Source organism: Passer domesticus, chromosome 32 (genome assembly GCF_036417665.1).
Source record: "Passer domesticus isolate bPasDom1 chromosome 32, bPasDom1.hap1, whole genome shotgun sequence".
Taxonomy (NCBI): Eukaryota; Metazoa; Chordata; class Aves; order Passeriformes; family Passeridae; genus Passer; species Passer domesticus.
In genome coordinates, this window is record NC_087505.1 from 514,422 (window position 1) to 774,952 (window position 260,531).

General features: G+C 60.3%; 37 protein-coding genes, 4 long non-coding RNA genes and 1 other non-coding gene across 50 annotated transcripts in view; 25 read left to right on the forward strand and 17 right to left on the reverse strand.

Annotated features, from left to right (window-relative positions):
- Positions 1-10,981: 10,981 nt before the first annotated feature.
- Positions 10,982-13,254, reverse strand: LOC135288324 (uncharacterized). Its single transcript, XM_064401684.1, has 2 exons — positions 11,764-13,254; positions 10,982-11,392 (listed from the first exon to the last, which is right to left on the reverse strand). The coding sequence occupies exon 1, from the start codon at positions 13,205-13,207 to the stop codon at positions 12,500-12,502; it is 708 nt and encodes a 235-aa protein (XP_064257754.1). The 5' UTR covers positions 13,208-13,254; the 3' UTR covers positions 10,982-11,392; positions 11,764-12,499.
- Positions 13,255-13,257: 3 nt separating this feature from the next.
- LOC135288325 (uncharacterized) lies at positions 13,258-21,943 on the reverse strand. The gene is made up of 4 exons (XR_010351501.1): positions 21,102-21,943; positions 20,154-20,338; positions 18,576-18,684; positions 13,258-14,547 (listed from the first exon to the last, which is right to left on the reverse strand). It is a non-coding gene; the product is annotated as an uncharacterized LOC135288325 (long non-coding RNA).
- Positions 17,022-18,603, forward strand: LOC135288323 (loricrin-like). Its single transcript, XM_064401683.1, has one exon. The coding sequence runs from the start codon at positions 17,024-17,026 to the stop codon at positions 18,311-18,313; it is 1,290 nt and encodes a 429-aa protein (XP_064257753.1). The 5' UTR covers positions 17,022-17,023; the 3' UTR covers positions 18,314-18,603.
- A 2,595-nt stretch (positions 21,944-24,538) lies between the features above and the next one.
- Positions 24,539-26,775, forward strand: LOC135288379 (uncharacterized). Its single transcript, XR_010351521.1, has 3 exons — positions 24,539-24,701; positions 25,350-25,459; positions 26,643-26,775. It is a non-coding gene; the product is annotated as an uncharacterized LOC135288379 (long non-coding RNA).
- A 4,739-nt stretch (positions 26,776-31,514) lies between these two features.
- LOC135288241 (putative small proline-rich protein 5) lies at positions 31,515-31,826 on the forward strand. Its single transcript, XM_064401593.1, has one exon. The coding sequence runs from the start codon at positions 31,515-31,517 to the stop codon at positions 31,824-31,826; it is 312 nt and encodes a 103-aa protein (XP_064257663.1).
- Positions 31,827-34,553: 2,727 nt separating this feature from the next.
- On the forward strand, positions 34,554-34,922 carry LOC135288234 (sperm mitochondrial-associated cysteine-rich protein-like). Its single transcript, XM_064401578.1, has one exon. The coding sequence runs from the start codon at positions 34,554-34,556 to the stop codon at positions 34,920-34,922; it is 369 nt and encodes a 122-aa protein (XP_064257648.1).
- Positions 34,923-37,282: 2,360 nt separating this feature from the next.
- LOC135288330 (small proline-rich protein 2F-like) lies at positions 37,283-37,616 on the forward strand. Its single transcript, XM_064401687.1, has one exon. It carries the CDS (start codon positions 37,311-37,313, stop codon positions 37,614-37,616), a length of 306 nt encoding a protein of 101 aa, XP_064257757.1. The 5' UTR covers positions 37,283-37,310.
- A 4,419-nt stretch (positions 37,617-42,035) lies between these two features.
- LOC135288329 (keratin-associated protein 5-5-like) lies at positions 42,036-43,597 on the forward strand. The gene has a single exon (XM_064401686.1). The coding sequence runs from the start codon at positions 42,036-42,038 to the stop codon at positions 43,284-43,286; it is 1,251 nt and encodes a 416-aa protein (XP_064257756.1). The 3' UTR covers positions 43,287-43,597.
- A 2,208-nt stretch (positions 43,598-45,805) lies between these two features.
- On the forward strand, positions 45,806-47,442 carry LOC135288059 (keratin-associated protein 5-8-like). The gene is made up of 2 exons (XM_064401343.1): positions 45,806-46,836; positions 47,172-47,442. Exon 2 carries the CDS (start codon positions 47,197-47,199, stop codon positions 47,440-47,442), a length of 246 nt encoding a protein of 81 aa, XP_064257413.1. The 5' UTR covers positions 45,806-46,836; positions 47,172-47,196.
- A 3,492-nt stretch (positions 47,443-50,934) lies between these two features.
- On the forward strand, positions 50,935-51,148 carry LOC135288247 (keratin-associated protein 4-11-like). The gene has a single exon (XM_064401598.1). It carries the CDS (start codon positions 50,936-50,938, stop codon positions 51,146-51,148), a length of 213 nt encoding a protein of 70 aa, XP_064257668.1. The 5' UTR covers position 50,935.
- A 1,669-nt stretch (positions 51,149-52,817) lies between these two features.
- LOC135288399 (keratinocyte proline-rich protein-like) lies at positions 52,818-54,621 on the forward strand. The gene is made up of 2 exons (XM_064401784.1): positions 52,818-53,182; positions 53,714-54,621. The coding sequence occupies exon 2, from the start codon at positions 53,715-53,717 to the stop codon at positions 54,342-54,344; it is 630 nt and encodes a 209-aa protein (XP_064257854.1). The 5' UTR covers positions 52,818-53,182; position 53,714; the 3' UTR covers positions 54,345-54,621.
- A 2,383-nt stretch (positions 54,622-57,004) lies between these two features.
- Positions 57,005-57,974, forward strand: LOC135288060 (keratin-associated protein 5-3-like). Its single transcript, XM_064401344.1, has one exon. It carries the CDS (start codon positions 57,005-57,007, stop codon positions 57,794-57,796), a length of 792 nt encoding a protein of 263 aa, XP_064257414.1. The 3' UTR covers positions 57,797-57,974.
- A 2,332-nt stretch (positions 57,975-60,306) lies between these two features.
- On the forward strand, positions 60,307-61,236 carry LOC135288305 (sericin-1-like). Its single transcript, XM_064401664.1, has one exon. It carries the CDS (start codon positions 60,625-60,627, stop codon positions 61,051-61,053), a length of 429 nt encoding a protein of 142 aa, XP_064257734.1. The 5' UTR covers positions 60,307-60,624; the 3' UTR covers positions 61,054-61,236.
- Positions 61,237-63,690: 2,454 nt separating this feature from the next.
- LOC135288417 (loricrin-like) lies at positions 63,691-64,550 on the forward strand. Its single transcript, XM_064401806.1, has 2 exons — positions 63,691-63,715; positions 64,082-64,550. The coding sequence occupies exon 2, from the start codon at positions 64,100-64,102 to the stop codon at positions 64,415-64,417; it is 318 nt and encodes a 105-aa protein (XP_064257876.1). The 5' UTR covers positions 63,691-63,715; positions 64,082-64,099; the 3' UTR covers positions 64,418-64,550.
- A 6,343-nt stretch (positions 64,551-70,893) lies between these two features.
- On the reverse strand, positions 70,894-73,636 carry LOC135288344 (protein MRP-126-like). Its single transcript, XM_064401699.1, has 3 exons — positions 72,990-73,636; positions 72,317-72,475; positions 70,894-72,014 (listed from the first exon to the last, which is right to left on the reverse strand). The coding sequence occupies exons 1-3, from the start codon at positions 72,996-72,998 to the stop codon at positions 71,829-71,831; spliced, it is 354 nt and encodes a 117-aa protein (XP_064257769.1). The 5' UTR covers positions 72,999-73,636; the 3' UTR covers positions 70,894-71,828.
- A 1,620-nt stretch (positions 73,637-75,256) lies between these two features.
- On the reverse strand, positions 75,257-76,393 carry LOC135288170 (protein S100-A7A-like). The gene is made up of 2 exons (XM_064401495.1): positions 76,202-76,393; positions 75,257-75,421 (listed from the first exon to the last, which is right to left on the reverse strand). The coding sequence occupies exons 1-2, from the start codon at positions 76,391-76,393 to the stop codon at positions 75,257-75,259; spliced, it is 357 nt and encodes a 118-aa protein (XP_064257565.1).
- A 2,701-nt stretch (positions 76,394-79,094) lies between these two features.
- Positions 79,095-80,008, reverse strand: LOC135288061 (protein S100-A9-like). Its single transcript, XM_064401345.1, has 2 exons — positions 79,856-80,008; positions 79,095-79,337 (listed from the first exon to the last, which is right to left on the reverse strand). The coding sequence occupies exons 1-2, from the start codon at positions 80,006-80,008 to the stop codon at positions 79,095-79,097; spliced, it is 396 nt and encodes a 131-aa protein (XP_064257415.1).
- Positions 80,009-83,199: 3,191 nt separating this feature from the next.
- LOC135288243 (protein S100-A4-like) lies at positions 83,200-84,138 on the reverse strand. The gene is made up of 3 exons (XM_064401595.1): positions 83,986-84,138; positions 83,520-83,673; positions 83,200-83,441 (listed from the first exon to the last, which is right to left on the reverse strand). Exons 2-3 carry the CDS (start codon positions 83,655-83,657, stop codon positions 83,277-83,279), a joined length of 303 nt encoding a protein of 100 aa, XP_064257665.1. The 5' UTR covers positions 83,658-83,673; positions 83,986-84,138; the 3' UTR covers positions 83,200-83,276.
- Positions 84,139-85,867: 1,729 nt separating this feature from the next.
- Positions 85,868-86,733, reverse strand: LOC135288245 (protein S100-A4-like). Its single transcript, XM_064401596.1, has 2 exons — positions 86,593-86,733; positions 85,868-86,052 (listed from the first exon to the last, which is right to left on the reverse strand). The coding sequence occupies exons 1-2, from the start codon at positions 86,731-86,733 to the stop codon at positions 85,891-85,893; spliced, it is 303 nt and encodes a 100-aa protein (XP_064257666.1). The 3' UTR covers positions 85,868-85,890.
- Positions 86,734-89,487: 2,754 nt separating this feature from the next.
- On the reverse strand, positions 89,488-91,129 carry S100A16 (S100 calcium binding protein A16). Its single transcript, XM_064401670.1, has 3 exons — positions 91,000-91,129; positions 90,465-90,626; positions 89,488-90,002 (listed from the first exon to the last, which is right to left on the reverse strand). Exons 2-3 carry the CDS (start codon positions 90,618-90,620, stop codon positions 89,838-89,840), a joined length of 321 nt encoding a protein of 106 aa, XP_064257740.1. The 5' UTR covers positions 90,621-90,626; positions 91,000-91,129; the 3' UTR covers positions 89,488-89,837.
- A 5,992-nt stretch (positions 91,130-97,121) lies between these two features.
- Positions 97,122-99,512, reverse strand: S100A14 (S100 calcium binding protein A14). Its single transcript, XM_064401757.1, has 3 exons — positions 99,417-99,512; positions 97,877-98,023; positions 97,122-97,778 (listed from the first exon to the last, which is right to left on the reverse strand). Exons 1-3 carry the CDS (start codon positions 99,447-99,449, stop codon positions 97,659-97,661), a joined length of 300 nt encoding a protein of 99 aa, XP_064257827.1. The 5' UTR covers positions 99,450-99,512; the 3' UTR covers positions 97,122-97,658.
- Positions 99,513-100,366: 854 nt separating this feature from the next.
- On the reverse strand, positions 100,367-102,842 carry S100A13 (S100 calcium binding protein A13). The gene is made up of 3 exons (XM_064401490.1): positions 101,061-102,842; positions 100,664-100,870; positions 100,367-100,530 (listed from the first exon to the last, which is right to left on the reverse strand). The coding sequence occupies exons 2-3, from the start codon at positions 100,841-100,843 to the stop codon at positions 100,396-100,398; spliced, it is 315 nt and encodes a 104-aa protein (XP_064257560.1). The 5' UTR covers positions 100,844-100,870; positions 101,061-102,842; the 3' UTR covers positions 100,367-100,395.
- LOC135288166 (uncharacterized) lies at positions 102,462-103,004 on the forward strand. The gene is made up of 3 exons (XR_010351434.1): positions 102,462-102,584; positions 102,616-102,672; positions 102,834-103,004. It is a non-coding gene; the product is annotated as an uncharacterized LOC135288166 (long non-coding RNA).
- Positions 103,005-103,677: 673 nt separating this feature from the next.
- Positions 103,678-106,069, forward strand: S100A1 (S100 calcium binding protein A1). 2 transcript variants are annotated; one of them, XM_064401491.1, is made up of 3 exons: positions 103,678-103,825; positions 105,533-105,681; positions 105,785-106,069. In XM_064401491.1, exons 2-3 carry the CDS (start codon positions 105,541-105,543, stop codon positions 105,926-105,928), a joined length of 285 nt encoding a protein of 94 aa, XP_064257561.1. In that variant the 5' UTR covers positions 103,678-103,825; positions 105,533-105,540; the 3' UTR covers positions 105,929-106,069. The 2 variants fall into 2 exon arrangements, with proteins under 2 accessions (XP_064257561.1, XP_064257562.1); XM_064401492.1 differs by having other exon boundaries at positions 103,680-103,720.
- A 1,858-nt stretch (positions 106,070-107,927) lies between these two features.
- Positions 107,928-113,492, forward strand: CHTOP (chromatin target of PRMT1). 2 transcript variants are annotated; one of them, XM_064401489.1, is made up of 6 exons: positions 107,928-108,122; positions 109,410-109,485; positions 110,786-110,936; positions 112,183-112,363; positions 112,446-112,583; positions 113,171-113,492. In XM_064401489.1, exons 2-6 carry the CDS (start codon positions 109,421-109,423, stop codon positions 113,371-113,373), a joined length of 738 nt encoding a protein of 245 aa, XP_064257559.1. In that variant the 5' UTR covers positions 107,928-108,122; positions 109,410-109,420; the 3' UTR covers positions 113,374-113,492. The 2 variants fall into 2 exon arrangements, with proteins under 2 accessions (XP_064257559.1, XP_064257558.1); XM_064401488.1 differs by having other exon boundaries at positions 107,929-108,122; positions 112,180-112,363.
- Positions 113,493-115,086: 1,594 nt separating this feature from the next.
- On the forward strand, positions 115,087-120,356 carry LOC135288217 (mothers against decapentaplegic homolog 4-like). The gene is made up of 12 exons (XM_064401560.1): positions 115,087-115,634; positions 116,697-116,933; positions 117,598-117,772; positions 117,854-117,874; positions 117,980-118,150; positions 118,233-118,319; positions 118,395-118,523; positions 118,597-118,635; positions 118,717-118,900; positions 119,495-119,663; positions 119,875-120,013; positions 120,099-120,356. Exons 2-12 carry the CDS (start codon positions 116,709-116,711, stop codon positions 120,296-120,298), a joined length of 1,539 nt encoding a protein of 512 aa, XP_064257630.1. The 5' UTR covers positions 115,087-115,634; positions 116,697-116,708; the 3' UTR covers positions 120,299-120,356.
- Positions 120,357-120,597: 241 nt separating this feature from the next.
- SNAPIN (SNAP associated protein) lies at positions 120,598-122,317 on the forward strand. The gene is made up of 4 exons (XM_064401562.1): positions 120,598-120,887; positions 121,752-121,798; positions 121,875-121,993; positions 122,066-122,317. Exons 1-4 carry the CDS (start codon positions 120,613-120,615, stop codon positions 122,153-122,155), a joined length of 531 nt encoding a protein of 176 aa, XP_064257632.1. The 5' UTR covers positions 120,598-120,612; the 3' UTR covers positions 122,156-122,317.
- Positions 122,318-122,564: 247 nt separating this feature from the next.
- ILF2 (interleukin enhancer binding factor 2) lies at positions 122,565-126,615 on the reverse strand. Its single transcript, XM_064401561.1, has 14 exons — positions 126,542-126,615; positions 126,379-126,420; positions 126,215-126,257; positions 125,585-125,689; positions 125,325-125,402; positions 124,815-124,917; positions 124,657-124,722; positions 124,463-124,579; positions 124,299-124,377; positions 123,548-123,635; positions 123,374-123,435; positions 123,090-123,204; positions 122,925-123,015; positions 122,565-122,842 (listed from the first exon to the last, which is right to left on the reverse strand). The coding sequence occupies exons 1-14, from the start codon at positions 126,544-126,546 to the stop codon at positions 122,682-122,684; spliced, it is 1,155 nt and encodes a 384-aa protein (XP_064257631.1). The 5' UTR covers positions 126,547-126,615; the 3' UTR covers positions 122,565-122,681.
- Positions 126,616-126,800: 185 nt separating this feature from the next.
- Positions 126,801-126,872, forward strand: TRNAM-CAU (transfer RNA methionine (anticodon CAU)). The gene has a single exon. It is a non-coding gene; the product is annotated as a tRNA-Met (tRNA).
- Positions 126,873-126,967: 95 nt separating this feature from the next.
- NPR1 (natriuretic peptide receptor 1) lies at positions 126,968-141,514 on the forward strand. The gene is made up of 21 exons (XM_064401559.1): positions 126,968-128,313; positions 131,446-131,645; positions 132,190-132,303; positions 132,523-132,658; positions 132,909-133,000; positions 133,089-133,224; positions 133,300-133,384; positions 133,463-133,583; positions 133,983-134,057; positions 134,142-134,219; positions 134,343-134,447; positions 134,558-134,629; positions 135,259-135,418; positions 135,501-135,656; positions 136,976-137,144; positions 137,752-137,898; positions 137,971-138,163; positions 139,074-139,248; positions 140,048-140,146; positions 140,558-140,649; positions 141,309-141,514. The coding sequence occupies exons 1-21, from the start codon at positions 127,485-127,487 to the stop codon at positions 141,369-141,371; spliced, it is 3,297 nt and encodes a 1,098-aa protein (XP_064257629.1). The 5' UTR covers positions 126,968-127,484; the 3' UTR covers positions 141,372-141,514.
- Positions 141,515-142,819: 1,305 nt separating this feature from the next.
- On the forward strand, positions 142,820-172,070 carry INTS3 (integrator complex subunit 3). 2 transcript variants are annotated; one of them, XM_064401604.1, is made up of 30 exons: positions 142,822-143,103; positions 144,710-144,793; positions 146,163-146,246; positions 148,240-148,353; positions 149,507-149,591; positions 150,483-150,549; positions 152,169-152,313; positions 154,467-154,596; positions 155,250-155,347; positions 156,074-156,265; positions 157,030-157,117; positions 158,180-158,259; positions 158,913-159,004; positions 159,260-159,366; positions 160,128-160,244; positions 160,744-160,873; positions 161,150-161,204; positions 162,352-162,455; positions 163,281-163,325; positions 163,501-163,620; positions 164,832-164,985; positions 166,955-167,023; positions 167,978-168,053; positions 169,070-169,183; positions 169,436-169,484; positions 170,097-170,264; positions 171,090-171,190; positions 171,280-171,352; positions 171,424-171,583; positions 171,682-172,070. In XM_064401604.1, the coding sequence occupies exons 1-30, from the start codon at positions 143,014-143,016 to the stop codon at positions 171,757-171,759; spliced, it is 3,069 nt and encodes a 1,022-aa protein (XP_064257674.1). In that variant the 5' UTR covers positions 142,822-143,013; the 3' UTR covers positions 171,760-172,070. The 2 variants fall into 2 exon arrangements, with proteins under 2 accessions (XP_064257675.1, XP_064257674.1); XM_064401605.1 differs by lacking the exon at positions 171,090-171,190 and having other exon boundaries at positions 142,820-143,103.
- Positions 172,071-172,843: 773 nt separating this feature from the next.
- SLC27A3 (solute carrier family 27 member 3) lies at positions 172,844-178,509 on the forward strand. The gene is given in 11 exon segments (XM_064401346.1): positions 172,844-173,476; positions 174,158-174,368; positions 174,443-174,601; positions 175,214-175,338; positions 175,410-175,604; positions 175,682-175,772; positions 176,401-176,599; positions 177,435-177,532; positions 177,604-177,734; positions 178,234-178,299; positions 178,301-178,509. Coding segments are annotated over 11 exon segments (2,019 nt in total). The 3' UTR covers positions 178,412-178,509.
- A 5,808-nt stretch (positions 178,510-184,317) lies between these two features.
- Positions 184,318-213,412, reverse strand: GATAD2B (GATA zinc finger domain containing 2B). Of its 2 annotated transcripts, none has more exons than XM_064401380.1 (11): positions 213,249-213,412; positions 194,261-194,590; positions 191,617-191,746; positions 191,300-191,431; positions 190,692-190,823; positions 189,929-190,099; positions 187,949-188,264; positions 186,838-187,040; positions 185,904-186,014; positions 185,267-185,384; positions 184,318-184,556 (listed from the first exon to the last, which is right to left on the reverse strand). In XM_064401380.1, exons 2-11 carry the CDS (start codon positions 194,587-194,589, stop codon positions 184,423-184,425), a joined length of 1,776 nt encoding a protein of 591 aa, XP_064257450.1. In that variant the 5' UTR covers position 194,590; positions 213,249-213,412; the 3' UTR covers positions 184,318-184,422. The 2 variants fall into 2 exon arrangements, with proteins under 2 accessions (XP_064257450.1, XP_064257451.1); XM_064401381.1 differs by lacking the exon at positions 213,249-213,412 and adding an exon at positions 201,035-201,247.
- LOC135288103 (uncharacterized) lies at positions 198,904-201,083 on the forward strand. The gene is made up of 3 exons (XR_010351406.1): positions 198,904-199,164; positions 199,275-199,317; positions 199,995-201,083. It is a non-coding gene; the product is annotated as an uncharacterized LOC135288103 (long non-coding RNA).
- A 1,508-nt stretch (positions 213,413-214,920) lies between the features above and the next one.
- Positions 214,921-234,389, reverse strand: DENND4B (DENN domain containing 4B). The gene is given in 29 exon segments (XM_064401382.1): positions 214,921-216,117; positions 217,450-217,486; positions 217,489-217,516; positions 218,070-218,235; positions 219,410-219,509; positions 220,266-220,493; positions 221,286-221,403; positions 222,096-222,271; positions 222,778-222,900; positions 223,479-223,538; positions 223,540-224,006; positions 224,608-224,752; positions 224,826-224,954; positions 225,969-226,175; positions 226,376-226,499; positions 226,566-226,705; positions 226,954-227,099; positions 227,673-227,888; positions 228,704-228,804; positions 228,887-229,062; positions 230,053-230,197; positions 230,279-230,337; positions 230,418-230,484; positions 230,566-230,807; positions 231,524-231,693; positions 232,281-232,350; positions 232,432-232,684; positions 233,223-233,532; positions 234,299-234,389. Coding segments are annotated over 28 exon segments (4,335 nt in total). The 5' UTR covers positions 233,519-233,532; positions 234,299-234,389; the 3' UTR covers positions 214,921-215,971.
- Positions 234,390-234,759: 370 nt separating this feature from the next.
- Positions 234,760-244,939, reverse strand: CRTC2 (CREB regulated transcription coactivator 2). Of its 2 annotated transcripts, XM_064401621.1 has the most exons (14): positions 244,743-244,939; positions 241,880-241,981; positions 241,654-241,766; positions 241,496-241,555; positions 240,944-241,012; positions 240,324-240,427; positions 240,212-240,241; positions 239,975-240,054; positions 239,836-239,885; positions 239,365-239,609; positions 238,424-238,848; positions 237,380-237,583; positions 236,688-236,862; positions 234,760-236,372 (listed from the first exon to the last, which is right to left on the reverse strand). In XM_064401621.1, the coding sequence occupies exons 1-14, from the start codon at positions 244,911-244,913 to the stop codon at positions 236,152-236,154; spliced, it is 2,049 nt and encodes a 682-aa protein (XP_064257691.1). In that variant the 5' UTR covers positions 244,914-244,939; the 3' UTR covers positions 234,760-236,151. The 2 variants fall into 2 exon arrangements, with proteins under 2 accessions (XP_064257691.1, XP_064257692.1); XM_064401622.1 differs by lacking the exon at positions 238,424-238,848.
- Positions 244,940-245,398: 459 nt separating this feature from the next.
- Positions 245,399-248,651, reverse strand: SLC39A1 (solute carrier family 39 member 1). Of its 2 annotated transcripts, XM_064401572.1 has the most exons (4): positions 248,531-248,651; positions 247,912-248,139; positions 247,197-247,327; positions 245,399-246,377 (listed from the first exon to the last, which is right to left on the reverse strand). In XM_064401572.1, exons 2-4 carry the CDS (start codon positions 248,072-248,074, stop codon positions 245,763-245,765), a joined length of 909 nt encoding a protein of 302 aa, XP_064257642.1. In that variant the 5' UTR covers positions 248,075-248,139; positions 248,531-248,651; the 3' UTR covers positions 245,399-245,762. The 2 variants fall into 2 exon arrangements, with proteins under 2 accessions (XP_064257642.1, XP_064257641.1); XM_064401571.1 differs by lacking the exon at positions 248,531-248,651 and having other exon boundaries at positions 247,912-248,520.
- Positions 248,639-251,576, forward strand: CREB3L4 (cAMP responsive element binding protein 3 like 4). The gene is made up of 8 exons (XM_064401569.1): positions 248,639-249,274; positions 249,355-249,552; positions 250,326-250,421; positions 250,490-250,596; positions 250,694-250,762; positions 250,849-250,924; positions 250,999-251,089; positions 251,167-251,576. The coding sequence occupies exons 1-8, from the start codon at positions 248,639-248,641 to the stop codon at positions 251,370-251,372; spliced, it is 1,479 nt and encodes a 492-aa protein (XP_064257639.1). The 3' UTR covers positions 251,373-251,576.
- Positions 251,577-251,579: 3 nt separating this feature from the next.
- On the reverse strand, positions 251,580-253,749 carry JTB (jumping translocation breakpoint). Its single transcript, XM_064401576.1, has 5 exons — positions 253,551-253,749; positions 253,426-253,469; positions 252,925-253,010; positions 252,757-252,836; positions 251,580-252,015 (listed from the first exon to the last, which is right to left on the reverse strand). The coding sequence occupies exons 1-5, from the start codon at positions 253,601-253,603 to the stop codon at positions 251,859-251,861; spliced, it is 420 nt and encodes a 139-aa protein (XP_064257646.1). The 5' UTR covers positions 253,604-253,749; the 3' UTR covers positions 251,580-251,858.
- Positions 253,750-254,504: 755 nt separating this feature from the next.
- Positions 254,505-257,093, reverse strand: RAB13 (RAB13, member RAS oncogene family). 3 transcript variants are annotated; one of them, XM_064401573.1, is made up of 8 exons: positions 256,665-257,093; positions 255,930-255,985; positions 255,781-255,841; positions 255,609-255,686; positions 255,446-255,535; positions 254,991-255,056; positions 254,836-254,886; positions 254,505-254,753 (listed from the first exon to the last, which is right to left on the reverse strand). In XM_064401573.1, exons 1-8 carry the CDS (start codon positions 256,936-256,938, stop codon positions 254,536-254,538), a joined length of 894 nt encoding a protein of 297 aa, XP_064257643.1. In that variant the 5' UTR covers positions 256,939-257,093; the 3' UTR covers positions 254,505-254,535. The 3 variants fall into 3 exon arrangements, with proteins under 3 accessions (XP_064257643.1, XP_064257645.1, XP_064257644.1); XM_064401575.1 differs by having other exon boundaries at positions 254,559-254,753; positions 255,925-255,985; XM_064401574.1 differs by having other exon boundaries at positions 254,559-254,753; positions 254,991-255,074; positions 255,925-255,985.
- Positions 257,094-257,185: 92 nt separating this feature from the next.
- On the forward strand, positions 257,186-258,604 carry RPS27 (ribosomal protein S27). Its single transcript, XM_064401577.1, has 4 exons — positions 257,186-257,326; positions 257,586-257,694; positions 258,052-258,162; positions 258,483-258,604. Exons 1-4 carry the CDS (start codon positions 257,321-257,323, stop codon positions 258,509-258,511), a joined length of 255 nt encoding a protein of 84 aa, XP_064257647.1. The 5' UTR covers positions 257,186-257,320; the 3' UTR covers positions 258,512-258,604.
- Positions 258,605-259,068: 464 nt separating this feature from the next.
- The window catches only part of CTSS (cathepsin S), a 5,211-nt gene continuing 3,748 nt past the window's right edge, over positions 259,069-260,531 (forward strand). The window contains 3 exon segments of the mRNA XM_064401570.1: positions 259,069-259,291; positions 259,864-260,054; positions 260,258-260,377. Of these exon segments, the coding sequence (XP_064257640.1) occupies positions 259,135-259,291; positions 259,864-260,054; positions 260,258-260,377 (468 nt within the window). The 5' untranslated portion in view covers positions 259,069-259,134.

A 260,531-nucleotide genomic window follows, 5' to 3' on the forward strand; every position in this document is an offset into this window, starting at 1 on the left:
ACCCTCCTGTGGCCGTGCGGGCGCCGAGCCTCTGGAATGTTCCCTCCTGACTCACGCCACTCATTCCCCGGGCGGCCGGAGGCACTTGGGATGAGCTATTAATTATAATATACTATATTAGTTACATTAGTTATTATTATATTATATATTAATATAATGCATAATTATATTAATATAGAACAGAGAATATGGATTATCTATTATATATAATATACTATATATAATATAGTATCTATTATATATTATATAATATATATAATATATTGTACATTATATATTATATATTATATATTTATTATAATTACCAGGGGTGCCGGTAATTAACTGCTGCATAACGAGCTCTGCTGATTCCAGCCCAGATCCCGCCCTGGGAGGAGGAGCCAGACAGACAGAGGGACAGACAGAGGGACAAAGTTACTTCAAAAAAAAACACTAACCACTCCACAAACAAAAAAAATCCCACACAAACATAAATTACTCGGGACACTCCGAGGGATTTTAGGAGCTCAGACCGGCTCTGGGTGGGGAAGGTGGAGGAGGAGCGGTGTGGAAATCCCAAATTGCTGCCCTGCTGATGCCGCTGTGATAAAGGGATGGAGCAGGGCCCATCCTGTGTGGAGAGCTGGAAAAGCAGGTCCAGGCTCCCCGGGACTCCTCTGGGGTGGTTCTTGCTCTGGAAGGGAGCACAAATGTCAGATTAAACACTTTTCTCATCCAGAGATGAGGCAACTGAGGGGCTTTTAAAAAATTTTTATTCTGCTTTCAGTCTCATGTGAAGGGTGAGATAACGCAGATGTTATAATTCACACCATCACAATTAGAAGTTGACTATTTCTTAATTAAACAAAAAATATATAATAGATATAATATAATATATAGTATATATGATAGATATAATATAGACTATAGAATATAGACTATAGACTGTAGAAAATATATTATAGAATATAGAATATAGGATATAGAATATAGAATAGAATAGAATATAGAATATAAAATATAGAATATAGAATATAGAATATAGAATATAGAATATAGAATATAGAATATAGAATATAGAATATAGAATATAGAATATAGAATATAATGGGATTTGCTGTTTTTCTGAGATGTTTCTGCCTGTCCAACCCAACTTCCCCGAGCTCTCTCTGGGTGGTGCTGATGGGATGAGGAGTGAGCAGGGCTGGGCTCACCTGGCTGTGCTGCAGCTCCAGTTCCACCAGGAGGACCTGGGAGGACGCTGGCACTGAAATGTGAGTCCTAAGGGTGGTGGAATCTTGGAATGGTTTGAGTTGGAAGAGGCTGGAAGCTCATCCCATCCCGCCCCTGCCATGGGCACAGACAATTCCCACCATCCCAGGCTGCTCCAAGCACCATCCAACCTGGTCTTGGGCACTTCCAAGGACCCAGCATCCAAAACTTCTCTGGACCACCTGTGCCAGAGCCTCCCTGCCCTCACAATAAGGATTCCTTCCCAAAATCCCATCTGAACCTTCTCTCTGTCCATCTGAAGCCATTCCCCCTTGTCCTGTCACACCAGGCCCTTGGAAAGAGGATAAGGAGACTTCCAGATGTTTTTACCCCACACAAAACATCATATTTCAGATGTGTCCCACCAAACAGTTTATGTTTTCCTGTCCCCTACTGAAATCCTCATGGAAGTAACCAAAAATCAGCTGTTGGTGAGGGGGAAAGGCTGCAACATGCCCAAAAATCACAGCGAGGGTTCTCCCCACTCCAGAGCTGGCAGCTGAAAATTGGGGTTGGTTTTGGTGGCTCCAGTGGTGCCAGGAGCTGGTGACACTGAGAGGCTGCCCTGTGTTGGTGACATTCCTTCCTCCAACTGTCCCCAGAGCGGCTAATTCTGATTTAGGCCAAAAACCTTGTGAAGCCTTTGGGGAGTTCCCAGGCAAAATAAATTAACAGTCGGATATGACTCCCGAGGATAATGAATGGAGCAATTAAGACTTTCCATTTGATGACTGTAATTTTCTGAATAACAAGGGGAGGAAGCTGCCTCAGTGTCACAGGGAAAAAACTGGGCAGATGACCCAGTAAAGAGCTGGGTGGATCCTCAAAAATAGGAAGCAATGCAGCTAAACTGGCCAGGGCACGAGCAGCTCCCTCTTCCCAAGGAGTTTGTCCTGCCCTGTCCCCATGGATCCCTGGTGGATGCTGGAATGGGGCTGGCAGTGACGCTGGTGTCTGGGTGACAATGACAGGCTTGGCCAACAAGCTCTCCTGGCATCCCAGAAATGCTTCAGCTCCGTGGTGGAGAGAAAAGAGAATGGAAAAATGCCCAGGAGGGACTCTGGAAAACTCCTGGGGGGTGAAGAAAAAAGGGTTTGGAGCAAATAAAGATCAAATAAAAACTCACTCCGATGTTTGGAGCTGCTGGGAGTGACCCAAGACAAAACCACAAGGATTTATTTCCCTCCCTTCATGGTGGATGCTCTTCCCTCTGGGGATGCCTTGAAATGTCAAAATTACAGAGCCTCAGAATGGTTTGGGTTAGAAAGAACCTCAAAAATCACCTCGTCCCACCGAAGGACAGCTTTTCCTAGCCCGGGGTACTGGGAGACAGAAGAATTCCTGCTGGGAGGGGATCCTGCTGTGCAAATAAAATGCCAGGCAGGCCTGGCTCTCCTCATGCTGCCCCAGCCCAGGAATAATTAAAACTAAAATCTGAAAAACTGAAAAAAAAGCAACATTAAAACCAAAAATATTCCTTCCCTGCTGTGCCAGTGGGTTGGGCAGTGGCAGCTGATTCTCAGGACATCCTGTCAGGTGTCCTGTCCCCAAAGCCATGGAGGTGTCCCCGAGCTGATGGATCAGTCACCTCCAGCTGAGTGCCCTTATCAACACAGGAAGTTTGGCTCTGAGCTGGTGCCTCACTCACCCCACAGGACTCCAGGGTAGGTGTGGGACCCTCCCGTGGCTCATTCCTCAAGAGGAAGCAGAAGGAAATGTTCTTTTCATATGGGAGAGGTTTTAGAGCGACTTCTGTCAGCCAGAGAGAAGTTTGAGAAGAGGATCCATGTTTACTCCTCAAAGAATTTCCTACCAAGGTCCTTGACACAAAAACCAAGAAAGAAAGAAGGAGAAATAAGAGAAACCTAAAACTGTTTGTCTCTTGTGACCAACATATGTAAATTTATGAGCTTTGTAAGAATGTATAAAAAGCATTCATGCTAGAATAGTTTGAAGCCTTCTGAAAACGGAGAGTGTTGCTTTGTGTTGTCTCCACCTCAACTGCGACATTTTCCCACCCGAGGGGGTGGTGGGTGACACTCTTGGGGCTCTCTCTGGTCACCACCATGGTGGCAAGTCCAGCTCCAGGGATAATTTGATGGCAGCTGGGATGACACAACCGAAATGGGATGAAGGTTGGTGTGTGCAGGAAGGAAGTGGCCCCAATTTTGCTGCCATTACCAAACCCTCCCGTGATGAGGCTGTGGGTATGATAAGGGATCTGCACCTCTGAGGGAGCGGGGCTCTTGCTCAATTTTTACTTCTCCTCCTTTTTGTTTCATCTGCCGCCAGTGTCTGCCTCTGTCAGGCTCAGCTCCAGGTCTTGGTTTGCCAGAAAGTCACAGATGTAATTTATTTCCAAATGCTCTTCCATTTCTTTGGAAATTTCAGTTATTTAAAAGCGATCATTTCTGTTTGACCACATTGGGACACCTCCCACTGGCCCAGGTGGCTCCAAGCCCCCTCCAGCCTGGCCTGGAACACTTCCACGGATGGGAAATCCATGAAATAACCTGGGCCAGGTCCTTCCCACCCTCACAGGGAACAATTCCCACCTTAATTTTCCCCTCTTTCAGTGTGAACTCATTCCCTGTGTCCTGCCCATGCAGTTCAGGAGGAAAAGTCCCTCTCCAGCTTCCCTGGAGCCCCTGCAGACCCTGGAAAGGGATCTGGAGTCCCCAGAGACTGAGTATTCCCAACATTCCCAGCCTGGATCCATTGGGAACAGGCTCCAATCCCCTTCATCAACCTCCCGATCCTCCAAGCTTTGGAGGAATTTGCCAGAATTCATCGGAAGCATTTTGACCCCCAGGCCATTCCTGGGCTGAAGCCTCTGGGATTTAAAGCCAGTGGGTTGGGCAGTGGCAAGCTGAGCTTTGCTTTGGGCCATGCCAAGGGCAGGCCCAGCTCATCCCCTTCCCCAGCTCCCAAATTCCCAGTGAAGCTCCAAGGATTTCCCAACGAGCCTCGGAAGAATGAGGAACCAGCATGGGGGGAAGAAGAAAATGGAAGCCAGGGTGTGGCCGAGGCTTAAATGGTGGTGACAAAGTGCAGGGACCGAATAAAAGTGAAATTAGGGAAGTAAGGCACAGCTGGACAATCGACTGTTCCACTGCCAAAACCACTGGCAATTAATTATTGGGGAAAGTTGCCCTGGTTGGGGTACACAAACCTCATCAGCCATGTCGAAATTCCTTGGCAGGGAGATACAAATCACAGCAGGTGTTGAAATCAGGAGAATGGCTCCCAGAAATCAGTATAATTCCTCCCAGAAATCAGGAAAATTGCAACCAGAAATCAGGAGAAATGCACCCAGAAATCAGGATAAATGCACCCAGAAATCAGGAAAATTACTCTCAGAAATCATGAGAAATGCACCCAGAAATCAAAAGAATGGCTCCCAGAAATCAGGAGAAATGCTCCCAGAAATCCAGATTCATTTTTTGTGTGCCAGAACGTGCTGGACCCTGGCAGCTGCATCCTGAGTGCCCTGGATCCCGGCAGCAGAGATAAACAAGCTGCTCTAGATATGCCAAGGATGTGCTGCAACCACAGCCCTTCATCTGATTCCAGACCTGCACAGGATCCCTTCACCTCTCCCTTCCCTGCCCCACTTTCCTCCGAGTCCATGGAGGGATCTGGACATTTCCATTGGGAGCCAGATGTTCCTGAATTTAACTTTGAATTTAAATTCCATTAAAATTAATTTCCCCCTTGGTTTTGTGGGAAATACGGCACCAAATTTCAGGAGAGGTTGGGTGGGAAGGGGAGGTGACTTTTATTTTATTTCACTTTTTTGCTCTGTTTATTTACTGAATAGAGCAATTAATTATTGATTATTTTTAAAATGTTGTTATTGAACTATTTTGGTGGGTATTTGGCTTTACCCACTCACCTCTTGATCCTCCAACTGCCAGGTGTGTGTGAGCATCCCTTGGGAGTGACGTGGAGAAGACACTTCTAAAAGTTTTCAGAATAAAAAATGTTAATTATATATAGAGAGAGTTAATATTTTAATATATATTATATTAAAATGTTCATATTTTTAATATATGTTTATATTTGGGGACTTCTTATAGCAAAAATCCCATAAAATCCCATTCAGATGAGAGCCCCCAACACAGCCCTGGGGAGGGACCCCCTTGTCTTGTGCCACCCATGGTGGTGTCACCTCCAGCCAGGTCCTGTGGTGGCATTTGGGGAGGACGAGATAAAACTGAGGCAAGGCTGAGCAGCCTCATGCTCCAGGGCAGGATTTGGGCAGGATTTGGGCAGGAAGGTGGCACCTGGGTGGCACAGCCTGCGGCTCTGGCGCCAAGAACAGCCCTGAAATAATAAATCAACTTCCCGTTGCCTCAATCAGCTTCATCTGAGTGAAAGATCCTCCCAACTCTGGCACTTTGGAGCTCGCCTGGAGCTGGAGAGTTTTGCTGTCTGGAACTTCCTGCTGCTGTCTGGAACATTTCCAGGTTGGCAGAAGAAAAGCAGGAAAAGTGGGAGCAAACTCTATCCAGAGTGGGTTCCCCTGCAGTTCAGGGGTGAGGGCCTCACCACCCTCACAGGGAACAGTTTCTTCCCCATATCCACCCAAAATTTCCCCTCTTTCAAGTTTTAACCCGTTCCCCCTTCTCCTGTCCCTCCAAATTCTCGTAAAAACCTCTCCCTATGTTTCTTGTAGCCCCTTCAGGTCCTGGAAGGCCACAATGAGGTCACCCCAAAGCTTCCTTTCCTCAAGGCTGAACAGCCCCAGCTCCCTCAGTCTTTCTCCAAATCTCCGCAAGGACCATTGCCCCCTTCTTTGGGCTTCTTTGGGCTTCTTCCCTCCACTTCTCTGTAGGTCAAACCCTCCAAGGGCTGTAAATCACCCAGAGCCTCCCAGATTTGCATCACTCCAACCTCTGGCTCTAGAGGCATTTGTTGTGTTTTTGGGGAGCTGCAGCTCCTCGGACTCATCGGAGCCCAACGTGTCCCTGGCAATAACGTGGGTGTCATTAGGAACATATAATCCACAGCCTGGGTTGCATCACACCCTAATGACACGCCAGGGCCACCTCTGGCAGCTCAGAAATATTTTCTAGAATGAGAAATAAATTCCCCACATCCATAAAGACAAAAACCACCCCAGGTTTCCTCTCTGGAATGCTGCAGTCTTCTAGAGAGGGGTGTAAAATCAAAAATCACTTCTTTATGCTGAAAATGTGGCTGGTTTTTGGTGTTTCCTCACTTTGCTCAGAGTAGGTGGAGCCATCCAATAATTTTAACACCGCCAACAACAAAAGAGGTGGTGGAAGGAAGGGCGATAGCGATCTCTGCAATGACTGAGCCCGAGATTATGCGAGGTAAGTGGGCAGTCGGGGCTGGGCTGTAAATAAATCAATCATTGTTTCTTTCCAAGAGGAGGACCAGATCCTATATAAAAGTTCTCCCATACCACGTTCCCTCAGTCCCGTTGACTCCTTTCCACTGGTTCGTGCCGTGGGACACGGTAAGAGATTCCATGCTATTGATGGAAATTAATTTGGCTGATTAGGCTTGGAGTGCTAAAGTGGAAATGTGGGGTTAAATGTGGCTTTTGGGTCTCATGGTTCAAAAATTCCTCTTTATTTGCTGTTATTTTTTGGTTTTTTCCTACCAGTTCAGGGATCGTGTAACCACACAGGAAAAGGAGTGAGCTGGGACATGGAAAACCTGGGGTTTGGAGCCCCTTGGATTTCTCTGGGCCCAGCACTGCATGGTGACACCACACACACATACAACCCTTGAATATTCCTGGAAAACAAACCTTGAGGGAAAGGGCAGGAAAAAGAGGGTTTGCAGGTACTCCACAAAGAGTGGGAAACAAGGGAACAGAAACACAAAGTGGGGCTCTTTCCTCTTTTATCTGGGTGGGGAAGGGGTTTCTTTTCAGCACTTCATTTCTTGAGGAGCACTGATTGAGGAGCATTTCTTGAGGAGCACTTCATTTCCTGGAGGTTTGGACACCAGATCCTACTGATCTTTTCCTTTAAGAGCAGTCCCTTCCCTTCACAGGAACATCAGTTCCTGCTGCCGACAGACAAGGACGTGACTGGGGTGGGGATTAAGTGCTAAAGAAGAGCTCAAACTTCAGAGCATCCCTCAGGGACAGATGCACATCAAACCCTGCAAGTGCTGCCCTGGAGCTGCTGGAGTTTTGGGCTTTTTTTCCCCCGCTTCTTTTGCATCTCTGACAACTTTTCCACAGGCTGTTCTTCTTCCTTCTCCTTCTGGAGGGGAAATGAAACACTGAGCTCCTTTGAAAGCGGGATTGAAGAATTTCAAAGTGCAATGGAGTTATTGTTATGCAAATGACGAGCCGGGCTCTTTCCTGCGGTCAGGGAATATTAATCCCTGTCCCTGAGCATTGCAGCCCTTTCACAATTCCCAAACCACATTTGGATGAGGGTAATTCTGGGGTACCATGGCCTCGTGTGCCTCTTGCAGTGACACACCTGCTGCAAGAGGGAATTACTAAGGAATGATTTTTGTCCTAGACAAAAAAACCCCAACAAACAGTTATATCTGGATAAGGAGGTTATGTAGATGGAATAAGCTAAAAACTTCATGGGTTTTCAGTTTAATTCATTAATTCCTTAAATTGACAATCTTTGCATCAGTGAGAGGCATTGGAAGGAGCAAAAAGGGAAGAGAAGACAATTCCCTGTTGGAAGGCAATGGGGTGGCCCAGTAGCACAGCTTTCCCTCCCTCTGGAAGTGCTCAGGCCTGGTTTTTGTCTCTCCTGCAGGACTCCCATCACACAGACCATGGGGTCCCACCAGCAGAAGGGCGACGGCCAAGGGATGTCCCAGCAGTCCGGAGGGTGCCACGGCGGCGGTGGCGGCTGCGGCTGCTGCTGTCACCACGGAGGTGGAGGAGGATGCTGCCACAGCAGCGGTGGAGGAGGATACCAGAGCCAGGGATCATCCTGCCACGGAGGAGGAGGAGGAGGCGGCTGCTGCGGCGGTGGCGGCGGTGGCAGCGGTGGCGGTGGTGGGATAATTTATCAGACTCACATGCCATCAACCTCCTGTGGAGGTGGAGGAGGAGGAGGTGGAGGAGGAGGAGGAGGCGGCGGACAGCAGAGCCAAGGATCCATCTGCATTATTGGAGGAGGAGGAGGAGGAGGCGGAGGGGGCTCAGGGCAACAAAGCCAAGGTCCCATCATTATTGGAGGGGGTGGAGGCGGCGGAGGAGGGGGTTCTGACCACCAGAGCCATGTACCCATCTGCATCGGAGGGGGAGGAGGAGGAGGAGGTGGTGGTGGCGGTGGCCAGCAAAGCCAAGGTCCCATCTGCATAGATGGAGGAGGCGGTGGTGGTGGTGGAGGAGGTGGTGGTGGCCAGGAGGGCAAAGGAATCATCATCATTGGTGGAGGCAGCGGTGGTGGTGGAGGTGGAGGTGGCGGTGGTCACCAAGGCCAAGGTCCCATCTGCATTGGAGGGGGCAGTGGTGGAGGAGGAGGCAGTGGTGGTGGGCAACAAAGCCAAGGTCCCATCATCATTAGTGGAGGAGGTGGTGGTGGCAAGGGAGGAGGAGGAGGAGGAGGAGGTGGTGGTGGTGGCTCAGGCCAAGGTCCCATCATCATTAGTGGAGGAGGTGGTGGTGGCAAGGGAGGAGGAGGAGGTGGAGGTGGATGTGGTGGTGGTGGTGGTGGCTCAGGCCAAGGTCCCATCATCATTAGTGGAGGAGGTGGTGGTGGCAAGGGAGGAGGAGGTGGAGGAGGTGGATGTGGTGGTGGTGGTGGCTCAGGCCAAGGTCCCATCATAATTAGTGGAGGAGGTGGTGGTGGCAAGGGAGGAGGAGGAGGAGGTGGAGGAGGAGGTGGATGTGGTGGTGGTTCAGGCCAAGGTCCCATCATCATTAGTGGAGGAGGTGGTGGTGGCAAAGGAGGAGGAGGTGGAGGAGGCGGAGGAAGTTCAGGGCAACAAGGCCAAGGTCCTATCTGCATTGGAGGTGGCAGTGGAGGAGGAGGTGGTGGTGGTCAACAAAGCCAGGGTCCCATCATCATTAGTGGTGGTGGTGGAGGTGGTGGCGGCTCAAGCCACCAAGGCCAAGGTCCCATCTGCATCGGTGGGGGTGGCATGGGAGGAGGAGGAGGAGGTGGTGGCTCAGGCCATCAGGGCCAAGGTCCCATCATCATTAGTGGTGGTGGTGGAGGAGGAGGAGGAGGTGGCTCAAGTCACCAGGGTCAAGGTCCTATCTGTATTGGGGGAGGCAGTGGAGGAGGAGGAGGAGGTGGTGGCTCAGGCCACCAGGGCCAAGGTCCCATCATCATTAGTGGTGGTGGTGGAGGAGGAGGAGGAGGTGGCTCAGGTCACCAAGGTCAAGGTCCCATCTGCATTGGGGGAGGCAGTGGAGGAGGAGGAGGAGGAGGCTCGGGCCACCAGGGCCAAGGTCCCATCATCATTAGTGGTGGTGGTGGAGGAGGAGGAGGAGGTGGCTCAGGTCACCAAGGTCAAGGTCCCATCTGCATTGGGGGAGGCAGTGGAGGAGGAGGAGGAGGAGGCTCGGGCCACCAGGGCCAAGGTCCCGTCGTCATCATCGGGGGCGGTGGTGGAGGAGGTGGAGGTGGCTCCTCCAGCTCTGGAGGAATGTCCATGCAGCAGCAGACCCAGCCCATCTGCTGGCCACCGCAGACCAAGCGCAAGTAGTGGCTGCCAGAAGGACTCTGCCACCAAGGAAGCCCAAGAAATGAAGATGCCTGACATTTCCTCCTCTATTAAATTTAAGATTATTTATGTTGTTCTCTTCTCCCTTCCCCTGGGAATGTTCTGATGGGAACCTCTGGTGCTGTGTAATCTGTAATTCCAGCCAGGGTTGTTCCGTGTGTCTGTTCCTGCCTCAGTTTTCAAGTGCTTGCACCAGACAATAAAACTTGCAGTTCTAGAGAGTTCCGTGTGTGAGTGGTTGGATTTTCTGGCCCTGGTTGCTTTATTTCCATCCCTGGTTTGATTCTAGTGCTGTTGCAAAAAAGCCCCAGAGCAAAACTCCACTGAAACCGTACTGGTAGAAGAGATTTTGGATTCACTAAATATTCTCAGGTGTCTTGATGATGATGATGATGACCCCAACTTTAGCCTGTCAGAGAAGGTACCACAGAATTTATCACTGAGGTCTCTTTCTCACCAAAATCCTGGTGATGCCCAAGAAAGTTCTGAGTGGGTTCAGAGAGAGAAGATGACAAAATTCAGTTACAAAGGATTTCAAGGTGTAATTATGGGGTGAGAGAAGCTCAGGCCTCTCCTGAGATGGTGCAGAAGCTCCTGGTGCTCTCACAAGTGGAAGAGAAATTAAGTTCTCCAACACTTTTCCAGCACTCAGTGGAATCAGAGGCAGGCCCAGGACTCCAGCAAGGCCCTTCCAAGGGCTGGGATGCTCAGGCTGGAACACCTGGGGATTTCCTCATTCCCACAGGGCTAGAACAGCTCCGGGTGTGAGTCTTCAGAGGGAGTTTCCCTGTGGGGAGCAATCTCTTTGATGTGGTCTACTCCGGCAATTAGCAGGGAAAGGGAATTAAACCTCGGAATTGTTCTACACGAGGCAGGTGACGGACACCTGGAATTGTTCCAGGAGAAACAGGAATGACCCACAGCCATAACGGCTTCTCCTGTCCCTCCACCCTCTGCCCTCTCTCCCATGGGGACCCCAGTGAGGCAATCACCTCAAAACACATCCAGAGGAACCCCTTCAGCCAGTGTTGCCACTGGAATAGCCGAGTTTCCTGGATTTTATTATGGGAAGTCATCAAGGGTGCTAAAATTCCAGTGTCAGGGAACTGCACAAACACTGACATTGCTGGCACAGAGCAAAGCCAGAGTCTGGGGTCCCACTTCAGAGGGGTGGGAACCATGCTGTCAGAAATCCCTGCACCCAGAAATGGCCCAGGACCAAGAAAACCAGGATCCAAATTACAGAAATTCTCAGGGTGACAGCAGGAGCCACAGCACAGCCTCAAATCTTGTTGCTTCTTCAGAAATGCCAGAGTCATCCCCAAAACAGGCAGGAATTAATCCTTTTGGTCCATATCCATGGAGATGCTGCTGCACAGGGGGGATGATGGATCCGGTACCCTTCCATCTCCATCACTTGAAGTGGTGGATTCTCCCGGAGCTCGGCTCTCTCCTGAGTGGGGGAATCAAACAAAAATCCCCATCAACCCTTTGCTGCTGTGGTGGGAAATCTCCCACAGCCATGGGGGATTCCTGTGGTGCCCCAGAAACATGAGTCCCACCCCTGTTCCCCTAGAAATCACAGTCACAGGATTGTGGAGTCACAGGATATCCTTAGGTGGAGGGGACCCCCAAGGATCAACAAAGTCCACCTCCCAGCCTTGCACGGACACCCCACCAGTGTTACACTCCTGTTCCTCCAGTGTGTAACACTCAAACAAACGAGGCTCCCCAGCCCCTTCTGGTGTCGGTCACCAGCGGCATCTCCCGGCTGGAGTGGAGGGTGGCAACCTCCAGAATCCTACTGGAGCCCCAGAATCCTACCTGGGAATTCAACTGCGGGAGCCGAGCTCACGTGTGGGATCTGCCGTGGATGCAGGGCAGCCGAGGAAATGATGCACGGGAGAGGCATCGTCCGCATCCAGTGAGTCAGGACAAGTGGGAAGGAGGAGGAGAGTCTGTTTGGTAAATAAACCTATCACCATTCCTTTGGATGCCTCACTTCCCACTCAGGAAAAACGGTATAAAAGTTGGTGGATCTCGGGGTGCTTCATTCGCTCAGCTTTGCCCTGAGGTGTCCGTGGTCAGAGCCGAGAAGGGTAAGTCCAGGTCTGCCCAAGAGAGGGATTCTTCTCTTCCTTTCCTGCTTCCAAAATGCAAAAGTTTTGGAAAAAAACATCTGGTGGGTGGTGGTAGTAGGGCAGGGAAGTTGCTGGGATGAATTTAAATCTCTTGTGCATGCCTTGGTCCCACCAGACCAAGAAAAAGCAGGATCAGCCCGTGCTGCTGAAGGTTGTCTCTCATCAGCATTGAGATGGAGATGGAATGGCTTTGGGATAAGGAGATGGGACAACTTTGTGATAAAAATCTTTAAAAGATGATCCTGGACACAACAAAGTGGTGTTGGGCTGGACTGGGGTCACAGGCCTTGGGAAATTCTTGTGAGAACTGGTGGCTGCCCTGGAGTAAAAAACTTTCTCTTGCAGGGTCACTGCTCCAAGATGTGCTCCAGACAAAGCGGGTGCCACGGCTGCGGCTGCTGCTGCTGCTGCCGGGGCAGTTACCAGTCCCAGGGCTCCTCCAGCGGGGGAGGAGGTGGATCCTGCTGCGGTGGAGGATCCTCCGGAGGATCGGCCCAGAAGATCATTATCAGCTCTGGCGGCGGAGGAGGAGGAGGAGGCTCCTCCGGATGCTGCGGAGGGGGATCCGGTGGCGGTTCTTCAAAGAGCATGATGGGAGGTGGAGGCGGTGGTGGATCCTCTGGATGCTGTGGTGGAGGATCCAGTGGTGGATCTTCAAAGAGCATGATGGGAGGTGGAGGTAGTGGAGGATCCTCTGGATGCTGTGGTGGAGGATCCAGTGGTGGCTCTTCTGGGATGAAAGTCATAATGGGAGGTGGAGGTGGTGGTGGATCCTCCGGGTGCTGCGGTGGCGGATCCGGTGGTGGGTCCTCAAAGAGCATGATGGGAGGTGGAGGCGGTGGTGGATCCTCTGGATGCTGTGGTGGAGGATCCAGTGGTGGCTCTTCTGGGATGAAGGTCATAATGGGAGGTGGAGGTGGTGGTGGATCCTCCGGGTGCTGCGGTGGCGGATCCGGTGGTGGGTCCTCAAAGAGCATGATGGGAGGTAGTGGTGGATCCTCTGGATGCTGCGGTGGCGGATCCAGCGGTGGCTCTTCTGGGATGAAGGTCATAATGGGAGGTGGAGGTGGTGGTGGATCCTCCGGATGCTGCGGTGGCGGATCCAGTGGTGGGTCCTCAAAGAGCATGATGGGAGGTGGAGGCGGTGGTGGATCCTCTGGATGCTGCGGTGGCGGATCCAGCGGTGGCTCTTCTGGGATGAAGGTCATCATGGGAGGTGGAGGTGGTGGTGGATCCTCCGGATGCTGCGGTGGCGGATCCAGCGGTGGATCTTCAAAGAGCATGATGGGAGGTGGAGGAGGTGGAGGATCTTCCGGATGCTGCGGTGGCGGATCCGGTGGTGGCAGTGGGGGATCAGCTCAGAAGATCATCATCAGCTCTGGCGGTGGAGGAGGAGGCTCCTCCGGATGCTGCGGAGGGGGATCTGGTGGTGGCTCTTCAGGAGGGAAGATCATCATGGGAGGCGGAGGCGGTGGAGGATCCTCTGGATGCTGCGGTGGCGGATCTGGTGGTGGCTCCTCGGGCCAGACCATCATCATCAGCTCTGGAGGTGGTGGTGGAGGCTCCTCCCAGCAGAAATGTCCCGTTGTCATCCCCAGCGTGGTGTCCCACCAGACCAAGCAGAGCTCCCACTGGCCCTGCCAGCAGAAGTAACAGCCCTGGGCAGCTCTGGTTCTCATCGGGAACAGACGAGTGTTTGGCCTCCAAGTCTTCCCCCAGCACATCCCCATCCCTTGTGTTCCCTTGGTGCTGCATCCCTGTGCTGTGAACTCCCAGGTGGCTCCTCTGTGCCATAAATGTGACGGCAAATAAAGATTTCTGTGTACGGACAGAACTGGTTTGTGAGGTTGCTTTTCTCCTTTGTCAGTTTGCTTCCCAAAAAATGAGTAAAACATCCAAAACATTCTGCTCAGAAACGTTCTCCAGCCTCCAGTGCTGGAGCAGGCACTCATCAACAGATCATTCCTATATCCAACCTAATGTTCCCCTCTTTCATCCTGAACCCATTCCCTGTGTCCTATCCCTGCAGTCCCTGAGGAAAAATCCCTCCAGCTTCTCTGGAGCCCCTGCAGATCCTGGGAGGGGCTCTGGGGTCTCCAAACAACTTCCTCTACTCCAGGCTGAACATTCCCAGCCCTCCCAGACTGGCTTCCTAGGGGTGGGGCTCCTCTTATCAACTTCATGGCCTCCTCTGGACTTGCTCCAATAATTCCATGTCCTTCTTATGTTGGGGACACCAGAACTGGACACAGCATTCCCAGTGGGATTTCACCAGAGCAGAAAAATCCCTCCCTCACCATCCTGCCCACTCTGCTTTGGATGCAGCCCAGAGACAGTTGGCTTTCTTCTCAAAGCTGGAAAATCCTCTTAAAAAGGACTCCCAAAGTCCTCTTTGGAACTGGTGGGATTAGTCTTGAGTCCAGTAAACTTTAAGCCCAGAGGGTTTTTGTTCACCTCACAAACACACCTGGTAGGGAGGAAACAAATTTAGGAATTACACGGATCATCAGCCATGAAACTCTTGATGGATCACGACTGACAGATTCCTGCCTTTTGGAGAAAACTGGAGAGTTCTTTTCCAGGATCATGCCCCACACTGTCAGCATCACTGTGCCTGAGGGAATCTGGTGGGAAAAGGGATCGAGGGTGCTGTAGGATCTGGCAAGGGATTTGTCCTCTCTCATATCAACCACCCACCAAGGTGTTTGCAGTGAGGAGATGAAGAGGCACCACGACCCACCAGCCCTTCCCAAGGGCTCCAGGACTGTGGGGAAAAGGGCCCAGCAGAGCATCACAAAACTGAGAACGTGGCCCCAAAGCCTTTTACATCCCCATTTCCCTTTACCCAACACAGGTATCCAAAATTTATCTCCCTAATCTGGAGAGGATATGGTAGTGCTGACCTTGTGCTCCAGCCATGTTTTTCCTACACCTCTGGCAAACAAATCCATGTGCTACAGGTCCATTGCTTCCAAGGGTCCCACCCTGGGCTCTCCACACTCTGTGGTTTGCAGGAGCTCCTCTCACCACCCCTCCAAAAACCTCCACAGCCTTTCCTCATGCCTGGGTCAAGACGAGCTGCTCATGCTGGGTGTCCCTCTGTGCCAATGAGCTGCTAATCCTGAGTCTAGCTAATCCTAAATCCTAATCTGGGCAAGTCCCTACAGGTTGAAGGCACGGAAGGGATCAAGGTGTTGAGATCCTCAGGAGTACAACACCCACACATCAGAGCTGGGAGCCAGAACAGCAGTGACACCTCAGATCTGGAGATGAGAACAGAGATAAGGCCACGGAGGAACTCCAAAGCTGAACAAAGGAAGCCCCTGCACGTGTGTCCCCGTTGCTGGTGGCCATGTCCCCATCCCAAGGGTGTCGCGTGTGCGTGTTCAAAGTCACGTTTGTGGTGACAACTGGGACCTGCTGCTGCTGTCACTCATCCCCAAAGCCAAAAGCCCTATTAGTCCTTCCTCTATTCAGTGTCCCGGGAGGGCGGATGCTGCTGTCAGGCTCCAAACACGCGTGACACAGAGCTGGTGCTGGGACAGCTGTGCTGACAAACTGTCATCCTTCAGCAGGGAACATATCCAGGTGACTCCCCTGCTCAGGTGTGGGTGGGGTGGCCACTGAAGACCCTCAGGAAGGGGTCCTGTTGAGGTAGAAGTAATGTCCTAGTGTTCAAGGGTCAGGTCTTGATGGCCTTCAAGTGCAAGTTTGAAAACAGAAGGGTTCTAAGGTTTTCCCCACTCCAGCCTGGAGACTGAGACCCCTGGAAGCTGGAGCTGAGCACAGACTTCCACGGAAATCCAACAGCCACTTCCACCTTGGGGTCACAAAAGACTGGAGGAAAAATCCCCTTTGTCACTGTCACCCTCACATCATCCTCTGACACAGATCTGGGCAGCAGGGAACTCCATTGGGGTGGCACCTCTGGCCTTTCCCAGCAGGATGGACGTGCTCCTGCTCCCCATCTTGCCAGTCCTTGAGGGAATTCTCCAAAATTCTCTGTGACTCTGCTCAAGCACATCCTTTATCCTGGTCCTTCCATCACTTTCTGGCTCCAACTCACTCCACTTGGCATCTGCTCAGTCCCCACTCTGTCCTGAGCACCCAGGGAGCTCCATCCCAGCAGAAACACATTGCCCTCCCCTCAAAACAGACCCCCAGATGTCGTTTGTCCCGAAAATTCGGAGCGAGGTTCCCGGAAGGGAATCATTAAGCGGAATTAGCGACTACGATACAGAACGGGGCTGATGCGCCTCCTTCGCATCACCTCTGCTGCAAGTGAGTCAAGGAAGGAGGCAGCTGAGGCCAAGCTCTGTCAATAAATCTCTCAGCATTCCTCAGGGTGTCTCACTTCCCTCGGGAGCGCAATGCAGCCAGTATAAAAGCTCAACTATCCCAGGGCTCCTCACTCAACCCACACCGAGCATCGCAACGTTCCCACCAGCACTGAAGGTAAGTCCGTGGATATGGAAACTTCTGGAACCTCTACGCAGGGAGATCCCTCCACCAGTTTGTCTTTGGGTGTTCTTTGAACTGTGGCGGCTCCACCAAAAACCAACTGGAGGTGCCAACAGAACTCCCTTCCTTAGACAGGGGCGTTGCAGGTGGAACCCTGAAAGCTGAGCTTTCAGCTGCTGAGTCAGTGTGAGACATCCAGAAGGATCCACACCATTTTTTAGGCATGTCAGAGCATGTGTGCAAACCTCGGGAAGTGTTCCCAACCTTCCTGCATGCAGAGGGTTCCCGGAACTGCTGTGACCTGAAGAGAGCTCCCTGGGATGTCACGGCAGGTCTCAGGGTGGGAGTTCAAAGTAGGGCTGCAGAAAATGGGACAAAACGGGGCAAGTCCCGGGAACTCTTCCTGAGCTGGGAAGGCTCAGTTGCATCTCCAAGATTCTCCTTTCTGACAGCCCCGTTCCTTGCAGGGTCACTGCTCCAAGATGTGTTCCAGACAAAGCTCCGGAGGCTGCCATGGGATGTCTTCCCAGTCCAGCGGGTGCCACAGCGGAGGCTCCAGTTGCCACGGGAGCGGCTCCTCCAGTTACCAGTCCCAAGGCTCCTCCTGCTGTGGGGGTGGAGGGGGCTCCGGAAAAGTCATCATCAGCTCTGGTGGTGGAGGAGGGGGATCCTGCTGCAGTGGGGGCTCCTCTGGATATGGGATAGGAGGGGGATACGGTGGTGGCTCATCAGGATCAAAGAGCATCATTGGAGGGGGAAGCGGCGGAGGATGCTCAGGTTATGGCATGGGAGGAGGGTACGGTGGTGGCTCTTCAGGATCAAAGAGCATCATTGGAGGTGGAGGTAGTGGAGGTTCCTCTGGATGCTGCAGTGGGAGCAGCTATGGAATGGGTGGAGGATATGGTGGTGGATCTTCAGGATCAAAGAGCATAATTGGAGGGGGAAGCAGTGGTGGTTCCTCTGGATGCTGCAGTGGAGGATCCAGCTATGGGATGGGTGGAGGATATGGCGGTGGATCTTCAGGATCAAAGAGCATCATTGTAGGGGGAGGTTCCTCTGGATGCTGCAGTGGGGGCTCCTCCAGCTACGGAATGGGTGGAGGATATGGTGGATCTTCAGGATCAAAGAGCATCATTGGAGGTGGAAGCACTGGGGGTTCCTCTGGATGCTGTGGTGGAGGATCCAGCTATGGGATGGGTGGAGGATATGGCGGTGGATCTTCAGGATCAAAGACCATCATTGTAGGGGGAGGTAGTGGAGGTTCCTCTGGTTACTGTGGTGGAGGATCTTCGGGTTATGGCATGGGTGGAGAATGTGGTGGTGTGTCTTCAGGAACCAAGATCATATTGGGAGAGGGAAGCAGTGGAGGTTCTTCCGGATGCTGTGGTGGAGGATCCAGCTATGGGATGGGTGGAGGGTACGGTGGTGGATCCTCAGGATCAAAGAGCATCATTGTAGGGGGAGGTAGTGGAGGATCCTCTGGATACTGTGGTGGAGGATCTTCAGGTTATGGCATGGGAGGAGGGTACGGTGGTGGCTCTTCAGGAGGGAAGACCATCATTGGAGGTGGATCCTCAGGATGCTGTGGTGGAGGATCCAGCTATGGGATGGGAGGAGGATGCAGCAGCGGCTCCTCGGGCCAGACCATCATCATCAGCTCTGGAGGTGGCGGCGGAGGCTCCTCCCAGCAGAAATGTCCCATTGTCATCCCCAGCGTGGTGTCCCACCAGAGCAAGCAGAGCTCCTACTGGCCCTACGGCCAGCAGAAGTAACAGCCCTGGACAGTTCCAGTTCTGAGCTCCTGCCACGGCTCCTCTTTGCCTGGCTCTGCTGCCTGGTCCTTCCCAGTGTGTCCTCTCCTGTCCCCTGGACGCTGCACCCTCGTGTGAGATCCCCAGGATTGCTCTGCTGTGCCCTGCTCCTGGTGTTGGGGTGCCTTTGATAATGTTCTGCCACTTTTGAAAACCAATAAATGTTACAATTGCTCAAATCTACCCCTTTTTTGGGAGTTCACTTCTTTTTTGCACTACCAACCTGCACTTCATGTTCTTGGGATGTAGAAATGTCTCTGATGAGATGTTTCATTCCACACCACCCAGTTTATTGTCCCAGAGGTTTTGCACCTTCATTTTCCACCTGGGCTCTGTGAAGGAGGAACAGAAGACCCCAAAATTCGAAGGAACCACAGCACCAACACCCTTTGGTGCCTGGGCATGGTGCAGGCCCTCTGTGTCCTCTGAGGTGCCAGCACACAAATGACCACCTCTGTGGACCTGATGGGAGATGTGACCAGGCCCAGCAGGTTTAGTCGGGAAGAGCAGGGACTGGGGATGACCCAACAGCAGCTGGTGATGCCCCAGGTGGGCAATAAAACATCCATGACAACATCCACAGCCTTGCCATCCTCCCTCTTCCTGCAGCAAGCTGAGGGAACACCCTCAGCTGTACCAGGAGTGGCTCAGGGTGGACACCAGGAGGAATTTCTTCATGGAAAGGGTGGTCAGGCCTTGGATGGGGTTGCCCAGGGAAGTTTGGAGTCCCCATCACTGAAGGTGTCCAAGGAAGGATTGGATGTAGCACTCAGTGCTCTGGACTGGCTGACAAAGCTGGGACAGGCTGGACCCGATGGTCTGGGAGGGCTTTTCCAACCTCAGGGATTCTGGAATTCCATGATCTGTACACAGAGGGAAGCCTCACCTGCCAACTAGTCAACCCAACCCCAGATCGGGCAGGCGGAAATAAAACCACCATCAAATCTCTCAAGCACCTCCAAATCTTCCTCCTGGCCTCAAATCCCCCCCTCCCCAGGCTTTGCACCCTGCCCTGGCAGCACCCCCGCCCCACGCATGGATTTCTGCCTGGGATGGGGCTTTGGCCAAAACTGGGACTTTTTGTCCCCACAGCAGAACTCCCCGGAGCCGGTCCAGCTTCCAGGAGGGGCCGGGCTGGAGCAACTGGGGTCTGCGACCCCCACCAGGCCCCGGTGCTCGTTCCAAACCGGGGGAAGGAGATGAAAAAGAAGGAAGGGAGGGATGTGGAGGCATAATCCTTCATTAAAGCGTAATCCAGACAGGCTGGGTTTAATCATCAGTACATTCACACCTCCGCAAATTCTGCTTTTAAGATCTCTTTGGGCACCTCCAGCACCCTTGCAAAATTCCCACTTAGGGCATCAATCACTTTGAACGGTCTTCTGGTTCATATGCAAATGTTTTCCTCGGAAAAAGTTCCCCCTGGAGCCACCGGGGAGAGATCAGATTGTCACCAGAGTTTTGGGAGCTGTTCCTCCCCTGTGCCCCACTGTCCCCGCTCTCGCTGTGCATTCTACACCCACAACCCCCACCCACCTCTCCCGGGGCTGGGGGGCAGGAGGGTTCCTGTGTAGCCCAGGGCAGGGGCACAGGAATAGGCTCATTAAGCAGAAGTAACAATTACAGCAGCGAAATGAGCGGTGTGCAGGGAGATATGGATCGGGAGTCAAAGCAAACACTGAAATGGCAGTTCGGTAAATAAATCCTTCTCATTCCCGAGGGTGTCTCACTTCCCATACATGTTAAACGCCATATAAATGTTCCTGAGGCTGTTTAAGCTCCTCATTCAGTCGACCTTTACCTTCTAAATGTGTTTCCGATGGCTGAAGAGGGTAAGTCTGGGGTTTTTTTCTGGGATTTTATTCTTTCCTAGTCAGGGGATGCAGCTCATTTGATACCTTGGCTGGTGCTGGCAGCAGGACCCCTCTGCCTTGAGCCAATTCCTGGGGATCTGGGTGGGCTCCACCTCTGTTCTGGGTCCAGTCCCTGCGGAGAAAGGTGAAATCAGGGCACTAGAGAGGGATGCAGAGGGATGAGCAGGGTAAAAACCCGGATGGGTCTGTGGTGGGGCCAGCATGTGGGGACTGCACAACCTCTGTGGGTTTGAATGTGCAGGACACATTTTTATATTATTTAATAACAACCCCGAGCTGGACCTCAGAATGGCCACGACCTCCGTGTCTGGGCCAATCACCTTCTATAAAAGAATTTTGGAGCTGCAGTAACAGAGCCAGGATGGAAAACTTTTATTCATTGCTCTTGCAACAAGTCAGGAACAGAAATTAGGATGATCCGTGGTGTTTTTGCAGCTCTGTAGACATGAAAATGAGTGGGGGAAACCATGGCAGTTACTATAGGGAAAAATAATACATTTCAGATTTTATATTTCAGATTTTGGATTCAGAACATATTTCAGCTTTTGGATTCTCTGGAAATAGAGGTAGAAAGAGGAAAACTATCCCAGGAAGAGCCCAGATATCCTTGGATTTGAAGGACAGGGGCTTGGAGCAACCTGGTCTAGCAGAAGGTTTCCCTTCCCATGGCAGGGGGTGGCACTGGATGAGCTTTAAGGTCTTTTCCAACCCATACCACCCCACAATTCCACGATTCTCTAACAGCTCACTTTCAAAGCCTAGAATTGCCCCAGTCCCTGACCACACCACCTGGCACCTCCCCACCTGCCCTGGCGCCAACACAAAGCAAAACGGCCCAAATTTTGGGATGTTTTCCTTTCCTCTTCCAGATTTACCACTATCTGCGACGGAAATGCTCCCGGCGGAACCGGGGCTACAGCCGGGAGATGTCCCTGAGCCACCGCGGATTCTGCTCCGGGGACTTCGCCAACCGCCACGGCCGTGCCTCCTTCTCTTACGGCGGGGAAGGCTCCGTCACCTACAGCCGGCGACCCTCGTCCTGCCCGCCCCCGCCAGCGCCAGCCCCCTTCAGCATCTCAGGGAGGTTCTCGTGTGACGCCGACGGGTCCCTCGTGGTCAGCAGTGGGGACTGTGGGGTCACATCTGGCTGGGACCCCGTGGTGGGGACGGTCCCGGTGTACGGCTCCGGAGTGGGAATGGGGTACGGCAGCGAGGACTTGGGGCCGGTCATCAGCAGCTCAGGGGGAGGTGGAAGATCCATCTACCATGGAGGGAATTCAGGAATGGCCGAGGGAGCAGGGGCTGGGTATGGATACTCTGCACCCCTGAGTGACACCCTGAGCACTGGGGGGGTCTCTGAGGGCTCAGGGTACTATGGAGGAGGGTATGGATATGGGGCATATGGAACTGGGGCATTCCACGGCCCGGAGCTCGGCCCTGAGGGTGGGGGATGCGCCCAGGTGGTGCAGCAGAAATGCCCCGTGGTGGTCCCTCCCATCAAGAGCCAGCAGTGTAAGCAGAGCACCCACTGGCCCCCCATACAGAAAAAGTGACTGGCCTAGCAGCCTCTCCCACGTCTCAAAAGTGCCCCTGGATGTGCCACGGTGGAATTTTCACCCCCGATGGTGTCACTACATCACAGAGCTCTGCATTCCTCACGTGGGGCTGTGCTGACAACAGTCCCCCAGGAGCTGCTGGAAAAAGGGGGTTGTGCTGTGGTGATGGGAAAAGATTCTTTTCTCCATCTCCTCTGGATCATGGGTTGGAAAATAAAACTTCACATTCTGTGGGTAGTTTCAATATTGGGATGATTTCTTTCATTTCTGGCTCCACTCAAAATGCAAATGTGTCCTCAAGGAGCCTCCACAACACAAAGGGCCTTTTTCATATGTATTTTACACCCAATTTAAATGTAAATTTTATGTTAATACAATTAAAATACATCACTTTCAACTGCCAGAGAAGTTCAGGTGGTGCCAGACTCTCCCCAGTGGTGCCCAATGACAGGACAAGGATAAACCAAACCCCAATTCCACCTCGGCAAGAGGGAGAATTTATTTCCATGGAGGTGGCAAAGCTCTGGAACAGCTGCCCAGGGAAGAAGTGGAGTGTCCACTTCCAGAGATACCCCAAACCTACCTGGACGTGTCCCTGTGCCCCGTCCTCCCTCAGGAGATGTCCAGAGATCCCTCCCCACCCCAACTACTCCAGAATCCTGGGATTCTGCTCTTAACCTGGCTCTTGCTGGAGCTGCTGTTCCCACCCCACGGAGCCCTCACGAGCCTCATTAAGGAGATCTGCCAATCTCCCGGGGGATTTCCGACTGATTATTATTTACAGCGTGACCTGGCAGTGAAAGGTTGTTTACCTGGCACCAGCTCCCAGCTCCTGCCCCGGAGATGGCGAAACCCCGAGCACGTAGAACCTCATGCATGAGGCAACTCCAAGGAGCTGCTTGGCTTCCTCCCCATAACCTGCTCATGGCATTTTTTGATAGGATCAGGCCCTAAATTAGGCACGGGGAGAGGATGGTTCCAGTGCTGGTTGGGACGTGGGGTTTGCCCAACATTTAATCTTCTCTGGGCTTGTTTGACTCATCCAAATACTTGTTAGGAAGGTTAAAAAAAAAACACCCACAGATCTGAGTCCATTTAAAAGTGAGACATAAAATCACATTGTTTGTTTTACTTTCTGCTTTCACCCACCTGGGGGGATTTTGACTTTTTCAACTCAATAAAAATCTAGAAAACAGCCCTGGAACACCAAAGACCCAAATCCTCTCAGCTCTAAACCCATGTTTGATGCCACAGGATCCTTCACACATAAAGTGTCGTAAGATCATCATGTGGGGACAATTACACAAGACTTTGTCACCAGCCCTATTAAATTCCATTCTAAAATTAGGCAGCGTTATCATTTATTTGCATTTATTTCTATTTCTAAAATCTACCACTTCATTACTGGTATTTCTGTGGGTTTCCTTCCTTCATTAAGGGAGAAAAAAAACTCTGAAAGCTCAAACAAATTCCCAGAGAATTCCAGAAAACCAAGCCCGGAGCCTTCAAATATTTGTGTTTGTCCAACTGACCGAAAACCACCTCAAAATTTCAGTCCCTCCCAAAACAGAGAAAACAGAAAACACTTGAAAATCCCATTTCTTATTCCCTGGTTCTTGAGCTCCTATCAAAAGGCACTCCCAAAGTTTGGATGGTTCAATATTTAATAAACCCAGGACAGACAGCTTTGCACCCAAGGCTGGACACGAGGAGCCAGAGCTGATCCGCCCTCCCCAGAGCTCAGCTCCAGCCTGAGGCTGGGAGGAGTCCCAGGCTGGGTTTTATCCTTGGCACAGCGAGGTTTCCTCCCCTCTCCTTGCGCAACAGGGCAGGGACGAGTCATCCTGTGAGGAGCTCTGATAGCACAGGAGTCATCCCAAAGCCTGATAACATCCAGCTAGTTCCCAACTCTGATAAGCCAGGACTCATCCCCAGCTCAGATAAGCCAGGACTCATCCCGAGCCTGTTGGTGCTTGTCAAACCAAGGCCCCTCTCCTGCAGCTGTTGGTAAACAGGCTGAGCAGTAAACACAGCTCTGGCTTCTGGATGAAAGTCTCCAACTGGCGCCTCTTAATAGAAACTCCAGGAATTGTTTCAGTGATAGCAAAGGGGAGCCACCTCTCGGCTTCAGGGCATCTCTGCCCAACCAAACCTCATGGCTCCATGAGGGAGTTCAGGTGGGAAATGAGTGAGAAGACATCAGGAGTCTTGCTGGAATTCCATGGTCAGGCCGGGAAATGAGGGGAAATGAGAAGTCAGGCTGTTGCGAAGCCACGGTTGCATCCACGATTGCACCACCTCAGTACTCTGCACCCAGGTGCTCCCATCCCGCCTCAGGGAAGAGCTGGTGGAGCTCGGGATGCATGGTGAGCTCGGATGCGTGGTCTCTGACCCAGCATTTTACTCACAGCTTACTCACGGCTGCAAGGTTTGCACAAGCAGCTTCCGTTGGCGCCAATTTCCCATCGCGGCTCCAGAGCTCGGCAAATAAAATTGAATAAAATATGAGAAAAAATGGAAATTTCCAAAGAAATTCTGTGTGGGGCATCTTGGGGCTGGCCAGGAAAAACGTCAGCAATGAAAATCGGTGGTGACTGTGTCAGCGATGGTGGAATGGCCGTAAAATCAGGTGGGATGGAAACTCCAGGAGTAGATGTCCAAGTAGATGGACATAGGTAGGGAATCACAGAACCATGGAGCCATAGAACCACAGAAGCTCAAAATCCCTGATATCACAATCACAGAATCCCGGAACGGCGGGGGAGCAGGGTCACCTGGAGCAAGTGACACAGGGACACATCCAGGAGGGTCTGGAATGACCCCAGACACTCCAGCTGTTCCAGGGCTCTGCCCCACTCCATGGGGAGAAGTTCTCCCTCATGCTGAGGAAACCTTGTTAGATTTTTGGGGAATTTGCAGGTAGAAGCCAACACTTCCAACAGTGGCCTGTGCCACCAGCTGGGTTTGCCACGTCACCTCCCCGGCAGAGCCTCCCACAGTGGCCACAGACTTCACCATCCTGGTTTTGTTCCTTTGGGAAATGACCCTGCCAGAGAAGGGACCCTTGACTCAGTTCTGGTACCTTAAGGTGGCTCATGGGGTGAAAATTACTTTAAAGATGTTTTCTAAGCACATCCAACCAGGACTTTCTAAGAATTTGCCATTTTTCATGGGGAGAACCTGAGAATGGTGGTTTTTCTCCACAAAAGCCCCAAGGTTTTTCTCCCACCAAGACCAGTCAGGGAGGGCCGGGCACTGGGACCTCTCCTTCCTGCCAGACTCCAGGTGAGAGGTTTCGGGAGGACAGGAACCCCAAAACTCACCACCTTTGCCACCCGTTTTGCAACCTAAAATTCATCGTGCCGTGAGGGTGAGCCAGCCGGGCCGCCCACACGGTTTTCACTCAGTGCCCGCCAGGGGCAGGGTGCAATTAAAGCTGTGTAAGATGAGGAAGACAATCCAGAGCCTGACAAGTCAATCAAAGAAATCGGGTGGAAGGAGCTTTTGAAGGTAGTGGGTAATTAGGGGTGGGGCTGTTTTGTAAATACCTTGGTCATTTTTCCCCAGGGGGTTATTGCATTTTCAGGAAGGGACTTGGGAACTGTATAAAAGTCCTTGGAGGGGAGAGCAACTCATTCACTCAGCTCCGCTCCTCCTCAAGAGCCTTCACAGCCCAGGTGAGTGCCTGCTAACCTTTAATTCCTATGAGAATTCCCTGCACTGAGCTGAGCTTTGCTCAGGGGGCATTTCCTGGGGTTATTGAGAGCCAAATCCTTGGCTCTGTGGCTGGAGCTGTTTTGTGCTCCCAAAAATTAGGACTGCCTGTGCTGAGAAGCAAAATTTATTACCTGTAGTTCTATTTGGATTACTCTGGTGCTTTCCAGTATCTAAAGGACAAACTGGAAATTAATCAAAGCAAAGAATGGGATTTGGGGATGAATGGGAGACAGCAGGCTGATCTTTCATAAGACACCTCGGGGTTATGCTTTTAATTAATTTTAATTGCTTTTATAAACCTGCCTCCTTTACTAAGCTTCTTTGGAAAACATTCAGGGGCTGAAAGTATTAAAACGTCCCTGAAGAAATTTAGGAAAGGACAGAGAAGGCGGATTTAAACTGTGAGAGGAAGAAGCAGCAGGATCCTCTTCCAGCTCAGCATCCCAGATGCCTTTTGCCTTCCTGAAATCCCAGCAATCCTCGGCAGGGGGTTGGGATGTGCACAGATTTTCCTCATGCTCAGGAAATTGGACCTGGAGGGAGCAGAGGACACAAGGAGGGAGGAAGGCAGAGGAATTTATCTTTATTTTGGGCACCTGCCTTTGGAAGTGGATTTTTCTGGGGCTCTGCCACCAGTCCTGGCTGTGCCAGGGACCCTCAAGGCTACGAGATTTTTGGGATTCTTGCCAAGATGCCTCTTGCTGGTGCAGGATATCCCAGCATCACAAAGAGCATCTGCTCCTCCAGAAGCATCCTGGGATGCCACCAAGGAAGAACAGGGAAATGGCTCAAAAATAGCAGGGAAATATTTAAAGGGAGAGAAGGGAAATGGCTCAAGGAAGAAGAAGGAAATGGCTCAAGGAATAACAAGGGAATGGCTCAAAAAATAGCAGGGGAATGGTTCAAAAAATGGCAGGGAAATGGCTCGAGGAAGAACAGGGAAATGGCTCATGGGACCCAGCAGAACCAGAGGCCAGGGCTGCTGTGGGAACTCGTGGGGGTGTTCAGATGGTCCATGCTCATCCAGCACTGCAAGAGCAAAGCCCCAAACTGGGTGAACTGGGCGGGCAGAAAAGCAAATCCTGCTGGGGCATCTGGGAGCGATGGGACCTGTGCCTAATGCCAAACCTCTCTCCTTCCCAGCTTTCCAACCTTCTCTCACCCAGCCCAAAGATGTGCTCCCGTGAGAACAGAGGCTGCCACAGCTCCGAGAGCTCCTCCTGCCACGGCGGCAGCTCCTCCTGCCACGACAGCGACCGCTCCTGCCACGGCTCCGAGGGGGTCGTGTGCCACGAGGTGACCCCGGTGCCGGACGTGACCCCCGTGGTGGTGCTGACCCCTCAGTGCCCGGTGGCCACCGGCACGGGGCAGGTGCCCCTGGCCCAGGTTCCGTGCCAGCAGCAGCAGCAGCAGATCAAGCAGCCGGTGCAGTGGCCGCCGCAGCAGAAGTGAAGGGCTCGGAGCTGCTCCTGTCCCCTGTCCCTGAGCTTGGACAGGCCCTGCCTCATCCCTCCGGCCCCTTTCCCTCCTCCTGGGAACCCCAAGTGGCATTAGTGCGGTGGAATTGGGATTTGTTCTTCGTTCCCTGCTCCTGTCTCCAGTAGCAAAGGTGTGATACTGAATTAAAAACTAAAGCTCATCAAACGTGCTGGCGTCCTGGTGTTTTTCCACTGGTTTTCCTTATCTTTGGCATCCTTCTCAAGCCTGTCTGGGCTGAGGGGAGCTGCTTTCCACAGCTCCCTTCCCTTCCCATGGCATTCCAGTGGCTGGGGTGGCTCAGCCCTGCAGTCCCCACACCTTGGGCACCTGCCAGGCTGATTTCAAAAGCTGTCTGGGGCAGAAGGTGCAGATCAGCCTCTCTGCAATCCCAGCCCTTGGCTCAGAGCCTCAGACTCTCACGGGCACATTGTGAAGGGTTTGCAGTTTCTTCATGGCTGGTGAGAGCAGAGCAGGCTCTGTCCAGGAAGTCTGGGAATCCCTGATCTCCATAAAGAGGAGGACACGAGCAGAGGAAGGACCGGCTCGTGCTCAGTGTCCCTTCTGACCCCTATAAAATGGAGAATTTGGGGTTAAATTGGTCTTTTCTGCAAGGGAACTCTCCCTGCTTTGAAAATCCCATCACGAGTCTGTGTTCCCTGCAGGAAATCCCAGAATCCCAGAGGAACTGAGGTTGGAAAAGCTCTCCAAGACCTTTGAGTCCAACCTGTGCCTGATCCCACCTTCTCACCCAGTCCAGAGCACTGAGGGCCACCTCCAGGCTTTCCCTGGACACCTCCAGGGATGGGCACTCCAAACCTTCCTGGGCAGCCCCTGCCAAGGCCTGACCACCCTTTCCATGAGGAAATTCCTCCTGATGTCCCTTCTGAGCCTCCTTTTCTCCCAGTTGAGCCCCTGCAGAAGATCTTCAGACCCTCCTGCTGCTGCCCCAGCCCCTTTCCCAGCTCTGTTCCCTTCTCTGGACACACTCCAGCCCCTCAATGCCTCTCTTGAGTGAGAAAAAACACTCCCAGTTCCTTCCAAGGTTTAAACTGACCTAAACCATTAAAGTTCTGAGCCCCCCTTGTAGATGTGAAAGGGAAAAAAGGAATTTTAGATCTGCAGTTGGATTTCTCACTGCCCCAGACCCCCCCGGGCCGATTTCTGTGGGGACTGGGGGCTCTGTGGGATGAGAGAAGCACTGTGTGTAATGCACAAGACATTTAATTAGCCAAGGGTTTGTGCTCAACCTTTGAAAGGAACAAGAGAGGTACTATTAGCACTTGTTTTATTACTGCTCTTAATTAAAATAACAAGGAGCCTCAATGCCAGGTGTGAGGTCAGTGATTGCAGGAGCGGGGAATGAACATCAGGGTTGGGAACGTGCGGCTCCATCCTGGCACGGGGACATTGAGGGATGCCAGTCCCCATTCCCAGCACTCCTCACCCACCCTGTGCCCACCCACCCATCCAGACGAGCGGCTCCAGGCCGGGTTTGAGTCTGCCTTTGTGGGAAGGGCAGATAAAATCTCCAAGGTGAATCCTTTCCAAGCAATCCAAGGTTTCACCTACGCTCCTGGCTGAGCCGGAGCCATCCAGGCTGCGTCACTTCATGGAAGGAAAGACTTGGCAAGGGCCTGAGGAGTGGTGACAAGGAATCTCTCCCAAGCTGGAGTTGTGTTATCTCCACACACATCTGCGGAGGGAAGCAGGAAAGTCTGCAGGAATCCAGCAGGAAATTGTCCCCACCTTCTCCTCCCACAAAGGCCACAGCAGCGAAGGTGCTGAACCCCTGCAGAGAAATCTTCCAGGGAAAGCCTCTCCCCCTTGCAGCAAACATAGGTGGGTCCAGGCAGAGCCAAGTCTGGTGTGCAAACACGGAAAATTTTCTGTAAGTGTTCCAGACTGTTGGTGAAACCCCCTCAGTCAACCACAGGGAGTGGCAGTGCTGTTGCTGGGCTCCAGCTGCTCATCCCAGACCTCCTGGAGCTCATCCTGCACCTCCTGGAGCTCATCCTGCACCTCCTGGAGCTCATCCCACACCTCTTGGAGCTAGAAGCTTCCACAGTGAGCCACTCCTGGAGAATGGGATCTTTGCCCTCTCATGACCTCAGACGTTTCTGTTTCCTGCCCCACTTCCTGATATTTACATCTGACACCTTTTTTTTTTTTCATTTTTCCCTCCTCACCTCTCTCAGGTGACAGCAAATCTCCTCCCACATGTGGCCAAAAATCCCTGAAGTGCTGCCTGATCACAGCCTGACCCAAACCTCACAGGAAGGTGTTATGGGTTTGTTCTGTGCACCAGAATAACGCAGCTCAGCTTGTGAGTGCTCCAGTCTGAGGGATCCCGGTGAGTCAGCAGAGCATCACCCCAAATCCCTCGTGCCTCACTCCTAATCCCCAGTGCCATCCCAGTGTTGACACATTCCTGCCTTTTATGGGACAAGAAGATGTAATTGATGGGTCGGATGGGCATGACTTGTACCCAGGCATGGGAGACCAAAGTTCACCCGTGATTCACGGGAAAATCCAGGTTCTGAAGTGTCTCCTACATCACAGTGTTATGTTTGTGTCTCCATCCCTGTCTCACCATCCCTGAAATCTTTCCGGATGTGCTGGAAGCAGAACAGCAACAGCAACACTCTGTCCCTGCTAAAATAAAAAATTCTGGGTAAAATCAGAAGGGAAAATAACCAAAACCCCTCTGGGAGGGTGAGCAGGGCTTGGGCCATCCTGGAGGTGTGCAAGGAACACCTGGACATGACACTCAGTGCTCTGGTCTGCTTGACCAGGTGGGGGTTGGTCAAAGGCTGAGCTCAGTGGTCTTGGAGATCTTTTCCAACATCAGTGATTCCGGAAATCTGGGATTCAGCTCACCCCAAACCACCCTGTCCTGGCATTTGATACCATTGCCCCCAACAGTTCATTGCAAGACCAGACTGAAACAGCACCTGAAGCCTCAGGCTGGGTTTGCTTGGCCAGGTTTTGGTGGATGGGGATCCACAGAGGTGGCAGAACCTGTGGGCCATGGACAGGAACCCACTCTGGGGCAGGTGGGGTGGGTTTGGTGGCAGAACCTGTGAGCCATGGACAGGAACCCACTCTGGTTTGGTGGCAGAACCTGTGAGCCATGGACAGGAACCCACTCTGGTTTGGTGGCAGATCCTGTGGGCCATGGACAGGAACCCACTCTGGTCTGGTGGCAGAACCTGTAGACCATGGACAGGAACCCACTCTGGTTTGGTGGCAGATCCTGTGTGCCATGGACAGGAACCCACTCTGGTTTGGTGGCAGATCCTGTGGGCCATGGACAGGAACCCACTCTGGTTTGGTGGCAGATCCTGTGGGCCATGGACAGGAACCCACTCTGGGCATGTTTGGTGGCAGCACCTGTGGGCCATGGACAGGAACCCACTCTGGTTTGGTGGCAGCACCTGTGGCTTTGGTGGGCACCTGGAGGAGAAATCCTTGCTGGGCCACAGCAAGAAGGCGGGTTGGAATGATCATTGAAGGACAGATTTGGGCTAGTGCAAACCTCTTATTGAGATATCCGGCCCCATTGTGCAATTCCTGTGCAGAATTCCTGCCCTAAACCTAATCCTCGGGGATTAACATCAATAATTTTTTTTCGCACGGAGGTCGATCACGTGGAGCTCCTGGTCCACGTGGCCCTGAGGAATTTGGGATTACAAACACCTCGTCTGCCTGATCCACATTGTCCATGAACAGATCCATTGGTCACTTCCCGTGAAATTCCTTCCAATCTCGTTCATAGGGACGTGAAGGAATTAATGAGCTATTAATAATTACAATGTTAAAAGCACAGAGCATCAAAGGGAAAATACGGGAAGCTGAACACAGCGGATAGAAATGGGCTGGGATCTGTAATTAGGGATGCCTCATGTCCCAGATAACCCTGTGGAAAAGTATAAAAGGTTTCCCATTCCAGTTTCCTTCACTCGCTGCTCTGCTCCAAAACAGCTCCATCCCCACTGCTGGAAGGGTGAGTCCAATTTTTCTCTTCCCCTGGAGTTTCTTTAGGAAACTGGAAGTTTTTCCCTGAGTTTGGGTAGAATTGGAGTGTTGGACACTCCCTCCTCACCTCTGGATCTTGGTTGTGCTGGAGACCAAGATCTTGTTACCCACAAGAGCAAATTATTAAAACAAATTACAATCAAGGCTTTGAGCAGAGGCTCAAAGCAAACCAAAATAACAGAAAGGGTAGAAAATACAGACAGAGGGTTTTGTAGAAAAGGGGCTTGGAGGTTTCCAAGCAGGAGGAACCAGAGGATCTGGAGCTGCTCATGGGAAATTCATGTTAGGACCAATTTTTCTCTGGAAATCAAGTCCCCTCCGAAAAGTTTCTGGGTTTAGTGAGGGATTAAAGCATCTCCCAACAACACTGACCCCGCTTTCTCACCCCTGAAGAACTGAAAATTAGGAAGAACATGGGGAATCCCAGAACAAATGTCTATAAGCTGGTGCGGGCCGTGACCGTTCCTCTCTTCCCTCCAGCTCTGCCACCTCACCAGGACGATGTGCTCCCGCAGATCCTGCCACAGCCACGAGACCTCGTGCCATGAGTCCCGCTCCTCCTGCCACGACTCGGGCGCCTCGTGCCACTACACCATCCAGAGGCAGCCTGTGCAGAAGTTCAGCTACGTGACGCCCTGCTGCGCCCCGGTGCAGCCCTGCTACCCTTCAGTGCAGCCCTGCTACCCTCCAGTGCAGCGTTACTGCCCCCCCATGCAGCCCTGCTGCCCCCCAGTGCAGCGTTACTGCCCCCCGGTCTGCCCCCAGGTCACCAAGAACATCTGCAAGCTGCCAACATCCTACCCCAAGTACTGAGGGCACGCTGGATCACTCCTGCCTTGGATGCTCTCCATGCCTGAAGCTTCAATCGGTGGCTCTTTATTCCCATTTTTAATTTGACCCTCGAGTTCCTCGTCTGTGATTAGAATTGGGCTCCTTGTTTTGCTCTAATTTGGTTTAATTTGCTCGGCATGCAAGACCCAGCTCAGGTTGCTTCCCATGAAGCTGGGAATGATTCCTGCTGCTTTTCACCCATCTGACAGCCTCCAAAACAATAAAATTTGATTTCCAAAAGTAAAAGAAGTTCATGGTCTGTTTATTCTACGATGTTTTTTCTTCAGAATAATTGTTACCTCTGACTTCTTAGTCACCACTTCTCCCTCTTTTCCCCTCATGCTGATCACAAAATGCCCCTAAAAATTCAAAATAATAAAAGCCGTCGATTCCAGAGTCATTCCTGGAGCAGCTGAAGGCTCAGGGAGCTTGCCTGCACCCTATTAATTCACACATTGATACACGGAATAGGTATTTATACATTTATATCTTGGGAGGGTGGCACAGGTGATTCCATGGATGCTTGGAAGTTTCCGAGGCCAGGCTGGACGGGGTTTGGAGCACCCTGGGACGGTGGGAGGTGTCCCTGCCACAGCAGGGGTGGCACTGGAGATCTTTAAGGTCCCTCCCTATCCAGGCCATTCCAGGATTCCACTGAAGGGAACTGAGTCCCCTCCTCAGCAGCTCCTCACATTTCATTTGTCCCTCTGACTCAGAGACACAAACATTTTGAGGTGTCTAATAAATGCAAATAAGCACCTCGTGGCTTTTCCTAGCCCTCCATCTTTCACTGAGCTCCAAATTACTGTTTTCAGTGACAATTGCAGGCACTTAAAATAAATGTGAAATCTCTCTGGGCTTTTGACAACCTCAGACTTTCCTTATCTCCCAGTCCAGCTGAGACACTGGTTCCAGAACAGGCTGTGTGGCTGCATCAGCTTCCCTAAGACCTCAGCAGCCAGACTCAGCTTGAGTTAATAACCCTGAGAGTTGAATGAGATGTTCTTTAATGTCCCTTCCAACCCAAGTCACTCCATGATTCCCTGATTCCACGGATTCCTCCTGCCTGACGGAGATTTGACTCAAGAGCTTCCCCCAAAAAGGAGTTTAATCCACCCAGATGAAGCATTTCTACATCACAGCAGCTTCCAGAAGACTTCAGATTTTCCTAAGCTCTAAAAGATTTTCCTAAAATCTTTTGGGTTTCTCAACCACAGCCTGACAAATAAAATAAAAAGATTCATAGAATTGTAAAATAGTTTGGGTGGGGAGAGACCCTAAAGATCATCTCATTCCCCAACCCCTGAGTTGTTCCTGTGGCTCTCACCTGGATAAAAGTCACAGGAAAGGGACAATCACCCATTTTATTGTCCTAAAACCTTGGGCTGCTCTGAGAGAAACTTGGGACCAAAGAGTGAAATGGGGGAAAGAATAAAAATTACAAAACTGCTTAAATGAAAGAGGACCCTCCAGAAATCTGGGGTTGGCAACAGGTAAAATCCTCACACAAACCCTTCTGGTGAGGATTTGAAACCCCCTCCATCCAGGAGGAGCGCAAACAGGAAAATATCGTGGCACAAACAAAAAACAGCTGATGGTTGGGAAACGGAATGGAAAAAATTGGGATTGGGGGATGTTGTTCTGGCGTCACCTCCGGAGTAGAGGCGCTGGGTCCCAGGTAGTCACCAGGACCTCCCTCTAATGAAGTTCTTGGGAGTTGTGGCTCTTAATTACAGTGCCTTGTGTCAGGGGAAAAAAACCTATCAATCAAAATGTGACTCTGCCATGGAGAACCAGGGGCAGCACATGGGGAAGGAGTCAACCCTCCGGAGTTGATGCAATCCCGGTTGCCCAACGACAAATCACTTAATAACTCCAGGGATAGGTTCATTTTTGCCACGGGAATATGCAACTGCCTCCAAAATTCCCTTCTAAGCAGATTGGGAAATTCCTCACTTATTAAAGTGCTGAGGAAAAAGTCATCGTTGGTTTTTCTCCTGACTGCGTCAAGTCGGAAATGCTAAAAATGAGACACAGAGATAAATATGAATATGAGGTTTTGTGTCAGCATCGCCATGAGGTGTCTAATTCCCAGGACAACCCTTTGGGAGATATAAAAGTCCAGCATCCCCTGTCCATCCTTCACTCAGCATCAGCTCCCCGAGCTCTTCCTCTTGCTCCTGCCAAGGGTGAGTTGGATTGTGTTGATTTATCGACTCTTGAGCAGCCTAAGTTCATAGAGTTCCGTGTTTAGACCTTGCCTTTGTCTCAGAAATTCCTTATTTTTGATGGCTGGGTATCTGAACAGGCACAAGGAGTGCTTGGTTTTCTCACGGGTGGGATGGCAGGAAACAAGGAGCAATTGAAGGAGCAAATCTGCAAAGCCAGGGAGTCTTTGGGAGCCAGCAAGGTAATTCACTCCCAGACTGGCAGGAGATGGAGGCAGAGAGAGCTCAGACAAGTCAGAGCAGCTTTAGAAGGAAATTCTTCCTTGAAAAGCCAACAGGAGCATCTTGGGAGGGAAATTCCCATCAGAGCCACACCATCACGGAGTATCCTCCAAAAGGAAGGGACACCATGTCCTGAACATCCCAAAACAGAGGGAAACAACATTTCCCATCCCAGTCCCAAAGAAGAGCCAAGGAGGGGGCAGCTGTCCCAGCCTGACCATCTCTCTCTTCCCTCCAGCTCTGCCAGAACTCCAGCAAGATGTGCTCCCGCGGGTCCTGCCACGACTACGAGTCCTCCTGCCACGGATCCCGCTCCTCCTGCCACGGATCCCGCTCCTCCTGCCACAGATCCTGGTTCTCCTGCCACAGATCCCGCTCCTCCTGCCACGAGCCCGAGCCCTCCTGCCGCTACATCCAGAGGCAGCCGGTGCAGAAATGCACCTACGTGACGCCCTGCTGTCCCCCTGTGCAGCGCTACTGTCCCCCTGTCCCCTGCTGTCCCCCTGTGCAGCGCTACTGTCCCCCTGCCCCCTGCTGTCCCCAGGTCCCCTGCTGTCCCCAGGTGCCCTACTGCCCCCAGTACACCAAGAACATCTGGAACCTTCCACCGGCGTGCACCAAGTACTGAACAGGATCCAGCCCCGGAAGCCAGAGCCGCTGGCTCCTCCTTTGGACACCCCGACCTCGGCTTGTCTCGTCCACGCTGAAACCCCTGGGTCTCCGCCATGTGGGGATGAAATGCTCCCCTAATTAACATTTATGGTGTCATTCTTGCTAATTATTCGGGAAATGTCCTTTTCTAATTATTCAGGGTGTAGTTATTTGTTGGGAATCTTTCTCTGTCTTGCACTTCTGTTTCAGACTCATCTGGGTGTGGGAAGCAATAAATCTGATTCATGAGAACCTCGTTGCCTTTGAATTCCTTTATTCTCATTTTCCTTGATTTTTTTTTTTTTTGGTAATTTTTTCAGAGGTTTCCAAATCAAATATCTTTGTATTTCCAAAGTATCCCAGAATTTGGTGGCAAATAATTCCCACGTTCATTTGGGAATGAATGGAAATCAGTGAAGAAAAGGGGGAGATGGTGATGGTTAAAGATTGGACTCGATGATCTCAGGGGGCTTTTCCATCTCAGTGATTCCAGGAAATTAAATGGAAGGGGAATAAGTAGGCCACATTGCTCCTTCTCAGTATGCAATAACTTATTCTGAGCTCCATTTCAGACCTTGGATATAAATTTTCAAATATTTGAAAGCCTCTGAGCCTCCAAAAACAGAAGGCCCAAATTCCTGTGAAAGAAATGTGAGCAAGGGATGATGGGAACTCTTCTGGGATCCCGTTTTACTGAACAGGCCTTGAATTTGAAAGGTTCAGAGATGTTTTTTGGGCAGTTTTGGAAGGCTCTTGAGGAGGTAGAAAGATTTTGGAGAGCATCAATGTGGACGAAAGGAGAACTGTCACACAAGCTCCCACTTTGTCACCTGGGTGGCTGCTGAGGGACCCTCACCTGAGTCACCGAATGTCCCTGAGGAATTCCTGCCATCCTCCCTTGCTCCACAAAACTCCCCATGAGGAACTGGCTGCCTTTACCATTGGGAACAGCTGTGGGACACCCCAGTTTGGGAGATTTTCCCTTCCCAGTCAGTGAATTGCTCTAATGGGCACCGTTTTCCCAGGCTGAGGAGTTTCATTTCCTTGCACTTCAAACTGAGTCAAACAGGGCCAAAAATCCAGCTTTAGTGCCCAAACTTCCACCAGGAGTGACAAAACCCAGTATTTGCTCAAGCTTCAGCTCTTCTCCTCTGAATCCTTTGGTGAGGTCAGGTGAAAAAAATGTGAGGGATTGCAGAAGGAATGAGAAACCAAGGAATAGGAAAATTTAATGTCTTCAAACCTCGTTCAGAGCTCAGGGTCAGATGTTTTTCTCTTTAATAACCTGTGATTCATGTGGAACAACCTGATGGGATCATCCCAGTCATCTGCCAAGTTGAGGGACACGTGAAGAATTAGGAACATTTTATTTCTTGCCAGCCCAGGGAGCCGAGGAGATCCTGACGGATTTTCCGGCGTTGTGCCATCCCAGGAATTGCAGGCGGTAATCCCATTTCCTCTTGGCACTCAACAACAGGGGAATTAAAACCCTGACCTGTCACCTGCACCCAACGGGAGACCAAACCCAGGAGTCAGCGTTTCTGAGACTTTTCTGTGCCTGATGCAATCCCGGGTGTCCCTCATCCCTAATTAACGCCCGTCACATCAGTGTCAGTCTCCAGGAAATGGGAGAGAGCTGCCCTTCCGAAATCCCTGCCGTAGGAATCACCAGCGGGACGGGGCCCGGTGCGTCAAGGAGGGAACACCTAAAATCAGGGGAAGTGCAAACATCTGCGGGATTGAGCGCAGAATTAATTAAGGTGTCATCGTGAGGAGGTGCCTCACACCCCAAATAACCTCGGGAGAGGATAAAAGGTCCCTCAGCCCTGTCCTCCGCAGTCGCTCGCCTTTGCTTCCAGAAACTTCTCGCTGCAGCTGAAGAGGGTAAGATCAACGTCACCATTTCTGTTCTTTAAACCTCCACGAGAGGTTTTTATGGATCTCGTGGCAGCTGGGATTTAGGGAAGTGCCTCCTGTGTATGCTGAGGGAGGGAGGGATGGGGAATGGCGGATGGAGGACAAGGATTTCTGGGAATCCTGGGAAAGATGCAGCCCCCGGAGGGATCCTCGGGTGACACAAATGCTGCTGGAGCTGGGGCTTGGCAGATGGGCTCCTGGGGCTCCAACTGATTCACAGGGACCTGATTTCACACCCCAATTCCCAGAGCACACCAAGCAGACCTGGCAGGATCGAGAGGGTGTTGGGTCTGGATTAGGCAGGGGAAAAAAGGAGAGAAACAGTTCACAGGAGACATCAAGAAAAAATATTATTAAAAAGAAAAGTGGGGATATAACAAGAGAACCAGAACTTCCTCTCACCACATTGATCCCTTGCTCCAAACAGCCTTGCCAGAACTCCAGCACGATGTGCTCCCGCGGATCTTGCCACGACTACGAGTCCTCCTGCCACGGATCCCGCTCCTCCTGCCACGGATCCAGCTCCTGCCACTCGAGGCCCTCGTGCCACTACACCATCCAGAGGCAGCCTGTGCAGAAGTTCAGCTACGTGACGCCCTGCTGCCCCCCGGTGCAGCCCTGCTACCCTCCAGTGCAGCGTTACTGCCCCCCCATGCAGCCCTGCTGCCCCCCAGTGCAGCGTTACTGCCCCCCGGTCTGCCCCCAGGTCACCAAGAACATCTGCAAGCTGCCACCGTCCTACCCCAAGTACTGAGGGCAGGATCCAGCACCAGGATGCACCAGCTTGCTCCTCGCCCGCAGCTTCCAGCTCATCCCAGTGCTTGTGGCTCTGCAGCTTTGTCACTTCTCTCCAAGAAAAACCTTCTGAAACTGCCAGAGGTGGTGCAGTTTTAGGATGAAACCTCTCGGTTTAAGGAGCTCTGAGCTGTTTATCTTTCCTCTGCCAACGCTGGGAATGGTTCGCTTCTTGCTTTGCTGCTTTGTCCTTCAGCAAGACAATAAAAATGGTGTTTCAAGCCAACTGAACAGTCCCGGATGTTTTCAGTCACTGCTCCATTAAATGGGCTGGGTCAAGGGGCAAGAGGGGCATTGAGGGGCTGGAGTGTGGCAGAGAAGGGAAGGGAGCTGGGGAAGGGGCTGGGGCAGCAGAAGGGTCTGGACAACTCCTGGTGGGGGTCAGCTGGGAGGAAAGGAGGTTCGGTGGAACATCAGGAGGAATTTCCTCCTGGAAAAGATGGTCAGGCCTTGGAAAAAGCTGCCCGGAGAGGTTTGGAGTGTCCATCCCTGTAGGTGTCCGAGGAAGGCCTGGAGGTGGCACTCAGAGCTCTGGGCTGGGTGACAAGGAGGGGATCAGGCACAGGTTAGATTTGGTAGACTGGGACCTCTTTTCTCTGGAATTTCTCTGGGATTCCATACTGGTGTGGTGGCAGCTCTGTTTTCCTGTGGGTTTGAAATCATAATTTAATCCCTGGAGCTGGAGGAATGCCAAGAAAACATTAAATACATGGAAAATTCCTGCAGGGTTGGGAGGAGCTCGTGGGGTGAATTGCTGGGGGAAACAAATCCTTGCCCTAGGCTCAGCAGCTCTTTGGGTTCAGGTTTACACGTTACCTGTGTGTTCATGTTTTCCCCACGTGTTTCTGCTTTCAGAGCCACTGCTATTTTTGGAACCAAAATAAAATCAAATCCTGCAGGATTTGGAACATGTAACAGCCTCAATTAACCAGTTTCTGCAGTGTAAAATAAGTGAAGGTTTCCCCAGCGTGATTCATCCCTCATCACCCATCCCTGGCGTGGGAAACAGCCTGGAATGAGCTGAGTGCTGCAACAGCCACTAAATGACCACTTGGTCAATAAGCAATTGGAATTAGTTATTTATAGGTTCTGGAGAAAATGCTCATTAGAGAGGAATGGGTTAAAAAGGAAAAGTTGAGGTCGGGACAGACACCAATGAATGATTCACCTGCCTGGGGGTTCTTGCCCTTGCTAAGAGGTGGCTCAGCCTCACAGGAGCCTGAAAAAATGATTTTCTTACTCATTCCTGCCCTGCCTGCAGGTGGGAATTGAGTTAGTGAGGTTTCACGGCCATAGCAGTGGTTTGGTCTTCAAGCAGAGACTTTCACTTCCCTGTGCTGCCCCAGCTTCCAATTTTCTCCTCCATGACTGACCATGGCACGTTTTATTTCCTTTTCCAAATCTGGAGAAGGCCATAAAGTTGATAAGAAGCCTTTCCCCCCTGGACCAGGCTGGGAATGTTGGGAATGTTGAGTCTGTGGAGACCCCAGAACCCCTCCAGGATCTGCAGAGGCTCCAGGGAAGCTGGAGAGGGACTTCTCCTCCTGAACTGCAGGGACAGGACACAGGGAAATTATTTCAGAGTGATGGAAAGGAGTTTAAGGTGGGATGTAAGGAGGAAATTGTTCCCTGGGAGGGTGGTGAGGCCTCAAAGAACCACAAATATTTGGCAAGAGAAATCCTTTACTCCAGGTGGCCTGGAGGGACATTTCTGCTCTGCTAAGGACACGATGGATTCCACAACCTGGACAAACTGTGAGGAAACCCCCAGGGATTAACAGTGAGGAATTTGCCTCAGGATTGCCTTCCTGGATCTCCAATCCAAACAAACAGCGCTCTGCTCCTCTGGGCATCTTTCAGAGCCTGCACAGTCCTTTTACTCAAAGCAAAATATAATTCGACATTTTTATGGCCCTAATTTGAATCTTTTCCTCTGTGAAATCGCTGTTGGATTTATGAATCCACCTCGCAGAGCTTTAAACTCCTCTGGTGTTCACATCCAGCTGCAACAATGGGGTTGTTTTTGGCTCAGTGGATGAACCCATGCACCAAATCTGTACAAAGTCAACATAAAAAGGCCTCATTTTGGCCAAACTCTCTTCCGCCACCTCCCTGCTCAGGAACTCCCACATTTCTAATGCTGGAGTTTCTCTGGAGGCTCTGGAATCCCCTGCAGATCTCCCAGAACCGCGGGGGCTCAGCCGGGTTCGAATGTCAATCACTAATTAGGAGATAATGGGCGGCGCCCGGCTCAAGGTCATTAACAGAGCTGAAGCCAATAGGAAATTAAGCTCCAAGGGAACAGGAACGTTGACCTTGGGATGGCCTTGCCTGGAGAAGTGGTGACTTCACGGTCCTGTGAATTCCTTGAAGGACCAGCTCCTCAAATTGTGACGTGGCCAAACATCAAGAGCCGAACTGAGGGGAAACCGAGGATTGGTGTCACCAGGAACCAAACAGAAGGTTCTGGTGGCCCAAAGTGTCCTCAACATCCAGAATTCAATGAGCAAACACAGTCTAAATCTCTCCTCCCTCACGCCAGAAGAAGTGAAGCGTCTCCAGGAATGCAGGGGGTCCTTCGGTGCTCAGCCCCGTTTCCACCCCTGTGGGTGACCTCAGACACCAAACATTTCCCCTGACGGAGAAAGATCATTTTTTAATAAAGTCGTGGTTTAATTTGAGATCCTCGAGATGCTCAGGACATCACACGGAGCTTTTATGCAAAATAGATATTAACATCCGTCATTAATGGCTGATCACAACATGATCATTAGCATCAGCACTAATCGCTGCCAGCGGGTGACTGGGAGCTGAGCACGGAGTTTTTCCAGTATTAACATCCGTGGGTGGCTCTTCCATTACTCCAGGGCATCTTGGAATCTGGAAAGAATTGAATAGGAATTTTGCAGATCAAGTTATGCCCAGCATAAACAGAATGCAAAACTTCCAGAGCGTTTTTGCATTTTGCTTTTGTTTAAATGCGCCAAAGAGGAATTGGAAAAACGCAGGCTCCGATTTGACCAGAAACCAATTCTGAATTTCCACAATTAATTTGCAGTGAAAATGTTTGATATTGGCAAGGTCTTGAGCCTGAGAGAGCTCAAGGATAGTTTGGACAACGACCTCAGGCACGGGTTGGAATTTTTGGGTGCAGGGCCAGGAGTTGGTCTGGATGGCCCCTGTGGGTCCCTTCCAGCCTGGGATATTCCATGATTCTATTCCTAGATGTTTTCCCATGCAGAGGTTCGATGAGGGATGGGACGTCAAGAACTTCCTGGGTTTGCCCTTCTGGTGGCCCCAGAGAAGGACTTCGGACTCCACCATTTCTGCATTCAGACACAAAGCACGGGACCATGGAATTGCACTTCCTGGAATTCTATTTTAAAAATCATATCAAGGAGCAACTGACGTCCAGAAGCTTCTGCACGCCTCTGGAATCCACTGCATCTCAATCTTAATTAGGATTTTTATGTCAATTAATCATCTCCATGCAGCAGCCTTACCATATGCAAAGCGAGCAGAAACAACGCCTTTGAGCGTCCCACAAGAATTAAGTCGACATTAAAAAATTGTAAAAAATTCACACAACAAATTGATAATAACCCAAAATTGAAGGGTTGGTCAAAAGCCACGAGGCAAAGACTAAACACATGAAGGCCCATTGGGTGAATAAGTACAGGCTTAGTGCGTAAATCACGGATTGCTGGGGGGTACCTCATGTCCGGCAGGACAACTCCGACCTGAATAAAAGGTCTCCAGGTGCCTCTGCTCCTCACACAGCTTCTGCTCTCAGCAAGAACAAGAACGGTGAGTGCTCCCTACCAGGGATGCTTGGTTCTCATTTGGCTTTGGGCAAGCGATGAATTGAGGCTGAGTTGTTGTGTCTGATCTCTGCAGGGTGTTGGGCTGGATGGACCTTCAAAGGTGCCTTCTGATCCAAAATGTTCTTTGGTTCTATGTCTTTGTGATTCCATGGGTTTACGGTTCCAAGGTTTTGCAATTCCATGGTTTTAGTGTTATGGGGTTCCATGAGCTACAGCTCTCTCTGAAATCCAGATTTTTCTGAGACTGTTGATCTGCTGACTCTTGGAAAAGATGGATAGAGCACAGTGGAAAATGAGCTGCTTGGGGTGGAAATTCAGAGAGGGAACATCTTGGATGAGCACAGTGCGGGCAGCTCCCAGGAGAGTTCAAATATCTCTGCGACAGAGCAACAGTTGGTTCGATTCCTGCGAGGATCTTGGGTTTCCAACTCAAGACAAGAAATAGGAACGGGGTGGGATGAGGGCTTGGGCAGTGTGGAAAGATGGATTGAATCTCAAAGTCCTTTGTGTTCCAGGTCCTCGCTCCGGCCACCCTTCACTCCTCTCCCAAAACCATGTGCTCCACTGGATGCTGTTCCACGGGATGCTGCTCTGTCGTGAAGAGCAAGACCGTGTGCTGCACCCCCTGCAAGACCGTGTGCTGCACCCCCTGCAAGACTGTGTGCTGCAGCCCGTGCAAGACTGTGTGCTGCAGCCCCTGCAAGACCGTGTGCTGCAGCCCCTGCAAGACTGTGTGCTGCAGCCCCTGCAAGACTGTGTGCTGCAGCCCCTGCCAGAAGCCCTGCTGTGACCCATGCCAGTCCTGCTGTGACCCATGCCAGTCCTGCTGTGATCCATGCCAGAAGCCTTGCTGTGACCCGTGCCAGTCCTGCTGTGACCCGTGCCAGTCCTGCTGTGACCCATGCCAGAAGCCTTGCTGTGACCCATGCCAGTCCTGCTGTGACCCGTGCCAGAAGCCTTGCTGTGACCCGTGCCAGACTTGCTGTGACCCGTGCCAGAAGCCTTGCTGTGACCCGTGCCAGACCTGCTGTGACCCATGCCAGAAGCCTTGCTGTGACCCATGCCAGTCCTGCTGTGACCCGTGCCAGAAGCCTTGCTGTGACCCGTGCCAGTCCTGCTGTGACCCATGCCAGAAGCCCTGCTGTGACCCATGCCAGTCCTGCTGTGACCCATGCCAGAAGCCCTGTTGTGAGCCATGCAAGACTGTCTGCTGTGACCCATGCCAGAAGCCTTGCTGTGACCCGTGCCAGACCTGCTGTGACCCATGCCAGAAGCCCTGCTGTGACCCATGCCAGACCTGCTGTGACCCATGCCAGAAGCCTTGCTGTGACCCATGCCAGACTTGCTGTGACCCGTGCCAGAAGCCTTGCTGTGACCCGTGCCAGACTTGCTGCGACCCGTGCCAGAAGCCTTGCTGTGACCCGTGCCAGACTTGCTGTGACCCGTGCCAGAAGCCTTGCTGTGACCCATGCCAGACTTGCTGTGACCCATGCCAGAAGCCTTGCTGTGACCCATGCCAGTCCTGCTGTGACCCGTGCCAGAAGCCTTGCTGTGACCCGTGCCAGACCTGCTGTGACCCGTGCCAGTCCTGCTGTGACCCGTGCCAGTCTGTGTGCTGCACCAAGGTGTGCCAGAAGTCCGTGTGCTGTGTCCCACGGCCCTGCTGCAGCCCCTGCGGGTCCCTGTCCTGCTGCTCCTGCGTGGTGAAGAAGCCCGTGATGGTTTGCTGCACCCCCGTGAGGAAGTACTGCACCCCCTGCATCCCCATCCAGCAGTGCTGTGCCAGCCTCAAGAAGTCCTGCTGAGCTACCCCGGCTGGCTCCAAGAATGGGCACAAGGAGCTGCAAAGCTGCTCATTTGCATCCGGTTCTCATGGTGATGGAGCCAATTCATAGAGATTTTCTTCTTCTTTCCAAGCTTAAGCTGCTGCTTCTTTCTGTCCTTTAGTTATCTATGGTCTTTAATTATTGACTGCTCATTGTATAAGGCATTAGATATTAGTGGGGTGTTAATTCTCCTCTTGGTGTTTGGGAAACCTTTGGTGTCACTGTGACCACTCTTCATTTCCTCTCTTGACTTGTAGACAATAAAACTTAGCATTAAGCAAAACACAACATTTGGTCTTGTGGTTGTTCTTACATGGCTTTGCCCTTAATTTGTCACCTTGCCCAGAATTTGTCACTTTGCCCAGGATTTATCACCTTGCCCAGTTCTTGTCATCTTGCCCAGGATTTGTCACTTTGCCCAGAGTTTGTCCTCATTCCGCCACCATCTGTGCCTTTGGCCAAGGTCCTGGGTGTGCCCCAGTGGGGACACAAAGAGCTGTCCAGCTCTTGGCACAAATTAGGTCACATCTGAAGCAAGTGGAGCATTCCTGATCCTCTGGAATGGGTGTCCAGAGGAGCTGTGGGTGCCCCTGGATCCCTGGAAGTGTCCAAGGCCAGGTTGGAGCAGCCTGGGATAGTGGGAGGTGTCTCATGGCAAGGGGAGGAATGGGATGAGCTTTAAAGTCCTTTCCAGCCCAAACCATTCCTTGATTCCTCCTTGCCCCTCCTGAGCATTCACCTCAGCTCAGAATTTACTACAGAACGGAAAGTTGAAGTAATTAAAACTCAAAGGGCAAGGACTGATTGAGGCATAACTGCACCGTCTGAAAACACAGCAATCCATTAATCAGAGACCCCCCTGAATATACTGACTTGGAAAGGATCCACCAGGATCATGGAGCCCATCTCCTGCCCCCCGACAGACGCCCCAAAATCCCACCCTCTCCCCGAGAGCGTTACCCAAATGCTCCTGGAGCTCTGGCAGCCTTGGCGCTGTGCTCATTCCCTGGGAAGCCTGGGTAGTGCCCCACCACCCTCTGGGAGAAGAACTTTCTGGAAATATCCAACCTAGACCTTCCCTGGCACAGCTCCAGCCATTCCCTCAGATCCTGGCCCTGGTCCCAGCACTGAGACGGGAGCTGCCCCTCGGGAGGAAGTTGTGGACAGCTGTGAGGTGCACAGGAGCTCACCCCTTACCTCTAAAGGGGTGTTCCAGTAGGTACCAGGAGGAGTTCACTACTCACTGGACAGCAGGCAGCATCTTCTTCCCACCACCATCTTCCAAAAAAAAAAACTTAGAAAACTCCCTATATCCTTGAATTTTTACGGGAGCAGAGCGTTTCCCCCGCGCATTCCAAGCCGAGAATGAAACCCAGGGTTGGCATCCAACCTAAAAGCCTCATTCCTGAAATAGCAAACCCGTGAGTCAATGATACCTTCCCTCCCTGGCTGGGACTTTCTTTGCTATTAATATGCAGGACTCAGCTCGGAATTGCAGGTCTGGAGAAAATGCCCGGAGCTCTGGCTTGATTTGCTTCCTCCAACCTTCACACACAACATCTGCATTAAAATCATCTTCTCTACGTGTTTGACTCTCTGAAAACATTGCTTGGGTCTTCAGGAGGGTTTTTATTATTGTAAATTAGGCAGAAGGATATCCCAGATCAGAATATTCAATAAAGTGCTTTCTCTTTAGGGAATCTTGTGAATATTCATTCCGTATTTGAGTCACAGAATCATGGGATGGGTTGGAAGGGGAGTCAAAAACCACCTCGTTCCAACACCCCTGCCATGGACAGGGACACCTGCAGCTAGACCAGAGCTTCATCCAACGTGGCCTTACCCTTCACTGGAAAAGCTGCAGGAAAAGATTCATAAAGGTCTCAAACTCACAGAACCACCATGGAAGTTTCCAAAAACATCACAGGATGGGGCATGGCCTATAAAAGAAACTTTGTGGGGATGTTATTTCTGACCCAAGCGCAGGTTAAATGGCATTGAACCGCAGGGAAAATGCTCTAAATACTGACAGTGGTGGGATGGCTCAGCCTGGAGAAGAGACAGGTTTAGATGGGATATTGGGAAGAAATCCTTCCATGTGAGGGTGGTAATGCCCTGGCACGGGGTATTCCATGGGTGCCTCATCCCTGGATGTTTCCAAGGCCAGGCTGGATGGGGCTTGAAGCAACCTGGGATAGTGGAAGGTGTCCCTGCCCATCCAGGAGGGTTGGACTGGATGATTTTGGGGTTTCTTCCAACCCAAATCATTCCGTATTTCTATGACTACAATACCAAGATCATCTTGGCCAACAGGACAGCAATAAAACCTGATAAAAATGTGATGAATGATTGATTCAAGGGAGATGTTTGAGGGTTTACACAAGAAGGACGTTACTTCCTGCAGGCAACTCTTGGTTATTATTGAGTGACCAAAACAATGTTCCCCTGGGGACAATTCCAGAGGGGACACCCGACGTCACAAGAGATCCTGGTCACATCCTGGAAAGGCAGATCCTGTCCCAGTCACCATGGATCACCTGCCACCACGTCAGCCTCACAGTCAGAGTCTCCTGGATGTGATGGCAGCCTCTTTTTGCCTGGAATTGGTGCTGCCTCAGCATCCTGGAATTCCCATCTTTTACCAGAGGCCCCTCTCATCACATGGAAACACCATCAACGTCTTCTAATGTGGAGCTGTCCCTGCTCTGCATGTGGCCACAGTTCCTCATGTGAACATTCAAATGTGATCACCACAAGTCTCCTCAGTCCCAGAAACCTTTGGGATAATCTCAAAAAATGGGATGTGTGGAACCAACACAGGAAAAAACCCTCCCGTGTGCACTGCTGCCTTGAAAGCCGCTTTGTTTAGACTCAACCCATCCATTCCATGAATGAACATTTAAAAAATCTTAATAATAGAACAAAAATTACAAAACAGAGAGTGTGAGGACCCAGCACCCTGAAGGGAGGCCCAAGAGCAAGAGCGAGAAAGGAGAAATTTCAGCCTAAACTTTGACCATAGAGGCAGGAAAAAAAGGATTCACATTGACCAAAAATTTCCACCCACCGGCCCCCAGAGATCCCGGCCAAGGGCAGAGGGGACACATGAGCAATGACAACTCCAAGTTCCAGGCGTGGTTGTCCCACTGCTTCAGCACCTGGCTCCCCCCAGGCACATTGTTAAGAGTCCCTGCGTCCCAAGGTCATTCCTTGGGAAGGGATGGGAATACCTCAGAGCTCCCTCCCTCCGGCGCCATTAACGCAAATCCATTAGAAAATTTGCATCTGTTGTTCCTCTGGAGGAGTAATTATGGGACACAATTGAGGTGGTGAGCAAACAGAAAGAGGCAGAGATTAAACACCGGAAGACACGTGAGGGGATACACTGGGTGATCCAGGGGGTCAGAATTGCCAAGGGATGCCTCATTTCCAGGGGAAGAGGCTTTGGAGCGTATAAAAGGCTCCCCATCCCAGGGGTCTTCATTCGATCATCTCGACTTCTCCTCTCCTCCCTTCACTGCTCAGCAGGGTAAGTTGGACTTTGCTACTTGTCTTTACTTTGGGACTCTCTTTCCGTAGGCTTCTCCAGCATTTTCTGGGCTGTCTGGTTTGGGACTGGACACTGCAGAAGATTTGGGATCTCAGATTGGTTTTGGGGACCAGAGATTGGTTTTGGGCTGTGCCCAGGTGGATTCTCTCTGGCAGAACCAGTGCTGGACAAAATGCCAGAAGCACAGGAGGCTGTCCTGGGATTCAGGACACCAGGCACATCCCCGGCCACTTTGGGATGGATTTGGGGATAAGAATGCTTTAAGCTGCCTCAGATTCAAGCAGAGAAAAAGTCAAACTCTCTTTCCCTTCCAGCTTCGCCTCCACTCCCATCACCAAGATGCCCAACGGATGCTGCGGTGGCGGAAGTAGCTACACCATGTGCTGCTACAGCAGCCCCAAGAGCTGCAAGAGGCCAATGTGCTGCAGCCCCATGCAGTGCTGCAGCTCCTGCTGCAGCCCCTGCTGCATGCCCTGCTGCATGCCCATGCAGTCCTGCTGCATGCCCTGCTGCTACACCATCAGCAGCAACAACAGCGGCTGCTGTGGCGGCAGCAGCAGCAGCGGCTGCTGCGGCAGCAGCTAAACCCACCCGGCTCGTTCCCTCTTGGATACGGATTTGGATATGGATAACACCCCAAAAGCTCCTCCTCCTGTGCTTAGAAGCTGTAGAACTCCTCTTCTTCTCCTGCCTTCCCTCACCTCCTGCGTGTGATGTGCCCTGAAGCCGCCACCCAGCGAGTTTCTCCTGTGAGCGCTGGCGCTGCTCTTCGTTCTCCTCTTGGTGTGTGGGATGTTTCACTCTTTTCATCACTCTTTCGCTTCAATCTTTCTGGAAAAAAACAATAAAATCTGTAGTTTGTGACCCTGCAACCTCCTGGTGTTGAGTTGTTTGTTTGCTGGTGGATCCAGAGGGTTTTGCCGTGCCTTTCGCCTTTTCCTGGTGTTTTTTCCCAGCGTTGGGATTCTCCTGTGTCCAAGATATCCACTCAAATAAAATCAGGGCATCTCCGATAGTAAACTAATTCAAACTGGAGTTTCTGACACCTCTGGGAGTGACATTTGCCCTCTTTGTATAAAATAGCAGAGAAGTAGGAAGAGAATAGGAGAAAAAAGGTTGTGTGGAGGCCTCAGAGCACCTTCCCGGATATGAAGTGGCTCCAGAGAAGCTGGAGAGGGACTTTTCATCAGGAACTGCAGTGACAGGACAAGGGGGAGTGGGGTCAGACTGACAGAGGGGAAATTGAGGTCAGATATTGGGAAGAATTCATTCCCTGTGAGGGTGGTGAGGACCGGGCACAGGTTTTCCAGGGAATTTTGGTTGTGCCATCCCTGGGTGCCCAAGACCAGGTTGGGCAGAACTTGGAGCCACCTGGGATAGTAGAAGATGTTCCTGCCCATGGCAAGGGGTGGACTACATGGATTTTTAAGGTCCCTTCCAACCCAAACCAGTCTATGAAAACAACTCACAAAAAACAGGAATGTTTTCAGGAGGAGTCTGACATAGACACATCCCAGACAGCCAAAATCTGCCTCAGGACCCACAGCCAGTCCCTGCAGACAGTCTGACACACCAAGTTAACAGACATGTAGCTGAAGTTATAAAACAAATGCTGAGGATCCTCTGCTGCCTTCAAGGGTCGGTAGGGGTTCTACCAAAACATGAAAGTTCTGCATGTCATCCTTTTGATGCATTTAATGCCTTTTTCTGACTCTGTTTCCACCCTGCTTCAGTCCCTTGTTTGCACTGTGATCCACACCCCACTCCCCAAAAATGATTTGGGCAATTTGGTTCCACCAGGAGCTGGACACGACCATCCAGGGTGGGAAATGCCCACCTCCATCTCCCTTCTCACAGCTGCCAATGGAAAATGTCCCTCAGAAGGCACGAGTGGAGTGCATCCCTTTGCTTCTGCCCCATTAATTCCTTGTAAATTAATAAATGGATCTGTCCAGGTGCATTTGTCTCTCCCAGCAGGAAGGAAATGCTGTGCGCGTTCTCCTGCCCTTCACGCAGAAGTCACAATTACCGCCTTGCTTCTCCCATGTTTCACTCCAGGAATTGCTCTCATGCCAGGGAAGCCTGGAAAGGAGCTGCTGGCATTTCCTGCAGGGATGAAACACTCTAAAATCTCAATGTGCTCCCTTTGCACTGCACAGAGAGCAAAGCAAGGTCCTTGTCACCATCCCCAGGGCTGGTCCCAGCTCACCTGGGCCGACCCCTCTCCTGAGCAGCCCCGGGATCCCTGAGGATGTCAGGCAGTAGCAGGGAACTGGCCAGGCAGGATCCACCATCCTCTCATTAGGCAGCTTTCAGGATAATGTGGCAAGGTCCTCGACTGAGAGCTGCAATTTCAGACTGTGAAAAAATTCCTCCCAAAATTCCTCCCTGGTGCTCCTGCCAGGGTTCAGCTGCCCAAGGCTCTGTCCTACGTTGTTGTCTCTCCCTTCCTCTGTCCCTCACAGAAATGGTTTCACCTCAACAAAGTCTCTTCCTGAGTCCCTGCCTCCCACTCAGCTCCACCAGCCCAGTGAGGAGCAGTTTCTGTGCTGGGCCATGTCTTCCACCTCAATCTTCCCATTTTTGGTTCATTCTGGGCTCCCTCCCCTTCCAACACCCTCAGAGGGTCCTGCACCAACTCAAGACCCCTCCATCCCTGCTCAGGGCCAGAATTACAGGATTCCTGGACTCCAGCTGGATGCCAGGGGAGGCTGCAGGAGGGAAATGTTGATTTGGGATGCTCCACACCCAGTTTCAGGGCCACCATCCCTCGTGTTGCCTCTTGCACAGGCAGAGCTGCCCCTTAACCTTTTAACTGAAATATTCATAAAAATACTACTACTAATAAAAATTAATAAATGAAGCGAGAACTTCCCAAACCTGGAAGTGTCCAAGGACAGGCTGGATGGAGCTCTGAGCAGCCTGGACATGTCCCTGCCCACAGCAGCAGGGTGGAATTGGATGATCTTTAAGGTCCTTTCCAACCCAAATCATCCCACAATGGATTTGCATGGAGTCACGTGCGGGTGACTGAGCCCCAGACATCCCAAACACTCTTGGCTCCCTCCTCATGTGCATGTCCAGTCATCAGGAGCAAACACCCCCATTTTCCTGACATTTTCCCAATTTGCTGCAAACGCCATTCTGACGGAACGACCGGCACGACACCGGGGTTGGGTTTGGGCTCCCGCACTGATTCAGCACCAGCTGCTGCTGAGTCAGTCCCAGAGCATCTCCGTCCAGCAGATACGAGGCCACATTTTTTGGCTCCCTCGCAAGGTTGTGGGGAGGACAAATTCATCCAAATTCATGGGAACCCTTTGATTATCTCCAGGCTAAACCATGACGAGGCAGAAGAAGCGTGGTGATCATCAGTAATGAGGTAAAATGCAAATTCCAGGAGACACCTATGGCTAAAAAATATGGGTTTGGATGGATAAACAGGGAAGCTGGAATGGTCAATGGCTGTCTCACTTCCAGGACGAAGGATGGCCGGGAGTATAAAAGGGCTCCGGGCCCAGCTCGCTTCATTCGCTCGTCTTCTCCTCCCTTCACCTCTCCTCACTCTTCAGCAGGGTAAGTGAGAACTTCTAACCCTTCCTTTGCCTCCCAAAAGGGAATTTTGGATATCCAAAATTTGGATATCTGCTGTTTATAGCAGATCCAAGTATTGCTGGGGGTCTGGGATGGGGCTTGGTTGTCAGGGTTTTATGGACTTTGCACGAGGAATTACGGGGATGATCTGGGAATGTTTGGGGAGGCTCTGAGGGTATCAACAGGGCCATGCAGGGGGGGGGCATGGAGAATATTCCAGAAGGGCCCAGAGTGAGGGCTCAGTGCTGGGTTCCTAAGACACCAGGGGTGCCCCGGAATGAGTTGTTGGGCCCCTGCACCACGGGAAAAACCCAGAACTGCAGCCACAATTTACAAACAGGACACCCGTGGGTTTGCTCTCCTAGAACCCCCAAAGGTGAATGAATGACCAGAGCCTTGAATTCACCCCAAATCCCAAACCTGCTGCTCCCACTCACAGCCTCTCTCTGCTCCTTCCAGCTCCGCCTCCACTCCCATCACCAAGATGCCCAACGGATGCTGCGGTGGCGGAAATAACTACTCCGTGTGCTGCTACAGCACCCCCAGCTGCTGCAAGACCCCGATGTGCTGCAGCTCCATGCAGTGCTGCAGGCCCTGCTGCATGCCCATGCAGTCCTGCTGCATGCCCATGTCCTGCTGCTACACCATCCGCAGCAACAACAGCGGCTGCTGTGGCAGCAGCTGCTGCGGCAACTGAGCCCGCCCGGCGGGTCCCCGGCTCGGACACGGATGTGGACATGGATGTGGACATGGATCCCAGCCCAAACGTTCCTCCTGCTGTGCTTGGACACGTAGAACTTCTTTTTGCTGCCTTTAGTCCCTTGGCTGTGCCCTGAAGCCGCTGCCCAGCGAGTTTCTGGCGCTGCTCTTCCTTCCCCTCTTGGTGATGGGGTGTTCGGTGCTGTCTCCTTCTCCCTTCTCCTTCTGTAATCCCCAATTAGCCATGAAAGACAATAAAATTTGTGACTTCTGACCCTGCAGATTCCTGGGTTATGTTTATTCATTTCTCTTTATCCCTTAAACAGTAGTGTGGGTTGTGTTTAGCATTTGCCTAATTGATTAATGTAATTAATTTTGCATATTTGGCATTCTGTGACAACACCCCCAGTGTACCCAGTGAACTCCTTGGGGGAAAATGGGACTTGCAAGTGAAAAATGTCACCTCAGCAAGAGGAGCATCAGTTTAATTCCATCTTTCTCCTGCTGATTTGAGATCCAGTTTGCAACCAAAGCATCTCTGTGGTCCTAAAGCCAGAGCTGGAGGTCTTTTTTTCCTAATAGGAATCTTCACAGAGAATTTGTTGAGCTTTAAAGGAGGGGTTTTAAATTATTAAATAGACCAGGGTTGTTCAGGTTGGAAGGGACTTCAAATCTCATCCAGTCCCACCTCTGCCATGGACAGGGACACCTCCCACTAGCCTAGGTTGATCAGATTTAGGTCCAGCCTAAAGGATCCAGAAACTCTGAGTAATTTTCTCTGGATTCTATTAAAATATGGGAAGCTTTAAGAGACCAGATCAGAAATTCAATATTCACACTTGGGGATTTGTGAAATCCTTGGGAAATGGCTCCAAAACTCCTCTAATGTAAAAAAAAAAAAAAAGAATCCAAGCCCAGCATAAACTTGGGACTCTGGCAATAAGTTCTAAACCTAAAATCCTGCTCGGCCCTAACAGATCCCGAGGTCTTTTTCCTCTTTCCACACAAATCCCGTGGCTTCCTGCCAGGCAATTCCACTTCTCCTGTAGCTACGGAATAAATTACAGCAGAGCCCTGTCAGGTGCCAGCACAGCCCTGGAGCCACACCCCCGAATTCTGCAGATGCTTTTCTCTGTGATTCAAACCCAAATTCCACTGGACAGAGCTCTAAGCATCCCTTACTCCACATGGAAATGCCTTTGGAGCCCCGGGGGCTCCTGGGAGAGGAATTTTCCTGGTACTTAAAAAATGTCTCGGCCACAGAAATGCAAACTGGAGCAGCTCCACGGAGCGAGAATCAAAGCAAAAATGCCAGAAAGGTGGACACGGTTCTTGGCAGAGCCTGGAATTGTTTCTGAGTGAGGTCATCGCTCCTCTGGTGTCCCCATTCCAGACTTTCCACACATAAAAGGATTTTCCTCGCCGTAGCCAAGGTGCTCTGCACTTGGGAGCGAATTAATCCATTTAAATCAGGGAATAAACCTCCAAATATCCCATCCCCATCCTGCCACTGTCCCCCCGTGCCCGGTGCCCGTAGGAATCCCGGATCCCCATCTTCCAGTCACCCACAGGAGAAACATCCGCTGCTCCTCGCGGTGCTGGGGCCACCCTGGATTCCCTCCCCTTCCTCTGGAAGTACTCCTGGGCCTTTCTGTGGTTTTCCCACCGCCAGCAGAGTCCCCTTCTGGGCGCATCACTCAGCATCCCGGCATGCCAGGTATCCGCATCCCGGGATCCCGTCTGACTAACGCGGGGCAGGAGCCCATCCGAGCACGGCCAGGACTAATGACATAATGGCACTGCCTCTGCAGAGCCCTGGTCACACCGGGGCAGGCGCTAATTGCGGCTGATTAACCCGACAGCGAGCTCCAGGAACAAAACACACACACGGCAGCGGCCTCAGAGCTCAGCTATTCATTCCCAGGACGTGCCTCATTCCCGGCACAGCTCGGCCGAATATAAAAGCTTTCAGCCCCGGCTCTGTCCTCAGGACTCCGACTCCCTGCTCAGCCCGTCCGTTTCTGCTCGCAGGGTGAGTTGGATTCTCTCAGATTCCTCAGTTTCCCCTTGGAAATAGCATCCAAAAAAACAAAACAAACAAGGCGTCGGTGTTTTGTTTGCTTTTTCCCAGGCTGTTTATGCCCAAGGGCTTGGTCACCCTCAAAGGATTTGTGAGTCATGGGAGAAGCAGCTCCGAGGGAACTGGGGGGGCTCAGCTTGGAGAAAAAGAGGCTCAGGGGGAATTTCGGGCTCTGCACAAGCCCCTGACAGCCGCGGGGTCGGGCTCTGCTCCCAGGGAACAGGGACAGGAGGAGAGAAGCTGTGCCAGGGCAGGCTGGGGTTGGACTCGGGAGGAATTTCCTCCTGGAAAGGGCGTCAGGGCTTGGCAGGGGCTGCCCAGGGATGTTTGGAATCTCCATCCCTGGAGGTGCCCGAGGAATTCCTGGACGTGGCACTGAGTGCTCTGAGCTGGGCGATGTTGATCCACCACGGGCTGGACTGGATGACCCTGGAATTCTTTCCCACCCTCAATAACTCCCCGGTTCTGTGATCTCTGCCCCAGGATGCTCCAGCAGAAAGGCGGCACCGACCACGACCTGTGCCAGCACCGCTCGGGCTGCGACCACAAGGGCCAGACATGGCCCAGCTCCGCCGGGCACTGCCACGACACCCCCGAGATCTGCCCCAACCCCCCCGAGATCTGCCCCAACCCCGGCAGCCTCAGCCACGACACCGAGGGCTCCAGCCAGAGCTGCCACTCCAGCGAGCTGTGCCCGCCCCGGCCCTCCTGCTGCCCAGCCCCGCAGAGCTGTAAGCCCCGGCGGCGGGTGGAGGTGAGCCCGGTGCCCCCCGTGTGCCCCCCGCCCGTGAAGATCCACCGCCGGCCGCTGGAGCAGCACCGCCCGTGCCCGCCGTGCCCGCAGCCCGACTCGTGCGGGAAGCCCCGCAGGCGAGTGGAGCAGTGTCCGGAGCACGATGAGGAGCCCCCGGTGGTCCTGCAGCCCCTGCCGCTGCAGCATCGCTGCCCCTGCATCCAGCGCTGCCCCCGGCCCGTGCCCTGCTGCCCCCGGCCCGTGCCCTGCTGCCCCCGGCCCGCCCAGCGCCGCTGCCCGCCCGTTGTCCCCCTGCCACCTCACCCCGGCCACCAGCAGCAGAAGCAGGTCACGCTGGTGCCTCTCTGCGTGAAGAACTGAGCCCAGGGACCCCTCCCCGCTCCTGGCTGGGCTGGGGGGATTGGCCCCCGGCCCAAGGGATGCTCCCAGCGCCGCTCTGGGCTCGCCGCTGCTCTTTGCACATCACATTTGGGGATCCCCTGCTTGGCCCCAGCACCGGCACTTTAAATTCGGGGTGTCCTCCCCTGCCGGGCTTTGGTTCTCCCTGGGGAGCAGCAGAGGGGGTTCCCCCTTCTGAGGACACGGAGGAACCGCCAGGGATCTGCTCTCCGGGGGTCCACCTTCGAGGTTGTTTGGAAGCAGCTCCAGGATTTTCCTTTGCAAGGAAAAAAGGAACCACTGTGAGGGCAGGAGCATCACAGACTCCTGCAGCTTTATCTTCCCCCCGTCTATTCAAGAATAAAGTTGAAAATTATTTAGCAAACCCTCGGTTCCTCTCTTTTTTGCCCACCGATGTTACAATAAGGTTTTGAAAGCCATTCAAACTCCCCCGAGGAAACTCGTACATTTAAATCGGAATCAGGGCTCACACGGGAGGGTTTCAGCTCTGCCCGCAGGGGTTTCTCCAGGCTGGAAGGTGGGAAATCCTCCCCACCGTGCTTTACCCACCCCGGGAGCTCGGGGTGGGCAGATCCGGGCACCAACATCTGCTCTGCGGCCATGCCAGCACCTTCATCCCCCGAACGGGAGCAGTGCACGGGGAGGGCATCCTCATTTGCATGTTCATTATGATAATGAGCGCGTGGCCCGGCACGGGAGGCGTGGCTGTGCATGCCGGGGATGCCTTTCCTCTCCTGCAGGAAGGTGCAGGCACACGGGTAACCTGCTCCTTCTCCTCACTTTGCCAGAAAAGCCTCCCGCAAAGGGCATGAAAATAAAGAATTTAATTTCTTTGTGTTGCCTCGGCATCGCCCGGGCGTGTCCTCACACAACCACCACGGAGAGCTGGGAAGGAAAAAAAGGAAATTCATCCTCGTTTTCTTCACCACAACAATTTATTTTTCTCGTGTCTAATTCTAGCCAAATAAAAAAACCACTTCCCTGTGAAATTTACCTTGGGAGAGCCCTTTTTTTATTAGGGATTTTCTTCCCAGCCTTTTCCCAGTTTCCAGCACGGTGACTCAGGGCCCACAGACCAAGGGCCAGCTCAGCCCTCGCTTCCAGGTCTGATTTGGTCCAGTTTATCTCTCAAGCTGCTTTTCACCAGCCCTCCCATCCCAGTTCCCCCATCCCAGTTCCCCCATCCCAGTTCCCCCATCCCAGTCTGAGGATTTTCCAAGTCCATCCCATTATCCAGGTTTTTAATGAAGGCGTTAAGCAGCAGCAGCACCAGAATCAGCCGCTTTTTCACCCCTGTATTTTTCATCCACCCAGTCCAAGCCTCCACCAGTTCAACCCCAAGGCTTCTGTGGGAGACTGTGCTAAAAACCTCACAGAAGTTGGGGCAGAACCATGGAATTGTAGAATGGTTTGGGTTGGGAGGAACCTCCAAAAACCAACTGGGGATGAGGGGAGGGGCAAGTCTGGAATGTAGAAATGGAGAGGAAATAGAATCAGGGAATGGTTTGAGTTGGGAGGGACCTCCAAGAACCAACTTGGGGATGAGGGGAGAGGCAAGTCTGGAATGCAGAAATTGAGAGGAAACAGAATCATGGAATGGTTTGGGCTGGAAGGGACCTTAAGGATCATCTCACTACAAATCCCACAGGCAGGGACACCTTCCACCATCCCAGCCCTGTCCAAGCTGGCCTTGGACACTTCCAGGAATGAGGCAGCCAGAAATTCCCTGGAAAAGCCACGTCAGGCCCTGCCCGCCCTCGCTCCCTCATGCCCAGAGCCAACCCCTTCATCACGGAAACCGACGGGCACAATTTGCTTTTGGTGACTCTGAGCTGGCTCTTCCCATCACCTGCTCGTGCTTCACCTGGAAATGCTCCTCACGGGCAGCAGGAGGGGAGGGTCAGAGCGGTGCCATCACCGCTCCTGACTCACAGGTCACCCTGCAGAGGGTGAATAAGTCCTTTATTACCTGGCTCACACAGCCAAAGTGGGGCTTAGGCCGCCTCAGTCTTTTATGTGCCCCGCTGGGTACCGATGTTATAATTAAAAGATGCTTATCAGAAATGGTGAGTCAAGCAGAACATGCCAGGCACCGGGAACAGCATCCAAATGGAGGAGATGTTTTGCCAGTAAATAATTTAATCCTCGTTCCTGCTGCGTGTTTCACGTTCAGGGAACACTCAGAGCTCTATAAAAGCCCTCTGCCCCTTGGCCTCTCACATTCTGCTCCCCTGGACAGTGCCTGTCTTCATTTGAGATCTGGTGAGGCTCATCACTTCTTGGATGGGGGTCTGGATTTGGGAGGTCACACCTGGACCTTCAGACCACACTCTGCCATGGAAGAAGCTCTTGTGGGACTTGGGGTGGGATTTACAGCGGTGCCACCACATGGTGGTGGTGCTTTGTAGTTGGTTTTGTTCTTGGAGGTGAAAAATTGGAAAGGGAAGATCAAAAAGAGGGTTGGGATGCAATTTGGATGCAATCTGACCAGCGCTGGGCAACTGCAGGAATTTCCTCTGGATCCAGGCCTTTAGGATACACCCCAAGGGAAATTAAACGGAACCAGAGGAGATGCTGACACCAACCCATCTCTTTTCCAGGTTTTTCCCCACAGCCCCGCCATGATTTACTCCTCAGGAAGAGAATCCTTCTTCAACCTGAACTCCACCTGGTACGACCCCTCCGGCTCCTGGCTGGACACGCGGCGCACGCCCTTCCGCTACGGCTACGCCACCTGCTGCTCCTCGGGCTGCCACGGCGAGGGCATGGAGGGCATGAGGGGCCACGACTACCGCCACTACGGCTACCGGCAGCCCCGCTGCGCCGAGCGCTGCCACGGCTACTCCAGCTCCTCGGGCTCGTGCCACGGAGGGGGGGCCAGCTGCGTCAGGAGACCCACGTACAGCTACGGGGGCTCCGGGGGGTGCCAGGGCTACGGGAGGTCTGTGTGCTCCGAGAGGTGCCAGGGCTCCTCGGGCTCATGCCACGGAGGGGGTGCCAGCTGTGTCAGGAGGCCCACGTACAGCTATGGGGGTTCAGGGGGGTGCCAGGGCTACGGGAGGTCCGTGTGCTCCGAGAGGTGCCACGGGTCAGTGGCCCAGGGTGGGAAGCCGTGCTGTGGGACGCCCGTGCAGAGCGTCCCAGTGCAGAGCTGTCCCCCACCAGTGCAGAGCATCCCAGTGCAGAGCTGTCCCCCCAAAGTGCAGAGCATCCCAGTGCAGACCTGTCCTCCTCCAGTCCAGACCTGTCCCTGTCCCTGTCCCCCCCCAGTCCAGACCTGTCCCCCTCCAGTCCAGGTCTGTCCCTGTCCCTGTCCCCCTCCGGTCCAGCAGGGCTGCGTGCCCGTGGCCAAGGGCATCCCCCGCCAGCAGCAGAAGCAGGTCTGCAAAGTGCCAGCCCGGAAGATCAAATAAAGGATGTGAGGAGTGAAGGGAAACAAAGGGAATTGTCCCTGTCCCCCCCTGCCCTGCGTTGTCACCCATCTCTGCTCTGTCCCTCTGCTTGTAACGCTCTCTGAAGTTGTGACCCGCTGATGCTGTGAAATTTAAAATGCTCTTCACCCGATTTCACAGCAAACGTGGAGGCAATAAAAATGCTGGCTCAAATTCCCCTCGTATCCGTGTTTTTATCTCCTCATCCCTCTGAGTGGTTCCTGGTCCTTCTGGTGGCCAGAGCTGGGTTTGCAGCGGGCTCACAGAAGGCTCCGGGTTGGTTCCACCTGGTGGCTCCTCGTTCCCACTCCAGGCAATTTCCTGGTTGGTAAAGTAACAGTTCTCATCACTGAGTGTTTATGCAACGGGATTATTAAATTGTGTAAGAAAAATCCACATTTTATCAGAGACGGAAAAAGCAGAGGGTCTGTTTGGGACCACGAGGCAACGGATACAGCTGGAGTGGCACCATAAACCTTCAAAAAAAAAAGCCCTGGGGAAAAAAGGCAGGAAGAGGTTTTGGGAATGGCTCTGAAAGCCCCCAAATTCCTGGTAGGGTCTGGTAGGGTTGGGAGAGGAATCCCCTGGGAGGATTTCTGGGGCCAAGCAGGGATGTGGAGCTGCTGTGAGTCACGGCACCGCGTGCTCCGAGCTCCTGGCACCTCCCCAGCCCAGGTGAGGGCCTCCATCCCCTCCTGGCGTCAGGATGTGGCACATGGCACCATCAGCCGCTTCCCCAGGGTGGGGATTTCTCCTGCTGGAAAAGGGAAAGAAGCAAAAGCAGGTGCAGGATGGGGGTTTCAGGGTGGACACTGACACTGACATCACCCCAAGCCTCCCTCGCCAACTCTGCAAAGGCAATTCCTTCATAAAACCAACAAACGACTCAAAACAAGCCATTTTCCACTCCAAATGGTATCTGTGGATCCAGGGATGCCTCTCCAAGGAACAGGAGCTTTGTAGGGGATACAGAGAGCAGCTGTAAGGTCAGCACAGTCCTGCCCCATACGTGGGCCCAGGTGCCCCTGGGCCTTGCTCAGGTGTTTGTCTCCATCGCTGAGACAAACGATGGAACAGGTTTATCCCAATAATGTAATCAGGGCTGTAATTAATCGTGAATAATGAGTTTCACAAGGATTTCTATTCTCCCAATGTTTGTGAAATATCCCGAGTCACGTTCGGATTTCTTCATCTATCAGTTACAGTGATTCAGCTCCAATGGGGACCAAGGAGTCTCCTGGACTCTGTGTTTTATTTTTATTCAATCCAGGCTGGTTTTAATATCACAGTGGCCTCCAGAGTCCTGCAGGAGATCAGGCCTGAAAGACACTTTTGTCCCCAAAGCAGAGCATTAAAGACGCAGATCCGGATGTTCTCCTGTTCCTACCAGGATGTTTCCCACATGATATGAGGCTTTAAATTCCTTCTGTTTGGGTTGAAATCCTTTAAGTAAAGAAAGGGCTGGCTTGGAAAATCGCAGCACTGCTTTTAGTGATTCTTTGCTGACTTTATTCAGAATTTTTGGTGTTTCTTTGATGTTATGCCCTGTCCAATTATGTTTATTTTTACTACCCACTACCATGGCCTTTTTGTTCCTTTTTCTTTTATATCTGGATTTTCTTTACAATTCCACAGTCCCACCTTCCCACCCTCTAACACCTGTCCCATCTCAGTTCAGGATTTGGGCACAAGGAACAGGTAAATGCCACAATCGAAGGTGACAAAAACTATCCCAAACTCTCCCAGCCCTGCGCCCCGCTGGGCCAGGCGTGGTGGGCAATTAACATTTTTATGGAGTAACTAGAGGGATGTCAGGATATCGATCTGCTCCGTGTGTCAAAACAGCAGAGCAAAAACTCCCAATTAGCCAAGTGCTCGGGGTGCTGAGCAATCAGGTCCCTCCAGTGGGGCCCCAGCTCGTTTCCGGAGGAGAAGCCCAAGCCAGGCTTTAAAAGCCCTCGCTCCGCGTTTCTTCTCAGCGTCGCGGCTCCTCAGCGTCTCCTCTTGAGCTCCTTCTGACCCAGGTGAGTCCAGATCCATCAGATTTTTACTCTCCTAATGCTCTCCAGCTTCTCCCCAGTCCTGAGCTCTTGGGGACTTCTCTTCCACATCCTATCTCCATCTCAGTCCTTCTGCCAAGTTGAAAAATGTAAAAATTCCTGGCTCGGGTGGCTGAGGGTTCTGCAGGTCTTGCTCAGGAGTCTGTCCAGCTCTTCTCTTTTCACTTCTCTCTGATGTACAAGACCAAGGTTCGCCCAAAGGGGCCACCATGGGCAGATGTGCAATGATAACTCTTCTCCTGCTCAAGAACCTGGCTTAGAACCATGGACTAATGGAATTATGGAATCATGGAAAGGGTTGGGTTAGAAGAGACCTTAAAGTCTGCTCACTGATTTTAGGGACACCCCCCACTAGCATATCCCAGGGTGCTCCAAGTCCCATCCAACGCAGCCTTGTGTCATAGTTGGGACGGAGACAATACAAAGCAACACTCTCAGTTTTCAGAAGGCTTCAAACCATTTTTATTCTAGCACACATGCTTTCCATACTTTCTTACAAAACTCATAAATTTACACTTATTGGTCATGAGAGACAAACAAAGTGCTCGTTGGAACAGGCAGTTGCAGGTTTCTCTTATTTCTCTTTCTTTCTTTCTCAGTTTCTCTGTCAATGACCTTAGTAGGAAATCCTTTCAGGGGTGAACATGGATCCTCTTCTCCAACTTCTCTCTGGCTCACAGAAGTCGCAGTAAAACCTCTCCCACAGCCTTGGACACTTGCAGTGTCCCTGTTCATTGCCTTCACTCACAGATGAGTTTTCCCAGCAGGTCGCCAACCATGTGCTCCCGCCAGGACAAGGACCAGTGCCACCAGCAGGAACGCTCCTGCTGCCACAGTGGCGGATCTGGTTGCCACAGGAGCAGTGGCGGATCTGGTTGCCACGGGAGCAGTGGCGGATCTGGCTGCCACAGGAGCAGCGGATCTGGCTGCCACGGGAGCAGTGGCGGATCTGGCTGCCACGGGAGCAGCGGATCTGGCTGCCACGGGAGCAGTGGTGGATCTGGTTGCCACAGGAGCAGCGGATCTGGTTGCCACAGTAGCAGCGGATCTGGTTGCCATGTGACCAGTGGATCGGGCTGCCATGGGAGCAGCGGATCTGGTTGCCACGGGAGCAGTGGGGGATCCTGCCAGCAGGAATGCCAGCAGCAAATCTACCAAGTGTCCTCAAATATGAAGTGATCACCCCACCAGCCACAGGTGATCTACAGGATTGCCCTGGATCCTGTGCCATGTTCCGAAAGCTTTGCATGTGCCCAGCAATTTCCAAGGACAATGTGTCCTTCCCTCCCCTGGTGTGTCCTGTAACCTGCCCTGAGCTTCTCTGTGGGTGCTGAAATAAATGCTTTGTTCACACTGGCACAATTGTGTCTGGATCAGTCTGTGACTTCATTTGAGCCGCCACAATCCATAATTTCTGAGAGATTTAAGTCCTATAGACAAAGAACACCTTTTTTTTGCCATTTGGCTCCAAAACACCGCCCCTGGGGGAGGTACCTCCACGTGCTGGTGGCAAACCCCCAGCCAGCCTTTCTAGAAATGCTGTGCCAGCCCTGCCAGAGCTCTGGGTCCTGTGGGCGTTGCTCCATTGTTACACAACGGGCTGCTAAATTTCTTCTCAGCTTGTAATTAAAACGAATTGGGTAATTTATTGTTCTGGTATTGCCATTCATGAAATGGATGTTACTGTGATAAGATTGTTCTCGAGTGCGTCAGGAGGATCAGAAATTTCTGGCATTGCTGAAAAGGGTGCAGGCAGCAGCTCACTCCCTGTTTTTGGAGCAGGGATGGCCCGGGAATGCTCCTTGTCCAAATCTGTCATTTGCCTTGAGCCCCCCAATTCAAAACCCATTTCCAAGGCACATCAAGGCGGCCAACCACAAAATGTAGAAGTGCCCATTGTTAATAAACTCAGAGCAATTAAAACATGAGGAAATGAACACAGGGAGATGCCAAGAGCCAAAAATTCCTTTGAGTGTTTTTTTTTTTTTCCCAGAGGTCATTGACCACATTTCTGCTGAGGCCAGAACAAAACCCAATTGAAGAGCAGCGACCAAACCCAGGCACAGTTTGTCCTGACACTGTTCTAGATCGTGGCAGAAGTTTAGCAACACAAAAGAAGCTTCAGGCTGCTCACCTGGTTCCTTCACCTGCCCTGTCCTCCCACCTTTCCCCAAATCCTCCGTTTTGGGTACCAGCAAATGTGCATGGGGTTTGGATGGCAGGAATCACTCAGTCTCCATCTCCGTAAAATCAACATGGACAAAGACAAATCAAATATTTTCCACCCAGGGTTTTCCAAGCTCTTTCACACCAACAAAGCCACAGCAGCTCCCAGATGGGAAAATCCGGATTTCAGCCTTTTTTTGCTTCCAGTTCAATGATTGCAATGTCTTCCATAAGCAGTGACAGAAAGAGCCAAACAAGTTCCATGGTCCTAAAGAATTCCCAGCCCACGCAGCAGAAAGGTACAGGGAGTATCCCAAATTATTGCTTCTCATGAGCTCTCCGTGTGGGGCTGCTCATCCGGGATTTGCTGGCCAATTAGGACCTAATTGAGGATCAGGCAAAATGTAAAAAGGGTGTTCCTGCAGCTCTGGAGAAAGTCCCGGGGGTCTGCCAGTTGCCCACAACTGTGTGTGGCCGAGGGCTCCCGTGGGATTCCTCTTCCTCCTTCTCCTCCTCCTCCAGAAGTACCGGGGCCGCTCACCTGGAATAAAACCATGGCACGGCTGCTCCAGAATTGTTCCCAGGCTGAGACTCAACCACATAATTAAGCACCTTGCTAATCCTGGATCACTACCCAGGGCAGGGCTTATTCCTTCCAAAAATAAGAATTCCAGCTGCCTGTGGAATTCTTGGCAGGAAACCTTGGAGTTTCCTCATCGCCCCACCGTGTTTTGGCGAGTTCTAAGAGGAACGAGTCAACGATGATTCCCAAAATCTCTGAGGTTGGAAAAGCCCCCCAAGGCCATCGAGTCCAAGCTGTGCCCAATCCCCACCTAGTCCCCAGCCCAGAGGGTCACAGCCAGGCCTTCCTTGGACACCTCGAGGGATGGCGACTCCAAACCCCTTCCAAGGCCCGACTGCCCTTTCCAGGAAAAAAATTCCTCCTGATTCCCACCTGAGCCTCCTGTCAGGGAGTTGTGCAGAGCCAGAAATTCCCCATGAGCCCCCTTTTCCCCAGGCTGGGCCCCCCCATTTCCCTCAGGAGTTCTCCAGCCCCTTGCCCAGTTTTGTTCCCTTCTCTGGACCCACTCCAGCCCCTCTTGCCATGCAGGCCCAGAACTGGACACAGCGCTGGACATTCCCCTCACCATGCCCAGCACAGAGGGAATTCCTGCTAAAGCAGAGTTTTCTCCTTTCCCAAAGCTGTTTTTGGCACTTCGGGGCCCATCTAAGTTTTTAGGGGAGTTGCAGGCCCAGAGAACCTCAGGACATTCTGGAGGGATGTTGTGGTTTGGGGATGAGACATCATTTCCCCCTGAACCCAAAGCACTCCCAGGGTGTGATCAACACCAAACCTGACCTGGGGAAACCGGGGCCACCCACACGGCTCCCCCAGCCCAGCCCCATGCAGGCAGAGCTGGCAATTAAATTTCTGTGGACAGGAAAGGCGACCTATAAGGAGAGGCAATCCCAGCGTGGATCAGGTGAGTCACCCCAGGAGCCCGAGAAATGGGGAGGCAAAAAAATAAAAAAAAAAGCCACCGGCGAATTAAATGAACGGGACAGGGAGGGGCTTCTGCAGGTGGGGTGTGCGGAGAGGATATAAAAGTGCAGCTGTCCCCAAAAGCCTCATTACCCTCATCCTTCCTCATCTCTTCCTGCACGAGCAGCTCAGGTAAGAGCTGGGGGGCTCCAGAATCCTTGGAGGGGTGAGTTTTGATCTCCACACCTGGAACGTGGCTGGGATTTGTTCTGGGGTGGGTGAGGAGAGAGCCCAGGGCTCCAGAGGGAGCAGAGGTGGGGATGTGGAGGGAGTGTCTGGGGTCTTTGCTCTGGTTTTGGAATGCCAGGCATGGCCTGGGTGTCCCCAATGCCTTTGGTGGGACAATGCCGGGGGGATAAAGATCCAGAGCAAGCTTCAAAAAGAAATATGGGATCTGGCTGAGACTGGAAAAGGAACACCCGGATTCCTCTTGCCTGGAAGGGCAGGAGGAAGGAAAGAAGGAAGGAAAAGCCGGTGCCAGCTGCTGTGTCCCCACAGGTGACCCAGCACAGCGCCATGTGCTCCCGCCAGGAGAAGGACCAGTGCCACCGGCAGCAGCGCCAGAGCAGCGGCGGCTGCCACAGCTCCAGTGGTGGTGGCTGCCACAGCTCAGGGGGTGGCGGCTGTCACAGCTCCGGGGGCAGCTCTGGGGGCTGTCACAGCTCCGGTGGTGGCGGCTGCCATAGCTCGGGCGGTGGCGGCTGTCACAGCTCCGGCGGTGGCGGCTGTCACAGCTCCGGTGGCTCCAGCTGCCACGGGAAGCCGCAGATGCAGGTCCAGCAGCAGCAGCAGCAGCAGCAGGTGCCGCAGATGCCGCAGCAGAAGATGAAGTGACAGCATGGCCCTCGCCTTGTCACAGCTCCGGCAGTGAAGGCCACACGGGGACCGGCTCCCTGTCACCTCCCCGGGGCTCCCGAAGCCTCCCCGGTGCCCTCCGGAGCCTGGCAAGGGCTGGGCTGTGCCCAATAAAGAGTCACATTCCCTAAATCCTTCTGGTGTTGGTGTTTCCTTAAACTCCAGAGCCAGGAAGGCTGCCCAGGATGGGGTTTTGGGGCTGGGATCTCCTGGAGAAGAAAAAAACACTTTCTCCTCTTTTTTACCGGGATCATTCCTGGCTTTATCTGGTGCCAGCTCCACAGCAGGGATTAAGCTCTGGGAACAGAAGGGGCTATAATTAAACCTGGGCTTAATTTCACCAAGCACAAGCAGAGGAACCTTTGGAAAAGCAGCACCCAGGCATTTTCCTACTGCAGGCAGGTGAAGCTGGCAATTGGCACGGGAAGGAGATAAAAACAGAGTGATAAAATCAGAGGGATAAAAATGGAGCGATATCCATCAAAATGAGTCAGGGAGCTGTAAACACAGGGCAACCAGTCAGGAATCAAGGTTGGAGTGACAGATCAATGACACCGAGCTGTCTCATTTCCGGGAAAAAGGAGGGACACCCCCACAGAGCTGCTCCCACCCCGGATCCTCATTCCCTGCTCTCACACTCAGGTAACTCCGGCAGCACAGGCGGATTTTCCTCCTTTTGGGGAGTCACTTCCCAGCGGAGCACGCGGAGCTGGGATGGGGTTGGGGCTGGGATCTCATGGGGTTTGGGATGCCGGGAGGGAGTTCAGGACCCGTCAGGACCAGCAGATGGATTCCTCCATCGTGGAATTACTCCAGATCCCGGGAAGGAGCTCTGGGATCCTGCACAGCAGCACTGAGGGACAGGGGAGGGTTAGAGTGGGGAAGGGACCCAGGGACAACTGGGACCATGGGGGTGGTGGCACTCCAGCAGCCCCTGCCAGCTGCTGTGTCCCCATAGGTCACCCAGCACCCCCGGCAGCAAAGGCCAGGTGGGGACTGGCTCCCTGTCACCTCCCCGGGGTCCCAAAACCTTCCCAGGACTCCCAAAGCCTTCCTGGGGGTCCCAAAGCCTTCCCGGGGGTCCCAAAACCTCCCCAGGGGTCTCAAAACCTCCCCAGGGCTCCCAAAGCCTTCACGGGGGTCCCAAAACTTTCCCAGGGCTCCCAAAGCCTTCCCAGGGGTCCCAAAGCCTTCCCAGGTGTCCCAAAACCTCCCCAGGGGTCCAAAAACCTCCCCAGTGCCCTCTGGAGCCCAGCAAGGGCTGGGCTGTGCCCTGGCCCCGTGAGGTGCCCAATAAAGAGCCACATTCCCTAAATCCCTCTGGGGTTGGTGTTTCCCTAAACTCAGAGTCACGGGATGGAGGAGGTTGGGAAAGACCTCTGAGATGGCTGATTCCAAACTTCTCATCCGCGTTTTCCACACCGCTGGAAGGATCCAGGTGGATTAATGCAGGGTTTGTGCCAGAGCTGGGATCCCCCTGAAGCCTCAGAATGCTCTGGTGGCTGTGGATCATCCTTGGGGGATCATTCTTGGGGGATCATCCCTTGGTGATCATCCCTTGGTGATCATTCCTGAGGGAATCACCCCTGTGGGATCATCCCTCAGTGATCATCCCTTGGTGATCATTCCTGGGGGAATCACCCCCGGGGATCATTTCTGGGGAAATCATTCCTGGGAGATCCTCCCTGTGGGATCCCAGTGTTGCAGAAATCCCAAAAACCTCTCCCCATCCCCAGCGTGTCCTCCTGGACCCCACAGCCCCCAGACCCCCAGGGCTTCCCAACCCTCTCCCCATCCCTCAGAGCTTCCCACCACACCCTCCTGCCTCGGGAGGCTCCTAAAATCCAGGCAGGCACCAGGTTGGACAGTTTTTATTGGGTTTTTGTGGTGTTACAACCGTTTATGTGAGAAAGGGAAAAAAAACGCCTTTGGGATATTTACAGTGCAGAAAGATCTCCCTGAAAACCACAACGAGCCCCTCAGCCAGAGCTGAAGGATTGGCTGCAGCTGAGGTGCATTTGTGGTGTGTCCACCGGCCCAAAAACCCGTGGGAATTTTGCTGTTGACTCCAAATGAGCTGGACATGAGCTCCCGATGATGAACTTTTAATTTTCCCCCAGGAGCTCTGGGTTCGTTATTGCTGTATGGGCTGACTCAAATAATTACTCTGCTCATCCCAGCCCTATTACCAGGGATTTTTTTCACTTTCTCCCCATTAATAACTGGGGTGAAGGGGCTGAGATTTCAGCAGGGATGAGAGCTTTTTATGAGAAAAAAAAAGAGAAAACTTTCCCCCAACCACCCCCCCCAAGCCTTCAAAGCTGCATTTTTAAAGCACCCCAAGGAGACACCGCTGGAGCGTCGGGACTGAAGGAGACCTGGGGATATTTTTGCCTCATGGAGGTAAATTGGTGGAGCTGGGCATGGTCCTCACTCGTCCCAGGATGTGCCTGGCCTGGAAGGAGGAGCAGGTAAAGCCTGCAAGGAGATCCCAGCAGCGGAGCAATCCAGGGATCCTACGGAAAGGGAGGAAAACCCACGGGGGGTTCGCCCACAAAACCTGGCAGGACTCGAGTCCCTCCCTCCAGCCCACTCTGCTTGGCACTGATTGGTGCCCAATTAATGCTCAGGTTTAATTAGAGCTGATTAAACGCCCTGCAGAGCCCAGCTCCTGCTCCATCCCACCCTCCCCGCTGGGCTGGGCTCGCCGGGGTGATCCTCGTCACCTCGGGGTGACACCGGGCACAGGGACGGCTCTGTCCCCTCCCCAGGAGGTGGCCCAGGGGTGACAGCTCCCTGCTGTCCCTTACCTGCTCCCTCCAGGTGCCAGAGCAGCAGGGAGCCCTCAGTAGACGCAGGATTTGGCCGGAGCCCTCTCCTTGTTCATGGGCTCCGTGTCGGGCTCCGAGGGCCGGGGGATGGCTCTGTACTTGCTGCTCGGGGACCTCTGAGGGGGGACACGACCCCGTCAGCCCCTCCCGAGGTGGGGAAGGGTCGGGACCCCCCCAGCCCGAGCAGCAGGCGGTGCTGGAGGATGCCCAAAGCCGGTGCCAGGGCTGCAGAGCCTGGGCACAGCTGGAGCTGCCCCTGCGGGAAAAGGGGAGGGGGCTCCGCAGGAAAAACCCCAAGAGTGGAGAGACCCCAGCCCAGCCCGGGATGTGGGGGGGGCTGCTGCAGACCCCCACACCCCCGGCCAGCCCAGGATACCTCAGAGGGCAGAGGGAGGGTTGTGGTGACAGCAGGAACGACCTCCCCCGGTGGCTGCAGCGTCGCCAGAGCAGGACGTGCTCCCATCCCAAATTTTGGGTGCCCATCCTACCTCTGTCACCCCGACCCCATTCCCTGTGTCTTATCCCTGCAGTTCCTGAGGAAAAGTCCCTCTCCAGCTTCCCTGGAGCCCCTGCAGATCCCGGAGGGGCTCTGGGGTCTCCACATTCCCAACATTCCCACCTGGATCCATCGGGGAGGGGCTCCAGTCCCTTTATCAACTTCGTGGTCTGCTCTGGACTTGCTCCAACAATTCCACATCCCTTTCCCACCCTCTTTTCCCCCTCCAGCCCCTGCTCTTACCTTGACAGGAACGAATTCCTGCTGGATCAGCTTCTTGAACTCGCTCCTGCTGAAGGTCTCCGATTTCCTGCCCTTCCTGGCGTTGCCCTGGGAGCTCTGCATCATGTCAGTGATGGCTTTGATGAGCCTGGACATGGCTCCAGTCCTGGAGAGGAGCAGAACCTGAGGCCACAGACACTGTCAGAGCAGCAGGAAAATCCCCACGTCCCTTTCCAAAAAATCCCAAACATCCCTTCCAAAAAAATATCACAAAAATCCCTTCCAAAAATCCCAAACATCCCTTCCAAAAATCCCAAACATTCCTTCCAAAAATCCCATAAATCCAAAACACCCCTTCCAAAAATCCAAAAATCCCTTCCAAAAATCCCAAACATCCCTTCCAAAAATCCCAAACATGCCTTCCAAAAATCCCGAACATCCCGCCTCAGCCTTCCTGCATTTGATTTCACCAGAGGTAAAAAGAAACTTTCCTTTCCCGGCTTCTCTGAGGACTTTCCCCTCGATTCCCTTCATTTCTCCACTTTCCCTGGTTCAATTAAAGGGAAGCTGCTCCCTGTACCCATCCCGGCACTTGTGGGGTGAATGAATCAGCTCCTGCAGGTGCGGAAAGTGCGTCCAGCCTGGGAGCTGATCCCGTCCTGCCGCCGGGTAAAACCAGTTCCAAGGCACCCCCGCACACACAGGAGCTCATTTCAAACACAGGAGCTCATTTCAAACACAAAAGCTCCTTCCAAAGCCGAAAAGAAGCGGCGGAGACTCACCTGCATCCGCCGGGGCCGGGTCGGGAGTGGTGGGAGCAGCCGGGAGAGCTCCGGGCAGGCTGGGCGGTGGGAGGAGGAGAGGATTCCTTCCGGTCAGTCCTGTTCTCTGGCTGCCTCTTCCCAGGGAGCCTCCCTCATTATCCCGGGCTCCGAGGATGTTTACGGCACACCTGGAGAGGTGTATGTAGGTCAGGGACAAAGCAACTCCTTGGGTCCCCAAAAACGCCAGCCAGAGGTTCCCTTCTCACATAAAACTCTGCATTTAACGTCCCCTAAATGGGTTTTTTTTTCTCTACAACACAAGGGGGTCGTGGGTTCACGGCAAAGTTTAGAAATCATCACAGATCAGAAGAATTCCTGGAGGAAAAGGGGGTTTAATCTTTTTAGGCTGTCCCAAATGTCAATGGGCCCAGACTGGTGGCACCTTGGGCCTGCACAGGCAAGGGCAGCAGAAGGGTCAGGATGTGATCGTGTCCTGATGGAGCCATGGTCAGGATGTGACCATGGGATGGGACCAGGCTCTGATCCTGCCCCGAATGGAGCCATGGTCAGGATGTGATCCTGCCCTGATGGATCTGGGACCAGGCTCTGATCCTGCCCTGATGGATCTGGGACCAGGCTCTGATCCTGCCCCGATGGATCTGGGACCAGGATCTGATCCTGCCCTGATGGATCTGGGATGAGGATGTGACCCATACCAAATGGATACAGGACCAGGCTCTGATCCATCCCTGATGGACCTGGGGCTAGTCTCTGATCCATCCCTGATGGAGCCGTGCCCAGAACCAGGCTTTGATCCTGCCCCGATGGAGCTATGGTCAGGATGTGATTGTGTCCTGATGGATCCAGGGCCAGGCTGTGATCCTGCCCCGATGGATCCAGGACCAGGCTCTGATCCTGCCCCCATGGAGCCGTGCCCAGGCTCTGATACTGCCCTGGTGGATCTGGGACCAGCCTCTGATCCATCCCCGATGGATCCAGGGTCAGGCTCTGATCCTGCCCGAATAGATCCATGCCCAGGCTCTGATCCTGCCCCGATGGATCTATACCCAGCACCAGCCTCTGATCCATCCCTGATGGATCCATGCCCAGGCTCTGACCCTGCCCCGATGGATCCGTGCCCAGCACCAGCCTCTGATCCCTCCCCAGACCCGGGAGAGGCTCGGGGGCCGCGACCGCTCCCAGCCCAGCTCGTTGAGCTCCGGAGGAGCCGCGGGGCTGCCGGGATCCCTCCCCCGGCCAGGGCGTGCCGCCCTCCTCGGCTCGGGCACGGCCCCAGATCTCCCGATAGGGGCACATCTCCCTCGGCATCTCCCGCGGCTGGGGCAGGAGGGGCTGCAGAGCCACCCACGCCCCGCGCTGGGTTGGAATTTTCCCAATTTTCCTTCCCCAGCAGGGTGAGGCAAGAGGCAGCAAGTCCCTGCAGGTCCCTGGCTGCTTTTGGGGCAGCTGCAGCAGCCCTGGCTGCTTTTTGGGGAGCCCTGGAGATTTTGGGGAGCCCAGGGCGGGGGGTTCCCTTCGGGGCTGGGTTTGGGGCGGTCAGGGGCAGCAGCACCTTTGACCCCACATTTGGGACATTTGGAATGGGTGGGTGGCCTCACACCAGCAGCTCGGGCCGAAAATGCAGAGCTTGATTCGGACACCTAAATGCGAATAATCGGATTTATTTCAGCGCTGGAGGAGCGGGGGGGACAGGACGGGGCCGTTCCGCGGTCGGGGCGGTCCTGGGGAGCTCAGGCAGGACCTGGTGGCCTCTCCAAGTGTCGCATCCTCGCGATGTCGCATCCCACCAGGTGGCAGCAGGAGCCCGGGCTCGCCTCCGGATCCCGGAATATTTTAGGGGATTATTATACTATATTATTATGGCATTATTATAATAATATTATCATTATTTTAATTTATTATTTATTATTTATATATGGATGTTTTCATTTATTAAAAATACATTAAAAATAAAATTTTAAAATAAAATTTTAAAATAAAATGTTTTAAAACACCTCTCAGTTACCCCCATCTCCAAGTCAAAAAAGAGCTTAATCCCACAGGGTTAGGATTAAGGTTAGACTTAGGTTTAGGCTCAGGTTTAGGGTTAACTCTGGCTCATATTTTGGGGCACAGAGCTGAGGGGATCCTGTTCCTGCAGCAGCTTTGACCCCGTTAGGAGGAATTTGACATTTTGGGTGTCAAAAGTGCCTCCAGAGGAAGCTGAAGCAACCTGGGGGTGAAGCAAACCTGGGGAAGTCTTGTGTTAATTGAGTCTTGTGTTAATTGTGTCTTGCTTCAGCTCTGCTGCTTTGGGGAAGCTTCTGGAAAGTTCCTTCCTGGAGCTGGGTGGTTTCAGGGCCTTGAGTCACCCTTGGGAAATCAGCTCTGCTACTTTTCCTGCCCCAAAAAGGGTTTGGGAAGCTCCATCCCTGCTCCCAGCCAGCTTTTCCCTCTGGGCAGCAGCTGATTATTAACCAATTAACCTTTTTGGGGCAAATTTGGGGTGTTCTGGGTCAGGGATTGGGGTTGTTTCACATTCTTGTCCACAAACTATTTTTTAAGTCCAAAACTTAATGTGTCCACCACCATCTGTGGAGCAAAAATGCCCTAAAAAGGGTTTTCCTGCAGAAAATAATGCTCATCCCTCCCCATCCTTCCTGCCACCACCACCGCTCAGCTCAGGACCCCTGTGCAGAGTTTCCAGGCTAAAAAATTGCATTTTTTCCAGTTGGAAATGCAAAAATCTGTCAAATCCTGGGTGCAACCCCAACCCCTGTGAGCCACCAGCAGCTGCTGGGGTGAATCCCAAATTCCCAGGCACCCACCCCAATTCCTGGGAAGCTGCAGCCTGCCCCAAAAGTGGATTTAGGAGAAAAAAGGAGGGAAAAGCCCAGGAAAACCCCCAGAGACATGGGAGAGCTTTGGAAACCTTTATTTGGCAGCAAAACCACGGCGCTGGGAGGAAGAGGAGGAGGAAGAGGAGGAGGGAGGGAGGGGTTGGAGGCCGGATTCAGCTCTGGAGCCTTCTCCAAGCTCCAGGATTCCTCTCCAGGCGGAGGGAAGCGGGGGCTGCCTCAGTGGTGGTGCTGCTGGTGGTGGTGGTGCTGGTGCTGGTGGTCCTCCACCTCGTGCAGGTGCTCGTGGGTGGCGCAGGTGACACGGGTCACCAGCAGCATCGTCTCTCCAAAGCTGATCTGGGCGTCCTTGTTGACGTCCAGGTCCTTCATGATCTGGTCGATGGTGGCCTTGTTCTTCACGTGCTGCAAAGGAGGAGCAGGAAGGGGCAAAATGAGGGGAAAATCCCCTCGTTTCTCCCCTGGGTGGAAAAAACTTTTGTTTGCATTTAAGAAGGTGAGTTCCAAACAAAAAATGGGTTTGGGGGGTGTGGCTTCCAGGGGAAAAAGGAAATTTTGGGCTGATTTTTGCAGAGAAGGGGATGAGAGCTGTGAGGGTTCCTTCATGGAGAACGTTTATGATGGGGTGGTTGGGCAGGAGAGCAGAGCGGGAAGGGGGTGAACCCAAACCCTGGGGACAATCCAGGCCCTGGGGTGCAGCCCCTCACCTTCAGGTAATTCGCCAGCTGCTTCTCAATCATCAGCTTGAGCTCGTTCTTGCTCAGGGTGTCCCTGTCGCCCTCGCGGCGGGAGTACTGGTGGAAGACGTCGATGATGACGTCCATGGCCTTCTCCAGCTCCGACAGCTGCTCCTGGCTCTGCTGGCCCTGCAGGAGAAACGGTCACTGAGAATAGCCAGGAAAATCTGGGATAACCAGGCTGGATCCAGGAAAATCTGGGGAGGAACGTTCCTTTTAGGAGGTGTTGGAGGCTGAAGGAACTCCTTCTCCAAGGAGGCTGAAGGACCTTGCAGCCTCTGTGCCCTACAGATGAGAGCTCTGAGCTGATTTGGCCCCAAAATGGGCCTGGCTCTGCTGATAAACCAACCAGAGCAGCTGAAAACACCCCAAAAACACCCCAAAACCCTCTGTGGGGACACCAAGCAGGTGACAACACCCCAAAAACTCTCTGTAGGGACACGGAGCATGAGATCTGACATCCAGGAGCCTCTCAGGTGGCCGGGAACCTCTTCCAGGAGGAAACCTCTCTCCTCATGGGCTCTGGAGATGGTTTTGCTCAGCCAGGACGTGGGGTTGAGATGAAGAGGAGCTCCCTGAGGATCCTCGCACCTCGGATGACCTGGAAAAGAGCACGGGCACCCCAAATGCCCCCTGCACTTGCCTTGCTCATCTTGTCACCACAGCAAGGTCCCCTGGGGTGGGTACGGGGCCGGTGCCACCCCGGTGTCTCTTATAGCCCAGCCATGAGGTGTCCCCATTGTGAAATATCCCCATCCCGTTCCTGGCTGGCCCCACAACACCCCTGGCATTGCTCAAGGCTCCGGGAAGTTGCCCAAAAGGGGCTCTGTGGCTTTTCCCGCAAGCTCGGGGTGTCACAGGCTCAGCTGGGGGTGGCCTTGTCCCCTCACCTGCTGGGATTCGCCACCAGCTCTGGGCAACAGCCCCTTCCCTTGGGATTTTTCCATATTTGGGATTTTTCCATATTTGGGATTTTTCCACATTTGGGATTTTTCCATATTTGGGGTTTTTCCATATTTGGTATTTTTCCACATTTTCCTCCCTTCCGGGGCTGTTTGCTGATGCCAAGTCACCCACAGTGCCATTCCTGCCCCACTCGTCCCCAAAATGTCCCCACCCCTGGTCCATCCCAGTGTCCCTGGTCCATCCCAGTGTCCCAGCCTTGCCAGGATCCCTGAGCTTGGAAAAAAAACCCCAAAATCACCAAGCCCAACCTTTGACCCCTCGCCGCAGCAGAACACCGAGTGCCACCCACTCCTGTGGCACTGTGTGACACAGGGCACAGGTGGCACCGGGACCATCCCCAGCCTGCAGCAACCAGCTGTCCATGAAAGACGATCCGGGCGTGTTCCTGGCCTGGCCCAGCTCCAGGAGCTCCGTTCCATCCGTGCCAAGGGTGGCTTGTCCCCACCCCAGGTGTGCCCTGAGCTGCAGAGCCCAGGTGTGGCTGAAAGGAGCATTTTGATTTTGCTTTCCAGGGCTCTGGCCTGGCTTTGTGGCTTTTTTGTGTTGTTGTTTCTCGGCTTTGTCGCACAGGCCCAGAGCGGGCCTGGCAGCTCCGAGCTGCCATGTTTGGGAGCAAAACGAGATTTTCCAGTGTTTCCTCATTAAAATGAGCTGCCTGATGAGTCAGCACACTCATCTGGGGTTTGTTTGACCTGCCCAGCTCGGGTTGGTCTCGGGCACGGTTGGTCTCAGGTTGGTCTTTGGCCTCCTTGTTTTGGAGGCCCAAACAAGGCCTGGGGCAAACTCAGAAGCTCCTTTCAGCAGGAATTTCCTCCTGGAAAGGGCAAACAGGGTTTGGAGTCCCCATCCCTGGAGGTGTCCAAGGAAGGGCTGGACATTGGTCTGGGTGACCAGGTGGGGACAGGTCACAGGCTGGACATTGGTCTGGGTGTGGGGACAGGTCACAGGCTGGACATTGGTGACCAGGTGGGGACAGGCCACAGGTTGGACATTGGTCTGGGTGGCTAGGTGGGGACAGGTCACAGGTTGGACTCAATCTTGGAGGTCTTTTCCAAGTGAAAGGACCCCGGAATGCTGGGATTCCGTCCCCAGCCCCCAGCCCTGGCTGTGGGGTGCTCTGCTTTCACAACGGGCAGGTTCTGCTGTGCAGGACATCCGGGGACATCGGGGACGTTTCACAACGGGGTGTCCGGGGAGTTTTGGTGCAATTTCAGGAAACTTCCTTGACTCGCTTTGATCACCCTGGAGGTGTCAGGGGGACGAGGATGGGGGACAGGGGGTTCCAAGGTGGCCTCAGCCAGGAGTGACTCCCAGGTGTGGGGACCCATAAACTAGAGCAGGAACAGCCCAGGATCTGCTGGGAGATGCCTGGGGACCCACAGAGACACCCCGAGGTTGCAAAGAGTTGCAAAATTCTTTCAAAACTCACTTTTAGGGGCAGGAGAGTGGCTGGTGTGGGAAGAGGGAGCAGCAGCTTTGTCCCCCCTGGGGTCCATATCCCAACACCCCAACACCCCAAGTTCCCAAATCCCAAATCATCATCAAGCAGAGCGTTCCCAGTGCCTGAGGTGCAGGATTTGGGATTTGGGATGTTTGGGTACTGCAGTGTTTGGATATGGAAGTGTCTGGACTCCACATTTCTCCCAGAACAACAGAAAATCATCATTAGCATACCCTGAAATCCTAATATCCCTAACCACAGGATTTTGGGCAGTGAGTTTTTTTTGCTTCATGAGGATTTTTTGGCATCCTCAACAAAACCATCACTGCAGATGACCCCACCCACCCCCCTCAGTCCCACCCCCTCGACAACGGATGAGGAGACGGGAAAGGCTCAGAGAACTTCAAGTGATGCTTTATTGTGCCAAGGGGCTGCTCCAGGCAGGCAGGGAGCAGCCAGAGCCCAACTCCCAAAGCTTCCCTCTCCCATTTCCCGTGCCAGGCTCAGTCCTTGTCCGGCCCGCAGCGCTCGGAGCCGTGGCTGATGCGGTGGGCGTCGTCGGCCAGCTTGCTCAGCACGATGGTGAACTCCTCAAAGCTCAGGTCTTTGTCCTTGTTCAGGTCGGTCTCCTGGAAGAGCTTCTCCAAGTAGCCAGCCCGGTTCCTGTCCTAAATTTGGGGACACAAGGTGGGGGTCACTTCCCTGCCCTGGCTCCACCCCAGAGCTGGGTGGATCCTTCCCTGCCCTGGGAAGGGTTTGGAAGCTGCAGGATGTCCCAACCTCACCCTTAGCTCCAAATTAAACTCCAAAAGGGACAGGATTTTGTCCCAAATCCTTGTAGGTGGGGACACAGCGGCTTTTGGGAGAAATCAATTGGACCAGGCCAATTTTGGGAATCATCAATTATGAACTTGCACCACTTTCCAACTTATTGAGAGAAACATTAATCTCCCAGAGCCCTCAGAGCTGAGGCCCAAGAAGCCCTTGAGAAGGTTGGTGAGGCCCTCCAACAAAGGCAAGCACATGGATGTCACAGACATTTAGGAGAAAAAATGCAGTTGTGTGGTCTCAGATTTCAATGGGACACCTCAAAGAGGGATCCAAATGGGATTTCTTATCCTATAGATCTCCAAAACCAAATTTACAACATTAGAAACAACAGCTGGGATCATAATCAGAGCCAGAGCAAGATTGCTGAGAACAGCAGGCAAAGATTTCACAATTTATCTGCCCTTGAAAAGAGAATCTTTCAATTGGGCATTGCAAAAACCAGAAGAATTGCAAATTGCATGGCTGGACCGTGTCTGATTCACTTTCCACCACCACACACAGCAGGAGGAAGAGCAGGGGTGGCCCCAAACTGGGTGTGACAGAAACCCCCCCAGTGCCCCCCGTGCCCCAGGTGCTCCTGAGCCCCATCCCTGTGGGGTTGTCCCTCGGGAACTCACGCAGGCCTTCAGGAAGGACGGCGCCTGCTCCGTCAGCATCGTCTTGAATTCATTGAAGCTCAGGAGGTCGATCTCGCCCTGGCGGACGCTGTACTGGTGGAACCTGTCCACGATGGTCTGCAGGGCCTTCTCCAGGGTGCAGTTCCCCGGGAACTGCCGGCCCCCGGCCTGGCTGTGGGTGCTGGTGGACATGGCTGAGCTCTGGAAGGACCTGCAGGGGTTGGGGACAAACCTCGAAGCTGAGAGGAGCCAAAAATCAGCGGGAGCTGCACCTGAACCCAGGGACACCTGCAGCTCTTTGGTGTGGAGCAGAAAATGAAGGGATTTGGGGATTTGTTCCAACCCTAACCCTAACCCTAACCTGGAGACATTTTTTGGGTGAGGGAAGCAGGGTCAGGCCGCTGGGGCACCACCAACGAGGGCGTTTAGGGCAGAGGGCACAGAATTAGTGGTGCCTCCACCAAAGATGGCACCAAAATCCCATTAATTTGTCTTCATTTTCCAACCCAAACCAACCTCCTGCTCTACCCCAAGGAGAACTCATCGCCCTGGGCTGGTGGATCCCAAACTCATCCTTTTCCCTGCAAGGACCATCCTCGTCCTACTCACCCTGGTCTCCGAGGAGGGTTTGCAGGAGATGGATCCATCTGTGTGACCCAGGAGCCTGGAGCAGCCCTTTTATACCTGTCTGAGGTCCTCTTTCATCAGAGCTGGTGACACACCTGCCACAAGCATCAGCTTGAGTTCACATTTCCCGCACCTGGAAATTGCCAGGTGGGAACCCCGAGGCCCTCCCAGCCTCATTCCTCCACTCAAGTTCCTGGTTGCACCCACCAGGCTTTGGAAATGTTGTCCTTGGCCCCTCCATCACCTCTGACAGGGCTCAGGGAGGGGAAAAACCCCGGCTTGGTCACACCTCCATGTCGAGGGCAAGGACGTTCGGGCAGAAGTTACCAAAACTTGGGGAGTTTTGTAACACAACAAAAAATTTGCACATTTTCCTTCTGCTGTAGGAGCAAACTGGGCTGTTCCACATGGAAACAGGGATAACTTTGTCCCCTGGGTGAGTTTTCAATGTGATTTCTGTTTTCTACAATGCCAACTGGTTGGATACTGCCCAAGACAAAGCAGCATCTGTATTTTATAACTTGTTTTCCAGAATATTTTCCATTGTTTTCTACTTGGATTTTGCTCTCACTCCAGAGGTTTTCTGGAGGAAACTGGGCACAAAACCAGGAGAAAACGCAAGGCTGGGGTCTTTTCTGGCTGGTGCAGGAACTGCTGTCTGTTTTGCAATTGTCACCTCTGCGTCACCCATGTTAGGGACAAGGACGAGCAGACAATGAGAAGATTTAAAAATCAGACAATTAGAAGGTTTAAAATCAGACAATGAGAAGATTTAAAAATCAGACAATTAGAAGGTTTAAAATCAGACAATGAGAAGGAGGAAGAGGGAAGGACCAGCTGAGCCAGGGGTGCCCATTCCTGTTTGAGGATGCTCCGTGTCCCCGGGGCATTGCACGGATTTATTCCGGTATCCCTGACTCACTTTATTGCTCCTTTTGTTTCCCGGCCCCGCTCCTTGCAGATTGGCACCCATCCCAAACTGGGATGTCAAACTGGAGTGTCACCCACCCCAAACTGGAATCCCAAATTGGAGTGTTATTGGTCCCAAATTGGAGTGTCATCCATCCCAAACTGGAGCGTCACCCACCCCAAACTGGGATCACAAATTGGTGTGTCACTGATCCCAAATTAGAGTGTCACCAATCTCAAATTGGGATCCCAAATTTGAGTGTCACCGAACCTAAACTGGAGTGTCACCCATCCCAAATTGCACCCTCGTCCCCCAGCTGGCAGGGAAATCCTCTGGTGCTCTTGTGCAGCTCCCACGCACGTCCCCTTTCCCAATTTTCCCAGTTTTCCCCTAAAACCTGTGGGGCAATGCCCAGCCCTGCAAGGGCAGCGATGCCCAAGTGACACAGGGGTGGCAGTGAGTGACATTTGCCTTAAGGGACAAGGGAGGGTCCCCAAATTCAGAGCTGTCCTGTGTCACCAAGGTACCACCCAAACCCCGCTGGTTTCACCCGGGACAGGCCCTGGTTTGGGCTGATGTTGGATCCTCCTGAGCCCAGGGGTTCCCTACTCAGTGTCCCCTCACTGATGGGTCCTGGAGCTCTTCTCCCTCCTGTTTCAGCCCCCAGGAGTCCACGGTGGCTTTTAGGTGTGTGGTGACCTGGGGGACGTGTCCCAAACCATGAACGGTTTGACTCGTTCTGCAGAGCGGCCGTTCCTCTGAGCAGTTCCAAGCATGGAGTTCCCAGAGCACCTCAGCCTCATCTTTGCTCTGCTGGGGCTGCTGGGTTGTTTTGGGGTCACAAAAACATCTCACACACGCCTGGGAAGTAGCACCCACAGGATGTGGCACCCTTGGGATCTGGCACCCCCAGAATGAGGCACCATCAGAGTGTGGCACCCCCAGGATGTGGCACCCCCAGTTCCAGGGCTGGGTCTTGGCACAGACCCTTGGAAGAGCCTCCCACAACTGTGTTTCACTTCTGGCACTGCCTGGAGCCTCACCCTGGGATCTGACACCCTCCAGGAGCCCACTTGCCCTGTGCTGCCCACTGGGGACCCCCAAAACCTTGTCCCGACCCCCTATGCCCAGAACAAGGACCCCCCTCCCGTGCCACTCTCCCCTTCCCATTGCTTTTCCCATCCAATCCCTGCAGACCCCAGGACACGGAACACAGATGGGTTTGGTGCTCAAAGGAAGGGATTTTATTTCAATGCCACAAAGGAGAAGCAGGTGACCAAGGTTTGGTTACAGGGCTGAGGCTCCTGGGGGGACGCAGAGTCCCGTGGCTCGGCCACCGTGGGAGACTGTTCCGTTTCAGCGACGGTGGCTGTGCCCATGCCCGTGCCCATGCCCGTGCCCATGCCCGTGGTCATGGCCATGGTCATGGCCGTGGTCATGGCCGTGGTCATCACCAGGGCCCTTGTGGGACCTGTTGTGGGCATCAATGGCCACAAGGCTCAGCGTGGTCAGGAACTCGGTGAACTTGAGGCGGCCGTCGTGGTTGGCGTCGGCCTTGGTGAAGAGCTGCTGGATGTAGCTGTCAATGGTTGTTTTGGGCTGTGGGGGAGCAGAGTCAGCTCGGGGTCATTCACCCTTAACCAGCGAGGGCTGAACCCCAAAAAACCCTCCTTCTCTTTTGGAAGCTCCTAAGATAAAGTTCTGGAATGTTCTGCCCAGGGAGGTGGTGGAGTCACCATCCCTGGGTGTGGCACTGGGTGCCAGGGTTTAGTTGAGGGGCTGGGTTGGACTCTATGATCTTGAAGGTCTCCTCCAACCCAGTGATTCTGGAATTCTGTGAACCCTCCCCATCCCCAAGGATCTCTGGAAGTGCCCAAGGATGAGCTCTGAGCACCCCAATCCAACGGAAGGTGTCCCTGCCCAGCATCCCTGGAATGAGAGGATCTCCCAGGCCCGTTCCCACCCATCCCATCTCATCCCAACCCATCCAATCCCATCGATCCCATCCCATTGATCCCATCCCATCCCATTGAACCCATCCCATTGAACCCATCCCATCAATCCCATCCCATCCCAACCCATCAATCCCATCCCACCCCACGTCTCCGGGCTCTCACCGGCACCGTGTTCCTCAGGAACGGCTCGGCCGTGTCCTTGAGCAGGCTGGAGAACTCCTCCTTGCTCAGGTAGTCGTCCATGGGGTACCTCATGGCGTACTGGTGGTAGACGTTGACGGCGCATTCCAGCGCCAGCTCCAGGTCGGTTTTCATCCTGCTGGGAAGGGACAAACAGAAAATATCAAACAGAACCCCAGCCCGGGCACCGGCCGCTCATCAGGAAGGAGCTGCTCACCTTGGAGGAGGTCTGGGCTCTGCAGAGGAAGGAGCAGGAGGATCGGGTGATGCCGAGCTGGGGATGGCACCTTTTATACCCTGCCGGAGCTGCCAGCCGTGCCAGCCTCGGTTCCCGGCAGGGCAGGAACCTCCAGGAGTTGTGCAAGGCAGCACAGCACGCCCAGGTGAGGATTTCGGGCTCCTCACCCCATCCAGGAACTGTTATCGAGGGAGGGGAAGCCCCAAACTCATCAAGGAAAACAAGGAAACACCAAAAATGGCATTGGGGGTCAGCGATGGTGCAGGAGCTTTTCTGGAACGTTCTACAAGTGTTCGATGGAGATGATGGAAGAGGAACTTTCTGGGTGGGGGTCTCCAGCTGACACTGGTTTCACCCAGTGGTTTGTCCCCGATGTTTTTGGTGAATTTGGCTGCTGGGGGGTCTCGGATTAAGCCCTTTTCTGACTCACAGATGGGGCAACTGAGAGACATTTGAAAAACTTTAATTTCATTTTATCGGGCTTTGAAAATTCTCCGCCAATCCACTTCCCACAGACAGGTGCCAGGGTGGCCAGCACATCCCACCCCTCCCTGAGGACATTCCCCATGATCCAGGGGACAATTTTGCTGGGTGGAACTCTTCCAGCCGCTCCTAGGAGGTGGCACTTCCCGGCAGCCGGAATTGCTGCCCGAGGATAACGCAGGGCATTGGCCAACGCTGCCCACCCCAGCTGTCCCCCAGGTCTGGGACCCCCCCAGTGCTCCCAGTGGAGCCCCCCAGTATTCCCAGTGCCCAGAATGAGCTGAAGAACCCCGAGTGTCAGAAGGGGGGTGGTGAGGAGCCTCCACCCGAGGTGGTCACGAAGGCTTTTGGGAAGTGACGATGACAGTGGTGGTGAAACATCTCCCGCCAGCCTCCTAATCCCAGGAACTGCTGCCAGAAAAACCCAAAATTGCAAAAGAGGGAGACAAAGGGACGGGGTTTGGGATGGGGACGGGCGCGTCCTCAACGGGAAGGGGACATGCGTGGGCTGGGCAGAGGGACACAGGTGACCCGGCAGGGACACGGGTTCAGACAGGCCTGGGGATGGCAGAGGGCATGGCTGGGCCACGTGGGGACAGGGACAAGGACAGGTGAGTGCCATGGAGACAAGCACAAGGACAGGTGAGTGCCATGGGGACAGGGACAAGGACAGGTGAGTGCCATGGAGACAAGCACAAGGACAGGTGATTGCCATGGGGACAGGGACAAGGACAGGTGAGTGCCATGGGGATGGGAGGGGGACAAGGACAGGTGAGTGCCATGGGGATGAGAGGGGGACAAGGACAGGTGAGTGCCATGGAGACAAGCACAAGGACAGGTGATTGCCATGGGGATTGACGGGGGACAAGGACAGGTGAGTGCCATGGGGACAAGCACAAGGACAGGTGAGTGCCATGGGGATGAGAGGGGGACAAGGACAGGTGAGTGCCATGGGGATGGGAGGGGGATAAGGACAGGTGAGTGCCATGGGGACAGGAGGGGACAAGGACAGGTGAGTGCCATGGGGATGAGAGGGGGATAAGGACAGGTGAGTGCCATGGGGATGGGAGGGGACAAGGACAGGTGAGTGCCATGGGGACAGGGACAAGGACAGGTGAATGCCATGGGGATGGGAATGGGACAAGGACACCTGTGTGCCATGGGGATGGCAGAGGGCGTGGCTGGGCCACCTGGCAGGGGGACAAGGACAAGTGAGTGCCACGGGGACAGGAGGGGACAAGGACAGGTGAGTGATTTAGGGTGGATCCCTGTGAGGGGGGACTGATTCAGGGTGGATCCCTCTGGGGGGGATAAATTTAGGGTGGATCTCTGTGGGCAGCATCATTCCACCCTCAGATGGCCACAGGTGAGGAGTGGGATTTTGGGGCTCCCTCTCACCTGCCCAGGGGTGCAGCCCCGTTCTCTGGGGGTTCACTGACTTTGGAGGAATGCAGAATTTTTTTCCCTAAATCTTTTTTTTTTTTTCCCTAAATCTTAGAATCCCAGGATCCTGGAGGTTGGAAACTCTCCAAGATCACAGAGTTCAAGCTGTGCCCAATCCCCACCTGCTCACCCAGACCAACACCCAGGAGTTCCCCGGACACCTCCAAACCTCCCTGGGCAGCCCTTCCAAGCCCTTTTCTCTTTTCCAGGAGGAAATTCCACCCCACGAGCCCTCCCTGAGGCCGTTCCCTCTCCTCCAGTCCCTCTGTGTCACCGCTGGAGCATCCCCAGCTGAGGATGACGGCGGCGGAGGGGGCGCAGCCACATCTGGAAGGGGCGTGTGGCACATCTGGAGCCCGCAGCGTGACGAAGCTTTTCACTGCGAGGGAAAAGGGCACCGGGGGAGGAACGGAGTGGCGGGGCCGGGAGCGGGACGGGCTGGCCCGGGGCACCGGGAAGTGGCGGCTCCGCACGGCCGCACCCCGGGCAGGAACGCGGCCCAAGCCCCGCGGCAGGAGGGGTGGGGAGGCGACAGTCGCGACATCCGCGGGGCGGCAGGGCAGGGACGGAGCCCGAGCCGGTGTAATTCCAGCTCTGAGCTGATCCCGCGTCCCTGCGGGATGTGAGCGGCTCCCGGGAAGGAGCGGCCGGGCAGGGCTGAGTCAGCCCGACGTGGCTGCCGGGAGCGGCCCCGGGGGCGGTTCGGAGGCCTCGGGGGATGGAGAATCCACCCTGGGCAGAGCCAGAACCAGAACCAGAGACAGAACCAGAGCCAGTGCCAGAATCAGAGCCAGAACCAGAGCCCGCCTGGGAGTGGCCCCAGGGGCGGTTCGGGAGGCCTCAGGGGATGCAGAATCCACCCCGGGCAGAGCCAGAACCAGAACCAGACCCAGAACCAGAACCAGAACCAGAACCAGAACCAGAGCCAGAGCCAGAACCAGAACTAGAGCCAAAACCAGAATCCAAGCCAGAACCAGAGTCAGAACCAGAACGAGAGCCAGAGCCAGAGTCAGAGCCAGAACCAGAACCAGAGCCAGAGTCAGAGCCAGAACCAGAAATAAAGCCAGAGCCAGAACCAGAGCCAAAACCAGAACCAGAGCCAGCCTGGCATCACCCCCAGCTTCCCCCAATCCGGGCAGACATCCCCCCGGGTCAAAAACGCTTCATTTGAATCGAGATTTATTGAAATGACATCGGGAGCACAACGGGAGGGTGCCGGGGCGGCGCCGGGCCCTGCCCTCACTTCCTGCGGGGCATCTTGTCCGGGAGGTCCTGGAAGAACTCGTTGCACATCATGGCCATGCAGGCCAGGAAGGTCACGTACTCCTGGAAGTCCACCTCGTTGTCGCTGTTGCAGTCCAGGTTGCTCATCAGCTTCTGTAAACTCGCCTCGCTGGTTTGCTTCTACCCGCGGGGAGGGAAAAGGAGGGGTTAAAACCGGGCTCTGCACGCCCCCGAAGCCCCGAGCGGCCCGGCACTCACGCTGAAGCTCGGCAGCTCCTTGGTGAGCAGCTCCTTAAGCTCGGCTTTGTTGAGCTTGTACTTGTCGCCCTCGTTGCCCGAGTACTTGTGGAAGGTGGCGACCACCACGGCCAGCGCCTGCTCCAGGGGACACGCCATGGGGACAGCGGCAAGCCTGGGGACACGGGGAGGGGACAGAGGAGTTGGGCATGGCCAGGCACGCCCGTGCCAGGCCCGGGCACGTCCCGGGATGCGCCGTTCCCTCCCCGGCTCCACCTCCCGCTCCGGCCGGGCTGCGCAGCCCCAAAATAGAAGGAAAATGGGGCAGGGAAAGGGTTCAGGTGCTTTTCCAGCCCTCGCCAGGTGAAATCCACGTTCCCAGCTCGGCACCTGCAGCAGGAACCTCTGCCAGGGGGAGGGGGCAGCCGCGCCTCGGCAACATCTGGAGAGCATCTGGAGAGGGAAGGGAGGGGGGAAAACAACTCACCGACAGCTCAGGCGGGATAAAGGAGGACGGGCAGGGCGGAAGGGGAGCCAGCCTCAGGCCCTGGCATTTATAGCCCCGCCTGGGCCACACCCGGCCGGGGAGGCAGCGCCGCTCCCGAGCCCGCCCGGACCCGGCCGGGAAAGGAGAGAAGGAGGAGAAAGGAAACCCCCCCCCCCCCCCCCCCCGCCGCGGGCGCTGGTTTGGGTTAGGAGGAGCAAAATGTGCCCCTGGGGCTGCCCAGCCACCCCCCGGGCCGGGAGAGCCCCCCGGGACTGGGGGTGTGCGGGTGGGCACCGCGACCCCCGGCGGGCACCGGTGCCCCCGGCAGCACCCCGGGGCTCGCCCGGGACCCGGCGGGGTTTGGCCGCGGGGGTGGCGTCGAGCCGGGCTTGTGCCGAGGGGTTTTTTTGCCTTTTCCAGTGGCCTGGCAGCGATTTGTGTTTCCTAACGGCGAGGGCGGCGTCCCCGTTGTGTAACGGGGCTGCTCCCGTGGCTGCCCGGCCCCGGCGCGTGTCCCGGAGCTGCGGGGGCACCGGGAACCGGCACTGCCCGCCCCACAGCCCTGGCAAGACCCCCGAGCGTCCCCCAGCCGGGCAGAGGGACAAAAACGGCGACAAAGCCGCGGTTGCTCAGGGAGGGAAATTCCCCAAACCCCAGTTCAGGGGGGGTCTTCACATTTTGGCTGAAAAAACCCCCCCAAGGCTGATCTTCGTCACGCCACCAGCGAGTGGAAATTTGGGGGAATCGCTGGGAGGGGCAGAAGCTCCGGGGGTTCTTTGTAAAGGGTTTGGGAAGGGGCAGGGGAAAGTTTGGAGCTGCTGGAAGGGCCTGAGGGGGCTCGGGGAGGAGCTGGGGGCTGGGGGACAGCTCTGCCCTGCTCTGTGGGGCTCTCACAGCCGGGATTGTTCTCTGGAAAGGCAGAGAAGCTGAGGGACCTTTCCCGAACCAGCCCCGACCTGCCCGGAGCTGCTGGGGGCGGGGGAGCCCCGTGACTCCCAAATGCCACCCCCGGTTGTGGCCACGGGGACACGCTGTGCCTGCTGCGCCTTGCCCAGGCTTGGGGTGCTCCTGAACCCCCCCGAGGCAGGCAGAACGTTCAGGGGGACATCCAAGAGCTATTTTAGCTCAAATTTTTCCAAAATAAAACCTCCCAGGGCTGAGGCACGCCGTGGAAAATCCCACAGAGCTGGAGGAAGGCGTGAGTCAGCCACTGCTGGTGGCCACCGAGCCCCAGAAGTGAGCCAGGATTGGGGGAAAACATGAACAGAACCCCAGAACTGAGCCAGGATTGGGGGAAATTCTGAAAAGAACCCCAGAACTGAGACGGGATTGGGGTAAAACCTGAACAGAACCCCAGAAGTGAGCCAGGATTGGGGGAAAACATGAACAGAAACCCAAAACTGAGCCAGGATTGGGGGGAGCCTGAACAGAACCCCAGAACTGAGCTGGGATTGGGGGAAAACATGAACAGAAACCTGGAGTGTGGCCAGAATTGGGGGGAACCTGAACATAAACGCAGAACTGAGCCAGGATTGGGGGAGAAGCTGAACAGAACCCCAAAATTGAGCTAGGGTTGGGGGAAACCTGAACAGAACCCCAGAACTGAGCTGGGATTGGGGGAGAACCTGAACAGAACCCCAAAACTGAGCCAGGATTGGGGGAAAACATGAACAGAACCCCAGAACTGAGCCAGGATCGGGGGAGAACCTGAACAGAACCCCAGAATTCAGCCACAAATTCAACCACTGGAGAAAACCTGAACAGAACCCCAAAACTGAGCCAGGATTGGGAAATCTTTTATTGAAAGCCACTCAGGGCTGGGATGAGCACGGGGAGGGGACACTCAGGGGGTCACGCAGGGTCACTCAGGGTCACTCAGGGGGTCATTCAGGGGTCACTCCGGGGTCACTTCCTGCGGTGCTTGCTGGGGTCGTCCTTGAAGAACTCGTTGAAGCCCATGGTGATGCAGGCCAGGAAGCAAACGTACTCCTTGAAATCCACCTCGCTGTCCTTGTTGTGGTCCAGGTCGTTCACCAGCCGCTTGAACTCGGCCTCGTCCATTTGTTTCTGCCGGGGGAGAGGGTTTGGGGGGAGGGTTCGGGGGGAGGGGCTGCTCCTCCCCGCCCCTCTCCCCTGCTCTGCCTCAGGGAGGGGTTTTGGCCTTGGCAGCTGCAGGTGGGTGAGCTGGGCAGTGCCCAAATTAGCAAAAGTGCCTGCCGGATGTGGAAAAATTTAGCAAAATAAATAAATAAATAAATAATTATCGCCTCCCAGTTGAAACCACAAGCCAAAAAAGGGAAGTAAAGGTTTAAAAAAGAAATTATGAAAAAAAATGGAAATCGGAGCGTGATTTCCTTTGCCAAACCAAATATTTCTGTGGGTTTGTTTTTTTTAAAAAAAATCCTTTTTTTTATAAGAAAAACTTAAAGGAAAAATTTCCTTTGGGGCTGAGCCCCTCCAGACCTCATCCCTCCCCTTCCCCAGGGAAGCACCCTGAGGGACGAACCCACCAGAATTTCAGAAACCCCCCTGGCCCGGGAGAAGAACCCGGGGCTGCTCCTTCCCCGTCCCCCAAGGACACCCGGGGATGTCCCCGCGGCCACTCACGCTCCCGAAGACGGGCAGCTCCTTGTTGAGCAGCTCCTTGAGCTCGGCCTTGCTCAGCTTGTACTTGTCGCCCTCCTTGGCCGAGTACTTGTGGAAGGTGGTGACCATGACGGCCATGGCCTGCTCCAGGGGACACGCCATGCCAGCCTGGGGACACGGGGTGCCGTCAGCCTTTGGGGGTGCCCCGGGCTGCTTTTGGGGGTGCTGTTAGCCTTTTGGGGTGTCCCGGGCTGCTTTTGGGGTGCCCCGGGCTGATCTGGGGGTGCCCCGGGCTGCTTTGGGGTGCCAGGGCTGATTTGGGGGTGTCCCGGGCTGCTTTGGGGTGTCCCGGGCTGCTTTGGGGTGCCCCGGGCTGCTTTGGAGGTGCCCCGGGCTGCATTGGGGGTGTCCCGGGCTGATTTGGGGGTGTCCCGGGCTGATTTGGGGTGCCCCGGGCTGCTTTGGGGGTGTCCCGGGCTGATTTGGGGTGCCCAGGCTGCTTTGGGGTGTCCCGGGCTGCTTTTGGGGTGTCCCGGGCTGCTTTGGGGGTGCCCAGGCTGCTTTGGGGGTGCCCGGGCTGCTCTGGGGTGGAGGGAGCGGGCACTCACCGGCTCAGCGCGGCTCAGCTCGCCCAGCAGTGGGGATGCGGTGCCCGGGCACGGAGGGGGTTTATAGCCCGGCAGGGTGGCACTGCCCCCCCGCAGCCCCCGGCCCGCCCTGCTGCGCCCCGAGAGGGTTTCGCCCGCGCCTCATTTTTGGGTAACGAGCTGTGTGATCCCATTAATGAGCTCTGTGATCCCGTTAATGAGCTCTGTGATCCCATTAATGAGCTCTGTGATCCCGTTAATGAGCGAGCTGTGAGATCCCATTAATGAGCGAACTGTGAGATCCCATTAATGAGCTCTGTGATCCCGTTAATGAGCGAGCTGTGAGATCCCATTAATGAGCGAACTGTGAGATCCCATTAATGAGCTCTGTGATCCCGTTAATGAGCTCTGTGATCCCGCTAATGAGCGAGCTGTGAGATCCCATTAATGAGCGAACTGTGAGATCCCATTAATGAGCTCTGTGATCCCGTTAATGAGCTCTGTGATCCCGCTAATGAGCTCTGTGATCCTGTTAATGAGCGAACTGTGAGATCCCATTAATGAGCTCTGTGATCCCGTTAATGAGCTGTGAGATCCCGTTAATGAGTGAGCTCTGTGATCCCATTAATGAGTGAGCTGTGATCCCATTAATGAGTTGTGAGATCCCATTAATGAGTGAGCTGTGTGATCCTATTAATGAGCTGTGAGATCCTGTTAATGAGCTGTGTGATCCCATTAACAAACTGTGTGATCCTATTAACGAGCTGTGTGATCCTATTAATGAGTGAGCTGTGAGATCCCGTTAATGAGCTTTGAGATCCCATTAATGAGCTGTGAGATCCCGTTAATGAGTGAGCTGTGTGATCCCGTTAATGAGCTTTGAGATCCCATTAATGAGCTCTGTGATCCCGTTAATGAGTGAGCTGTGAGATCCCATTAATGAGTGAGCTGTGTGATCCATTAACGAGCTGTGAGATCCCATTAATGAGCTCTATGATCCCATTAATGAGTGAGCTGTGAGATCCATTAACGAGCTGTGAGATCCCATTAATGAGCTCTATGATCCTGTTAATGAGTGAGCTGTGAGATCCATTAACGAGCTCCGTGATCCCGTTGTTAATGAGCTGTGTGATCCATTAACGACCCGTGTGACCCCACAGCGGGACGTGCGGGGTGCCAGTCACCCCTCCAGGCCCTGCCATGGTCCCCATGGTCACCAGCCCCCCCCAAAGTGTCACTGCCCCGTCCCAGCTTTGTGGGGGGCCCCGGTACCCCCAGAACCGGCGGTGCTGACCCCAACCCATCCCGCTGACCCCAAAATTTGGGGCTGGGGACGCGGCACTGGGGTTTTGTGGGCACAGCCCACGGTGTCCCCGCGGTGTCCTTGTCCCCCAGGCCCTGGGCTGAGCTGGGCCCGTTTTCCTTGGCACAAAGTGACACTGGGGACAAGGGTGGCACAGTGGGCATCAGCCAGCACGGGGGGGTTGGTGCTGTGCCCCCCCCCCACGGGGAACACCCCAAATTCTCTGCGTGACAAACGTGTCCCTGTCCCCCCATCTCCCCCAGGGACACGAGGAGGGGGGGAAATTCCCGGAATTAACCCCCAAAATGGACTTGGGGTGGGGGGAGAGACCCCAAGGTGGGAAGGGTCGAGCCCGGATCTCCGGGGCAGCCGCGCCCGGCCCGGCCCCGCTCGCCCCGCACCCCCCGCGCTGAGTCACGGCCGGGCCTCGCCCCGCGGGGATTCCTCGGCCGTGACTCAGCCCGGGCCCGCCCGTTCCCACGGGCACAGCCCGGCTCGGCTTGGCACGGCAGCCCCGGGCTGCTCCGGGGGGCGGCGGGCAGCCCCGGGGGGCGAGGGGGGTCCCGGTTCGGCGGGGCCGCCACCCCTGTGCCTGGGGCTGGGGGCGCTCGGGGGGCTCCAGATCCATTACCCGCTCCCTTCCCGGTGGGAAATTCCCAGGAAAAGCCAAAACTGCCGGGCCGGGGTTCCTGCAGGGCACCGGGAGCTGCCCTGCCCAGCCCGGGGGTCCCGCGGGGCTTTGTCCCCACCCCGGCTGGGTGCCGGGACAGGAATTGGGGTGGGGGCTGCGGATGTTCCCCCCTGGCTGGGACCCCCCTGGGGACACGGAGGGACCCGCGGGGACAAACGCGGTGGCGGTGCGTGCTGACACCCCGTGGTGGCTCCGCGACACTCGCGACTGGCCTTGTCGCCAGCCCAGGCAAGGCGTGACACCGCGGTGGGGGCGGGGACCCCCCTCCCTCAGCCCTCCCCCCCCCCCCCCCCCAGCCCCTCCCTCCACGGCAAAACCCGAGCGGCGGCCGCTGCTCCTCCGAACTTTATTGCTGCAATAAATAACCACGGTGGGGGAAGCGCCCTTTGCCCGAGGAGACCCCCCCAGTCTGGGGGGCAGCCCCGAGGGCAGAGGGGGCGCTGCCCGTGCTGGGATTTCTGCGCTGAGGACAGACAGAATTCCCGGCCCAGAGCAGGGGGAGCCTCTTCCTCTGAGAGCAGGGGGGGCAGAAAAACCATGAACCCCCCGCGGCTGCCACAGCTTTGCCCCCCAAATCCCACCCCCGGGGGCTGGTGGGGACCTCGGGGTCCCGGAGGCTCGGGAGGGGGGGGCACAAAGCGGGGTTGGTGGAGGAGCGGGGGGTCCGGGGTGGCTCCAGCAGCGGCTACTTGGTGTGTTTGACACTCTGCTCCTGCTGGCGGATGATCTGCGCGATGGGGCTGGCGATGCCGCCTATCAAGGTCCAGTACTCCTCGAAGCTGATGCGCCCGTCCTTGTTCTCATCCAGGTCGCAGATGAGCTTGTCGGCGGCGCGGCGGTTCCCGGTGTCCTGCGGGGAGAGCGGAGCCGCTCCAGCCGGGCTCGGGGAGGGGGGAAAACCCCCCCAGGGACCTTTTTCTGAGATGGATCTCAGCAACGTCAGCCTTCTGACGTTTGGTCTTATATCAGCATATCTGCAGATTGTGGGAGTTTAGGTATTAAAGCATAATGTGTGAATCATAGCAACCCTTCAGTGTCCAGTGAGACAATCTGTCATATTCACATGGTACGTTTTACTCCGTCTGCAGAAAGTAGCTTCATGTGTGCTTTTTAAAGTAAAGAAAAAAAGAGCCGTAAATCCAACTCTTTTTGAAAATTGCACCATTTTGGAGCTGGCTAGCGCGCAGGATTTTTTTTGCAGAGTGACATTGAGTTTCTCAGCAAAGAATGAGGATTTTTGTCTGCGGAGAAATGTGAGTGGAGGAGAAGCAAGACCCCACCAACACCCGGCCCCGCAGCCCCCCGGGCTCACCGTCAGCATGTGGTTGAGCTCGCGGCTGAGCATCTTCCGAAAATCCTTCTTGCTGATGCGCCGCGGGTTCTTGCAGCAGCAGCAGCGGCTCGAGTACTTGTCGAAGTTGTTCACCAGCACCTGCACGGCCCATTCCAGCTCCGTGCACTCGGCCATGGTTCCCTGCGGGGGCGGCGCTCAGGTGAGACCCTCGGGGGTCTCCACCCCCTCGGGGGTCTCCATCTCCCGGGGATGGGGTGGGGGGTTCTCATTTCTGACATCACCCCCCAAAAAATCCTCGCTGCCACCTGCGCCAGCCCACAGGTGCCACCTGTGCCCGCCCCGCCCGCCCTACGGGGCCGCCACCCCCGCGCGTGGGCCGTGCCGTGCCGGGCCGTGCCGTGCCGGGCCGTGCCGTGCCGTGCCGGGCTGTGCCGTGCCGGGCCGGGCCGGGCCGGGCCGGTGATGACGGCCCCGGTGCCGCGGGGCTGAGCAGCGCCAGGGCCGCGGCCGGCGCTTGCCAGGGCTCATTAGGGAGGAATGGGGCAGGAATTACCAGCCAGCCCTCCTGTTGCTTCACGGCTCCGGGAAGGGCCCGGCGGGGCAGGTCCCGGCCTGCCGAGCCACCCCCCCCTTCTCCAGGGTCCCCTCGTGTCCCCTGGTGTCCCCGGGCAGGAAGCGCTGGCCGGGCCCAGCAGGATGGTCACCGTCACATCCCGGTGACAAGGACACGGAAACGGCGTCACCTTGGCAGGACTCGGCTCCTTCCTGCCCCGGTGGTGGCCGCGAGAGGGGACAGCTGGGCTCGGTGGGTCCCTTTGGTTCCACACTGCTTTGGGGACAACAGCGAGGGCCACCGCCACCGCCCAGGGGTGGCCCAGCACTGTCCCCACTCTGGGGACATCACCTGAGGGCGTCCCCAGCCCGGCTGCTCGCTCTGGGAGCTGCCCCGTGCCAGAATTTGGCTGCTGTCCCCTCTGCTCAGCCTGACCCTCCCCAGTGCCGCCCCAGGGAGGTGACACCGGGCTCGGCCACGCTGGGGAGGTGACACCGGGCTCAGCCACGCTCTCTCCTTGTCCCCACGTGCCTCAGCGTGGCCCTGTGTCCTCCCACGCCGGCCCTGTGGTGCCACGGCCTGAGGTCACTCCATGACCCCGGGGCTGGGGACTGTCCCCAACCCTCAGCACTGTCCCAGGGTGGCCTCGGGGCTGTCTCACAGCGATCCCAGCCCGGGAACCCAAAGGCTCTGGCAGCACCGCGAGGCCAAAGCCCCCGCAGTGCCACGGGTGTCCCCTGTCCCCACGGGTGTCCCCTGTCCCCACGGGTGTCCCCTGTCCCCGTGGGTGCCCAGCCCGTCCTCGGGGCACCGCGGCTGCTGCTCCGCCGGTGACTCACGGCACGGCCCCGGGGCCAGCCGGGGGCACGGGGCGCTGCCGGGTGGCACACGGGGACACTCGCGGGTCCCTCCCCTCCTCTCCCCTCTCCCTGTCCTTCCTCGCCCCTCGCCGATGCCCAGAGCAGGCACAGAGCCGCGCACGGCCCCCGCGCTGCCTGCCCCGCCGGCAAATCCTGCTTTTCCACCAAAAAATCCTGCTTTTCCACCAAAAAAATCCTGCTTTTCCACCGGTAAATCCCCCTTTTCCACCAAAAAATCCTGCTTTTCCACCAGTAAATCCCCCTTTTCCACCAAAAAATCCTGCTTTTCCACCAAAAAAATCCCCTTTTCCACCAAATAATCCTGCTTTTCCATCAGTAAATCTCCCTTTTCCACCAAAAAATCCTGCTTTTCCACCAAAAAAATCCGCTTTTCCACCAAAAAATCCCATTTTCCACGAAAAATCCTGCTTTTCCACCAAAAAATCCCCTTTTCCACCAAATAATCCTGCTTTTCCACCAGTAAATCCCCCTTTTCCACCAAAAAAATCCTGCTTTTCCACCAAAAAAGTCCTGCTTTTCCACTGGCAAATCCCATTTCCGCTAAAAAATCCCATTTTCCACCAAAAAAATCCTGCTTTTCCAGAAAAAAAATCCCCTTTTCCACTGGCAAATCCCCCTTTTCCACCGGCAGATCTCCTTTTCCACCAACAAATCCCCCTTTTCCACCAGCAGATCCCCCTTTTCCAGGATCCAGACCCCTCTGGCGGCCCCAGGCCGAGCTCCCCAGCGCCAGGGCAGCCCGGTGGGTGCTGCCGATCCCGTCCCGGTCCATCCCGCTCCATCCCGGTCCATCCCGCTCCATCCCGGTCCATCCCGGTCCATCCCGGTGACCCCGGCAGGTCCCTCCAGCGCGGGCCCCGCTCCCGAGGGATTCCAGGAATTCCCAGCTCCCGACCTGCAGCCGCACGCCCCGGGGCTCATCCCAGCCAAACACCCACCCCGGGGGTCCCGAGGCCGCCCTCCCCACCCCGGGGGCACCGGGAGCTCCCGGGGATCCCCACCTGCATCGCGCCGGGCTCCGCAGTGTCCGTGTGTCGCCGCTGTGACCTGGCGGTGCTGTCGCCGCTCTCTCCTCACCTCGCACCCATCCCGCCGGCCCAGCCGGGTTTTTAAGGAGGCTCCCACCCCTCCCTGACGTTCCCAGGGCGTTCCCGGAGCGGGGCTTACCTGGGAAATGGTTCCCCGGGGTTGCAACACCGGGACGGGTCGGTGCGAGCAGGGACCCGCAGCCGGGCCGGCTCCTCCCGGGGCCCTTTCGGGGTTTGGGGTGGGGGGACGTGTGTGGGGAGCGCCCCAGAGACCCCACGGGCTGCACGAGCGCTCAGAATTCCCACCGGATCCTGAAAATCCACCCATCCCAGCTCCAGCCCAACCCCAGGCACCGGGGGCAAAGAAAATCCTTAATTTGAGCCAAAACCACTCGTTCTGGTGGCTGTAAGGGGCTGACCCAGGTTTGGAGCAAATAAAATCCTTTATTTGAGCCCAAATTCACTCGTTCTGGTGAGTGCAAGGAGCTGGCCAAGGTTTGAGGTGAATAAAATCCTTTATTTGAGCCCAAACCACTCATTCTGGTGGGTGCAAGGGGCTGACACAGGTTTTGAGATTAATAAAATGCTTAATTTGAGCCAAAGCCACTTGTTTTGGTGCTGGCACAAGTTTGGGGTGAATAAAATCCTTAATTTGAGCCGAAATCACTCATTCTGGTGGGTACAAGGAGCTGGCCAAGGTTTGAGGTGAATAAAATCCTTAATTTGAGCCTAAACCTCTTGTTCTGGTGCTGGCACAGGTTTGGGGTGAATAAAATCCTTTATTTGAGCCTAAACCATTTGTTCTGGTGGCTGTAAGGGGCTGACCCAGGTTTGGAGCAAATAAAATCCTTAATTTGAGCCCAAACCACTCGTTCTGGTGGGTGCAAGGGGCTGACACAGGTTTGAGGTGAATAAAATCCTTAATTTGAGCCCAAACCACTCGTTCTGGTGGGTGCAAGGAGCTGGCCAAGGTTTGAGGTGAATAAAATCCTTAATTTGAGCCCAAACCACTCATTCTGGTGGGTGCAAGGGGCTGACACAGGTTTTGAGATTAATAAAATGCTTAATTTGAGCCAAAGCCACTTGTTTTGGTGCTGGCACAAGTTTGGGGTGAATAAAATCCTTAATTTGAGCCGAAATCACTCATTCTGGTGGGTACAAGGAGCTGGCCAAGGTTTGAGGTGAATAAAATCCTTAATTTGAGCCTAAACCTCTTGTTCTGGTGCTGGCACAGGTTTGGGGTGAATAAAATCCTTTATTTGAGCCTAAACCACTTGTTCTGGTGGCTGTAAGGGGCTGACCCAGGTTTGGAGCAAATAAAATCCTTAATTTGAGCCCAAACCACTCGTTCTGGTGGGTGCAAGGGGCTGACACAGGTTTGAGGTGAATAAAATCCTTAATTTGAGCCCAAACCACTCGTTCTGGTGGGTGCAAGGGGCTGACACAGGTTTGAGGTGAATAAAATCCTTAATTTGAGCCCAAACCACTCGCTCTGGTGTGTCCAAGGAGCCAGCACGGGTTCAGGGCCCTGTCCAGCCCTCAGACCTCTCTGGCTGCCCCGGGATGGATCCGGCTCTTCCCAGCAGGGAGCTGGGCTCGTTAAGTGCCATCCATAATTAATCAGCGCTGCAAATTGCAGGCCTGGTGTCTCCCAGAGCGATGCGATGGCGAGATCAGATCCTGCCTTATCGGGGAGGGCGCACCTGAGGATGCAAAGCAGGAGGTGATTTATCCCGGGGGGGGGAGCCACCTGCTCCCAGCACCTCTGGAACTGCCTCCCATCCCGGAAAAAACGAGTCAGCTCTGCCCTGGCCCCTTCCTAATCTCGGTGGGGAGGAAGCAAACCTGTTCTGGGCCGAGATGCTGCGGGTGTCGCGGCGTTGATGCAACACCCCGGGAGGGTGGGAATCCCTCCCGGGGCCTGCAGGCAAACAGCTCACGCCTGAATCACGGCCTTTCATCGCCCTGCTCCCCTGGCAGATGTCACAACCACATCCAGGCCCTTATTTTTACAAGGCATCCAGGGCGTGTGCGGGCGCCCCGAGCAGCCGGCAAGCACCGCAGCCCGGCCCAGCCTTGGGGAGCCCGGGGAGGTTGGGGTTCCCCTGCTGCAGCTGCCCCCCAAAATGAAAGGTTGGGAGGTGTTTGGTGCCTCCAGCACCACGGGAGCCTTTCCAGAAGGGTCTTTTGTTGTTTTGGTATTCCTTGAATAATTTTTTTCAGCAGGATTTCTTTTCCTGGGAAGCTGAGAAGCCTCAGCTCCTCCTGGGTTTTGCTGCTTTGGAATATAAAGATTGTTTATCCAACATGTGAGTTGTTTTAGCTTAATAGCCAGCCACAGCCAGATGTGTCAGTGTCCTGGTTCAGGGCAAATTTGGGAGATAAAAGCAGCATGCAGTCAACCCAGGAGAGTCAGACTGTAAAAAATCAATCACAAGTTTCCTTTATCATTCTTCTTAAACCTCCTGTCTGTATCCTTTTCCTATATTCTTTAGTCTAGTTTTAGTGTAGCATTCTTCAATTAATTACAGATTATTCTAGAATAAAATAATCAGAAAATAACAAATTAACCTCCTAAAAACATGGAGTCAGGTTCCTCATGTTCCTCCTTCATCCTAAAAGACCAAAAAGGATGGGCATCATGCTCCTGACCAAGGGGCTGCACTGAGCCCTTCCTGTCACCTCCAGAACATTCCAGAGGCTCATCCAGGGCCGCCTCACGCCTCAGGAATGGTCCTCAGTGTCACAGCAGTGTCACAGCAGTGTCACAGGAGTCCCCACATTCCCATCCGGGCGCAGGGCAGAGCACGGGGAGCCCCAGCTCCCCTTTCCCCCCCGACCTGACACATTTCCTGCCTCCAATTAAAGCCACACCTTTCTGCTTCATTCCCAGCCCTGCGTTCCCACCGAGGGAACAATAAATAGTCATTCCCGTTGTGAAATGCAGCCCGAGAGCAGACAGAGGCCGCCTGTGGCCGAGCCGCGGTGCCACCAGCCCGGCAGGACCTGTCCCCTGCCCAGCCCCGCTCTTATCACCCGCTCTGCCTCGGCTTCTCTCCCTCTTCTCTCCCTCTCCTGGTGCTGCTGAGCTGCCCACGCCCTCTCCCTTTTTAGATTCTCCTTTTGGGGTCCCCACAGCCTCTCCCAGGACGTGCAGCTGGCTGGGAAGGTCCTGGAAGGGCAAAGGAAAAGTGGGAAAACCGGGCGCTCCTCCGGCCCTTTCCTCACTTCCCGCCAGCTGCAGCTCGCTGGCATTGTACCCTATCCCAATTTGCTGGAATTGCACCCAAATCCCACCTTTTCCCAGCCCAGATGGGATCTTGATCCCGGCCTCGCAGCCCCTGGGGCTTTCCAGGCCCAGGATTTTGGGGTTTCCCAGGATTTTGGGGTTTCCCAGGATTTTGGGGTTTCCCAGGATTTGGAGGTTTCCCAGGATTTTGGGGGTTTCCCAGGATTTTGGGGTTTCCCAGGATTTTGGGGGTTTCCCAGAATTTTGGGGTTTCCCAGGATTTTGGGGTCTCCCCTGAGCTCCCTCCAGCTGCCTCCCCAGAGCGCGGGCACGGCTCTGCCCGTGGGGTCCCCACAATGGGACCACCCCAGCACCTGGGAATGGGGGGTGTGGGGAGCCCCGGGGTGTCCACAGGGGTCACACCCTCCTGCAGTATCCCCTGCACCCCCAGAGCACCCCCTGAACCTCTGCAGCATCCCCTGCACTCCCTGAACCCCCAGAGCACCCCCTGCACCCCCCAGAGCCTTCCCTGAACCCCCAGAGCATCCTCTGCCCCCCCAGACCATCCCCCACAGCATCCCCTGGACCCCCAGAGCCTCCCCTGAACCCCCAGAATATCCCCTGCACCCCCAGAATATCCCCTGAACCCCCAGAGCCTTCCCTGAACCCCCCCAGCATCCCCGGCACCCCCTGCACCTCCTGCACCCCCAGAGCATCCCCTGAACCCCCAGAGCACCCCCTGCACCCCCAAAGCATCCCCTGCACCCCCAGAACATCCTCAGCACCCCCAGAGCCTCCCCTGAACCCCCAGAACATCCCCTGGACCCCCAGAATATCCCCTGCACCCCCATCCCCTGCACCCCCCAAAGCGATGACCCCACCATCGCCCCGACCCCTCCTCGCCCCCCTCTCCCCCACAGACGAGTCCCCCCCATCAGTCCCGGTCAGTTTTTTTGGGGTGTTTTTTGGGTTTTTTTCCGGTGTTTTCCTTTATTAATTTATACAAAAAAGGTCGCGAGCGGCCCCGGCTGCCCCCAGCCCGGCCCCGGGGGTGGGGAGCACCGGGAGGGCGGCACATCCCGGGACAACCCCCCAAAATCCGGGCGGGGGGACGGCAGGGAGGGCTCCCAGGCCACGCGCACCCACCCCGGGCTGCCCCTGGAGGTGCCACGGGGGGGACAGGGACGAGCCCCCCCCAAATCCAGGGGGGTTTGGAGCCGAGCCCCCCTCGCTGCGGGGCGGGGGGAGCCGCAGTGGAGGGGTGGGGGGCGAGCCCGGGGGTGGGGGCGCACGGAGAGAGGCGGCTCCGCTGCCAGGGCCCCCCGCCCGTGCCCCCCGCTCCGGGGCAGAGCTGGGGAGGGAAGGCGAGCCCAGGAGGGCAGGGATGCAGCCGGGGAGGGGGATCCTCCGGCAGCAGCGGAGAATTTTCGGGTTTTTTTCCCAGGAGCATCCCAGCGGCTTCTGGCGCTTCCAGGAGCAGAGCCGGAGGCCTCGGGCGCCTTCCCGTCCCCCACCACCCTTCTACTTCCTCCGGCAGCCCTTGGCCGCGTCCCCCATCATGTCCCAGTACTCCCCGAACTCCAGCTTGGCCTCGTTAGGGTCTCCCATGCATTCGATCTTCTCTTCCAGGGGTCCCACGCACTGCAGAGGAAAAAACATCGGCGTGACGGCCACCAGCAGCCAGAGACCCCCCAGCCCCTCCCCAGCTCCTCCTGCCCACCGCCGGGCTCTGCCCTCACCTTGCCCAGGTGCGGCAGCTTCTGCACCACCAGCTCCTGCATCTCGTTGGGGGTCAGGTACTCCTTCTGCCCCTTCACGGCGTAGCAGTGGAACTGGCTGATCACCGTCTCGATGGCCCGCTCCACGTCCGTCAGCTCCTGGCAGTCCTGCGGGGGGGACAGGGGGTGAGGCGGGGGGGGACAGCTCCGTGCAGGGGGGGGACAGGTCCTGGAGGGGTGGGACAGGTCCCCAGAGGGATGGGACAGGTCCTGGAGGGGTGGGACAGCTCCTTGGAGGGGTGGGACAGCTCCTTAGAGGGGTGGGACAGGTTCCCAGAGGGGTGGGACAGGTCCCCAAGTAGGGTGGGACAGGTCCCCAGAGGGGTGGGACATCCCGCAGAGGGGACAGGACAAGCCCCGAGCGGGTGGGGCGAACATTTCATCCCCGCACAGCCATGGGATAAACCTCCTTGCCAGCGCCTGGCCCCTCTGCGCGGATGTGAGGCGCCCTCCCGTCCAGCTGTGGCACCTCCCCATCCAGCTGTGAGCCTCCCCCATCCAGCTGTCAGCCCCCGTCCAGCTGTCAGCCCCATCCAGCTGTGAGCCCCTCATCCAGCTGTGAGCCCCCATCCAGCTGTGAGCCCCATCCATCTCTCAGCCCCCCATCCAGCTGTGATCCCCATCCAGCTGTGAGCCCCTTCCAGCTGTCAGCCCCATCCATCTCTCAGCCCCCCATCCAGCTGTGAGCCCCCCCATTCATCCAGCTGTGAGCCCCTTCCAGCTGTGAGCCCCCACTGCCCGCAGCCCCCACACGGATCCCGGACCGCTCCATACAGATGTTCCTCCCCCCCATCCAGCTGTGGCGGCTCTGCCAGCCCCTCCAGCTGCCATCGCCTGTCCCCCCCGAGCTGTCCCCCCCCAGACGCGCTGTCCCCGCCAGGCTCAGCCACCCCGGCGTCTCTCGCCACCCCCGGCGCGGGCCCGTCCCGACTGGTTCTTCCTCTCTCTCCTCCGCACAAGCGGCGGTGGCAGCGTGAGTCAGTGCCCGCCGGCCCGGGGCTCCGGGGAGCCCCTCTGCCACCCCGCAGACCCCAGCCCCGGCTGGGTGAGGGGCGCAGAACAGCGCGACCCCCGCTCCCGGTCGCTCCCGGTCACTCCCGGTGACTCCCGGCCGCTCCCGGCCGCTCGTGCGGCTCCGTTCGAGGGCAGCCACGGTGATTCACCCAAATCTGCGGCTTCCCCTCGGAACGCCGTGAAACCACAGCCGCCGATGCCCACTGGGCACCCCGCACAGCCTCAGCCCGGCGCCCCAAAATCCCGCACAGGTGCCGGGGGCTGCGGGGTGGGCACGTCCCGCTGGGCAGCCGAGGAGCAGCGGAGCTTCGCTGCCGTGGGGCATCCCCGGAGAGGCTGCGAGGAGCGCGGCCGGCTCCCGAAGGTCTGAGCTGCCCGTCCCCCCGAGCTCTGCCACCCCCCGGAGCAGCCCCCGGCTCAGGGCTGCGGGGCCGGGGCCGTGCGGGGTCACCCCCGCCCCGCCGCTGCCGCGGGGTCCCCGCCGGACCTTGCGCTTCTTGCGGCAGTTGCACTGGCCCATCCTGCTGCTGGCGGCTCCTCGGGGGTCTCTCCGGGGGTCTCTGCCGTGCCGCGGGGTCCTGGGGAGCTGGCGGGGGAAGGAAGCCAAGCTCAGCTCTGGGCTCGGGGGGAGCCTCCCCTCCTGGGGCGCCAGGACTCCTCCTCATCCCCGAGCGGAGGGCAGGAAGGAGCCCCGGGATGCGGCGCTGGAGCTGCCGGGACACGTCCCCGGCGTCCTCGCAAGTCGTGGCAGAGCCGAGCGTGGGAGCAGAGGGCGCAGCCCCCCCGTCCCCGCCGTGGGGCGGCCGGGCCACTTACCTGCAGCGCGGGCTGTCCCAGGTGTGCGCGGGCTGCGGCGGGCCGGGGTTTTATACCGGGGAGGTGTGAGTGGGAGCTCCGTGGTGCAAGGCGTCTCATTTGGGAGCCTGGCCCGGCGCCAGCGTGGGGCCGGGAAACGCCTCCTTCCCGGCCGCACCGACGGTTCCCCGTCCCGGCTCGGCCGCGTGGGAACGGCACCGGGCCTGGAGCGGGATTTCACCGGCCCGGAGCACCGGGATTCCGGGGCTGAACGCTGATGTTCCCCAGCCGGGATGTGCTGCTGGATGTGTCCCCCCCCGTGCCACCCAAGACCCTCAGAGGATGGGCATGGTTGCCATGGAGCTGGCGGCCAGGGTGGCATCGCTGCCGGGATCTGCCGAGCCCCACCCCGGCCACAGCCACAGCTCTGCCCCCCACGCCCCCCCAGCGCGGCAGGAAGGTGTTTGTGGGGCGCAGGGTGGCACCCCAAAAGCCAGACCAGCGCCAGGGCAATTTGGGAATGGCCCCGGCGCCACGGAGTGACCCCAAAGCCATCAGCCCGGGGCTGGGCCTGTCCCCAGCGTGGGAGGAGATGGGGGATCAAATCAGAGCCCCCCCGCAAGAACAGCAGGATGCTCAGGCTCAGGGAAACCTCTTTATTTGAGTCTCCATCACTTCTTGGCCGCTTTGTCCCTGCGCACGGCCTTGGCCAGCTCCCCGATCAGCCGCCAGTACTCGCCAAACCTCAGCTCCTCGTCGTTGTTCACGTCCAGCTCGCTCATCTTCTCCTCCAGGGAGGGCACATCCTGCGGGGAGCACACGGGAGGGTGCCCAGAGACCGGCGTGGGCATCAAGCTGCCAACGCCAGGGCGCCGGGAGCGGCCCCGCGGTTCGGGGGGACCCCCGGGGACCCCGCGGTGCTGCCGCTGCCCCCCTCACCTTCATCAGGTTGGGCAGCTGGAGCTTCACCAGCTCCTTGAACTCCCCGGCCGTCAGCGTGCCCTTCTTGCCCTCCTTGGCGGCGAAGGTGACGAACACGGTGACGATGCGCTCGATGGCCGCCTCCAGCTCCGTCAGCTCGGCGGGCTCGGTGGGCTCGGTGGGCTCGGCCGTGGCCATGGCACCGGGCACGCCGCTAGCCCAGGGCTGCAGGCACAGGAGCCCAGAGGGGGTCGGAGCGTCCCAGGGGGGACCCTCGCCCCCTCCCCAGCCCAGCTCAGCCCCGCAGCGCTCAGGAGGGTCCCGGGGTTTGTGCAGGAGGGGCCGCGGGTCCCGGGGGTGACGGAGCGGGGACAGGGGGGACATCAGGAGCTGCGGGGAGCGACGCCGCACTTACCGCAGGCTGCGGGCAGGTCGCAGTCCCCGGGAGGTTTCGAGGGGTTCGGGAGCTCTGGGGACTTTTCAGGTGTTTTTATACCCGCGCCGCAGGAGGGGACAGCGCAGCCTTTGTCCCCCCCGCGCCGGTGTTGGGTTTCCTGATGCGGCCGGACGGACGCGCAGTCACCGCCCGGGCGCCGCCGTCCGTCGGTCCGTCCGTCCCTCCGCTCCCTCCCCGCCTGGGCACCGGACCAAACTCGGCCTGAACTCGCCGCGGCCTCGGCGGCGCCGCCCGGGGACCTCCGGTGGGGACAGGACGGGACCGCGGGGCTGGAGCATCACCGGGGCCGTGCACAGAAACATCCCCGGGGCCGGGATCGTTTTGGTTGGAAAAGATCTCCGAGAGGATTGAATGCAAACTTTGAGCTCCATTCCGGGGGTGCAGGGCAGGTGCCACCCCCAGCTGGGGACACCGAGTGACCCCAGGGCCCCGGTGACATTCCGGTGACATCCCTGTCACATCCCTGGCTCGGGCAGTGTCACCGACCCAGGGCCCGGCTGGGCCCGCACCGAGTGAGAGTTGTGACTCAGCCGCCCGCTGACATCATCCCTATTAATAGTGGGCTCTGTAAAAATTAATTAATCCAAATTAATTAGGGGGTTGGAACGGCCCTTTTAATCAGTGGGTATTTATAACATGGCAGCCCTGGCACCTGTCCACCGGGCAGAACGAGTTCCCGTGGGCACCCCAAATCCCCCGGGGACCCCGAGGGGACCCCGGCCACAGCCTCAGGACTGTCCCCAATGTCCCCACGGGTGTGACAAACAGCGAGCAACACGCGGGCATTTGGGGTCCCAAAGCCCCAGCAGTGTTTTGGGGGCCGAGGGCAGGGGGGTCCCCGCTACAACGTCCCCATCAGGGTTTGTGCTGAGCCCTGACACGCTGGCGGGGACAGGGAGGCTCCCACGGTGGCCCTGTCCCCACCCCAGAACCGTCACACCAGCTCACGGGGCAGGAATTGCCTTCCTGCAGCCCCATCCGGCCCCGGGATGACGGAGGGGACGGGGCTGGGACGGTCACCGAGCCCCACGTCAGGGCACCGGGGTGGCCTCTTGGGAAAGCGGCGGGTGAGTCAGGCCCGGCAGGGACCGGGACAGGTTTGGGGTGAATCACCGGCCCCGGAGCCAGGCGGGCCCGTGACTGCCCGGCCCTGGAATTCGGGGTGAGGAAGGGGCACATGCAGCAGCGGCCCCACAGCGGGAGGGGAAGGGACAGCCAGGTCTGGGATCCCCGTTGGGACCGTCCCCATGGGCACGGGGTGCTGACCCGGCCTTGGGGACACCGGCATGGCCAGGAGGGGACCGTGGAGGGACTGGGGCCATGGAGGGACTGGGACTGGGGCCATGGAGGGAGTGGGACCATGGAGGGACTTGGGCCATATAGGGACATGGATGGGGGTCATATAGGGACAGGGACTGTATAGGGACTTGGGCCATATAGGGACTCAGGCCATATAGGGACAGGGACTGTATAGGGTCTTGGGCCATTTAGGGACAGGGCCATAGAAACTTAGGCCATTTAGGGACAGGGACCATATAGGGACTTGGGCCATATAGGGACATGGACGGGGGTCATATAGGGACAGGGACCGTGTAGGAACTTGGGCCATATAAGGACAGAGATGGGACCATACAAGCACTCAGGCCATATAGGAAAGGGACCACACAGAGACTTGGGCCACATAGGGACAGGGAAAGGGCCATATAAGGATGGGACCATATAGGGACTCAGGCCATATAGGGACAGGGACCGTGTAGGGACTTGGGCCATGTAGGGACAGAGACAGGGCCATATAGGGACTTGAGCCATATAGGGATGGGACCATAGAGACTTGGGCCATTTAGGGACAGGGACCATATAGGGATTTGGCCCATACAGGACCACAGGACCCGGTGTGACAGGGTGACCGCGTGCAGGGGGTCAGTGCCCACTTCCACATCCTCATCCCGGGGTTCTCCACAACCTGTCTGGGTTGGGGACCCCAACTAGGGATGGCCGCGGTGCCCAGCCCGGCAGTGTCCCCTGCTGGCCCCATCGGGGCTCGCTGGAGGGGACCGTGAGTGCCCAAAGCCACCGCGGTGTCCCCAGCCCCGCCACTGCAGCTCCTCCCTTTCCAAACCCCGGGGATGGAAAAGCCTCTTCCATAGCCCCGGTGATGGGATGGGGAGACAAGATCGGCCCAGCCCGGCACGGGGAACTGGAGCAACTGGTTTAGCTGGGTCAAAGTGGAGCAGGGGAGTCGCAGTGGCTGGAACCTGTTCCAAGCTGTGTGTAAAGCTCCTGGCATGTCCCTCGCTGCTCCCGCTTCGGGAAGAGCTCCTGGGAATCTGCCAGCCCTGCTGGGCGAGCTCTGCCCCGGCCGCAGGGTCTGGGACCCCCCCAGGACCCCCCGGTGTTGGGGTTCACCCTGGGGCACCCCGGTCCTGCTGTCCCTGAGGGTTTGGGGGGCTGGGAGTGCCTGGCCCTGTCCCCTCTGTCCCTGCCTGGCAGGGAGTGGGCTCGGGGTTATTTTTGGGCAATGCCCGTCCCTGTCACGAGCAGCTGCTGGCCCGGTGGCGTTTCCGGGCTCTCCCGGAATCCTGCCCGCTGTGAGCTGCTCGGGGACAGGGACACGGCCAGTGAGTGCCACGGGGCCCCTCCCGGAGCCCCCAGGCTCAGGATCCAGCCCCTCCCGGAGCCCCCAGGCTCGGGATCCCGGGATCGGCCCCTCCTGGAGCCCCCAGGTTCGAGATTTGCCCCCTCCCAGTGCCCCCAGGCTCAGGATCCCAGGATTTGCCCCCTCCCGGAGCCCCCAGGCTCGAGATTTGCCCCCTCCCAGTGCCCCCAGGCTCAGGATCCCAGGATTTGGCCCCTCCTGGAGCCCCCAGGCTCGGGATCCCGGGATCCAGAGCCCCCCCTCCCTGCCCCACATCAGGATCAGGGCCGTGTCCCCTCCCGAGCTGCCCCTTGGGACCCCTCCCCTGTCTGGGGACCCCCACATCCATCCAGGACCCCCCGGTCTCCCCATTCCCAGCGCAGTGGGGAGGGGGCTCGGCCCCACAGGAGCACCGGGTTTGGGGTCCCCGGGCAGCGGGCAGGAAGGGCGGGAGGCGGGAGCAGAGGCTGCAGGAGGTAATTAGCCCCTAATTAGGGCTGGAAGCCGGCACGAGGAGCCGGCAGCACCCGGCGCTCGGGAAAATGCTGCTCCTGGTGGAAGGGGTTCCAAATCCTGGGGGGGGAGTTCCAGAGAGGGGGACTGAGGAATTTGGGAGATCAGGAATTTGGGGGATGAAGAACTTGGGGACTGAGGAACTTGGGGGCTGAGGAATTTGGGGGATCAGGAATTTGGGGGATCAGGAATTCAGGGGATCAGGAACCTGGGGGATTAGGAATTTGGGGCCTGAGGAACTTGGGGGATGAGGAATTTGGGGGATTAGGATTTGGGGGAATCGGGAATTTGGGGACTGAGGAATTCGGGGGCTGAAGCATTTGGGGGATCAGGAATTCGGGGGATCAGGAATCCGGGGGCTGAGGAATTCGGGGGCTGAGCTCCCCGGGGATGCCGGAGCCGGGCAGGCTGCGGGCTCCAGCCCGCGCGGACCGGGGCCGTAACGGGATCCTCGGGATTATCAGCATCCCCGGGGCCAGCTCGGGCTCCGGTTTCTTGGCCGAGGCGTTGCTGCAGCAACGTGGGGCTCGGGATTGTGGGGCCTTTTCAGGCGGACAAGAGCCCTTTGAGAGCGCGGGGAGTCACCCGATACCCCCGCGGCTCCCCCCGGGCCCCGCTGGCTCCCGCGGCCGGGCCGAGGACACCGGATCCCGTTATCAGCGCCGGGAGCGGCGCTGGCCGCGGCGCGGCCCCGGGGATGCGGCCCCGATGCCGGCGCTGACAGATGGGGGATGCCCGCGGTGCCACCGCGGGGTCACGGCGTGGCCAGCGCCGCCACCCGGGGGTCCCCGGGGGTGTCCCCAGCCAAGCACGCCGCTGTCCCCCCCAGCCCTGCCAATGTCCCCAATTTTTCCGCATCTTGGGGGTGGCGAGGGGCACTAAAGGGACCCCCCTGAGGGGACGCTGTCAGCCCGGCCGTGCCCGGGGGCTCGGGGGGTGCTGCCCGCGGGCATCGCGGGGGCTGTGCCCCCCACGCCCGGCCCCCGCGGGGCTGGCCGGCGGTGCCAGCCGGGCTGCCCAGCCCCGGTATCGGATCCTCCCGGAGGGAGGGGGCTTGGAGCTTATTTAACGTGCCCAGCCCGGCCGGGCGGGCGCACTCGCAGCACCGGGAGCTCAGGTGAGCACAGGTGACTCTGTCCCCCCCCAAACCTCCCCTCGGGACCCCCTGGCCAGCCCCTGGGAGCCCCCCAGACCGCCCAGTCGCGCTCGGCAGGATCAGGGCCGGGGGTGGGTGATGCTGGGGACAGGGGGGCTGGAGGGTGACGTGCTGGGGGTCCCGCAGCCGCAGCCATGGGATCGCAGCTGGAAGGGGCCATGGAGACCCTGATCAATGTCTTCCACCACTACTCGGGCAAGGAGGGGGACAAGTACAAGCTGAGCAAGAAGGAGCTCAAGGAGCTGCTGCAGAGCGAGCTGGGATGTTTCCTGGAGGTAACTGGGACCAGTTTGGCGCCTGGGGGGGGGTCTCCCTTTCCCCATTCCCGGGGGGGAACGGCGGCTGCCCAGCCCCAGGGCTCACCCTGTGCCCCCCCAGACCCAGAAGGACGCGGGGGCCGTGGAGAAGATCATGCAGGACCTGGATGAGAACGGCGACGGGGAGGTGGATTTCCAGGAATTCGTGGTCCTGGTGGCCGCCCTGACCGTGGCCTGCAACACCTTCTTCTGGGAGAACGCCTGACGCCCCTCCTGCCGCAGCAGGGCGCGGGTTCCCAAAGTCCAGAGCCCCCCCGGCACCCCCCAGCTCACCGCCTCCGCTCCCCGGCACTCCCAGGGGATCCTGCTAGGATCCAGCTGCACAATAAAGGCACCGACCCTGCCCCAGGGGGGTTGTCAGCTCCTTTGTTCCCGCTCGGGATTCCTGCCCCATGCCCCTGCGAGGGCCCCCAGGGGATATCCCACTGGGGGGTGATGGGGAAAGGCCAGCCCGGGTCACCCCAAGGGCCTGGAGACAGCCCTGGATCCACCTGGGGATCCACACTGGGATTTACCCTGGGATCCACCCCAGGAACGACCCTGGGAACCACCCTGGGATCCACACTGGGATCTACCCTGGGATCCACCCCAGGATCCACCCTGGGATCTACACTGGGAACCACCCTGGGATCTACACTGGGATCCACACTGGGATCCATATGGGATTCATACTGGGATCTACCCTGGTATCCACCCCAGGATCCACCCTGGGATCTACCCTGGGATGCATATGGGATCCACGCCAGGAATCACCCTGGGACCCACCCTGGGAACTACCCCGGGATCCATCCCAGGATCCACCCTGGGAACCACCCAAGGATCCATCCCGGGATCTACCCTGGGATCCACGCTGGGTTGCATATGGGATGCATACTGGGATCCACCCCAGAGTCCACCCCAGGAACCACCCTGGTATCTATCCTGGGGTCCACCATGGGATTCACCCTGGGATCCACCCCGTTATCCACCCCGGGATCCACCCCGGGATCCACCCTTGATTCATCCTGGGATTCACCCCAGGATCCACTCCAGGATCCACCCCGGATCCACCCCGGGATCCACCCTTGATTCTTCCTGGGATTCACCCCGTTATCCACCCCGGGACCCACCCCTGGACCCACCCGTCCGCCCAGGGCACGGTGACCCCAGGAGCAGCGGGTGACAGGCTGGGACTCGCCGCACGTGGCTCCGGCGGCGCCGGCGGGGCTGGAGGAACCGGTTGGGATCCACCGGGAGGCCAAGGGCCCCAGCAGGGCCGCCAGCGCCATCGTCCGCCCGCCACGCCGGTGAGGATCGGCCCTGCCCAGGGGTGGTGGGACACGGGAAGGGTCCAGGGGAGCTGGGCAGCGTTCCCAGGGACACGCGGGACACGGCAGAGCCAGGGCTGGACACCAACAGGTCCCTTCCAACAGCTCCGGGATGATTCCACTGATTCCGTAATTCCAGGGTTCCGTGAGGGCTCCACGGGAAGCGACAGAGGAGCGGGTGAAGCCGACACGGAACTCACAGCGCCACAGTTCCGTGGGATTCAGGGGTTCCAGCGTCCCGTGACTCCGTGATCCCACAAATCCGTGACTCCGTGATCCCACAAATCCGTGACCCCACGGCTCCTTGACCCCATGATTCCCTGGTCCCATGGTTCTGTGGTGATCCTGTGGCGGTTCCATGCTGGTTCCGTGCCGGTTCCATGACAGTTCCATGATGGTTCCGTGGCAGTTCCATGACGATTCCATGGCAATTCCATGACGGTTCCGTGACCGTTCCGTGACAGTTCCATGCTGGTTCCGTGGCGGTTCCATGACGGTTCAATGATGGTTCCGTGCTGATTCCATGCCAGTTCCCTGACTGCTCCATTACAGTTCCGTGACAGTTTCATGACAGTTCCATGGCGGTTCCCTGACAGCTCCGTAACGGTTCTGTGATGGTTCCATGATGAATCCATGACGAGTCTATGACAGCTCCATGGCAGTACCCTGACATTTCCATGCCGGTTCCATGCCGGTTCCATGGCAATTCCATGGCAATCCCGTGCCGGTTCCATGACGACACCGCTCTCTATGACGTCACCAGGACTCCGCCCCGATTCCCGCCAGAACGCTCCCGCCTCCCTTTTGCCCCGCCCCTTTCCCCGCCCCCTCCGCGCCTGCACCAACCACCGCCCACCGAGGGGGGGAGCTCGCGCAGCAGGGGGCGTGGCCGAGAGCGCGGCCGCCATTTCGGCGGGGGCGGGAGCGGTGCCGGCGCCATTTTGTCGCGGGCGGCTGAGGGAGAAGCGGCGGCGGCGGCGGGAGCGGGCGGAGCTCAACGCCAGCCCCGGCCCCGCGCCGGCCCCACACCGGCCCCGCACTCACCCGCCCGCCCGCCGGAGCTCACCGGAGACCTGGCGACCGTGTGCTTCGGTGAGTGACCGGCCCGGCTGCGCGGGGGCGGGGCGCCGGGAGGGGCCCCTGAGGGCCCCGGGGGTCCCCTCATGGCCCGGGGGTCCCCCCCGGGGGGCCCCTTCAGGCCCGGGGCTTTTCCCCCTGTCCCTGCTCCGGAGCCGGGCCTGAGGGGGGCGGAGCTGTTTTTTTTTTTTCCCCTCAGGATGAAAAACGCTTTAAGAACCACTTGAAATTGAAAAGGCTGCTCTATATTAAAATAAAATTATTTGAAATTATTTAAAGCAGGAATAACGCTTTATGTTGTCTCTACTTTTGGGTGTAAATCCTGTCAATAAAGCGGTTTTTTGAGGGTGTTGTAGAGTGAGCGCATCCCGGCCGTCATCCACCCGTTAAATTTGCTGCTAATTATAAATTAATTAATAAATCGATCTGCAGAGATCTGAGCTTGGAACTCAGCGTGTTTCTGTAGCATCCAGCACTGGGGGGGATTTAAATCCTTGCCCTGAGGGAGGTGGAACCTCGATGTTTTTAAAGGATATGATGCTTTTGTAGCATCATCTTGGTTTTTAGTCCAAATTTTATTTCCTGGGCCCTTAAAGTTGGGGTTTGCACCTTGGCCATGCTAAGAACATGGGAAATGTGGAGGTGTCACTGTGCTAAGAGCGTTTGTGTGCCATTTACAGCTGGGTTTTTTGTGTTATTACTCGAAAAACCGATAAGGTATTCACTGTGAAAAGATAAATTTTTACTAAAGGTAAATTAAAATATTTTATTTAATAAAAAATATTTATTAAATCTGCTAGAGGGCGAGAAAACATTAAAAATACATAAATATACTTGCCTACTCTTAGTTCTATCAACAGAGAACAGAGGTTTTTTAATACTTAATCTTGTAAATATGTAATAATTGTATTAATTTGATGTCTTGGGTTCTGGTTTGCATCTTTGCTCTGAAGATGGCATTTGGTTTCCATCTTGCTCCTGAATTTTTACATTATTCCTCCTAATTTTGCTGAAGCATTCACTGTAAAAAGATAAATTTTTGGCAAGGGAGAAATAAAGGAACTCCCTGATTTATTAAAACTGGGAGGGGACTAAAAAACATTAAAAATCCCAGCATCAGAACTAAAAATCCTGGCAGAGGGCTAAAAATCACTGAGAAAAAAATGAATATATCACACATAACCTGCCCTAATCTTGATTTCCTCCCCTTGGGGAAGCAGAACAGAAGGGATTTTTAGTATTTAGTGGTACAAATGTGTAAGAAATGTCTAATTTTTCCCTTTTGGGGCCTGTTTTTTGCAGATTCTCTGAAGATGGCTGCACAGTCAGCACCGAAGGTCGTGCTAAAGAGCACCACCAAGATGTCTCTGAACGAGCGGTGAGGAAGCCAACAACGGCACCTTCAGCTCCTAAGAAATCATATATAATTTTTTTTATTTTTTACTTAATTCTCACTATCCAAAATCCAAAACCCACCGTGGTTTCCGCCCTCTTTTAACCTCGTCCGGCGAGCGGGCGCCCTCCACGCGCCCGCCTTACCCTCCGACCCCTGCGGCACGCAAGGTTAAAAGGGCCAAAAAAATCCCGGAGGGATTTCTCCGTGTCTTTTAGTGTTGATTCGCCTCGTAAATCCGGTGGGATGTGTTGTAAGAGCAGAGACCAACCTCACACCCTCCCTGTCTCTCCCACATGTTTTGACATTGGTATTTTGGCTCTGCTGCCGCGCCCGAGGGTCCCGCCTGCCCGGGTGGGCTCTGTAAGAGGCCGGCGGCGGCCTCGGAACCGGCCCGAAGGCCCTTCTGGGTCTTGTAAGAGGCAACAGCTTTGGCTTCACCTCCATCTCTCTCTGTCCTCGAGCTCTTCCCGTGGGTCATTCCGCTGGGTTTTTCCATGTGTGGCTCCTCTGTGATGACTAACGGGTGTCCCGCTCTCCCGCTGAGCACTTTGGGGTTCAACACGCTGGGATGGGGCAGCTTCTGCACTGCAGGGAGGTGTGGCCCGAGCGCAGGGACACCTTGCTGGCTCCTTCCCTCCCTGGCAGCCCAAACCCCTCGTTTTGAGGGGGTGGATTTTGCTCGCCAGCTCCCGGGGTGCTGCTCAGGAGCTTTATTTACCATCTCGCTGCGTGTTCGCTCTGCGATGGAGAAATTAAAACACCACTTAAATTCCCAAGTGGCCTCGTTTCAGGAGAGCAGCTGGGTGGCATTCAGGAGATGCTCTGGGTGGTGGAATTTTGTACAATCATGGAATTGCTAAGGTTGGAAAAGGCTTTAAGATGATCCCTTCCAACCTGGCGCCGGAGGACACCGAGCATGGCATCTTCCCAACCTACCTCCTGGCCTGGAATTTTGACGCTTTTCCCAGATTTTTTGGGGGTTGATTTGGCTTTTGCTGTCCTGTTTCTCGCCCACCCTGTCACGACCATCCCCGCTTCCTGCTGGTTGTCACCCCTTCTGCCATCTCTAAACCCACTAACCTCCGGCTTTCTCATTCCCACTGAAAACTTCCACCTCATTCCTGCCTCTCCGGGCCTCGCGGCCAGCGAGGGATCCGTAATCCCATAAGTGCCACTCTTTGCATAAGGTTCATGGGAGCTGGAGCCCCACTCGAGCACCGTGAAATGCCGATAATTGTGTGTTTTAAGCTTTAATTAAACCCCGTTTTATTCGACCTTGAAGCTTCACTAACATGCTGAAGAACAAACAGCCGATGCCGGTGAATATCCGGGCCACCATGCAGCAGCAGCAGCTGGCCAGCGCTCGAAACAGACGTCTGGCCCAGCAGATGGAGAACAGACCGTCTGTGCAGGCCGCTCTGAAGCTCAAACAGGTGAGGGGAAAGAGGATTTGGGCCTTGCAGGATGTGGAAAAAACAGCTCCGGAGAGAGAAAGAGGCCAGAGAAGGGAAGGGGATGGAGGGTGAGTGTGGTGGAGGAAAGGAGACTCGGGGGGGATCTTGTGGCTCTCCACATCTCCCTGACAGGAGGCTTGGGTTGGACACAGCAGGAGTTTTTTCCTGGGAAGGGTGGTCAGGCCTTGGCAGGGGCTGCCCAGGGAATTCTGGAGTTGCCATCCCTGGAGGTGTCCAGGGAAAGCCTGGATGTGGCACTCAGTGCCCTGAGCTGGGCACAAGGTGGAGATTGGACTCTGTGGTTTGGGAGGTCTTTTCCAACCTGGAGACTTTGGGAATTGTGTAAAAAAGGTGTTGGAGAGTGTGCAGAGGAGGGACACGAGGATGGAGAAGGGTCTGGAAGGGCCATGTGAGGAGTGGCTGAGGGCACTTGGTGTGTCCAGCTGGAGCTGAGGAGACTCTGGGATCTGCAGCTGTGATCTCTGCTCCCTGGGACAGGGACAGGATCCAGGAATGGCTGGAGCTGTGCCAGGGAGGTTTAGGATGGATTTTAGGGAAAGGCCCTTCCCCCAGAGGGTGCTGGGCACTGCCCAGGCTCCCCAGGGAATGGGATGAAGCTGTGCCAGGGAGGTTTAAGATGGATTTTAGGGAAAGGCCCTTCCCCCAGAGGGTGCTGGGCACTGCCCAGGCTCCCCAGGGAATGGGCACAGCCCTGGTGCTGCCAGAGCTCCAGGAGCTGTTCCCAGGGTGAGATTTTGGGGTGTCTCTGCAGGGGCAGGAGTTGGCCTGGATGATCCTGATGGACCCCTCCCAACTCAGAGCATTCCATGATCTTAAAAATGAGATACCTGGGAGGGACTGGCAGCAAATGCCACTTTGTACCTCAGCTCAGTGACACGCTGTCATTCCCTGGTTGTCGGTGGGGGTGTCGGGTGCTGGCTGTTGATGTCTCCTCTCTATTTTTCCAGAGAAAAGGCTCATCCCGGGGTCCGAGTGCTTCACCTCACAGTCCCCAAAATCCCACCCTCCCTCGGGAGCCGCTGCTGTGGTGCTTTTCCCCCGAGGAGCAGCGGGGCCAGCTCCCGTGCTGGCAGATTGGGAGTGCAGGCCTGGACTCCAGGCACAACCCCAGCACTCGGAACACGTCCCCGTTGTGTCCCCACTGTGTCCCCAATCCCAGATTGCTGCATGACTCCTGTCCCCCCCAAATCTTCTCTTCCAGAAGAGCTTGAAGCAACGCCTCGGCAAGAGCAACATCCAGGCGCGGCTGGGCCGGCCGGCGGGGACGCTGGCCCGAGGAGCCCTGGGGGGCCGCGGGCTGGCCCTGGGCCAGCGGGGGCTGCCCCGGGGGGCCCTGCGGGGCCGCGGCGCCCGCGCCATGATCCGAGGAGGGGTGGCGCTCCGAGGTCAGTGCCCTGCCGTCCCCCCGTCCCCCTCGCGCGCCGTTCTGCGGGCTGAAATCCCGTTTTTGTGGTTTCCCCGCTGAAGGTCAGGGCCTGCTGCGCGGCGGGAGAGGGATTGCCCCCCGGATGGGCCTGCGGAGAGGCGGCATCAGGGGCCGCGGCGGCCCGGGAAGAGGCGGCCTGGGCCGGGGCGCCATGGGCCGGGGAGGGATCGGCGGCAGAGGTGAGTGACTGCAACAATCCAGCTGGGATCGTCCCGTCCTTACACCCCGAGAATTCCAAGCCTGGAATTCAAACCGTTTATCCAAGAGCTGGTTGTTTTAAAACTGAAGCTCAGCAGGGTGGGAGGGGAAACCCAGGAGCCATATTGCTGGGAATTCTTCATGTGTGGAGACGTGAGGTTTGATTTTATGTTTCTCAGAAGGCTGGTTTATTATATATATTAAAATATTACATTAAAACTATACTGAAAGAGAGGAAAAGATTATCAGAAAGCTTGAAAAAACAAGAATAACAAAATCTTGTGACTCTCAGAGTCTGATGTAGCCTCATCTGTGATTGGCTTTTAATTAAAAACAACCAACATGCACTTGTTGCATTCCACAGCAGCACATAGTTACTGCTTACATTCTTTTCTTGAGGCTTCTAGCTCCTCAAGAGGGAAAAATCCTGCCATAAAATATCAGAGTAACAGAAATTGGTGTTAGACTGGAGGAATCCTCAGGAAGTTCTAAAATTCTCCGGGTGATGAGAAGGAGCTGGGTCAGGAAACACCAGGATGCAGGCAGTGAGGGTTTGTGTCCCCCGCAGGGCGCGGCATGGCCGGGCGCGGCCGGGGCGGCTTCGGCGGGCGCGGCAGAGGCCGGGGCCGCGGCAGAGGCTCGGCGCGCCCCGCACTCACCAAGGAGCAGCTGGACAACCAGCTGGACGCCTACATGTCCAAGACCAAGGGACACCTGGACGCCGAGCTGGACGCGTACATGGCACAGACGGATCCCGAGGCCACCGACTGAGGGGCCGGGACTGCCGGGGGGAGCTCGTTCCGTCGGGGGCCCCCGATGGGAAATCCCGACTTAGTGTGTTCTTCGATGTTTTGATACTCTCTGTTGTATTAAACTTTTTTTGGATTGTTCTTTTCCGCGGAGCTTTTTGGTGGTTTTTCCCTGAGGAAACGCGGATGGGATGGATCTGCTGTGGAGGATCTGCTGGTGGCAGCGCCAGGGGTGTGCCCCTGCCTGGGGGACCAGCTCTCTGTGTGCCTCTGGAGCTCCGTGGTTGGGGTTTGGGATGAGTTTGTTGGGTTTTGGGATGGTCTGTTGGGTTTTGGGATGGCTTTGTTGGGTTTTGGGAAGGTTTCTTGAGTTTTGGGATGGGTTTGTTGGGTTTTTGAATGGGTTTGTTGGGTTTTAGGATGAGTTTGTTAGATTTTTGGGATCCCCTTGTACATTTTGGGATAGCCACATTCCCAGCTGGAGTTTAACCCCCCTGAAGCCAAATCCAGCCTTCCCAGCAGGAAGAGCCTGACTTTGGCTGTTGTTCTTTTCCCAAATCCTTTTTATTCTGCACCAAAAATCCCCGTGGGCTTGGGCCAGGTGGAAAACTTCCCTGTTTTAGTGGATTTTGGGAGGTTGAAGTTCTTTTGGTGTTTCTGTGTGGTTCAAGTGTTTGTTTAAAGAAATGAGAGGCAGGGACAGAAACTTCAGCCAGGACAGTGAAGTGGAAATGCCTCTTTTCCAGAACAGGCTCCAAAATCCACCATTTTCCAAAAAAAAAAAAAAGACGAATTTTGGAAACCCAGTGTGACTGAAGGGTCGGTGCTTTTATCACCCACCCCTTCCATGCAGCGTTCCGGGGGATAACCGGGAACGGGACCCGCGGCATTCCTGGTGGGAGCGGGGCCGGGACCTGCGGTATTCCCGGGGTATAACCGGGAACGGGACCCGCGGCATTCCCGGTGGGAGCCAGACCGGGGCCGGACCCGCGGCGCTCCCCGTGGGAGCGGGGCCGGGACCCGCGGCATTCCCGGGGTATAACCGGGAACGGGACCCGCGGTATTCCCGGGGTATAACCGGGAACGGGACCCGCGGCATTCCCGGGGTATAACCGGGGCCGGACCCGCGGCATTCCCGGGGTATAACCGGGAACGGGACCCGCGGCATTCCCGGGGTATAACCGGGAACGGGACCCGCGGCATTCCCGGGCTATAACCGGGGCCGGACCCGCGGCATTCCCGGGGTATAACCGGGAACGGGACCCGCGGCATTCCCGGGCTATAACCGGGAACGGGACCCGCGGCATTCCCGGGCTATAACCGGGGCCGGACCCGCGGCATTCCCGGGGTATAACCGGGAACGGGACCCGCGGCATTCCCGGGGTATAACCGGGAACGGGACCCGCGGTATTCCCGGGGTATAACCGGGAACGGGACCCGCGGCATTCCCGGGGTATAACCGGGAACGGGACCCGCGGCATTCCCGGGGTATAACCGGGAACGGGACCCGCGGCATTCCCGGGCTATAACCGGGGCCGGACCCGCGGTATTCCCGGTGGGAGCGGGGCCCGGCGGCGCCGGGGGCGGGGCCCGTCTGGGGGCTCTCGCCGTGAAAGCGCGGCCGCGATTGGCTGGCGGGGCGAGGCCCGGCTGTCACGGGCGCTGCCATTGGCTGCGGCGCGGCGGCGCCTCACGCGCTCCGGCCGCTCCTTTTGTTATTGTAGGGACGGAGTTGGGAACGGGACCGGGGAGAGGGCCGGGAGGAGGAGGAGAGGGCCGGGAGGAGGAGGAGAGGACTCACAGAAGGCGGGGGAGGCTGAGGGAAAGGGCTGACAGAAGGAGGATGCGGCTGAGGGCAGGAGGAAGGGGCTGAGGGAAGGGCAGAGGACTGAGGGAAAGGGCTGAGGGTGGGAGAAAAGGGCGGGAGGCTGAGGGGAAGGCAGGGGCTGAGGGCAGGGCAGGGGCCTGAGGGAAGAGGCTGAGGGTGGGAGAAAAGGGCAGAGACTGAGGGGAAGGCAGGGGCTGGGGGAAGAGCAGGGCTGAGGGGAAGGGCTGAGTGAGGGCTCAGGGCAGGTCAGGGGCTGAGGGGAAGGCAGGGAGCTGAGGGAAAGGTGGGGGCTCAGGACAGGGCAGGGGGCTCAGGACAGGACAGGGGGCTCAGGGCAGGACAGGGGGCTCAGGACAGGGCAGGGGGCTCAGGACAGGGGGCTGCAGGCTCGGCAGCACCACCCTGAACCGGAGGAGATGCGGCGGGAGCCGGGCCGCCAGTGACGGTGAGGGGAGGTGAGTGGAGCCCGAGCCATCCCCTGCGGGTCCCCGCTGTGCCCCCTCCTTGAAGCCTGCCACCCCTCAGAACCCCTGCGCCGTCCCTGTCGCCTTCCCGTGCCCCGTGGTGTCCCAGGGACATCCCTAGGACCAGCTTTGGGACTCGGGACAGGGATCAGCCGGGGGTTCTGGCAGGGAGATGTGGGGTAAGGGTCTGGCCCCACTGAGCCCAGCTTGCCCCAAACCTGAGCTCTGCGCAGGGACGGGGATGGCTCCGACCCTTCCAGGCTTCCCTGGAGCAGCCTTGGGATGCTGGAGCTGGGGTGGGGAGCAGGACCCCAGATCCCTCTTCCACTGCCTTTACCCCCAAAACATGAGGCAGAGAACGGGCAGGGAGCAGGGCTGAGACCCCCGGGATGAACCCCAGAGCCTGGCGGGAGGCTGAGGGTCGCACCCCCAGCACGGGGGGCTCCGTGGGGTCCCTCAGCATCCCTGGAAGTGTCCCCATGCTTGGAGGAGCCGGGCACAGGGGGACACGCGGGGGTGCTGGCAGGACACGCAGGCTCCCTCGCGGTCCCAGATAAGGAGCAGGGAGCCGCGGTTTGTTGTGTCTGCCGCCATCCCAGGGATTTTCCAAGGCTCTGGAGCGCTGCATCCAGGCTCTGGCGTGAGCAGGGTCTGGCAGGGAGGCAGGAAAAGGAGAAGCCGGGGAGAGAGAGGGGTTAAGGAGCGGCGCCAGGCTGGGCTCTGTTTAGTCTGGCCTCGGCGGCGGCTGCCGGAGCCGGTCTGTCCCCGTGGCACCGGGCACGCCAGCCTGGGGACACCGCTGTCCCCGAGCCTGATGCCACCATCCAGCTCTGGCTCTGCCATTATGGGGAGCTGGGGACACCCCGAGTGTGTCCTGCCACCTCACCCCTTCCCCAAGCTGGGCACAAACTCAGGTCGTGCCATCAGCCAGGGACCACAGAGCCCCGGCTTTGGGTGACAGATGGCTTTGTCACCTGGAGAGTGCCACACGCGTCCCTCGGCTCGGTGTGCCCTGCAGCAGGGTGACACGCAGGGACACGCCGTGCCTTGCAGGGCCGCAGCGCCATGTCCCTGGGCAGCGACAGCGGCCCCGGCATCGTGCACAGCCTGCTGTGCCACCGGCAGGGAGGGGACAGCGAGGCCTTCGCCCGCCGCGCCATCCAGAGCCTGCTCAGGAAGCTGAAGGAGAAGAGGGACGAGCTGGACGCGCTGGTGGCCGCTGTCACCTCCGGCGGGGCGCAGCCCGGCCAGTGTGTCACCGTGCAGCGCACCCTGGACGGGCGGCTCCAGGTACCGCGGCATGGGGCGGACACAGGTAGACCCTCCCCAATTTAGGGGGTGCCCCGTGAGCCCCCTCCGCGCGCTGGGCTGGATCCCCCTGCCCGCAGCCCCCTCCCCTCCGCGGCTTCCCCCGCGCCGCCCGGCCCGGTGAGTCAGTGTCTGGCAGCCTCGGGCCGGGGGGAGCGGGGGCGGCGGGGGTTTGTTGTGTCTGGAGCCGGGAGATGCGGGGGGACCCCCGGCCTGGCGCCAGCCCCGCGCTGGGGGGCTGGGGGGGGTCCCGGTGTGGGGGCTTTGGGGGAATCCTGGTGTGGGGGCTTGGGGGGATCCTGGTGTGGGGGCTTAGGGGGGATCCTGGTGTTGTCACCCTGGGGGGATCCCGGTGTGGGGGCTTGGGGGGATTCCAGTGTTGTCACCATGGGGGGGATGCTGGTGTTGTCACCCTGGGGAGAATCCCGCTGTTGTCACCCTGAGAAGGATCCCACTATTGTCACCCTGATGGGGATCCCGGTATTGTCACCTTGGGGGGATCTCGGTGTTGTCACCCCGGGGGGGATCCTGCTGTTGTCACCCTGATGGAGATCCCGCTGTTGTCACCCTGGGGAGGATCCCACTGTTGTCACCCTGGGGAGGGGACACAGCCCCTCATTCCCCCTTGTGTCCCCCCCCGGTGCAGGTGGCCGGCAGGAAGGGCTTCCCCCACGTCATCTACGCCCGGCTCTGGCGCTGGCCCGACCTGCACAAGAACGAGCTGAAACCCGTCAAATTCTGCCAGTTCGCCTTCGACCTCAAGTGCGACAGCGTCTGTGTCAACCCCTACCACTACGAGCGCGTGGGGACCCCCGGCAGCGGTGAGCCGGGACCCCCGGGCGGGGGGCTCGCCCAGGGGGGGCCACCAGCACCCCTAATCCCCCTCCTCGCCTCTCCCGCAGGTCTGAGCATCCAGAGCGCAGGTGAGACCCCGGCCCGGGGCCGGCGGGGAGCCCCCCCGGAGCCAGCCCAGCCCCCCGCAGCTGGGGGGCATCCCCGTGCCCCCCATGGTCTCCCGCCCTCCCCAGTGCCCCCCCCGCGCCCGGTGAAGGAGGAGTTTGTCCATGACTGTGTGCAGATGGAGCTGCCGGCCCGGCGGGAAGCGGGGGCCGAGCCCCCCGCCCGGCCCCACCCAGCGCTGCCCCCTGAGCCCCCCCGTGTGCCCCGGACCTACCCTGCGCTCCCCATGGCGCCCCAAGGTGAGACCCCCCCCCTTAGCCCCCACCCTGCGAGGCTTTGGGGGCGTCACCCTGAGCCCCCCACCCCATATTCCCCCCACAGCGACCCCTCAGGACCCCCTGCTCCACCCCGAGGACCCCCTGGCACAGCCCCCCCCGCAGAACGGGTACCCCAAACCACCCCACCACGGTGAGTATGGGGGTACCCCACTGCCCCCCGCCCCTTGGGGGGACCCTCCTTATGTCCCCCTGTGTCCCCCTGCAGGTTCACCGCTGAGCTGGAGCAGTGCCACCATCTACACCCCGAGTTTGGGGGGGTCGCAGCCCCCCCCAGCACAGCACCCCGGCAGCCAGAGCCACCCGCAGCCCCCCCAGCACCACCCCAACCACTGCTGTAGGTTTGGGGGGGCACTGGGCGAGAGCTGGGGGGCTCTTCAGTGTGCTGACCCCCTCTCTGCCCCTCGCAGGGCCCCCCGTGCTCCAGCCCCCCGTGTCCACCCACCCTGGTGAGTGCCCCCCACCCTCCTTAGCACCCATGGGTGCCGTGACCCCCCTAAAATCCACGTGTCCACGTGCCCCCCGTGCAGGGCCGGAGTTCTGGTGCTCCATCGCCTACTTCGAGCAGGACGTGCAGGTGGGGGAGATCTTCAAGGTGCCCTCGAGCTGCCCCACCGTGGTGGTGGACGGCTACGTGGACCCCTCGGGGGGGGCCCGCTTCTGCCTGGGGCAGCTCTCCAACGTGCAGCGCTGCGCCGCCAGCGAGAGGGCACGGTGGGTCGGGGGGCACGAGGGGCATTGGAGGGTTGAGGGGCATGAGGGGTGAGGGAGCACAGGGGGGCACAGAGGGTCAGGGGGGAACGGGGGGCATTGGAGGGTTGAGGGGCACGGGGGACACAGGGGGTACAGGGGGTCTGGGGGGCACAGGGGACACGGTGGGTCTGGGGCCACGGGGGGCATTGGAGGGTTGAGGGGCACGGGGGACACGGGGCACAGGGGGGCATTGGAGAATTAAGGGGCACGGGGAGCACGGAGGGCACAGGGGGTCAGGGGGGCACGGTGGGTCTGGAGGCACAGGGGACATGAGGGCATGGGGGTCTGGGGGACATGGGGGGCACAGGGACATGGGGCAGCAGGGGGCACGTGGAGTCAGGGGAGTGTGGTTGGGCTCAGGGGTGCACAGGGGTCTGGGGGTGAGACGGGCACGGGGGGCATTGGAGGGTTATGGGACACGGGGGGCACAGGGGGTCCGTGCTGAGGCTCTTGGGCAGGCTGCACCTCACAAGGGCAAGGAGGGCTGGGCAGGTGATCGGGGCTCTGGGGGGGCTCCGGGGGGCTCTGGGGGTCCGTGCTGAGGCTCTCCCCCAGGCTGCACATCGGCAAGGGCGTGCAGCTGGAGCGGCGGGGCGAGGGCGACGTGTGGATGCGCTGCCGCAGCGACCACGCCGTGTTCGTGCAGAGCTTCTACCTGGACAGGGAGGCGGGCAGAGCGCCCGGCGACGCCGTGCACAAGGTGTACCCCGGGGCACACATCAAGGTGGGGCTCCCCGGGGCTCCCCAGGGGTCCCCCGGGGTATCCAGGGGTCCCCAGAAGCCGGGGGTGTTCCCCACAGAACCTCGGGGGGATCTGCGCCCAGATTTTCAGAGGTTCTGCGCAGTGGAAGGACCCCAGGGATGGAAGGAGCCCCAAAGGGGATCCCCCCACCCCAAACCCGCCCCGCTCAGGGGTCCCCCCGTGTCCCCCCCAGGTGTTTGACCTGCGGCAGTGCCACCGGCAGATGCAGCAGCAGGCGGCCACTGCCCAGGCTGCGGCCACTGCCCAGGCGGCCGCCGTGGCCGGCAGCATCCCCGGGCCTGGCTCGGTGGGCGGCATCGCCCCGGCCATCGGTGAGTGACCACGATGGCTGTCCCACCCCCGTGCTGACCCCCGGGGCTGTCCCACCCCCGTGCTGACCGTGCCACCCCTGCCCAGGGCTGTCGGTGGCCGCGGGGCTCGGCGTGGACGACCTGCGGCGCCTGTGCCTCGTTAGGCTGAGCTTCGTTAAGGGCTGGGGGCCCGACTACCCGCGGGCCAGCATCACCTGCACGCCCTGCTGGATCGAGGTGCACCTGCACCGCGCCCTGCAGCTGCTCGACCACGTCCTGCACGCCCTGCCCGACGCCCACGCCTGATCCTGGAAGGGGCAGCCAGAAAAAAAAGAGAAAAAAAGGCAAAAAAAATTACCAAAAATGTGTTGGTTTAACAGTTATTTAATGGGTTGGGTCAGGGCTTGTGGCCTGGGTGTAGTGCGGCCCTCGCTGCTGATTTCCACCTCCTGCTTTAACTTTTGTATGAAAATAAACCAAAAAAAAAAAAAAAAGAATTTTAAAAAGCCGAAACAACAAGGGGAAAGGACCGACACCACGTTGTTTAAACCATTATTTAACGGATGGGGTTGGAATCTGTGGCCTGTGACAGATGCTCAGCAGTGCAGTTGTGCCGCCAGATGCGCCTCCAGATGCGTTTCCAGATGTGCTTGCAGCTGCGCACCCAGATGTGCGCAAATCCCTTGGGACTACATTTCCCATCAGCCCCCGCGGCGCGCACCGGAAGCGGTCACGCCCTCTCCCAGCGGACTCGGTTTCCCAGCAGCCCCTGCGCGCCCGTGGCCAAGATGGCGGCGGGGAGCGGCCCCGGGGCGCGGGAGCTCTTTGCTGAGGGGCTCCTGCAGTTCCTGCGGCCCGCCGTGCGGCAGCTCGACCGCCACGTCCACAGCGTCAGGTCCGGGCGCGGAGAGCGGCCGCGGAGAGCGGCAGGCAGCGGGGCAGGACGGGCCGGGAGCGGGGCGGGGCGCGGCGGGCCGGGCTGCGAGGCTGAGGGGCAGGGAGAGCCGGGGAGGGCTGTGCTGAAGGGCTTCGGGGCTGCGTGAGGGTGGATTCTGGGGCTGAAAGGCTTTTGGGGTGCGTGAGGGTGAATTTTGGGGCTGAAGGGCTTTTGGGAGTATGTGAGGGTGAATTTTGGGGCTGAAGGGCTTTGGGGATGCGTGAGGGTGAATGTTGGGGTTGAAGAGCTTTGGGGGTTCGTGAGGTGGGCAATTCTTGGGGTTGGTGGCTGGGGGATGCTGGGTATGCAGGTCCCATACTGGGGGGACAGAGGTGGATTTGGGGTGCGGATCCAGGTGGATTTGGGGTGCGGATCCCGAGGTGGATTTGGGGTGCGGATCCAGAGGTGGATTTGGGGTGCGGATCCAGAGGTGGATTTGGGGTGCAGATCCAGGTGGATTTGGGGTGCGGATCCAGAGGTGGATTTGGGGTGCGGATCCAGAGCTGGATTTGGGGTGCGGATCCCGAGGTGGATTTGGGGTGCGGATCCAGAGGTGGATTTGGGGTGCAGATCCAGGTGGATTTGGGGTGCGGATCCAGAGCTGGATTTGGGGTGCGGATCCAGAGCTGGATTTGGGGTGCGGATCCCGAGGTGGATTTGGGGTGCGGATCCAGAGGTGGATTTGGGGTGCGGATCCAGAGCTGGATTTGGGGTGCAGATCCAGGTGGATTTGGGGTGCGGATCCAGAGGTGGATTTGGGGTGCGGATCCAGAGCTGGATTTGGGGTGCGGATCCAGGGTTTTACCTGTCCCCCTTGCCCAGGGAGAGCCAGGTGGAGCTGCGGGAGCACATCGACAGCCTGGCCACAGGTGAGCCAAAGCCGGGGGGCCACCCCTGTCCCCCTCAGCACAGGGACACGGGGGGCTCACCCAAACCCCTCCCCAGAGCTCTGCCGCATCAACGAGGACCAGAAAGTGGCGCTGGACCTCGACCCCTACGTGAAGAAGCTGCTGAACGCCCGGCGCCGCGTGGTGCTGGTCAACAACATCCTGCAGAACGCCCAGGTGAGGGGGCACAGGGGGCTGGGGGGCCCGGAGCCCCCCCCGGGGCTGACAGGTGACTTTTGTCCTGTGCAGGAGCGGCTGCGGAGGCTGAACCACAGCGTGGCCAAGGAGACGGTGAGGAGGAGAGCCATGCTGGAGGCCGGGGGCTACCAGGGCAAGTGAGCAGCCCGGAGAGCAGGTGACCAGCCAGGGGAGCAGGAGTGCCTGTTTATCCCAGCTCAGGAATTGAGGGGATGCCCCCCATCACCTGCAGCTGAGGGAGCCGGGACGCTCCGAGCCCTGTGCCCGGACTTGTGGGCGCTGGAATAAAAGTGACTGAGAGTTTGTGATGTTCCCACGTCCCTGAGGGGCCTCGGGGACAACAGAGCCGGGCAGGTGCTGCCAGGGGCGTCTGGCACCTCCAGGTTGGATTTGGACACCCCCAGGTGGAATTTGGGAGGCCCAGGTGGGGTTTGGGCTGCCCCAAGTGGGGTGTGGGCAGCCCCTGGGGGCTCCTTCAAGTCTTGGATCCTTCTGCTGCTGCCCCCCCGGCGTCATTCCCATTTATCCCACACGGACCTGAGCAAGGACACGCTGGAAAGGGGGGACACTTTAATGTGCAACGTACAAAAAGGGGACAGGGGACAGGGACACGTCAGGTGAGCGAGGAGGGACGCCCAGGCCGGTGTCCCCTCACCTGCTGCAGGTGTCACTCCTGCGTCTCCATGCTCTCCTCCTCCTCGCCCGCCGCCGGCTCCTCCTGGTTCTCCTCCTCCTCCTCCCCTTCCTTCTTCTCCGGAGGTTTCTCGTACGCCTTCTCCGACGGCGTCACGATCACCCCGTCCCACGTGGACATCTCGGAGGCCAGGTCTGCCCCAAGAGGTGACCCTGGGCGCCCGCTCGGGGGGACCCCAGCCCCGTCCCCACCCGGACACCCCCCAGCCCCACTCACAGCTGGCGTCTCCCTCCTGCCCCAGGATTTTCCGGTACCCTCCGTGGGACAGGATGCGCACGAGGGTCTGGGCGGTGTAGCACACCATGTCCTGGGGATGGACACGGGTCAGTGTGGGACAGAGACCCCCCCTGAGCCCCCTGCCCTTCGGGGACGCCTCCTCACCTGCTGCTCCAGCGTCATCACCGTGTGCACGCGGAAGTTGCCGCTCTCGCACGGATCTGTGATGCCGACGGAGCCGGGCAGGAAGAGCCCGGCCGCCAGGATCTGGAGGCAGCGCCTGCACAGGGACATTCTGGCTTAAAACTAGATCCTTCCAGCAAAAACACCACCAGGAAATCCCAGCCGGAGCAGCTGGATTGATCTCCCGGTCAGCCCGTGAGATTCCAATGGTTTTGTGAGGAAAACGGAGCCACAACGGGAATTTCTGCAGTGGAAACGCCACGGACCTGTAGGCGATGTTGAGGGCCAGGGGCTGCCGGGTGGGATTGTTCATCACGGCGTAGTGCCCCTGGAGAGGACAGGAGCAGCAATCAGGGCAGGAAGAACGGAAGAATCCCAGCCTGGGGCAAGAATCCCAGCTCCTGCCGGGATCAGGATCAGCACCACATCAGTGACCCCACCAGCAGGTCCAGGATCCAGGGCGTGAGCGGCTCGAAGCCGGGGAAGCGAATCCTCAGGTCCTTGAGCAGCCGGATCAGGACCTTCACCCTGGAGCAAAGGCAGGAGGAGGCTCAGTCCCACACCAGGACCACGCTCTGTTCCCGCGTTCTCGGGAATGAGGATCTGGATCCAGAAAGAAGATCTAGATCCAGAGTGAGAATTTACTCAAAAATCCAAAAGGTGGATTTGAATCCAGAATGAGGATCTGGATCCAGAAAGAGGATCTAGATCCAGAATGAGAATTTACATCCAAAAGGTGGAATTGAATGCAGAATGAGGATCAGGACCCAGAAGGAGGAGCTGGATCCAGAAGGAGGAGCTGGATCCAGAACAAGGATTAGGACCCAGAATGAGTATCTGGACCGAGGAGTATTTGGATCCAGAACAACGATTTGGACACAGAAAGAGAATTTGGATCCAGGAGGAGGATCTGGACCCAGAAAGAGAATTTGGATCCAGGAGAAGGATCTGGACCCAGAAGGATCTGGATCCAGAAGGAAGATCTGGATCCAGAAGGAGGATCTGGACCCAGAAGGAGGATCTGGACCCAGAAGGAAGATCTGGACCCAGAAGGAGGACCTGGATCCAGAACAAGGATTTGGATCCAGAAGGAGGATCTGGACCCAGAAGGAGGACCTGGATCCAGAACAAGGATTTGGATCCAGAAGGAGGATCTGGACCTGGCCCTGGCTCCACGTGCCCCGGACTCACGTGGACTGCGAGGCGTTCTCCTCGAACCACCGCGCGTGCCGGATGGCGGCCAGGGCGCTCTGCAGCACCTTGATGTCCACTGCAAGAAGCAGAAATTCCCGGTTTTGCCAGGCGGCCGCGGGCGCCGCAGAGGCTCCGGGCGGGAGGCGCGGCCGGGCGCTCACGGTGCAGCTCCGGGTCCAGCTTGCGCAGGTTGGGCGGCACCGTGGTGATCAGGATCTTCACCGTGGCGTCGGCCGAGCTGATCTCGAAGCCGGTCTCGTTGGTCAGCATGGTCAGGACTGCAAGGAAGGAGCAGGAATTGTGTCTGGAGGGGCCGGGAATCTCCACGGGAGCGCGGCCTGGAGCGCGGCCTCACCTTCGCTGGGGTCCTGCGCCCGCAGGCTCTCCACCACCTTGTTCCCCAAGGCTGCCACGGCTTCCACTGGGAAAAAGGAGACGGAAAAGGAGGAGGAGAAAGGTTGGAGCGGGGCCTGGCACCGAGGGCTGCTGTCATCCCGCCCGGGTGGCACTCACAGGTGGGCAGGATCTTCAGGATCACCACCAGATCTGCCACGTTGTGCCCCGTCGTCATCGTGCCCTTCTTGTAGGAGCCCACCTGGCGAACCTCCTCGATTTGCTGGTGGAAAAACAGCCCAAAATCCCGGGAATTCAACCCACATTCTGCGTTTGGGAGCTCAGCACTGAGCCTTAACCCACCCTAGGTTCTTGTAGGAGCCCACCTGGTGAACCTCCTTGATTTTCTGGCACAAAACCAGCCCAAAATCTTGGGAATTCAACCCACATGCCGCGTTTGATGGCTCAGCATTGAGCCTTAACCCATTCTGTGTTCTTGTAGGAGCCCACCTCGTGAACCTCCTCGATTTGCTGGCCCAAAACCAGCCCAAAATCCCGGGAATTCAACCCACATGTCACGTTTGGGGTTCACCATCGAGCCTCAACCCACCCTGGCCAGGAGCACCCTCCCATTTTCCAGTCCCACCACTCTGGGCCTCACGGAGCTCCTTTCCCAAGCTCTGCACTCACCACCTCGAACGTTCCCGGTGCCACGATCAAATTATCGATGACGTTGTTGATCTTGGTCACCAGGGACAGGATGGAAGCCTGGGAAGGAGCAGCACAGGATTACCCAGCAATAACTGCAGAGCACAGAACCCATATTACCCCCACACATCTCCCCCACGGCGCTTACTCCAAAAAACTAATTAATTTTTAGGCCAGTCTTGAAAACCTTTGGATTCCCCAAGCGCCATGCTGAGGAGCTGGGGGAGTTTTGGGCACGGCACCTGCTCGGCAGCGGTGGGAGCCAGGTCCTGGTTCCTCTTGAGCAGCGCCTCGCTGAACGCCGTCTCATCCGCTGCGGGCTTGACGCGGGGAAACGCCATCTCACACTGCAAGGGGACACAGCTCCCACTGGGATTTCACCCCGCCAGCCCCCAGGAGCTGCACAGGATTCCAGCAGCTGCTGCCTCCAGGGGGTTTTGTGAAGTTAATTTAATAAATTATTTAATAAACTCGTTAACCCGCCCCGCTGTCTGCAGCCACGGCGCCTTGGGGTGATCTGGCCACAGGGCAGAAACTCAGGGAATTTGGGAAAAGGGGATTTCCTGCTGGGAAAGGTGGGAAGCAGCTTTTCTGAGGGAATTATGGGCATCACCCTAGGAGGGGCACAAACCTCACTCCAGGGATTTCCTGTCACAACCCCAAAAACCCCAATCCTGCAGGGATTTGTGCCATTCCTCCTCGCCTGGATCCCTCTGGTGAGGGTTTTCTACTGATCCACCAGCGTTTTTAGGGAATTCATTCAGCCACACCACGAGACCCACCCCCGAAAATCAGAGCTGGGGGGGGTCGGTAACCCTGGGAAAAATCCCGGAAAATTCCCGGGCATCGCCCTCGGGCCGGGGGTTACTCACGACATAGAAATCGAAGGGGATGTGGGGCACAAAGGGCCGGAACCTGGAGGGGAGAGAAGACCCCGATTGACTCCCTGCGCCCCCAGAGCCCCCTCCCCACCCTGTCGCGACATGCAGGGACCGCCCCGGGCCTGCAGCAGCACCGGACCGGCCCCGGGACTCGCCTGGAACCGAAGCGGCCGCCGCGGCCGCGGCCTCGATCGCCCCTGCGGGGAGAGAACGGGAGCGGCGGTGAGGGGGGGCTCCGGACCCCGATCCCGCCCCCCGGTGTCCCCCCGGTCCCGGTGTCCCCCCGGTGTCCCCCCGGTATTCCCCCCCGGTCCCCACCTCATGTCGCCGCCGCTCCCGACAATGAAGCGCCGCTCGCACACCCCGCAGCAACCCGCCCGCTCATTGGCCGCCGCCCTCCCCCAGCCCGCCCCTCGCGGGCGCTTCCCCAACAACCATTGGCGGAGCGGAGCGTCAATCAGAGAGGAAAGCGGCCAATGGCGGCGCGCGCCGTGCGGCCGCTGGAGGGGGCGCGGAGCCCATGAATGGAGCGCGCGCGCCGCGCCCATAAGGCGCCCGGCGCATTCACAATCTCAGCAGCAGAGTGGCGCAGCGGGAGCGTGCTGGGCCCATAACCCAGAGGTCGATGGATCGAAACCATCCTCTGCTAGCAGAACTTTTTCTTTCCATGCGCGGTTCGCTTTGCTCCGTAGATGTTTTTTATTCGCTACGTGAGCGTCTTAACGCTTCCCTGATGCTTGCCCAGGTTTGCCCCGCGCGGCGAGCCGGCAGCAGCGTGGGGTTACCGGTGTCACGGGTGTCACCCCACCCGCGTTCCCCAGCGCGCCCCCGGGAGCTGCGGGTGAGCCGCGGCCGGACCATTGCGCGCGTCCCCGCCACCAAGTGCGTTCCACTGTGCGTGTTCCCAACCTCTGCCCGCGTCCCCCGAGCGCTGTCAGTGTCCCCGGCAGCCGCGCAGCCCCCGAGTGGCACCTCCGGGGTCACCCCCGCTGCCGTGGGGCTGCCCTGACCCCTCCGCGGGGCTGAACCCCCTCACGGAGGAGGGGGTCAGAGGTGTCCGAGCCCCCCCCGGGACCGCGCGAAGGCTCCGGAGCTGCGCGGGGGCAGCGCGGGCTCCGCGGGTCGGGATGTCCCCGTTCACCCTAACGAGTTCTCAGCGCCCCACGCGTGACCGGGCAGTGGCGACACCGCAGCGGGGCACAGATCCCGGCACACCCCCCGCGGGTGGGAACGCCCCCCTCCGCCGCCCATCCCGGCTGGAATGCCGCGGGGGGGCGGGCAGGAAGGAGTTAACTCGGTGTGGATGATAACGGCCCTTTGTGTCACCAGTGGGGGGGGCGAGCACGGGCTCGGCCCCGCCGGCGCGGGCGGGGGTGTGGAAGCCACTCTGGGTCCGTGGGCGATGCTGGCGGTGCTGGCCCCGCTGCTGGCCCCGCTGCTGGCCCCGCTGCTGGCCCTGGCCAGCCCGGCGCCGCTGACCCTCGCCGTGGTGCTGCCCCGCCGCAACCTCACCTACCCGTGGGCTTGGCCGCGCGTGGGTCCCGCCGTGCGCCTGGCCGCCGCCGCCGTCAACGCCCGGCGGGATCTGCTGCCCGGCTTCGCGCTGGGCTGGGTGTTCGGCGACAGCGAGGACCGCCACGGGGTGTGCTCCGAGATGGCCGCGCCGCTGGTGGCCGTGGACCTGTGGCTCGCCCACCAGCCCGCGGCGTTCCTGGGGCCGGGCTGCGTGTACTCGGCGGCGCCGGTGGCCCGCTTCACCAGCCACTGGCGGCTGCCGCTGGTCACGGCGGGCGCCGAGGCTCACGGCTTCGACGACAAGAGCGAGGGGTTCGGCTTGACCACCCGCGCCGGCCCCAGCCACCGCAAGCTGGGCGAGCTGGGCGTGCAGCTGCACCGGCGCTTCAACTGGACGCGGCGGGCGCTGCTGGTCTACTGGGACGAGCCGGCGGACGACCGGCCCTATTACTTCGCCGCCGAGGGTCTGTACGTGCAGCTGCCCACCCTGCAAAACCTCACGGTCATGGACGTGGTGTTCCGCCACGGCGGCAACTTCTCCTTCATCATCCAGGAGATCAAGGCCAAGGGGCGCAGTGAGTGCCGGCCGCGGGGGGACGGGGACGGGGCGGTGCGCGGCCCCGCTGGGGGGTACGGCCCCATATGGGAGTGCCCGGCCCCATATGGGAGTGCACGGCCCTACACGGGAGTGCACGGCCCCATACAGGATTGCCCAGCCCCATACAGGATTGCCCAGCCCCATACAGGAGTGCCCAGCCCCATACAGGAGTGTCCAGCCCCACACAGGAGTGCCTGGCCCCTTATAGGAATGTACAACCCTACACGGGAGTGCACAGCCCCATATAGGAGTGCCCAGCCCCACACTGGAGTGTTCAGCCCCACACAGGATTGCCCAGCCCCATATAGGAGTGTCCAGCCCCACATGGGAGTGCCCAGCCCCATATAGTGCCCAGGCCCCATACAGAAGTGCCTGACCCCATACAGGAGTGCCCAGCCCCACAGAGCAGTGCCCAGTCCCATATAGGAGTGCACAGCCCTACACGGGAGTGCACGGCCCCATATAGAAGTGCACGGCCCCATACAGGAGTGCCCAGCCCCTTATAGGAGTGCCCAGCCCCACAGGGCAGTGCCCAGCCCCACACAGGAGTGCCCAGCCCCACAGGGCAGTGCCCAGCCCCACAGAGCAGTGCCCAGCCCCACACAGGAGTGCCCAGCCCCTTATAGGAGTGCCCAGCCCCACAGGGCAGTGCCCAGCCCCACACAGGAGTGCCCAGCCCCACAGGGCAGTGCCCAGCCCCATATAGGAGTGCCCAGCCCCACACGGGAGCTCCCAGCCCCACGCCGGCGCCCGTGGCCGTGCCAGCCTTGGCACGCCTGTGCCCGGGTGCTCATAGCCATACATGGCTGTGCCCAACTTTCCCGGGGTGTTCACAGCTGGCCGGGGGCTGTGCCCAGCCGTGCCCGGCTCCTGGGGGGTTCCACGGGTGGGCACAGGTGGCACAGGTGGCACAGGTGGCACACGCGGCGGGCACGGCTGCGCGGGGGCGTTTCCAGCTGTGCCCAGCTGTGCAGGCGGGGAGCTCGTGGTCCCGTGGGCAGACGGGGCCGTGCAGGGCTTTGCACAGGGCTTTCGTGGGTGTTCACGTGTGCACACAGCTGTGCACGGCTGTTCATGGCTGTGCATGGCTGTTCACGGCAGCGCATGGTTGTACACGGCTGTCCATGGCTGTTCATGGCAGTGCACAGGTGTCACAGCTGTACACATCTGCACACAGCTGTACATGGCTGTTCATGGCTGTACACGGCTGTTCATGGCTATACACAGCTGTTCATGGCAGCACATGGTTGTACATGGCTGTACATGGCTGTACATGGCTGTGCTTGGTTGTTCATGCTTGTTCATGGTTGTTCACAGTTGTTCATGCCTGTTTACAGTTGTTCATGGCTGTTCATGGTTGCTCATGGTTCTTCACAGTTGTCCATGCCTTTACAGAGCTGTTCGTGGCTGTGTACAGTTGTTCATGGCTGTTCATGCCTGTTCATGGTTGTTTATGGTTGTTTGTGGTTGTTCACAGCTGTTCACAGTTGTTCATGGCTGTTCATGCCTGTCCATGCCTGTCCCTGGTTGTTCACAGGTGTTCATGCCTGTTCATGGCTGTTCATGCCTGTCCATGCCTGTCCCTGGCTGCCACCGCCCTACACGCGTGTCCCACCCCCCCACGCTGCCCTCGGGACCCCCGGACCCCTCCCCACTGTGGATCCCCGGCTCTCCGGGCGCTGTCACCTCTCCCGGTGTCCCGGTGTCCCGGTGTCCCAGTGTCCCGGTGTCCCGGTGTCCCAGTGTCCCGGGGTCCCGGTGTCCCAGTGTCCCGGGGTCCCGGTGTCCCGCTGTCCCGGTGTCCCGCTGTCCCGGTGTCCCGGTGTCCCCGTGTCCCGGTGTCCTGGCACTCTGCCCGTCCCTGGCACTGCTCCAGCCCGGGGGGCACGGCGGGCGGGCGGTGGGCACGGCCAGCCCGGGCGGCACCCCCGGGGTCACGGTGTCGCCGGGAATCCATCAGGGCCGCGGGGAGGAGGAAACGGAGTCGGGAAAACAGGAAACCTCGGCCTGGCGCCCGGGGCAGCGCCGCGCTGGGCACGGGGGGGCCGGCAGCGGGGTCGGGACCCCCGCCCCGGGGGCACCGCGACCCCTCCCCGTGTCACGCAATGGCCGGGGGGACCCGGGATGAGGGGCTGGGGTCTGCAGGGGTCTTGGGTCTGTGTCACACAGTAACCAGGGACCCCCGGGGATGTGGGGCTGGGGTCTTCAGGGGTCTCCCAGGGGTGTTGGGGGGCTCAGGTCCATGTTACACAGCAACCAGGGACCCCCGGGATGAGGGGCTGGGGTCTCAAGGGGTCTCAGGGGGTCTCACAATAACCAGGGACCCCCAGGACATGGGGCCGGGCTCTTGGGAGGTCTCGGGGGGTCTCACATAGGGACCTCCGGGGCGTGGGGCCGGGGTCTCGGGGGGTCTCACAGCAAGCCGGGACCCCCGGGATGTGGGGCTGGGGTACCCCAGGGGTGTTGGGGGATCTCAGGTCTGTGTGACACAGTAACCAGGGACCCCCAGGACATGGGGCTGGGGTCTCGGGGGGGTCTCAGGGCTGTGTCACACAGTAACCAGGGACCCCCGGGATGCGGGGCTGGGGTCTCCCAGAGATTTTGGGGGGCTCAGGTCCATGTCACACAGCTACCAGGGACCCCCAGGACATGGGGCCGGGGTCTTGGGGGGTCTCACAGCAACCAGGGACCCCCAGGACATGGGGCTGGGGTCTCAGGGGGTCTCAGGGCTGTGTCACACAGTAACCAGGGACCCCCGGGATGTGGGGCTGGGGTCTCCCAGAGATTTTGGGGGGCTCAGGTCCATGTTACACAGTGACCAGGACCCCCGGGAATATGGGGCTGGGGTCTCCCAGAGGTTTTAGGGGGCTCAGGGCTATGTCACACAGTAACCAGGGACCCCCGGGCCGTGGGGCTGGGGTCTCCAGGGGTATTCCAGAGGTTTTGGGGGTCTCAAGTTCATGTCACACAATAACCAGGGACCCCTGGGATGCGGGGCTGGGGTCTCCAGGGGTCTCACAGCAACCAGGGACCCCCAGGACAGGGGGCCGGGCTCTCGGGGGCTCTCGGGGGCTCTCGGGGGGTCTCACACCACGCCGTGTCCCCCCAGTCGTGTACGTGTGCTGCGGGCCGGACACGCTGCGGGAGCTGATGCTGCAGGCGGAGCAGGCGGGGCTGACGGGCGGCGACTTCGCCTTCTTCTACATCGACACGCTCGGGGCCAGCCTGCAGGGCCCGCGCTTCCCCGAGCCCCGGCGGCCCTGGCAGCGCGGGGACCCGCACGACGCCCGCGCCCGCCGCGCCTTCCAGGTCAGCGGGGGCACGGGGACACGGGGACACGGCCGGGGGACACGGCTGGGGGACAACGGGGACACGGGGACACGGCCGGGGGACACGGCTGGGGGACAACGGGGACACGGGGACACGGGGGCACGGGGGCACGGCCGGGGGACACGGCTGGGGGACAACGGGGACACGGGGACACGGCCGGGGGACACGGCCGGGGGACAACGGGGACACAGGGACACAGCTGGGGGGCACGGGGGGCATGGGGACATGGCCGGGGTGACAACGGGGACACGGCTGGGGGCACAGGGACATGGCCAGGGTTGGCAGGGGGGGCATGGGGACATGGCCGGGGGGGCACAAATGGCTTCAGGCGGGCACGGGGACATGGCCAGGGTGGGCAGGGGGGCACAGGGACACGGCTGGGGGGGAAGGGACAAAGCCAGGGGGGCACAAGGATATGCCCAGGTGGGCACGGGACACGGCCGGGGGGCACGGGGACACCCCCGGGCGGGCACGGCACCCCGAGGCGGGTGTGCCAGCCCCTGCAGCCCTGTCCCCGTGCCAGGCTGTCACCATCATCACCTACAAGGAGCCCGAGAACCCCGAGTACCGGCCCTTCGTGCAGCGGCTCAAGGAGGAGGCGCGGCAGCACTTCAACTTCTCCATCCAGGACGGCCTGGTGGGACACGGGGACACTGAGGGACATCGGGGGACATTGGGGACACCGGGGACACAGGAGCAGCTGGGGGGCACGGGGTGGAGCTGGGACACGGGGACACGGCACCGAGCTGGAGCTGCCGGGGGAGGCAGGGTGGCTGCGGGGACGGGGACGCCGGCTGTCCCCGAGCTGTCCCCGAGCTGTCCCCGAGCTGTCCCCGAGCTGTCGCCGTGTCCCCAGATGAATTTCATCGCCGCCGCCTTCCACGACGGGGTGCTGCTCTACGCCCAGGCCCTCAACGAGACGCTGGAGCGCGGCGGCTCCGTCAGCGACGCCTCGGCCATCACCCGCCAGATGTGGAACCGCACCTTCTACGGTGAGCGCCGGCCCCGGTGTCCCCGAGTGTCCCCAAGTGTCCCTGAGTGTCCCCGAGCCGGCCCCGAGTGTCCCCAAGCTGTCCCGAGCTGTCCCCATCTCCACCTCGCCCCACCCCATCCCATCCCCGTCCCCAGCCCCACTCCCAGGGTGACACTTGGGGACTGCAGCCCCCTCCCCGTGCCCGGAGGGTCCCCCAGCCCCCTCCCCGTGCCCGGAGGGTCCCCCAGCCCCTCGCCCTCCCCGCCCAGGTGTCACCGGCTTCCTGAAGATCGACGAGCAGGGCGACCGCGAGAGCGACTACTCCCTGTGGGACATGGACCCCGAGCAGGGGAACTTCCAGGTGAGCCCGGGACTGGGGCCGGCCGGGCTCGGGGGGGGCTCCGGGGGCTTCCCCCCACCCATTCCCCGCTCTCCCGCCCACCCCAAAGATTGTGGCCAACTACAACGGCACCACCAAGAAGATCCAGATGGTGCCGGGCCGGGACATCCACTGGCCGGGCAACGCCGTCCCGCCCGACGTCCCTCCCTGCGGCTTCGACGGCACCGACCCCCAGTGCCGCAAAGGTGAGGGGTGGGGGGCGAGCCGCGAGACCCCCGCCCGCCCCGCCGGGCCCTGACCGCCCGCTCGTGTCCCCCCAGCCTCGCTGTCCACGCTGGAGGTGCTGTCGCTCGTGGTCAGCCTGATCCTCATGGCCCTCACCGTCACCTCCTTCTTCATCTGCAGGTGGGCAGCGGGGCGGGGGGCGCGGGGCGGGGCGGGGGGCGCGGGCCGGGGTCTCACCGGCCCCCCCCCGGGCTGCAGGAAGCTGCAGCTGGAGAAGGAGCTGGCGGCCGAGCTGTGGCGGGTGCGCTGGGAGGACGTGCAGATGAGCAGCCTGGAGAAACACCTGCGGAGCGCCGGCAGCAAGCTCACCCTGTCCCTGGTGGGCACCGGGGGCACCGGGGGCACCGCGGGGAGCGGGGCCGGGGTCACCCCGGGGCCCCTCTTGGGGGTCAGAGATCGGGGTCAGGACTGGGGGGACAGAGGTTGCCCCATATCCCTGCTCAGGGAATGGGAATGGGGGTCACCCCACAGCTCAGGGATTGGGAAATGGGGTCGCCCCAAAGCTCAGGGACAGGGATTGTGGGAAATGGGGTCACCCCACAGCTCATGGACAGGGGATTTTGGGGACTGGGGTCACCCCACAGCTCAGGGACTGGGATCTGGGGTCACCCCAAAGCTCAGGGACAGGGGATCCTGGGGACCGGGCTCACCCCGCAGCCCCCCCGGGCTGTCGGGGCGGGTTTTTGGGGTGCCCGGGCTCACCCCAGCCCTGGCACAGCGCGGCTCCAACTACGGCTCGCTGATGACGGCCGAGGGGCAGTTCCAGGTCTACGCCAAGACCGCCTACTACAAGGTAGGGGTGGGGGGGAGCCGGGGGGACCCCCCAGCCCCGCCGTGTCCCCCCCGCCGTGTCCCCACCCCTCCGTGTCCCCCCCAGGGTAACCTGGTGGCCGTGAAGCACCTGAACCGCAAACGCATCGAGCTGACGCGCAAGGTCCTGTTCGAGCTCAAGCACGTACGTGGGGGACCCGGGGGTGACCCGGGGGGGACCCGGGGGTGGCCCGGGGGTGGCCCGGGGGTGACCCGGGCCGGGGGGGACACGGCGGGACCCCCGCCCACCCCCCGCTGCCCCCGGCAGATGCGGGACGTGCAGAACGAGCACCTGACGCGCTTCATCGGCGCCTGCACCGACCCGCCCAACATCTGCATCCTGACCGAGTACTGCCCGCGGGGCAGCCTCCAGGTACGGCCGGGACCTCCCGGGGGGCACCGGGACCTCCCGGGGGGCACCGGGACCTCCCGGGGGGGCACCGGGACCCGGCCCGGGCCGCCCCTCACCCGCCGTGTCCCCAGGACATCCTGGAGAACGAAAGCATCACGCTGGACTGGATGTTCCGCTACTCCCTCACCAACGACATCGTCAAGGTACGGGTGATGTTCCCGGGGGTCACCACCCTGGGGGGGTCCCGCACTCCCCGGGGGTCTCCATCCCATAGGACTCCTCCATCCCATGGGAATCCCACATCCCACAGGGGTCCCCATCCCATAGGAATCCTCCATCCCATAGGAATCCTCCATCCCACAGGGGTCCCCATCCCATAGGAATCCCCCATTCCACAGGGATCCCCTATCCCACAGGAATCCTCCATCCCATGGGAATCCCACATCCCACAGGGGTCCCCATCCCATAGGAATCCTCCATCCCATAGGAATCCCACATTCCTCAGGGATCCCCTGTCCTACAGGGGTCCTCCACCCCACAGGGATCCCCCACCCCACAGGGGTCCCATCCCATAGGAATCCCCCACCCCATAGGGGTCCCCATCCCATAGAAATCCCCCACCCCACAGATCTCCTCCACCCCACAGATCTTCTCCACCTCACAGGAATCCCCCATCCCATAGGAACCCCCCATCCCATAGAAATCCCTCATTCCACAGGGGTCCCCATCCCATAGAAATCCCCAATCCCACAGGAATCCCCCACCCCACAGCTCTCCCCCACCCCACGCGTCACCGGGCCCCGGCCGTGTCCGAGCCCTCTGTGCCCTCCAGGGGATGCAGTTCCTGCACAACGGGGTCATCGTGTCCCACGGGAACCTCAAGTCCTCCAACTGCGTGGTGGACTCGCGCTTCGTGCTGAAGATCACGGACTACGGCCTGGAGAGCTTCCGCGTGGCGCCCGACGGCGACGACACCCACGCGCTCTTCGCCAGTGAGACCCCCCCGCGTCCCCCCCGGGCCCCCCGGGCGTCCCCCGAGTGTCCCCCGGCCTGACCGGGTCCCCGGTGCCGCAGAGAAGCTGTGGACGGCGCCGGAGCTGCTGCGCATGGAGGAGCCGCCGGCGCGGGGCACGCAGAAGGGCGACGTCTACAGCTTTGGCATCATCCTGCAGGAGATCGCGCTGCGCAGCGGCGTCTTCTACGTGGAGGGCATGGACCTCAGCCCCAAAGGTCAGCGGGGACACGGGAGGGGGTGGCTGGAGCGGTTGGTGGCGTCCGGAGGTGTGGATGGGTGGCTGGAACCGTTGATGGGTTCTTGGGTGATCCATTGATCGTCCAAGATGATCGTTGCATGATCATTGATCCATCCATTCTTGGATGTGTTCATGGGTGGCTGGAACCGTTGATGGGTTCTTGGATCATCCATTGATCCATTCTTGGATGATCCATTGATCCATTCTTGGATGTGTTGGTGGGTGGTTGGAACCGTTGATGGGTTCTTGGATGATCCATTTTGGGATGATCCATTGATCCATTCTTGGATGATCCATTGATTCATTGTGGGATGTGTTGGTGGGTGGTTGGAACCGTTGATGGTTTTTGGATGATCCATTGATCCTTTCTTGGATGATCCATTCTGGGATGTGTTCATGGGTGGCTGGAACCATTGATGGGTTCTTGGATGATCCATTGATCCATTCTTGGATGATCCATTGATCCATTCTTGGATGATCCATTCTGGGATGTGTTCATGGGTGGTTGGAACCATTGATGGTTTTTGGATGATCCATTGATCCATTCTTGGATGATACATGGATCCATTCTGGGATGTGTTCATGGGTGGTTGCAACCATTGATGGGTTCTCAGAGCTGGTGATGGATGGTTGGACACGGTGATGAGTTCTTGGACCAGGTGATGGTTCCTGAACCTTCTGGTGACTTCCTGCACCCACTGATGGGTTGCTGGACTCATCAATGGATGGTTGGACCTGTTGAGGGGTTTTTGGACCTTCTGATGAGTTACTGAATTGGCCAATGGGTTTTTGGAGCCATTGATGGGTTTTTGGACCCTTTGGTGGGTTCTTGGAAGTGCTGATGAGTTACTGGACTGGCCAATGGATTTTTGGACCCATGGATGAGTTTTTGGACCCATTGATGGGTTTTTGGACCCATTGATGGGGTTTTGGACCTTCAGATGAGTTACTGGACGGGCCAATGGGTTTTTAGACCCATTGATGGGTTCTTGGACCTTCTGATGAGTTACTGGACCGGCCAATGGGTGTTGGGACCCATGGATGGGATCTTGAACCTTCTGATGAGTTACTGGACCGGCCAATGTGTGTTGGGACCCACGGATGGGTTCCTGGACCCATGGATGGGTGTTGGGACCCACGGATGGGTTCCTGGACCTACGGATGAGTTCCTGGACCCACGGATGGGTTCCTGGACCCACGGATGGGTGTTGGGACCTACGGATGGGTTCCTGGACCCACGGATGGGTTCCTGGACCCCCGGCGAGTCCTTGTGGGTGACGGGTGCCGGTCCCGCAGAGATCATCGAGCGGGTGAAGAGCGGGGAGCGGCCGAGCTTCCGGCCCTCGGCCAACGTCGGCTGCCACCTGGAGGAGCTGGGGCAGCTGATGCAGCACTGCTGGGCCGAGGACGTCCTGGAGCGCCCCGACTTCAACCAGATCAAGGTCCAGCTCCGCAAGTTCAACAGGTGCCGCCATGGACCCCGACCCGCGGGCCGGGGGGACCCCCAGAAAGGGTCCCTGGGTGAGGGGTGACCTCCAGAGAGGGTCCCTGAGTGGGGGGTGACCCCAAGGAAGGGTCCCTGGGTGAGGGGTGACCTCCAGAGAGGATCTTGGGGTGGGAGGTGACTCCCAGAAAGGATCTCCAGGTGCGTGGTGACCCTCAGGGAGGGTCCTCAGGTGGGAGGTAACCCCCAAAAAGGGTCCATGGGTGGGAGGTGACCTCCAAAAGTGTTCGTGGGTGGGAGGTGACCTCCAAAAGTGTTCATGGGTGGGAGGTGACCCCCTGGAAATGGTCCCCAGGTGGGAGGTGAAACCAAGAAAGGGTCTGTGGGTGGGAGATGTCCCCCGAAATGGGTCCGTGGGTGGGAGGTGACCCCCATAAAGGGTTCATGGGTAGGAGGTGACCACTGAAAAGGGTCCATGGGTGGGAGGTGACCCCCAAAAAGGGTCTGTGGGTGGGAAGTGACCCGTGAAAAGAGCCCTTGGGTGGGAGGTGACCCCTGAAAAGGGTCCCCGGGTGGGAGGTGACCCCCAAAAAGCGTCCTTGAGTGAGAGATGACCCCGTTCCCGCAGGGAGAGCAGCACCAACATCCTGGACAACCTCCTGTCCCGCATGGAGCAATACGCCAACAACCTGGAGGAGCTGGTGGAGGAGCGCACCCAGGCCTACCTGGAGGAGAAGCGCAAGGCCGAGGCTCTGCTCTACCAGATCCTGCCCCAGTGAGCTCCGGGAGGGTCCTGGGGGGCACCTGGGGGCCGTGCCCGCCCTGACCCCCCCCCGCTGTCCCCCAGCTCGGTGGCGGAGCAGCTCAAGCGGGGGGAGACGGTGCAGGCGGAGGCGTTCGACAGCGTCACCATCTACTTCAGCGACATCGTGGGCTTCACGGCGCTGTCGGCGCAGAGCACGCCCATGCAGGTGGTGACGCTGCTCAACGACCTCTACACCTGCTTCGACGCCATCATCGACAACTTCGACGTCTACAAGGTGAGGGGGACACCTTGGGGACACCTCAGGGACACCTCGGGGACATTGAGGGATGTGTTGGAGGTGCTGGATGCTCTCAGCATGTCCCCATAGGATCCCAGAGTCTGAAAACATCAGAAAACCTGAGTCAGGGAATCCCAGAATCACAAAATCCCAGAATCACAAAATCCCCGAACTGCAAAATCCCAGAAGCAGGGAATCCCAGAAGCAGGGAATCCCAGAACCCAAGAGTTCCAGAGCTCCAGTTTCCTGGAATGCTAATATTGCAGAATCCAAATATCGCAGAATCCCAATACCCCAAAATCCCAGAGTTACAGAATCCAAGCATACAGAATCCCCAAATCCCAGAATCCCAATACCCCAAAATCCCAGAATCCCAATACCCCAGAAATACAGAATCCCAGAGTTACAATACTCCAGATCCCAGAATCCAAGCACAATGAAATCCCCAAATATCCCAGAACCCCAATACACCAAAATCCCAGAATCCCAATACCCCAAAATCCCAGAATTCCAGAATCCAAGCACAACGGAACCCCCAAATCCCAGAATCCCAGGATCCCAATACCCCAAATCCCAGAATTCCAGAATCCAAGCACAACAGAACCCCCAAATCCCAGGATCCCAACACCCCGAAATCCCAGAATCCCAGGATCCCAACACCCCGAAATCCCAGAATCCCAGGATCCCAATACCCCAAATCCCAGAATTCCAGAATCCAAGCCCAACGGAACCCCCAAATCCCAAAATCCCAGAATCCCAGCATCACTGGGGTAGGAAAATCCCCCCCAGCCCAACCTGTGCCCGTCCCAGTGCCCCCGGTGCCACCTCCAGGGACCCCCCGCCTGGCGTCCCTCCCTTCCCGGGGCCGTTCCCGGCGGAATTCCCGGGAATTCCCGTTGTCCCGCAGGTGGAGACCATCGGCGACGCCTACATGGTGGTGTCGGGGCTGCCGGTGCGCAACGGGAAGCTGCACGCGCGGGAGGTGGCGCGGATGGCGCTGGCGCTGCTGGACGCCGTGCGCTCCTTCCGCATCCGCCACCGGCCCCAGCAGCAGCTGGAGCTGCGCATCGGCATCCACACCGGTGGGATTGGGATTGGGATTGGGATTGGGGATGGGATTGGGGACGGGCATCGGCATCCACACCGGTGGGATTGGGATTGGGAACGGGATTGGGATTGGGATTGGGAACGGGATTGGGGACGGGCATCGGCATCCACACCGGTGGGATTGGGATTGGGAACGGGATTGGGAACGGGATTGGGATTGGGAACGGGCATCGGCATCCACACCGGTGGGGAGGGATTGGGAACGGGATTGGGAACGGGATTGGGATTGGGATTGGAAATGGGATTGGGAACGGGATTGGGAACGGGCATCAGCATCCACACCGGTGGGGAGGGATTGGGATTGGGATTGGGATTGGGGATGGGATTGGGGACGGGCATCGGCATCCACACCGGTGGGGAGGGATTGGGATTGGGATTGGGATTGGGATTGGGATTGGGAATGGGATTGGGATTGGGGACGGGCATCGGCATCCACGCCGGTGGGGAGGGGAACAGGGACAGGGATGGGAATGGGAATGGGCATCCACACCGGTGGGATTGGGATTGGGAACGGGGACGGGGATGGGGATGGGTATTGGCATCCACACCAGTGGGAACGGGATTGGAAATGGGAACGGGGATGGGAATGGGAATCGGGATGGGGAATAGGAACAGGAATGAGCATTGGCATCCACACTGGTGGGGAGGGAACGGGGACAGGAACGGGAAGAGAAAGAGGGTCAGAGACAGGGACAGGGACAGTGGCACCCAAGGGGCAGCAGCAGTGGCCCGGGGTGACAGCCCCGCTGTCCCCGCTGTCCCCGCTGTCCCCAGGCCCGGTGTGCGCGGGCGTGGTGGGGCTGAAGATGCCGCGGTACTGCCTGTTCGGGGACACCGTGAACACGGCCTCGCGCATGGAGTCCAACGGGGAGGGTGAGCGGGACAGCGCGGGGACACCGCGGGGAAAACACGGGGACACCGCGGGGACAGCGCGGGGACACTGAGGGACAACACGGGGACACTCTGGGGACACTGCAAGGACACCACGGGGACACCATGGGGAAAACAGGGAGACACTCTGGGGACATCCCAGGGACGCCTTGGGGACACCATGGGGACACTCGTGGGTCACCCTGGGGACACTGTGGGGACACCCTGGGGAACCACGGGGACACTCTGGGGACACCTTGAGGATACTCCGGGGACCCTGGGGACTCTGTGGGGACATCTTGAGGACACCCTGGGGACACTGCAAGGACACTGCAGGGACACTGCAGGGACACCCTGGGGACAGCCCGGGGACAGCCCGGGGACAGCCCGGGGCGCTGACAGTGCCACCCCCAGCCCTGAAGATCCACATCTCGGGGGTCACCAAGGCCGTGCTGGAGGAATTCGGGGGCTTCGAGCTGGAGCTGCGGGGGGACGTGGAGATGAAGGTGAGGCTGAGCCCCCCAAAACCTCCCTGAGACCCCAAAACTGATCTGAGACCCCCCAAAACCTCCCTGAGACCCCAAAACTGACCTGAGACCCCCCAAAACCTCCCTAAGACCCCAAAACTTACCTGAAACCCCCAAAACCTCCCCGAGACCCCTCCCTACACCCCAATCCCGGGGTACCCCCAATCCCCCTGGCTAACCCCAAAACCCCCAATCCCGGGGTACCCCAATTTCTGCCTGCCCCCCAAACCCGGGATCCCCCAATCCCCTCAATCCCGGGGTACCCCAATCCTCCCCCCAAACCTGGGGTACCCCAATTCCCCCCAAATCTGGGGTACCCCAAACCTCCTAAACTCGGGGTCCCCCCAAACCCGGGGCACCCCAATTCCCCCCCAAACTCCCCCCCACACCCAGGGTACCCCCAAACCCGGGGTCCACCCAAACTCGGGGTACCCTAATTGCCCCCCAAACCTCCCCCAAACCCGGGGTCCCCCAAACCCAGGGTACCCCCAATTTCCCCACACCCAGGGTACCCCCAATCCCGGGGTCCCCCCAAACCCGGGGTCCCCCAAACCTCCCCCAATCCCGGGGTCCCCCAATTCCCCCCCAAACCCCCCCCAGTCGCGGGGTCCCCCCAAAGCCGGCCCCCCTTCCCCCAGGGCAAGGGCAAGCTCAGGACCTACTGGCTGCTGGGGGAGCGCGGGAGCAGCACCCGGGGGTGACCCCCCCCGCACCCCAAAACCGGCACCGCCACCCCCGAACCCCCCCCGGGGGGGGGCTGGGGGCCCCCCGGATCCCCGCGGCCCCCGGGGGGCTCCCCCCACACCGGGGGTCTCACTTTTGTAATAAAGCTGCTGCAAACGCACTCGGGGGGCTCCGTGGGGGGGTCCCGGGGGTCCCGGGAGGGCTCGGGGGTTCGGGGTTTTGGGGGGTCCGGGGGGTTTTGGGGTTCCCGGGGAGTTCCCAGTGGGTTCGGGGTTCTGGAAGGTTCTCGAGGGGGGTGTTCAGGGTTCCCGGGGGGGTTCCCGGGGTTCTGGAAGGTTCCCGGTTGTTTTCCCGGGGGTTCCCGGGGGGTTCAGGATTCTAGAATGTTCCCGGGGATTGGGGGTTCCTGGGGGTTCTCGAACGTTCCCGGGAGTTCCCAGGGGTTCTTGAATATTCCCGGGGGGGTTCCTGGCGGGTTCCCGATTGTTTTCCGCTGGGTTCCCGGTGTGTTTGGGGTTCTGGAATGTTCCCGGGGGTTCCCGGTTGTTTTCCCGGGGGTTCCCGGTGGGTTTGGGATTCTAGAATGTTCCCGGGAGTTTGGGGTTCCTGGGGGTTCTCAAATGTTCCTGGAGGGTTCCTGGGGGGTTCCCAGTAGATTTGGGGTTCTCGAATGTTCCCAGGGTTCCCGAAGGTTCCCGGGGGTTCCCGGTGTGTTTGGGGTTCTGGAAGGTTCCCAGGGGTTCCCAGTGGGTTTGGGATTCTAGAACATTCCCGGGGGTTGGGAGTTCCCGGTTGTTTCCCCGGTAGGTTTTTCAGGGGGTTCCCGGTGTGTTCCGGGTTCTCGAACATTCCCGGGGGTTCCCAGTGGGTTCTGGAATGTTCCCGGGAGGTTCTCGAATGTTCTTGAACATTCCCGAGGGTTCTCGAACGTTCCCGGGGGGGTTCCCGGTGTGTTCCGGGTTCTCGAACGTTCCCGGAGGTTCTGGAACGTTTCCGGGGGTGTTCCCGGTGTGCTCCGGGTTCTCGAACGTTCTGGAACGTTCCCGGGGGTGTTCCCGGTGTGCTCCGGGTTCCCGGAGGTTCTGGAACGTTCCCGGGGGTGTTCCCGGTGTGCTCCGGGTTCCCGGAGGTTCTGGAACGTTCCCGGGGGTGTTCCCGGTGTGCTCCGGGTTCCCGAACGTTCTCGAACGTTCCCGGGGGGGTTCCCGGTGTGCTCCGGGTTCCCGAACCTTCTCGAACGTTCCCGCCGTTTTCCCGCCTTTCCCCGCCACCCGCGGGTGGGCGGGGCCTCCCCGCGCACAGACCCCGCCCCCTCCTCCTCATTGGCCGGCCCTCCCCTTACGCCCCGCCCACCAACCCCCGCCCATCCACCTGTCACTCATGGCCGCTCCGCCACTCCCATTGGTCGACAGCAGAGGGAGGGGCGGGACTTTCCCCCCGCGCGGCGCTTCCGCTTCCGGCCGGGCGCCTCGGTCGCTCTCCGGTAACTTCCGGCCGGCGCCGCCTCCCCGGGCCCGCACCGAGCGGCCCGGGCGGCCCCGCAGCGGCTGCGAGCCCCGCGCCGGGCCCGGCCCCGCCCCTCCCCGCCCCGGCAGCCCGGGGCCGCCGCGCCGCCGCTGTCCCGGGCCGCTCCGGGAACCGGGGCGGCTCTCCCGGGCCATGGAGCTCGGCAAGGGCAAGGCGGCGGCGGCGGGGGGCGGCAAGCTGCTGCTGAGCTCGCTGCTGGACTGCAAGGACGAGCTGGAGGAGGTGGGGGACACCGGGACACCGGGACAGACCGGGATACACCGGGACAGACCGGGATACACCGGGACAGACCGGGATACACCGGGACAGACCGGGACAGGGGGGACACCGGGACGGGGCTGGGAGCGGGAGCGGTTCCCGGGCTCTGGGGATGCCCCCGCTCCCAAAACCCCTGCTCCAGAATGCCCGAAATCCGTTAAATTGCGTCCCAGCGTTCCTGGGGTCTGGGGATGCTCCTGCTCCAAAATTCCCCAAAATTCCCAAAATTCCCCAATTTCCCAAATTCCCCCAAATTCTCAAATTTCCCAAATTCCTGTGAGGTGTCGTCCAGCGTTTCTGGGATCTGGGGATGCTCCTGACCCAAAATTCCCCAAAATTCCCCCAAATTCCCAAAATCCCCAAAATTTCCCACATCCCTCAAAATCCCCAAAATTCCCCAAAATCCCCCAAATTCCCGTGGCCCTTCCCCCCCTGCCCACCTTTGGGGTGCCCTGGATGTTTTTAGGGACAAAATTCCCTTCTTGGCCCCTTTGGGAGCTGCTTTTCCCCCTTTTTCCCCCTTTTTTCCCCCTTTTCTCCCCCATTTTTTCCATTTTTCTCCATTCTTCCCCATTTTTTCCCTGTTTTTTTTTTGTTTCTTCCCCGTTTTTCTCATTTTCCCCCTGTTTTTCTCAAGTCTTTCCCATTTTTGTCATTTTCCCCCAGTTTTTCTCTGTTCTTTCCAGTTTTTCCCCGTTTCCCCCCATTTTTCCCCCTTTTTTCTCATTTTCCCTCCTGTTTTTCTCATTTTTCCCCCCATTTTCCACCGTTTTCCCCACCCCATTTTTCCCATTTTCCCCCCATTTTTCTCTGTTTTTCCCCCTTTTTTCCCCGTTTTTCCCCATTTTCCCCCCATTTTTTCCCCATTTTTCTCATTTTTCCCCATTTTCTCCCCGTTTTTTCCCTTTTTTCCCCATTTTTCTCAGTTTTTTCCCCGTTTTCTCCCCGTTCTCCCCCATTTTTTCTCATTTTTTCCCATTTTTCTCACTTTTCCCCCTGTTTTTCCCTGTTCTTTTCCCATTCTTCCCTGTTTTTCTCACTTTCTCCCCCCCTTTTCCCCCATTTTCCCCCATTTTCCCCCATTTTTCTCATTTTTCCCCATTTTTCCCCATTTTCTCCCCGTTTTTCCCTTTTTCCCCCATTTTTCTCACTTTCCCCCGTTTTTCTCATTTTTGCCCATTTTTTCCCCGTTTTTCTCAGTTTTTTCCCCATTTTTCCCCATTTTTCCCCGTTTTCCCCCACATTTTTCTCAGTTTTTCCCTGTTTTCCCCCTGTTTTTTCCCATTTTTTCCCCGTTTTTCCCCATTTCCCCCCCATTTTTTCCCCGTTTTTCCCCGTTTCCCCTCATTTTCTCCCCATTTTTCTCAGTTTTTTCCCCATTTTCTCCCCATTTTCCCCCGTTTTCCCCCCATTTCCCCCACGTTTTTCTCAGTTTTTCCCTGTTTTCCCCCTGTTTTTTCCCATTTTTTCCCCGTTTTTCCCCATTTCCCCCCCGTTTTCCCCGTTTTTCTCACTTTTTCCCCATTTTTCCCCGTTTTTCCCCGTTCCCCCTCCCTTTCCCCCGTTCCAGAGGCTGGAGCGCTGCGTTGCCGTGGTCTCCTCGCTGACCAGCGGGCTCTCGGAGCGCGAGGCCAACGACGCCCTCAACGCCCACGTGAGTGCGGGGCTGGGAACGGGGGTGACCCACGGGAAAACTGGGAATTATCCATGGGAAAATGGGGATTATCCATGGGAAATGGGGATTATCCATGGGAAATGGGAATTACACACGGGAAATGGGAATTACACATGGGGAAATGGGAATTACACACGGGAAATGGGGATTATCCATGGGAAATGGGGATTATCCATGGGGAAATGGGGATTATCCATGGGAAATGGGAATTATCCATGGGAAATGGGAATTACACATGGGAAATGGGAATTATCCATGGGAAATGGGGATTATCCATGGGGAAATGGGGATTATCCATGGGAAATGGGAATTATCCATGGGAAATGGGAATTACACATGGGAAATGGGAATTATCCATGGGAAATGGGAATTATCCATGGGAAATGGGGATTACACATGGGAAATGGGAATTATCCATGGGAAATGGGAATTACACACGGGAAATGGAAATTACACATGGGAAATGGGAATTACACACGGGAAAATGGGAATTACACACGGGAAATGGGGATTACACATGGGAAATGGGGATTACACACGGGAAATGGGGATTACACATGGGAAATGGGAATTATCCATGGGAAAATGGGAATTATCCATGGGAAAATGGGAATTACACATGGAAAAACTGGGAATTATCCATGGGAAATGGGAATTATCCATGGGAAAATGGGGATTATCCATGGGAAAATGGGAATTACACATGGGAAATGGGAATTATCCATGGGAAAATGGGAATTCACTCTGGAGAGCTGGGAATTCACTGCTAAAAAGGGGAATTCTTTCTGGGAACTGGGAATTCCTGCTTGGAAAATGGGAATTCCCAGTGGGAATGGGAAATCCCAATGGGAAACTGGGAATTCCCTGCTGGGAACTGGAATTCCCTCCTGGAAATGGGAATTCCCTCTTGGAGCCGGGAAATCCTGGGATTTGTGGGTTCTGGATGGGCTCTGAGGAGCTGGGAATTGGGGAATTGGGATTTGGGAACTGGGAATGGGGATTTGGGAACGGGGAGTGGAGCTGGAGCTCCCCCCCTCGGGAGTGGCAGAGCCAAATTCCAGTTTCATGGAAATTTCCCAGGAAATTCCAATTTATCCATCCCCGCTTCATTCCTTATTCCCAATTAAAAACAGGGGAGCAGGGCTCTAAAATTCCCATAAAATTCCATAAAATTCCCACGGCAGGGACACACCCAGGGCCAGCAAAACCCCTGGATGGCTCCTGGGGGATTTTCTCCACCTAAAACAGCCCCGGGATGTCCCAGATTCCCGGGATTTTTGGGGTGTTTTTCCTTCCCTGCCTCCAATCCCGGCTGGAATTCACCTGGAGTTTGGGAATTTCCCCCCAGATCTGCAAAGGGACCCCCCAGCACGAGGAGATCTGCCTGGGGCTCTTCACCCTGGTCCTGACTGACCCGGCCCAGGCACAGAAGGTGAGGAAAACCTGGAAAAAGGGAGGGAATTTCGGGAATTTTGGGAATTATTCCCCGATTAGGGAGCCCTGACCTGTGGAACGTTCCGGAACGAGCGCTCGGCCTCGCTCCCGTCCCACAATCCCTTGGGTTTGGCCCTGCCAGGCAGATCCTGGTTTTTCCCAAGGGTTTTTCCCATTTTTGATGGGATTTTCCTGCGTGGATTCCCTGGAATTGCCGGCCTGGGGCTGGAGCCTGCTCAGCTCCCGGGGAAAACGGATTCCCAGCGAATTCCAGCCCCTGGAGCACGTCCAGAGTCACCTCGTGGAATTTTTCCTGGGAATCTGATTTTTCCTTGGACTGTTGGCCCCCTGAGCATTCCCAAATCTTTCCCTGGAGGGGCTGAATCCCTCCAGGATCCCTTTCCTGAGGCAGGGAAAGCTTTTCCTGCTTTTCCATGGAATTTCCCCTCCAGGAGCTGCTCCCACACCTGGAATTCCCAATCCTGGGATTCCAATCCTGGAATCCCCAATCCCTGAGGATCCCAAATTTCTGGGATCCCCAACCCCCGGGATTCCAATCCTGGGATCCCAAATTTCTGGGATTCCCAATTCCTGGGGATCCCAAATTTCTGGGATTCCCAGTTCCTGGGGATCCCAAGTTCCTGGAATCCCCAAATCCTGGGGATCCCAAATTTCTGGGATTCCCAATTCCTGGGGATCCCAAATTTCTGGGATCCCCAATCCCCAGGATTCCAATCCTGGGATTCCAATGCTGGAATTCCCATTTCATGGGATTCCAATCCTGGGATTCCCAATTCCTGGGGTCCCTAATTCCTGGAATCCCCATTTTCTGGGGATCCCAAATTCCTGGAATCCCCATTTTCTGGGGATCCCAAATTTCTGGGATTCCAATCCTGGAATTCCCAATTTCTGGGATTCCAATCCTGGAATCTCCAATTCCTGGGAATTCCCAATTCCTGGAGTCCCCAATCCCTGGGGATCCTCAATTCCTGGGGATCCCAAATTTCTGGGATTCCAATCCTGGAAGCAAAGCCTGGGAGGATCCCATCCCACTTTTGGGGATCCCTGCCATGAAAATTCCCCTGGAATTTTCCCTGGAATGTTCCCCTGGAGCAGCAGGGTCCTGCTGTGGCTGCTCCCAGAGCTCGTTAATTGCAATCATTGCGCTAATTGGATCTGGCTGGAGCCGGCCAGGGATTCCTGATTCCTGCTGGGATTTGGGGTGGGCTTAACCCCTTCCTGCCCGGCAGGGTCTGCTGGGCCAGGAAAGGCCAAATTCCCAAAATCTGCCCCAAAATCTGCCCCAAAACCTGCCCCAAAACCTGCCCGGGGACCCCCAAACCTGTCCAGGGACCCTTCCAGAACCCCAAAATCTGCCCCAGGGACCCCAAAATCTGTCCCAGGGACCCTTCCAGGACCCTAAAATCTGCCCCAAAATCTGCCCCAGGGACCCAAAATCCGCCCCAGGGATCTGTCCAGGACCCCAAAATCTGCCCCAGAGACCCAAAATCCGCCCCAGGGACCCCCAGAGCTGCCCACCCCCCTCAGTGTCCCCAGCTGGCTCCAGCTGCTCTCTGCTCCTCCTCCTCCTCCTCTTCCTCCCGCTGTAATTAATTAGTGGCAGGCTGTCCCTGCCCCCCCGGCCCCTCGTTTGAAGCCTCCATTAATCACTGCAGCGTTAATTAAACAGCCAGGCCCCGGCTGGGCTGTGTCAGCCTGGCAGGAACGGAGGAATTCCGGGAATTTTCCCTCTCCTGGTGACATTTTCACAGCCCTGGGGGGCCTCATTCCCATTTTTTTGGGGGTTTCCCCGTGGATCTGAGGGGAGGGGCTGCCAGGGAATGGGGTTGGGATTTTCTGGAGCTTTCCCAGCCAGGAGAAATCCCGCAGGGCTCTTCCTCCCGGGCTGGTTTCCCCCAAATCCGTGGGTTTCCATCCCTTCCAGCTCAGGGATGTGGTTCCCACTCTGCTTTTCCCATTTTCCCCCCCAGTGCTACCGGGACCTGGCGCTGGTGAGCCGGGACGGGATGAACATCGTGCTCAACAAGATCAACCACATCCTCATGGAGAAGTACCTGAAGCTGCAGGACACCTGCAGGACCCAGGTGGGGCTCCTGGGATCTCCTGTTCCACCCAGAATCTCCTGTCCCACCTGGAATTTCGTGTCCCACCTGGCATTTTGTGTCCTACCCAGAATCTCCCGTCCCACCTGGAATCTCCTGTCCTACCCAGAATTCTCCTGTCCCACCTGGGATCTCCTGTCCCACGTGGAATCTCCTGTCCTACCCAGAATTTTCCTGACCCACCTGGGATCTCCTGTCCCACGTGGAATCTCCTGTCCTACCCAGAATTTCGTGTCCCACCTGGAATCTTGTGTCCTACCCAAAATCTCCTGTCCCCCCTGGGCTCTCCTGTCCCACCTGGAGTTTCCTGTCCCACCTGAAATCTCATGTCATGCCCGGAATTTCATGTCCCACCTGGAATCTCGTGTCCTACCCAGAATTTTCCTGTCCCCCTTGGAGTTTCCTGTCTGACCTGGCACCTCCTGTCCCACCCAGAATTTTGTGTCCTACCTGGACTCTCCCGTCCCCCCTGGGCTCTCCTGTCCCACCCAGAATTTCTTGTCCCACCTCGACTCTTGTGTCCCACCCATCTCACCCAGAATTTCCTGTCCCACCTGGAATTTCCTGTCACCCCGGCAGGGGATGAGCAGAGGGGAGCAGGGAGGGCTGGGGGGAGGGATGGGGTCATGGGGGTCATTTTTGGTCATCCCAAAATCTCCCTGTGCAGCTGGTGTGGGGGTCTCTAATCCCAAATCTCCCTGTGCAGTTGGTGTGGGGGTCTCTAATCCCAAATCTCCCTGTGCAGTTGGTGTGGGGGTCTCTAATCCCAAATCTCCCTGTGCAGTTGGTGTGGGGGTCTCTAATCCCAAATCTCCCTGTGCAGTTGGTGTGGGGGTCTCTAATCCCAAATCTCCCTGTGCAGTTGGTGGGGGGGTCTCTAATCCCAAATCTCCCTGTGCAGTTGGTGTGGGGGTCTCTAATCCCAAATCTCCCTGTGCAGTTGGTGTGGGGGTCTCTAATCCCAAATCTCCCTGTGCAGTTGGTGGGGGGGTCTCTAATCCCAAATCTCCCTGTGCAGTTGGTGTGGGGGTCTCTAATCCCAAATCTCCCTGTGCAGTTGGTGGGGGGGTCTCTAATCCCAAATCTCCCTGTGCAGTTGGTGTGGGGGTCTCTAATCCCAAATCTCCCTGTGCAGTTGGTGTGGCTGCTGCGGGAGCTGGTGAAGAGCGGCGTGCTGGGAGCTGATGGGGTCTGCATGACCTTCATGAAGCAGATTGCAGGTGAGCTGGGAATGCTGGGAATGGCTGGGAATGTTTGGGATCTGAGCTGGGAATGCTCAGGATCTGATTCTGTGGGGAGCCTCCCTGGGATGGGAGCAGGCAGTGGCCAAATCCCAGTGCTCCATCCAGCTGCAAATCCATCCAAATCCAATTCCCTCTGCTCCATCCAAATCCAAATCCCAGTGCTCCATCTAAATCCAAACCCCTCTGCTCCATCCAAATCCAAATCCCACTGCTCCATCCAAATCCAAACCCCTCTGCTCCCTCCAAATCCCACTGCTCCATCCAAATCCAATTCCCTCTGCTCCATCCAAATCCAAATCCCAGTGCTCCATCCAAATCCAAATCCCAGTGCTCCATCCAGCTGCAAATCCATCCAAATCCAATTCCCTCTGCTCCATCCAAATCCAAATCCCAGTGCTCCATCCAAATCCAATTCCCTCTGCTCCATCCAAATCCCACTGCTCCATCCAAATCCAAATCCCTCTGCTCCACCCAAATCCAAACCCCTCTGCTCCACCCAAATCCAAATCCTGCTGCTCCACCCAAATCCAAATCCCGCTGCTCCACCCAAATCCAAATCCCAGTGCTCCATCCAAATCCAAATCCCATTGCTCCACCCAAATCCAAATCCCTCTGCTCCATCCAAATCCAAATCCCTCTGCTCCACCCAAATCCAAATCCCTCTGCTCCACCCAAATCCAAATCCCTCTGCTCCATCCAAATCCAAATCCCTCTGCTCCACCCAAATCCAAATCCCTCTGCTCCATCCAAATCCAAATCCCAGTGCTCCATCCAAATCCCAGTGCTCCACCCAAATCCAATTCCCTCTGCTCCCTCCAAGCCCCCCTGCCACATCCAGCTGTTTTGTTTCTCCTGGGGCTCTTCCAGGTGGGGACGTGACTGCCAAGAACATCTGGCTGGCCGAGAACGTTCTGGAGATCCTGACAGAGCAAAGGTACCCCCGGGAACCCCCCCAGCCCCGTTCCTGCCCTTCCCACGTTCCCAATCCAGGAATTCCCAGCACTTTGAGCCTCCAGGGCTGAGGAGCAGGCGTGGCTGGGGCCCAGCATCCCGGGAATGTTTCCTTCCTGAGCGCTGGGGGAGGTTTTCCTCTGGGAGCAGTGGCCTGCAGTTGATTGCCCGAAAAGTTTCCTGTGTTGGGGCAGCTCCTGCTCCGGGCTGGGCCATCTGGGAAGCTCATCCCTGTCCTGGATCCACGGAATTCCTGGCGTCAGGATTGCCCAGGCAGGGCTGGGAATTGCCTAGCAGGGAGTGAAGCAGGGAATTCCCTAAAATCCGGGCTTGCCCCAGCCTTTACCCAGCTGGGTTTGTCCTGGGGCTGTTGCTGCTGGCATCCAGAGCCAGCAGGAGCCGCCGGAGCTGCATTTCCAGGGTTTGTCAGTTCCGTGTCCATCCCCAACGTATTTATCAAGCAATATCTGTGTTATTTAATATATTTACTATTCATTGTGTTTGTTTACTAATACATGCTTTTATTTATTAATACATATTTAATAATGCATGTTAACTAATGCAGTTATTAATTGACACCTTTACTGCTGCCCTGGGTGACGGTTCCAGTCCCCCCTTTGCCTCTGCCCCATTCCTGCTGTTCCCTCCCCTCAATCCCACAAAGATATCATTTAATATCTTTATTAATTGACACATTCCCCAATTAACACATTAATTAATTAATTTATTTATTTATTTATTATTTCATCACCTTTACTGATGCCCTGGGTGATGGTTCTCCCCTTTGCCTCTGCCCCATTCCCAGTGTTCCCTCCCCTCAATCCCACAAAGATATGATTTAATGTCTTTATAATTTATTATAATTGACACATTCTACAATTAATACATTTATTAATAAGTATATATAAATCCTTTAATCACCTTTACTGATGCCCTGGCTGATGGTTCCAGGTGACACCAACCTTTGCCACTGCCCCATTCCTGGTGTTCCTACACCCCAATCCCATAAAGATATCATTTAATGTCTTTATTAATTGACACATTCCCCAATTAACACATTTATTTATTTATTTATTTATGGATTATTTATCACCTTTGCTGCTGCCCTGGGTGACGGTTCCAGTCCCCCTTTCCCTCTGCCCCGTTCCCGGTGTTCCCTCCCTGTACCCTGATCCCACAAAGATATCATTTAATGTCTTTATAATGTATTAATTGACACATTCCCCAATTAATGAATTAATTTGTTGATTGTTTAATCACCTTTGCTGCTGCCCTGGGTGACGGTTCCAGTCCCCCTTTCCATCTGCCCCATTCCCGGCGTTCCCACACCCCAATCCCGCAAAGATATCATTTAATGTCTTTATAATTTATTATAATTGACACATTCCCCAGTTAACACATTTGTTAATAAATAAATACATAAATTAATTAATTATTTAATCACCTTTGCTGCTGCCCTGGGTGACAGTTCCAGTCCCCCTTTCCCTCTGCCCCGTTCCCTCTGCCCCCTCCCCGTCCCCGATCCCACAGCGCTCCCCGGGCTCCCCTGCCCCGGGGCAGTGCTGATTTGGGGCGGATTTGGGGCGGATTTGGGGTTTGCAGGGAGTGGGTGCTGAAGAGCAGCCTGCTGGTGGCCATGGCTGTGTACACCTACCTGCGCCTCATCGTGGACCACCACGGCACGGCCGCGCTGCAGGCGCTGCGCCAGAAGGAGGTGGAGTTCTGCGTGTCCCTGCTCAGGGAGAGGGTGAGTGCTGGGATTGGGATTGGGATTGGGATTGGGATTGGGATTGGGATTGGGATTGGGATTGGGATTGGGATTGGGGTGGGATTGGAGTTCTGCGTGTCCCTGCTCAGGGAGAGGGTGAGTGGGATTGGGATTGGGATTGGGATTGGGGTGGGATTGGAGTTCTGCGTGTCCCTGCTCAGGGAGAGGGTGAGTGGGATTGGGGTGGGATTGGGATTGGGGTGGGATTGGAGTTCTGCGTGTCCCTGCTCAGGGAGAGGGTGAGTGGGATTGGGATGGGATTGGGGTGGGATTGGGGTGGGATTGGGATTGGGGTGGGATTGGAGTTCTGCGTGTCCCTGCTCAGGGAGAGGGTGAGTGGGATTGGGATTGGGATTGGGATTGGGGTGGGATTGGGATTGGGGTGGGATTGGAGTTCTGCGTGTCCCTGCTCAGGGAGAGGGTGAGTGCTGGGATTGGGGTGGGGTTGGGATTTGGATTCATCCCAAATCCCTGAGCTGGGATTCATCCCAAACCCGAGAGCTGGGATTTCTCCCCAGCCCCAGATCTGGGATTTCTCCCCAACCCCAGATCTGGGATTTATCCCCAACCCCAGATCTGGGATTTATCCCCAAGCCTGGGATTTCTCCCACAGCCCGGAGCTGGGATTCATCCCAAATCCCAGAGCCAGGATTCATCCCAAACCCCAGAGCCAGGATTCATCCCCAACCCCAGAGCCAGGATTCATCCCAAATCCCTCTCCCCACCCTCCCCTGCTCCCGGCCCCGCCGGCCCGGCTGTGGGGCCTGGCAGCAGCCCTGGGGGAAAGTGGCAGATTTATGGGCTGAGTGTTTGCTCTGGGAGGGAGAACATTCCAGAACAGCTCCGGCCTTCCCTGCCCGTGCCCCCATCCCAACCTGTGCCAGGGAACGGAGCGGAACGTGCCCGGGAGGGGGGGGAGGAGGAGGAGGAGGAGTTCCTCCCTGCCCTGCCCCCATCCCCCTGCTCTCAGCGGGATTTTTCCCCTCTTTTTACAGTTTATGGATTGTTTAATGGGATTTTTCCCCTCCCTTTTCCTAGTTCTTGGGTTGTTTCATGGGTGTTTCATGGGATTTTTTCCCAGTTCATGGACTGGTTCATGGGGTTTTCCCCCTCTTTTTCCCAGCTCATGGATGGTTTCATGGATCATTTCATGGGATTTTCCCCCTTTTCTCCAATTCATGGATCATTTAATGGGATTTTCCCCTTTTTCCCCAGTTCATGGATCGTTTAATGGAATTTTCCCCTTCTGTTTCCCCAGTTCATGGCTCATTTCATGGGATTTTTCCCCCTTTCCCAGTTTGTGGACTGTTTCATGGACTGTTTAATGGGATTTTTCCCCTTTTTCCCAGTTCATGGATTATTTAATGGGATTTTTCCCCAGTTCATGGCTCATTTAATGGGATTTCCCCCTTTCCCAGTTCATGGACTGTTTCATGGGTGTTTCATGGGATTTTTTTCCCAGTTCATGGCTCATTCAATGGGATTTTCTCCTTTCTCAGTTCATGGACTGTTTCATGGCTCATTTAATGGCGTTTTTTCCCAGTTCATGGACTGTTTCATGGGTTATTTAAAAATGGGATTTTTTCCCCTTTCCCAGTTCATGGACTGTTTAATGGGATTTTTTCCCAGTTCATGGACTGTTTCATGGATTATTTTATGGGATTTTCCCCTTTCCCAGTTCATGGACTGTTTCATGGGTTATTTAATGGGATTTTTTCCCCCTTTCCCAGTTCATGGACTGTTTCATGGGTTATTTAATGGGGTTTTTTCCCAGTTCATGGGCTGTTTCATGGGTTATTTTAATGGGGTTTTTTCCCAGTTCATGGACTGTTTCATGGGTTATTTCATGGGATTTTTCTGCAGTTTATGGATAATTTAATGGGATTTTCCCCTTTCCCAGTTCATGGACTGTTTCATGGGTTATTTAATGGGGTTTTTTCCCAGTTCATGGGCTGTTTTCATGGTTATTTAATGGGATTTTTTCCCAGTTCATGGGCTGTTTCATGGCTCATTCAATGGGATTTCCCCCCTTTCCCAGTTCATGGACTGTTTCATGGGTTATTTAATGGGATTTTTTTCCCAGTTCATGGGCTGTTTCATGGCTCATTCAATGGGATTTCCCCCTTTCCCAGTTCATGGACTGTTTCATGATCGGCCGGGACCTGGTGCGCCTGCTGCAGAACGTGGCGCGCATCCCGGAGTTCGAGCAGCTCTGGAAGGACATCCTGCACAACCCGCAGGTGCTCAGCTCCCAGTTCACAGGTACCAGCCTGCAGCACTCCCAGCCCCCTTTTCCAGGGGTTTCCAGAGGCGTCCAGGCCTGATCCATGCCAGAAAACCCCGTGGGATCCCCACACGGTGCTGCTCCCTCCGGGCTCTGCACTTCCCTGCTTTCTCCTGCCTGGAGTTGTTCCAGGCTGGGTTGGAACAGCCTGATCCAGTGGGAATTGTCCCTGCTGGTGGGCTGGGTGATCTCTGGGTGATTCCAGCCCAAACCAGTCTGCAATTGCAGGATAATCAGAGTGACTTCCCTTAATTAAGTGATTTAAAAGGTGAGCCCGAGCTCTGACGTGACTGAGCGGAGCCTGGAGGGGCTCCATAAAAAGCAGGAATTCCAGGAGCTGCAGCAAGTGGCACTTCTCTGGGATTTAATTCCTCCCAGTAGCCTCATTCCGTGGGAAGAGTGATGGCTTCACCAGCTTTGTTTGCATCAATGATATTCCCATAAATTGTTCCCTTTTTGGGCACTTCCCAGCAGGTTCTGGATGCAGCAGTTCCAGGGAAATGGGGCTTTGAAGTGTTCCCACCCCTTTGGATCCCGCTTAAATCCATCCTAAACACCTCAGCTGCTGCTCAGGGAATTCCTCAGGGTGTGCCTGGGCCCTTTTCCACCCAAATTCCCATTCCCTGCCCAGGTGTGCTGCAGCTCCTGCAGTCCAGGACCTCCCGCAAGTTCCTGGCGTGCCGCCTGACCCCCGACATGGAGACCAAGCTGCTCTTCATGACCTCGCGGGTAATCCCTGGGCTCCCAAATCCCCCTGGGCTCCCAAATCCCCCGGGCTCCCAAATCCCCTGGGCTCCCAGATCCCCCGGGCTCCCAAATCCCCTGGGCTCCCAGATCCCCCTGGATTCCCTCCCAAACCCCCCCTGGGCTCCCAAATCCCCTGGGCTCCCAAATCCCCCTGGATTCCCTCCCAAATCCCCCCAGGCTCCCAAATCCCCCCTGGGCTCCCAAATCCCCCCTGGGTTCCTTCCCAAATCCCCCCTTGGTTCCCTCCCAAATTCCCCCTGGATTCCCAAATTCCATCTGGGTTCCTTCCCAAATTTCCCTGGGTTCCCAAATCCCTCTGGGCTCCCAAATCCCCCTGGGCTCCCAAATCCCCACTGTGTTCCCAAATTCCCCATGGATTCCCTCCCAAATCCCCCCTAGCTCAGGGTCCTGCGTGTTCCCACTGCCAGCCCTGTCCAGTGGCCCCATTTCCAGCTGTGTCCCAAGTCCCCAGCTGTGTCCTGTGTCCCTGTCCCTGTCCCGTGTCCTGTCCCATGTCCCCAGCCGTGTCCCATGTCCCTGTCCCATGTCCTGTCCCATGTCCCACGTCCCTGTCCCCAGGTGCGCTTTGGGCAGCAGAAGCATTACCAGGACTGGTTCCAGAGGCAGTACCTGTCCCTGTCCCTGTCTCCAGCCCTGTCCCATGTCCTGTCCCTGTCCCATGTCCCACGTCCCTGTCCCTGTCCCCAGGTGCGCTTTGGGCAGCAGAAGCGCTACCAGGACTGGTTCCAGAGGCAGTACCTGTCCACCCCCGACAGCCAGTCCCTGCGCTGTGACCTGATCCGCTACATCTGCGGCGTGGTGCACCCGTCCAACGAGGTGCTGAGCTCCGACATCCTGCCCCGCTGGGCCATCATCGGCTGGCTGCTCACCACCTGCACGGTCAGGGCCCCCGAGGGGCACTGGGGGGCTGGGGGAGCCAAAAATGGGCTGGGGGAGCCAAAAATGGGCACGGGGTGGGCTGGGGGAGCCAAAAATGGGCACAAGGTGGGCTGGGGGAGCCAAAAATGGGCTGGGAGAGCCAAAAATGGGCACGGGGTGGGCTGGGGGAGCAAAAAATGGGCTGGGGGAGCACAAAATGGGCATGGGGTGGGCTGGGGGAGCCAAAAATGGGCTGGGGGAGCCAAAAATGGGCATGGGATGGGTTAGGAGAGCCTGAAACGGGCACAGGATGGGCTGGGGGAGCAAAAAATGGGGCAAGGGTGGGCTGGGAGAGCACAAAATGGGCAGGGATGGGTTAGGAGAGCCTGAAATGGGCACAGGATGGGCTGGGGGAGCACAAAAATGGGCAGGGGTGGGCTGGGAGAGGGGAAAGCCCAAAAATGGGGCACGGGAATGGGAACATCCCAAAAACAGGAGCAGGAACATCCCAAAAACGGGGCACAGGATGGGCTGGGAATGGGAACATGCCAAAAACTGGGCACAGGATGGGCTGGGAGCAGCTGATCCCGACAGCAGGGAGAGCAGCACCTTAGGGATGTGAAGAGGGAGGATTTTGGAGGATTTGGGGTGGCTCTTGGAGCTTTCCCAGCACTGATTTGGCCATGGGGGGATCTCAGGAGGTTCTTGGAGGGATCCCAAGGAATCTGGAGGGATCTCAGCGTTGTCCTCATGGAATAATTTGGGTTTTTTTGGGTCTCCTGCAGTCGAACGTCGCTGCCTCCAACGCCAAGCTGGCGCTGTTCTACGACTGGCTGTTCTTCAACCCCGAGAAGGACAGCATCATGAACATCGGTGAGCGGGGCTGGGGGGGTCCGGGGGGATCCTGGGGTGGGGTCTGCCTGGGGATGGGATCCTGGGCTGATCCTGGGCTGGGATCCACCTTGGGCTGGGATCCTGGGCTGGGATCCATGGAGATCTGCCTTGGGATGGGATCCTGGGCTGGGATCCATGGGGATCTGCTTTGGGATGGGATCCATGGGCTGGGATCCACGGAGATCCTCCTTGGGATGGGATCCTGGGCTGGGATTCTGGGCTGGGATCATTGGGGATCTGCTTTGGGGTGGGATCCATGGGGATCTGCTTTGGGATGGGATCCTGGGCTGTTCCTGGGGTGGGATCCATGGGGATCCACCTTGGGATGGGATCATGGGCTGGGATCAACTTTGGGGTGGGATCCTGGGCTGGGATCCACCTTGGGATGGGATCCATGGGCTGGGATCCATGGGGATCTGCCTTGGGATGGGATCCTGGGCTGATCCTGGGCTGGGATCCACCTTGGGATGGGATCCATGGGCTGGGATCCATGGGGATCTGCCTTGGGATCCTGGGGTGGGATCCATGGGGATCTGCCTTGGTTTGGGATCCATGGGATATTCCTGGGATGGGATCCTGGCAGTTCTTGGGATGGATCCATGGGGATCCACCTTGGTTTGGGATTCTGGGCTGTTCCTGGCGTGGGATCTGTGGGATGTTCCTGGGATGGGATCATGGCAGCTCCTGGGCTGGGATCCATGGGGATCTGCTTTGGTTTGGGATTCTGGGCTGTTCCTGGGATGGAATCCTGGCAGTTCCTGGGGTGGGATCTGTGGGGATCCACCTTGGTTTGGAATCCATGGGATGTTCCTGGGATGGAATCCTGGCAGTTCCCGGGATGGGATCCATGGGGATCCACCTTGGTTTGGGATCCTGGGGTGGGATATGGGATCACTGTGACCCAGGGCAGCCCTGGACCCCGCTGCCCCTCAGCCCCTGCATCCCCCTCATGGATCCCGTGGATCCAGCCTGTCCCAGCCCCCCAGGAGCCCCCCAGGGGCAGGGCTGTGGGCTCAGGGGGGCTCACCCCGTTCCCCCCAGAGCCTGCCATCCTGGTCATGCACCACTCCATGAAGCCCCACCCGGCCATCACGGCCACGCTGCTGGACTTCATGTGCCGGGTGAGCATCCCCCCTCCAGGGAATTCCCAGGGGAAGCTGCAAGAGAACTCCACAAATCCCACCCCAAAAAACTCCCCTGGGATTCCGGAGCCACCTGAACCTCCCTCAGCCCAAACCGAGGGGGGATTTTCCCTTTGCTCCCAAATTCTCCCCGGCTCTTGGTGGGAGGAATCCGGAGCATTCCTGGAGTTTGGGATCCATGTGTCATCCATTAGTGGTGGGAAGGCAGCACTGCCAGCAAACCCTGCCTGTGGTGGAGGAAAAAGCTTCTGGATTGTTCCCTGGTGGAATTCCTGGCCCAGCCCCGTCCCTGGGGGGGATCAGAGTGTCAGGGGATGATCCAGAATGATCCCTGTCCCATCCCAGGGGGGGAAAGCAGCGCCGGGAGCTGCTGGTTCCAGGAATTGTGGGGCTGGGGGCGTTCCTGGGAAGGGCTGGAGCTGCATCCCTCCCTCCCAGTCCAAACTGGGGGAAGGTTCCCGGCGTGTCCCAGCTCCAGGGAGGAATCCCAGCCCTCCTGCAAGGCTTGGACAGAGCCAGGCACTCGGGGCTCTGCTCCCCCAGCCCTGGGGCCTGGAATTTCCTGCCCTGGCAGGGATTTCCTCGGGCTTGCAGAGCCCTAACCCCGCTCTCCCCACCCCGATCTCTTCCAGATCATTCCCAATTTCTACCCCCCTCTGGAAGCCCACGTCCGCCAGGGCGTCTTCAACTCCCTCACCCACATCGTGGAGAAGCGAGTCCTGGCGTAAGAGCCCTGGGTTTTTCCCACTTTTCCTGAATTTCCTGGGGCTCTCCTGCAGCTCTGAGCCCCTGCTGCTCTCCACGAAACCTTGGGAGCAGCCAGGATCATCCTGGGGGCTCTCCTGCCCAGGGATTTGGGATTTCCCAGGAATTCCAGCCCCTTCTCCCGCTCCTGGTGGCACACGAGGGGGGTCCCAGGTGACAACCCAGCATTCCAGGGGTGAGGCCCCATCCCTGATCCCTGTCCTGTCCCACGCAGGCACCTGGCCCCGCTCTTCGACAACCCCAAGCTGGACAAGGAGCTCCGGGCCATGCTCAGGGAGAAATTCCCGGAGTTCTGCAGCTCCCCCTCGCCCCCCATCGAAGGTAGGGGCTGGGGGGGCTCCTGGCACATCCCCCTGCGGGAGTTTTCCATGGAATTCCTCCCTGGATGCCTCCAGGCAGAGCAGGGCTGGGATTTTACGGAGTGAAACTTTCATTACTGTTCCCATTCCCATCCCGTGCCCCGTTTTTGGGATGATTTTTGGGATTTAGGGAATTCTGCAGCTCCCCCTTGCCCCCCATCGAAGGTAGGGGCTGGGGGGCTCCTGGCACATCCCCCTGGGGGAGTTTTCCATGGAATTCCTCCAGGGATGGGTCAGGCGAGGCTCCAGGCAGAGCAGGGCTGGGATTTTATGGAATGAAACTTCTTTCATAAATGTTCCCATTCCCAGCCCATCCCGTGCCCCATTTTTGGGATGATTTTTGGGATGATTTTTGCGATTCCCAGAATTCTGCAGCTCCCCCTCGCCCCCCATCGAAGGTAGGGGCTGGGGGGGCTCCTGGCACATCCCCCTGGGGGAGTTTTCCATGGAATTCCTCCCTGGATGCCTCCAGGCAGAGCAGGGCTGGGATTTTACTGGGAATGAAACTTTTTTCATAAATGTTCCCATTCCCAGCCCGTCCCGTGCCCCGTTTTTGGGATGATTTTTGGGATGATTTTTGGGGTTTAGGGAGTTGTGGGCGCTCCAGTGCCCCCCGTGCCCCACGGGGTCCCTTCCCAAAGCACCTGCAGCCCTTCCCCGGGGCTGTTTCTTGGGAGAGGCCCTGGCAGAGGCCTCACCGGGCTGGGTGCTTGGTGGTGCCAGTGAAAATCGAGGAGCCGGTTGCCATGGAGATGGAGAATCACCTGGAGAAGGACGACGGTTGCTATGACAACGCCGAGGCCGCCTTCAGCGACGATGAGGAGGAGCTGAACAGCAAAGGTGAGGAAGCTCCTGGGATTCCCCCGGGACAGCCAGGCCCCGCCAGGCTGCAGAATTCCCTCAGAGCCAGGAGCCGATCCCGCCCCGGGATCCCGGATTTCCTCCTGCAGGAGGAGCTGATCCCAGTTCCAGCGGGGTTTGTTCCCTTTCCTGGCTGTTCCCAGGAGCTCAGAGCACGTTGCCAGCCCCAGATCCCCTCTGCTCCCCCTCTGGAGCCATTCCCAGCCTCGCTGCTCGGGTCCCTGTGGGATTCCTGCTGTTCCAGGGGTTTCCCAGCAGTGGGATGGGGCAGAGGATGTGGCCTGGGAGCCCCAGAATCCCAATCCCAAACTGTGCCTCCTTGGAGACGCCTTGGGAATGTTGGAGGGTCAGGTTTGGGAAGGGGACTGAGCAGGGACCACATTCCCACCTTTATCCCGAATCCCTGGAGCCTCCAAGGGGGGAAGGATCCAGGACAGGAGGAAAATCCCTCACTGCCCCGGGGCCTGGCTGGTTTCAGGGAAGAAGAGGGAGTTCAGGTTCCACCCCATCAAGGAATCCATCGTGGAGGAGCCCGTGGACATCACCCCCTTCCTGGAGCAGCTGGACGAGTCCCTGAAGGACAAAGTGCTGCAGCTGCAGAAGGGCAGGTGGGGCCATGCCCAATCCCATTCCCAATCCCATTCCCAATCCCGTGGGTCTCCCCAGAGCTCCCCCAGCCCCCTGGAGAGGGAATTCCTGCAGGGAAAGGGCTTGGGAAGGAGAGCCCAGCGAGCCCAGGGAATTCTGGCTCTGAGTGCCCTTCACATCCTGCTTTAATCCTGGAATTCATCCACACACCCGGGCTGACCCGACCCCATCCCGAGCGGCCCTCCCAGTGCTCCCAGTGCTCCCAGTAACGGGATCCCTGTCCCTGTGCTGTGCAGCGACACGGAGGCGCAGTGCGAGGTCATGCAGGAGATCGTGGATCAGGTCCTGGAGGTAACGGGGCTGGGATCTGTCCTGGGATCTGGGATCTGTCCTGGATGGGATCAGGGATCTGCCCTGGGATCTGCCCTGGGCAGGATCTGGGATCCATTGGGGTGGGGGGGTGGTGGATCTGGGATCTGTCCTGGCTGGGATCTGGGATTTGTCCTCGTCTGGATCTGGGATCTGTCCTGGGCAAGACCTGGGATCTGTCCTGGATGGATCTGGGATCTGTCCTGGCTGGGATCTGGGTTCCATCATGGGTGGGATTTGGGATCTATGCTGAGCAGGATTTGGGATCCATGCTGGGTGGGATCTGGGATCTTTCCTGAGTGAGATCTGGGATCCACCAAGGTGGGATCTGGGATCCATTCTGGCTGGGATTTGGGGTCTGTCCTGGGTGGGATCTGGGATCCATCTTGGGTGGGATCTGGGACCTGTCCTAGGAGGGATCCAGGATTTACCCCAGGCAGGATTCAGGATCCATCCTGGCTGGGATTTGGGATCCCTGGCTGGGTTTGGGCTCCCTGGGTCTGGAAACGCGTCCAGAGCAGCCTGGGATCCATTCCCGTGTCCCCTCCCCATGCCAGGCAGGCTCTCTGTCCCTCCCGTGTCCCCTCCTCTGTCCCTCCCGTGTCCCTCCTGTGTCACTCCGTGTCACTGCTGTGTCCCTGCCGTGCCAGGTGGGCCCTGAGCCCCCCCCCCCGTGTCACTCCCTGAGCCCCCGCTGTGTCACTGCTGTGTCCCCCCATGTCCCCCTGTGCCAGGCAGGCCCTGAGCCCCTCCCGTGTCACTCCTGTGTCATTGCTGTGTCCTCCCCGTGTCCCCATGCCTGAGCCCCCCGTGTCCCCCTGTCCCTGAGCCCCTCCTGTGTCACTCCCCGTGTCACTCCCCGTGTCCCCCCCCGTGTCCCCGTGCCTGAGCCCCTCCCGTGTCCCCCCGTGTCCCCCCATGTCCCCCCGTGTCCCCGTGCCTGAGCCCCGCTGTGTCCCCCCCGTGTCCCCCCCGTGTCCCCCCGTGTCCCCGTGCCTGAGCCCCCCCCGTGTCCCCCCCGTGTCCCCCCCGTGTCCCCCCGTGTCCCCCGTGCCTGAGCCCCGCTGTGTCCCCCCCGTGTCCCCCCGTGTCCCCCCGTGTCCCCGTGCCTGAGCCGCTGCCGTTGCAGGAGGATTTCGACTCGGAGCAGCTCTCGGTGCTCGCCTCGTGCCTGCAGGAGCTGTTCAAGGCTCACTTCCGCGGGGAGGTGCTGCCCGAGGAGATCACCGAGGAGTAAGGAAGGGCTGGGCCGGGCCCCTGCCCCTGAGGGGGGTTCCAGCTTTGGGAATTCCTGCTGGCCTCACCCGGACCGCTCCTGCGGCGGGGTTTTCCTGGGGATGGAGCGGGGAGCGGGATTGTTCCTGCCTCCCCAGAGGGATCCTGGGCTGTTCCTGTGCCATTCCTGGGAAACCCCAGAGGGATCCTGGGCTGTTCCCATTCCTGGGAAACCCCAGAGGGATCCAGGGCTGTTCCTGTGCCATTCCTGGGAAACCCCAGAGGGATCCTGGGCTGTTCCTGTTCCTGGGAAATCCCAGAGGGATCCAGGGTCATTCCTGGGAAATCCCAGAGGGATCCAGGGTCATTCCTGGGAAATCCCAGAGGGATCCAGGGCTGTTCCCATTCCTGGGAAATCCCAAAGGGCTGTTCCTCTTCCTAGGAAATCCCAGAGGGATCCAGGGTCATTCCTGGGAAATCCCAAAGGGCTGTTCCTGTTCCTGGGAAACCCCAGAGGGATCCAGGGCTGTTCCCATTCCTGGGAAAATCCAGAGGGATCCAGGATCATTCCTGTGCCATTCCTGGGAAAACTCAGCAGGGTCCAGGGCTGTTCCTGTTCCTGGGAAGTCCCAGAGGGATCCAGGGCTGTTCCCATTCATGGGAAAACATGGAGGGCTGGGCAGCCAGAAAAATCCAGGGCTGTTCCTGTGCCATTCCTGGGAAATCCCAGCAGGATCCAGGGCCGTTCCCATTCCCGGGAAATCCCCGGGCCGTTCCCGTGCCATTCCCAGGACAGCCCTGGCCCTGGCTGCTCAGCAGCCCAGCGTGTCCGTCTGTCCCCAGGTCGCTGGAGGAGTCCGTGGGGAAGCCCCTGTACCTGATATTCCGGTAGGTCCCTCCCAGATCCTGGGGAATTCCGGGCCTGCCTGTCTGATCCCAAAGCCCCGGCGTTGCCCGCTGCCCCCGTGGCATTCCCGGTGGGAATCCGGGCTTGGGGTCCCGCTGGCATTCCCGGTGGGAGTCCGGGATTTCCGGGGTCCCGCTGGCATTCCCGATTTCCCAGGAACCTGTGCCAGATGCAGGAGGACAACAGCGGCTTCTCGCTGCTGCTGGACCTGCTCTCCGAGCTCTACCAGAAGCAGCCCAAGATCGGCTACCACCTGCTCTACTACCTGCGGGCCAGGTGAGCCGGCCCCGCCCCCTGGGGCTCCGCCCACTGCCCGCCCCCCGGGGCTCCGCCCACTGCCCGGCCCCGCCCCCGGGGCTCTGCCCACTGCCTGGCCCCGCCCCCGGGGCTCCTCCCATAGCCTGGGGCTCCTCCCACAGCCTGGCCCCGCCCTCCTGGGGCTCCTCCCATGAGCCTGGGCCCCGCCCTGCTGTGGCTCCTCCCCCTCACATGGGCACCGCCCTCTGGGACTCCTCCCCCTAACGGGCTCCTCCCACTCTGGCTCCTCCCTCTCTCTGGGCCCCGCCCTCCTCTGACTCCTCCCTCTCTTCTGTGGCTCCTCCCTCTCTCCTGTAGCTCCTCCCTTTCTCCTGGCCCCTCCCCCCTGTGGCTCCTCCCTCTCACCGCCTTCTCACCTGGACCCCACCCTCACTTTGGCCCCGCCCTCTCACCTGGGCCCCTCCCCTGCCCGTGCCTCTCCCTGTCCCCAGTAGTGGCGTGTGCCAGGTGTGTGCCAGTGGTACCAGGTGTGTGCCAGCGGTGCCAGCTGTGTGTCAGGTGTGTGCCAGGTGTGTGCCAGCTGTGCCAGCTGTGTGCCAGCTGTGTACCAAGTGTGTGCCAGTAGTGCCCGGTGTGCCAGGTGTGTGCCAGCGGTACCAGGTGTGTGCCAGCTGTGCCAAGTGGGTGTCAGTGATACCAGGTGTGTCCCAGTGGTGCCAGCTGTGTGCCAGGTGTGTGCCAGCTGTGTGTCAGGTGTGTGCCAGCTGTGCCAGGTGGGTGTCAGTGATACCAGGTGTGTCCCAGGTGTGCCAGCTGTGTGTCAGGTGTGTGCCAGCTGTGCCAGCTGTGCCAGGTGTGTCCCAGTGATACCAGGTGTGTCCCAACGGTGCCAGCTGTGTGCCAGCTGTGCCAGGTGTGTGTCAGTGATACCAGGTGCGTCCCAGTGGTGCCAGCTGTGTGCCAGGTGTGTGCCAGCTGTGTGCCAGGTGTGTGCCAGCTGTGTGCCAGCTGTGTGCCAGCTGTGCCAGGTGTGTGCCAGCTGTGCCAGGTGTGTGCCAGTGATACCAGGTGTGTCCCAGTGGTGCCAGCTGTGTGCCAGCTGTGTGCCAGCTGTGCCAGGTGTGTGCCAGTGATACCAGGTGTGTCCCAGTGGTGCCAGCTGTGTGCCAGCTGTGTGCCAGCGGTGCCAGGTGCCAGCAGTGCCAGGTGCCAGCTGCGTGTGTCCCCAGCAAGGCGGCGCTGGGCAGGATGGGGCTCTACGAGTCGTTCGCGCAGGCCACGCAGCTGGGGGAGCTGCACACGTGCCTCATGATGGACATGAAGGCGTGCCAGGAGGACGACGTGCGCCTGCTCTGCTTCCTCACGCCCTCCATCTACACCGAGGTGTGCCCGGGCTGCCAGGGTGCCCCGATTCCTGTCACAGGGGTGCCCTGAGTGCCGGGAGTGCCCCAAATCCCGTCACAGGGGTGCCAGGGTGCCCCGATTCCTGTCACAGGGGTGCCCAAATTCCTGTCACAGGGGTGCCCAAATTCCTGTCACAGGGGTGCCCCGAGTGCCAGGGTGCCCAAATTCCTGTCCCAGGTGTGCCCCAAATCCCATCCCAGGGGTGCCCCAGGTCCTGCTCCAGGTGTGCCCCAAATCCCATCCCAGGTGTGCCCCAAATCCCATCCCAGGGGTGCCCCAAATCCCATCCCAGGTGTGCCCAAAATCCCATCCCAGGGGTGCCCCAAGCTCCATCCCAGCTATGCTGCAGCAGAGAATCCCTGAGATTCTCTCTAAATTCAGAGAATTCCTAAAATTCTCTGGAAGTTCAGAAACCTGAAGTCGTGGAATGTGCAGCTGGATCCCTGCCCATCCTTGGGATCCATGCCGGGGCAGGGTCAGGCTGTCCCTGTGCTGATCCCAAATCCCAGGGCAGGATCCCACTGTCCCTGTGCTGATCCCAAATCCCAGGGCAGGGTCAGGCTGTCCCTGTGCTGATCCCAAATCCCAGGGCAGGGTCAGGCTGTCCCTGTGCTGATCCCAAATCCCAGGGCAGGGTCAGGCTGTCCCTGTGCTGATCCCAAATCCCAGGGCAGGGTCAGGCTGTCCCTGTGCTGATCCCAAATCCCAGGGCAGGATCCCACTGTCCTTGTGCTGATCCCAAATCCCAGGGCAGGGTCAGGCTGTTCCCTACACTGATCCCAAATCCCGGGATCCATCCCGGGGCAGGGTCCCACTGTTCCCACGCTGATCCCAAATCCCAGGGCAGGGTCCCACTGTTCCCCACACTGATCCCAAATCCCGGGATCCATCCAAGGGCAGGGTCAGGCTGTTCCCCACACCGATCCCAAATCCCAGGATCCATCCCAGGGCAGGATCAGGCTATTCCTGTGCTGATCCCAAATCCCAGGATCCATCCCAGGGCAGGATCAGGCTGTTCCTGTGCTGATCCCAAATCCCAGGATCCATCCCGGGGCAGGGTCAGGCTGTTCCTGTGCTGATCCCAAATCCCAGGATCCATCCCGGGGCACATCCCTCTCCCTCGGAGCCGCCTCCGGCTCCTGCTGTGATTGATTTTGTGTTTCCTGCGGGGCCCCGGGGCAGGGAGCAGAGCCAGGAGCAGAGGGAAAAACAGGGAATTGCTGAGCCCGGCTGACGGCTGCCCCCCGCTGTCTGCCCGGCCTGTCCCTGGAGGTTTTGGGATTTGGGGATTTTGGGAGGGCTCTCCTTGGTGTCCCTCCCTGAACCTGCTCGAGGTTTACCCAGGAAATCCGAGTTTTTGGGATTTTGGGAGGGCTCTTCCCGGTGTCCCCCCTGAATCTGCCAGAGCTTTACCCAGGGAATCCCTGGAGATTTTGGGATGACTCTCCTTGGTGTCCCTCCCTTAACCTGCCCGACGTTTTCCCAGGGAATCCCTGGAATTTTTGGGATTTTGGGAGAGCTCTCCCCAGTGTCTCTCCCTGAATCTCTTGGAACCTTTCCCAAGGGATCCCTGGAATTTTTGGGATTTTGGGATTTCGGGAGGGCTCTCCCCAGTGTCTCTCCCTGAATCTCTTGGAGCCTTTCCCAAGGGATCCCTGGAGTTTTTGGGATTTCAGGAGGGCTCTCCTTGCTGAAGCTGCCAGATCTTTTCCCAGGGAATCCCTGGAATTTTTGGGATTTTGGGAGGGCTCTTCCCAGTGTCCCCCCTGAATCTGCCAGAGCTTTACCCAGGGAATCTCTGGAGATTTTGGGATTTTGGGAGGGTTTTCCCCAGTGTCCCCCCGTGAACCTGCCCAGGCTTGTCCCGGGGGATCCCTGGAGTTCTTGGGATTTCGGGGTGGCTCTCCCTGTCCCCCCCTGACCCTGCCTGGCTTCTGTGCATTCCCAGTTTCCCGATGAGACCCTGCGGAGCGGGGAGCTGCTCAACATGATCGTGGCTGTCATCGACTCCTTCCAGGTGGGGGGAACCTTCCAGCCCCTTCCCGACCCTTCCCCGACCCCTTCCCGACCCCTTCCCGACAGATTTCACCCCAAAATGAGCCATCCGTGGTCTCCATTCCCCATCCTGGCCGGAACCAGCCCCAAATCTCTGCCTCGGTGTCCAAAGGTCGATCCGGAGCTTCCAGGGGATCTCCTGCAGAGCCATTTCCTGGGCAATCAGCGCTAATTACCCTAATGAGCCCCTTGCCCGGGGATCCCGCTGGCTCTGCCTGAGGCTGGGCAGATCCTGGCAGGAATTTTCCCCGCTCCAGAGAGAACCCAGGAGCAGCCCTGGGGGCACCTCGGGATGTGCCCATGACCCCGGGCCCTCCTGCCCCCATCCCAATCCCGATCCCGATCCCGTTCCATGCCGGGAATGCTGTGCAGCAGCTCCTGGAGGGGCAGCGAGTGGGAATGCTGCAGATCCGGAGGGTTGGGGGCACCTCGGGGCGCTTCCTTCCCTCCTGCTGCCCTTCCTCCCGTCCTCCCTGGCCTGCTCCAGGTGCTTCCCTGCGGGGTGGATCCAGAGATCCTGCGGGGTCTGCAGAGGGGCCGGGAGGGGGAGGAGGAGAGGCAGAGTGGGAATGGGAGCACGCCCGGGGATCCCAGGGGTGGAGCTGGCACTTTTCCCACTGGATCCCATTTGGGGAAGCTCCTCAGAGCTCCCTGACCCATTCCCTGTCCCCATTCCCTGTCCCATTCCCTGTCCCCCCCAGGGATGGAGCTGGCACTTTTCCCACTGGATCCCATTTGGGAAGGTTCCTCAAAGCCCCCTGTCCCATTCCCTGTCCCCATTCCCTGTCCCCATTCCCTGTCCCATTCCCTGTCCCCCCCAGGGATGGAACTGGCACTTTTCCCACTGGATCCCATCTGGGGAGACTCCTCAAACCCCCCTGACCCATTCCCTGTCCCCATTCCCTGTCCCCCCCAGCTCCAGGAGCTCGTGTGCCACGTGATGATGGGAAACCTCGTCATGTTCCGCAAGGATTCCGTGCTGAACATCCTCAGTGAGTGGGAATAACGGGATTGGGATGGGAATAACGGCATTGGGATGGGAGTGGGAGTGGGAATAGGAGTGGGATTGGGAGTGGGAATGGAAGAAGGAATGGGGATGGATTGGGAATGGGACTGGGACTGGGAACGGGGACGGGGATGGGATCGAACAGGTCCCAGGCAGCCTCCAAATCCTGCCCCAAATCCAGGCTGGGCCCTCTCCAGGGGGAGATCCCTGCCCAGGGCTGAGTTCCCTGCGGGCATTAAAGGGTCACTGCCCAGGATTGTGGGGTTTATCCCTGTGCCCCCAGGGTGCCAGGCAGGGATGGGAAATCCCAAAAGCTGCCCCGGCTCCACAGCCTCTCTGTGTGCCCAGAGCAAATCCCTGACCCAGCTTTGGGAGCCGTGGGATAATTAGGATAATTAGTGTTAATTAGGGAGCCTCGTTAGCTCTGTCCCCATTCCCAGTGCCGGGGGGGAGGGGGGACCTCGGGCAGGTTTGGGGGGCCCAGAGCTGGGGAAGGGGCTGGCACAGATCCCTGTTAACCCCATTGTCCCCATTGTCCATCCCCATTGTCCCCATTTTCCATCCCTGTTGTCCCCACTGTCCCCACTGCCCCTGCCATCCTTGTTGTCCCCATTATCCCTGCTGTCCCTGTTGTCCTCCTTGTCCCCATTGTCCCTCTTGTCTCTCTTGTCCTTGTTATCCCTGTTCTCCCTGTTATCCATCCCTGCTGTCCCCCTCTGTCCCCTCTCTCCCCCTGTCCCCATGTCCCCTGTGTCCCCATGTCCCCCGTGTCCCCTGTGTCCCTGTCCCTGTGTCCCCTGTCCCTGTGTCCCCTGTCCCTGTCCCCTGTGTCCCCATGTCCCCTGTGTCCCTGTCCCTGTCCGTGTCCCCTGTGTCCCCTGTCCCTGTGTCCCCTGTCCCTGTGTCCCCTGTCCCTGTGTCCCCATGTCCCCTGTGTCCCCTGTCCCTGTGTCCCTGTCCGTGTCCCCGTGTCCCCATGTCCCCGTGTCCGTGTCCCCGCAGTCCAGAGCCTGGACTGGGAGACCTTTGAGCAGTACTGCACGTGGCAGCTGTTCCTGGCACACAGCATCCCCCTGGAGACCATCATCCCCATCCTGCAGCACCTCAAGTACAAGGGTGAGGGGACACGGGGACACTGGGGACACTGCTGGGGACACTGGGGACACTGTGGGGACATTGTGGGGACATCCCCTGGTGACATTCCTGGGACATCCCTGGGGACAATCCTGGGACATCCCTGGGGACATTCCTGGGGGGACATTGCCACGGGGGGGACATTCCCGGGGTTTGGGGGGTGACATTCCCAGGGGCATTCCCGGGGACACCCTGGGGACACCCGGGGACATTGCCACCTCCCTCCCCTGGCAGAGCACCCCGAGGCCCTGTCCTGCCTCCTGCTGCAGCTCCGCAGGGAAAAGTGAGTGGGGGGCACTGGGGGGGGACCCCCAGGGGACTTGGGGACACCCAGGGGACTTGGGGACACCCGGGGGATCTGGGGGGCTCTGGGGTGTCCCCACGGGAGCACTGCCACACCCGGGCACTGCCAGAATCCCAGATGGGGGAGCTCCTGGGGGGTCTGGGGGGGACTCCAGGGGGGTCTCCTGTTGGTCCAGGGGATCTCCTGGTGGTCTCCTGGGGCTCTGGGGGGATTCCAGGGGGATCTGGGGGTGTCTCCTGTGGGTCTGGGGGGTCTCCTGGTGGTCTCCTGTGGGTCTGGGGGGTCTCCAGGGACTCTGGGGGGGTCTCCAGGGGCTCTGGGGGATTGGTCTCCTGGTGCTCTGTGGGGTCTCCTGGTGGTCCAGGGGGTCTCCTGGGGCTCTGGGGGGATTCCAGGGGGGTCTGGGGGTTCTCCTGTTGGTCCATGGGGTCCCCTGGGGGGTCCCTGTGGCTCTGGGTGTCCCCTGGTGCTCCGTGGGGTCCCGAGGGGCTCTGGGGGGGTCCCTGTGGCTCTGGGGGTTCTCCTGGTGCTCCGTGGGGTCTCCTGGGTCCCCCGGTGCCCCGTGCCCGCTGCCCGTGCCCGCGGTGCCAGGCCCAGCGAGGAGATGGTGAAGATGGTGCTGAGCCGGCCGTGCCACCCCGAGGACCAGTTCACCACCAGCATCCTGCGGCACTGGGGGCTGCGGCACGACGACCTGCTGGGCGAGCACATCAAGGCCCTGCTGATCAAGAACAACAGCCTGCCCCGCAAGAGGCAGAGGTTGGCAATTCTGGCCTTGGGGATTCCCTTCCTGGGGAGCTGGGGTGCCTTTTGTCCCCTGTGCCCCATTCCCACTGAATTCCCTTCCTGAGGAACTGGGGAGGTTTTTGTCCCCTGCCCCGCAAGAGGCAGAGGTTTGGCAATTCTGGCCATGGGAATTCCCTCCCTGGGGATTTGGGGTGCTTTCTTTCCTCCCCTGTACCCCATTCCCACTGAATTCCCACCCCAAGGAATTGGGGAGGTTTTTCTCCTCTGTACCAGCTTCCTCCCCTGAGGATTTGGGAAGGTTTTTTCTCCCCTGCCCTGCAAGAGGCAGAGGTGGGGATCCTGTCCTTGGGATTCCCTTCCTGGGGAGCTGGGGTGCTTTTTGTCCCCTGCCCTGCAAGAGACAGAGGTTGGGAATTCTGGCCCTGGAAATTCTCTTCCTGAGGATTTGGGGTGCTTTTTTCCTCCCCTGTACCCCATTCCCACTGAATTCCCACTCCAAGGAATTGGGGAGAGTTTTCTCCCCTGCCCCGCAAGAGGCAGAGGTGGGGGATCCTGGCCTTGGGAATTCCCTCCCTGAGGATTTGGGAAGGTTTTTCTCCCCTGCCCCAAAAATGCCAGAGGTCTGGGATCCCATCCCTGGGGGCCTCATCCTCATTTCTTGGTTCCTATCCCCATTTCAGTGTTCCTACCCCATTTTCAGTGTTCCCACCCCCATTTTCTGTGTTCTCACCCCCATTTTCAGTGTTCCCACCCCCATTCCTGTGTTCCCACCCCCTTTTTTGGTGTCCCCACCCCACTGCTGTGTTCTCACCCCGTTGCTGGGACCCCTCCCCGCAGCCTCCGCAGCTCCAGCAGCAAGCTGGCCCAGCTGACCCTGGAGCAGATCCTGGAGCACCTGGACAACCTCCGCCTCAACCTCACCAACACCAAGCACAACTGTGGGTTCCCCCCGGCCCTGGGCTGCGGGACGCGGGCTCGGGGGGCTGCCCTGACCCCCTGCCCACCTTGTCCCCCTGCTCTCCCCCAGTTTTCAGCCAGACCCCGATCCTGCAGGCGCTGCAGCACGTCCAGGCCAGCTGCGACGAGGCCCACAAGATGAAGTGAGCCCTCCCTCCTCTTCCTCCCTTCCTAACGACCCCAGACCCCCCCTGAGCCCCCTTTTCCCCCCCAGGTTCTCCGACCTCTTCTCCCTGGCCGAGGAATACGAGGATTCCTCCAGCAAACCCCCCAAGAGCCGCCGGAAAGCCACGGCGCTGGCCAGCCCCCGCAGCCGCAAGAACGCGGCGCAGCCCCCCAACAACGAGGAGGAGTCTGGCTCCAGCAGCGCCTCGGTGAGACCCCCACCCCCCATCCCGAGACCACCCCCCACATCCCGAGACCGCCCCCGGGGGGTCCCCGGATCGCCCTGACCCCCCCTCTGTGGCTGCAGGAGGAGGAGGACACCAAACCCAAACCGGCCAAGAGGAAAAGGAAAGGCTCCTCCGCCGTGGGCTCGGACAGTGACTGAGGCTGGGACCCCCCCGGGACCCCCCAGGACCCCCCGGGACCCCCCAGGACACCCTCGGGAACCCCCAGGACCCCTCCAGGACCCCCTGGGACCCCCCAAGACTCCTTGGGACCCCCCAAACGTGCGCCAGCAAATCCCCAGGCTCGGGGGTCCCTCCCAGCTCCCACCACGCCCTTGGACCCCCCCCCCTTTTCACCACGTGGGGAGGGGTCTCGGTGCCCCCCCCGGGGTCACAGTGTGGGGAAAAGGGGGAAAGGGGGAGACCCCCACCCCCATTTTCCTCTAGAAATGTAAATAAAGGGTGGAACCGAGTCGCTGCTCCAGGATGATTTGGGGAGGGGGATAAAGGGGGGGGTCCGGCCCCCCCATCCCGGGGGTCCTGGGGGGTGGGGGGGGGGCAGCACCCGTGGCCAGCAGGATTTGGGGGGGGGGGGGTCCTGCCCTGCCCCCCGGCTCGCTCAGTGTTTTGAAGTGTTGTTAAAAAAGCAGCAATAAAAATTTCCTGTTTTGTACGGAACGGCCCCGGCTCGTGGGGGGGGGGCGGGGGCCGTGTCCCCCCCCGGGGTGGCCGGGCCGGGACACGTGGCTGTCCCCGGGTGGTGGCACTGCCAACCCCCCCCCCGGGCCGGGGAGAATCTGGGACAGCGGGGAGGCCCTCGGGGGGGGACAGGGGACAGGGAGGGGACAGAGAGGGGACAATGGGGGGGACACAGAGGGGACAGAGGGGGGACAGTGGGGGGGGACAGGGAGGGGACAATGGGGGGACAATGAGGGGGAGAGGGCTGGGACTGTGGGGGGACAGAGATGACAGTGGGGGGGACAGGGAGGGGACAATGGTGGGGGACAGAGATGACAATGGGGGGGACACAGAGGGGGAGGACAGGGAGGGGGCAATGGGGGGGACAGTGTTGGGGGGCAACGGGGTCCGCGGGGCTGGGCTGGGGACAGGGGTGATGGGGGGGGGGTTGGGCTTTCAGAGGGGTCCGGGGGAGGGGGCTCTGAGTGGGCGTGGCCAAAGTGGGCGCGGTCAGTGGGCGTGTCCAATGTGGGCGTGACCGCCCCGCCCCCGAGGCGGGCGCGGGCGATGGCGCTGGCGGCGGGGCTGGGGGCGCTGGGGGCCGTGGGGGCGCTCCTGGGGGGGCTCTGGGGGGCTCCCCTGGCCGCGGGGGCGCTGGGGGGGCTCTGGGGGGCTCCCCTGGCCGCGGGGGCGCTGGGGGCTCTCCTGGCGCTGCAGCGGCTCCTGCGGCCGCACCTCTGGGCCGACCTGGCGTTCGCGCTGCGGGCGCTGCGGGCGCGGCGGCGGGCGCGGCGCGGCCCCGGCGGCTCCGTGGTGTCCCGGTTCCTCCGCGCGGCGCGGGCGGCCCCGGCGCGGCCGTTCCTGCGGGCCCGGGCGGGCGCGGAGCCGCTGGGGCGGGCGGCGCGGAGCGTGGCGCGGGTGGCGAACGCGCTGCGGGCGCTGCGGGCCCCGCCGCGGCCCGGGGACACCGTGGGGCTGCTGGTGGGCAACGAGCCCCGCTTCGTGTGGGGCTGGTTCGGGCTGGCGGCGCTCGGAGCCCGCCCGGCCTTCCTGGGCACGGCGCTGCGCCCCGCGGGGCTGCGGCACTGCCTGCGCGGCTGCGGGGCGCGGGCGCTGCTGGTGGCGGACGGTGAGAGCGGGACACCGGGGGGACACCGGGGAGATACCGGGGGGATAACGGGGGGACAGCGGGGGGACACCGCGGGACAGCGGGGGGGACACCGGGGGGACACCGGGAGGGAGCGGGGAGCGTGCGGGGATAGGGCTCAGAGGGAGCGGGGAGCTTTGGGGGCACGGGGGATAACGGGGGGCACACCGCGGGGACCGGGGAGTGGATGGGGGAACGGCACCGGGGAACGGGGGGGACACCACGGGGACCGGGGAATGGATGGGGGAACGGCACCGGGAAAGGCACCGGGGAACGGGGGGGGACACCGAGGGGACCGGGGGGGGGACCGGGGCTAACGGGGACCGCGGAGCGGGGGACATCCCGGGGGTGTAACGGGGACAGAAGCGGGAGCGGGGGATGCCGGGGCGGGACCAGGGGAGTAAAGAACGGGGCGGAACCGGGGGCGAGGGGTGGGGGGGCACCGGGGCTGGGTGGTGACACCGGGGCTGGGTGGTGACACCGGGGATGGGTTGGTGACCCCGGGGATGGGTTGGTGGCACCGGGGCTGGGGTGGTGGCACCGGGGCTGGGGTGGTGGCACCGGGGATGGGTTGGTGGCACCGGGGGTGGGTTGGTGGCACCGGGGCTGGGGTGGTGGCACCGGGGATGGGTTGGTGGCACCGGGGATGGGTTGGTGGCACCGGGGCTGGGGTGGTGGCACCGGGGGTGCAGTGGTGGCACCCCGGCGGGCCCCACACGGTGCCGTGCCCCCAGATCTGTTCGGCTCGGTGGAGCCGCTGCTGCCCAGCCTGCGGGAGGACGGGGGTGGCCGTGTGGGTGCTGGGCTCGGGGCCGTACCCCCCCGGCGTGGTGGCCCTGCAGGAGCTGCTGGACGCGGCCTCCGAGGAGCTGCGGCCCGAGGACGTCTGGGAGCCCGAGGACATGAACGACACCTGCCTCTACATCTTCACCTCGGGCACCACCGGTGGGGCCGGCACCGCGGCCCGGGGGGCTCTGGGGGAGCGGGCAGGGGGGCTCAGCTCTGCTTTCCCCTTCCAGGCCTCCCCAAAGCCGCCCGCGTGTCCCACCTCAAGTCCATCATGTGCCTGAGCTTCTACGAGCTGGTGGGAGCCTCCAGCAGCGACGTGGTGTACCTGGCACTGCCCCTCTACCACATGGCCGGCTCCCTGCTGGGCATCGTCGGCTGCCTCGGCATCGGTGAGCGGGGCCGGGCCCCTCTGGGGTTTTTTTGGGGTTGATCCCCTGTAGGAGTGTGCCCCCCTCGATGACAGAGTGACAAAACCGTGCTTTGTCACCCCAAAAATGAAGGAAGCCCAGAGGTTTCTCTCAATGATGAGGTGAAAAGCCACCTCGTGGGACCTCAGGGACTTCACCTAAAACTTGAGGGCAGCTGATAGGAGAGAAGTCAAAGAGTCCCGCCTGAGCCACCAGGTAGAAAAAGAAGAAAACAAAGGAGCTCAGGTGCTTTTGTGAGAGAACAAAAGAGCTCAAGTGCTTTTTGAGGTGTTTTCACCAGGAGCAGACCTGTGCACGTGGCTCGGGTTTTTCTGTTTGTTGTTTTGCTTTCTATTAAAACTTTTTATTTCTAACACTGCAGAAGAAGCCATCCTGATAAATTTATTCATTTTGGCGACCCAAAACAGCAGCTGAGCCATCCTTGGGTGTATTCCATATTAATCTGAGAGCTCATAAGGCCTGATTCAGAGAAAGAAAATACAATAATATAATAATATTATATTTATTATATACAAATATAATTTATTATATATATTATATAATATATTATCTATAAATATATCCATCCCCCAGGGGCCACGTGCGTGCTGAAGGAGAAGTTCTCAGCCAGCCACTTCTGGGACGATTGCCGCGCCGAGGGCGTCACCGTGTTCCAGTACATCGGCGAGCTGTGCCGCTACCTGGTGAACCAGCCCCCGGTGGGTCGGGGGGCCGGGCCGGGCCGGGCAGGGGGTCCCGCGGGCACCCAGGGCTGACGGTGCCCCCGCAGCGCCCCGGGGAGCGGCAGCACGGGCTGAGGCTGGCGGTGGGCAGCGGGCTGCGGCCCGACGTGTGGCGCAGCTTCCAGCGGCGCTTCGGGCCCGTGCGCGTGGTGGAGACGTACGGCATGAGCGAGGGCAACGTCACCCTCTTCAACTACACGGGCACGCCGGGCGCCGTGGGCCGCTGCAGCTTCATCTACAAGGTTCGGGGGGCTGGCACGGGGTGGGCGCCGTGCCCCCGGCGCTGCCCGAGCCGCCCTGACCTCGCCGCCGTCCCCAGCTCTTCTCGCCCTTCGAGGTCGTTCGCTTCGACGTGGCGGCCGGGGCGCCGGAGCGCGACCGGGCCGGGCGCTGCATCCGCGCCCGCGCGGGTGAGGAGCGGGCACGGGGGGCTCGGGGCGGGCACAAGGGGCTCGGAGCGGGCACGGGGGGCTCGGGGGTGGCACGGGGGGCTCGGGGGTGCCACGGGGGGCTCGGAGCGGGCACGGGGGGCTCAGAGAGAGCATGGGGGGCTCGGGGCGGGTACAGGGGGCTCGGGGGTGCCGCGGGGGGCTCGGAGTGGGCACGGGGGGCTCGGAGAGGGTACGGGGGGCTCAGAGCAGACACGGGGGGCTCGGAGCGGGCACGGGGGGCTCGGGGGTGCCGCGGGGGGCTCGGAGCGGGTACGGGGGGCTCGGGGCGGGCACGGGGGGCTCGGGGCGGGCACGGGGGGCTCGGAGAGGGTACGGGGGGCTCGGGGCGGGCACGGGGGGCTCGGAGAGGGTACGGGGGGCTCAGAGTGGGCGCGGGGGGCTCGGGGGTGCCACGGGGGGCTCAGAGCGGGCACGGGGGTCTCGGGGGTGGCACGGGGGGCTCGGGGCGGGCACGGGGGGCTCGGAGTGGGCATGGGGGGCTCAGAGCGGGTACGGGGGGCTCGGGGGTGCCGCGGGGGGCTCGGGGGTTCCGCGGGGGGCTCGGGGGTGCCGCGGGGCGGTCTGGTCACCGTGCGGGCCCCCGCAGGCGAGACGGGGCTGCTGATCGCGCCGGTGACGCGGCGGACGCCGTTCCTGGGCTACGCCGGCAGCCCGGAGCTGTCGGAGCAGAAGCTGCTCCGCGGGGTCTTCGCCGAGGGCGACGCCTTCTTCAACACCGGCGACCTGGTGGAGCAGGACGAGCAGCAGTTCGTGCGCTTCCGCGACCGCACCGGGGACACCTTCCGGTGAGCCAGACCCCCGAGGGGACACCCCCCACGGGAGGGGACACCCCCAGAACCTCCCCATGGCATGGGGACACCCCCAGAGCCACCCACGGGATGGGGACACCCCCAAAGTGCCCCCCAGGAGGGGGACACCCCCAGAGTGCCCTCCCCTACAGGTTGGGGACACTCCCAAAATTACCCCTCCCAGGATGGGGAGGCCCCCAGAGACCCTCCTGGGATGGGGACACCCCCAGAGCCATCCCAAGAATGGGGACACCCCCAGAGTCCCCTCAAGAGGTGGGGACACCCCCAAAGTTACCCTTCCCAGGATGGGGACACCTCTAGAGCCACCCCGCCAGGGATGGGGACACCCTCAGAGCCTCCCCCAAGGGATGGGGACACCCCCAAAGCCCCTCCCGAGATAGGGACACCCCCAGAACCTCCCCATGGCATGAGGACACAGCCAGAGCCCTTCCCAGGAGGGGGACACCCCCAGAGCCACCTCCCCCACAGGATGGGGACAACCCCAAAGCCCCCCCCCAGGATGGGGAGACCCCCAGAGCAGATGGAGACACCCCCAGAGCCCCTCCTGGGATGGGGACACCCCAAAAGCACCCCATGAGTTGGGGACCCCTCCAGAGCCCCTCATGGGATGGTGACAACCCCAGAGCCCCCCACGGGATGGGGACACTCCCAAAATTACCCTTCCCAGGATGGGGACACCCCCAGAGCCCCTCCCTGCACGGCCAGGGGGACCCAGCCCTGTGGAATGTTCTGGGGGGTCTCCCAGTTGAACATTTTGGGGGGGGGTCTCCCAGTTGAACATTCTGGGGGTGTCACCCCTGTCCCCTCCCAGGTGGAAAGGCGAGAACGTGGCCACCACCGAGGTGGCCGAGGCGCTGCTGGCCCACGAGTCCCTGCAGGAGGCCACCGTGTACGGCGTCCCCGTGCCAGGTAGGGCCGGCCCCGCGCCCCCCGAGCCCCCCCCCGGCCCGCGGTGTCCCCAAGTGTCCCCTCGCCCGCAGGGCACGAGGGCCGTGCCGGGATGGCCGCGCTGGTGCTGCGGCCCGGCCGCGCCCTGGACGGGCCCGGCCTCTACCGGCACCTGGAGCGGCTCCTGCCGCCGTACGCGTGGCCGCGCTTCCTCCGCCTGCAGGTACCGGGGACGGGGGATTGGGGGGAATCGGGGGATTCGGGGGGATTTGGGGGAATTTGGGGGAAATCGGGGGATTCGGGGGAAATTGGGGGAATTTGGGGGGATTTGGGGGAATTTGGGGGGATTCGGGGGAAATCGGGGGAATTCGGGGTATTTGGGGGAAATTGGGGGAAAATTGGGGGAATTCGGGGGAATTTGGGGGAATTTGGGGGAAAATCGGAGGAATTCGGGGGAATTTGAGGGAAAACTGGGGGAATTTGGGGGAATTCGGGGGAAATTGGGGAAATTGTGGAAAATTGGGGGAATTCGGGGGAAAATTGGGGGAATTCAGGTGAAAATCGGGGAAATTCAGGGGGAAATCGGGGGAATTCGGGAGAAAATTGGGGGAATTTGGGGTAGGGGGTCCGGGGGTGTCCTGGGGGTCTCGGCGGGGGTCCCAGGGGCATTCCGGGGGGTGTCCCGGGGGTGTCCCGGGGGTCCCCAGCGCCCGCTGCCCCAGGAGCGGCTGGAGATGACCGAGACCTTCAAGCAGCGCAAGGCGCGGCTGCTGCGCGACGGCTGCGACCCCCGCGCTGGTGGCGGCGCCGCTGCTGGTGCTGGACGAGGCCGCCCGAGCCTTCGTCCCGCTGGACGCCGAGCGCTGGCAGCAGCTCCGGGACGGGAGGATGCGGATCTGAGCCCGAAATCCACCCCGGGACCCCCGAAATCCACCCCGGGTGTCCCAAAATCCACCCCGGGGGTCCCAAAATCCACCCCGGGGGTCCCGAAATCCATCCCGGGGGTCCCAAAATCCATCCCGGGGATCCCAAAATCTGTCCCAGGGGTCCCAAAATCCACCCCGGGATCCTGAAATCCATCCTTCAGGTCCCAAAATCCATCCTGGGACCCCGAAATCTGTCCCAGGGGTTCCGAAATCCATCCCGGGGATCCCAAAATCCTTCCTGGGGGTCTCAAAATCCATCCCGGGAGTCCCGAAATCCATCCCGGGGGTCTCAATGCCCATCCTGGGGATCCCCGTGTCCATTTTTGGGGTCCCTGTCTCCCTCTTTGGGGTCCCTGTATCCATCCTGAAGGTCCCAGTGTCCATCCCGGGGGTCCCAAAATCCATCCCAGGGCTCCCGTGTCCATCCCGGGGGTCTCAATGCCCATTTCGGGGGTCCCCGTGTCCATTTTTGGGGTCCCAGTCTCCCTCTTTGGGGTCCCCGTGTCCAATTTTGGGGTCCCTGTTTCCATCCCGGGGGTCCCAAAATCCATCCCGGGGGTCCCCTGTCCACCCCTGTCCCCCCCCTGTCCCCCTCCCCTGTCCCCCCCCAGCCGCCGGTGCCTTCCCCCCCACCCCGGGGGCTCTTTGTACTCAGAAAATCCCAATTTTGGGGTCTTTTTTTTGGCAAATAAATCTCTTTTTGTAGCAAATCCCGTCCCTGTCACCCCCAGATCGGGGACAGGGACAGCAGGGCGGTGTCCCCATGGTGTCCCTGAAAATTTTGGGGGCTGCCCCCCCCCAATTTGCCACCCCAGGGTCCTCTCTTAATTAAATAATTATTACAAAGGGTGGAGTTTAAATTCATTTTATTTTTAAGCCTTTCTCCAAAAATTGGGGGATCCTCACCCCCCCTCACTTTGCCTTCAGCCCCGAGCTCAAACCCGAGGGAAAAGAGGGGAAAAAATGGGAAAAATTCCTTAAATTTGTGCAAAAAACCCCAATTTCCACCCGCCCCAAGCCAGAAATTGGGTTTAAAATCCTGCAAATTGGGGCTGGAAATGTCCAAATTGGGACAGAGCAGGGGTGAAAATCCCCAAAAAATGTGACTGAAAGAGGGAAATGGGAATGAAAATCCTGCAGATGGGGCTGGAGGCCTGGAAATGGGATTAAATTCAGGTTTTTGGGGCTGAACCCAAAACCTGGGCACTGAACTCCTCCAAACTGGGATCAGAATTCCACGCTGGGCCCCAAACACAGAAATTGGGCTGAAAATCCTGGAAATTGGGACCAAAACTCCACAATTCTGGACTGAAACTGGGCCTAAAATCTTGATTTTTTTTTCTGACATCCAAACTGGGCTGAAACCCCTCAAATTTTATGGAAATCCCAAAATTTGACCGGGAAATAAAAAACCTGGGTGTAAAATCCTGGAAACTGGGAACAGAACCCAATGGTTCGGGCTGAAATCCTGGAATTTTGGGCTGAAATCCTGATTTTTTGGGGGGGGCTGAAATGATGGGATTTTTGGGCAATATCCTGAAATTTCAAGCCAACCTCCCCCACCCCTCATTCCTCCCAAATTCCCCCGATGTTCACCCGATTTTGCCCCGATTTTCCCCCGAATTCTTCCAATTTTTCCCCAAATTACCCCAAATTCCCTCGATTTTCTGCCAAATTCCCCCAATTTTCCCCCGAATTTCCCCGATTTTCCCCCAAACTCCTCCAATTTACCCCCAATTTACCCCAAATTCCCCCGATTTTCCCCGAATTCCTCTGATTTTACCCCAAATTTCCCCGATTTCCCCCCAGATTTCCCCGATTTTCCCCCAATTGCTCAGATTTTCCCTGAATTCCCCTGATTTTCCCCCAAATTCTTCCAATTTTTCCCCAAATTCCCCCAATTTCTCCGATTTTCCCCCAGATTTCCCCCCGAATTCTCCTGATTTCCCCCCGATTTCCCCCAAATTCCCCCGATTTTACCCAAAATTTCCCCAAATTCCCCCAATTTTCCCCAAATTCCCCCGATTTCCCCCAAATCCCCCCGATTTTTCCCCAAATTCCCCCAATTTTACCCCAAATCCCCCCAAATTCCCTCGATTTTCCCCCAAACCCCCCCGAATCCCCCCGATTTTTCCCCAAATTCCGATTTTCCCCCAAATCCCCCTGATTTCCCCCCGAATTCCCCCGATTTTACCCAAAATTTCCCCAATTTTCCCCGATTTCCCCCCGATCCCCCCGAATCCCCCCGCTCCCCGGCAGACAGGCGCGGCGCAGCGGGCGTGTTGGAGCCGTGTATTGTGGGAAGCCAATCCAGAATAAAAACAGTGCAAATACAGGAGCAGGGCCGGGCCCGGGGAAAGGCACAGAGTGGGGGGGGCCGGGCCCGGCCCCCGCCCCGCACGGCTCGTGGCACACGCGGTGTCACACGCGGTGTCACACACGGCTCGTGGCACACGCGGTGTCACACACGGCTCGTGTCACACACGGCTCGTGGCACACACGGTGTCACACGCGGTGTCACACACAGCCCGTGTCACACGCGGTGTCACACACGGTGTCACACACGGCTCGTGTCACACACGGCTCGTGTCACACACGGCTCGTGGCACACACGGTGTCACACACGGTGTCACACACGGTGTCACACACGGCTCGTGTCACACACGGCTCGCACGGACGTGACACCTCCACAACACCAGGCGGGTCCTTCCCGGCGCCTCCCGGGAACCTTTGCCGTTATTTTTCCTTTTTTTTCCGTTATTTTTCTTTTTTTTTTTTTTTTGTCGCTTTTTCCGTTTTTTTTTTCCCTACACAATGTACAAGTTTGGTTTTTATTTTTTTTCTTTGTTTCTTTTTTTTTTTTTTTTTTTTTTTTGGCGTGGATTTTTTTCCTTTTTTAACCTTTTTTTGTCCTTTTTTTTTCGCGTTTTTTCCACCTTTTAATGTGTCAAGAAACAGCTCAGTTTTATATACACGGATGAGTCCTGGTTATATCGGCAGCGAGAGCGGAAGCGAACGGGGCAGGGCGGGGAGCTGGGGCCGGGAATTCGGGATGGGGACGGGATATGCCTTTGGAGGAACCAAAAAAACCCCCCTCCCCCAAAACAGAAACCCCAAAAAAGCATTTTCACAAGCGGATCTACCCCTAGCCGGAAAAAAAGCGGGAAAAATCCTCCAGGTTTGGAGCCGGGGGAGTAAAAAAAGGGAATTTTTTGGGATATCACAGCCCTGGGGGGGGAAGGGGGGCAAGCCAAAAATAATAATAATTATAATAATAATAATAATAAAAATAGGGATAAACCTGTGCTGGGGGAGGGCGGGATGGGATTGGATCCAAACCCCCCCTGGAATTCCGGGATTGGGGCGGGGGGAACTGCCTGGGATGCCAGGAAGGGTTTGGGGCTTTGGGATTGGGGGGAGCCCAGATTTTGGGGGTTTTTGGGGGTGTTCGGAACAGCTCAGGAGCCCGGGAAGGGTTTGGGGTCATTTTGGGATTGGGAATATCCCCCCCCCAAATCCTGGGAATTATTTTTGGGGTGGGAACTGCCCGGGACCCCACAAAGGGATTTGGGGTCGGTTTTTTTGGGGGGTGGGAACTGCCCGGGACCCCACAAAGGGATTTGGGGTCGGTTTTTTTTGGGGGGTGGGAACTGCCCGGGATCATTTTTTGGGGGGGGGGGGGAACTGCCCGCAGCCCCCGGGGCTGAGACCCCCCCGGGGGGGGTGGCAGGGCTGAGACCCCCCCCCCAATTTCGTTTATAGCACCAAGAGTTCGGCCCCCCCGGGCCCCCCCCCCCCTATTGCACTTGGGTTTGGGGTTTTTTTCCAGGTTTTCACCATTTTTGTGGGTGAAAATCCCGTTTTTAGGGGTTTTTTAATTTGTTTTTCTCATTGAAACTCAGCCCGGGGGTCTGGGGGGGGCAGTGGCACTTGGGGAGGGGGTGGGGGAGACCCCCGGGGGGTGGAGAGGGAATAACCCCCCCCCCCAAAAAAAAGAAACCCCTAAAATAACCCAAAAATTCAGGTTTTAGCCCCAAAAACCCGATTTGTCAAAGTGCTCCCGGGGTGAGAAATTGGGGGGGGGGGGGGGATTTTGGGGAGGGGGGATTGAAAGGGGAAAATGTGGGGAGGGGGCAGCAGCTGGGAACGGTCAAAGCCAACGAAAACACCCCGAAATTCTGAACACAAAACCCCCCAAAAACCAGAATCAACCCCCCCTCCTCTGCCCCCGGGGGGGATTTTGGGGGGTCCAACCCCCCCCCCCCAAGGATAAGTGCTCATTGAATTTGGGGAGGGGGCTGCAGAGGGGAGGGGCCCCAATTCAGGGGGGGTTGGGGGCTCCCCTGAAATTTACAGGTGGGGTCCCCCCCTTTGAATTCAGGGGGTGGGGCCCCCCCGGTTTTGGGGTGGGGTCTCCCCTTTGGGGCCGGGGTCCCCCCCCCGGTCTGGGGGGATTTGGGGGGAATTGCACGAGAGGAGCGGGAACGGGGGAAAAGGGGGAAAATTCACCAAAATTCACCGAAAGCGTCAAAAAATGGGGAGAGGGAGGAAGAGGAGGAGGAGAGGAAGAGGAAAAGAAGAGGAAAAGAAGAGGAAGAGGAAGAGGAAGAGGAAGAGGAAGAGGAAGAGGAAGAGGAAGAGGAAGAGGAAGAGGAAGAGGAAGAGGAAGAGAAGAGGAAGAGGAGGGGAAGATTAAGAGGAAGGTGAGAGAAAGAGGAAGAGGAAAATGAGGAAGAGGAAGAGGAAGAGGAAGAGGAAGAGGAAGAGGAAGAGGAAGAGGAAGAGGAAGAGGAAGAGGAGGCAGGGGAAGGCGGGGAAGGCTGAAGTGCAAATCGAGTTTTCTCGCGGCTCATTTTCTTGCTTTGGGTTGCCCTCGACGCCCCCAGGGGACACCGAGACCCCCCCAGTGCCACCCCCGGGGACAGCGGGGACAGCACAGCCCCCCGCGGTGCCAGCCCTGCCACCCCCCGGGGGGCACAGACCCCTCCGCTGTCCCTGGGGTGCCACCGTGGGTGCCACCATGGGGGACAGAGGGGACAGGGAGGGGCGAGGGCGGCTCCGGAGCATGCAGGGGCTGGGACACGAGGGGGGACAGCTGGGGACAGCTGGGGACACCTCTGGGGACAGCTGGGGACACCTCTGGGGACACCTCTGGGGACAGCTGGGGACACCTCTGGGACACCTCTGGGGACAGCTCGGGGACACCTCTGGGGACACCTCTGGGACACCTCTGGGGACAGCTGGGGACACCTCTGGGGACAGCTTGGGGACACTCACCCGCCCTGGCCGCGCCTTCGCTCCGCCGGCCGCTCCAGAGCCACCGCGGGGACACCCCTGGGGGGGGACACTGAGGGGACCCCGAGGGGGTCCTGGGGCAGCGCCCGTCACCCCTGGGGACAGCGGGGTGGCACCTGCGGGGTCCTCCCGGGGGAGGTGACACCCCTGGGTGCGCGGCCAGGGGGAGGTGACACCCCCGGGAGCGGGGCCAGGGGGAGGTGACACCCCTGGAACAGGGCCAGGGGGAGGTGACACCCCGGGAGCGGGGCCAGGGGGAGGTGCCACCCCCAGGATCAGCTCCAAAAGCGATTTGTCCCCCCTGGGATCAGGGAATCCCCCCGGGAGACGCCCCCAATCCCCCCGGAATCAGCACAGGCCGCCCCCAAAATCTCCCCCCAAGGGAAGCGGGGAAGGTGCCCTTGCCAAAGTCTCTGGAAAGGGAGAAAAAAGCTTTAACCATCCATGGAGCCAAGGGAGGGGGGCGAAAAGAAGGCAAAAAAGGGGCAAAAAACAACCCACAACACAAGGAGAAAGCGGCGGCGTTACAAAAGGAGCGGCGGGGCCGGGGCTGCTCCCGGCCTGGAAAACCGAAGGAATCTCGGGCTGGGGACGGGGCGGCTCGCCCTCTGAAATGTTTCTTTGTCTGTTTTGATTCTTTCCGTTTGTTTCGTGGGGCTGCGGGCTCTGCTCTCCCCGGGGCAGCCGGCGCTATTTCTGCCCGCTGATGGACTGGGATATGGAGCGGGGCGGGATCATATCCAGCAGGTACTCGCGCTGCCGGTCCGCCAGGCTCGACGCCTTGTGGCCCCCGATGCCGGCGTTCAGGTACGCGATGTTCACCCCTGCGGGGCGGCGGCGCGTCGGCACGGGGCCAAAGATTCCATGGATCCCATCGATCCCACAGAGCCCAAAGATCCCACAGACCCCAAAGATTCCATGGACCCCACAGACCTCACAGATCCCACAGAGCCAGGGATCCCACAGAGCCCAGGGATCCCACAGAGCCCACAGATCCCACAGAGCCCAAAGATCCCACAGAGCCCAGGGATCCCACAGAGCCCAAAGATCCCACAGAGCCCAGGGATCCCACAGAGCCAGGGATCCCACAGAGCCCAGCGATGTCGGGCACCGTGCCGGCACGGGAGCCCAAAGATCCCACAGAACCCAAAGATCCCATGAATCCCAGAGACCCCACAGATCCCACAGCTCCCAGGGATCCCAAAGACCCACAGCTCCCATGGATCCCACAGATCCCAGGGATCCCACAGCTCCCATGGATCCCAAAGACCCACAGACCTCACAGCTCCCTCAGCCCCACAGCCACCCCGGGACCCCCGCAGGGCAGGAAGGGCCAGGAAGGGGCTGGCACAGGGTGAGAATTCCTAAATTCTGCCCCAAAATCCAGGGGGTGTGGCCTCAGCTGTCCGATGCTGCTGATCCCATCCCATCCCATCCCATCCCATCCCATCCCATCCCATCCCATCCCATCCCATCCCATCCCATCCCATGGATCCCATGGATCCCACCCCACGGCTCCCGCCCCATCCCGTACCTGGCATTCCCAGGAGCCCTCCGGCCACGGAGAGCTGCGGGGCCTGGGCGAAGTTGGAGAGCATGGAGCGGGCGGAGGTGGGAATGCCGCGCTGGAGGCTGCTCTGGGGCTGCGGGGCCTGGCCGGGCACGGGCACGGGCACGGGCACGGACACAGACATGGACACGGACATGCATTGGGATTGTTGGGAAGGGGGACAGACGGCGGCCATTCCACCCCATCCTCATGGTCCCATCCCATGATCCTATCCCCTTATCCCATGATCCCATCCCGTGGTCCCATCCCATTACCCCACAATCCCATCCCATGTTGCCATGGTCTCATCCCAATATCCCATGGTCCCATCCCATGATCCCATCTGATGATCCCATGGTCCCATCCCATGATCCCATCCCACAATCCCATCCCATGATCCCATGCCCTTATCCCATTATCCCAACCCATGATCCCATTATCCCATCCCATGGTCCCATCCCATTATCCCATCCCCTTATCCCATGATCCCATGACTCCACAGTCCCATTACCCATCCCACGATCCCATCCCAAGATCCCATCCCACGACCCCATTATCCCGTGACCCCACGATGCCCCGATCCCATGATCCCAGGGTCCCCAGGCGGTTCCCGCACTCCCACCTGCCGGAGCGTGTGGTGCCGCAGGATCCCGTCCTGTTTGCCCACGCTGGGCACGGCGGGCGCGGCCGTGGGGGACAGGGCTGCCTGCTGCTGCAGCCGCTGCTCGATCTCCTGCGGGGGCAGCGTCAGCCCTCCATGGGAATGCCATCCCGTGGGAATGCCACCCCTCCATGGGAATGCCACCCCTCCCGTGGGAATGCCACCCCTTCCCATGGGAACGCTGTCCCTCGGGAATGCCATACTGCTCAATCCCCACAGGAATGCCACCCTGCTCAGCTCCTCGGGAATGCCACCCTGCCCAATGCCCATGGGAATGCCATCCCACTCAAATCCTCAGGAATGCCAGCCTGGCTGGGATGGGATGAGTGGGATGGGACCAACGGGGTGGGATCAATGGGAACAATGGGATGGGATCAAAGGGAACAATGGGATGGGAATAAATGGGATCAATGGGATGGGAATAATGGGATGGGATCAATGGGATGGGAATAATGGGATGGGATCAATGGGATGGGAACAATGGGAACAAATAGATCAATGGGAACAATGGGAACAATGGGATGGGATCAATGGCAAAAATGGGATGGAATAAATGGGATCAATGGGATGCGAACAATGGGATGGGATCAATGGGATGGCATCAATAGGATCAATGGGATGGGGATAATGGGATGGGATCAATGGGAACAATGGGATGGGATCAAAGGGATCAATGGGATGGGATGGGATGGGATGGGATGGGATGGGATGGGATGGGATGGGATGGGATGGGATGGATGGGATCAATAGGGTGGGATCAATGGGAACAATGGGATGGGATCAATGGAATCAATGGGATCAATGGGATGGGATCGATGGAATCAATGGGATCAATGGGATGGGGTGCTTTGGGACGGTCTGACCCCACGGGAAGGGACACCCCAAGGATCCCAACCTGCTCCTGCTGCAGGGCCTTGACGAAGGCGTTCTTGAGGCGGTTCGTGTGCTCGGCCTTGAGCGCCTTCTTCTGGTTGGAGGTCTGGCACTGCTCGCACAGGATCCGCCCGCCCTTCTCCTGCTTCCAGTGCGGCGTGAAGTCCGTGCGGCACTGCGCGCACACGAAGGGCTCCACGCGCGGCACGGCCGGCGCGCTCTTCCCTGCAACACGGCCTGCCTCAGCACCACGGCCCGCCTCAGCACCGCGCCCCGCCTCAGCACCGCGCCGCGCGGGCTCGGAGCCGCGGGGACGCGGCGGGAACCGCAAGAGCTGGCAGGAGATACTGAGGGTTTGGGCGGGATCACGGGGGTCGGCCAAATCCTGAGAATTTGGTCTGAAATCCTGAGAATTTGGTCTAAAATCTTGAGAATTGGCCAAAATCCTGAGAATGTGGTCTAAAATCCAGAGAATCAACCAAAATCCTGAGAATTTGGTCTAGAATCCTGAGAATTTGGTCTAAAATCCCACAAATCCAGTCTGAAATCCGACAACCCCATTAAAAACCTTCAAACCCACCCCAAAACTTCACACCTTCCCCCCAAACCCCCACCACCACCTTCTAAAACCCTTCCAACCACCCCCATAGCCCTAAACCCCACAATCGAGGGGGTGAGAATTCCCAAATTGTGCCCCAAAATCCAGTGGGTGTGGCCTGAGCTGTCCCATGCTGCTCATCCCATCCCATGGATCCCATCCCACCCCATCCCATCCCATTGATCCCATCCCATCCCATCCCATCCCATCCCATCCCACCCCACCCCACCCCATCCCATTGATCCCATCCCATCCCATCCCATCCCATCCCATCCCATCCCATCCCATCCCATCGATCCCATCCCATCCCATCGATCCCATCCCATCCCATCCCATCCCATCCCATCCCATCCCATCCCATCCCATCCCATCCCATCCCATCCCATTGATCCCATCCCATTGATCCCATCAATCCCATCCCACTGACGGGATGAGCAGCATGGGACCGTTTCACCCCGAAGCGCCCCAGACCGCGGTTGCACCCCGGGAATCCCTGCCCAGCTCCCTCTTGCCCCGGGCCGACGCCGGCAGTGACCTTGGCTGTCGATGACGCTCTGCACCACCTCCTCCAGCCCCACCATGTAGATGAACTCGCTGTTGGCGGCGCTGGGCAGGAAGTGCAGGAGCGGCGCCGGCGGCTTCGGCGGCGGGATCTCCAGGAGCGTCTTCTCCAGCTGCTTGCGCAGCGCCAGCTTGGCCGCCGCCTGGGAGTTGGCGGCGTCGGAGAGGGCGCTGGGGCTGGGGAGAGGGGACGACACGCGGGCCACCGAGCCCGGCTGCATGTGCGACGCGAGGTTCATGTAGATGGCGGAGGAGGACGAGCGCTGGCACGGCACCGAGGAGCCGGATTGCTGCGGGGGAGAGGGGATCAGCGGGAATGTGGGATTGGGGGGGAATGTGGGAGCAGGGTGGGAATGTGGGATTGGGGGGGAATTTGGGATCAGTGGGAATGTGGGATCAGCGGGAATGTGGGATTGGGGGGGAATGTGGGAGCAGTGGGAATTTGGGATTGGGGTGGGAATTTGGGATCAGCAGGAATGTGGGATCAGCAGGAATGTGGGAGCAGTGGGAATTTGGGATTGGGGTGGGAATTTGGGATCAGTGGGAATGTGGGATCAGTGGGAATGTGGGATTGGGTGGGAATTTGGGATCAGCGGGAATTTGGGATCAGGGTGGGAATTTGGGATCAGGTGGGAATTTGGGATCAGTGGGAATGTGGGATCAGCGGGAATTTGGGATCAGGGTGGGAATTTGGGATCAGGTGGGAATTTGGGATCAGTGGGAACTTGGGACCAGGGTGGGAAATTAGGATTAGATGGGAATTTGGGATCAGGGTGGGAATTTGGGATTGCTGGGAGTGCCAGGCTCACAGACCCCCGGAGCCATCAGGGGGACACAGGGGCTGGGGAGTCCTGGGAATGCAGAGGGGAGGGGGAGCAGGGGTGGACTGGGGGTGGGGGTCGTGCAAACCAGTCCAAACCAGTGCAAACCGGTCCTAACCAGTGCAAAGTGGTCCAAACCAGTGCCCCAACCAGTGCTCAACCAGCCCCAACCAGTACAAAGCACTGCCCAAACCGGTACAAACCGGTAAAAAACAAGTGCAAAGCGGTGCAAACTGGTACCAACTAGTGCCCGGGCAGCACACACCAGTGCCCAGGCAGCACACACCAGTGCCCAACCAGCCCAAACCAGTGCCCAGGCAGTGCCCAGGCAGTGCCCAGGCAGCCCCAGGCAGTGCCCAGGCAGCCCCAACCAGCCCAAAGCAGTGCCCAGGCAGTGCCCAGACAGCCCCAGGCAGCCCCAGGCAGTGCCCAACCAGCCCAAAGCAGTGCCCAGGCAGCCCCAGGCAGCCCCAGGCAGTGCCCAAAGCAGTGCCCAAAGCAGTGCCCAGGCAGTGCCCAAAGCAGTGCCCAGGCAACCCCAGGCAGTGCCCAGGCAGTGCCCAGACAGCCCCAGGCAGCCCCAACCAGCCCAAAGCAGTGCCCAGGCAGCCCCAGGCAGTGCCCAGACAGCCCCAGGCAGTGCCCAGACAGCCCCAGGCAGCCCCAGGCAGCCCCGGGCAGTGCCCAGGCAGCCCCAGGCAGTGCCCGGGCAGTGCCCAGGCAGCCCCAGGCAGTGCCCAACCAGCCCAAAGCAGTGCCCAGGCAGCCCCAGGCAGTGCCCAGGCAGCCCCAAGCAGTGCCCAGGCAGCCCCAGGCAGTGCCCAACCAGCCCCAAGCAGTGCCCAGGCAGTGCCCAGGCAGTGCCCAGGCAGCCCCAGGCAGTGCCCAGGCAGCCCCAGGCAGTGCCCAACCAGCCCAAAGCAGTGCCCAGGCAGCCGCAGGCAGTGCCCAGGCAGTGCCCAACCAGCCCAAAGCAGTGCCCAGGCAGTGCCCAGGCAGCCCCAAGCAGTGCCCAGGCAGCCCCAGGCAGTGCCCAACCAGCCCCAAGCAGTGCCCAGGCAGTGCCCAGGCAGTGCCCAGGCAGCCCCAGGCAGTGCCCAGGCAGCCCCAGGCAGTGCCCAGGCAGCACCCACCGGCTGGTAGTTGATGGCCGGGCTCATGCCGGGCGTGGAGCTGCGGACCAGGCCGGGTTTCTGGGGCCCGCGCTGGCCCTGGAGCTGGGCGGGGCTGGGGGCGATGACGCGCTGGGACATCAACATGTGGGGCAGGGCTGAGCTGGCGGCCGAGCGGATCACGCTGTGGCCCTGTGGGAACCCACGGGGGGTCAATGCCAGGAATCAGCTCTGGGATCGGCACAGCACAGCCCCAAGCACCCCCCCGTGCTCCCTGAGCTCAGTAACAAAGTCATAGAAAAAGGAAGGAAAGTTGAGCGTTGATTCCCTGATCCACGGAATTCCTGCTTATCCACAATCCCAGTTAATCTCTAATGCCCCAAATCCCTTGCTTTTCCCCAAACTGTTCTGGATTTTACAGGATTGTGGTCCTTTCCCCAGCTCAAGCTGGCAGATCCCTATTTCCTGTGGGAGGCTGGAATTGCTCCAAGGAGAGCAGCAGAAATCCATGGAGCACACACTTCCAGTGTCCTCCCCTTTGGGAGCAGCAGGATGGCTGCAGGCCTTGGAGAATTCCCACCACCCTCGTCCCATTCCAGCTGGACAATCAGAAGATTATGGAATATCCAGCTCCACAAGGATCACTGAGTCTAATTCCTGACAAACCCAAATCCAACCCAAGCACCACAAATTGAAGGAATTCCTCCACCTCTTGGAAAAAGCCCCTGGGCTCTGTGTGCCTCCACCAAAATCAGCATTTCCCAGGAGAAACGGGAACGCTCACCTGTAATGTCCTTAAATTCTGCGGCTCCACCCCCTGAGCTCCGGGCCGGGAGGGGATCTTGGACAGGCCCTGCTGTCCCACGTGGGCAGGGGACGGCTGCACGATGGACGCGGCGTTCTGGACAACGGGAGTCTGGGGGCAGCAGGGAGAGCCAGATCAGCAGGAATCCACGGGCAGAGCCGTGGGTTTGTGCTCCCGAATCCACGGGCAGAGCCGTGGGTTTGTGCTCCCGAATCCACGGGCAGAGCCGTGGGTTTGTGCTCCCGAATCCACGGGCAGAGCCGTGGGTTTGTGCTCCCGAATCCACGGGCAGAGCCGTGGGTTTGTGCTCCCGAATCCAGGGGCAGAGCCGTGGGTTTGTGCTCCCGAATCCACGGGCAGAGCCGTGGGTTTGTGCTCCCGAATCCACGGGCAGAGCCGTGGGTTTGTGCTCCCGAATCCACGGGCAGAGCCGTGGGTTTGTGCTCCCGAATCCACGGGCAGAGCCGTGGGTTTGTGCTCCCGAATCCACGGGCAGAGCCGTGGGTTTGTGCTCCCGGGGGGGATTGGTGAGGGAACCCCAGAGGTGGAGTGAAGGATCTGCGTGCTCCTGTTATCCCACCCCTCACCTTCTGCACCACGTTCTCCTTCTGGAGCTGGCTCTGCCGCAGCTTCTTCAGGAGCACCAGCCGGGCCTCCTCCAGCCTCAGCTCGTCCCGGAGCTGCTTGATCAGCTGCTGCCGCTCCTCCAGGCTCTTCCCCTGGAAAACACCCCACAGCGGGCAGGACGTGAGCAGGGGAGGGGGCAAAGCTGAGCCCGAGCGGGAATTCGGACCACGGGTGAGAGAAACGGGGGGCTGCACCCAGAACTTGCTGAGAAACGCCCTAAATCCTTCAGGCACCCCCACCCCGTGCCCTTCCCGGGATGGAATTCCCGTTTCCTCACCTTGAACATCTCCAGGTTGGCCGCCTTGAGCCGCTCCTCCATGCGGGAGCTGGAGCGAGGGCTGGAGGCCTCGTTGTCCGACAGGACGATGATGTCCGGGGACGGGGTCAAGCGGCCCCGGTCCTGGTCACTGCAGGGGGAAAGGAATCCCACTGAGCCAGAGTCTGGGATCTGGGGAGCCCCACTGAGCCAGAGTCTGGGATCAGGGGAGCCCCACTGAGCCAGAGTCTGGGATCAGGGGAGCCCCACTGAGCCAGAGTCTGGGATCAGGGGAGCCCCACTGAGCCAGAGTCTGGGATCTGGGGAGCCCCACTGAGCCAGAGTCTGGGATCTGGGGAGCCCCACTGAGCCAGAGTCTGGGATCTGGGGAGCCCCACTGAGCCCGAATTTGGGATGTGGGGAGCCCCACTGAGCCGGAATTTGGGATCTGGGGAGCCCCACTGAGCCAGAATTTGGGATCTGGGGAGCCCCACTGAGCCACAGTTTGGGATGTGGGGAGCCCCACTGAGCCGGAATTCAGGATCTGGGGAGCCCCACTGAGCCACAGTTTGGGATCTGGGGAGCCCCACTGAGCCAGAGTCTGGGATCTGGGGAGCCCCACTGAGCCAGAGTCTGGGATCTGGGGAGCCCCACTGAGCCAGAGTTTGGGATCTGGGGAGCCCCACTGAACCTGAATTTGGGATGTGGGGAGCCCCACTGAACCAGAATTTGGGATCTGGGGAGCCCCACTGAACCAGAATTTAGGATCTGGGGAGCCCCACTGAACCTGAATTTGGGATGTGGGGAGCCCCACTGAACCAGAATTTGGGATGTGGGGAGCCCCACTGAGCCACAGTTTGGGATCTGGGGAGCCCCACTGAGCCACAATGTGGGGTTTTGGGAGCCCCACTGAGCCAGCAGTGTGGGGTTTTGGGAGCCCCACTGAGCCACAATTTGGGGTTTTGGGAGCCCCACTGAGCCAGCAGTGTGGGGTTTTGGGAGCCCCACTGAGCCAGCAGTGTGGGGTTTTGGGAGCCCCACTGAGCCAGCAGTGTGGGGTTTTGGGAGCAGGATCCCCCTCATTCCAGCGCGGATCCGGAGCGGCGCGGCTCCCACGGACACCGGGAGGGAAGGGCTCCCTCAAAAGCCCTCCCTCACCCCCCAGGTTCCTCTCCAGGGGTGCAAATCCCACCTGGGAATCAGGTGGGAACCAGGAGCGTGTCCTGGGGCTGGGGTGGGAGGGAATGGCAGGGATGCTCCAGCCTGGAATTGCTCATCCTCACTGCGGTGGGGAAGGGGCCGAGCCCCCCCGTTAAGGGCACCACTCCAGGCCTATCCCAAGCCAAATCCATTGGAAAAGCTCATTCCATAAAGGAAAACCTGCATGAATATCCAACTGATCCATGATGAGACTGGGAAACCAAAGGAGCAGCAGGGAAAAGCAATAAACCAAAAATCAGTGGTGGAGTCCAGCAGGATCCAGGATCATCCCGGGAAGGAGACTCCAAGAAAAGCCCTTTGCTGCCCTGGATTTCATTCCTGCTGCTGGAATGGAAAACTGGGATAATCCAGCGTGGAGCAGGGGGAACGCCGGGCTCAGAGGTAATTCCAGCTCCCTGGAAGGTCCCTGGAGTGAGGGGAGAGCGTGGAATGTCTCACCCCAAACTGAGCTCTGAACAGCCAGGAGGGAGCCCAGAGCCAAATCCCAGCTCCCAGCTTTGGCCGCTCCCAGGGTGGGAAGACACTCAGAGCTGGGACTGCCTTTATCTCCCAAACATTCCAGCTGGTTTTGTGGATATTCCAAAGCGCCAGGGCACGGAGCAGCCCCTGCTCCAGCAGAGAAATTCCAGAGCATCCCAAGGAGAAGGAGCCAGTGGGAGCCCATCCAGAAAAAGCATTCCAGGAGCTCCAGACTGGGCTGGCACATCTGGATGGCACCTTCAGCTGTCCTACAGCTCCCGGGGATCATTTGGCAGGAACATCCCAATACATCCAGGCAGGATTGCTGACATTCCACCGGGGAATAAGGCAGAGCCAGAGTCCAAATCCAAGAGGGAAAACGGATCCATCCATGAGGAATCAGCAGTTTTGGATTTCCTTTGTCCAGGAAAGAGCAGAATTCCAACAGAATCACTGGAGGAGGAGCCACGGCGAGGGAGGCAGGCAGAGGTGAGGAGAGGTGGAGCACATTCCCGAGGAAAATGCAGGAAAACGAGACATTCCCAGTCTCACTTCTCAACTCGGAGTGGAGTATTCCCAGCTCTTTCCAGGGCTGATTTCCTGGTCCAGGTGTCCGTGTGTGATGGTGGGTACCCTCACATTGCACAACATCCAAGGAATTCCGCTGAGGATGCAGCCCACGACTCCTCAGGGACACCTCCCCTCTCCCAGGCTGCTCCAAGCCTCGTCCAGCCTGGCCTCAGCCACTTCCAGGGATGAGAAATCCACAAATCCCCGCGATACCTGTGCCACCCTCACAGGGAACAATTCCTTCCTGATTCCTTCTTCTGTCCATGGGAAGCCATTCCCCCTCATCCCACCATTCCCAAATCCCTCCCCAGCCCTGGGTGTCACCAGAACGGCCTCTCCAGGACCCCCCAAACCCCATTTCATTCCCAACCCGGCTCCCCCCACCCCGCCAGACCCCGGAATTCCCAGCACCCACCTCCTCCTGGCGCTCATGTCCACGGGCTCGTCGTTGATGTTCTCCTTGCCCGGCCGGGCCGCGCTCCGCCCGTCCCCGTGGGGCCGCAGGCTCCCGTTGAGCTTCTCCTCGTAGCCCTTGATCCCGTCCGGCTTCACCGGGAGCTCGTGGGGCACCTCCAGCCCCGCCAGGTCCTTGCGCTTGAGCAGCGCCAGCATCTTCAGCCTCTCCATGGCCTCGTGTCCCTCCATCTTCAGCCGCTTGGCCAGGACGTCGTCGCGCTCCTCCGCCGGCTCCAGGCTCCGCTTGAGCAGGTTCAGGCGCAGCGCGTCCTCCGTCATCCGGTCCATCCTGAGGGACAGGGACACTGTCAGTGCCAAGGATCCCCCAGGATCCCCCCCGAGCTCAGCTCGGCTTCCTCGGAGAGCTCTGATCTCCTCTTGGAGCTCCGACGCCTTGGAGAGCTCCAATCTCTTGGAGAGCTCCAATCTCACAGAGCTCCAACCTCTAGGAGAGCTCCAATCTCACAGAGCTCCGATCTCTCGGAGTGCTCCAATCTCACAGAGCTCCAACCTCCAGGAGAGCTCCAATCTCACAGAGCTCCGACCTCTAGGAGAGCTCCAATCTCACAGAGCTCCAACCTCACAGAGCTCCGATCTCCTCACGGAGCTCCGACCTCCCCAGTCCCCATCCAGGTCAGGAGTTTCCCCCTCTGAAATCCCTGAGAAGAGCAGCACAATCTCTCTTTCAGGATTAAACCCCATGGATGCGGCCCAGCAAGGAAGGGGAGCTGGGATGAACCCCTCGGGAGCCCTGGAATGCCAGGAAATCCCCACCGCGGTTCTCCAGGCAGGAATGCTCGGCAGCTCCGGGGATGGAGGCTCGGGCAGGTCCATCCCCGCCCTCCCACCTCTCCTGCTCCCCCGCCTCAGCTCCAGGTGCAGGAATGCCCTCTGGAAAACAGGCAGGAGCCCATCCCAACCCCATCCCAAGCCTGGAGCCCATCCCAGCCCCATCCCAATCCCGCTCCCAGGCTGATAAGGAACCAGCTCCGACAACAAAGAGCCACGGGAGCTCCACCTGCAAACCAGCTGGGCGAGGCCTTTCCCTGCGGAGCAGGGCTGGGGACCAGCACAAACACCTGGGGAATAGGTGGGAATTCCATGTGGCCGGCCCGGGAACGCCGGGAATCCCTTGCTCCGCAGGGAACAGAAAGTGTTCCTGCTCCGAGCGGCCGGATCCGGGCACCTGGAGCTGCTCCACACCTGCCTGAAGCCGGCTCCGAGTCATGCCCGGGATAAACCCTCCCCGAGACAAACTCCTGCCAGGAGAAGGCTCTGGCTCGGGTACAAACCCCTGCAACGACGCATCCCTCCATCGGCACACGAGCTCAGCTCCCGCTGGAGACAGCAGCAGCAGGGAGGGCAGCGGGAAAAGCCATGGAAATCCCAAATACGATGTGAGAAAAAGACAGCCGGAGCCTCCGAGGAGCACCGAGGGCTCTTCCCTACCTGCTCATCCCGTCTCTCCGCACGTCTCCCAAATTTAGCCCAGCAAGCCGGGACAGGCCGCGGGAGCTGCTCCCGCCCCCGTCCCGCAGGAGTGACCCCGGGGGGATCGGGGATGTTCCAGACACCCCGGGAGCGCTCAGAGCCGCGCCCAGCGCTGCGGCTGGAGCCGCTGGGAGCGCGCCAGCAGCCCGGGAGCGCGGCCAGGAACGGCACCGCTGGGAAGGAGACAGCAGGGCAAGGAGGGAGAGGACCCAGGACCAACATCCCACTGGACAGGAGCTCCCCACGGATACCTGAGCTCAGCAGGGAGATCCAGGAGATCCAGGACCAACATCCCGCTGGACAGGAGCTCCCCACGGATACCTGAGCTCAGCAGGGAGATCCAGGACCAACATCCCACCAGAGAGGAGCTCCCCACGGATACCTGAGCTCAGCAGGGAGATCCAGGAGATCCAGGACCAACATCCCGCTGGACAGGAGCTCCCCATGGATACCTGAGCCCAGCACGGAGCTGGGATCCAGCACGGAGATCCAGGAGATCCAGGACCAACATCCCACAGGACAGGAGCTCCCCACGGATACCTGAGCTCAGCAGGGAGATCCAGGACCAACATCCCACCAGAGAGGAGCTCCCCACGGATACCTGAGCTCAGCAGGGAGATCCAGGAGATCCAGGACCAACATCCCGCTGGACAGGAGCTCCCCATGGATACCTGAGCCCAGCACGGAGCTGGGATCCAGCACGGAGATCCAGGAGATCCAGGACCAACATCCCACAGGACAGGAGCTCCCCCCAAATACCTGAGCTCAGCAGGGAGATCCAGGATCTCCAGGACCAACATCCCGCTGGACAGGAGCTCCCCACGGATACCTGAGCCCAGCACGGAGCTGGGATCCAGCACGGAGATCCAGGACCAACTTCCTGCTCGCTCTCTCCAGAGGGTGGAAGGATCCCACCGGAATTCCAGAGACACCCCCCAGTCCCTGCTCCATCACCAAGGTGGTCTCCCAGCGCCCTCCCCTCTGGCATTCCAAACACATCCAAAGTGCCGTTACCGGGAATGGGGCCCACCACTATTTAATCCACTCCAGAGGTTTTCCAGGCTCGGCCAGATCCAATAAAAATTAAATTCGGCTTCGGATTCGCTATTGAATGGGGCCCTTTGGCTGGAGGGGGAAGGGCAGGATCCACTGGGAATTTCCAGAGCGCTGGGAAAGCCAGGGGAGAGCTCCTGATTCCATCCAGAAATCCACAGCAAAGAGCAGGAATGGCTGCAATCCCAGGAGCTGCTCCGGAGGTCGGACAGGCAGCAGGATCCGCGCTGGCCCCGCTCCGGTCCCGGCACATCCCAAACCGGATCATCCGGCCCTGCCGCCCTCCGGCACGGCCCCGGGGGCTCCGCCACATCCCAGGGAACAGCCTCGGCCTCTCCCTTCAGCTTCATCCAAAAAAATCCTCCTCACTGGAACCAGATTCCCAAATGGTGGCAAAACCCCTGGAAAACAGGAGCTAAATCCACGGCGTGCCCCGGGCCGGGATTATCCCCGGGAGCACCTGGGAGCCTGGAGAGAGCCAGGACTCCAGAGTGGGACGAGCAGGGTCCAGGACGGGCCTGGCTGACCCTGGAAGGCTTTCCAGGAATCCCAGTGTGTCCCCACAGCCCTTCCCAGCTCTCCGTGGGACGCTGCTCCCGTCCCTGCTGCGGCTCCACGCGCTGCCCGGCACGTCCCGCTGGCTCCGGGGCTGCTCCTGCTCCAGAGGGCCCGGCACGACGGGTTTGGAGTTCACAGGCAAACAAAGCAGCACCCCCTTTTCCACGGATGTTGGATGTGGCGCCCACAGGGGAAAATATCCAACAAAAAGAATCCTCAGCGGGAGGATCTGAAAGGCTGGAACGAGCGAGCTGGGCCAAAAGAAGGAATATTCCAGGAAGAAGTGGGAATATCCAGGGAGAGATGCAGCCAGGAGGGAAAACATCCCGGGATTTACCCGATGGAATCCAGAACCAAGACTCAGCAGCACTGGGAATTAATTCCAGGCAGAGTTGATCCAGGGAGGTCCCAGCCCCTTCGCAGCCTCCCTGGAGGGTTTTCTGTTGGGTCAATCCCCAGGCTGGCCTTCCAGTTCCAGTTCCCAGCCTTGGACCCTCCGGAGCTCATGGAGGGGTTGTAATTCCTGATCCAGCACGAGGAATTATTCCTGATCCCCCAGGAGTGATCCCTGATCCTCCAGGAACGATCCCTGATCCACCAGGAGTGATCCCTGACCCACCAGGAGTGATCCCTGACCCACCAGGAGTGATCCCTGATCCAGCAGGAGGGATCCCTGATCCAGCAGGAGTGATCCCTGACCCACCAGGAGTGATCCCTGATCCAGCAGGAGTGATCCCTGACCCACCAGGAGTGATCCCTGATCCAGCAGGAGGGATCCCTGATCCAGCAGGAGGGATCCCTGATCCAGCAGGAGGGATCCCTGATCCACCAGGAACGATCCCTGATCCAGCAGGAGTGATCCCTGATCCCCCAGGAGTGATCCCTGATCCACCAGGTACAATCCCTGATCCTCCAGGAGTGATCCCTGATCCCCCAGGAACGATCCCTGACCCACCAGGAGGGATCCCTGACCCACCAGGAGGGATCCCTGACCCACCAGGAGGGATCCCTGACCCACCAGGAGGGATCCACGTGCCCCCAGTGCCACGAGGTCTCCCCAGCACCCTCTGGTTTCCAGCCCCTCTCCAGCAGCGCTGGAATTCCGCCCAGCGGAGCTGCCGGAGCCGCGGTGGATCCCTGGGATCCAAGGCAGCGAGGATGGGAATCAGGGATAAACCAGCCCAGAGCCTGCTCTGCTCCTGGGGAAGCTCTGGAATTCCCAGGCAGAGGCAGCCTCAGGGGACACGGAGCATCCCCCAGTGTCCATTTGGGGTGGAATGCCAGAATTCATCCCAGAATCCAAACCCCTAACGCTCCATCCCGGGGGCTCCAGCACCATCCCGGGCACTCCAAACCCAGGACACCACTCGGATCTGAGACCGCTGGAATAAAACCCATCCAAATCCAATTAAAGCCCCGTTTTCCCGGGATCAGGGAGCGGGAACCAGAGAGATCCAACTCCTGCAGCTCACCTGGGCGCGCTCCCGCTGCCTGAACCCCCCCAAATCCCAGGATCCGGCGTCAAGCCCGGCTGATCCCGTGGGAAATCCACAGGGCTGGCTCCTCATCCGGAGCCATCCGGCCGCAATCCTGCTCCAGGGGCTTCCCGGAGCCCGGCACGAGGCGGCTCCAATTCCATCTGGGCTCGGCACATCCCGACGCCGGCGTCGTAAAAGGCGTTCCGGCACGGAACACAAAATGGCTGGCTCCCAGGGCGAGCATTCCCAAGGAACGCCAGGAAAAGGATAATAACCTAAAAAGGTAATTAGGATTTAACGGCTCGGCGGCCGGGAGCGGGATCCGGGAAAGGGAAGGGGAAAAAAAAGCTCCAGATTTAACGGCTGAACAAAAACCCGATCCTGCTGCTCCAGGAATCCCCAGGACGGCCAGCTCCGTGCAGGAATTCTGAGGCAGGTAAGGGAGGCTGAGATTTTCTCCGGGATTAAAGCAACACCCAGAACCCACAGGGACACGGCTGCTCCCGGGAGGGAACGGGAACACGGCGGAAGATTTGGGAAGGCAAACGGAAAGGTCGGGATGGGAGCGGGCGCTGGGATGTGGCAGAGTGGGAATTCCTGTGGAGCAAACTGCTCCAGGAGCTCTGCTGCTCCCGTTCCTGGATCCCAACACGGGGACAGCGGTGCCCGCTGCGACACACCGGTGCCAGAGCCTGGACATCCAGGATTCCAGATCTCCCCGAGCCTGGACATCCAGGATTCCAGATCTCCCAGACCCTGGATCTCTCAGATTCCTCATCTCCCAGACCCTGGATCTCCTGGATTCCAGATCTCCCAGAGCCTGGATATCCCAGAGCCTGGATATCTCAGATTCTGGATCTCCCAGACCCTGGATCTCCTGGATTCTGGGTCTCCCAGACCCAGTTTATGTCCCAGACCCTGGATATCTCAGATTCCAGATCTCCCAGACCTTGGATATCCCAGATTCCAGATCTCCCAGACCTCGGATCTCCCAGACCCTGGATCTCTCAAATTCCAGATCTCCCAGACCTGGATCTCCTGGATTCCAGATCTCCCAGACCCTGGATCTCCTGGATCCCAGATCTCCCAGACCCTGGATCTCCTGGATTCCAGATCTCCCAGACCTGGATCTCCTGATTCCGGATCTCCCAGACCCTGGATCTCCTGGATTCCAGATCTCCCAGACCTGGATCTCCCGGATTCCAGATTGCCACCCCCAGCTCGGGATGTCCTCAGATTCTGCAGCTCCGGGTCAAGTACAAAACGAACAATGGGAAGCAGGAAAAGCGGGAAAGGAGGAAAATCCTCCCTCCCAAGAAGTGCTTCCCTTCCCTCCTAAGTTTGTGTTCTTGTCCAACTCCATTCCTTGGGAGCAGGGAATGCCGGGGCCACGGCCTCACACCTCGTCCCACCCCAGGATTTTTGGGATGTGGGAGGAGAGCAGGAATTCCAGAAGCTGCTTTACGCCCTGAAACGAGGGGCAAAAGACCCCAAAACCCCACAAAGTCTTAAACGAGAGCTAAAAAATTGCAGGCCATCCAGCTGGGACGGCCCGTTTTGGGGAAAACCAGCTGGAAAACGCTCCGGGAAAATGAAATGCAATAAAAAAAAGGATGGGATGGAAGGGGGGGCAGGGAGAGGCCGGCCCCGGCCCCCTCCCCATCCGGGATGACGCAGACTTCCCAGGCTCCCTTATATAACGCTTCCCCATTTCCTCGACTGCGGGCGCTGCCTTTGTGCGGCTCCGCCGGGGCCATCGATCACCAATTAATGATCCAATCGATAATTCAATCCATCACCACCGGGAAGTGTGGGGCGGGGGGGCGATAGGGATCCGAGGGGTTTCCTTATTCCCGGTGTTTCTGTCGCCCCTCCAGCCGGAGGGAGGTGGGATTGGAGCATGGTGGGAGCATGGATGAGGTGGGGAATGGGGGAGGGAAGGGAGAAGGGAATCACGACAGCAAATCCCAGCACCAGCGCTCGTTTTCTCCTCAAAACACTCCCTCGAGACATTCCCAAAAAATAAAACAACGCTAAAAAAACCAACAAAAAAAAAAAAAAAGCGCAGCAAAGCAGCTCGGCTCATCCTGAAGGAACCCTTTTGTCCGCTCCGAATTGCCGACAAACCCCGGCACGGTCCGAGGGGTACTTACAGCTCCAAGCCTGCCGCTGCCTCGAGGTGCCAGGAAAAGCGGGGAGCAGCTCGGGGGGGGCCGGCAGCGGGGCGGGAGGGGGCAGGGGGCGGCCGGGGCCGGCCGGGGCCCCGCGCTCCATCGCCCGCCGCGCCGCAGCCGCAGCCCGAGCCCGAGCGGGCCCTTCCCTGCCAATCATGCGCGTTCTGTTTTATTAAACAAAAGAAAAGGGGGATGCTGACTTTCTCCCATGATGCCTCGCGGGGCAGGGAAAAAGAGAAGGGAGAGGGGAAAAAAAAAAAAAAAGGGAATTTAAAAAAAAAAAAATTTGAATGAAAAAAAAAATGTAATAAAAAAAAGAAGAAAAAAAAAGAAAAATTCCGGTCGTGACCGGTTTGGCATCTCCCGACATGGAACTGGCTCCGGATTTTGGGGGGGGGTTAATTTTTTTCCTGGGATTTCGGCGCTGGCGCGGCCGCCCCCTCCCCGCTCCCCCTCCCCCCTCCTGGCCCCCCGCCAAACTTTGTCTTCATTCATGGAAGCTCCTTCCCTCCCCTGGAATTTTAACTGTTTCCCTCCCAAAACGGAGGCTCGGGGCCGCCGCCGGGATCCGCCCCTCCCGCTGCCAAAAATGCCCAAAAAACCGAGGTGGGGTCCGGCGGCGGAGCGGCCTCGGGACCCCCAGCCCACGGAGGGGGAGGCCGGGGGTGGAGCGGGGGTCCCGGGATGGGCCGGGGGTGGGCAGGGATGGGCCGGGGGTCCTGGGACGTCCCAGGGATCCCAGACTGTGCCCAGGGATCCCAGACTGTGCCCAGGGATCCAGGATTGGGCTGAGGGATCCCAGAATGTGCCCAGGGAATGTGCCCAGGGATCCCAGACCGTGCCCAGGATCCCAGAATGTGCCCAGGGATCCGGGAATGTGCCCAGGGATCTGGGAATGTGCCCAGGGATCCCAGAATGTGCCCAGGGAATGTGCCCAGGATCCCAGAATGTGCCATGGGAATGTGCCCAGGGATCCCAGACCGTGCCCAGGATCCCAGAATGTGCCCAGGGATCCGGGAATGTGCCCAGGGATCTGGGAATGTGCCCAGGGATCCCAGAATGTGCCCAGGAAATGTGCCCAGGGATCCCAGACTGTGCCCAGGGTCCCAGGGAAGTTTCCCAGGGATGTGGATGAAGATGCCAGGGAAGATGCCCAGGGATCCCAGGAATGTGCCCAGGGATCTGGGAATGTGCCCAGGGATCCCAGACTGTGCCCAGGGTCCCAGGGAAGTTTCCCAGGGATGTGGGTGAAGATGCCAGGGAAGGTGCCCAGGAAGATGCCCAGGGATGCCAACGAAGACGCCAAAATCCCGGCAAAGGGAGCAAGGGCAGCGCTGCAGGAGGTGCTGAGGGACGTGAGGAGGAGGCCCAAGGGTCCCAGCAAAGATCCAGGAGCAGCTGAAGGACCCCTGGAAGATGCCCTGAAGGTGCCCAGGAATGCTGAAGGGTCAGGAGGGGCTGGGAGGTGCCACCAGTGCAGGAGGAGGAGGATCAGAGGGGTTTTGGCTGTCCCAACCCCCAGCTCCAGCTGAGCTGCTCCCGGAGGAGCCCAAATCCCACCCCGGGTCCCCAGGGCGGGGGTGACCCCAGGAGGGACAGCAGGAACAGGGTGGGCACAGGCTGGGGCCTCGTTAAGGAATTAACGAGCGCTTGGGGCGTTCACCACCGAGAACCCAGGAGATGGAGAAGCCAGGGGGTGGAAAACACGGTTTGAAACCCAAACACGGCAGGTTGAGAGCGGATATTTGGAATTCTTCAGGGAAAGGAACAGCCCTGTCCCCACTCCAGCACTGCCTGTGAGGTGCTGAGGGCCTGGCACGGCTCATCCCGGGAATCTGAGCCTGCCCATCCCTGGAGGTGCCCAAAGCCAGGCTGGACAGGGCTAGGAGCAGCTAAAGGTGGCAGATTCCCCCAAACCAGCCCAAAAATCCCTAATCCCCAACACCCACGGCTTTATTCCACCCCGAGGTGTGGGAGCCTGGGAATCCCGCAGCATTCCAGCACTGGAACCCCCCGGTTCGCCTTCATTGGATAAAATGGAACCATTTGGTTTCCAAAGGGGGAAAGGATTAATTAGCTTTAATTGCATGCTCGTTTCCATGGATTTATCAGCTAATGAGGGGGTGGGATGGGCCCGGGGATGATTTATTCCAGGCTGTGTCCGTGGAACACGCAGAGGGCACGGGAGAGCAGCAAATCCCTTTCTTTCCCCATTCCCTGCTTTTTCAGGACCATCCAGGCTCTTCCCATCCTCCCATCCCTGGTTTTGGGAAGGGATGAGATTGGGAAGGGATGGAATCCTCTCGGGGAGGGTGATCCCTCCATCCCTGGCCCCCATCCCACTGCTCCGACCTTCCCAGGGGATGCTCCCAGCCAGGATGGGCAGGGGAAGTGCTAAAACATCATTTAATTGGATTTTTTTGGGGTTTTCCCTATGGATTCATTCCCTGGGAGCTTCTGTTTCCCGGAAAGGTCTTGGAGGAAGTCTGACCAGAGCTCCTTTTATTGATCCAAAGGATCCCTGGATCTTCTTCCCCACTAAACAGAGAATTCCTGGATCCAGTTCCCTCCTCCTGAACCGACAGCAATCCCAGTCCAGCTCAGGCTGACACCCAGGAAGAGATTCTGGGAAAATGAGGATGACAAAACAGGGAAAGGGATGATTCTTCCCAAATTTCTGCACTTGGGAAGAGATTCTGGGAAAACTGGAGGATGATAAAGTAGGGAAATGGAAGATTTTTCCCGAATTTGTGCATTTGGGAAGAGATTTTGGGAATACTGAAGGATGCCAAAGCAGGGAAAGGGATGATTTTTCCAAACTTTGTGCACTTGGAAAAGATTTTGGGAAAACTGGAGGATGACAAAGCAGGAAAATGGATGATTTTCCCCAACTGCACACTTGGAAAGAGATTTTGGGAAAACTGGAAGATGCCAAAGCAGGAAAATGGATGATTTTCCCCAAATTTGTGCACTTGGGAAGAGATTTTGGGAAAACTGGAGGATGACAAGCAGGAAAAGGGATGATTTTCCCCAAATTTGTGCATAAAGGAAGAGATTTTGGGAAACTGGAGGATGACAAGCAGGAAAAGGGATGATTTTCCCAGCTTTGCCATCCAAAGGGAATCCAAAGCTGGCTGATCACTCAAGGAGGCTCCACCACAAACTCAACGAGGCCCAGGACGTGAATCCACGATCCCATTCCCACGGATTCCTCCCCCCCCAGCAGGATGAACCCCCAGAACTTGATGGGAATTTGGGATTCCCATCCCAATGGACAGCAGAGCCACTCCCACCCAAACCCAGCAGCTCCAGGTAAAACCAGGCAGCTCTGGGATCTCCTCCACCTCCCACTGAGGCCATTCCCTGGGAAAGCAGGCCTGGGAATCCTCCAGCTCTGCAGGAATTCCTGCAAGGAACAGCCAACCATCGCACACGGGGGTGCTGGGGTTTGTCAGGGCTCCCGGGTTTCACTGGAATCCAGGATTTAACGAAGAGGAAAATCCCGAAGGACCACGGGGCCATTCTCCCTCTCCCAGACCTCCCCACTGTGGAGGCAGCACAGGGAGGATGCTGGGGTGTGTTTGAGGAGCAGGGAATTCCCCACGGACACGGGGGGAGCTCCTCCCTGCACCCCTCATCCCCGAGGTGGGCTGGAACTGGGAGCAGCCGAAATTCCCAATCCTGCCTCCAGCCCAGGGCCCAAGCTGGAGCATCGGCCTCAAAATCCCCTGGGAATGTTTTCCAGCCTGGATTTCCCTAAAATCCAGGGTTTGGGGAGCACCTGGAGCTCTGCTCCTGGAGTTTGGGGCATTTTAGGTGGATTTTGGGGAAATTCTTGCTTGTACCCAAAAATGGATGCAGGGAGGGATGACAAGGAGCAGCCTCCCCTTCCCACAGGGACACAAGGCTTTGGCTCAGTCTCATCCCAAAAATACCAAGTTTCACACATCCATCTTCTGAGATTCCATGAAAATGAAGCCCAAATTTCATTGGGAAAAACAAAGCAGGCATGGAAAACTCACAGAAATCCAACTCTCCCCTCTACCCTGAGGACTCTGAAATGGGACAATTGCAGGATTCAGCCCCAAAATCCCTGCTCAAACCTCATGGATTGGAACCTGAGGACTCCAAAATGGGACAATTGCAGGATTCAGCCCCAAAATCCTGCTCACACCTCACAGAGTGGAAACCAAGGACTCTGAAATGGGACAATTGCAGGATTCAGCCCCAAAATCCCGCTCACACCTCATGGAATGGAACCTGTGAACTCTGAAATGGGACAATTGCAGGACCCAGCCCCAAAATCCCGCTCACACCTCACAGAGTGGAACCTGTGAACTCTGAAATGGGACAATTGCAGGATTCAGCCCCAAAATCCCCACTCAAACCTCACAGAGTGGAACCTGTGAACTCCGAAATGGGACAATTGCAGGATCCAGCCCCAAAATCCCCACTCACACCTCACAGAGTGGAACCCGAGGACTCTGAAATGGGACAATTCCAGGATTCAGCCCCAAAATCCCAACTCACACCTCATGGAATGGAACCCAAGGACTCTGAAATGGGACAATTGCAGGATCCAGCCCCAAAATCCCCACTCACACCTCACAGAGTGGAACCCGAGGACTCTGAAATGGGACAATTCCAGGATTCAGTCCCAAAATCCCCACTCACACCTCACAGAGTGGAAACCAAGGAGTCTGAAATGGGACAATTGCAGGATCCAGCCCCAAAATCCCCACTCAAACCCCACAGAGTGGAACCTGTGAACTCTGAAATGGGACAATTGCAGGACCCAGCCCCAAAATCCCGCTCACACCTCACAGAGTGGAACCCGAGGACTCTGAAATGGGACAATTGCAGGATCCAGCCCCAAAATCCCCACTCACACCTCACAGAGTGGAACCCGAGGACTCTGAAATGGGACAATTGCAGGACCCAGCCCCAAAATCCCCACTCACACCTCACAGAGTGGAAACCAAGGACTCTGAAATGGGACAATTGCAGGACCCAGCCCCAAAATCCCGCTCACAGCTCCCCTGTGGAGCAGGGTGGGACAGGGGACACGCCGAGGGTCCGTGGCAGCCAAAGCCGGCCCCGGAGCCAGGGTTAATTTTAGGTCGGGAAGCTCCCGACAGCCCCGGATTCCAGAGCTCCTCGCAGGGATTCCAGGCACGTTCCAGACCCAGCCCAGCGCTCGGGGAGATTCCAGGGGCACAGACCCAGCCCTGGGCTGGAGGGGAGCTGTCCCCTTCCCCTGCTCGTCCTGGATGAGCAGTGCCGGGAAGCGCCGCGACCGCCAGGAGTTCACGGGAGAGGGAAAGATGAAAAAGAACAAATAGAGAAAGAACCAAATGAAAAAGAACAAATTAAGAAAGAACCAAATAAAAAAGAACTAAATTAAAATAAATAAATAAATAAAAAAGGAACCAAATAAAAAAGAACCAAATGAAAGAAGAACCAAGCCCAGCGCCAGGAAGCGCCGCGACCGCCGGGAATTCACGGGAAAGGGAAAGAACCAAATGGAAAAGAACAAATAGAGAAAGAACCAAATGAAAAAGAACAAATAAAGAAAGAACCAAATTAGAAATAAATAAAAAAGAAACCAAATAAAAAATAAACAATAAATGAAAAAGAACCAAATGAAAAAGGAACCGACCCCAATGCTGGGAAGCGCCACAATCACTGGGAATTCATGAGAATAAAGAAATAACCAAATAAAAAAGAACCAAATAAAAAAGAACCAAATGAAAAAAAGAACCAAATGAAAAAGAACTAAATAAAAAAAAAACCAAATTAAAAAAATTTAAAAAATAAAAGGAACCAAATGAAAAAAGAACCGAGCCCAGCGCCGGCAAGAGCCGCGATCGCCGGGAATTCACGGGAATAAAGGAATGACCAAATGAAAAAGGACCAAATGAAAAAGGACCAAATGAAAAAGAACCAAATTTAGGAAATAAATAAATAAAGAAATAAATAAGGAACCAAATAAAAAAGAACCAAATGAAAAAGGAACCAAATGCCAAAGAACCGAGCCCAGCGCTGCAGCCCCTTCCATGGACGTGGGCCATGGAAGGGGTGGGGCTGGGATATCCCTGCACATCCCTGGGAAGGGGAGGAAAGGACCGGGAAGGAGCCAGCCTGGAAAAGGGAAGATCCAGGAGATCCTGGAGCATCTTCCAACAGCTGGGAAAAAAGATCCAGGAGATCCTGGAGCATCTTCCAGCAGCTGGGAAAAAAGATCCAGGAGATCCTGGAACATCTTCCAGCAGCCTGGAAAAGGGAAGATCCAGGAGGATTTTGGAATATCTTCCAGCAGCCTGGAAAAGGGAAGATCCAGGGGGGTCCTGGAGCATCTTCCAACAGCTGGGAAAAAAGATCCAGGGGGATTTTGGAACATCTTCCAGCAGGCTGGAAAAGGAAGATCCAGGGGGATTTTGGAATATCTTCCAGCAGGCTGGAAAAGGAAGATCCAGGGGGATTTTGGAATATCTTCCAGCAGGCTGGAAAAGGGAAGATCCAGGAGGATTTTGGAACATCTTCCAGCAGGCTGGAAAAGGGAAGATCCAGGGGGATTTTGGAACATCTTCCAGCAGGCTGGAAAAGGGAAGATCCAGGGGGATTTTGGAACATCTTCCAGCAGGCTGGAAAAGGGAAGCTCCAGGGGGATTTTGGAACATCTTCCAGCAGGCTGGAAAAGGGAAGCTCCAGGGGGATTTTGGAACATCTTCCAGCAGGCTGGAAAAGGGAAGATCCAGGGGATCCTGGAACATCTTCCAGCAGCCCCAGAGGCTCCGAGGGCTGCAGAGGATCTGGGACAGGGACACGGAGTGGAGGAAAAGGGGGAATGGTTTGAACTGGGAAGGGGAGATGGAGGTGGGAGACTGGGGAGAAATTCCTGCAGAGGAATGGGGGTGCATCACAAAACCACAGAATTCCCAAAAAACCTGGAGGAAATCCTAAAGCACCAAGGGAATCCACACCAAACACACTGCCAGCCCCGTGGAGCAGAGCTCCAAGGTCCCTGTGAGCCCCAAAGCTGGGATTTCCCCAGAACAGCCAAGGGGCATTCTGCTCTGGGGAGGGAAGAGCCAGCGTGGAAATCTGCTTTATTTCCCAAAGAACTGGGAAATGACCAGGAAAAGATGAAGTGAGGGAAATTCCTGTCCCAAGGAATCCTGACTCTCCTGGGGGATGGAAGAGCCAGCATGGAAATCTGCTTTATTTCCCAAAAAACTGGGAAATGACCAGGAAAAAGATGAAGTGATTGAAGGGATCTGGGAAATTCCTGTCCCAAGAATGGATGCTGACCCTCCTGGGGATGGCACTGAGGGGAAGGAGCTCCCAGGAGCACCTGAGAGGGATCGGGGCTGCCAGGCAGGAATTCTGCCCTGCCACGGAGCCTGGCATGGGCACTGGAACCACCACAGAGCCTGGCATGGGCACCAGAACCACCACGGAGCCTGGCATGGGCACTGGCACTGCCATGGAACCATTGTCGGGGCACTGGCACTGCCAAGGAACCATTGTCGGGGCACTGGCACTGCCAAGGAACCATTGTCAGGGCACTGGCACTGCCAAGGAACCATTGTCGGGGCACTGGCACTGCCATGGAGCCCTGGATGGGCACTGGCACTGCCAAGGAACCATTGTCTGGGCACTGGCACTGCCATGGAACCATTGTCTGGGCACTGGCACTGCCATGGAACCATTGTCTGGGCACTGGCACTGCCATGGAGCCTGGCATGGGCACTGGAACCACCACGGAGCCTGGCATGGGCACTGGAACCACCACGGAGCCTGGGATGGGCACTGGCACTGCCATGGAACCATTGTCAGGGCACTGGCACTGCCATGGAACCATTGTCTGGGCACTGGCACTGCCATGGAGCCTGGCATGGGCACTGGCACTGCCATGGAGCCTGGGATGGGCACTGGCACTGCCATGGAGCCCTGGATGGGCACTGGCACTGCCATGGAACCATTGTCAGGGCACTGGCACTGCCAAGGAACCATTGGATGGGCACTGGCACTGCCAAGGAACCACTGTCGGGGCACTGGCACTGCCATGGAACCATTGGATGGGCACTGGCACTGCCAAGGAACCATTGTCGGGGCACTGGCACTGCCATGGAGCCCTGGATGGGCACTGGCACTGCCAAGGAACCATTGTCTGGGCACTGGCACTGCCATGGAACCATTGTCTGGGCACTGGCACTGCCATGGAGCCTGGCATGGGCACTGGAACCACCACGGAGCCTGGCATGGGCACTGGAACCACCACGGAGCCTGGGATGGGCACTGGCACTGCCATGGAACCATTGTCAGGGCACTGGCACTGCCATGGAACCATTGTCAGGGCACTGGCACTGCCATGGAACCATTGTCAGGGCACTGGCACTGCCAAGGAACCATTGTCGGGGCACTGGCACTGCCATGGAACCATTGTCAGGGCACTGGCACTGCCATGGAACCATTGTCTGGGCACTGGCACTGCCATGGAGCCTGGCATGGGCACTGGCACTGCCATGGAGCCTGGGATGGGCACTGGCACTGCCATGGAGCCCTGGATGGGCACTGGCACTGCCATGGAACCATTGTCAGGGCACTGGCACTGCCAAGGAACCATTGGATGGGCACTGGCACTGCCAAGGAACCATTGTCGGGGCACTGGCACTGCCATGGAACCATTGGATGGGCACTGGCACTGCCAAGGAACCATTGTCGGGGCACTGGCACTGCCATGGAACCATTGTCGGGGCACTGCCATGGAACCATTGGATGGGCCCTGGCACTGCCAAGGAACCATTGTCTGGGCACTGGCACTGCCATGGAACCATTGTCGGGGCACTGGCACTGCCATGGAACCATTGTCTGGGCACTGGCACTGCCATGGAACCATTGTCGGGGCACTGGCACTGCCATGGAACCATTGGATGGGCCCTGGCACTGCCAAGGAACCATTGTCAGGGCACTGGCACTGCCATGGAACCATTGTCTGGGCACTGCCATAGAACCACTGTCTGGGCACTGCCCAGATCCCTCAGGTGGCTCCCAGCAGCCCCCACCCCACGGCGGTGCCACATTCCAGCCTGGCACTGGATGCCCCACTCCCCCCCAGCAGCTCCGTGCCCGTCCCAAAGGCTGGCACGTGCCAGGCTCTCCCAGAGCGGGCGCACCCCCAGCCCTGAAATCCCCTGAAATCCCCAAAAATTCCCCAAAAAGCCGAGGCTGATGGGCCCAGCCCCCAGCCGGGAGCAGGAGTCAAACCCTCCCACACTCCTGCCAGGAGCAGGCTGCTCCCGTTCTGTGCTCGCCCTTCCTCCTCCTCCTCCTCCTCCTCCTCCTCCTCCTCCTCCTCCCGCCCGGCAGCGGCCGAGGAAGCTCCAAAAAAAAAGAAATAAATGGATGTTCAAATAAAATTTTAAAATAATAAAATGAAAAACGCTCTGGAATCGATTCCCAAATCTCCTCCTCCTGCCTGGCAGTGGCCGAGGAAGCTCCAAAAAAAAAAATCAAATGGATGTTAAAATAAAATTTTAAAATAAAATTTAAAAATAAAATGAAAAATGCTCCCCATTCCCAAATCTCCTCCTCCTCCTCCCGCCCGGCAGCGGCCGAGGAAGCTCCAAAAAAAAAAATTTTAAAGAAGTAAAAAAAAATAAAAATCAAATGGATGTTCAAATAAAATTTAAAATAAAATGAAAAAGGCTCTGGAATCGATTCCCAAATCTCCTCCTCCTCCGCTCCCGGCAACCCGCCCCCTCCCCCCGCCATCACAGGTCCCTTCTCCAGGCTCCGGGGGGGGGAGAGCGCCCGGAACGCCGCGGTTTGGGATTTGGGGAGGGATCCTCCTTCATCCCTGCGAGGAGGAATCCTCCGGGCTCTCCTGCGGGAGAGGATCGCGCTGCTAAATGAGGAGGGGTCCGCGCCCTCCTTCCCCGCGGGGCTGCCGGCCCGATCCCACCCAAAACCCGGCGCGGGGGCGGCTCCTGCCCCGCTCCTTCCTGCCCCGCTCCTTCCTGCCCCGCTCCTGCCCCGCTCCTTCCTGCCCCGCTCCTGCCCCGCTCCTTCCTGCCCCGCTCCTGCCCCGCTCCTTCCTGCCCCGCTCCTGCCCCGCTCCTGCCCCGCTCCTTCCTGCCCCGCTCCTTCCTGCCCCGCTCCTGCCCCGCTCCTGCCCCGCTCCTTCCTGCCCCGCTCCTTCCTGCCCCGCTCCTGCCCCGCTCCTTCCTGCCCCGCTCCTTCCTGCCCCGCTCCTGCCCCGCTCCTTCCTGCCCCGCTCCTGCCCCGCTCCTGCCCCGCTCCTTCCTGCCCCGCTCCTTCCTGCCCCGCTCCTTCCTGCCCCGCTCCTTCCTGCCCCGCTCCTGCCCCGCTCCTTCCTGCCCCGCTCCTGCCCCGCTCCTGCCCCGCTCCTTCCTGCCCCGCTCCTTCCTGCCCCGCTCCTTCCTGCCCCGCTCCTTCCTGCCCCGCTCCTGCCCCGCTCCTTCCTGCCCCGCTCCTGCCCCGCGCGGCGCCGGGGATGCGCGAGTTCTGATCCGGGCTGGGGGAGCGGCACCGGAGCGAGGGGGCGGCAGGGACGGAGCGAGAACCGCGGGGCGGAAATCCCGGAGGGGAACGGCGGGGAACGGAGCGGGGAACGGAGCGGGGAACGGAGCGGGGAACGGGAACGGCGGGGAACGGGGAACGGCGGGGAACGGGAACGGAGCGGGGAACGGGGACGGCGGGGAACGGGGAACGGCGGGGAACGGGAACGGAGCGGGGAACGGGGAACGGCGGGGAACGGGGAACGGCGGGGAACGGGAACGGAGCGGGGAACGGGGACGGCGGGGAACGGGGAACGGCGGGGAACGGGAACGGAGCGGGGAACGGGGAACGGCGGGGAACGGGGAACGGCGGGGAACGGGAACGGAGCGGGGAATGGAGCGGGGAACGGGAACGGCGGGGAACGGAGCGGGGAACGGCGGGGGAAGGAGCCGGAGGCGCCGCAAGCCCCGCACGCAGCGACGGAAGAAAGGGGGGGGCCCGGTGGCCGCCCCCCGAAATCCCAGCGGGACCCCCGGGAACGCCGCCACTGCCCCGCTCGGCGGGGAATCCCCGGGGCTCCCCCAAAGCGCTGAGCCCCAAAATCCCTGAGTGCTGCTCCCCTAAATCCCTGAGTGCTGCTCCCCAAAATCCCTGAGTGCTGCTCCCCCAAATCTGAGCTCTGCTCCCCAAAATCCCTGAGTGCTGCTCCCCAAAATCCCTGAGTGCTGCTCCCCCAAAATCCCTGAGTGCTGCTCCCCAAAATCCCTGAGTGCTGCTCCCCCAAAATCCCTGAGTGCTGCTCCCCCAAAATCCCTGAGTGCTGCTCCCCAAAATCTGAGCTCTGCTCCCCAAAGTCCGAGTGCTGCTCCCCAAAATCCCTGAGTGCTGCTCCCCAAAATCCCTGAGTGCTGCTCCCCCAAAATCCCTGAGTGCTGCTCCCCCAAATCTGAGCTCTGCTCCCCCAAATCCCTGAGTGCTGCTCCCCCAAATCTGAGCTCTGATCCCCAAAACCCCTCAGCTCTGCTCCCCAAAATCCCTGAGTGCTGCTCTCCTAAACCCGAGCTCTGTCCCCCAAAATCCCTCAGCTCTGCTCCCCCCAAATCTCCGAGATCTACCCCCCCAAATCCCGGGGCTCTGCCCCCCCAAATCCGAGCTCTGCCCCCCAAATCCGAGCTGTGCCCCCACAAATCCCGGGGCTCTGCCCCCCAAATCCGAGCTCTGCCCCGCAAATCCGAGCTCTGCCCCCCAAATCCGAGCTCTGCCCCGCAAATCCGAGCTCTGCCCCCCAAATCCGAGCTGTGCCCCCCAGATCCGAGCTGTGCCCCCCAAATCCGAGCTCTGCCCCCCAGACCCGAGCTGTGCCCCCCAGATCCGAGCTGTGCCCCCACACCGCAGCTCCGCCGCCGCCCACCCCCTCGGGCTGAGCCCCCCAAACCGAGCCCCGCGCCCCCAGAGCTCAGCCCGGACCGCCCGCAGCCCCTCGGGCTCTGCTGCTGCCCTCATCCCCCCCAAATCCGCTCTCATCTCCCCCAAATCCGCCCTCAGCCCCCTCAAATCCGCCCTCAGCCCCCCAAATCCCCCCTCAGCCCCCCAAATCCGCCCTCAGCCCCCCGGCCAGGCCCTGCCCCGCCCCCGCCGGGCCCGGCCCCGCCGCCCCCGCGGGCCTCACCTGCCTCGGGGGGCGCGGGGGGGCGCGGCGGGTTCCCGGGGGGTCCCGGTGGGCTCCCGTGGGCTCCCGGGGTGTCCCGGGGGGTCCCGGCGGGTCCCGGGGGTCCCGGGCCGGGCGGGCGGAGCAGACGCGGCCGCCGCCGAGCGCAACCGGCACCACCACAAACAATGCCGCTGATTGGCCGCCGCCGCCGCCGCGCCCGCCCCGCCTCCCGACCCCAGCCGCGACGCCCATTGGTGCGGAGTGCAGACTGGCATGAGATGGCACCAATAGGATCGCTGCGATCCGTTCTTAGCCCGCCTCCTGGATTTTACTGGCTGTCACAGCCAAGATTGACGTCCCGCCGCACCAGTGGGAACGCGCCGAGCTTCCCCGCGGGGCGCCTTTAATGGGTCCCCGAGTCTGAACATCCGGGTACCACGAGCGGCGCGCGGTGGCGGCGCGCGGCTTCTCCCCCGGCGCGCGGGGGAATTTTGACCCCTCGCAGCCGCCATACCTGCCCCGGGCCTAGCACCGGCCCGGTTCCGCCTCACGTGGCGCCGGTGCGAGGCCGCGCGTGGATCTGGGGGGAGTTCCCAGCTCCGGTACACCGGGCAGAACCCCCCTGTGCCCGGCGAGGCGGGGCTCGGCTCCAGCGAGGCCTCATGGCCCGTGCCAGGATCCAAGATGGCGGCCTGAGGGCAGCCGCGGGCCGTGCCAGGGCCCAAGATGGCGGCGCCGGCCTCAGCCCCCCTCACGGCCGCTCCGGGGGCTCCGCACCCTCAGAACGCCCCAAAACGAAACAAATCCTCCCGGAGGCAGCGGGGAAAATACCGCAGCAGCTTTTATTTACAGGCCCCTGGGGCGGGGGCTGCTATTGCACAGTGCGAGGGGAGGGGGCGGCCCCGAACCCCCCCCGTGGCCACCAAACACCCCCCGTGGCCACCAAACCCCTCAGTGGCCACCAAACACCCCCCGTGGCCACCAAACCCCTCAGTGGCCACCAAACCCCCTCAATGGCCACCAAACCCCTCGATGGCCACCAAACCCCGTCAATGGCCACCAAACCCCGTCAATGGCCACCAAACCCCCCTCAGTGGCCACCAAACCCCTCAATGGCCACCAAACCCCTCAATGGCCACCAAACCCCCTCAGTGGCCACCAAACCCCCTCAATGGCCACCAAACACCCCCCGTGGCCACCAAACCCCATCAGTGGCCACCAAACCCCCTCAATGGCCACCAAACCCCTCAGTGACCACCAAACCCCCTCAATGGCCACCAAACACCCCCCGTGGCCACCAAACCCCATCAGTGACCACCAAACCCCATCAATGGCCACCAAACCCCCTCAATGGCCACCAAACCCCTCAATGGCCACCAAACCCCTCAATGCCCGCCCCGCTCTCACTCTGGGGGGGTGAATGAATAAATAAATAAAAATATATTAACACTGACGTGGAAAACCCGCCGTGAGCCTGGGGGGGGGGGCGGGGGTCTCTGCTCCCCACCCTGGGGGGGTCCTGGGGGTCCCTTGGGATCCTTTCCCCCCACCCTGGAGCATTTGAGGGGGGTCCTGGGGGTCCCTTCTGCCTCCTGGAGTATTTGAGGGGGGTCCCATTCCCACCCTGGAGTATTTGAGGGGGGTCTTGGGGGTCCCATTCCTGACCTGGAGCATTTGAGGGGGGTCCTGGGGGTCCCTTGGGCTCCTTTCCCCCCACCCTGGGGCATTTGAGGGGGGTCCTGGGGGTCCTTTTCCCCACCTCAGCCCCCTCCCCACCCCGGGGGTCCCTTCCCCGCGTCGGGGCTCGTTCCCATCCAATTTTGGGGGTCCCTTCTCCCACCCTGTCCCATTTTGGGGGTCCCTTCTCCCACCCTGTCCCATTTTGGGGGTTCCTGGGGTTTCTTTCTCCCACCCTGGCGCATTTTAGGGGGTCCCTTCTTCTATCCTGGCGCATTTTGGGGGGCTCCCAGAGTTTCCTTTTCCCATCCTGGCGCATTTTGGGGTTCCTGGAGTTTCTCTCTCCCATCCTGGCACATCTTGGGGGTTTCCTTCTTCCATCCTGGCGCATTTTGGGGATTCCTGGGGTTTCTTTCTCCCGCCGTGGCACATTTTGGGGGGCTCCTGGGGTTGCCTTCTCCCATCTTGGCGCATTTTGGGGGTTCCTTTTTCCCATCCTGGCGCATTTTGGGGCTCCCAGGGGTTCTCTCTCCCATCCTGGCGCATTTTTGGGGTTCCTGGGGGTTTCTCTCTCCCATCCTGTCCCATTTTGGGGTTTCTTTTTCCCATCCTGGCACATTTTGTGGTTCCTGGGGTTTCTCTCTTCGATCCTGGCACATTTTGGGGTTCGTGGGTGGTTCTTTCTCCCATCCTGATGCATTTTGGGGTTTCTCTCTCCCATTCTGTCCCATTTTGGGGGTCTCTCTCCCATCCTGGTGCATTTTGGGGTTCGTGGGTGGTTCTTTCTCCCATCCTGTCCCATTTTGGGGTTTCTTTTTCCCCTCCTGTCCCATTTTGGGGTTGCAGGGGTTTCTCTCTCCGGTCCAGGCGCTCTGGGGGGCTCCCGGGGGTTTCTCTCTCCAGTCCTGTCCCATTTTGGGGTTTCTCTCTCCCATCCTGTCCCATTTCAGGGTTTCTCTCTCCCATCCTGGCGCATTTTGGGGTTCGTGGGGGTTCCTCTCTCCGCTCCTGTCCCACCTCGGGGTCCCTCTCCCGTCCGGGCTCTCGGGGGGCTGGGGGCTGGCTCAGCACTCGGGGGGCGCCCCGAAGGCGCGGCGGCACTCGGAGGCCTTGGCGCTGGGGGGCTGCGCCCGGCGCCGCCGCTGCTCGTCCCGGCCCGGCGCCCCCGGCACGCGGCCCAGCGCCGCGCGGTACCGCCGGTCGAAGGCGGCTGCGGGGCCGGGGTCAGCGCGGGGCCCGACCCCGGGAACCCCCGGGAACCCCCCCGAGATACCCAGGAACCCCCGGGAACCCCCCGAGAACCCACTGAGACCCCCGAGACCCCCCCGGGAACCCACCAGGGACCCCCCGAGACCCCCGGGAACCCACCGAGACCCCCGGGAACCCACCGAGACCCTCAGGAACCCACCGAGACCCCCAGGTACCCACCAGGGACCCCGGGAACCCCCGCGAACCCACCAGGGACCCCGAGACCCCACCGGGAACCCCCGAGAACCCACTGAGACCCCCAAGACCCCCGGGAACCCCCCAGGAACCCCCCGAGACCCCACCGGGAACCCACCAGGGACCCCGAGACCCCCGGGAACCCCCCGAGACACCCGGGAACCCCCGGGAACCCCCCGGACACACCCCGAGACCCCCAGAACCCACTGAGACCCCCAAGACCCCCGGGAACCCCCCAGGAACCCCCTGAGATACCCAGGAACCCACCGAACACAGCCCAAGACCCCCAAGAACCCCCTGAGACCCCCGGGAACCCACCGAGACACCCAGGAATCCCCCAGGAACCCCCCGAGACCCCAGGAATCCCCAGGAACCCTCCGAGACCCCCCCGGACACACCGAGACCCCCGAGATACCCAAGACCCCCGAGAACCCACCAGGGACCCCAGGAACCCACCAAACACACCCTGAGACCCCCTGAGCCCCTCGGGAACCCCCCGGGACACCCAGGAACCCCCTGGGAACCCCCCTAACACACCCTGAGACCCCCGAGACCCCCGGGAACCCACCAGGATACCCGGGAATCCACTGAGACACCCGAGACCCCTGGACACACCCCGAGACCCCCGGAACCCACCGGGAACCCTCTGAGACCCCCGGGAACCCCCCGAGACACCCGGATCCCCCCGAACACACCCTGAGACCCCCCAGGCACTCCCCCCCGAGACACCCAGACACACCCCGAGACCCCCGGAACCCTCCAGACCCCCCCTGAGACCCCCAGGAACCCCCCAACACCCTAGACACCCCCCGAGACACCTGGGAACCCCCCCAAGACCCCCAGACCCCCGTGTACCCCCCCAAACACACCCTGAGACCCTCATGTCCCTCTGACCCCCCTGTCCCCCTGTCCCCCTGTCCCTCTGTCCCTGCCCCTGTCCCCCTGTCCCTCTGTCCCCCTGTCCCTCTGTCCCTCTGTCCCTGTCCCCCTGTCCCTCTGTCCCCCTGTCCCTCTGTCCCTCTGTCCCTGTCCCTGTCCCCCCGTCCCTCTGTCCCCCCTGTCCCCCTGTCCCCTGTCCCCGTGTCCGTCTGTCCCTCACCGATGTCCGTGTGCTCCCGGCCCAGCGCCGCCAGCGTCACAGGAACAGCAGCTCACGGTAGATGCTCCTGCAGGGGGGGTGGGGGGGGTTTGGGGGTTTTGGGGGGATTTTGGGGTGATTCTGTGGGTTTTGGGGTGATTCTGGGTGATTCTGGGGGGTACTGGGGGTTTGGGGTGATTCTGGGTGATTCTGGGGTGATTGTGGGTGATTGTGGGGTGATTGTGGGGGTTCTGGGGTTTTGGGGGGTTTGGGGTGATTCTGTGGGGTTTTGGGGTGATTCTGGGGGGTTTTGGGGTGATTCTGGGTGATTCTGGGGGGTACTGGGGGTTTTGGGGGGTTTTGGGGTGATTCTGGGGTGATTTTGGGGTGATTCTGGGGGGTTAATTGGGCTCTGGGGGGTTAATCGGGGTCTGGTGTGATTCTGGGGGGTTTGAGGGGTTCTGGGGTGATCCTGGGGGGCTCTGGGGGCTCTGGGGTGATTCTGGGGTGATCCTGGGGGGCTCTGGGGGGTTTGGGGTGATTCTGGGGGGCTCTGGGGGGTTTGGGGTGATTCTGGGGTGATCCTGGGGGGCTCGGGGGGTTGGGGGCGGTTTTGGGGGGGCCCCGGGCTCTGGCCGTACCTGTGGGGGGCGCGGGGGGCCGCGGGGGCCGCGGGGGTCTCCAGCAGCAGCGCGATGGCTTTGTGCACCTCGTTGAGCCCCACGTGGGCCAGCAGGGCCTCGAGCAGGGCCAGCGACACCGGGGGGGCCGGGGGGGCCCAGGGCTGCAGCCGCGGGGGCACGGCGCCTGCGCGCCCCAAAGCGTCACCCCAAATCCCCAACGCGCCACCCCAGTGAGCCCAAAGTGTCACCCCAGTGACCCCAAATCCCCCCAATCACCCCAATCCCCCCAATCCCCAATCCCCAATCCCCAATCCCCCAATCCCCAATCCTCCCCAATCCCCCCCAATCCCCAATCCCCAATCCCCAATCCCCAATCCCCAATCCCAATCCCCCCAATACCCAATCCCCAATTCCCCAATCCCCAATCCCCAATCCCCCCAATCCCCAATCCCCCCAAACCCCCCAATCCCCAATCCCCAATCCCCCCAAACCCCCCAATCCCCAATCCCCCAATCCCCAATCCCCCCAAACCCCCCAATCCCCAATCCCCAATCCCCCCCAATCCCCAATCCCCAATCCCCAATCCCCCCCAATCCCCAATCCCCAATCCCCCAATCCCCAATCCCCAATCCCCAATCCCCAATCCCCCCAATCCCCAATCCCCCCAATCCCCAATCCCAATCCCCAATCCCCCCAATCCCCAATCCCCCCCAATCCCAATCCCCAATCCCCCAATCCCCAATCCCCCCAATCCCCCAATCCCCAATCCCCAATCCCCAATCCCCAATCCCCCCAATCCCAATCCCCAATCCCCCCAATCCCCAATCCCCCCCAATCCCAATCCCCAATCCCCAATCCCCAATCCCCAATCCCCAATCCCCCAATCCCCAATCCCCCCAATCCCCCAATCCCCAATCCCCAATCCCCAATCCCCCAATCCCCAATCCCCAATCCCCAATCCCCAATCCCCCCAATCCCCAATCCCCCCAATCCCCAATCCCCAATCCCCAATCCCCCCAATCCCCCCAATCCCCAATCCCCAATCCCCAATCCCCCCAATCCCAATCCCCAATCCCCAATCCCCAATCCCCCCCAATCCCAATCCCCAATCCCCCAATCCCCAATCCCCCCAATCCCCCAATCCCCAATCCCCAATCCCCAATCCCCCCAATCCCCAATTCCCAATCCCCCCAATCCCCAATCCCAATCCCCAATCCCCAATTCCCAATCCCCCCAATCCCCCCAAAACCCCCCAATCCCAATCCCACTCCCAATCCAAATCCCCCAATCCCCAATCCCCAATCCCCCCAAAACCCCCCAATCCCAATCCCAATCCCAATCCCACCCCCAGCTCTCACTGTGCAGCCTCCAGAGCACGTAGAGCGGGGGGCAGCTCTCGGGGTCGGGGCTCAGCACATCCCACAGGAGCCTCACTCGCACCCGCCACGCCTCGGGGGGCTGGGGGGGCAGCACTGCCAGGGACCCCCCGAGCCCCACAGGGACCCCCCAGAACCCCCCCAAGCCCCACAGGGACCCCCGAGACCCACAGAGCCCCCCCGAGCCCCACAGGGACCCCCCAGAACCCCCCCGAGCCCCACAGGGACCCCCGAGACCCACAGAGCCCCCCCAGAGCCCCCCCGAGCCCCACAGGGACCCCCGAGACCCACAGAGCCCCCCCAGAGCCACAGAGCCCCCCCAGAGCCCCCCAGAGCCACTGTGAGCCCCCCCCAGAGCGCCCCTTGAGCCCCCCAGAGCCACTCACACCCCCCCTGAGCCACCCAGAGACCCCCTGAGCCCCAGAGACCCCCCCATAGCCACTCACAGACCCCCAGAACCCCTAACAGACCCCCCCAGAGACCCCCCAGAATCCCCCTGAGCCCCTCAAAGCCCCTCAGAGCCCCCCAAAACCCCCCCAGAACCCCTCCCAGCTCCCCCAGAAGCCCCCTGAGACCCCAAAAGCCCCCCAGAGCCCCTCAGAGCCCTGCAAAACCCCCCCAAACCCACCCCCAGAGCCCCTCCCAAACCCCCAGAGCCCCTCCCAGCCCCTCAGAGCCCCCCAAAACCCCCCCAAAACTCCCCCAAAACCCCTCCCAGCCCCCCAGAGCCCCCCCAAACGCCCCCCAGAGCCCCCCAGAACCCCTCCCAGTCCCCCAGAGCCCCCCCAAACGCCCCCCAGAGCCCCTCAGAGCCCCCCCAAACCCCCCCAAAACCCACCTGGGGGTCCCGGGGGGCGTGCTGCGAGCCCAGCAGCAGCAGGGGCAGGCTGCTGGGCAGCGCCAGGCGCTGGAAGTACCAGAGAAGGTTCCAGAAGATGATGGGGTGGCTGTCCACGAGCTCGGGCCGCGCCAGCAGCTCGGCGCCCTCGTTCTCCACCAGGCTCTCGAGCTCCTTGCGCAGCACCAGCGGGCTCAGGTAGGCGAAGGCCACGCGCTCCCCGGGGGGCTGCCACCCCAAAATCAGGGGGGGACGGGGAGGGACCCCAGTCAGGGGGACAGAGAGGGGACACCAGTCAGGGGGGAAACAGAGAGGGAAACCCCAAAATTGGGGGGGAAACAGGCAGGGGACCCCAAAATCAGGGGAGGGAGAGAGAGGGGACACCAAATCAGGGGGGGAAACAGGGGACCCCGAAATTGGGGGGGACAGAGAGGGGACACTGAATTGGGGGGGGAAACAGACCCTGACCAGATCTGGAACGGGGCAGGAACTGGGAATTGGGACCCCAAATCAAGGGAGGGAGAGACCCTGACAGGAACTGGAACGGGGAATGGGGAGGGACCCCAAAATGAGGGGGGGAAACAGACAGGGGACCCCGAAATCAGGGGAGGGAGAGACCCTGGCCGGGCCTGGAACAGGGAATTGGGACCCCGAAATCACTGGGGGGGGGAGAGACCCTGACTGGGCCTGGAATGTGGCAGGAAGTGGGAACTGGACACCCCGGCAGACCCCCAGAGCCCCCTGGTGTCCCCCTGCAGACCCCCAGCCCCACCGGTACCCCCCAGCAGACCCCCGGACCCCCTCAGTACCGGGGTCTCCCGAAGCCCCTGGAGCCCCCTGGTGCCCCCAGCCCCCCGGTACCCCCGAAGCCCCCAGCCCCCCGGTACCAGGGTCTCCCAAAGCTCCCAGAGCTCCCCAGAGCCCCCCGGTACCCCCCAGCCCCCCGGTACCAGGGTCTCCCGAAGCCCCTGGAGCCCCCCGGTACCCCCCAGCCCCCCGGAGCCCCCAGCCCCCCGGTACCGGGGTCTCTCCGCAGCCGTTGCACAGCCCGGGGGTCCCGTCCAGCTCCAGGCAGCGCCGGCGGTCGCTGAGCACCGGCCCCCGGGGGGAGGGGGGCACCGGGCCGGCCCCGGGGGGGCTGCGGGACACACGGGGGGGTCACGGGCACGGGGGGCACCGGGGACCCCCGAGGGACGGATGGATGGGGGCAAAGAGGGGGGTGGGGACACCCTGGGGACACGGGGAGGGCAGTGGGACACTGCCCAGAGAGGATGGGGGTCCCTGAAGGTGTCTGGGGGTCCCTGGGGGTGTCCCAGGGGGTCCCCAGGGGTGGCACTTGGGGACGTTGGGAGGGTGGTGTGACACTGGGGTGTCCCCACAGGGGATGGGGGTGTCGGGGGGTGTGACCCCAGGGTGGCACTTGGGGACACGGGGATGGCAGTGGGACATTGGGGTGTCCCCACAGGGGATGGGGGTGTCTGGGGTGCCCCAGGGGTGGCACTTGGGGACACCTTGGGGACATGGGGAGGGTGGTGTGACACTGGGGGGCCCCCAGAGAGGACGGGGGTCCCTGCGGGTGTCTGGGGGTGTCCCAGGGGTGTCTGGGGGTGTCCCGGGGCTGTCCCGGGGTGTCCCCTGGGGTGTCCCAGGGTGTCCCCTGGGGTGTCTGGGGGTGTCCCGGGGCTGTCCCGGGGTGTCCCGGGGCTGTCCCGGGGTGTCCCCTGGGGTGTCCCAGGGTGTCCCCTGGGGTGTCTGGGGGTGTCCCGGGGCTGTCCCGGGGTGTCCCCTGGGGTGTCCCAGCCCTGTCCCCAGCCCTGTCCCCGGTGGCACCTGGGTGCCCGCCGCAGGTCGCGGATCTCGATGCTCAGGAAGGGCACGAAGCAGCGGCAGCAGAAGGGGCACGAGGTGTTGAGGTTGGAGTCGTCCGAGGTCCAGCCGGCCATGAGCTCCTCGTCGAACACCAGCGCGGCACAGCCCGGGCAGCGCGAGCAGCTGGACAGCAGCACCTGGGCACGGCCACGGCTGCCCCAACCCTGCTCTGTGCCCCCAAACCAGGGCTGGGCCCCCCTAAACCCCAGATCTGACCCCCCAAACCAGGGCTGTGCCCCCCCAAACCCCAGATCTGCCCCCCAAACCCAGATCTGCCCCCCAAACCAGGGCTGTGCCCCCCCAAACCCCAGATCTGCCCCCCAAACCCAGATCTGCCCCCCAAACCGGGGCTGTGCCCCCCAAACCCCAGATCTGCCCCCCAAAGCTCAGCTGTGCTCCCCCAGCGTGGACTGTGCCCCCCAAACCCAGGCTGTGCCCCCTAAAGCTCAGCTGTGCCCCCCCCAGCATGGACTGTGCCCCCCAAACCCGGACTGGGCCCCCCAAACCTGAGCTCTCCCCCCCCAGCCAGGGCTGTGCCCCCCCAAATCTCAGCTGTGCCCCCCCTGTCTGGACTGTGCCCCCCAGCCCCAGCTGTGCCCCCCAAACCCGAGCCCTACCCCCCAACCCCCCTGCCCCCCCTCACCTCCAGGGCGGGGGGCTCTGTCCCCGCTCCCCCCTCCGTGCAGGGCTCCGTGGATTTGGGGGCGCCGCCGCTGCCCCCCGAGGCATCGGACAGGTCCAGCTCGCTGCCCAGGGACACGGAGCTCTGCGGGACAGGGGGGCACGGGGGTCAGGGGGACATGGGGAGACACGGGGGGGTCAGGGGGGCACATGGGGATCGGGGGACACACAGGGGTCAGGGGGACAGGGGGGAACACGGGGGGGCACGGGGAGGTCAGGGGGGGCACATGGGGATCGGGGGACACACAGGGGTCAGGGGGACAGGGGGGGACACGGGGGGACACGGGGGGGACACGGAGCTTTGGGGGAACACGGGGGGGCAACGGGGGGGTCAGGGGGGGCACACGGGGGTCAGGGGGCACACAGGGGGCACAGGGGCACACAGAGCTATGGGGACACACGGGGGTCAGGGGGGGCACGGGGGTCGGGGGGGCACAGGGGGATTGGGGGACACACAGGGGTCAGGGGGACGGGGGGGGACACGGGGGGGTCAGGGGGGGCACACGGGGGTAAGGGGGGACACGGGGGCACAGGGGAACACAGGGGTCAGGGGGGCACACGGAGCTCTGGGGGGTCTTGGGGGACACGGGGGTCAGGGGGGACACGGGGGGGACAAGGGGTCAGGGGGGCACACGGGGGTCCCGCGCTGACCCCCAGAGCTACCTCGGACGCCGTGGACTCGGGGCGCTGCCGGGGCCGCAGCAGGCTCTCGGCGAGGCTCCTCTGTGAGGAGGGGTCTCCGTCCCGCTGCTCGGAGCCCCGGCGCGCCCCCGCCTCCCGGGGGGGCTCCGAGGGGCGCGGGGGGGGGCCGCTTGCCGGGCGACAGCAGCTGCTGCAGCTTGGCCGCCAGCCCCCGCCGCGGGGTCGCAGCCCCGGGACCCCCCCCGGGACCCCCCCCGGGACCCCCGCCGGGACCCCCCCCGGGCCCCTCGTCGCAGCCGCTGTCGTCGGTGGCGATGTCCGAGAGGCTCCCGTCGGCGGAGCCGGGGGGGCCCCGCGCCCGGGGGGGCGGCGGGCTGGGGGTGGCGGGGGGCACGGGGGGCTCCCCCGGCCCGGCCCGCGCGGGGCTGGGGAAACTGAGGCTGCCGCTCTTGACCAGGCGAGGGGCCGGGCCGGGCTCCCGCAGGCTCCGGCCCGCCCAGGTGGTCTGACGCTGCAGGGGGGGGCGCGGGGCGGGGGGCGCCGGGGCACCTGGGGGGGACACGGGGGTCAGGGACGGCGGCCCTCCCACCGCTGACACCCCTGGGGGGGGCTGTCACCTCAGGGGGACAAGGGGGTGTCACCCACCCCGACCCCCATAACAGCCTCCCACTCCACGGGGGTGGCAGGAGGGGACAGGGGGGAATCGCTGGGGGGCCCCCCCAGATCCCCGAGATACCTGGGGGGGCTCAGCCAGGGGGTGTGAGTGGGTGGGCACAACCCTCACCCGAGGGGTCACACCCCTGGGGGGGGCTCAGACACAAGGGGGTCTCAACAGGGCACCCCCCCGACCCCCATGACCCCCCCAAACCCCAGGGGGGTGACAGGAGGGGACAGGGGTGAATCCCTGGGGTCCCCCAGGCTGACACCCGCAAGGGGACATGGGGGTGTGACTGGGGTGCCAGTCCCCCCACTCACCCGGGGGGTCCCACCCTTGGGGGGCTCAAGGGGGTGTCAATGGGGCACCACAAACCCCCACCCCGTGGGGAGCGTCAGGAGGGGACAGGGGGGAATCCCCGGGGCCTCCCCCAGGCTGAGACCCGCAAGGGGACATGGGGCAGTGACTGGGGTGCCCAGTTGTGCCCCCGCTCACCCGGGGGGTCCCCGCTGGCGCGGCGCCGCTGCCGCTGCCGCAGCGGCTGCCGGAACTGCGCCGCGCCCAGCACCACGTTCCGCAGCTTGGCCCAGCGCAGCCGCCCCCCCTGCGTCCCCGCCGGCCACTTGCTCTCCAGCACCGCCTGCCAGGGGGACACGGAGGGGTCAGGGGGGCCGGGGACCCCCGCGCCCGGCCAGGGGTGCCCCCGGGGTCACCTTGTTGTAGTAGCCGTAGGTGACGGTGTTGGGGACGATGCCGGCGCGCTTCATCTCCAGCAGGACGCGCACGGAGAGCACGGGCTCGCCGTACTGCCCGCACAGCTGCATCAGGATGCGGTAGCACACCTGGGGGCAGCGCCACCGGGGTCAGCCTGGCACCGCGGGCACCCCTCAGAACCCACAGGCAGGACAGAGGCACAGAGCCACAGAGGCCGAGCTGAGCCTCAGCCCCGCCGGGTCACCCAGAACAACGCCCAGGCCTTCCTCAGACACCTCCGGGGTGGCCACTCCAAACCTCTCCAAACCTCACCTTTTCCAAGGGGGATTTTCCCAAATATCCACCCTGAGCCTCCCCAGGCCCAACCTGAGGCCATTCCCCTCGTCCTGTGCTGTCCCTGTCCATTCCCCTTGTCCTGTCCCTGTCCCTGTCCCATTCCCCCTGTCCTGTCCTGTCCTGTCCCTGTCCCATTCCCCTTGTCCTGTGCTGTCCCTGTCCATTCCCCCTGTCCTGTCCCTGTCCCATTCCCCCTGTCCTGTCCTGTCCCTGTCCCTGTCCCTGTTCCCTGTCCCATTCCCCTTGTCCTGTGCTGTCCCTGTCCCATTCCCCCTGTCCTGTCCCTGTCCCATTCCCCCTGTCCTGTCCTGTCCCTGTCCCTGTCCCTGTTCCCTGTCCCATTCCCCCTGTCCCTGTTCCCTGTCCCATTCCCCCTGTCCTGTCCCTGTCCCTGTTCCCTGTCCCATTCCCCCTGTCCTGTCCCTGTTCCCTGTCCCTGTTCCCTGTCCCATTCCCCTGTCCTGTCCCCGTTCCCTGCAGCACACCCCGACCCCCCCGGCTGTCCCCTCCTGGCAGGAGCTGTGCAGAGCCACAAGGTCCCCCCTGAGCCCCCTTTTCTCCAGGCCGAGCCCCTTCCCAGCTCCCTCAGGAATCCTCCTGCTGCTCCGGCCTCTCCCCTTTCTCTGCCAGCCCCGTCATGTCCCTGCTGCCCTGAGAAGTGGACACAGCACCGGACACCGGGCACTGGACACAGCACTGCCCGTCTCCCTCGGCCTCCAGGGGGCTGTGAGGGCTGCTGCTGACTCCACAGCCCCCCCAGCAGCAGATCCCGATCCCGGGAGGACGAGGAGCCGGAGCTGACCCACCTCGTCGGGCAGCACCACCTTGTGCTGCTCCATCTTGCGCAGGACGTCGTAGGCGAGCTGCAGCGCGCGCAGCTTAGCGGGCGCGGCGCGCACGTGCGTGGGCAGGTACAGGAACCAGAGCCCGTAGCAGTGCCCCAGCAGGCACCGTGCCCACAGCTCGGGCACCGCCGATGACTTCTGGGCCACCCGCTGGGCCACCTTCATCTCCTGGGGACAGCGGGGGCGAGGCAGAGTCAGGGCAGGGCAGCTGAGCCCCTCAGCGCCGTGCCCGGTGTCACGGCTCACGGGCGCTGTGCCAGCTGGGCACCTCCCGGTGTCACGGCTCACGGGGACGCCCAGCCACGTGCTGTCCCAGCTGGGCACCCCCGCAGGTGGCACAGCACGCGTGCCCAGGTGCCATCCCTCACCTGCTTGGTGCGGCGCGGCGCGGGGCTGCTCGGCGCGCTGCTCCGGGCCTGGCACAGCTGGGCCACCAGAGGGTCCCGGGGGGGCTCCAGCAGCTCCGGGCGCAGCGTGGGGAACCCGTCATACCTGGGGGGGGGCACAGGTGAGGGGGGTTTGGGGAGGGGGAGGCGCAGGGGGGGCCGGGGGTCTCACCTGTAGCGCGCGGGGGGCTCGGCCCCGTCCGGCCCCGCCGGCTGCTCCGGGGGGGTGATGAACACCGTGTGCTCCCCGCCCCGGGGGTCGTCCAGCTCCATCAGGGGCGTGTCCTCGGGCTTCTCCAGATCCACCTGCACCTGGGGAGGGGCGGCAGGGTCAGCAGGGACACAGGGACACACCGTGTGGGCACAGGTGAGGAACTTGCAGGGAGCGAGGGACACCCGAGGGACACACGGAGGGGACAGGTGAGGAACTCACAGGGAATGAGGGACACACAAGGGACACACGGGGGGACACAGGGACACACCTTGTGAGCACAGGTGAGGAACTCGAGGCAGGGAGCGAGGGACACCTGAGGGACACAAGGGGGGACACAGGGACACACCTTGTCGACGCAGGTGTCGAAGAACTCGAGGCAGGGCTCGCGGTCGCTGGCGAAGGAGCAGTCCTCGATGAACTGCGTGAAGAGCTGCGTGCGCAGCAGCTGCCCGTAGAAGCGCTGGTACGCCCGCTCCCGCGAGCGCAGGAACCCTGGCACAGGGGGACACGGGACACGGGCAGGGTCACTGGGGTGGGCTGGGGTGGGATCAGTGGGGTGGGGTGGGATGGGATGGGATGGGATGGGATGGGATGGGATGGGATGGGATGGGATGGGATGGGAGGGGATGGGATGGGATGGGATGGGATGGGATGGGAGGGGATGGGATGGGAGGGGATGGGATGGGATGGGATGGGATGGGAGGGGATGGGATGGGATGGGAGGGGATGGGATGGGAGGGGATGGGATGGGATGGGAGGGGATGGGATGGGATGGGAGGGGATGGGATGGGGTGGGATGGGATGGGATGGGATGGGATGGGATGGGATGGGATGGGATGGGATGGGATGGGGTGGGATGGGATGGGATGGGATGGGATGGGATGGGGTGGGATGGGATGGGATGGGATGGGGTGGGATGGGATGGGATGGGATGGGATGGGATGGGATGGGATGGGGTGGGATGGGATGGGGTGGGATGGGATGGGGTGGGATGGGATGGGATGGGATGAAATGAGATGGAACTGCACAGACAGGATGGCACAGAGCTCCCAGGCTCCCCCTCACCCTGCAGCGCGAAGAGGCTGCCGGCGTCGCGGCCGGCCGGGGCGGGCGCGGGCGCGATGGGCCGCAGGAAGGAGCGGTACCCGCGCAGGGCGCACGCCATGAAGCGCAGGAAGGCCGCCCGCGCCTCCAGCTCCAGCTGCGCCCGCCGGGCACCCGCGGCCTCCGCGTCGCTCAGCACCAGCTCCGGGGGCTCCTCCTCGCCCGGCGCGCTCAGCACTGCGGGGACACAGAGGGGACAGCGGGACATCAGCACACGGGTGGGACAGACAGCACCAGGGACACGGAGGGGACAGCCAGCACCGGGGACACGGATGGGATAAAGGGACATCAGCATACAGATGGGACAGCCAGCACCGGGGACACGGAGGGGACAACATCAGCACATGGATGGGACAGACAGCACTGGGGACACGGATGGGACAATGGGAAAACATCAGCCCACGGATGGGACAGCCAGCACCGGGGACACGGAGGGGACATCAGCACATGGGTGGGACAGTGTGAGCACCAGGGACATGGATGGGACAGTGTTGGCATTGGGGACACCCAGCCAGACGTTGGCACCAGGGATGCCTGGCCAGATGGGACTGGGGACACCCCGCTGGCTGGGACAGCGTTGGCACCAGGGACACGGATGGGACATCAGCACAGGGAGGGGACAGCGTTGGCACATGGGTGGGACAGTGTCAGCACCGGGGACACGGACAGGACAGCACTGGCACCAGGGACAGCCGGCCAGCTGGGACAGTGCTGGCACCAGGGATGCCCCAGATGAGTCCCACGGCTGCAGAGCCCCAGGGGTGGGGCCGGTTGGGAAGCGACACCCAGGGAATGAGGGGGTGAAGCCACAGCTCTGATCCTGCTTGGGAAACGCCCCCAGGCAGGGGGGATTTCAGGGTGGTCTTTGACCCCAGCGGGTCACTCCCAGCTTGGGCTATTCCGTGACAACAGCACAGGTGGGGGATGTGGTGACCCCCAGACCCCCCAGCACACCCCGGAGCCCCCAGCCCAGCCCCAGGACCCCCACTCACGCTCATCCAGCTGCTGGGACAGGCTGTGCAGCGAGGCCAGCAGCACCTTGCAGGGCCGGCGGGGCAGCGCGCGGGGCGACAGCAGCTTCCTCTCCTCGCTCCTGGGGGCACAGGCACAGGGCAGGGCGGGACCCCCAGGACCCCCGGGACAGCCCACCCGCCCCCAGCCCAGGGGACACTCACTGGAAAATGGTGTTGGTGTCCAGGTCGACGAAGATGACGTCGCGGGGGGGCTCGTAGAGGTCGAAGTAGCTGGAGTGGATGCCTACAATGAAGGGCACGGGGGCACACAGCACGTCAGCCAGCGCCAGCGGGCACAGCGGGATGTAGGGGCACTGCCAGCGCAGGGGGAAGATCATCTGGGGACAGGACGAGGGTGGTCAGCGCCGCAGGGCCCCCGCCAGGCGGGACGGGGGGCCCAGCGCCGCGGGGTGGGGTCTCCAGAGCTGCGGGACCGGGACCACCAACGGCACGGGGCCGGGATCGGGGTCCCCAGCACGGAACGGGGACCCCCAGCAGCACAGGATCTGTGGCAGGGGGATCTCCACAGCAGGTCCCCAGCACCACAGGACAGGGGTCCCCAGTGCTGAGGGGTGACAGTGCCCAGTGCTGAGGGGTGACAGTCCCCAGTGCCACAGGTCCCCAGTGCTGAAGGGTGACAGTCCCCAGCACTGAGGGGTGACAGTCCCCACTGCCACAGGTCCCCAGCACCATGGGATCAGCACTCCCAGCACCACAGGACAGGGGTCCCCAGTGCTGAGGAGTGACAGACCCCAGTGCTGAGGGGTGACAGTCCCCAGCGCTGAAGGGTGACAGTGCCCAGCACTGAGAGGGGACAGTCCCCAGTGCCACAGGTCCCCAGCGCTGAGGGGTGACAGTCCCCAGTGCCACAGGTCCCCAGCGCTGAGGGGTGACAGTCCCCAGCGCTGAGGGGTGACAGTCCCCAGTGCCACAGGTCCCCAGCGCTGAGGGGTGACAGTCCCCAGTGCCACAGGTCCCCAATGCTGAGGGGTGACAGTCCCCAGTGCCACAGGTCCCCAATGCTGAGGGGTGACAGTCCCCAGTGCCACAGGTCCCCAATGCTGAGGGGTGACAGTCCCCAGTGCCACAGGTCCCCAGCGCTGAGGGGTGACAGTCCCCAGCACTGAGGGGTGACAGTCCCCAGTGCTGAGGGGTGACAGTCCCCAGTGCCACAGGTCCCCAGCACTGAGGGGTGACAGTCCCCAGTGCTGAGGGGTGACAGTCCCCAGTGCCACAGGTCCCCAGCACTGAGGGACCAGGATCCCCAGCACGGCGGGTCCCCAGCCCCACGGTGGCACGTCCCCTCAGTGTCCCCTGCGGTCACTCACCGCCACCAGGGCTTCGCCCACGCTGGTCAGGACGTCGGGGCGCAGGGAGTGGATGAGCAGCTTCTGCTCGGTGAGGACGGCCACCAGCAGTGCCACCGCGTTGTCGGGGCCCAGGTTCTGCAGCAGCGTCAGGAAACTGGCCCCGCTGCGGGCGGGGACACCCCCGGGTCACCCACAGCCCCCTCCCCACCCGTCCCCACCCCACAGCAGCCTCCCCCAGCCCTACCTGAGGGGCAGCGGGGAGGACACGGGCCGGCACAGCAGCAGGCTGTCGTAGGGGGACATCTGCGGGGACACGGAGACGTGCTGGGGGACGCGCCGGGCCAGGCCGGGGGTCGCTGTGAGCCCCCCACGAGGTGACTCACCTGGACCAGGATCCGCGGGCGCTGCGGGGACGGGAAGGGCACGTTGTGCATGAAGTGGGAGATGTGCCTGCGGGCGGAGCGGCCCCGTCAGAGGGGGGTGACCGGGGGGCCCCCGCCCCCCCCGGAGCCCCCCCTTGTCCGCGCTCACGTCTCCAGGGGCAGCACGTGGGGGCCCGAGATGGAGTAGCGGTAGATGAACATGAGGAACTTGCGGAAGACGTCGAAGAAGGGCCAGTGGGACAGCACGCAGATGCTCTTGCGGGTGTGCAGGGAGCGCCCGGGCACCGGCCGCCGGTCCACCACGCTGAGCAGCCCCAGGCGCAGCGCCTGCGCCTCCGACAGCCGCTCCCGCGGGAACGCCTCGTGGAACTGGATGGCGGCGCCGTACACCTGCGGGGCACGGCCGTCAGGGCACCCGGGCACGGGGAGGCTGGTCCCACAAGGGATGGGAACCGTGGGCATGGGATCCCGGTCACCAGAGGGTTGGGAACCCTTGGGCATGGGGATCCCGGTCCCGTGAGGGTTGGGAACCCTTGGCACGGGGATCCCTGTCTCATAAGGGATGGGAACCCCGGGCACAGGGATCCTGGTCTCGTGAGGGATGGGAACCCCTGGCATGGGGATGCTGGTCCCGTGAGGGATGGGAACACTGGCACCAGGATCCTGGTTCCATGAGGGATGGGAACCCCTGGCACTGGGATCCCAGTCCCGTGAGGGATGGGAACCCCTGGCACTGGGATCCTGGTCCCACAGCCCTGGGAACCCCTGGCACAGGGATCCCAGTCCCACAGAACTGGGAACCCCTTGGCACTGGGATCCTGGCCCCACAAGGGATGGGAACCCCTTGGCACAGGGATCCTGGCCCCACAAGGGATGGGAACCCCTTGGCACAGGGATCCTGGCCCCACAAGGGATGGGAACCCCTTGGCACTGGGATCCTGGCCCCACAAGGGATGGGAACCCCTTGGCACAGGGATCCTGGCCCCACAAGGGATGGGAACCCCTTGGCACAGGGATCCTGGTCCCACAAGGCTGTGGGTGCTGACACCACCCCCCCATGGCACTGGGACCCCCATCCCACACCCCAAGCCCCCGCCCTGCCGTGCCTTGTCCCCCGAGGCGCCGGTGAGGACGAAGGTGGAGAAGACGGGCAGGGGGTACTTGGTGCCCACGGGCCAGCTCTCGATGGTGGCCCCCATGGGCAGGCAGAACACGGGCACCGACTCGGGCAGAGGGAAGGACTCACTGTCCTGCTCGGGGTAGCGGCTCAGCAGCCCTGCACGGACACACGGACACACGGACACCAGGATCAGCCCCCAGGTCATCTCACCCACCCCAGTGAAGTGAGGAGGGGGCAGCCAGGTGAGTGCCCACAGCTCCACAAAACCACCCCCCAAAACTTCCCCCCCAGCAGGAAACACAATCACCCCCAACCCCAGTAAGAGACCCCACTGTCACCCCAGGAACAGACCCCACTGTCGCCCCAGTAAGGGACCCCACTGTCGCCCCAGTAAGGGATGCCACACTTCCCAGTAAGGGACCCCACTGTCGCCCCAGTAAGGGATGCCACACTTCCCAGTAAGGAGCCCCATTGTCCCCCCTCCCCAGTAAGTGACTCCAGTCCCCAAAGCCTGGCAAGGCACCCCCCAGGGGTGCTGGGGCAGCTGAAGGGCCCCACCTTGTGCTCCCCAAACCCCCCTGAGGGGACCCAGGGCCTCCTGCACCTCCCCAAATCAGCCCCGTGCTGGCTGGAAAAGTATTTTTAAAAATAATAACAACAAAGTATTTTTTAAAATAATAACAACAATAAACAACTCTGGCTCCCCCTGGGAGGAGCCAGAAGCCCCAGCCCCAGGTCCCCACCTGCCTCGTAGACCAGCGTGTTGTCCTTGGCCACGGCGATCTTGTAGCACAGGAACAACGCGGGGCCCCACTGCAAGGAGGGATCAGGATTTTGGGGCTCAGCAGCGGCCGGGCAGCACCGGGAGGGACCAAAGGGACCCCCCAAACGCACCATGCTGGTGTTGAGGTTCTTGTCCACGCGGCAGAAGGTGAGGGGGGTGCTCTCGCCCTTGCTGGGCATCACCAGGCAGATGTCGGTGACGCCCAGCGTGTGGTGGCCGGGGGGCTCGGCCGCGCGCCGGAACGTCAGGAAGGTGCGCTGGTGGCCCGGGGAGCCCGAGGCCAGGTTGGCCGAGCGGCTGTAGGGGGTCGTGTCCAGGATCTGGTAGCCCGGCTTGGGGCGGTCCTTGCCCTCGTAGTGCACCCTGAGGGGGGCGAGGAGTGAGGGGAGCCCCAAGAGAGGCACCTCTGGGTGCTTCCCCCCAGCTCTCCTCAGGGGGGTTTGGGGAGCACGAGGTGGGGCCCTTCAGCTGCCCCAGCACCCCTGGGGGGCCTTGCCAGGCTTTGGGGACTGGAGTCACTTACTGGGGAGGGGGGACAGCGGGGTGCCTTACTGGGGTGACAGTGCGGTCTGTTACTGGGGTGACAGTGGGGTCTGTTCCTGGGGTGACAGTGGGGTCCCTTACTGGGGTGAGAGTGGGGTCCCTTATTGGGGTGACAATGGGGTCTGTTACTGGGGTGACACTGGGGTCCCTTACTGGGGTGACAGTGGGGTCCCTTACTGGGGTGACAGTGGGGTCTGTTCCTGGGGTGACACTGGGGTCCCTGACTGCGGTGACAGTGGGGTCTGTTACTGGGATTGGGGGTGATTGTGTTTCCTGCTGGGGGGAAGTCTCCCCACCTTCCCAAACTCTTCCCCCCGCCTGCTGTGACCCGGGGCAGGGCTGGGTGTCCCCCACTCACCCCAGCTCGATCAGGGGGGGCTTGTCCCGCCCCCGTTTGTAGCACAGGAACATCTGGGGGTTGTTGAGCAGCCCCGCGTTGAGGTCCACGGGGTGGCCCGACGTGCTGGTCTCGATGCAGGTGAAGCCCTGGGGCACCTCCTCGCCCTGCGAGCGGATGATCACGGCCACGTCCGTGATGGGCTCCCCGGGCCGCGCCGGCCGCGGCTGCTGCTCCTCCTCCAGCGCCCGCGAGCCCTCCGCCAGCCCGGCCACCACGAAATAATCCACGAGCTGCGGGGGCTTCTCGTCCGACATGGCTGTCACAGCATCTGCGGCGACACGGGCCGTGCCACCTCCCCGCCGCTGCCCCGGCGGGAAGGGAGAGGCTTTCCGGTCACCGCGGGACAGCGGGACCCCCCCAGCCCCGGCAGGGACCCCTCCCCAGCACGGGCAGCGCCCGGGGGAAGGACCCGCACCCTGCGGCACCCCCGCCGTGGGGACCCGCTCCCCAAAACCCCCCGGTGCCCGCAGTGTCGCCAGCCCCGCTCGCTGCCCGCGGCACCCCCGGCCGGCCCGCGGGGAGTCCCGGCCGCGGCGGAGCGGAGAATGGGGGCAGCGGGAAAGGGGAAGGAAGCGGCGCCGGGGCCCGGGCACGCCTCACCCCGGCCCCGCCACGCCCGGGGGGCCACACAGCCGCAGGGGCACCGGGGGGGCGGCCTGACCCCGGCAGGGTGACCCCGGCAGGGCAGCCCCGGTGCGGAGGTCACGGTGCCGCCACCGAGGGGTCACGGGCCCCGGGACAGTGACACCCCCCGGGACAGCGACAGCCCTGGCCGGGGTCACCCCCTGCGGAGGGCCCCCCACCCCCGTGTCCCCCCGGTGACCCTCCGGGGGATGCTCTGTCTGTCCCCGGTGACGCCTCCGCAGCGCTCCCCGTCCCCGCGGCCGCCCCGGTGCCCCCCCGGCGGGGGCCGCATCCCCGTGTCCCCCCCCACACCGGTGACTCCCCCACAGGCGGCCCGGGCCTCGCAGAGCCCAGACCCGGCCCCGCAGCCCCCGCGGGACCCCCGGTCCGCCCGGTTCCCCCCCCGGTACCTGCGGGCCGGGCCGGGCCGGGCCGGGCCGCGTCTCTGGGCTCCGCTGGGCCGCGGCCGCGCGCCCGCCCGGCCCCCGCCGCGACAGCGCCCCCTGCCGGCCCGGAGGACTCCCGGCACCCGCCGGGGACCACCGCCCCCCCTCCAAAAATCCTCAGATCCCCCTCCCCAAATCCCACAGGATCCTCAGATCCCCCTCCCCGAATCCCACAGGATCCGCAGGAGACCCCCCCAGCCCGCCCCAGGAATGTGAGGCACCCCATTTCACCCCCCCCCCCCCCCAGAGTAAGGGATCCTATCTGCCCCCCCAAAACGAGACCCCTCTGCCCCCTCCCCATTAAGGGACCCCCTTGTCCCCCCCCCAGCCCAAGAGCCTGGCAGGGCTGAGGGGGGGGGCTGGAGCTGCGGACCCTCCCCTTTTTACCCCCCCCCCCCAAATTAACCACACGCCAGCAAGGGGGATTTTAATTAACATAGAATATATTTTAAAAAATAATAATAATAATAAATCACTCTGGCTCCCTCCGGGGGGGGCCCAGGGCCCCCCACCCGCGGACGGGCACCCCCCGGGGGGGCAATTTTGGGGGGTGGGGGGGCAAAGTTACAAGTGCTTTCTACACGTCCCCGGCAGCTGGGTAATTTGGGGGGGGGGGCTGGGGGTACATATTGGGGGGGGAGTGGGATTTCTCCTTAAACATGATGATTAGCCGGAAAAATGATAAAGAAAAGGCAGAAGCGACCCCCCCCAGCCCCCCCCGGGGGTCTCTACCTACGGGGTTATGTACAGCCACCCCGGGGGGGCGGGGGGCGCCTGGGCTGCTCCCCCCTCCCCAAATTTCCCGGGGTTTTCCCAGGAGAACGGTGCCCGGTTGGGTCTGGGGGTGGGAATTAGGGGAGGGAACCCCCCAGGTTTGTTTTGGGGGGGCCCAGACTGTCTCCCCCTCCCCAGTTTCCCCACGCCGAGGTGGTCCCGGGTTTTTCTGGGAGAACAGAGCCCGGGGGGGGCTGGGGGTGCTGGGGACCCCTCCCCAGCCTCGCTGGAGTCAGAGGGAGCCCTTGGGAGCCCCCTCCCCAATTCTGCCAGGGTTTTCCTGGGACACAGCGACGGTTCCTGGGGCAGGAATTGGGGGGGGGGGTCGCAGCCCCCGACAGCGCCGGTCTGGAGGGTCCCTGGGCAGCCCCCTGCCCACTTTGGGGTCTGCAGGCAGGGACTGGGGGGGCTCCAGCCGGCTTTGGGGCGCCCGTGCCCGCCTGGCCCGGGGCTGGCCCGGTGCATTCCCGGGGCTGTCCCGGTGCCCGCCTGTCCCGGTGCTCTGCTGGTGTTGTCCCGGTGCTTTCCCGGTGCATTCCCGCTGCTCTCCCGGGGCTCTCTGGGTGCTCTCCCGTTGCTGTCCCGGGGCTCTCCCGGTGCTTTCCTGCTTTCCCGGTGCTCTCCCGGTGCTCTCCCGGTGCATTCCCGGTGCATTCCCGGTGCCCGCCTGTCCCGGTGCTGTCCCGGTGCCCTCCCGATGCTCTCCGGGTGCTCTCCCGGTGCTTTCCTGCTCTCCCGGTGCTCTCCGGGTGCTCTCCCGGTGCTTTCCTGCTCTCCCGGTGCTCTCCGGGTGCTCTCCCGGTGCTTTCCTGCTCTCCCGATGCTCTCCGGGTGCTCTCCCAGTGCTTTCCTGCTCTCCCGGTGCCCTCCCGGCGCTCTCCCGGTGCATTCCTGGTGCTGTCCCGCTGCTCTCCCGGTGCTCTCCCGGTGCCTTCCTGCTTTCCCGGTGCTCCCCCGGTGCTGCCCCGGGTGTCAGCGGGAGCGCAGCGGGCGGCGGGGCCGGGGGGCGGGCGCGGCGGGCGGGGCGCGGAGCCGGCCCGGGCTCACTGGAGGCGGTCGGAGCGGAAGGAATCCTCCACGGCGGGGTCGGTGAGCAGCGCGCAGGGGTCGCTCAGCATGCTCAGCCCGTCCAGCGTCAGCGGCTCGATGCGCAGCTCCTCCTCCAGCCCCCCCAGCCCCCCCAGAGACCCCCCCTCCACCTCGAAGCCCGGGACCCCCGCCAGCGCCGTGGCGATCTCCTTGGACAGCCCCGGGGGGGAGTCGCCTGCGGGGGGGGGGACACGGGGGTCAGACAGCCCCGGGACCCCCGTGGCACCACGCCGAGCCCTGACCCCCCTCCCGTGACACCCCAGAGCCCCCAGCCCACCCCACAGATACCCCAGCCCACCCCCAAACAGCCCCCACCCCACAGATCCCCCAGCCCACCCCATGGAGCCCCCACCCCACAGAGCCCCCAGCCCACGGAGCCCCCAGCCCACCCCACAGAGCCCCCAGCCCACCCCACGGAGCCCCCACCCCACGGAGCCCCCAGCCCACCCCACAGAGCCCCCAGCCCCCCGGGACCCCCCCGAGCCCCCACCTGTGAAGATGATGTTGGGGATGGGGCCGTGGCGGCTGCAGTTGCTCAGGTTTGGGCGGTTCAGGCCGGGGGGGTCGTAGCCCCCCTCGCTCGGGGGGTAACTCAGGACCCCCAGCTCCTCGGGGAACCCTCCGCTGTTCCCGGGGGGGCTCTCCCCGACCCCGAACTGCTCCAGCTGCGGGGAGGCACGCGTGAGGAGAGACCCCCACAGAGGCTCCCCTGACCCCACATCCCCCCTGCTGACCCACCCCATATCCCCCATGCAGAGTCCACTGATCCCATGTCCCCCCCCCCCAGGACCCTCCTGAGGGGTCCCCATGTGCCCCACGGAGTCCCCTGGCCCCATGTCCCCCCCTCCCAGGACCCACCCGAGGGTCTGCACCCCATATCCCCCAGGTAGGGTCCTCTGGCCCCATGTCCCCCCCCTCAGGACCTTCCTGAGGGTCTCCACCCCCATATCCCCCAGGTAGGGTCCCCTGAACCCATGTCCCCCCCCCTCAGGACCCCCCTGAGGGTCTCCACCCCCATGTCCCCCGTGCAGGGTCCCCTGACCCCACATTGCCCCCCAGGACCCTCCTGAGGGTCTCCACCCCCATGTCCCCCGTGCAGGGTCCCCTGACCCCACACTGCCCCCCAGGCCCCCCCCCGAGGGGTCCCCCCGTCCCCCTCCCCACGCCCCGTGCCGCACTCACGCTGCCCAGGCCGAAGTCTCCGGGGGGCTGTGCCAGGGGCTGCCCCAGGGCGCTGCCGGGGGTGTAGGGGGGGTTGTAGGGGCGCTGGGGGGGCGCGGGGGCCCGCGGGGGGGGCTGGGAGCCCAGCAGCATTCCCGGCTGGCCGTAGGGGTAGGGCGGCAGCCGCTGATCCGCCGGCAGCTTGCTGGTGTCCAGGGGGACGCCCTGCAGACAGAGGGGACAGAGGGGGTCAGCACGGCCCCCCCGAGGGCGGGGGGCTCCCCCAGCCCCCCCGGCACTGGCAGCCATCCAGCCCTGAGAGCCCCGAATCGGCCACGGCTGCGCCCGGAGCCAGCGCGGGCCGGGGTCCCCTGGGAGGGGACACGGGGGTCCCCCCCACCGGCCCTGAGAACGGGGTGGGGTGAGGGGGGCCCTGGGGTGTGGGTGAGATGAGGATGGAAACGAGACGAGAACTGAAGGGCAGGAGGAGGGGAAGGACAGGAGGACGAGGATGAGGAGGGTGAGGACGAGCAGGACAAAGAGGAGGGCAAGGAAGAGGAAGATGGAGACAAGGAAGAGGACAAAGATGAGGTCCAAGACAAGGACAAGGATGGGGAAGAGGAGAAAGAGAAGGAAGGAAAAGAAGAGAAAGAGAAGGAACGCAAGAAGGATGAGGAGGAAGAGGATGAGGAGGAAGGAGGAGAAGGAAGAGGAAAGGAAGAGAAGGGGGACGAGGAAGAGGCCGAGGAAGAGGAGAAAAATAAGGAAGAAAAAGAAGAGAAAGAGAAGGAAGACAAGAAGGACAAGAAGAAGGAGAATGGGGAAGAGAATGAGGAGGAAGGACGAGAAGAAGGAAGGGGAAAGGAAGAGAAGGGGGATGAGGAGGAGGCCAAGGAAGAGGAGAAAGAGAAGGACGAAAAAGAAGAGAAAGATGAGGAGGAGGGTGGGGAAGAGGATGAGGAGGAAGGAGGAGGAGAAGGACGGGGAAAGGAAGAGGAGGGGGCCGAGGAAGAGGCCGAGGAAGAGGAGGAGGCGGCGGCGCTGGAGCGTGGGGACGATGCGTACCTGGGTGATGGAGGACAATGTGGGTGACATTGTTGGTGAGAACTGTTTGGGGTGCTGCCGTCTGCAGTCGCCGGCCACGGGCAGGGACAGGGGGCTGAGCGGGACGCGCCGGCGGGGCGAGGTGGCCGCGAAGGAGCCGCCCAGCCCCGAGGGCAGGCTGGGGTTGCTGGGCGAGGACTGCAGCGGCTGGCTGCGGGGGGACGTGGGCAGCGAGGGGTTGGAGAGCGAGGAGGACAGGGAGGAAGGCAGGGACTGGTTGGAGAGGGAGGAGGGGATGGAGGAGCTGCTGTGGGAGGACTGGAGCGAGGGGTTGCTGAGGGAGGCCTGCAGGGAGGGGCTGCGCAGGGAGGCCTGCAGGTTGGGGTTGCTCAGGGAGGACTGCAGGGACGGGTTACTCAGGGAGCTCTGCAGAGGTGAGGGGAGTCCTGTGGGGATAAAAACAGAGAGCACCGTTACCCCGGCACGGCCCCGAGCCCCGGGACGGCCCGGGCGGGGCTCCCGGGGCACGGGGGGGGGATGGAGGGGGAACGGAGCGGTCACAGCGATGGAGACGGACACAGGGACGGACACACACCCCGGGCAGGGGGACGGGGGGGGAGATGGGCTCCTCCCAGCCCCCTGTCACCATCAGACCCCAGGAATGAGAGCTGCGCTCCCCCCGGGCCCCCACAACGCCTTTGGACCCCATAGGGCAACAGGGCGGGAGCTGGGCTCCCCCCACACACCCACAGCACCCCCAAATCCACCAAACCCCATCCCCTCCCCCAGACTGGCCAGGCCCCATCCCAGACTGGGAATCCTGGAGCCACCCCAGGTCACCTCCTGGGGGTGGGGGGTCTCTGTGTCCCCCCACCTTTGCTGAGCTCCCCGTGTCCCCCACAGCAGTGCCCAGCCTTGGGGTGCTCTGTGCCCCCCCGGGCGGGGCGGGGGTCCTGGCTCACCTGGGGGGTCGTAGCCCAGCCCCACGCCGCCGGTGCCGCTGATGCCCAGGTGGGTCATGGTGGTGGCCAGGTTGGAGGTGCTGCTGCCCCCACTCAGGGCGGGGTACGGGGCCTCCTCGGGGTCCAGGGGGGTGGGCAAGGGGGACGGGAAGTGCAGCGTGGTCAGGTCGGGCAGGGACCCCCCCGTGTTGAGGGCCGAGGGCATGAGGGGCACGTTGGCAGCTTGATCCGGGGATGGGAATATGCTGGGGAGGGGGCAGAGGCAGGATCAGGGCAGGAGCAGGGCTGCCTCCCCACGCAGCCCGTGCCCAGAGCCCCCTCCCCATGCCAGCCCCTCTCTGGGAGCCCCCTCCCCATCCCAGCCCCCCCCAGCACTCACTGGGAGCCCCCTCCCCATCCCAGCCCCTCTCTGGGAGCCCCCTCCCCACCCCAGCCCCTCTCTGGGAGCCCCCTCCCCACCCCAGCACTCACTGGATTCCCGGGACCTCGCAGGAGCGCGGCCGGGCCGAGGAGGACGAGAGCTGTGGGATCAAAGCAGGGCAATGAGGCCAGGCCAGGCCACAGGGCTGGGGACAGCAAGTGGGGGACACAGGGGGACATCCCCACCCACCTTCTTGGTGTCCCAGGGCTTCAGCGAGTGCTTGTTGTCATCGAAGTTCTCTTCGATGGGAGGCACTTGGAAAAGAAACACTGGGAAGGGGACAGGGGGTCAGGGGGAGGAGGGGGCACAGAGGGGTGCACATGAGACCCCCCCAGGGACAGAGGGGACCTGGGGACACACAGGGGTGACATCAGAGCCCCCCCGGCACAGAGGGGACCTGGGGGCACGGCCGGGTGCCACGCTCACCTTTGCTGTCCGAGTCCCCGTCCAGGAAACCTGCGGGGCAGCAGGAGGGTCAGGGGAGCCCCGAGGGGAGGGGGCTGCCCTGGGAGCCCCCAGGGGGGCGTGGGGAGCTCACCAGCACGGCGGCCGGGCGGGGGTCCGGCCTGAGAGGGGCCCAGGTAGGCGTCCTGGGGCGCGGGGTTCATCACGCTCGTGTGCAGCGCCGAGTCCGAATTCGTCCTGGGAGCGGGGAGAGCTGCCTGGACCCCGGCCCCCTCCCCACTGACAGCCCCCAGCCCAGCCCCAGCCCCCTCCTGCTGTTCCTGTGCCCCCTCCTCATGTGGGTGCCTCTCCCTGCGCCCCCTCCCCACGGGGGTCTCTCTCCCTGTGCCCCCAGACCTGCTCCCATCTCCTCCACCACCCCCCGGCATGGGGGGACAATGGGGACCCCCAGGGACCCTTTAGGGGCTGGGGGCACCCGGGGTGTTCCCAGTGAGTTGTTCCAAGGCAGAGGAGGGCTGGGAAAAGGCCGCTGGGACGAGTGACAAAGAGGGACATTGTTCAGCTGTGGCACAGGGGGGCAAAGGGACCCCTCCAGCGGGGGGCCCTGAGGGGTCCCCAGGGCCACCTCCTCCCCAGGGGGGTCCCCAGGGCCCCTCCAGGGGTCCCCAGGGCCACCTCCTCTGCAGGGGCTCCAAGCAAGGGTTGGAGCCTGGCTTGGGAACAGGGAGAACACGGAATCAAGCCATCCATTACCTGTTGAGAGCTGAGGGCAGCCGGAATAAATGTCCTTTTTCCATGGGGAAATTGCTCCAGGGCATGGTCCTGTGGAGGGACACGGTGGGACCAGGGGAGGCAGTGGGGTGGGCAACAAGGAGCCATGGGGGAGGCAGGGCACCCCTCAGTGACCCTCGACCCCATTCCCTGCCCTGGGAGGGCTGGGAACAGCAGGGAGATGGGAACAACAGGGAGATGGGATGGGGACAGGGACATGGGGTGGGGACAGAGACATGGCTGCCACACCCCATACTGGGACACAGACACTCAAGGAATGGAGCTGGAGCTCAGACTTGTCACCTGTCCCTGGGAATTCCCCTGATCCAGACCCCTCTTCCTGGGGACACTTTGCGGGACAATCCCAAAATCTGAGGGACAGGAGCTTCCCCCATCTTTCTCCCAGCAATTCCCTCTGCCCCATCCCAGATCCCAGGAACGGCGCCTGTGCCAGAGCCTCTTCCACCCCCAAACCTCCAGGATGGGAACGAGATGGGGACAGGCACGCAGGACCCAGGGAAAGCAGGGAATCACCTCCTCCAGCTGGGCTCGGGCGGAGGTGACAGGTACGTGGGTCCGTAGGGAGAGCTGTCGATGTGGGGGGCACGTTAAGGGCCACACGGAGAGCTGGGGGGTTCCCAAATCCCCTGGGAAGGGCTCGGGGGCAGCGCTGGGGACACGGGACAAAGGATATCTGCCGGACGTAGCGGCGCAGCGGGGACATCATCCTGCGCGGGTCCCGCTGCACGCGCTCCACCAGCCCGTGGTGCCGCGTGCTCCGCGTGGAATCCAGCGGCGACGGGCCCTGAGGGGAGGCAGAGGGGCTCAGCACCGCCTCCCCCTCCAGCCGCGGGTGAAGGGGTCGAGGAGCAGCCCCTCCAGCCCGCCCCAGGGGCTGCCAGGGCCCCGAGGAGTCACCTGGAAGTCGGGAGCGCCGGTGCCGAGCTGGTTGACGTTGGGCAGGGAGCCGCTGTAGAAGGGGCCCCGGCTGTGGGCCAGCCGCAGCTTCTGCGCCTGCAGCTGGGGGGACACGGCGGGGGGACGCGTCGCGGGGGGCTCGGGGTGTGCAGCGCCCCCCAAACCGCCCCCTGGCACAGCCAGGCTCCTTTTGCCACTCAGCAGGGGGACGCGGTGGATCCGGCCCCCTGGCATGCAGGGCGGGATGGATGAGGGGATCCCTGTCCCGCAGTCCTGGATCACAGCCTGAGCCCGGCTCCTCCTGTCCCAGACACGCTCTGGGGTCACGGATCCAGAGGGATTTTCCGCCTCACCCACGCCAAGGCCACCCCGGAGATTCCAGGGCCTCAAGGCCGGGGGAAGGAGCCACAGCAAAGCACAGCGGGAGATAACGGGATCCCAAAAGCAGCCGGGATTCCCGGGATTCCCGGGACGGGGAACGGCCCCCAGCACCCTCCAGCAGCAGGGCACGGCCCAATCCCCCCATCCTGACGGAGCAGGGCTCCCCTGATCAGCCCCACGGCGAGGCAGGGCTTCCCTGCTCCCAATCCCCAGGGAGGGAGCAATTCCCTGGGATAAACCCACAGGAGTCCCCTTTCCCCCGGAGCTGGGGGTCCCTGAGTAGATCCACTGCTCCTCAGTGCCTGGAGAAATCCCAGGCAAAGAGAAGCTGAAGCCCAAAAACCAGCTGAGAAACGGGAAACACCAAATTCCTGAGCGTAAAACCATGGGAATCCAGATCCAGAGGGAAAAACAAGGAAAACAACCCAAAAAACCCCAGGAGATTTAGGCAGCAGCTGGCGGGATTAGCGCTGGGGCTTAAGGTCTTGGGATGGAGCACGGAGCTCCAAGCCAGGATCCCTGCAGGAGCCCGGAACCCGGGAGCAGCCCCGAAAGATCCGGGAAAAACTCCGGGAACAACGAGCAAAGCTGGGGGGGCTGCGGATCCCACGGGTGGGGAACGGATGGGGCAGGGATGAGGGAAGGAATTCCCACAGGAGCCATCCCAGAGCGGGATCGGGGGGGCTGAATTCCCGGAGGAATGATTCCAGGCAGGGATGAGGGAAGGAATTCCCAGAGCGGGATCAGGGGCTGAATTCCCAGAGGAATGATTCCAGGCAGGGATGAGGGAAGGAATTCCAGAGGGGGATCAGGGGCTGAATTCCCAGAGGAATAATTCCAGGCAGGGATGAGGGAAGGAATCCCCAGAGGAGCCATCCCAGAGTGGGATCAGGGAGTGAATTCCCAGAGGAATGATTCCAGGCAGGGATGAGGGAAGGAATTCCCAGAGGGGGATCAGGGGGTGAATTCCCAGAGGAATGATTCCAGGCAGGGATGAGGGAAGGAATTCCTAGAGGAGCCATCCCAGAGGAGGATCAGGGGCTGAATTCCCAGAGGAATGATTCCGGGCAGGGATGAGGGAAGGAATTCCCAGAGCGGGATCAGGGAGTGAATTGCCAGAGGAATGATTCTGGGCAGGGATGAGGGAAGGAATTCCTAGAGAAGCCATCCCAGAGCAGGATCAGGGGGTGAATTCCCGGAGGAATGATTCCCAGAGGAGCCATCCCCGAGGGGAATCAGGGCCTGAATTCCCAGAGGAATGATTCCAGGCAGGGATGAGGGAAGGAATTCCCAGAGGGGGATCAGGGAGTGAATTCCCGGAGGAATGATTCCAGGCAGGGATCGGGACTGCCCCCGCTGCACATTAACCAGCTGTTTGCTCTGCAAACACGGCCCCAAAATCCCTGGGGATGGAAGCACGGCACGGGATCCACCCCGCTCCTGAAGTCCCCAGGGAGGGACAGAGAGGTCCGGCCCATCCCCAAACTCCCCGAGGATGTCCCTGTCGCTGTGCCAGTGACATCCCAGACCCCGCAGAGCCGCGAGCCACCGCGCTCTCCAAGCCAAGAATTCCCGGTTTTGAAAGCTCTGCTGGGTATTCCCTGGATTCTCCCGGGGATGGAGCAGCCCCCATGCCCTGGATGAGCCTCTCCCCGCATCCCACCCTCCTCATCCTCATCCTCCACCCCGCAGCTGGGCTGGGAAGGACCAAACTCCACCAAACCCCGGGACGGCAGACACGAAACCCCCGCAGGTTTCGGGAGGCAATTCCAGACCAGCTCCTCCCCAAGCACATCTGGAGCATTCCCGGCCTTCCCGATCCCCTCGGGGCCAGCCGTTCCCGGAGCTGGGGAGCGGATTGATCCCGGCTCCGCCATCCCGGGGCAGCTCCCGGCCTTTCCCGGCTCCAAACCCGGCCCGAGCATCCCCCGGGATCCCGAGGGTCCCCGGGACAGGGACAGAGCCCGGAGCTCCCCCGGGGCGGGCTCCGGGCCATCAGGGCTCCTTCTCCCCCCCCAATTCCGGGAGCTGCGCTGGGACACGCCGGGATCCACCCGGAGCCCCCCCGGACCCTCCCCACAAACCCCCTCCCCAAAATCCTCACAGCCCCCTCCAACACCCCCAAAGCCTCCCGAGCCCTCCCGGACCCTTCCGCCCCCAACCCAAACCCTTCACAGCACCCCTCGAGCCCTCAAACTCCCCCCCAGCATCTTCCCAGCCTCTCCAGTCCCCTCCAACCCCCTCCCCAAATTCTCCGCGGGCCCCCCCATCCCCTCACGACCCCTCCGGCCCCCCCACAGCCTCACCCCCACATCCCCTCACGACCCCCTCAAATCACGGCCCCCGCCAGCTCCTCAAGACCCCCCTCAGCCCCTCCCGATCCCCCCGGCCCCCCGGCCCCGGTCGCCCCCAGCCCCTCACGGCCCCTCCGCCGCGGCCCCCCCCGCCCCGCGGCGCATCCGGCGCGGCGGCCCGTCCTCACCCGTGTGGAGCAGATCTCCATCATGACCTCCTCGAAGGCCGCGGTCTCCTCCGCCTGCCGCTGCTTCTGCAGCGCGATCTTCTCGCTGAACTTGCGCGGGTTGGACGCACCGGCGCCGGCCGAGGGTCCCGCGCCGGGCCCGGGCCCGGCCCCCGCGCCCGCCGCCGCCATCTTCCCCGCTCCGCCGCTCCGCCGCCGCCGCCGCGCGCGGCACGCCGGGAGCTGTAGTTCAGCAGGCAGGGCCAACAGCGGGGTGTGATGGCTGTGTGGACTACAACTCCCTGCGGTCTGTGCGGGCGCTGCGCAGGGAGTGCTGGGAAATGGAGGCGCCGGGTTACAAAGTACTGGGGGGTGAGGGAGGTGAGGACTACAAGTCCCGGAGAGCAGCGCGCGGCGGGGAAGGGGCGTGGCCTCTGGAAGGGGCGTGGCCTGCGGCCGTGAGGGGAATGGGGGGACGAGGATGGCGGGGCTCAGAAATGGGGGGCTCTGGGGGGCACAGCGGGGCCACCCCCGCCCCAAGCCTGGGAGCAGAGCAGACACCCCCCCACACCCAAAACTGGGGGGTACCAGACACCCCCAGCCCATCTGTCCCGGGGGTCACCGCGACACACCCCAAATTCCATCCCACCCTCCCCAGGCACAGGCAGCCATTTGGGGTTCAGTCCTTTATTTGCTTCATCCAACACCCCCAAATCCGGGGGAGTCCGTAAGGGCACTTGTGGTTATTGGGGGGGGGGACAGCACCGATCCCTTGTGCAGGTGGGGAAACTGAGGCACGGCGCTGCGAGAGGCACTTTGGCACTTCGGAACGGGGGGCGCAGGGTGGGACACAAGTAATCCCAGGAGCGAGAATGGGGGGGATCCCAGGCCTGGCGGGGTCTGCCCCTGGGAAAGAGGACAGTTTAGACAGGGGAAACTGAGGCACGGCGATGGAAACTGAGGCACGGCGATGCGAGAGGCACTTTGGCACTTCGGAAAGGACGACGCGAATCCCACGGGATCCTCCCGGCCGGGCCACCCTCACCCCTTGACGAAGAGGATGGCGCTGACCAAGGCGAAGCCGCCGAGGATCAGGATGACCTTGGGGATGCGGTTCCCGGGCGCGCCCAGCTCCTGCGGCAGAATCTCCAGGAAGGTGACGAAGAGGAAGGTGCCGGCCGCCAGCCCCTCCAGCACGGCCCGGCACAGGCGCTGCCGCGGCCCCGCGCCCGCCGCCAGCGCCGTGCCCACGCCGACGCCCAGCGGGGACATGAGCGCCAGCAGCGCCACGCACGAGGCCACGGCGGGCGGGCGCAGGCGGCTGCGCAGCAGCTCCAGCGCCAGCCCGAAGGCCACGGCGCCCTTGTGCAGCAGCAGGGCCAGCAGCACGCGCAGCGCGGCCGCCTCGCCCTCGCGCAGCCCCAGCGCCAGCCCCTCCAGCGCGGCGTGCAGCGCCAGCGCCAGCGCCAGCGCCGCGGCGCGCAGCGCCCCGCGAGCCGCCGGGGCCGGGGCCTGGATGGAGGCGCCGGGCAGCAGCGCCCGCGACTCCTCCTCGGGGCGCTCGGGCAGCTCGCGCTGCGCCAGCGTCGCCTGCTCCAGCACCAGCACCAGGAAGAAGCCCATGGCCAGGATGAACTGCGGCAGCGGGAACTGCAGCTGCGGGCAAGGGGGGCAGTGCCAAGGGCGAGCCGCGGGCACGGCGGGAGCTCTGCGCGCCTCACGCGGGGCTGGAGGGGCTCCCGGGGACGGTCACCACCCCCAGGGACCGTGTCACCACCCCCAGGGACAGTGTCACCACCCCCAGGGATGGTGTCACTATCTCCAGGGACAGTGTCACTGTCTCCAGGGACGGTGTCACCACCCCCAGGGACGGTGTCACCATTCCCAGGGACAGTGTCACCATTCCCAGGGATGGTGTCACTCTCTCCAGGGACGGTGTCACCATTCCGGCTGCCCCGCTGGCACCTGTCTGGCCCTGCTGTCCCTGTCCCTGCTGTCCCTTCTCCGTTGTCCCAGCCGCCCTGTCCTACCCCATTCTCAATGTCCTCAGTGTCCCACTCTCACTGTGTCCCCTGCGCTGTCCGTGCTCTGTCCTTGTCCCTTTGTCATTGTCCCCTCTCTGCCTTGTTCCTTTCTCACTGTCCATGCTCTGTCCTTGTCCCTTTCTCATTGTCCCCCCTGCACTGTCCCCATCCCAGCCACCCCCTCCCCACCAGCCCCTTTCCCAATCCCAGGGACACCCATGGGGACAGGGTCAGGGACCCCATGGGGACAGGGACAGGGACAGGGACCCCATGGAGACAGAGACCCCATGGGGACAGGCACAGGGCCCCTGTGGGGACAGGGACCCCGTGGGGACAGGGACACCCTTAGGGACAGGGACACCCTTATGGACAGGGCCCCGTGGGGACAGGGACAGGGACACTGTGGGGACAGGGACCCCGTGGGGACAGGCCCCGGTGCCGGGGGTCTCACCGTGACGCGCAGCCCCTCGAGCGCGGCGGCGATGCTGCCCAGGTAGTCGGGCAGCAGGTCGAGCAGGAAGGTGCCCATGAAAACCCCGCCCGAGAAGCAGCTCACCAGGCTGAGCACGGGGCTGCGGGGGTCTGGGGGAAAGGGGGGGCTGAGACCCCAAAGAGACCCCCCCCAGCAGCCCTGCACCCTGACAGGCCCCTTGGGGACAGCCCTGAGGTGGGGACAGCCCGGTCCAGACCCTCGGGACACCCCCGGGAACCCTGAGACCCCCCAAACTCCACGATCCCGCCTCCACCTCAGACTCCCCCGACTCCACAAAAACACCCAAAACCCCTGAGACCCCCCAGACCCCTGAGACCCCCCAGACCCCTGAGATCCCCCAGACCCCCTCAAACCCCTGAGACCCCCCAGATCCCTCAAACCCCTGAGACCCGCCAGACCCCCCAGACCCCTGAGACCCCCCAGACCCCCTCAAACCCCTGAGGCCCCTCCAGACCCCTCCAGGCCCCCCAGACCCCCCAAACCCTCCAGACCCCCCCAGACACCCCAGGCTCCCCAGACCCCTCCAGACCCCCCAGACCCCTGAGACCCCCCCAGGCCCCCGCAGACTCCTCCAGACCCTCCAAACCCCCCAGACCCCCCAACCCCTGAGACCCCCCAGACCCCCCAACCCCTGAGACCCCTCCAGCCCCCCCCAGCCCCCCATGCCCGGTACCGGGGGGCCGTCGGAAGCACCAGAGGGGCGCGAGGCCGCAGGCGAGGGGCAGCAGCAGCAGCAGCACCAGCGAGCCCAGCTTCACGGCCAGCCCGGGCGGGGGCTGCGCGGCCGCCGCGGGGCTCCAGGCCAGCGCGGCCCCGGTGCCGGTGTCCATCGCCATCCCGGAGCTCAGCGCCCGCCGCCGGGAGAGCTCCGAGCCGCGCTGCGCATCCCCGGCGAGCGGGGCTGGAACGGGACGGGCGCTCAGAGCCGCCCCCCCGCCGGTGCCGGTGACTCACCCGGGGGCCCCGGGACACGGGGAGGGACCGGAGTGCGAACAAGGACCGGAATGGAGGGGCGGGATGGGGAACTGGGCACGGCAGAGCGCGTCAGGGGTCAAGGACCGCGAGCGGGGACCAGGGCCGCAACCGGGATCGTGAACCGGGAGTGGGACCCGCGATCAAGAACCGGGATTGCGAACCGGGACCGAGGAACGGGACCGAGGGGAACCGGGAAATGAGGACCGGGATGGGCTTTTCCGGGACTGGGAGCGGAACCGGGGCCGAGGAAAGGGGACGGGGACAGGGTCAGGGACGGGGACAGGGACGGGACGGGACCCCCGCCGCCCCGCACTCACCGCCCGCCGCGTCCCGGGAACTCCGGGGGGCGGCGCCGCCTCCGCCGGCCCAGCCAATGGCCACGCGGAATCCCCTGTGGCGTCACTGACTGACGTGCGGCTGAGCCAATGGGGAGCGAGCGGGGCCCGCGCGGCCCCGCGGCCCCGGGAGCGCGCACGTGTCCGCCGGGCCGGGCGGGGCGGGGGGATCCTCCCGGTGCCCGCCGCGCCGCTCCCCGGCCCCCGTTACCGGCAGCACCTCCCCGTTCCTGCCCTCCCGGCCCCCGTTACCGGGGGCATCCCCCCGTTCCTCCACCCCAAGCTCCGTTACCGGGAGCGCGGGGGGGCACCGGCTCCGGTACAGAACCACCGGAGCCGCCCCGGTTCCCCCGAGAGACCCTCCCGGTAGCGGGGCAGCCGCAGCCCCCCGCTGCCCCCCGGGAGCCCCGAGCCCCGCGGGGGGAGGGACGATCCCGGCCCTTCCCGGCACGGGGCGGGACTTGGCTGCGTTCCCCCGGGATCCCGGAGATCCTGGTGCCCAGCGCCGGCACCGGGCGGAGGCGGCGGCACCGCCGGGGGACCCCGAGGAGGGGGCGCGGGGGTTCATCCCCGGGGGTCGGGTCTCGGGGGGTCCCGCGGCGGGGTCCCCAGGGAGCCCCAATGGAGGCACCGGAGCTCCCGGAGCCGGACGGGCTCTTCCCGGATCCCGCCGCGCTGCCGGTGCCGGTTCTGAGCTTCCAGACCTTGACGCTCCCGGAGGATGATGTGAGTGGGGGTGGGAGGGGCGCGGGACCCCCGCGGGGACACCGGCCCGTCCCGGGGGTCCCGTCACGGTGTCCCCGCAGGGCAGCGGAGCCGAGGAGCTGCTGGGGCTGACGGTGAACCCCGACATCGCCTGCGGGCTCGGCAGCGGCCCGGAGCCCCCCCGGCCCCAGGGGGCCCCCCCGGTGCTGCTGGAGGTGGTCTGCGACCTCAGCACGCCCCTGCTCCCCTCGCTGTTCCCCGGCATCCAGCTGGCCCCGAGCCCCGAGCCCCAGCCCGCGGTGGGTCCCGGCACTCTCAGCTCACCCTGGACCCCCCAATTCACCCCCATATCCCCCCACATTCCCCCCCGGACCCCCCCAGCTCACCCCCGGACCCCGCAGTTCATCCTCGGACGCCCCCAGATCCTCCCCGGATGCCCCCAGTTCACCCCCGGACCCCCCCAGTTCATCTCCAGACCCCCAGATTCCCCCCCGGACCCCCTCAGTTCATCCCCGCACCCCCCAGCTCACAGCTCACCCCAGGAACCCCCCAGATCTCCCCCCCGGACCCCCCCAGCTCACCCCCGGACCCCCAATTCATCCCCACACTCCCCCAGTTCATCCCCAGACCCCCCAGTTCACCCCCAAACCCCCCAGCTTGGCCCCGGACCCCTCAGCTCGCCCCCAGACCTCCCAGACTCCCCAGCTCACCCCCGGACCCCCCCCAGCTCACTCCCGGACCCCCTCAGTTCACCCCTGGACCCCCCCAGATATCCCCCCGGACCCCCCCAGTTCACTCCCGCACCCCCCAGCTCACCCCAGGACCCCCCCAGATCGCCCCCCGGACCCCCTAGCTCAATCCCGCACCCTCACAGTTCACTCCCGCACCCCCCAGCTCACCCCTAGATCCCCCCGGCCCCCCCCAGCTCACCCCCGGACCCCCCTCAGATCTCCCCCAGACCCCCCCAGATCCCCCCCAGACCCCCCAGCTCACCCCCGGACCCCCCTCAGATCTCCCCCAGACCCCCCCAGATCCCCCCCGGCCCCCCCCAGCTCACCCCCGGCCCCCCCAGGCCGGCCCCGTCCCGCAGCTCCGGCTGACGGAGGAGGAGCGGCGGCTGCTGCTGCAGGAGGGGGTGACCCTGCCGGGGGAGCTGCCCCTCACCCAGGTGCGTGGGGGGGACTCGGGGGGTCGGGGGGCCCGGGGGGGGACCGCAGTGACCCCTCCGTGCTCCAGGCCCAGGAGCGGCTCCTGAAAAAGGTGCGGAGAAAGATCCGGAACAAGCAGTCGGCGCAGGACAGCCGGCGGAGGAAGAAGGAATACCTGGACGAGCTGGAGAGCAGGTGGGGCCGCTGCTCCCGTTATCCCGGTGTGCCCGGTGTGCCCGGTGTGCCCGGTGTGTCCCCTGCCCGGTCACTGCCCCCGTCTCTGCCCGGGCAGGGCGGCTGCGTGCTCGGCACTGAACCAGGAGCTGCGGAAAAAGGTCCAGGAGCTGGAGACAAGCAACGGGTGAGCACGGGGGGCTCCGGGAACGGGCACCGGGAGGGAAGGGGGCAGCACGAGGGGCATGGGGCTGAGCCCGGTCCCTCCCGCAGGTCTCTCCTGCGGCAGCTCCAGGCGCTGATCAAGGAAACGTCGGGCAAGCCCGCGCAGACCGGCACCTGTGTCCTGGTACGGCGCTCGGGGACCCTCCCGGGACCCTCCCGGCCCCGGTCCGGGGCTCACGGCTCCCTCCCCTCCCGCAGATCCTGTTCCTGTCGCTGGGGCTGATCCTGCTGCCCAGCTCCAGCCCGTTCCGCCGGGGCGGCGGCCGGGACGGCCTCGGAGCCACCGGAGGTAACGGGAGCGCCGGGAGGGGGCGGCGGGGCCAGCCCCCCCTGCCCAGCGCCACCACGGCCGTCCCTGTCCCGCAGTGATCTCCAGGAACATCCTGGCGCGGCGGGAGCCGGGAGCGGCCGCAGAGTCCCCGTTCCCCCGGTGGATCCCGGGGCCAGAGCCGGGAGCCGGGCTGGAGGACGGAGCCGGGGGGGGGGCCCGGGGATGGGATTCCCACCCCCCCCAGGGATCGTGGCAGCAATTCCTCCAGGGAGGACACGGGGACAGGGGGACACGGGGGTGAGATGTGATGGGTCCAGAATAAATCCACGCTCTGTTTGCACCCCTGGAATGTCGGGGGGGCGGGAATGGGGAACATTCCAGCGCTGCTGCAGGCACATGGATCAGGATTCATCCCACATTCCACTCCTGGGGGTTCCCAGGGACCCCCGGCGCGCTCCCAGTGCTGGAGGAAACAGAGATCCCCCCCAGGAAACAAACACAGCATCACTCCAGCAACAACGACCAGGATTTATTCCACATCCCTCTCCTGGAGGACGCCCAGGATGATCCCGGAGCAGATCCCAGTGCTGGGGGGGGGACGGGGATTCCCCCCAAGGGACGAACCCAGCGCTACCCGCCGGCACTAATCCCCCATCCCGCTGGGGCCGCGCCCTGGCCGCTCTCCCAGGGCACATCCCAGCGGGACCGCAGCTCGGCGCAGCCGGGCAGGGGCTGCCTGTCCTCCCGCGAGCGGAATTCCCGGCTCCCAGCGCTGGGGAGCCCGTGGCTAGATGGACTCGATCTGCTTGCGGACCTTCTCCAGCGCCCGCCGGTCCAGCACGCGCTGCCGCAGCACCACGAGCGCCGCCGCCGCCGCCGCCACGCCCAGAGCGGAGCCCACGAAGCGCCAGAAGCGCCGGGCCTCCAGCGCGGCCGAGCGGCAGCTGCGGCCCGGCCCGGCCGTCAGTGCCCCGGGCCCCGAGCCCGGGCAATTCCCGGCCCCGACCCCGGGCAATTCCCGGGTCCATCCCAGCCCCATCCCCAGGCAATTCCCGGCCCCGACCCCGGGCAATTCCCGGGTCCATCCCTGGCTCCATCCCGGCCCCATCCCCAGGCACTTCCCGGCCCCATCCCCGGCTCCATCCCGGCCCCATCCCCGGGCAATTCCCGGCCCCGACCCCGGGCAATTCCCGGCCCCATCCCCAGGCAATTCCCGGGTCCATCCCCGGCTCCATCCCCGGGCAATTCCCGGCCCCATCCCCGGCTCCATCCCCGGGCAATTCCCGGCCCCATCCCCGGGCAATTCCCGGCCCCATCCCCGGGCAATTCCCGGCCCCATCCCCGGCTCCATCCCCGGGCAATTCCCGGCCCCATCCCCGGCTCCATCCCCGGGCAATTCCCGGCCCCATCCCCAGGCAATTCCCGGCCCCATCCCCGGGCAATTCCCGGCCCCATTCCCGGCTCCATCCCGTCCCGTCCCCGGGAATTCCCGGCCCCGATGGAATTCCCAGCTCGGATCCCGCGGGAATGACCAGCCCCAATCCCACAGGAGGTCCCAGCCTCGATCACCCGTTAATTCCCAGCCCTGGTCCCGCAAGAATTCACAACTCCAATCGCACAGGAGTTCCCGGCCCCGATCCCTCTGGAATTCCCAGCCCCACTCCCCCGTTAATTCCCGGCCCCACCTCTTGTACTCATCCCGGTGGGACGAGGCGCAGTTGATCTTCTCGATGAAGCCGGTGGGGCCGCAGGCCGGGATCGTTTTCTGCACGGAGGGGTCGGTCAGGGAGAGACCCCCGGGAAAACCGGGCACACGCCGAGCCCCGCAGCCGCCCCGGGCGAGCCGCACTCACCATCTCGAAGCCGGAGCACCGCGTGCACTCCTGGGCAACCACGAACTGCTCCACCCGCCAGCACGGCGTGGCCGCCGCGGGGCTCGCTGCGGGGGGAGCGCGTTACCGGCACCGGACAGAGCCCGGCACCGGACAGAGCCCGGGCACCGGACAGAGCCCCGGACCGGACAGAGCCCGGGCACCGGACAGAGCCCGGCACCGGACAGAGCCCGGCACCGGACAGAGCCCCGGGGACCGGACAGAGCCCGGGCACCGGACAGAGCCCCGGACCGGACACACCGCACCGACTCCAGCCTCCCAACCCCGGGTCCAGCCCGGTCCGAGCCCCCGAGATCAGACCGAGCCTCCCAGCCCCGGGTCTATCCCGGTCCGAGCCCCCCGGTCCGAGCCCTCACATCGCGGTCCGAGCCCCCGGGTCCAGACCGAGCCCCCCGGTCTGAGCCCCCCGACCCCGGTCCGAGCCCCCGGGACCGTCCCCAACGCCGGCCCGGCCCTGCTCACCGGGCCGCTCCTCGCTCGCCGCCGCCGCCGCCGCCGCCGCCGGGCTGTGGGCACAGAGGAGCTGCCGTGAGGGCCCGCACCGGGCCCGGCCCTCCCACTCCCGGTGCCCCCCGCTCCCCGCTCACCGCAGCACCGCGCTCAGCACCGCCAGCAGCACCGCGAGGGCGCCGGGCCCCATCGGGGCGCCGGGATCCGCGGGAAAGCCCCAGGAACCCGCGCGATCCTCCGGGAGCTACCGGGAGCTACCGGGCCCGGCCCGGCCGCCACAGCGGCGCCGCCATGTTGGAACTGCCGGGGGCGCCGGGAGGGGAAGGGCGGGGCCTGGCGGGGGCGCCGGGCTCAGCCAATAGGATAGAGGGGCGTGGCCACAAGACCACAAAGGGGCGTGTTTTAACCATAACGGGAACTACTTATTTAATTAGAGGCGTGGTTTACAGTTTAATTTGGGCGTGGATATGCGCTCGGTGTGGGGCGTGGTTATGAGAGTGGGCGTGGTAAAATACAAATTTGGTGCTGTGGGCGTGGCTTGGGCGCGGCCTCGCCGCCGCTCGTCCCGGTGCCGGTGCCGGTGCCGACAGCAATCCCGGTCCCGGTATCGGTCCCGCTCCCGATCGCAGTCCTGATCCTGACCCTGATCCCGATCCCGGTCCCGGTCCCGGTCCTGACTGCAATCCCGGTCCCGGTGCCGGTCCCGATCCCAATCGCAATCCCGGTCCCGGTATCGGTCCCGCTCCCGATCGCAGTCCTGATCCTGACCCTGATCCTGATCCCGGTCCCGATCGCAATCCCGACCCCGGAGGTAACGGGAGCGGGGATCGCAGTCCTGATCCTGATCCTGATCCTGATCCTGATCCCGATCCCGATCCCTGTCCCGGTCCCGGTCCTGACTGCAATCCCGGCCCCGGTATCGGTCCCGATCCCAATCGCAATCCCGGTCCCGGTATCGGTCCTGATCCCGATCGCAGTCCTGATCCTGATCCTGATCCTGATCCCCATCCCGATCCCGGTCCCGATCCCTGTCCCGATCCCTGTCCCGGTCCCGATTGCAATCCCGATCCCGTTCCCGGTCCCGGTCCCGGTCCCGGTCCCGTTCCGCCCCCTCCACCCCCATCAAAGACACTGCGGAGCCGGGACAAGGCACAGCGGGGCTTTATGGCACAAGGAGAGCGGGGGGCAGCCCCAGATCCCCCCGATCCCCCCAGATCCCTCCGGAGAGGCGCCCGCGCTGCCCCGGGGGTCTCGGGGAGCCCCTACCCCAGCGAGCACCTCCCGCCGGCCTTCCGGGGGGGGCCGGGCTCCAGCAGGGCCCTGCTGCTGCTGCCGGGGGGCTGCGGGGACACCGGGGGGTCAGGGGGGCGCAGGGGGTCCCCGGCCTGCCCCCCGCCCCCCCCAGATCTCGGCCCCACTCACGGCTTTGCGGAAGGATTTGTGCAGGATGTCCCGCGCCAGCGTGCGGAAAGCCTGGGGGCACGGGGGCTGCTCAGAGGGGGGCAGCGCCCGGGACCCCCCCGGGAGGAGGGAGGGACCCCCTGTCCCGGCAGGGCACCCCAGGGACCCCCCCTCACCTCCTCCACGTTCTGGCTGGACTTGGCGCTGGTCTCGAAGAAGCGAATCCCGTGTTCCCTGGCCAGCTGAGCGAGCGCCACCCCCTGAGCCCCCCGAGACCCCCCCCCCAATCCCAATAAACCCCCCTGAGCCCCGTGAGCCCCCCAAGACCCTTCCCCAATCCAAATAACACCCCCAGCACCCTGAAAACCCCCAATCCCAATAACCCCCCCAATCCCAATAACCCCCCCAGCCCCCCGTGACCCCCCAACCCCAATAACCCCCCCAGCCCCCCGTTGACCCCCCCAGCCCCACAGAGCGCCCCCAGTCCCACCCCCACAGACTCCTCCAGCACATCCCCAAAGCCCCCCAGGACCCCCCAGCCCCGGAGCCACCCCCAGAATCTTCCAGACGCCCCCGCCCCACAGAGCCCCCCCAACCCCAGCCCCAGGGACCCCCCCGAGCCCCCTCCCACCTTCTCGGCCGCGTCCCGCTGCACTTTCCTCCTCCCCTCCATGTCGCACTTGTTGCCCAGGAGGAGCCGCTCGACCCCGGCCGAGGCGTTCTGGGGAGGGGGGGGGACACGGGCAGGACCCTGGCGACCCCCGCCCGGCCCCCCCCGGGACCCCCCCGCCCACCTCCTTGATGCTTTTCATCCAGTTCTGGATGTTCTCGAAGGATTTCTCGTCCGTGATGTCGTACACCAGCACGATGCCCTGGGGGGGCCGGGGGTCACCAAGGGTCCCGCGGTTTTGGGGAGGGGTCCTCGCCCCCAGGGCCCCCCCCAGGGCTGCAGCCCCCTCCCCGTACCACGGCTCCGCGGTAATAGGCCGTGGTGATGGTTTTGAAGCGCTCCTGTCCCGCCGTGTCCCTGCGGAGATTTGGGGATTTTGGGGGGATTTTTGGGGGGAATTTGGGGGTCTCCTCCCCTCCCCGAGCATCCCCCCGACTCACCAGACCTGCAGCTTGATCTTCTTGCCATCGATATCCACAGTGCGGATCTTGAAATCGATCCCTGGGGGAGAGGAGGGGGGCGCTGGGAGCGGAACCGGTCCCCTCCCGGTGCTCCCGGTGCTCCCGGTCCCCTCCCGGTGCTCCCGGTGCCCTCCCGGTCCCCTCCCGGTGTTCCCGGTGTTCCCGGTGCCCTCCCGGTGCTCCCGGTGCTCCCGGTCCCCTCCCGGTGTTCCCGGTGCTCCCGGTGCTCTCCCAGTGCTCCCAGTGCCCTCCCAGTGCTCCCGGTGACCATCTGGCTCCCCGGGAAAGGGCGGGGGGCGAAATCCGGGAGGGGAATCCCGGGGTGGAATTCCGGGGTGGAATTCCGGGGTCCCGGTGGGGGGTTCTGGTGAGTTCCAGGGTGGGGGTCCCGGGGATTTTGGGACAGGGGTCCCGGTGAATCCCGGTTTGGGGGGTCCCGGTGAATCCCGGTTTGGGGGGTCCCGGTGAATCCCGGCTGGGGATCCCGGAGGGGTCCCAGGATGGGGTTCCCAGCGGGGGGGTCCCGGACAGCCCCGGTGGGTCCCGTTGGGAGGTCCCGGTGAATCCCGGAGGTTCCCGGTTGGGGAGGGTCCCACTGGGGGGGGGTCCCGGACAATCCCGGAGGGTCCCGGTTTGGGGGGTGCCGGTGACTCCCGGTGGGTCCCCGCTGGGGGGTCCCGGGGGGGTCCCGGGGGGGGTCCCGGGGGGGTCCCGCTCACCGATGGTGGAGATGTAGGTGCTGCTGAAGTTGTCCTCGGCGAAGCGGATGACGAGGCAAGTCTTGCCCACGCCGCTGTCCCCGATCAGCAGCAGCTTGAAGAGGTGGTCGTAGGCCTTGGCCATGGCCCCCGCCACCGCCCGCCGCCACCGGGACCGGCCCGGCCCCCCGGGCGGGGCCTGCCTGCGGCCCCGCCCCCCGCTGTGACGCCACGCCCCAGTGACGTCACAACACCGGCACCGTGACGTCACATTTTTATATGCCACTCCCAACATGGCGCGAGCGCCACCCTCCCGGGATGGTTCAGGCGACCTTCCCAAAATGGCAGACGGGCATGAGGGCCTCCCCAAGATGGCGGCAACGGAGGGACGTTCTCAAAGCGGCGGAAACACCAACGGCCGTACCGACAGTGAGGCACCTCCCCGGATTCCGACAGCTGAACGACCGCCCCAAATGGCGGCAATGAGAGGGGCTTTCCTCAAAGTGACAAAACTTTTAACCATCGCCCCAAAGTCTGCGACCTTCCCAAAATGGCGTCGGCCCCCTCACCGCCCCGAGCCGGCACCGCCCCACTTCCGCCCCTGGGGCCGCCCCGCAGCGGAAATGGCGGCGCGGGGCTGAGCCCGTCCCTTTCCGGCCCCTCACGCCGCCGCCGCCATGCCCGTGAGTGCGGCCCGGCCCTGCCCGCGCTCCAGCGCCGCCGCCGCCGCCGCGGGGCCGCTCCCGGCGGGGCCAGCGAGGCGCGGGAGGGCGCGGGGAAGGCGCAGGGAGGGCGGCGGGGCCGGGGGCGCGCGGGGCGCCGGGGGCGAGGAGGGCGAAGGGGGGAGCTCCAAGATGGCGGCGGCGGCGTGAGGGGACGGGGTGGGGGGGAGCGGGAGCGATGGCGCGCTCCCAGCGCTGAGCCGCCGCCGTGTCCCCGCAGCTCGCCAAGGACCTGCTGCACCCGTCTCCCGAGGAGGAGAAGCGCAAGCACAAGAAGAAGCGGCTGGTGCAGAGCCCCAACTCCTACTTCATGGACGTCAAGTGCCCCGGTGGGCTCCGAGGGCCTCGCAGGCTCCCTCCCCGTGTCCCTCTGTTGTCCCCGCGCTCTCGCTGCCCTTCGCTGTGTTCCTTTCCATGTGTTTGTTTTGCCGTCTTTTATCGTCGCTCCGTGTCCTTCCCCGTTTTTCCACCGCGATCTTTTTCCGTGTCTGTGCCGGGCTCTCCCTCCGTGTCCCCAGCGCTGGCCCGGGGTCCGTTTTCGTGTCCCTTCCCGCGTTTCCTGCCGTGTCCCGGTGTCCCTCCACGTGTCCCCTTGTCCCTCCGTGTCCCTCCACGTGTCCCGGTGTCCCTCCGTGTCCCTCCGCGTGTCCCCCCGTGACGCCGCTGTCCCCACGCTGTCCCCGCAGGCTGTTACAAGATCACCACCGTGTTCAGCCATGCCCAGACCGTGGTGCTCTGCGTGGGCTGCTCCACCGTGCTGTGCCAGCCCACGGGGGGCAAGGCCCGGCTCACCGAGGGTGGGTGTCCCGCGGGGAATTCTTTGGGAATCCCGGGGTGGGGACGGCGGGAGCTCCCTGGGGGGAATTGGAAGCCTGGGAGGGGCTGGTTCCTGCTTTGGGTGGGGGGATTTGGGACCCCCGGGGGGGCTGATTCCCCCTTCAGCAGAGTTTTGGAATTCTGGGGGGTGGGAATGCCGGGGAGAGGTTTGGGATTGTGGCTGTTTTGGGGGCTTCCCGCTGCAGGATCCCCCAAAACGCGGGCGGGGGGACGTGGGGTTGGCATTGCCGGGGGGAATTGGGGGCCCTGCAGCGGTGCCAGGCTGTGTTTGCCCCCCCAGGCTGCTCGTTCCGGCGGAAGCAGCACTGAGCCAGCCGGGATGCCACGGAGACAGACGGGAACTCCGCCCGCTCCCTGCAGCCCCCTCCGCTTCCCACCAATAAATTTTGGATAAAACACCCACACCGGGCCGGTTCTGGTTCTTGCCTGGGGGTTTGGGGGTGCGGGGAGGGAATTTCGTTGGGGTTAAGCTGAGGGGAGGTGGCCCTGCCATCCCTTTCCGTGATTCCCAAAGAATCCAAGTGCCACCACCACCCTGGGCTGGGACAAATCTCCTGCCCGTCCCTGTGGGGCTGCTCCAGCTGCACTCAGTTGGGAATTCCACCTGGATGAACCTTTTCTGGCTGTGTTTAACTGGAGGAACTGGGAATATCCGTGTGTCTGCTCCCCACGGTGCCCTGATCCTCTTCCCATCCCAGAATTTTCCGGGGCTTTCCTGTGGGGTGACCGCCAACGGGGGAAGATCTGAGGGGAATAACCGGGATGTTTTCCCCAATTTTGGGGTGAACTGGGGGCTCAGCTCTCCCCACTCCCCCCTGGAGCTCCCAAATCCCCCCTGAGCCGTGGCCCCGCTCTCCTGGGAGCCTCTCCGGGGTTTTTGGGGTGCAGGAAGGAGGAGCCCCTCCCCGCTGCCCCCTCAGACCCGAACTGAAATGCGATCGGCACTTTCGGTTCCTCATTCCCTCATTTCCTGGCTCGTGATTTCTGCCCCCGGCGCCCCAAATCCCGGCGTGCCGGCACCGGGAGCGCTCCGGATCCGACCCCGGACCCCCTCCCGGCCCCTCCCTGGTGCTGGAGCAGCTCCTGGAGGTAATTTGGGCAAATTTGGGCTCCTTTCATGCGCCAATCCCCGCCCCAGCAGCGCTTTGAGGAACTAAAACTCCAGGACAAGCGGATTTATGGGGGTTTGGGGTCTGTCTTACCCCGGATCTCCGCCTGGCCTGGGGGGCTGTCGGTGTATCCCATCCCGGAGAGCGCCGCTTGGGGGAAATTTGGGGATTTTTGGGCATGGATTGTCCCAGGCTGGCTCGGATGTGTCCCGGCCTGCCCTCACGGACGCGGGGCTGGCTCCCAGACTCTCCCCTGCACGAATTTTGGGGCTGGCTCCCGGACTCTCCCCTGCAGGAATTTTGGGGCTGGCTCCCGGACTCTCCCCTGCAGGAATTTTGGGGCTGGCTCCCGGATTCTCCCCTGCACGAATTTTGGGGCTGGCTCCCGGACTCTCCCCTGCAGGGAATTTTGGGGCTGGCTCCCGGATTCTCCCCTGCAGGGAATTTTGGGGCTGGCTCCCGGACTCTCCCCTGCAGGGAATTTCGGGGTGCGTGTCCGGGCGGGCCGGTGGCACCGCCAGGTCACCGCGGTGTTGTCACCTCCCTGCCCAGACCGGATTTGTCAGCGAGGGGTCAATCCCGGCTCCGAGCCCTCGGCTCCTGCTCTGGATCCCGGGATGGAGCCGCTGGCTCCTGCCACCCTGCTGGCCCTGCTGCTGCTGGCCCTGGGACACCCCGACCCCGCGCTGGACCGGCACTGGCAGCTCTGGAAAAAATCCTACGGGAAGGAATATCACCCCCAGGTGGGAATGGGACAGCTGGGGGTGTCCTGGAATGCCCCAGGATTTTTTGGGGCTTTCCTGGGGGGTGAGCAGCAGTGGGAGAAGATCTGATGGCGCTTCTGAGCCAGGCATGACCCAGCTGGGGCCTTTACTGGGATGAACTGGGGGTGGGATGGCTCTGGAGGGGCTGTCCCGGCTCTCACAGGGCCCTGCTGGAATTCCAGGAGGAGTTTCTCCGTCGCCTGACGTGGGAGAAGAACCTGTGGCTGGTGACCCTGCACAACCTGGAGCACTCCCTGGGGCTGCGCTCCTACACGCTGGGCATGAACCACCTGGGGGACATGGTGGGTGCTGGGAGCCCTCTGGAATTGCCCGGAGGGTGACTGAACTGGGATTTCGGTGGGTCCGGGGTGGGAAAACTCCCGACATCCCCCTGAGCCCGTCCTGGTGGGATCCAGCAGCCAGGGACAGGCTGCTCTGGAATTCTGTGGGGAAAGA

What these genes read in the sequence shown, in the direction of transcription:
- LOC135288324 (XM_064401684.1), bottom strand. Translation starts at nt 13,207, where the DNA reads ATGCTCTTTGAGGACCCACCACTGGATCCGCCACCGCAGCATCCGGAG.
- LOC135288323 (XM_064401683.1), top strand. Translation starts at nt 17,024, where the DNA reads ATGTGTTCCAGACAAAGCTCCGGAGGCTGCCATGGGATGTCTTCCCAG.
- LOC135288241 (XM_064401593.1), top strand. Translation starts at nt 31,515, where the DNA reads ATGTGCTCCCGCAGATCCTGCCACAGCCACGAGACCTCGTGCCATGAG.
- LOC135288234 (XM_064401578.1), top strand. Translation starts at nt 34,554, where the DNA reads ATGTGCTCCCGCGGGTCCTGCCACGACTACGAGTCCTCCTGCCACGGA.
- LOC135288330 (XM_064401687.1), top strand. Translation starts at nt 37,311, where the DNA reads ATGTGCTCCCGCGGATCTTGCCACGACTACGAGTCCTCCTGCCACGGA.
- LOC135288329 (XM_064401686.1), top strand. Translation starts at nt 42,036, where the DNA reads ATGTGCTCCACTGGATGCTGTTCCACGGGATGCTGCTCTGTCGTGAAG.
- LOC135288059 (XM_064401343.1), top strand. Translation starts at nt 47,197, where the DNA reads ATGCCCAACGGATGCTGCGGTGGCGGAAGTAGCTACACCATGTGCTGC.
- LOC135288247 (XM_064401598.1), top strand. Translation starts at nt 50,936, where the DNA reads ATGCCCAACGGATGCTGCGGTGGCGGAAATAACTACTCCGTGTGCTGC.
- LOC135288399 (XM_064401784.1), top strand. Translation starts at nt 53,715, where the DNA reads ATGCTCCAGCAGAAAGGCGGCACCGACCACGACCTGTGCCAGCACCGC.
- LOC135288060 (XM_064401344.1), top strand. Translation starts at nt 57,005, where the DNA reads ATGATTTACTCCTCAGGAAGAGAATCCTTCTTCAACCTGAACTCCACC.
- LOC135288305 (XM_064401664.1), top strand. Translation starts at nt 60,625, where the DNA reads ATGAGTTTTCCCAGCAGGTCGCCAACCATGTGCTCCCGCCAGGACAAG.
- LOC135288417 (XM_064401806.1), top strand. Translation starts at nt 64,100, where the DNA reads ATGTGCTCCCGCCAGGAGAAGGACCAGTGCCACCGGCAGCAGCGCCAG.
- LOC135288344 (XM_064401699.1), bottom strand. An exon ending in AGCTGGCGAATTACCTGAAG is followed by an intron (nt 72,015 to 72,316) that starts GTGAGGGGCTGC and finishes CCTCCTTTGCAG; the next exon opens with CACGTGAAGAACAAGGCCAC.
- LOC135288170 (XM_064401495.1), bottom strand. Translation starts at nt 76,393, where the DNA reads ATGTCCACCAGCACCCACAGCCAGGCCGGGGGCCGGCAGTTCCCGGGG. An exon ending in CGTCCTTCCTGAAGGCCTGC is followed by an intron (nt 75,422 to 76,201) that starts GTGAGTTCCCGA and finishes CCCCAAATTTAG; the next exon opens with GACAGGAACCGGGCTGGCTA.
- LOC135288061 (XM_064401345.1), bottom strand. Translation starts at nt 80,008, where the DNA reads ATGAAAACCGACCTGGAGCTGGCGCTGGAATGCGCCGTCAACGTCTAC. An exon ending in TCCTGAGGAACACGGTGCCG is followed by an intron (nt 79,338 to 79,855) that starts GTGAGAGCCCGG and finishes GCTCCCCCACAG; the next exon opens with CCCAAAACAACCATTGACAG.
- LOC135288243 (XM_064401595.1), bottom strand. Translation starts at nt 83,657, where the DNA reads ATGGCGTGTCCCCTGGAGCAGGCGCTGGCCGTGGTGGTCGCCACCTTC. An exon ending in AGGAGCTGCCGAGCTTCAGC is followed by an intron (nt 83,442 to 83,519) that starts GTGAGTGCCGGG and finishes CCCCGCGGGTAG; the next exon opens with AAGCAAACCAGCGAGGCGAG.
- LOC135288245 (XM_064401596.1), bottom strand. Translation starts at nt 86,733, where the DNA reads ATGGCGTGTCCCCTGGAGCAGGCCATGGCCGTCATGGTCACCACCTTC. An exon ending in AGCTGCCCGTCTTCGGGAGC is followed by an intron (nt 86,053 to 86,592) that starts GTGAGTGGCCGC and finishes CTCCCCCGGCAG; the next exon opens with AAACAAATGGACGAGGCCGA.
- S100A16 (XM_064401670.1), bottom strand. Translation starts at nt 90,620, where the DNA reads ATGGCCGAGTGCACGGAGCTGGAATGGGCCGTGCAGGTGCTGGTGAAC. An exon ending in AGCTCAACCACATGCTGACG is followed by an intron (nt 90,003 to 90,464) that starts GTGAGCCCGGGG and finishes CTCTCCCCGCAG; the next exon opens with GACACCGGGAACCGCCGCGC.
- S100A14 (XM_064401757.1), bottom strand. Translation starts at nt 99,449, where the DNA reads ATGGGCCAGTGCAACTGCCGCAAGAAGCGCAAG. An exon ending in ACTGCCGCAAGAAGCGCAAG is followed by an intron (nt 98,024 to 99,416) that starts GTCCGGCGGGGA and finishes TCCCCCCCGCAG; the next exon opens with GACTGCCAGGAGCTGACGGA. An exon ending in AGCTGCCGCACCTGGGCAAG is followed by an intron (nt 97,779 to 97,876) that starts GTGAGGGCAGAG and finishes TTTCCTCTGCAG; the next exon opens with TGCGTGGGACCCCTGGAAGA.
- S100A13 (XM_064401490.1), bottom strand. Translation starts at nt 100,843, where the DNA reads ATGGCCACGGCCGAGCCCACCGAGCCCACCGAGCCCGCCGAGCTGACG. An exon ending in AGCTGCCCAACCTGATGAAG is followed by an intron (nt 100,531 to 100,663) that starts GTGAGGGGGGCA and finishes TGCTCCCCGCAG; the next exon opens with GATGTGCCCTCCCTGGAGGA.
- S100A1 (XM_064401491.1), top strand. Translation starts at nt 105,541, where the DNA reads ATGGGATCGCAGCTGGAAGGGGCCATGGAGACCCTGATCAATGTCTTC. An exon ending in AGCTGGGATGTTTCCTGGAG is followed by an intron (nt 105,682 to 105,784) that starts GTAACTGGGACC and finishes GTGCCCCCCCAG; the next exon opens with ACCCAGAAGGACGCGGGGGC.
- CHTOP (XM_064401488.1), top strand. Translation starts at nt 109,421, where the DNA reads ATGGCTGCACAGTCAGCACCGAAGGTCGTGCTAAAGAGCACCACCAAG. An exon ending in CCGCTCTGAAGCTCAAACAG is followed by an intron (nt 110,937 to 112,179) that starts GTGAGGGGAAAG and finishes CTTCTCTTCCAG; the next exon opens with AAGAGCTTGAAGCAACGCCT. An exon ending in GGGAGGGATCGGCGGCAGAG is followed by an intron (nt 112,584 to 113,170) that starts GTGAGTGACTGC and finishes TGTCCCCCGCAG; the next exon opens with GGCGCGGCATGGCCGGGCGC.
- LOC135288217 (XM_064401560.1), top strand. Translation starts at nt 116,709, where the DNA reads ATGTCCCTGGGCAGCGACAGCGGCCCCGGCATCGTGCACAGCCTGCTG. An exon ending in CCCCAAACCACCCCACCACG is followed by an intron (nt 118,320 to 118,394) that starts GTGAGTATGGGG and finishes GTCCCCCTGCAG; the next exon opens with GTTCACCGCTGAGCTGGAGC. An exon ending in GCACCACCCCAACCACTGCT is followed by an intron (nt 118,524 to 118,596) that starts GTAGGTTTGGGG and finishes TGCCCCTCGCAG; the next exon opens with GGCCCCCCGTGCTCCAGCCC.
- SNAPIN (XM_064401562.1), top strand. Translation starts at nt 120,613, where the DNA reads ATGCGCCTCCAGATGCGTTTCCAGATGTGCTTGCAGCTGCGCACCCAG. An exon ending in CGCCACGTCCACAGCGTCAG is followed by an intron (nt 120,888 to 121,751) that starts GTCCGGGCGCGG and finishes CCCCTTGCCCAG; the next exon opens with GGAGAGCCAGGTGGAGCTGC. An exon ending in ACATCCTGCAGAACGCCCAG is followed by an intron (nt 121,994 to 122,065) that starts GTGAGGGGGCAC and finishes TGTCCTGTGCAG; the next exon opens with GAGCGGCTGCGGAGGCTGAA.
- ILF2 (XM_064401561.1), bottom strand. An exon ending in TCCCCTTCGATTTCTATGTC is followed by an intron (nt 125,690 to 126,214) that starts GTGAGTAACCCC and finishes GTCCCCTTGCAG; the next exon opens with TGTGAGATGGCGTTTCCCCG. An exon ending in GGCGCAGGACCCCAGCGAAG is followed by an intron (nt 124,580 to 124,656) that starts GTGAGGCCGCGC and finishes CCTTCCTTGCAG; the next exon opens with TCCTGACCATGCTGACCAAC.
- NPR1 (XM_064401559.1), top strand. Translation starts at nt 127,485, where the DNA reads ATGCCGCGGGGGGGCGGGCAGGAAGGAGTTAACTCGGTGTGGATGATA. An exon ending in CAGCTCCGCAAGTTCAACAG is followed by an intron (nt 137,145 to 137,751) that starts GTGCCGCCATGG and finishes CCGTTCCCGCAG; the next exon opens with GGAGAGCAGCACCAACATCC. An exon ending in GCGCATCGGCATCCACACCG is followed by an intron (nt 139,249 to 140,047) that starts GTGGGATTGGGA and finishes CGCTGTCCCCAG; the next exon opens with GCCCGGTGTGCGCGGGCGTG.
- INTS3 (XM_064401604.1), top strand. Translation starts at nt 143,014, where the DNA reads ATGGAGCTCGGCAAGGGCAAGGCGGCGGCGGCGGGGGGCGGCAAGCTG. An exon ending in GTGGAGAAGCGAGTCCTGGC is followed by an intron (nt 159,005 to 159,259) that starts GTAAGAGCCCTG and finishes TGTCCCACGCAG; the next exon opens with GCACCTGGCCCCGCTCTTCG. An exon ending in CTCTACTACCTGCGGGCCAG is followed by an intron (nt 163,621 to 164,831) that starts GTGAGCCGGCCC and finishes GTGTGTCCCCAG; the next exon opens with CAAGGCGGCGCTGGGCAGGA.
- GATAD2B (XM_064401380.1), bottom strand. Translation starts at nt 194,589, where the DNA reads ATGGACCGGATGACGGAGGACGCGCTGCGCCTGAACCTGCTCAAGCGG. An exon ending in CCAACCTGGAGATGTTCAAG is followed by an intron (nt 191,432 to 191,616) that starts GTGAGGAAACGG and finishes GGTGTTTTCCAG; the next exon opens with GGGAAGAGCCTGGAGGAGCG. An exon ending in AGGGCTCCTGGGAATGCCAG is followed by an intron (nt 184,557 to 185,266) that starts GTACGGGATGGG and finishes GCCGCCCCGCAG; the next exon opens with GGGTGAACATCGCGTACCTG.
- CRTC2 (XM_064401621.1), bottom strand. Translation starts at nt 244,913, where the DNA reads ATGGCGGCGGCGGGCGCGGGGGCCGGGCCCGGGCCCGGCGCGGGACCC. An exon ending in CGGGGACTCGGACAGCAAAG is followed by an intron (nt 240,055 to 240,211) that starts GTGAGCGTGGCA and finishes TCCCCTTCCCAG; the next exon opens with TGTTTCTTTTCCAAGTGCCT. An exon ending in GCTGGGCTACGACCCCCCAG is followed by an intron (nt 238,849 to 239,364) that starts GTGAGCCAGGAC and finishes TTATCCCCACAG; the next exon opens with GACTCCCCTCACCTCTGCAG.
- SLC39A1 (XM_064401572.1), bottom strand. Translation starts at nt 248,074, where the DNA reads ATGGCGATGGACACCGGCACCGGGGCCGCGCTGGCCTGGAGCCCCGCG. An exon ending in GTGCTTCCGACGGCCCCCCG is followed by an intron (nt 247,328 to 247,911) that starts GTACCGGGCATG and finishes CCTTTCCCCCAG; the next exon opens with ACCCCCGCAGCCCCGTGCTC. An exon ending in TCGAGGGGCTGCGCGTCACG is followed by an intron (nt 246,378 to 247,196) that starts GTGAGACCCCCG and finishes CCTTGCCCGCAG; the next exon opens with CTGCAGTTCCCGCTGCCGCA.
- CREB3L4 (XM_064401569.1), top strand. Translation starts at nt 248,639, where the DNA reads ATGGGGAGCGAGCGGGGCCCGCGCGGCCCCGCGGCCCCGGGAGCGCGC. An exon ending in TGACGCTCCCGGAGGATGAT is followed by an intron (nt 249,275 to 249,354) that starts GTGAGTGGGGGT and finishes GTGTCCCCGCAG; the next exon opens with GGCAGCGGAGCCGAGGAGCT. An exon ending in AGACCGGCACCTGTGTCCTG is followed by an intron (nt 250,925 to 250,998) that starts GTACGGCGCTCG and finishes CCCCTCCCGCAG; the next exon opens with ATCCTGTTCCTGTCGCTGGG.
- JTB (XM_064401576.1), bottom strand. Translation starts at nt 253,603, where the DNA reads ATGGGGCCCGGCGCCCTCGCGGTGCTGCTGGCGGTGCTGAGCGCGGTG. An exon ending in GGCGAGCGAGGAGCGGCCCG is followed by an intron (nt 253,011 to 253,425) that starts GTGAGCAGGGCC and finishes CTCCCCCCGCAG; the next exon opens with CGAGCCCCGCGGCGGCCACG. An exon ending in CACCGGGATGAGTACAAGAG is followed by an intron (nt 252,016 to 252,756) that starts GTGGGGCCGGGA and finishes GCCGGGCCGCAG; the next exon opens with CTGCCGCTCGGCCGCGCTGG.
- RAB13 (XM_064401573.1), bottom strand. Translation starts at nt 256,938, where the DNA reads ATGTTGGGAGTGGCATATAAAAATGTGACGTCACGGTGCCGGTGTTGT. An exon ending in CACCTACATCTCCACCATCG is followed by an intron (nt 255,986 to 256,664) that starts GTGAGCGGGACC and finishes CCTCTCCCCCAG; the next exon opens with GGATCGATTTCAAGATCCGC. An exon ending in CCAGCCAGAACGTGGAGGAG is followed by an intron (nt 254,887 to 254,990) that starts GTGAGGGGGGGT and finishes CCGTGCCCCCAG; the next exon opens with GCTTTCCGCACGCTGGCGCG.
- RPS27 (XM_064401577.1), top strand. An exon ending in CATGGACGTCAAGTGCCCCG is followed by an intron (nt 257,695 to 258,051) that starts GTGGGCTCCGAG and finishes CTGTCCCCGCAG; the next exon opens with GCTGTTACAAGATCACCACC. An exon ending in CAAGGCCCGGCTCACCGAGG is followed by an intron (nt 258,163 to 258,482) that starts GTGGGTGTCCCG and finishes TTGCCCCCCCAG; the next exon opens with GCTGCTCGTTCCGGCGGAAG.